The sequence below is a fragment of the Periplaneta americana genome, chromosome 10 (genome assembly GCF_040183065.1).
Source record: "Periplaneta americana isolate PAMFEO1 chromosome 10, P.americana_PAMFEO1_priV1, whole genome shotgun sequence".
NCBI classification, from domain to species: Eukaryota; Metazoa; Arthropoda; class Insecta; order Blattodea; family Blattidae; genus Periplaneta; species Periplaneta americana.
Genome location: NC_091126.1, coordinates 92,197,470 through 92,481,056, shown reverse-complemented (window position 1 = coordinate 92,481,056; position 283,587 = coordinate 92,197,470). Strand labels below are relative to the sequence as shown.

The 283,587-nt window shown below is 35.7% G+C and overlaps 2 protein-coding genes across 7 annotated transcripts; one reads left to right on the top strand and one right to left on the bottom strand.

Moving 5' to 3' along the window:
- Positions 1–59,077: 59,077 nt before the first annotated feature.
- Positions 59,078–190,421, top strand: LOC138707891 (ubiquitin-conjugating enzyme E2 H). Of its 3 annotated transcripts, none has more exons than XR_011334418.1 (6): positions 59,078–59,269; positions 79,237–79,313; positions 119,260–119,427; positions 139,979–140,107; positions 156,852–157,069; positions 170,370–170,508. XR_011334418.1 is itself a non-coding variant. In XM_069837933.1 (5 exons), the coding sequence occupies exons 1-5, from the start codon at positions 59,217–59,219 to the stop codon at positions 170,492–170,494; spliced, it is 552 nt and encodes a 183-aa protein (XP_069694034.1). In that variant the 5' UTR covers positions 59,082–59,216; the 3' UTR covers positions 170,495–187,827. The 3 variants fall into 3 exon arrangements, 1 of the variants encoding a protein (XP_069694034.1); XR_011334417.1 differs by lacking the exon at positions 156,852–157,069 and adding an exon at positions 189,323–190,421 and having other exon boundaries at positions 59,082–59,269; positions 170,370–170,682; XM_069837933.1 differs by lacking the exon at positions 156,852–157,069 and having other exon boundaries at positions 59,082–59,269; positions 170,370–187,827.
- An 18,555-nt stretch (positions 190,422–208,976) lies between these two features.
- On the bottom strand, positions 208,977–260,200 carry LOC138707890 (26S proteasome non-ATPase regulatory subunit 10-like). 4 transcript variants are annotated; one of them, XM_069837929.1, is made up of 6 exons: positions 259,892–260,109; positions 251,899–251,989; positions 249,017–249,154; positions 232,301–232,372; positions 226,521–226,637; positions 223,731–224,461 (listed from the first exon to the last, which is right to left on the bottom strand). In XM_069837929.1, the coding sequence occupies exons 2-6, from the start codon at positions 251,986–251,988 to the stop codon at positions 223,946–223,948; spliced, it is 933 nt and encodes a 310-aa protein (XP_069694030.1). In that variant the 5' UTR covers position 251,989; positions 259,892–260,109; the 3' UTR covers positions 223,731–223,945. The 4 variants fall into 4 exon arrangements, with proteins under 4 accessions (XP_069694029.1, XP_069694030.1, XP_069694031.1 ...); XM_069837930.1 differs by lacking the exon at positions 249,017–249,154 and having other exon boundaries at positions 259,892–260,107; XM_069837932.1 differs by lacking the exon at positions 251,899–251,989 and having other exon boundaries at positions 259,892–260,106.
- Positions 260,201–283,587: the final 23,387 nt, after the last annotated feature.

Sequence of the window (283,587 nt, the reverse complement as noted above, 5' to 3'; positions counted from 1 at the left end):
AACCTCTGCCCTTCTCTCAATGTGAGAGTCCAAGTTTCACAACCATAAAGAACAATCGGTAATATAACTGTTTTATAAATTCTAACTTTCAGATTTTTTGACAGTAGACTAGATGACAAAAGCTTCTCAACCGAATAATAAGGCGCATTTTCCATCTTTATTCTGAGTTTGATTTCCTCCCGATTGTCATTTATATTTGTTACTGTTGCTCCAAGATATTTGAATTTTTCCACCTCTTCGAAGGATAAATCTCGAATTTTTATATTTCCATTTCGTAGAATATTCTGGTCACAAGACTTAATCATATAAGCCTACTACGTCTTTTCGGGGTTATTTCCAAACCTATCGCTTTACTTGCTTCAAGTAAAATTTCCGTGTTTTCCCTAATCATTTGTGGATTTTCTCCTAACACATTCACGTTATCCGCATAGACAAGAAGCTGATGTAACCCGTTCAATTCCAAGCCCTGTCTGTTATCCTGAACTTTCCTAATGGCATATTCTAGAGCGAAGTTAAAAATTATAGGTGATAGTGCATCTCCTTCCTTTAGCCCGCAGTAAATTGGAAAATCATCAGATAGAAACTGGCCTAACGGACTCTGCTGTAAGTTTCACTGAGACACATTTTAATTAATCGAACTAGTTTCTTAGGAATACCAAATTCAATAAGAATGTTTTATAAAACTTCTCTCTGAACCGAGTCATATGCCTTTTTCAAATCTATGAATAACTGATGTACTGTACCTTTATACTCCCATTTTTTCTCCAATACCTGTCAATAGAAAAAATCGAATCAATAGTCGATCTATTACGCCTAAAACCACACTGATGATCCCCAATAATTTCATCTACATGCGGAGTTAATCTCATTTAATATTGCTATTAACATTGATGAAATTCACATCAGAAAATGTTAGTAAAATTCATTATTGCACATTCATGTATAGGCCATGTGATTGCAGCACGAAAAATAGAGGAAATTTTTGGAAAATTGTTAAAATATTAACAAGACTATGGCGGTTTAGGATAGAATACTATGATTAATATCACTCCGTAAATTGCCGTAATAATGGAAAAGCAAAAATCTATCTTTTAAGTGTTTTTTTTACCTGGTTAGGCCTATTTAACGACGCTGTATCAACAACTGGAGTATTTAGCGTCGATGGAATTGATAGCGAGATGGTATTTGGCGAGGCGAGACCGAGGATTCGAAATAGATTACCTGATATTCGTCTTACGGTTTGGGAAAACCTCGTAAAAAACGAACTACGGTACGTAGGTAATCAGCCCAACTCATGCCCGAGCGTAACTCCGGATCGGTAGGCAAACGAGCTGCCGCGCGAGCCACGTCAGTGGCTGATTCATTGTTAAATCTTACATCCATATAATATGGGGATGATTACAAAGTTTCACGCCACTAATGGAGCATTTTCCTAAGTGGTTTGTTACATATTCTCTAATAAAGTTTTTTCTATCTCACATAATTCAGGAATAATCATTGATTTTCTAAACGTGTTGGTGTAATAGAGCTCTCAAATTCAGCGAATGCGCTTACTTTTCAATGCATCAAGTCATTTATTTTGTCTGTCGCATGTTCAGGTGGCAGTCATAGTCTACATTGAGGAGTAAGCAACTTGTTAGTTGTCTCAAAATGCCTATAAATTTACAGCCTAGCAATATACCGATATGGCATTTATTTCTGGTGTGTGAGGGAAATGGGAACGTCCATGAGAAAATGTCCAAAAATGGAAATAATAAAAATATATTTTCGTCTACGTATAATATGTCAAATGAAAGCTTGAAATTATTATTTTTAGGCTACATATCAATTTTCTTCATTTTAAGAATGTATTGGACACTACATTATAAGAAATATGACATGGTCCAATACCTAGCATTATGACAATTCATAACATTATTTCACGATATGTTCAGAAGTCTAATAAGTGAGGCACACATAATTTTTAGGCATCAAGATATCCACTCTATCTTCTATTTAAAAAATATAATCCTTTTATGTAAGTACACTATAAGGAAAAATCAATATTTTTAATTTTGAAAATGGTTGTCTTCATGTCATACTACTGACAAAATATTTTAAAAGTTTCCGTAATAAGATTATTACTGGTGCAATTTACTGGAAATTTTACGAAATGCTAGTTTATTGAGTGGTCTATAGGTGGTGAAAAAAGTTGTTTCGCTAGCAACGTCGTTTTTTTTTAAATAATTTCCAAACATTGGTCACACTACTGACGCTGCTGGTGTTTGAAGTGTATTCAGTGCTGTATCATCTGAAAAATTGCTCTGTTGAGTCTACTAGCCTAATAACAAGTAGTAAATATTGTATTATATTATGTGTGCAATATTTAAGCTAAAGTACCTCAGTTTGAATCCATACTTAACCTAACTTTACAAGCAACTTAGGTTATTGTAGATTCATTTAAATATTTTTACTTCATCATTTTATTATTTTTAAAGTTCTAGAATGACTAAAACTGGAGCTGAGAGACAAAGGGCATATGCAGAAAAAAAATAAGAGTGATGAAGACTACAAACGCCATAGAGCTGCCATTGATAAGCGTTATAGAGAGAAGAGAAAATCGACAGAAACTATCCAGGAACGGAATATAAGAAAATCTAAGGCTGCGATTAGGAAGCAGAAGAGTCAAAGACAAATTGAATAGCCGGCCCAGATGGCTCAAGCGGTAGGGGCACGGCATGTCTCTATCGCTTGTTCCGAAGGGTTGTGGCTTCGAGTCCCGCCTCGGGCATGGGTGTTGTGTACGTACTAGTTTAAGAGAGTGGAAAACAGAAAAACAGAGAAAAACGGAAAAGTAAAAAAATAAAATAAAGAATTACTCGAGGATAGTAATGACGCTTCACCATCTTCACTGGGAAAGCCATTCAAGAAAGTTGATAGAAATATGCCTCGGTCTCCAAGGAATCAGAGGGCTACAGTTGTAAAATTAGCCACAAAATACGTTGTTCCATTAGAAAATAAAGTATTAGCTATTAAGAGGTAAAGACTTTCTGATGATGTAACTAATCTCATTACAGAATTTTATGTAAATGATGAGATCAGTCATGTTGATCCAAGTCTGAAGGGTGTCTCATCACAAAGATTCATCACCAACAGCACCACGACACCTTCTCTATCCAATTAGGGAAGTCCATAATCTTTTCTGCAGAAATATCCAAACAAGAAAGTTGGTTGTAGCAAGTTTGCCTCTTTGCGCCCTCCACATGTGAAACCATACAGGGATATGCCACATAATGTGTGTATGCCGCTATCATGAGAATTTCTCTAATCTTCATGAGAAGATTTCAGGTGTCCTGCCAGGATTTGGAGCATTCATTAAAGACTTCATACAAATACCTGTCTGTGACCATCAAAAGAAAATGAATCGATGAAGAATGTTAACATATTTCTGATGGGTGTGCTGGACAACTCAAGTGCAAATATAACTTTTAAAACATTACTCTTCTCAAAGAACAGTTCAATCTGTCCAATCTAACTTCGACATTCTTTGCCACGTCACACGGCAAAGGTGCCGTTGATGGTATTGGTCCTGTAGTGAAACGAAAGGTTTGGAACTTGGGTAGAGCCAGAAAGGTAACCGTGCGAGATGCTGAAACATTTGCTTGAGCCTGTAGCTCACTCAAAGTAAATGTTCTTCATGTTAAGAGTGAGGAAATAAATTCTGTGACGCAGAACTGGGTAAAGCTTGGAAAATACCCTACCTATTACGAGGACGCAAAAATTCAACATGTTATTGCTGTGTCAGCCTATAAGATCAAATATAAATATTTTCCGCAGAACTCCAGTGAACTGGAAGAGTATCTTCGGCCTGAAGTCCGTAAGAGCCGGAGAAAGCGTCCAGTTCATCACAAGTAAAGAAGAGTGTGTCCCTGGTTGTAAGAACACTTGTCTTGCACATCAAATAGAAAATGCAATTGGAAGTCACACTACTGACGTCACACAACTGACGCACATTATATTCTAAAATACTTTTTATAATTAAAATAGTTGTAGTTAATTAAACAAAACATGATGCAAGATACATTGAAAGACTCATATTTGTGTCGTCAATCACTGTTATTAGTCCATCATTTTCAATTTTGCAGTAACATATCAAATTGTTTTCTACTACTTCACACCAGTCTAAAAATTGTCACACTACTGACGTAAAAAAATTGAGGTAGGATTAATTAAGTTCGACTGTTGTTAAAATTTTGTACATGACTTTGCAAGTTCTCAAAGAGTATATACATACATTTGGTAAATGAGATTAATAAGAAATAACTTGCTAAATTTCATACAATAATAAAAATTGTGTCACACTACTGACGGTGGACGTTCCCAAACGCAACAGTTGCTGCGGCCTAATATCACCTCTGTTATGCTAATCGTAGGATTCCGGATCCAAAGATTATTAGTGGAACATTTAATACACTAAGGAAGACTGGTTCACTCTCCAGCATTTGTATCCAGTATGAATGATGTCAACAACGTGATGTAGCAGAAGAAAACATTCTCAACGCTGTAAAACGCAGTCCTCGAACTTCAACAAGACGTCTATCTTGGTGTTATTCAGTCAAAGGCAGCGGTGACCAAATTGAGTATCGTGATTACATCGTGTAATCAAAGACATTCATAGTAGTAAGGGAAGTTTGCTGTACATTGGTCTCTGTCTCGCTTACGTACTGATGGTAAGCGTTGTCGGTACCATGTCGCTCTACAAACCCTCTGTTTCTACGAGCAGGAACAGAAGATTTCGTACAGAATGGGAAGAGGAATTTATTCGCTGTTCTGTCGGAGAAAATGTAATATGTTGCTTTGCTCAACGGTTCAATTAGTAGTAGTATATAGAAGCGACATTATAGAGCATTACGCTGAATACACAGGCATAATAGGTATTATTATTATTATTATTATTATTATTATTATTATTATTATTATTATTATTATTATTATTTATCAGCAAGTGTTACCATAATTCTTATATACAAACCTCAATGTACAGATCTATATCTTCCCTTGAATGATAAAATAATTACTAAGCCCTATTTCCATTTTAATCTTTTGATGACTATTATCAGTTATGTACTAGTTATTGATTTAATAATAATAATAATAATAATAATAATAATAATAATAATAATAATAATAATATAGAGAAACTGATTGAATATTACGTGCTAGTGTAGTAATGGAACGAGCTATTAAACTCCAAGAACTGAAATCAGCTATAAATCATCGTCATGAAGAGAAAGATGACATAAATGTAAGGAAGTCGGCTATCTAGTGGCGAACGAAATAGCTCGTTCTCTTTCCAACGAAGGAGAATTTTTTAAAAGCGTAATGATCAAGGTGGCTGAAATAATTTGTCCAATGAATGTTGTTAATTAATTTTGAAAACTGCGCATTTCTCGACCAAATATCCAGAAGAGAATTCAGGAAATTTCTGATTATATTCATTGAGGAATATTAAAAAAAAAAAAAAAGAAAACTTGTCTATATTTTTTATTGGTTCTTGATGACAGTAGTGACAGTAATGATACAGCAAGGCTTGCTATTTTTATTCGCGGGGTTGATGAAGAAAATCGATGTTAGTGCACGAACCACCACTGGTTGTAGTTTTCATTCCATGTACAGTTTCCCTGGAAAAGGATGAGACGATTGAATATTCCTAAGTCTCAGATGTAAGACACTGCGCATGATCGGAGACCAGAGCACTGATACACAAGATAACGAATATTGAGTTACTTAAATTCAGGCTATTTGGTTTGTTACTTGCATCGTTCCGAAATTCACTTCAAAAACTGCAAAAAAATATTACAATATTTCGTAAATAAAACATAAATATATACATAAATCGTGTAGTTAAATAGACAATGGACCTTCATGACTAAATAACACTCCGCACAGAAAGGAAAGCTTTCATGTCGTTTCAATAGCTCAGACGGTAAGACTTCTGCGTGTTGTGTAGAAGAGTGCGAGTTCGATTCTTAGTCTACACAACGATTTTTTTTGTCTAAATAACGTTGAAATAGCTAAGTAACGTTGAAATAGAGTTTTACAAAGTCCTAAGATTAAGTGTTAATGATCGCAAAACAATACAAAATTACAAGTTATTATATTATAAACGTTAATCTAATGAATGCATTTATACACACATATACAATGTAAATGCATATATATTAAAAACTAACAATTAAAATGAAATTAAAAAATATATATATAATAATAAACAAACTTTTACAAAGGTTTAGAGTCCTTAGGCTATGACATTTGTTGAGCAATTATTACAATATTTTATTAATAGCTTTCCCATATGTGTACGAAATGCACTCGCACAAAATAATTTTTGTTAAATGTATGGCTTTGGATTATTTCATTCTCACCCCTTCAGTTAATTTTAACTATTTTATCTAAGTGTTTGCAATAGCGTTTAATTTAATGTGCATTCAATTTTATTCATGTTATGATTGAATGAAAAAGCACTGTTGCAGTTATTGAATAAATACATATATTAATACTAATTATTAAATGAATCTTTTAAGTTACCAATTGCAGCATCTTTTGCAATATCTTGAATGTTTAAGTTGTCAATAATATTTCTGTACTATATACTATAATACGTTAAATGAATTTGCAATATATTTGGGATCCTCTACTTTATAATCATTGGTTTTAACGAAAAAATATTTTCTTTCTTAGGATATCTACAAGTTTAAATTTAATAATATTCCGAATAGGTTTAATTGCATTATCTGAATTTTGTACTTTTCTATTCAAATATATTCTATTTCCCTCTTTCATAATTTTTGATAAATTACACTGTTATTCTTGCAGTATTTAAGAACGTGAGGATCATTACATTGCAACTCATTACATATAGATTCTTCTTTTTAATACATGAGATTTTGAAGTCCCTGCGTTATCTACATGTTTTTACTTTTGAATTTTTTCACAACATTGAGTGGAGAACATCCACTGAAGTGATTATGAAATTAAGTGAAAAAATCAATACATTTACTCTTAATATCAGCAGTACCAGTAACATATACGTTTTTCCAAGGTTCATTTTGTAGACATAAATGTAAATAATCACTAGATACAGAATTACGATCCTTTCTTAGTTTTTAAATTAATATTTTGAAATTGTTGAATGATATTGGAAACACTTTGGATTTGTTTATCATGTTCAGACAAGCCATTGCTTATAGGTTCTGTCGAATAGGAATTCAGTCTAATTCTGTGTACAAAACATTTATCAATGGCTGTGCTACTTCAGCTTGCATGCTGTGGAAAAATGCCTCTGCGATTAAGGTTTCGAGTTTCAAGGAGTGAATTTAATTTACTTTTACGGAAATGTTCCGAGAGATAATCTATGTTTATGTCACTACTGATCACAAATTCCATATGAGATTTCTAAAGTCTTTTCTTTACAAATTCAATGTTGGCTATAAATATTAATAAATAATGTAAGAAATATGAATGATTGTAGTTAGAAGTCTGATTTATATTATAAAAAGCAAGAAGTTACATTCTTCCGCAAGATTCGAACTTTCGATGATGGTTTTGTCGTCCAACGCACAACCACGGACTTATTCAATGCTTATGTTAATAACCTACAATTTGGCAGTAGCAATGTGGTGTCATAACTTGGGGTTTGTTTACTTACTGTAATTAGATTTAATTTAATTAGTTTCGCAACAATTGGACTTCCTGTCATATCCTGTTATTTAGATATTTAATTTAGGATTGATTTATTAACTCTTACTATGCAAGATGCCTCTTATTTTCAATAATTCTATATCACGTTAAATAGTCATTGTCTACAATAAAGTATTATCGTCATCCCTCATTTCTCATCGTAATGGCGAACCGACGTGACATGAGACAGCGAGTTATAGCTCTAGTCGAGGCTGGATATGGGGCTAGATCTGCTGGCCGTTTGGTCGGTGTTCCTGGAAGTACAGCCGCGAGGTGGGTTCATCGTTACCAAAATTTAGGGGAGGTCGAAAATCGCCCTATTCCTGGGCGTCCGCGGATTTCTTCATTGGAAGGGGATGCTCTCTTATTCGAGACAGTTCGACAGGACCCCTTTCTGACTGCTAACGAAATAAGAGCAGCATCTACTTTTCCGGCTCTTCACAGACTGTGATCAGCAGGTTGAGGAACCGCGGTATTAGGAGCCGGAGGGCTGCGCAAATGGAAATATTGGGGCAAGCACAAGCTGTCGACCGTCTTGCCTTCGCTACCAATCGAGTGGATTTCGATTGGATAAATGTAATTTTCTCCGACGAAACAACCATCTCGAGTGATTACGAAGGTCCTGTTCGTGTCTATCGTGAGGATGGTCTCCGACATGACCAGCGCTATGTGCACCGACGTGAAAGATCTGGGCGCTTTAGCATATCGTGTTGGGGGTGGATGTCTTACGATGGACCTGGCGTTATAGAACGCATCGATGGCCGGTTTAATGCGGGAACTTACGAGCACATTCTGGAAAATATATTCCTTCCCTCCGCCCGAGAACGTTTCACGAAGGAACATTGCTGTTCCAGCAGGGTAACCATCCCGTGCACTATGCTGCAAGCATTCAAGGACGGTTTCAAAGGAGACCCGAGATCGAAATCATTAATTGGCCTCCGAAGTCACCTGATTTGAATGTCATCGAAAATTTATGGGCGGAATTGAAACAGAGAAGGATAGCCACCTATGCCCACCGACGCCCTCGAAATCGAGACGAATTGTGGGATCAAGTTGTTGACACCTGGGAAGATTTCGCCCGGGATCAGAACTTATTCCACAATCTCGTGACATCCATGCCGGATCGACTTAGATCTGTAATAGAAGCTGATGACATGTGGACAAGATTTTAAGTTAACAGGTCTCTTTTTGTTTCTTACGATTTTTGTTTGAGGAAGATTACTTTTAACTTCCAAGTAAGATTTATTTTTTTACGAGGTTCAGCCCACTTGTAAAACCCAGAAATTGGGCATAAATTATTCCATATTTTTCGAGAAATTAGACAGTCGATGAACTCTGAACAAATTAATTACACCTCAATAAAAAGAAAGTGTTACCCGGGATCGAACATGAGACGTTTCGGTTATACAGTGGAACCGACACGCTACTATATGAGCTACCGAGACAAAACAGTGACAGCAGCAGTCCAGAATGTAGATCCCTTAGCAGGCATTTGCCATTCGGTACAGTGAAGCAATGATATTTTGTGACTCGAGCTATGTTGTGAAATCCTGGCCTTAAATGGCAGTCTTCTTCGTGATCCTTATTCTGGTCGTTGTCCTTGTTGTGGTCCTTGTAATAATTCTTTTACTATTTCTCATGTTATGTATCGTTACGTCGATATCGATTGAACCGCGCTGTAGAACTTTAACTTCCGACGACCAAGAATCGTCTCATTCTTTTTCAGGGTAACTGTACCTCACCCCCGTCTCCTTACTTCTTATGCTACGTTTACACGGCGACAGTTTAGAGAAGAGAGCTAGAGATTATAGCTGAGTATCACCGTGTAAACGGTTGTGAGAGCAGGTATCTCGTTGACTCTAATATCTAAATAGAGAGTCTAAATAGAGCGGCCTTGAAAACTGCTCTCGCCGTGTAAACACCCTGAACAGAGAACTCGCATATACTGTCAGCTCTCATTATAGCTACTCTAAATTAGTCAGCTAAGTTGAACTTTTTCATTAACTCTCGCGACTGTTGCGTACGAGATTATACAAGCCTGCGCATAACTCTTGAAATACAGGGCTAAAGTAATAATCATGCTACGTTTGATCGGCGACAGTTCAGAGCGAAGTTCTGAACAATCATGAGAGCTCTCTAACGGAGTGTTTACACGGTGACAGAATATAGCTTCTCTAAACCAATTAGCGAGCTCTCATGAGATTTATATAATTCTAAACTCTAAGTTACTCTCCGGACCGTTTACATGGTGCAGATAGTTTAGAGTGAGAGAAAGTGTTGAGAGAGAGCATTTAGAGAAAAATAGGCTGGTCAATGCGTTTTTATGACAACATCACCCATCTAACTTCTGAGCATTGTGTCAGCAGTTGTGTAACCTGACCGCGCATAGCACTTGCGTTACTAATATTGTTGGGTGAGTCATTATTTATTTTTATAGAATACTATAATTGCACGAAGGACGGAGTTGATAGTCTTGATCAAAAATGTGCAAATTATAGCTCAAGTCGGCACACATGTAATTTAAATTCTATGAATCAGAGATGCATGAAAATAGTACCAATGGTAAGAGAAACTCAAAAAGTTTTGTTGTGTTAACATTGTTTCCCTACTTGATAACACGCCTCATAATAGTACATATAAACAAATTTGTTCATTGTTGAGGCAAAATGGCTGCTATAGACGACAGAAGAGCTTAATTTTCATGTGAACCAGTCGGTTATTAATGTGCAGAAGCATTACCGAACAAAGTTTGGTGCAGATCCACCCAGTGGGCCTAAAATCCGTTAATGGTACACAGATTTAAAGGCACGATTCTTCGCAGGCGGTTGCGACTCCATCCATACCTACTACAGTTGCTGCAAGCTCTAATACCAGAGGACGAAGTGCTAAGAAGAAATTTTTGTGGACATTAATTGAAAACGATGATGAATTTATTCGTTCCGTGGTGTTTTCTGACGACGTCACTTTTCAACTTTCTGGTAAGGTGAACAGACATAACCTCAGAATCTGAAGATCGGAAAATCCGCGTACCTATGTGGAACTTGATTATAGGCTTGATGTGTGCCGTGTTACTAAGGGGGGACACATTGAACATCTTTAAGTCAAGAAACTAAACGTTTGGAGTTTCTCTTTCCATTGGTACTATTTTCATGCACCTCAGATTCATAGCACGTAAATTACATGTGTTCGAAACCGGAAAGGTCTTTTGTAGGAACCCTGCATAAAGACAATTTTCAGGCTTCCTGATGAAGGAAAGGCAACGGATGCAGCTGAAGAAATGGTTCTTGAGAAGAAGAAAAAGAAGAAGAAGAAGCTGTGCTTTGTGCCCCCAAAATTAAAGAGGGGGGGAATATTCTTGCTACAAGGGCCAAAGTCCAATTTACATCCAATGTTAAAAAAAAATGTGCAGAATTTGCGATGAAAATGACTGATTGCGTTTAAGCTCTTCAAAAGAGACTGAGTGTTCAAAGAAAAAAGAACAATAGGCCTAATTTTTCACATAACATTTTTCATCTTCTTTTATTATAATATTGTGTTTATAATGGTTCTACTAATACAATGTAATAGTTGTGCCTATTTCGTTTTGTTAAATTATATCTATATTCTTGTTAACAGATACCGGTACAGACCCCACTGTACCAGTTATGTGATTTGTTTGTAATATACTAGGTGAGCGTTATTATTATTAATATGATGCATTATCAATAGTATTAAAGGAATACAGAAAATATTCCACATCAAGTGGATGGTGATAATTGCACAGTAATAATAATAATAATAATAATAATAATAATAATAATAATAATAATAATAATAATAATAATAATAAAACAATAGTTATAATAATAACATGATAATCATAATAATAATAATAATAATAATAATAATAACATAGTGATAATAATAGAATAGTGATAATAATAATAATATGATTATTATTATTATTATTATTATTATTATTATTACAGTTCGCACTTACTGGAGGTTATGGAGCATTCGCTGTACCTCCTCCAGCAAATAAATAAGCAAGAATAAAACCCACTCAATAATTAACAACTAAAACAATGGACCTTGCTAAAATTATGGCCAAATTACAATAAATTAACAAAACTAAAAGCCAAAATCAGACTCCTCAACAGTCTCAGCTAATTTTGACAATGCCTGATTTCTCAAGGTTCTTATTCTTGTAATTCTTGTTAAACATATTCCACAAACAACTTTCCAATTCATATGCTTCAATCAATCTTCGTGTCTTCGACACTCCATTGTTTTTGGCCGTCATTTATACTGCTTCTGTCGCGAGAGTTTATGAAAAAGTTCAACTGAGTTGAATAATTTAGAGTAGCTATAATGAGAGTTGAGAGCATATGCGAGTTCTTTGTCCAGGGTGTTTACACGGCGAGAGCAGTTTTCAAGGCCGCTCTATTTAGTCTCTCTAAAATCTAATTAGAGTCAACGAGATACCTACTCTCAAAACCGTTTACACGGTGATATAGCTCGAACGGAACCTGGTGAAGCTTGACCTTGATGGAGAAACCAGTTCTACGGGCGCACAGTGGTCTAGAATGCAAATTTAGCGGGACATATTAATAACTTTTCAGCTACCGAACAGATTTTTATGAAATTTTACACAGTAGTTACAGGTAGCATATATGTTTTGTATGCAAGCTCTCGTTACGTTGGTATAAGGGAAACTACCCCTTATAGGGGGGCGCATTTAGACAAAATTAGAAACTTTTCTGACAGATTTTTATGAAATTTTTACAAAACAGTTACAAGTAGCATATATGTTCTGTATACAAGCTCTGATTACGTTGGTATAAGGGGAACTACCCCTTATAGGGGGCGCAATTAGACAAAATTAGTAACTTTTCTCCTATTTAACGGATTTTTATGAAATTTTACACAGCAGTTACAGGTAGCATATACGTTTTGTATACAAGCTCTCGTTACGTTGGTATAAGGGGAACTACCCCTTATAGGGGGGCGAAGGTAGACAAAATTAGTAACTTTTCTCCTATTTAACATATTTTTTTTGAAATTTTACAAAATAGTTACAAGTAGCATATATGTTTTGTATACAAGCTCCGATTACGTTCGTATAAGGGGAACTACCCCTTATGGGGGGCGCAATTAGACAAAATTAGTAACTTTTCCCCTATTTAACAGAGTTGTATGAAATTTTACAAAGTAGTTATAGGTAGCATGTATGTTTTGTATACAAGTTCTCGTTACGTTGGTATAAGGGGAACTACCCCTTATAGGGGGGCGCATTTAAACAAAATTAGTAACTTTTCTCCTATTTGATAGATTTGTATGAAATTTTACAAAACAGTTACAAGGAACATATATGTTTTGTACACAAACTCTGATTACGTTGGTATAAGGAGAACTACCCCTTATAGGGGGTACAATTAGACAAAATTAGTAACTTTTCTCCTATTTAACAGATTTGTATGAAATTTTACAAAGTAGTTACAGGTAGCATGTATGTTTTGTATGCAAACTCGCATTACGTTGGTCTAAGTGTAACTACCCCTTATAGGGGGGCGCAATTAGATAAAATTAGTAACTTTTGTCCTATCCAACAGATTTTTATGAAATTTTATACAGTAGTTACACTTAGTACATTTGTTTTGTATACAAACTCTGTTTACGTTGGTATAAGCAGAAATGCCCCTTACAGGGGGATGCATTTAGACAAAATCTTATGGGGGGAAATGTAACATTTTAGGCACCTTTTGGACACTCGGGAAGCTTATTTGGTACATAATTAACAAGCTGTCATCTTGAATTCCCTGAATTATACTGCGGAAGCAGATTCGGTTCACAGATATTGAAATAACTGCAACCGAGAAAAATGCCACTACTGCACCTCGAAAGAATAGTGCTCATAAATTATTACTTCCGCAAATCTGCGCACCTTAAGACTAGATTTAAAATAGAGGTAAATAGTGGAGGAAGTGAAAAAAAAAAACATTTTTGGCCGAACCAAAGGGGGTTTTTTTCTCTACCTTAGCAAAGTCTGCACTCAATGATTATATTTATATTTTGTCCCGTGTTCATTCATGCTAGTTTTACATACTATAATAACTTTTAAATGTAACAAAAACAAACAGTGTTACATACCTAAAGAACTACTTGACACGTTGGTACGAAATATGAATGGAATAGACCACTTACAACAGAGTTACAGCACAAAGAAGACGGCAGACTCGCGGCGCTTGCTGAGTAAGAATGCTGGGTGGCGAAATGTGGCATGTTACCGGCCTCTTATCTCGCTATGCAGTCACCTCCGCTGATTAAGCTAATCAATTGAGTGTTACTCAGTTATATAAGAAAAATAATTTAAGGGTTTAATTTCATTTTTTGCATGTCATTTTACTGCATTTGTCCTCCTAAATATGGATTTTAGACCACTGTGAGGCGGTTAAGAGTGGAGAGGGTAACGCTTGTTCAGTCTCCCTTGCATCTTGTCACATAACATCGGTCGGTAGTCGATCCCACACCACAATACTGTTCTCTCCCTCCAAGTTTCACCAGGTTCCGCACGAGCTATACTCAGCTATAATCTCTAGCCCTCTCTTCTCTAAACTCTCGCCGTGTAAATGTAGAGACGCAATTCCGCCGCTCAGAGCGCTGTTCGGTTCTAGATATTTGTAGCAGAACACTTATTGACATTGACATTTGGGGCATTTAAAGGACTCATCGTTGCGTATTAAATGCTTCGTACAATATTTTATGGTCAATAGACGTAAGTTCAAAACTTCTACGTATCAATTATACTAAAATAAATGGTTGTCATTTTTGATATGAAAAGATATTACATATTAAAAACTCAGGCACTACCTTCCTGTTGTTCAATTCATACACCATACCTTTTCGAACATAATGAAATAAACTTAATACATTTTACATGAGCAATGTAGTCTACCATTTTCATATGTTTATTTATTATTATTATTGTTATTATTATTATTATTATTACTATTCATAATTTATTCTGTTAAGAACAATAAAATAATGTGTTTAGGATATAAACCTGTTGCTAGGAAGCGTAATGTGACCAACAGCCTTTCCTTTATACTAATGACAATCCTCATAGTTGTGTCTTTTTTGCCAATTACAGGTCCGATGTGTAAGCTTCGGCGAGATATCCAGGGTTTTTCCCACGTAGATCTATTTCTCCTCTGCCTTCTTCAATTCAGAAGAATTGGACACTACAGCGGCCGAAAAAAGTTGTGTTTCTGCCATAGTTGTAAACGCACTGACCAGCCTGTTCTTTTCTATATGCTCGTAACACTTTCCCTCACTCTAAACTGTCTGCACCATGTAAACGGTCCGGAGAGTAACATTAGGGTTTAGAGTTATATAAATCCCATGAGAGCTCGCTAATGGGTTTAGAGAAGCTATATTCTGTCACCGTGTAAACACTCCTTTAGAGAGCTCTCCTGATACTTTAGATCTTCTCTCGCTCTAAACTGTCGCCGTGTAAATCTAGCATTAGACTATCTCTCGCGTGTAATCACTGCCGTTCGAGTTTTGGTCACTGCTGGTCAAAGGTATGAAGGATGCTCCATATAAATTAACTGTATCCGTATCAACCTCAAGCAGTGTAGCATTTAGGTCCACAATATCATGCCCATTGTGTCGAGTTCTGCACCTGGTTAAACGGAAATGGCATAGAGTTTTACAGCTGTATCATGTCTACTGATGAGTCGCAATTCACACGGGTTGGTATTAATAACTTGCACAACTTACATGAATGGGGAGATATTAACTCTAAAGCCACGGAGAAAACCAGTTTTCAACATCGATTTTGTATAAATGTATTATGTGGTGTTCTGTATTATCAGCTGATAGGACCCTTCATTTTACCCGGAAACTTAAATGGTGACGTTTACAGTACCTACACTTTCTACAAAAAGGAATTGCCACAATTACTAGACAATGCTCCTCTTCGTATGCACTTCCAACTTGATGGAGCGACTGCTCATTTCACCCTCGCCGTGAGAGATCATCTAAATCAGTATTTCCTATACCATTGGATTGGTCGCGGTGGTCCTCATCCAGGCCAGCCAGGTCCCCAAATTTGACACATCTTGATTATTGCTTATGGGGTTGGATGGAGGGTCTTGTACCTATACCATATTAAGACAAACACACGTTAAGAATTAATTGTGCGCATTATGAGCGTCACAGCAATAATCAGGAACAGCTCTGATGAGTTAAGAAATGCGACGCGCGCGATTTATAAGCGTGCGACCAATTGTGTGGAGGTAGGAGACATGTTTGAAAATCTCTTGTAAAATTAAGAGTTGATGAGCAGAATTAAGTTTACAAAAAGTGAGCAATTACAAGATTGGGAACTGTATCCATTTTTTGTCTTTCTGTAGTGTTGTGCGACCGTCACTTAGGTCGGATGACTTGCCAAACGGATGACTACTGCGTTCGACTCCTGCTCACACTTATCAGGATTTCTGACACCACCATTACACTCAATAATGGAAGAGAAACGATTTTACTTGAAGAGCTGGGGCCCTCAGGATATTATGGGAAAACTACGTGGTTGCTGGACTTAGGTTCTAGACTGAATTAGTCGTGAATAAAACTCTACTTGATTTATTAAATATTTACACAATGTATACACAAGTTACTTACAATGGTATATCTCTTGTTTCTGCTGACGCCATTACGACTTGGTCCTCGATCCCTGCCCGACCGTGTCACTATCCGACTGTATCACTCTCTGCCGCCAATCTTCTTACCATCACTTTTTATGTTCTCTTATCGGTCTCCCGACCGGGGTACCGCCCACGCTATCCAACAAGTGAGTTGGGCTTTAAACCCCTTTTGATTATACGTGCTTTAAGATATCGTCTTAAACATCTGTTACAATTAATTTGATTCAGTGCAATACAGTGATAAGTCGCTTTAATGAGACTAAGCGTAAGAAAAGAGTTCGAACAATGCGTAATTTAATTTAGCCAATTAAAATGCATGCTTTGTTCCACTAGACCGGCAATGATTCGTGGCGTAAGAATATTTTTATCGTAGGCAGTGATTTACCGCACGCACGACAAAACTCTTTAACGCTGGCTAAGCGTCTATTTACTTCACAAGCTGGAATTGTATTACATTTCTGCTAAAGATCATGTATTCCGCTGACACTGACCCTGGACTGTTTCATATTTGACACCCCACAGGAAATCATGCTACAGGGCGTTCTTAAGACCTGGGGCATAACAGTAGTGATACTAAATTTTGTTTCTAATTTCAAATTTTTAATAACCTGTAGTGACAACTATAAGTTGAACCCTAGTTTTTTATTTACATTTTTTGCTCCATTTCACTTCTGGAAGGTCCTCCCTAAGTGTCGGAATTTCGTGAATCAACCTGTATGTTGAAATCATGATCGTCGCTTTTGGAAGAATGTAGACCATGATGTCTGCTTAAATGTATGTTCATTTTGCATTCTTTACATTAAGGTATATGTACAGTTACCCTTAAAAAGAATGAGACGATGCTTGGTCGTCGGAAGTTAAAGTTCTACAGCGCGGTTCACTCGATATCGATTTATTTATTTTATTTTAGTTGGTTATTTTACGACGCTTTATCAACATCTTTGGTTATTTAGCGTCTGAATGAGATGAAGGTGATAATGCCGGTGAAATGAGTCCGGGGTCCAGCACGGAAAGTTACCCAGCATTTACTCATATTGGGCTGAGGGAAAACCCCGGAAAAAACCTCAACCAGGTAACTTGTCCCGACCGGGAATCGAACCCGGGCCACCTGGTTTCGCAGCCAGACTCACTGACCGTTACTCCACAGGTGTGGACCTCGATATCGACGTAACGATACATACCATGACAAATAGTACAGGAATTGTTACAAGGACCACAACAAGGACAAGGACCAGAATAAGAATCACGAAGAAGACTGCCATTTAAGGCCAGGATTTCACAACATAGCTCGAGTCACAAAATATCATTGCTTCACTGTACCGAATAGCAAATGCCTGCTAAGGGATCTACATTCTGGACTGCTGCTGCCACTGTCTTGTCTCGGTAGCTCATATAGTAGCGTGTCGGTTCCACTGTATAACCGAAACGTCTCGTGTTCGATCCCGCGTAATTTTTTTTATTGAGGTGTAATTAATTTGTTCAGAGATCCTCGACTGTCTAATTTGTCGAAAAATATGGAATAATTTATGCCCAATTTCTGGGTCTTACAAGTGGGCTGAATCTCGTCAAAAAAAATAAATCGTACATAGAAGTTAAAAGTATTCTTCCTCAAACAAAAATCATAAGAAACAAAAAGAGACCTGTTAACTTAAAATCTTGTCCACATGCCATCAGCTTCTATTACAGCTCTAAGTCGATCCGGCATGGATGTCACGAGATTGTGGAATAAGTTCTGATCCCCGGCGAGATCTTCCCAGGTGTCAACAACTTAATCCCACAATTCGTCTCGATTTCGAGGGCGTCGGTGGGCATAGGTGACTATCCTTCTCTGTTTCAATTCCGCCCATAAATTTTCGATGATATTCAAATCAGGAAACTTCGGAGGCCAATTAATGATTTCGATCTCGGGTCTCCTTTGAAACCATCTTTGAATGCCCAGCATAGTGCACGGGGTGGTTATCCTGCTGGAACTGCAATGTTCCTTCGGGAAAACGTTCTCGGGCGGAGGGAAGGAATATATTTTCCAGAATGTGCTCGTAAGTTCCCACATTAAACCGGCCATCGATGCGTTCTATAACGCCAGGTCCATCGTAAGACATCCACCCCCAACACGATATGCTAAAGCGCCCCGATCTTTCACGTCGGTGCACATAGCGCTGGTCATGTCGGAGACCATCCTCACGATAGACACGAACAGGACCTTCGTAATCACTCGAGATGGTTGTTTCGTCGGAGAAAATTACATTTCTCCAATCGAAATCCACTCGATTGATAGCGAAGGCAAGACGGTCGACAGCTTGTGCTTCCCCCAATATTTCCATTTGCGCAGCCCTCCCGGCTCCTAATACCGCGGTTCCTCAACCTGCTGATCACAGTCTGTGAAGAGCCGGGAAAGTTAGATGCTGCTCTTATTTCGTTAGCAGTCAGAAAGGGGTCCTGTCGAACTGTCTCGAATAAGAGAGCATCCTCTTCCAATGAAGAAATCCGCGGACGCCCAGGAATAGGGCGATTTTCGACCTCCCCTAAATTTTGGTAACGATGAACCCACCTCGCGGCTGTACTTTCAGGAACACCGATCAAACGGCCAGCAGATTTAGCCCCATATTCTGCCTCAACTAGAGCTATAACTCGCTGTCTCATGTCACGTCGGTTCGCCATTACGATGAGAAATGAGGGATGACGATAATACTTTAGTGTATACAATGACTATTTAACGAGATATAGAATTATTGAAAATAAGAGGCATCTTGCATAGTAAGAGTTAATAAATCAACCCTAAATTAAATATCTAAATAACAGGATATAAAAGGAAGTCCAATTGTTGCGAAACTAATCAAATTAAATCTAAGCTGAAGTAGCACAGCCATTGATAAATATTTTGTACTCAGAATTAGACTGAATTCCTATTCGACAGAACTTATAATCAATTGCTTGTCTGAACATGATAAACAAATCCAAAGTGTTTCCAATGTCACTGAACAATTTCTAAATATTAATTTAAAAACTAAGAAAGGGTCGTAAATCCTGTATCTAGTGATTATTTACATTTATGTCTACAAAATGAATCTTGGAAAAACATATATGATACTGGTACTACTGATATTAAGAGTAAATGAATTGAATTTTTCACTTAATTTCATAATCGCTTCAGTGGATGTTCTCCACTCAATGTTGTGAAAAAATTCAAAAGCAAAAACATGTAGATAACGCAGGGACTTCAAAATCCCATGTATTAAAAAGAAGAATCTATATGTAATGAGTTGCAATGTATTGATCCTCATGTTCTTAAATACTGCAAGAAGTACAGTGTAATTTATCAAAAATTATAAAAGAGGGAATTAGAATATATTTGAATAGAAAAGTACAAAATTAAGATAATCCAATTAAAGCTATTCGGAATATTATTAAATTTAAATTTGTAGATAACCTAAGAAAGAAAATATTTTTTAATTAAAACCAATGATTATAAAGTAGAGGATCCCAAATCTATTGCAAATTCTTTTAACGTATTATAGTATATAGTACAGAAATATTATTGACAACTTAAACATTCAAGATTTTGCAAAAGATACTGTAATTGGCTACTTAACAGGTGCATTTAATAATTAGTATTAATATATGTAATTAGTCAATAACTGCAACAGTGTTTTTTCATTCAATCATAACATAAATAAAATTGAATGCACATTAAATTAAACACTATTGCAAACACGTAGATAAAATAGTTAAAATTAACTGAAGGGGTGAGAATGAAATAATCCAAAGCCATACTTTTAACAAATATTGTTTTGTGCGAGTGCATTTCTTACACATATGGGAAAGCTATTAATAAAATATTGTAATAAATTACTCAACAAATGACATAGCCTAAAGACTCTAAACCTTTGTAAAAGTTTGTCTATTATTATATATTTTTTTAAATTTCATTTTAATTGTTAGTTTTATATATATATATATATATGCATTAACATTGTATATGTGTGTGTATAAATGCTTTCATTAGATTAACGTTTATAATATTATAACTTGTAATTTTGTTTGCGATCATTAACGCTTAATCTCAGGACTTTGTAAAACTCTATTTCAACGTTATTTAGACAAAAAAAAAAAATCGTTCTGTAGACTAAGAATCGAACTCGCACTCTTCTACACAACACGCAACGTCTTACCGTCACAGCTATTGAAACGACATGAAAGCTTTCATTTCTGTGCGGAGTGTCGATCTAGTCATGAAGGTCCATTGTCGATTTAACTATACGATTTATGTATATATTTATCTTTTATTTACGTAATATTATCATATTTTTTGCAGTTTTTGAAGTGAATTTCGGAACGATGCTAGTAACAAACCAAATAGCCTGAATTTAAGTAACTCAATATTCGTTATCTTGTGTATCAGTGCTCTGGTCTCCGATCATGCGCAGTGTCTTACATCTGAGACTTAGGAATATTCAATCCTCTCATCCTTTTCCAGGGAAACTGTACACCTTTACATACAAAAAATTTTGTTTTGCATAATTTTGCTATGTAAAATTTTTATACAATTGAGAATGGTACCAGAAAGAGAATGAAGTGAACAGATCCCTTGAAATTATGTCTAAATTGTTTATAAAAATTATTTTGTTTATAATTTTGACATACAACTTGAAACATGATAGCTCATGCAGTTTTAAGATAGAGCCACAGTTTTTTCACTGTTTTATAGCTAAAACTATTCTTCAGTGCCTGACATAGAGCTATTTTTGATTTTTATTTACATTAATTAAATATTACCATATATGTAACTTACAATAATATTTTATGTTGCATAAATCATGTAAAAAATCCGTAGATAATTATTAACTATACTAATGTTATTTTACTCATTGTCAGGCACTGGGGGACATTTCAAGCTTCAAAATGACACCAATATCTTCTTGGTATCACCATATTTGGCTGAAATATCATGTTTAAAAGAATTAAACATTCTAAAATTACTATTTACAGTAAATGAGCCACAAACTTTCAGAGCCTAGAAGACTCCATCGTCATATGTCACCCCTTAAGCAGCTTCATGTCGGTCCAGTTTAAACTTCTTTCTGCCTCTCAAATACCTCCTCCTTGATTTAACTTCAGGTGTTGAATGTATTTTTTTTTTTTTTGGTATTTTGTCCCTATTTTCCATTGATGCAACAAATCCTGCGATGGTGTTTGTCCAGGGTTTATGCCCATCCTCCTCAGAATTTTAATTTCTACTTTTGGACTCTTAATAAAATGCCGTACAACATCACTAACACACAAAATTACAGTTTTAAAACTAACAGTAAAATATTATAAATTACTTCATTATGTAAAAAAGTGTTTTCAATCTAATGATCATGCCCTGATATCTATGCATCTATTTTGGGACTGGAAAGAAGTTTATTTTACAATCAATGCTGGACGAGGGGATTGACTGCTACGAGGATCACTCCAAAAGTAATTCACAATATGGATTTAAAAATTACATTTTTATCCTACAGCTTTGCTATTTTCATAGAATGTAGATACATCCTTCAGGAACAATACGTCACTTTTCCACACAATCCCCGCACCTTTCAACTGTCTTACGCTACCTTGGAATGAGGGCCTGTATACCTGCACGATAAAAGTCTGGATCAACACGTCTGAGCCACTCTTTAGTAGCGTGCACGAGGGAATCATCATCTTCAAACCTCGTTCCTTCAGTTTACCAAAGAGAGGGTAATCACATGGTGCCAGATCAGGACTGTAAAGCGGATGTTTCAGTGTTGTCCATCTATTTTTTCTGATCTGGTCTGTGGTCTTGTGACTGACATGTTGCCATGCGTTGTCTTGCAATAGCAGAACATTCAGCTTCTCCCGATGTGGTCGAACACGACTCAGTCGAGCTTGAAGTTTCTTGAGAGTTGTCACATATGCAACAGAATTAATGGTGGTTCCGTGTGGCAAAATGTCCTCAAGCAAGAGTCCTTCTGAATCGAAAAGCATAGAAGCCATAACATTTCCTGTGAAAGGCGCAGTTTTGAATTTCTTTCTTCGTTGAATTTGCATGATGTCACTCTATTGTCTGCCTCTTTACCTTCGATCAAAATCGTGGAGCCATGTTTCATCTCCTGTCACAATTCTTGCAAGAAATTCATCTCCACCATTCTCATACTGGTCCAAAAGTTCGCTGCACACTGTTTTTCTGGTTTCTTTGTGGGCTTCTATTAACATCCTCGGAATCCACCTGGCACAAACATTTTTTAACGCCAACTGTTTCAATACTCTGCACACAATTGCTTCTTCTATTCCAACTTGGAGTGGCAATTCTTTCACGGTTACGCGTGGTGATGGTGGTAGTGGTGGTGGTGGTGGCGGTGGCGGTGGCGGTGGCGGTGGCGGTGGCGGTGGCGGTGGCGGTGGTGGTGGCGGTGGTGGTTGTGGTGTTGGTGGTGGTGGTGGTGGTGGTGGCGGCGGCGGTGGTGGTGGTTCAGCGAAAAATATTGTTAGCTTGCTCTTTCTTTTATGAGCTGTCGTATTTTCTGTCTAAAAACACAAGCAGTAGTCGCTTAACATTGCGGTAACCCACCTTGCTTTATAACGCTGTTTCATGCGTAATATATTTTGGTGAAATCGCTCTTCAGGTTTATCACTGACTGCTTCCAAATTAGTGTGAAAGAAATCCAAATGAATGTGCAAAAATTGAACTTTGAAAATTTATTATTTTACATCACAACCTTCTGTTCTCTAGCATTTCTCTATTTAAAGTATGTGGTTTCTTCCCTCTTTATTCTTCAAACACACTTTAACAACATCAAGTTGGTAGCTCGGCCTAGTTTAAGTTTGTGTTTGACTTCCTACAGCTTTCTGAACTGATATGTCACTCAAAATAGGAAGAGATCCACTCAAGTATTTCAGACCATCATAATGTTCTGTCCATATCCTCTATAGATGCCTATATTAGCTCTAATTTAATACTCGAATGTGGAAAAAGCATATTTCGAGGATCGACTAAGAGGGTCTCTTTTACATTTTCTGCCCAAGAATATACAGTATTTTTCCCTTCTTGGCTGTTCCTTAAGATATACTATTTGGTGTATCAGGGTAATTTCATGAACATAGCAAACATATTTTAGTGAAGCCACCCTGAAGACAAGCAGATCAATCACTTTAAGATCACCACATATAACCAGTTATGTCCCTTATATTTTACAGTTTCGATTATCTTGCTCATATTTTTTTATATCCATCATCACACCTGATAAGCCAGAAGGATGGAAGGAAACATTGTCATTGTAGGCTACAACCACGCCAATTTTAAGATCATCTTAGAGACACAAATAAATTGAACGCCACTCTGCAGCACAAGATGTCTTATATTAACATTAAAGATAGGCACTCACTTGCCGGAAAAAATATGTTCGGCGCGTTCGTGTTTTTTTTATTATAGTATCACTCACTTGTCCGCAATTCCGAATTGATCATCAAAATAGTGTTGTTATCCATCACTAGAGCGCATTATTTCATTGTAATGTTCTGTACTAGTATCGTGCAATGTCCGAACATGTGAGGGGATGTCAAGATACTACAAACTTCGCCGTACTCCATAGGCATCCCAACAGTACGTGGAAGTGAAGTATGTAAACTAAAATAACCGAGACCATTGAAAACCGGTAAGAGGCATTATGTTCGGTTCATGTTTGCCGAGTCTCTGTAGAAGCTAAGCTCCCTTTGCGTTTGTTAAATCTTCCTCTTTCTTTACATATGTTCTGTGCCTTTCTCGTTAGTTCCTCTTCTCTCTTCGCATTTATGCTTTAGTTGCGTAAGGATATCAGGCACATATCTTGCGAACTTACGCATACTAATGAATATAGGCAACTTTTCTTGTTATTAATATGAATATATATATTCACAAAAATATACGTATAAGTAAATGAAACAAAATATATTTAAAGTCACGCATACGTTCAAAGTACCGACTAATATTGTCCAATGTTCAAACATGAGAGAGGAAACCAAGACATTGCAAACTTCGTCTTATTCCATATGAAAAAACTAATCGCAAGATATGTGCTCAAATCCTAAAGCGGTTTAAAATAGTGTCCTGCAATGTTCGAACATGAGAAAGACAATCAAGACATTACAAACTTGGTCTTACATAGTATTTAGTATGAAAAACTAATAGCAAGATCTGTGCTAAAACATGAAGGGGTGGGAGTGGAGTACATCGAATATTTTTATAACAAGGTGTAAAAAACAGAACAGACCTTCTTTTGCAGAGCGAAAATCGACGAATGTCGAATTTCCTGATTTTTGCAGAGCGAAAGTCGACGAATGTCGAATTTCTTCATACTCCACTAACTTGAATCGAACATAGTGCTTATGATAGACGTCGCTAAAACTTTCATTATCCGTATAGTTACACAAATATTGTGTCCGAGCAACTTTGATTAATTTCAATATTGTGTTAAGAATGTAATTATAGCTATTTCCTGTCGGTAATTGGTATAGTAACAACTGTCTTGTATTTTTAAAACATAATGTGATGTACCTATATATGTATATTTGTGTCGATGTTTAATCATATTTTTGTAATAAATATTACCTGTCTTTACATCTAAATAAAATTTCACAAGAATTGTTCTAAAGTCTTACTCAGCTAAAAGCATGATGAGATGGGAGGGTAGGAGAAGCCAGCGAACTTCAAGGGCGCAGATCATACAAGGAGCAAGTCCGAGCGAGCTGTGCCAGACTCGCTTCTTCAAAGCAGACTTCGGTTCTTGTCACGCTCGACAAACTTGAACCGAACATAGAGCTTGAAATGCACGACACTATTATGGAATGAACCTGGAAATTTATTTTTAGTAGGTTATTTTACGACGCTTTGTCAACAGCTTAGGTTACTTAGCGTCTGAATGAGATGAAGGTGATAATGCCGGTGAAATGAGTCCGGGGTCCAGCACCGAAAGTTACCCAGCATTTGCTCATATTGGGTTGAGGGAAAACCCCGGAAAAAACCTCAACCAAGTAACTTGCCCCGACCGGGAATCGCAGCCAGACGCGCTGACCGTTACTTCACAGGTGTGGACATCCTGGAAATAACATGACTAGCTCTGTAACTTAAATAAACTATGGAGAACATAACTGGTTCATTCATTATTTTCGCAATCTCATCTCATATATTCTTTTTTGCATATTACATTGCTATAATAGTCTACTAATTTGATAAGTTAATAAGCACTTCATATTATTGTACTAAGAAAATAAGTTTCACGTCATCCATTTCATATTACCGCGATTGGAGGCCATGAAATGGATATAATTGTCATAAGATTCTCTGTTTTCATCATGGCCCGTACGGAAATGTGTTCAGAATTCTCTGGTCAGAATTCTGGGTGGAATCTAGTGATGCGGAAAGAGGCGATACGGCCAAGTGGGCTATGCTAAGGGTAAAAATCCAAACGTGTCAAACGAATCAGTTCCGGTACTTGAGCGCCTACCTTTAATTTAACCGAACATATCCACACACAAACATCAGTGTCCGTCATAATAATAAAAAAAACAAGATTTTGTTTCTGTTTTTGAATGCCGTCGCATTTATATTTTTTATCCAGCAGTCTTCATTACTGAAGATAAGCACCTACTACAGGCCTGCACAAACGGCGCTCATTGAGCGCGGCCGCTCCTTCGAAGCGGGAGAGCCGTCTAATAGCTCGCCGGAAAGGTACAGTAAGTCGGAATGACGTAGGCCTGCTATAGGTAGAGGATAGTCCACGCAGCTATCTGGTGTAGTGTGTATTATCAGTAGCTATTTCACTTTGCCTATCTACGACTACATAATGGAGGAATCTAAAAGACGGAAAAGTGATCACCAGGCAAATTCTTTCAATGTTGCAAGAGAAAATGCTTATTTTTTCACAGCAGCTGGAATCAATACCTATCTGCCACGAAAGTTTGAAAGAAAGAGGAAAACATAATATAATGCGTCATTAATAGTCCACACATACATATACGATGGTCTTGTTGGTGAAGATCGCAGTAAAATGGTTCAGGAGTTGAAAGTTTCATTATTACATGAGGTAGAGTACGTTAGAATTTATTAATGTTCAACAATTTTTTAATATCTCTGTTCAGAGAAAAAGCAAGCTCATTGTTGATATGTTGAATAAATTACGGGATTTCAGTCGTAAACTTACACTTTTCGTAAGTCAGTTTCGGGAAGGTCATAAGGCTCAATTTCCAACGATAGAAGCTGCTCGTGATGAAGTCATGTGCAAATATTAATTGAAATTCAAAATGAATTTAATTCTAGGTTCCAAGATCTTGTCTTAATTGGAAAGAAGTTTAAAGTTATCATAATAAATTCTTTCAACACCAGTTGAAACAGTGTCATACGATTTATATCTTGAACTCATTGATCTTCAATGTGGCCTAAGGGCTAAAGAACGTTTGAATAATACTACTAGTCTGGTTGAGTTTTACAAGACTAAACCTCAGCAATAATATCCACGACTACACAGGCTGGCTGTGAAAATGATTGCTATGTTTGACTCAACATTTATATTTGTGAGCAACTGTTTTCTATTATCAACTTTAATAAAGGCAGGCATTGAACATCTGTAACTGATGTTTCATTATGATCAGTACTGTTCCTTTCAGCTGCCAACAGCATAAAACCCCGTTTTGATGTACTGATAAAAATATAACAACATAATATTGTATATTTAAGTAGCTATAGAGTTTCTATTATTTTTGTAAATTAAATATTTCTTTATTAATTAATAATAGTCCAAGATAGTTTTGCAAACACTGAACGGGAATTCATTTTATGAACACTCGTACTAGTACTTTTGTGTATATTTTGTACGAGATCATCCCTTCATCCAGTCCACTCTTATACAGAGCGCAGCCAATATCTGCATTCCGCTCTCGAGCTGTGAGCGAGCCGACTCGGAGAGTGCAAATCTTGGGTAGGCCTGATCTACTAGCTCAGCCAGTTTTCTAGGTAAATACAAATCTCATTTTAGATCATTACCGTCATTCTGAAGTGAAACATATATCTTTATTTCAAGATACCTCCATGCGCTCGAAGGATTTATTATTAGATTCAGGAAGCTCTTGCCATGTTGGAGGTGAACTTGAAAAAGGGAGGTCTTCATTCCTAGATATTGGTTTTCCTGCTGCAGGAAGGAAGGGGTATACAATAACCTTCTTGTGTTTCGAAGAAAAGCCAGAAAAAATTGTTAAACAAAAGTGAAATCATCGAAATGTATTGTTACTTCACGCCATACGATTAGAACTGTGAAAGGGATATGATTTGTTTCTCTGGTAAGTCCTGCGTAGCGCCTTATATACGTAGGGACAGAAATTTTATCTTGGTCACCAAGAAGAACAATTGTAAGGACGGTGTGAATTCACCACATAGACTAAAAATATAGCTGAGGATCTTCTGCAGCTACCTTTCTGTTCCTTCATGACGCAACAAAATACAAAATTGAAATGAAATAGTTTTTAAAGGTTAAAATTATAACTTTAACACTATCATCAAACACAGCACGATCACACAATACCAACATTTCTGATCGCTATAAGTTAATATTATGAGTGGAGGTGATTGTGTCTTAGCGCTATCAAGAATTGTGGGTACAGTTCCTCGTAACTCAAAAACCTGATAGGCTCAGTGGCGTCCCGTGGCCTAGAATTTGTCCGAGACTATTTGATTATGGTTTGTCGTGCGTCTTACTAAAACTAAAAAGTCATTTCATTATTACTCATAAAATTACATTACCTTTACTTGTACTACACTATTTTACCGCGATACGAACGCTACCGCGACAGAACTGTACGAGCCCCAACAGTCGTCCCTCTCCCGGAGCCTTCACTCGCAACATCAGTGTTATAGGATCTAGCACCTCCGTGCACTGAGTACTACAACGTCTTTGGCTACGCCGAACCAGGAACTACGTCATACTCTCCTCGTAAGGTCTGTATTGCGGATATAGCATCTCCGGGCTGGAATTTATCTGTCACTTGTACAACAGAAGACTATAACATCTCCTCGGCGCAGATGAAGTCCAAACCTTGACTATAAAGAGAAAGAAACTTTCTCTATATTTGAGAGTTGTTCGTAAATATCTGAAATAATATATTACGCAAATTTTCATGCGGGGCTGAGCCCCGAAAGCCCCAAAGGCCGAGACGCCCCTGGATAGGCCTATAATAATTGTAAAAAGTATGCATGTCTTAATAAGTGTTATTTACATTAATGATGCTACATGAAATTAATTAATACACAGTCCTCGTACAGGACACCAAGGAACGTACAGTAAAGGAGGCAAGACGTGTCCTGTGATCGTATCATGTGCCGTGGCTATATTACCAATGGGTATGAAGGGGAAAGATTTTAATCTGAGATAAACTTCCGTGTTAAGGTGCGTACACATTTAGCGAACGAACAACGAACGAATGATGAAGTGAAACTTCGTTGTTCGTTTGCTATTTGAAGCAACGTACAAATCATCAGCAAATGGTCAGAAAACATTCACGTTCGCTGATTATCCGCAATAATGGCAGACGAAAATATAATTATAGCAAGTGCAGCCGTTGTTATTATAGGCAGTTTAACAAAAAGGAAGTTAAAAACCAAAAGGCGATGGTGGCAAACGCCACTCTACGAAAATCACAATCAATATAGAGGCACTGACTTGCTTCATTATTTACGTCGAATGGAACAGGGACAGTTTCACAACTTCTGTCGCATTTCAGAAACAGACTTCAAAATATAACTGTGCAAAATAGGGTCAAAAATTTCCAAGAAAGACACAGGCTGACGAAAAGCAAAACCTATTCAGGAAATGCTAGTATTAACACTTCGATATCTTGCTACAGGAGATTCGTATACAAGTTTAATGTATTTATTCAAAGTGTCGAAACAGCTGATTACCAGGATTGTTCCAGAAGTATGTGCAGCTATAATTGAGAAACTGGAAGATTTTTATTAAGGTACGACTGCAAGACAGGGGAAAGTTTCAATATGCGGATACCTCACTGACAATAATTATCTTAAAATTCTAAAAAGAGAGATTTGCCTGTGTTTGTCGAATGCGCATCATGCTTACGAAAAGGCACTTTTCAGTGCCAATAATTTATTTTGTGTGCACAAGGTTGGAGCTTTGTTTTTTTTTTTTTTCTGGGCGTCAATTTGTCCAAAAGGAACGACATATGTTTATACGCGAACCAAGTTCCACTTCATCACTCCCCATTCCAGATCTTTTTGTGGACTTCTGTCTTTCCCTCCGGAATGATGTCAGTAGGGACTCAGTTTTCTTTTTGATTTCTGCTCCCTACAATAAACAAATGAATGAGAGTCGTGTGACCACTTTACACTATTCTACGGTCAGAATAGCACTCTTTCACGTAATTTATGTAATATAGTACTGTATTTAAATATTGTTTTTGTAAAATATACACTTGTAAGAATGATAACTACAGTTTACACAACACTGCACTTTTAAAACTAATCACCTACAACCAATTCTATTCAATGTCCACCACTTTACTCCTACTTTGAAGTGAATAGTTCTTTATTATGGCCTGAGATTGTGTCAGTGGAACAAAAGAATGAAGTTGTAAGATACATCGTACCACTTTTGCTTCTTGGTACCTTGAGTAAAAATATGGCTATGTTATTTGTATTCACTAATGGTAAAAATTTAAAAGGAATATTATAAATAATATTATTAATTCCATCAAGCATTAATTTAACATTTTAATGATGAATATAGACACAAACTGAGTGCGTGCCACTTGTTCCAGGGAGTACACATTCCTTTGGTCTGAGTTTGAAAATTTTTGAAAATCCTATTTTGATATACGGATATTGCTCTTTGAAACACTGGTAAGTTTTCTTAAGATTACATAGTATTAATCTTTTCTGTTTGTGAACTCTCTTTCCATCTTCTTTAACTGAAACACAGTTCTTTTTACCAGCCATAACCTTCCTCAAATCATCAGAATTATAAAATTGAACAACCTTCTCTACTATAAATGTTCCCAAACTTTTTCCCGATTTAGGGTTAGGAGTAGCCAAAATCCCCTTTTCTGCTCCTACTTGTTTAGAAATTCATATCATGTGAGTGGTGATATTAAAATATTGTTGAATTTTACTGTAGGACCAACTTTCAAAAATTGTTAATATATGTATTTTGATATTTCTGTCGTCTGTTTCATGAAATAAGTTTATAATTTCTGTATTATATCGGAATTATTTGAATTTTCAACTGAAGTTGTGTCTTCTGTGATATGAAATATTTCATGTTTAAGTGTATCTGTAACTTTCTGCATTTTTTGTTTTGGATATTTTGTTAGATAATTTTGTCTTCTTTATTGGCGATTCTCAATCATCACTAAGCTCTGACACATCTTCAATATATTATTTTTAAAGTTATTTCTTACTCGAAAGCAACCTGAAATCAGCGTAGTTCTATGTAAAATATAATAGATTAATACCTTCTTTTTGCATTTTTAAAGTAACGATAAGCTGTTATAAAAATAATTGTTTAAAAATTGACCCTCTAAACAACCACATCAATAAATCAATTAATATAATATTCCATTTGTTCCCATTTCAAATGACACCAACACTCAACGTCTATGATGCATAGAATCTTAACAATGAGCATTTTCATACTGCGTCGTGCATGAATTTGTCATATAATTAAAAGAGTATAAATAGTAAAATATTAAAGTATGATCCCAGAAAAAATTACACCGCACCACTGATAATATATTACTCATTCCCGCTGCGGTCATCGCAGCTGCATGCTCCGGCGCGCGGTCTCACTCAATCCGACCCTTCCGACCCGAACACACCATCAGTAAATTATTTGCACAGCGACTTCTTATTCGAATAGCGTTCTAAAACCAACGCAGTTCTACGTAAAACATTTCAAAGAATATAATGATATTTTTTTCCCTTTTTAGAAGTATGTCCCTGATATATAAAAACGTATTTTAAAAATATAATCCCCTAAAAGGGGCCCATTTTACATTTTAATTGAACACTAAAAATTAGTATATAATACTGCAATTATTGCACTTTAAAATGATATAAATACGAAATTTTTACGGTTTATAGAATCTTCAGTATAACCATTTTCATAATACGTTGCATCCTAATTTACGGAAAATGTAACATTTAATAAATGACTAAATAATTGTGTCAGCCCGAAAAAATTACACATGGGTTATTTAATTTAATCAATAGAATATATAAAAAATTGAAGCAAATACTAAGTTGTCATGTTTCGTAGGTATTCGATTTGACATGGAATGACTCATATGTTGACGTATATGTCTAGTGTCTGTAAGTATAAGCACGTAGATCGGTGGTGACCAAAACTCGAACTGCAGTGATTACATGTGACAGACAGCCTATGAAGTAAGGAGACGAAGGAAAGGTACTTGGCATGAAAACTACAACCAGTGGTAGTTCCTGTACTAACATCTTGATCAATCCCTCGGATAAAAACCTCAAGCTTTGCTGTATCAGTAATGTCAGTGCTGTCATCGAGAGCCATTGAATAATATACGATTTTTCTTCCTTTTTTTCTTAACTTTCCTCTTGGATATAATCAGGAATTATTTTAATTCTTCTCTCGATACTTGGTCGAGAAATTCGTAGTTTTTCAAAATTAGAAACTTCTTATGGACAAGTTATTTAAGCTATTTTAATCATTATTCTTTTGAGAAATTCTGTTCTATTAAAAGGCTTTAGAGCACGAGCCATTTCAAACCCCATTAGGTAGCTAACTTCCTTATATTTATTTATGTCAGATTTCTCTTTCTGGCGTCAGCCTTGTTGGCATAGTTTGTATAGCGCTGACGTTCTATACCCGAGTTTGCGGGTTCGATCCTGGGCCAGGTCGATGGCATTTAAGTGTGCTTAAATGCGACAGGCTTATGTCAGTAGATTTCCTGGTATGTAAAAGAACTCCTGCAGGACAAAATTCCGGCACACCGGCGACGCTGATATAACCTCAGCAATTGCGAGTGTCGTTATATAAAACATAGGCTAACATTTTCTCTTCCTGGCTATGATTTAAGACATGTCAATTACTGGCGTTTAACAGTTCGTTGGCACATAATATTGAATCATTTTCTACAATATTATTATTAAATGAATAATTAATAAATAGTTACCCTCATCTAAAGATTAAGAAAATTAAAATTGAGTTAAAACCTAATAATTTTATCCTTCTAGGGAAAAGATCTAAAAATATCAATATTCATGCACGTACAGAAGAATTATAGAAACACATACTTAGTGGTCAGTAGTAGTAGTAGTAGTAGTAGTAGTAGTAGTAGTAGTAGTAGTAGTAGTAGTAGTAGTAGCAGTAGTAGTAGTAGTAGTAGTAGTAGTAGTAGTAATTAATAATAATACATTATTCAGCGTGGCAATTAATGTTTCTATAATATACTCCTAATTGAAACGTTGAGCAATGTAAACATATTACATTTAGTGCGACAGAACAACAAAAAAGTTCTCCTTCTCATTCTTTACGAAACAACCTCTACTGCTTGTAGAGACAGAGTTTGTAGAGCAACATGACACCGCCACTGCTTGCCTTTAGTACGTGAATGAAACACAAGCAATGTACAGAAAACTCCTCCCGTTTGAATGTCTGTGATTACACGATGTAATCACGACACTTGCTTTGGTCACCGCTAACGTAGATGAATGATCGAATATGAGGGTGGGGTGTTGTACGTATGTAGGCTTAAGTGCGCATTCTAATACTGTATTATTATTATTATTATTATTATTATTATTATTATTATTATTATTATTATTAGCCTACATGTATTATTACCTATTATTAGTAATTCCACTGATATTATAGGTACTATTAACCCATACTTATAACAAACAAATTTGAGTAAGACGCAAGTAAGACAATCATTATTTTAAAAAATAAAAATAAGGAAGCAGGGCCCCTCCCCCCCCCCCAAGTTGTAGAAAAAAAAGTATCGGGACGGCGCTCTGGCGAACTCTGTCACGATTACACCCCTGCTTATGTCTACAAATTAGTTGAACACATAACCATGGATGAATAGGCCTACATTATATTCCATGACATAATTTTACAACACTATTATCAGTCGTAAATGATTTTAAAATATTTTGGGGATGTAACAACGTGAGTTTAAACAGTAATTATAAATACTTCTATTAAATTAAAAAGCAATATAAAGAATCATCTGGTGTCTATTTGGCATTGCGATGATGGTCTGTAGTTATATCTTGAGATAGGATACCATAATAAATTTATGTTGATTGACATGGATTTATTTGACACAGGAATTGTAACGAGAATGTTCAAGTGCTGCGCTCTTCAGGGGATATTCGCAATACAATGTGCTAGTGCCGCTTCCATGGAAAGAGTCCAAAAGTTTCTTGGAAGAGCGCAGCACCGTATGAAGCTCGCTTCCTTTGCAATTTTGGCGCTACAATTAAAATTATTACGTTAGTTTTTTCTTTTCTAAAATATCCTTCGATTTACTCTAAATTTTAATGAATAAGGCAAATATATTAGCAAGTATCTGCGAATCCAGAAATGCATATTGGGAGGCCGGAGGAAAATAGACCTTTGGGGAGGCCGAGACGTAGATGCGAGGATAATATTAAAATGGATTTGAGGGAGGTGGGATATGATGATAGAGACTGGATTAATATTGCACAGGATAAGGACCGATTGCGGGCTTATGTGAGGACGGCAATGAACCTATGGGTTCTTTAAAAGCCATTTGTAAGTAAGTAAGACAAATATATTTGGGTTTAGTACATTGCATTCTACAATATGGTATTATAGGATGGGTGGAGCAATGAAGTCTTCACTCATGCCATTAATATTATTACAGGGAAGAATAATAAAAATATATAGGCCTATTAAGAAAAAAATGGATTATCATACATGTACTGAATATTAAACAAATATACATATATACCATATTAAAGTATTACCATAAAAATAATAACTATTATGACCATAGTTACAGTACAAGAAGACACATTATATCATGCCGTTTGTTTGAACCCAAATTCAATTCTGAAGCAGGAATAAGGCATGGCTCAAATTTCGGCCCGAGATTGTATAATAACTTCATTAAAACATTCAAAATTAGCATCTTCCAATAATATATTTAAAAAGCAAGCGCTTCAACTGATTTTAAATCCTGATTAGTATACACTATATTACTGCATAATATTTTGTATATATTTTACAATTGTATTATTTAATTTTTTTTTTTCATTTTACTTTATTATTGTTTAAAGAGGCCATCGCCCCTTTGGTTTTCTAGTTAACCTACTCTTCTGTGTATTACCTAATATAATTTTATTGTATTTCTTGTATTATTATTTTGGTATTTTTCACTTAACTTTTTTCTTACTTACACTTGATTAATTAAACTGAACAATTATATAATTGTTTTAGTGTAAGCTTAAGCGTGTAACATTACCTTCTCCTTATTTAATGTAAACTCCATTCCCAACCACAAGTTTTGCTTCATCGGGAGTGTCGACCAAAAGTGTACAGTAGTGGGAAAAAAACCTGACCGACCCTTGTGGCTGATTTCAGAGCCTTGTTCACTCCAGAGCACGATAGACTGGTAACTAAGACTTTCGTGATTTGAATCCTGCCTGGGAAGGAACCTTTTTTTTTTTTTTGTTCCTTATTCAAATTTATTCCCAATACGTTTCGATTGCAGCGACATTTTACTACTTAATAACTTATTATTCCCAAAACATGAATTTTATCAGGAATCGAAAAGTATTGGGAATAAATTTGAATAAGGAACAAAAATAAATAAATTTGAATAAGGAACAAAAAAAAGTTTCCTTTTCAGACAGGATTCGAACCACGAAAGTCTTAGTTACCAGTCTATCGTGCTCTGGAGTGAACAAGGCTCTGAATTCAGCTACAAGGATCGGTGCGGTTTTTTTTCCACTACTGTACATTACAATTGTTATTATTTATATAAAGGAATACAATTATTATTTATATTTATGTTTATTACTTGTAAATATTTTGTTGATGATGTTCTATTTTTTGTATCTCCATTTTACTGAGGTTCGACCATCCCATGTATACACGAACTTCATGGTCGTGAACGTGGTGATAGTGGAAGTAGAAGCAATAGTAGGATATTAACTGTTAAACGTGAAATCACATATAAGTAACAAAACCTCCATGTAAAAGAATAAAAGATTCCAGAAAGCTCAGTATAGAAAGCAATGTAATTAATTAATTAATTAATTAATGGAAAAGTGCATATAAACTCTCTATATTTTGTTTAGGAAAGCTAAAATATTGTAGAAAAATAATTCAAATATTATTTTAATCTGAACTTAAACATTGCATCTTAAATGAGTAGGCCTACTGTTGTTTTGTTTAACAGGAAAGAAGAAAATCATTCCATGAACAGCACATTTGTGTGTGATTCTCCTATTTAACGTGTCGAGCTGTGTGCCTAATGTTACAATTACGAGAAACATCAATATGTACCTACGCTTTAGCTCCCAGACGTAGGCCTACAATTTTTGCCAGGACATTGGAGCATTTTCCTTCTTCGTGTTGCGTACGGTATAGGGTAAGTGAAGATATTATCGCCATGCAGGCTATAATGTCATCTAATATTTTATAATTAGCTACGTGAAAATACGTGTTGGTAGACCTAGTCAAAAAAGTGCGGTGTTTAGGGGAACTTTTCTTAAACATCTGGAACCAACAATGAAACGAATTTCTATCTTTACTCTAAGTTTATCAACCTTTATATGAAGAAGTGCGCTCTTGAGCTGATTCGCGACTGACGTGAATATTGTATTCTGCATAAAGTACAGATAATTGAATTTTAAATACAGAGTCTTTCATAAGTAACGAGTCTATCGAAAAATAAACTATTTTGGTTAAAATTTTGAAATGATGTTCATCCTTACGAGAAAGAACCTTTCCCTGTGCCGTACATTCGATTTAGTAACAAATACCCCTCTCCCGCCGCCAGAGGAAGCTACTTATCCATGTTTAATACGCATTTTATCCAAACTTAAAATGACCTGGAGCATGGTGTACTATACGCCAAGGACTTAAAATAACCTGGAGTATGGCCTTCTATACCAGGGGCGTATTTTGCGGACTACCGGGGCTACCGGCGGTAGCCCAAGGAAATTACAAAAGAAAAAGTTTATAATATAACATAATGTAATAATTTTGTATTACCGTATTAGTTTTACCACAGTAATTAAAATTAAAGTAATTGTTAGATTTATATGCGCTCTCTGCTCTCGAAAAGAAACAAGTTGTCAAGGCGGCATCGCTGGAGAAACCGCTTGCTACGTGAGGTAGCCTGTGACCGTACAGCGCACGCTGTCCTTCGCACAACTGCCCATCCCCCCCCCTCTTCTGTTTCCAACGTGCAATGTAGGCTGGGTGAGTTGCCGCTCTCGTGATCGGTTTCTTCGCAGGCGCGAAGCAGCAATACGCTTAGCACGCTAGCTCATGAATGTAATTGTGTTCTTGCAGTGCAGTATTTTAAATTTGTGATTTGTTCGAGTGTCTAAGAGTTATATTAATTGTGAATTATTAAGTTTTCAATTTCCCAATTAAGTGATATTGTGAAAAATATAGCAGAACAAGTTTCTGGAGAGGTTTGTGTTGAATATGACTGTGTAATAGAAGGTTTATTAAAAGTGGTTTTTAACCGTCGTACATACAACGAGGAAGTTGAAATTGTGAAAATGGAAAGAACAACTCCTGAGTTAAATTTGTCCATGGACGTAAAAGAAAAACAGCGTGAGTACACACGCCATTTCACTTCAAAATCATATGGTAAGTGGAATTGGTTGTGTGGTAGTTCTAAACTGTCTAAACTATTTTGCTGGCCATGTTTGTTATTTAGCCGCGGAATTAATGTGTGGTCAAAAGAGGGTTTTCTAATATGAACTCCCTTCGAACGGCAGTCCTAAAACACGACAAATCAAAAGCTCATATTTGTAGTAGCATGAACTTTGCAAACTTTGGGAAGACAAGAATTGATTTACAGCTAGATAAGCAAAAAGCTCTACATATCAACCAACACAATGCTCCTGTGGAAAAAAAAATCGGGAGATTTTACTGTGTCTTATTAACGCAGTCTGCTTTCTAGGAAAACAAGAATTGGCTTTTCGGGATCATAATGAGAGTGTGGAATCAGACAATAGAGGAAATTATATTGAATATTTAAGTTCCTTAAGTGAATTTGACCATTTACTAGCCAATCATCTTGAGAGTTCAACAGTATTTCGTGGTACTTCTCCCGCAATTCATAATGACTTAATATTTGCTATAAGTGGGGTTATGATAAAGAACATAAAATCTGAAATAGAAGAAACACCTTTTGTGGCCATTCTTGTTGATGAAACAAGTGACTGCTCTAATCAGAGTCAATTGTCCACTGTTTTAAGATACGTCGATAGTACTGCCAATGTTCAAGAACGGTTTATAGGATTCACAAATGTCAGTTCGGGCAAAACTGCTGCTGCTTGGTTTCAGCATGTGGAAAGTGTTATAGCAGAATACAATGTCGGCAATAAATTAATTGCACAGACATACGATGGTGCTTCAGTTAAGGCGGGAAATATTAATGGCTTAAAAACAAAAGTTCAAGGAAAGTATCCTCAAGCACTATTTGTCCATTGTTACAGCCATGTTCTCAATTTAGTTTTGCAACAAACTACTTCATCCATTCCAGAATGCCGCATTTTTTTCAAAACACTGTCGGGTTTAGCTGCATTTTTCTCATCATCTCCTAAAAGATCAGAAAAACTCAAGAATTTATGAAAAACAAACTCCCAAAAGTAGCACCAACTAGATGCAATTTTACATCTCGGCTTGTAAATACAGTAAAGGAATACAGAGAACAACTGACTGCTTTCTTTGAAAATATCATTTGTAATGACTCTGAAGAAAACTGGGTTGATGATGTAATTGTGCAGGCTCAAGGATATTTGTATTTTTTTTACACAGTTTCAGAATATATTTCTTCTTGAAGTTTATGCTAGAGTGTTCGCACATACAGATGTGCTCTACAATATTCTTCAGACAAAAAGTCTAGACATAGCATACTGCTTGCAAGAGGTATCAAAGTTAAAAAATACTATATTCGAGTTCAGACGTAGTGGGTTTCCGTCCATATGGAGTAATATGGAAAATGAAAATTCTTCAGCCAATACAATGGAACCACCATTAAAGCGAAGAAAAGGAGATGATGAATTGAAATACAGGCAGCTGTACTACAGCATATTAGATCGTATGCACATGGAAATTACTGACAGATTTTCTGATTATGGAAAGCTTCAGATCACATATCTTCTAGATTCTCAAAAATTTTTTGCTTATAGAGAAAATTTCCAGAATGAGGCACTAAACAAATTATTTCAGTCCTATAACAGTCACTTTGATGAAGTACGTTTGAAAAATGAATTAAGTGTAATATATTCAGCAGAAGTATTTGATTTTTCGAACAAACCTATCCATGAAATATTATCTGCCATATATGAAAACCAGCTGAGCCAAGTTATTCCTGAAGTCCTTAAATTGGCAACATTAATTGTGACAATACCAGCTACGACAGCATCAGTAGAAAGAACATTTTCTGCGTTGAAGAGAATAAAATCCTACTGTAGATCAACTCATACACAAGAACGTTTATCCGGCTTGGCACTGATGTCCATTGAAAAGTCATTTATACAGAAACTTCGCAAGCGGCCCAACTGTAATTTCAATGACGAAGTCATCAAAGTATTTTCGTCCCAATCAAGACGTCTGGAATTCAAATATAAATAGGTAAGGAATTTTATTATAGGGAATTTAAAATATATTTTGTGTAATAATAGGGTCAGTGGTAGCCCAGACCCTTAAACCAGTATACGCCACTATTCTATACGCCAAGGATAATGGCACAGGGCCATGCTTATACACATTGTTCTGATAGACTGGAATGATAAAAGGTCACGTAGCCTCTTAACGTTATTGAAGAAGAGAAAAATTGCTGCTTGGTTTGAACTTGAAAACAGTGTAGCTCAAATTAAGCGTTTATTCCGTAGACGAAGTGTTTCCAGGCAGGTGGCTCGGTCGCACATGCCCAATCCGTTGGCCTTCGTGATTTGACTCCCCTGGACTTCTTTTTTCCGGGGATTCATCAAGGATCGTGTCTATGCGACTAAGCCACGCACCATTCCTGAATTACTGGAACGAATTGAACACACGATACAAATGGTTACGCCTGACATGCTCACCAGACTCCATGAATAGTTTATACGTCGCTTACATTTGTGCATTCAGCAGAACGGAAGACATTTTGAAAATTTTACACCATAATTTGTCAACAATTGAAACTGTTTTTTACATTTAGGCCTTTATGTTTTAATGAAGGTTTAAAACACTAACCATTCTCACGTTTAATAACTCTGGTGGCGAGGGGAGGGGATGTTTGTTTCCAAATCGACTGTACGGCACCGGGAAGGGTTCTTTCTCGTGAGGATGAACATCATTTCAAAAAATTATCCAAAATAGTTATTTTTTCGATAAACACGTTACTTATGAAAGACCCTGTATACTGAATGATGAAATATTATGATAAATCCGTTTATATGTGTTTTTAAGTTTAGTGGAGTGGTATTGTTTTAAAATATATAATATATTATGGCAATTACCCATTTTAAATAGAATTTGCGACTGTAGGTAATAACGCCATCTCGCTGCGAGAATAAACTTTGATTTAGTATGTAATAATTATTGTCTCTAACTTAAGGATAATCGACCGGACTTCGGTACCACAAACCTGCGACATGAGCAGCACAAGGAAAACTGTACTCTGTTCACTACGTGAAGACGGTTGTGCACCACGCAATGAAAGTTACCCATCATTTGCTCTCCCTTAATCCAATAGCCACCGGCGTAGCTCTGTCGGCTAATGCGCTTGCTTGCCGATCCGGAGTTGCGTACGGGCGCGGGTTCGATTCCAGCTTGGGCTGATTACCTGGTTGGGTTTTTTCCGAGGTTTTCCCCAGCCCTAAGGCAAATGTCAGGTAATCTATGGCGAATCCTCGGCCTCATATCGCTAAAATACCATCTCGCTATCACCAATCCCATCTACGCTAAATAACCTCGTAGTTCATATAGCATCGTTAAATAACCAAGCAAAATAAAAAATAAAATCAATCCAATAAGAGCAAATGCAGGGTAACTTTCGGCGTTGGACCCTGGACTCATTTCGCCGGCATTATCACCTTCATCTCATTTCAGACACTATATAACCATAGCAGTTGATAAAGCGTCGTAAAATATCCAATTAAAAAGTAACAGTGACCTTGATTTAATTTTTTTAAGTTATATGATAATGAGTATTGAGACTTTGGACCGATTTCACCAACATGTTACAAATCCACAATTAATTAATTGTAATTTAACTTAAATACGGAATTTAAATCATATTTAGTTCATTTGTATTTCACCAAACTAATACAAATTTAAAATAAAGTCAATTAATTTAAATCTCAATTAAGTCATGACGACCTTCGGAATCATACTAAAATCGTAATTTCGAAGAGCATGTGTCTTGTTAATGTAAGATGTGACCTCTATAGTGAATTCATTTGTTATATTATAACGGTAAAATGTCATCATAAACAGAGGTAACCTCAAAATATATCAAAATAGTCGCAAACAAAAAGACTGATGCGCAGACTTGAGAAGAAAAGAAGAAAGGTTGGAAATAATTAGAAAGAGATTAAACGTTTCTTCAATAAAAGTTTCATTGATTAAATAATATTATGAAGTACTTAGCTATCACTTGGAAATTCTATATCACCTTCTGTACTAATCAGAATATAGAATGCTTATGTTTTGCTTAGCCTAAACCGCATTTGCAAATCTTTTTCGTCCACTGTATTAAAATAATCTTCTCTTTTGGAAATTATCCTCGCCAATCTTAGTAATAAATCATCATTTTCAAGTATCAAGTCCATCATTCTCCTCGCCATGATGAAAATTGTCGTTGTTAATGCATGATTAATTATTTAAATGACCAAATATTGACCAATTAACTTAAATGTAGCGTAACGAGAGCTTAAAGCCCAATTTGTGTTGGTGAAATGCATTCTCCGATTAAGTGTCAATTAAAAAGACTTTAAGTAACAATTAAAGTTTGGTTAAATCGGCCCTTAATAATTTATAGCTGTGCAATTCTATAACATAATCTTTTGCTTATAAACATGTTTCTTTGTTTTAAAAATTAAATGGCGTTATTATCGTCATTGCAGGTAATAGCGCCAGTATGCGTCATACTTTTATTTACTTGTATTGCTGTAAAACCTTGTCACAATTACAACTTCTGAAACGTAGATTCCACAAGAGAGGCTACTAATGATCAATATCTAAAAAAAATAACTTACTGTTCGTATTTCTGATCAGTTATAAGCCACTTTATTAATTGATGACGTTAATATCTTCACTTACCCTAGAATACGAACCTCCTCTATTTTATTATTTATATTAACTATAATAGTTATTTATTTATCTTCAATTCAAAAGTATTCTAATCTTTACATTTTAACATGACGAACCAAAATAGGCAATTATTTTGCTTATTTTGTTAGGTTATTTGCCTGGTTAATTTGCTTGGTAATCTTTGGTACTATGATTTGATTTTCTTACAACGTATTTATTGTAAATTAAAGTAATTGTTGTGAATTTGATTCGCTACCTGCAACAATACGTAAGTGAACAGTCAACGGACACACGTATTTGTATTTCTGTACGGTTTTATTTGTGCATTGTGCAATTCCGGAGAGAAGTTTTGGGCATGACTTTGACGTGACTATATATTTGATAATTATGTCCATTGATGACGAATCGTATGAAGATAGTCACATTCTATATGTTGAAATAGCACAAAAAAGACTTCAGCAATCGAAGCGTGTGGAAAAAGTAATTGCTTGAACTGCTTCCGTATTTACAGGACAATATCGTTACCTCAGAACAACAGTGGGCCATCTTGCAAAAATCATATTTTAAATAATGAGGATAAAAATTGCTTTTGAACATCGAGTGCAATGTGTAAACAAACTTTTGATTTAATATGAAGCTAAAACAACAAGAAATTTTGTTTACATATTGCACTCTATGTTCAATAGCAATTTTTATCCTCATTATTTAAAATATGATTTTTGCAATATATCCCACTGTTGTTCTGAGGTAACGATATGCAAACTTTATATCAGTAAAGCTGTGTCAGAAGTGTTTTTAATTACTCATGGGTTCATTACGGATGTACGACAATACTTTAATGGTTTACAACATAAGCAGATATAAGAAAATCTGTCATTTAGGGTACACTACTTAGTCGTTTGTTTATTGAGCCATGGAATGCATCTTAATTCTTCTGGAAAGGGTTTTGAACACTTTTACTATCAGTCAATGTTATTTATTTATGAATACTTAGATAATAGCCTAGAAGTAGGATACAATCTATTGTTGAATTCATCAACGATTTTAATGAATTCGACCTATTCGAAAACTCATTAGGAAAAATATGAAGTTTTTGCAAGATGGAAGAAAAAAAATATGTGTGTGTGTGTCTGTGTGTGTGTTATATATACTATATATTATGTAACTTATTCATTACTCTAAAGATAAAAAAATGTGTTCTATGGATCCACCAATGCTATAAGTAAATTCGACTTATTCGAAAGTTCCTTCGGACAAACGTTGAAGGACTCAATAAGAGAAAACAATTTAGGCTCTGCATTCAATATCGATATCGTAAAGGAGCAATGCACTCTATAGGCTTGTCTGCTGTTCAGCGCTAGCACCCTGGTCTTTCCCCCAGACGGCTAGGTTTCGAACTCCAGCCTGGACGAGATGAAATTTGTAATGAACAAAGCAGACGTTGAAAAAGTTTTCTTTTTTCGGGGCAGGTAATCTCTCTTTCATAACACAAAGTTCTCCACAATTCTCTCGTTTTATATATAATCCGCAATAGTTGAGTATAGAGTGAGGTGAAGTCTTGGGAGTGGATGCTGCCATAATAAACGCTTGGACCCTGGTTTTATTATCAGGTACTCGACTGCGGATAGGAGGACATGACGCTGTCAGGGCTGAGGCAGGATGGTCTATCTGTCAGAATCGAATTCACGAATGCCATCCAGGCTACTTCTTGAACTGGAGTAACCATTGCATTATGACGCACACCGGGCCATTGTGTCTACAGTAAGTACATGAATCCATACCACATCCAGTCAGGCAGTTACGATGCATTCCATGGATCCATTAATGATTTCAATGAATTCGACAGTCTTCGGAAAAAAAACGTTGATGGCCTTACAAGATTAGAAAGATGTAGTACGCATGTTTAAGTGTGCTTAAATGCGACAGGCTCATGTCAGTAGATTTACTGGCATGTAAAGAACTCCTACGGGACAAAATTCCGGCACATCCGGCGACGCTGATATAACCTCTGCAGTTTCGAGCGTCGTTAAATAAAACATAACAATTTTTTTTAATATTAACCTAGCTATACCTTTGGATTAACGGTTGACAACCAGAAACACCGTTTGCTACCCCCTTTCACGACTGGAGTTCGATGATACTGGCGTAAAATACAAACAAATCACTTTCCTAGGTGTAGGAGGGAAGAAAAGTAGTTCATCCATTTACTTAAACTAGGACATATCGCAATTTTGAGTTTGATAATTTTCATTAGGTTTTGTTTAATCAAAATACAGTACAGTATTAACAATAAGTGTTTTTTACTCACGAACTGAGTTATCCATGCGAACGTAGGCCTATTCATTATGCAGTGTGTATTATACTGTCTACAGCACATTAGCGTACAATATAGAGAATGAAGTTAAATTGGGGAATAATCATAATGTGGATTTTAAACACATTTTTGAAAATGGTTGCCGTTCATTTCAATACAGGCTTCAGTTCTTTTGTGCATATTATCGCACTATAGCTATTGCATCTAATTTCAATTACCAGTGTCGTCCTTCGTACCAGTAACTCATGTTGAAATAATTCTGTACCTACTCTATAAAAGAGTATTTTACGTACTGTAAATTCAATCTTCACTTCTGTCCGACCAGCACAGATAAAATTACTCAGACATGCTATCTACTGTCCGTCCAAATGGTTATGTCGCAGGATTGTAGAAAGGGGGAAAATCACGTGACAGTTAATTACTTAACGAGGCCCTTTTATTTAAGTTATTTTAAACAGTTGTGTAATATTACGTAGACGTCCAATTCCTAACAGAAATTAATGTTTTCAGAAAAGAGCTAAGACAGGCCAGCCACTAGCCTTTATAGACGGGCGAGCAGAAGCGAGTGGAGGAAATCGGGATGCGACGTAGGCAAACGGACGACAGTACCTGTGCGGAAATATGATTCAATATTGAAATCTCTTTCGTCACTGGAAAACGCGAACATATTTCTGGAACGTATTATAAGTCTTACTCACTAACGCAGTACTGTTTACTATAAGCGGCCTTGGTTTTGTGTGGGGGGGGGCAGTTGGAACTTCATTAGTAAAAGGGGTGGGAGTGAAGTACATTAAAGTACTCAGGTACAATAAAAATTGAAGTAAAAATAAAATGATGTCCCTGTATTATCTTGAAGTACGGTATATTCAATCGTTCCGGCAGTGATTGAAATAAATTCCATATATAATTTTAAATTCAGATATAACTTATGTTAAAGGACTCACAAGAACGGAAACCAGATGCGTCATTTCAATTTTTCCTTTGGGCAATATCCTTTACGGAAAGCGTTATAACGGCATATCGCGTGGCGGACTTACTCCCTATTTCCTCTGAAGTCAACTATTTTCCACACCGTAAACTGAGGTACACTCAGAGGCTTACGCAAGGGAGGGTTACCGGGTTTGAAATCCCCCCCTTGAAATTAAAAAAATACATATTTAGATTTTTTTTATTTATAATTGTTTTCCCTTCTCTAATTTTTCACTGTCAGAGTAACAAAATCTACATCGACATAAGGACAGTCCTCCAACCCCTCCTTCAATATATTCATCATGCCAGTTTCATTCTTCATCCTTTGTGAGTTCCATGTTCCGTTATTGTGTTTAATTACATATATTTCAATGTATTTTATTATTTCCATGGACTTTCCTGTTATGTAAAGTATAGTGTCTTATCTATCATATAGGCCTATCTACAAATAAGTGATGACTAAATTTAACACACATATATATGATTATTGTGTAAGTGTAATAATGATACAAGCATTTTAGTATAAAAAATTAAAGAAGTTAAAATTTTAAAAAAATTGTGGAAAAATTACGTTGTAAAAAATTGCATAAGTATATTCATGAATATGTTCTGTTATAACATAGTACAGGAACATCATTTTATTTTACTAACATTTTTAATATTAACCTGTCTATACCATTAGAGAACCGGAAACACCGCTTGCTCCTCCCTCCAAGACTGGAGTTCGATGATACTGGCGTAAAACACAAATCACTCTACTAGGTATAGGAAGGAAGAAAAGTAGTTCATCCATTTACGTAAACTATGAAATATCGCGATTTTGAGTTTGATAATTTTCATTAGGTTTTTCTTTAATCAAAGTACAGTACTGTATTAAGAATAAGTGTTTTTACTCACGAAGTGAGTTATCCATGCGAACGTATTCATTATGCAGTGTATATTATACTGTCTACAGCACATTAGCGTACAATATAGAGAAAGAAGTTAAATTGAAAAATAATCATAATATGAATATTTAAACACAATTTTGAAAATGGTGGCCGTTCATTTCGATACAGGCTTCAGTTCTTTTGTGCATATTATCGCACTATAGACTATTGCATCTATTTCCAATTGCCAGTTTCGTCCTTCGTACTAGTAACTCATGTTGAAATAATCCTGTACCTACTCTACGTACTGTAAATTCAATCTTCACTTCTGCCCGACCCGAAAATATAAAATTACTCAGACATGCTATCTACTGTCCGTCCAAATGGTTATGCCGCAGGATTGTAGAAAGGGAGGAAATCACGTGACAGTTAATTACTTAACGAGGCCCTTTTATTTAAGTTAAATTAAACAGCTGTATAATATTACGTAAACTTCCAATTCAGAAAAGAGCTAAGACAGCCCAGCTATTACAGAGGGGCGAGCAGAAGCAGGTGGGGGAAATCGGGATGCGACGTAGGCAAACGGACAGTACCTGTGCGAAAATATGATTCAATATTGAAAGCTCTTTCGTCACTGGAAAACGCGAACATATTTCTGGAACGTACTATACTCAGTAACTCAGTACTGCTTACTATCTGCGGTCTTGGTTCTGTGTGGAGTTGGAACTTCCTTAGTAGAAGGGGTGGGAGTGAAGTACATTCAAAAACTCAGGTACAATAAAAATTGAAGTAAAAATAAAATGATGTCCCTGTACAATATAATATTAATAAATATACCGTAACATAATAATATTAATAATAATAACAATAATAATAATAATAATAATAATAATAATACACAACATTTAAAATACCGATAATGTAAATTGTAGGCCTAAACAATTTTAATAATAACCTCTTGACAAAGACCTTTGTGTAAGTCAGGGCCGAGCATGAGAGCGGCTCAGTCTAGCCGGCCAGAGCTGCTCTGGCTCCGCAAGGTACTTCAATTCCAAGCCAGAGCAGAACGCTCACGCAGTGGCGGACTCGCATTACAGCTACCTTCCCTGCATTAATGTAACAAGAGACACGGTTGTTCTAGTCATTCAGTCTGTCAGTACATAATAGTTTATAAGGATATTACATAAATTCATTGTACAGTACAGACTTTATAACACTCTTATTAATTTAATGAAATAAACTTCGCTCTATGCACACACACAAATCATTAGGCTTATATACATAACCCATACGCACATACTGCAATATCCTCACCACGGTTCTACGAGACAGGCGTATGGCTTCCACTTCCCCTACTTGCTGTGGACAGAGTTCATCTGCCAATATAATTAAACATCGCTTGATGAATTCACCTTCGTTGAATGTTTTCAATTCCTTTGCAATTTCGTGGCAAATTTTCTAGCTAATTCTCATAGCCGATTCACTAAGTACATTATTATCATCCTGTTAATATATAATATAATATAATATAATATAATATAATATAATATAATATAATATAATATAATATAATATAATATAATATAATATAATGTAATATATAATATAATATATGATGATATGATATGATATGATATGATATGATATGATATGATATGATATGATATGATATGATATGATATGATATGATATGATATGATATGATATGATATGATATGATATGGTATGATATGATATGATATGATATGATATGATATGATATGATATGATATGATATGATATGATATGATATGATATGATATATAACCATAAATTAATACAACTTAAAGAAAATATTTCTCAGGTACAATATATTAGAGTATCTATTCGATATTTATATTGCATTATAAGTTATTATAGTACATTTGTTAATATATAATTTTAATTTATTTTTTTTATTTTAGTAGGTTATTTTACGACGCTTTATCAACAGCTTAGGTTATTTAGCGTCTGAATGAGATGACGGTGATAATGACGGTGAAATGAGTCCGGGGTCCAACACCGAAAGTTACCCAGCATTTGCTCATATTGAGTTGAGGGAAAACCCCGGAAAAAACCTCAACCAGGTAACTTGCCCCGACCGGGAATCGAACCCGGGCCACCTGGTTTCGCGGCCAGACTCGTTAACTGTTACTCCACAGGTGTGGACCTATATAATTTTAAATTATACAAATATTATGATATATCATAGTACCTATAGTATATTACAGTTCATGATATATAATATGATATATGATATATCATAATACTTGTATAATTTAAAATTATATATTACTAAATGTATAATAACTTATAATGCAATGTAAATATCAAATAGATACTCTAATATAATGTACCTGAGAAACATTTTCTTTAAGTTGTATTAATTTGTGGCGTTCATTACCAACATATTTGTCATATTCAGTAGCATGTTGAAAGAATAATGTCGTTGGATATTGAAATTATTAATCAGTTGGAGTGTTTTGTGACAAATTAAACACCTTGCTAATCCACTAGTCTCTACGAAAAAGAACTCCTCCTCCCATGATACATTAAAAGCATTGGGAGTAGTGGGCCGCTTTAGTGTATGAGAGGAAGCCATACTGCAGAGTCACCACTGCACCGACACTGAATGGCATACAGTATGCATACGTCAGAGCGCTCGCAAGACCCGCACTTTAAAGCACACAGCGCTCATTTCTCAGAATCACGTAATGTGCCCAGCCCTGGTGTAAGTTATACGAAAATGATACACGTAACTTGTGTTTCACATGCTCTGCACAAGGTCTGCCAGTTGCGAGTGTTCCGAGAATGGTAGGTTGCTCTGAAACTGTTGCTGTTGACGATTCAGACATTCAGAGTGTGATGCAAGTCTAAACAAGTGATTAGAAGTAATGTCCATAAATGTTCGAACATGAGAGACAACCGAGCTATTACAAAATTCGTCTTATTCCATATGAAAATCTAATCGCAAGGCATGTTCTAAAATCCTGACGAGGTTAAAACATGAATGGCTGGGAGTGGAGGACCGCCATATATTTAATAACAAGGCCGAACAAACATAACAGGCCTCCTTTTGCAGAGCGAACATCGGCGAATATCGAACTTCGCCATATTCGACAAATCTGAATCGAAAATAAAGCTTGTAATACACGACGCTGATTAGAAGTGGAAATCATTATAGCCTATATTAAAGCAGGGACTACACTCTCGGGCGTAAGTACAAACCCTCAAGCCCTGACGTACGGCTGCTGGCAAGGGTAGCTGCTTCCACAGTGGCGGAGCTAAGAACTTGTACTGTATGTGAACCAAATTTGTGATAAGAATATAAATTAATTTCAGCTTTTAATTGAAGTACACTTTTACTGTTACTCAAAACACTACTCTACATAATTTGGTATAGTTAACTATATACGAAATAAATTTTTGCATGTTTGCACAATAATGAAACAAAACAAAATGTACACTTTTATACAGATTAACATGCTACGAAATAAAACTATTCACTGTTTGTCTTCTTCTCATTGTTATACAGTTCAATTAACAAAATAAAACAACAGTACAAACGTTATTATTCAAATATAATTTTGTAATAATAGTATTTTTTCTTATATATCAGAGATCCGCGGCGATTTTTGTAGTTTTTTGTTAGTAAGCAGCTTTTCAATTCGCGGAGCTTTTGTTTTAGTACCAGCCAATCGCAAACATGCTTTCAGTGTTCATCACTTAGTTGGCTTCTCTGACGTGACTTTGTAAACTTCATTAAAGAAAACAGTGTTTCGCATATGTAGGTTGTCCCGAACATGCACAACGTTCTTGCAGGAAGATTTTGCTGTTTAGGAAACCTTTCTCGTGGAAAACAAGTATAGAAATGTATCAAATATGAATGAGGTCTCGCCCACCTCATTATATTTTGCTCGACTAGTATGACTAGTCAGTTTTTTTTTTATACCATTAAGTACGAGAAAAATTCGTACCGGCACCGGGAATCGAACCCAGGACCTCTCAGCTATGCGCGCTGAGTGCTCTCTAACCAACTGAGCTATGCCGGGACCCGATTCACGACGCCGGCCGAACTCCTCTCGTAGTATCGTGTTACGGCCTTACTGCCTGCACTTGAGACGATACACGTCATATATGTACAGGAGCGCATATTACATGACTTTATGGCCATATTCAACAACAGTTTCTTTAAACTGTTAACATCATATATGTATCAAATATGAATGAGGTCTCGCCCACCTCATTATATTTTGCTCGACTAGTATGACTAGTCAGTTTTTTTTCATATATACCATTAAGTACGAGAAAAATTCCTACCGGCACCGGGAATCGAATATGGCCATAAAGTCATGTAATATGCGCTCCTGTACATATATGACGTGTATCGTCTCAAGTGCAGGCAGTAAGGCCGTAACACGATACTACGAGAGGAGTTCGGCCGGCGTCGTGAATCGGGTCCCGGCATAGCTCAGTTGGTTAGAGAGCACTCAGCGCGCACAGCTGAGAGGTCCTGGGTTCGATTCCCGGTGCCGGTACGAATTTTTTTTCGTACTTAATGGAATAAAAAAAAGTATAGAAATGGTTAATACTTTTTCTGTTTTGATACTTATCCTTTAGCTCAATATCGCTTTGTAAATCAAGTATTTCTAATTGTGGTTCCGCAGGAATATCCAGGACACTGACTGAAAAAGGTGTTGTAAATATCTGAAATTGTTGTTCAAGTTCTCTCATATCCTAAAATCTACGTTCGAAGTCTTCGCACAATTGTTGCATTATTCTTATATATTCTTTCAAGGCTTCTAACAAGTTTCCCATGTACATCCATAAATAAGGCAATTTCATTCCTAAGTGGGAGAAAACGTTCCAGAACTTTTCCTCGACTTAACCACCTTACCTCGGTGTGGAAGAGTACATCCCCATACTCACTGTTAATATCAAGTAGTGCCCTGAACTCCATGTGATTAAGTTCTTTAGACTTTATGAAATTAATTGTTCGCACAACAACATCCATTACACTGCTAAGGATCATGTTTTTAGCACATAAATATTCCTGGTGCAAAATGCGACCTCGATAGGTTCCACCTCTGATAGACTGCAGTGTACAACTGTACTGCCCGCAGTGGAAGCCGTAAGCAGGCTTGTACGCCCTCTCGCGATCTTGACTCGACCTGGCGGAGCCTGTATTAAAGTGATTATGAAGGCGAGAGAAAATACGATTTTCATATTTTTTTTTCATAATTAAAATTCGAAAATAGAGAAAGAAAATAAACAAAAGAAGATGAAAACAGTGAAGAACCTTCAACAAAGAAAATATATTACTGTCGGAATAGGTTCATGACTCGCCATTCCTCCAGCAGCAAATATCAAAACGCAAAAGCATAACAGTTCATATTTTTGCCCAGATTGAAAGGCATGACAAAACTGCATTGAAAATTTTTCTAGCTGCTTCAATTATGGAATCTATTATGCATCGAAGAAATGGCTGCTGAAGAGATTTTACACATAAACAAAGCACTTTCAGAAATTAGACAGTTTTAATTTTCAAAAAGGTGACTCTGAATCTTCTCCCGCACAATAGAATCGTGGTCTATGGCATCATGCCTGTGTTGCGTTCCATAATATCTGACAGGCGAAGAAAACAATGTCGGCAGAGGAAGCGAGAAGGAAAATTACTAATTAAGCAATGGCAGTGGTCACATTGCAGATTTATCTTGAAGTTGGGCGATCTGAAGCGCTCTACCTCAGCACAACTTCAAGATAAGCCTGGAATGTGACCTCTGCCATTGGCTGATCTCCAATTATTCCTTTTCCTTCCTCTGCCGGTACCTGTCAGACATTATGGAATGCAGTATAGCAGCGGTTCTAAACCTATGCTACGCGTAGGCTACTACTGGTTGTACTTAAAGTATGAAATAAAAATAATGAGAATTATCATAAATTTAAAAACATATAGGTCTAACTGTTTTCAAAAGTGTCAAAAATAAAAAAAAGAAGTAAAGTAATTTCAATAATATTTGAATATAAAATTATTTCATTAATGTGTGTTTTAACATTTCTAATTGTTGACCTATTTCACTAACCCCGTTTAATTAAAAAATATGCAGTAAAACACACAGCTTAGTACTAAATGAATTCAGAATAACGGGGGATTACATTTTAACTATAGCTTATCTCTCATATCCGTGATTTGAAAACCCTGCACAGACCGCTAAATTTGTACATTGAAGCATTTATCGCGAGGGTTTAGCCATAAGAAATACGTCTATTAATATCGAATACAGTTTTCAATGCAGTGGTGAGAATTGTCAATTTCGTTAAACCAGAGCTACGAACTCACTATTTTCGATTCTGTGCAGTAAAATGAGTGCTGAGTACGATTCACTTCTATCATCTTGATGCAGCATACTTGTTAAGCTCTGCCAACTTCAGTGACTTTTCCGAGAATCTCTCAGAAGTGAAATTTGAAGCTGCTGTTAGACATTATTCCACTCTGGATAAGAATAGGCTGAAGGCAGAGCTCCATGTATGAGAGGCAGGATTTCACAAACACTGAAAGTGCTGTTTCACTGCTGCAGCGTATATTATCAAGCAATCTACTGGATACGTTTTGCGAAATAACAAAGCTACAGAAGATAATAAACCTTCTTAAGGAACACTATGTCCAAGGAACGCGTCACTGCACCTGCTATGCTATCGAATGAGAAGATTGTGTCTGCCATAGAATAATTCAACACCAGAATAATACAGGCCTATAAATTCAGCAGGGCTGAGAAGAAACTGCCTACTGAAGGATGCACTGGAAGAAATGGTGAACGGGAGAAGAGTTCGGGATAGAAGAATATATCAGATGATAAACGACATTAAGATATAAGGATCATATGAGGAAACAAAGAGGAAGGAGGAAAATAGGAGACTGGAGAAAGCTGGGTTTGCTGTGAAAGACCTGTCCTTGGGCAGAACAATAAATGAATTAATGAAATTCTGCAGTAGGAAGGAGCGTGGTATGAACTTCATTTTCGAATTGGATTACTTGCATGTTATATTTTATGTACTGTATGTGTATGATCAAGATGTCATGTATGGGCGAATCCAGAAATGCATATAGAATGTTAGCTGGGAGACCGGAGGAAAAAAGACCTTTGGGGATGCCGAGACGTAGATGGGGGGATAATATTAAAATGGATTTGAAGGAGGTGGGATACGGTGATAGAGACTGGATTAATGTTGCATAGGATAGGGACCGATGGCGGGCATATGTGAGGGAGCCAATGAACCTGCGAGCTCCTTAAAAGCCATTTGTAAGTAAGTATGATCAAGATGTAGTACACTCGACATATTTGTCACCGGCCGCCACTGGGAACAATGCGTCAATGTAAGCCATTATTCTTCAAAATGGTGTGTCGTGAAATCTGGAATTCAACAAGGATCAGTTCTCGGACCTTCACTCTTCATGATTTATATTAATGACGTGACTAAAATGATAAAACACTGCAGATACCATATGTATGCTGACGACTTACAAATTTATTTGCATTTCCACCCTGGCGAGACTAGTAACGCAGTAAATAAAATAAGCGAAGACTTGAATTCGATTTCACTGTGGGCACACAAATTTGGATTAAGGTTAAATCCAAAGAAATCGCAAGCAATCGTAATGGGACATAATCGTCTACGAAGCACTCTTGATAGTGGTACTATACCACATATAATATTGAATGGGATTATTGTTTACAGTGAAACAGTTAGAAATTTTGGCATTTTTATGGATGGCGATCTAAATTGGAACACTCAAGTAACAAACACTTACAAAAAAATATTTTCTCAACTTCACTCCTTGTTTAATATGAAAGAATTTCTACCACTTAGTCTAAAAAAGAATCTTATTCAGACGCTTGTAATGCTCCATTTTGATTATTGCGATTCCTTACTAACTAATGTAAGTTCACTCTTAGCTGAGAGACTGCAACGTGTTCATAATGTGTGCATACGATTCATCTGCAATACTCGTAAATTTGACCATATAACACCTTCCCTCCAGTTACTTTCATGGGTGCGTCTGAAGTAACGAAGAACAATACATTCACTGTCTCTTCTATTTAGAATCATGCATACTTCTACTCCGAATTATCTCTTATCGCGCTTTCAATTTCTTACAACTCTTCGAAACCGGCATCAAGCACTTCTTTCTATCCCTCATCATAGAACGTCTTTATACTCATCCTCCTACACTGTAGAAATACCTCGCATTTGGAATTCGTTACCTAATGACGTCAGGGACTGCCGGACTTTATCACAATTCAAAATTAAATTGGAAAATTTTATCTTATTTAATGTTTTTTAGGTATTGCTAGAAGTGTTGATTTGTGTTTTTTTTTACTCTAGATTAAAATTGCAAGTTTCTTGTTTATGTTAGTTAATTAGTTAGGATATAATTAATTATGATACTTAATCACTCATTTAAAGTTTGTGTGACTGCAACCTGTGTATATTTTTGTGTGGCTTTACTTTGTTTATAGTTTTTTTTTCCTTTTTATTTCTATTACTGTATTTGTATTTCTGGTGGTGTGGAAGAGAAGGCCTGATGTCCTTAACTACACCAGAATAAATAAATAAATAAATAAATAAATGAATAAATAAATAAATAAATAAATAAATAAATCTTTCTCCAATCTCTGCGCCGAAACCCTTGCGATCGAAAATAAGTCAATATCGTCTCAATAACCTAGCTGTTACCTCTGATTGAGGTTCTGGCTGATATATACAGTACAGTACATAATATTGAACAACCGGTAGAAAAAGACAGCTCTAAAATATGCCCAGAATGAACTGGCCCGTATGTATTGTTGAAGTTGGTTTACGAATTATGCTCATTGCGGGACTATCCATGCAGGAACAGTTGATAGACAGAAAGTCATGGAGGGAGATTTGGATGGATATTTTGAAGTTCGAAAAGAAGTATCAGATAAATGTAACGAAGCGATGGCAGAATGATTCAAGGGGACAGAAATTTTGTAGAAGTTTTACAAAGAAAACGGACGCAGGCATATACGACTTCCACAATCGATAGAAGTAATATTCCATCGATTTGTGTAATGGATAACATGAACTGCACAATAAATATGAACATGGTGTGTATTGTATTGTATTATATTGTATTTATTAACATTCCATGGTCTTCATGCATTGCTTTACAGCTAGAATATGGAACTTAATACTATTATAAAGTCTTAATTTATAGTCACAGTCTAGATCAAATATATACAGACGAGATTTACAATATAGTCTACTAGTACAACACATAGTTTTAGTATCAATTTCATGAAGTGTTATTGAATGTCATGAATTCACCTACAGAATAGAAGACGTGAGAAATTAGGTACTTCGTTAATTTGGCCCTAAATAATCTTATGTTTTGTGTTTCATTTTATATCGATAGGGAGGCTATTAAAAATTTTTACTGCCATATAACGCACTCTTTTTTGATAGCACGATAGACTTGCCGATGGAGTATGAAAGTCATTTTTGACGTGTATTTATACTATGAACTGTTGAATTAGTTACAAAGTTTTCACGATTACATACGAGGAAGATTATTAATGAAAAGATATACTGACAAGCCATGGGCATTATTAAGCTTATTGTGGATGTAAGCTTAAATACTATTTACTAATTTCTGTATTATTCTATAGTGTTTTAGGCCAATTCTAAACTATTGTAGTATGAAATGTTAGAAGTTCAATATTAACCTTATTTTTGTTTCAATTCATTATGTCGCGTTTGTTTGTTAATAACAATGTTTCAGTTATTGGCATGGTGCCCATTGCCAGACTGATCGTTGAACAATTTGATAGAAAAGACACACCTAAAATCTGCTGAGAATAGATTGCACCAAACTGTACCAACTTTTGAAATGCGATGAAATAATTTGTAAATAAATAAGTAGGCCTACATGTCTATAATTTCTATTGAGTAGCCTATCTTCACTTGTTTAGTTTTGAAGTTACTAATTAATTTTGCCATGGTTTATTCATATGTTGGTCATAGTGGCGCCCCTTTGTTTGTCTGCCATTTTGTAAGACCATAAAGTAGTGAAATGAGACATAATATGAAATAAAATAAAACACTTAATATTTGAGGAGAAAAATTCACTCCGGCGCCGGTAATCGAACCCTGGTTCTTGGTACTACGTATCGAGCGCTCTGACCACTGAGCTACGCCGAATCCAATCCACAGCACCGCATCGAATTCTCCTCCTTCAATGTTCCATCCCAGGTGCCGGAACGAATTTTTCTCCCCAAATACTAATTGTCAATATTACAGATATTCCTATCACTTGGTGCAGTAGAAGTGATTTCTACTGCAATAGTTTTCTGGAAAATTTGCATCGGTGTCATGTGTTATAGGCCTAATAAATTGTAAAAGAATAATTGTTGTAACCGGACGTGACCCACTACACTAAAACTCACATTAGGCTATATTTAGAGAACTTTAAGAAAACGATATTTTTAAATTGTAATATTTAAACCGTACTGTAAGAAGAAAAATACTTTGCAAAATTGAAATTGAATTTACATTAGTAAGAACGTATTTATCTGAACAGACTACATGTCTCACAACACAATAAATCACTAACAATTGACACTTATTCACCCACTTAATATAGACTAAAGCCTCTGAACCTGAGCGAGATGTGTTTAGAAAGAACTCGTTGTTCATACCCTTCTAAATATAGCTTGCTCTGATAAAACAGTAAATCTGTTCTCCAAATGTTAAAGAACATGAATTCCTCTTCACCTATGCTTAACTTAACAAGTCGAAATTTGAGTTTTGTCCACCTAGATTGGAAAAATTGCACACTGTGCCACAGTCTACTATATACAGTCGCGAAGCTTGAGGTGTTTTTTGCAAATCTCGTGATAAAGCGCTTCAAGCGGTTAGCAACTAGAAACAATAGACTGTCCATGGTCGACTTTGGACTGTGTCGTATTTCTATCGAGTGCTAGCTCGTTGCGTATTTCACATTGATGCTTGTGAAATGTTCGTTATTGGTTATAATGAAAATGTTAATGACTAAAATATAATAATTGGAATAATAATATGGGACAAGGAGAAAACGATTGTAGTGCTATAAACTGTAGCAACAGTAAGAGAAAGAGGCCAGAGTTATCCTTTTTCCGATTTCCGAAAGATTCAGAAAGGTTCCTGGGTTTCCATAAGAATGCTGTGCAGAAACAAAACTGTTAATTTGAAGTTCTTTGTGACTGTTAGAATACATTATATCCTTAAATTTCACAATGAAATGTTTCGGTCTAACCGAAAGGACATTAGAAACCGGTTAAAGTTCTGTCACTTAGGCTGCTAAATTTCCAGAGAAATAAAGGTTAGGTCTATTTTTTTTTCAGAGGATATATTTTTAATTGTAGCTATTAATTTTGTTATTATTTTTATGTGTTATTTTACTAAAGACGTAGAAAAATTAAGTTTGTTTTAATGAAATTTATTGATCACGTTTCATTTCCAATTCTGGTGGGATTATTATTGCTTAGGCCTACCTTTTTCTTCAAAGGATATGTTTTTAATTATAGCTGTTAATTTTGTTGTTATTTTTATTTGTTGCTTTACTAGACACGTAGAAAAAGTCTGTTACAATAAAATTTATTGATCACGTTTTATTTCCAATTCTGGTGTGATTATTATTGCTTAACCTCATCCCACTTTGTTAACTACGTAAGTCTACACTACAAGTACCGGTACACGTAAGTTACTCCAATTAATTCATATTTCCATTATTATTGTTGTAAAGAGAAATGCAAATTAATATTTATTGGTTTCATTGTTAATTATCGCTATAATCTTGAATGAGTGAAGCTATTATAGTAAATTTCAGTTCGCTTTGCACAAACAAAAATTATATTAACTTATTTCTTGCAGGTATCTTCGAGTTTATGGTGGAATTTAATATACTTCATTAAAATAATAAATTAACTTTATGCATTTAATATTTCAATAATGGAAGGAAGGTGTTAATTTTTCCAAAAGAACAAGACAACGAAAGTGTAACATATTTTGTCGGCTGCTAGGAGAGAGATCTGCGATGATGAGGCGATAGTAGCGATCCTAGTGGTGGGCAACTACCTATGTTTGCATTTTTACTACATATTGAGCTTCGAGACTGTATATAGTAGACTATGACTGTGCTGTGTGGACACACTCATTTATACTGCAATGTGCACCGAAGCGGTGGCAACTTAGCGAAGCGAAACATTTGCCACCGCTGCGAATATTTCGCGTCGGTGTGAGGGGGGGTCTTTGTGTATATAGTTCATTCTTATTTACTGATTTCGAAATCAATTATTTGCAAACATTTATATAAACAAAAACAATAATTTCGACATTAATTTATGAAGTAAACAACAGTTAGAGAAATTAATGATTTTTACACTGTGAAATAAAGTTTGATTAAAATACGGGACTTTTGCGCGACCCGAAAAAAATCACGGGAGCGCAGGACACCTAGGCCGTAAAAAGCGGACTCTCCCCCCCTTTTTTTACGGGACGTAAGCTTATCAAAATACAGTAGTTATAATTTTATTTAATACCGGTAACGTGTGAACTTTTATTAAATTAAATAGATGACGGCTTATGTTGTTAAAGTATTATGGCTTTAACGATGGCAATCAAAGTATCGATGTGCACTATGACAAAATACGGTATGCGCAGCTTCGACAAAGACAGTCTGTCATCACATTGTTCATGTTTAAGCAATAACACAGTCAGTGCATGATAACGATATTTCATCTGTGCTTTTCCCTTAACACCATTATTTCATTGTTTTTACATTTCGAACATGCATTACATAAGATATTAGTACTTCCTGTTGCAATATATTGTATTTTCTTTCATTATTTTCTATTGTAAATAGCTACACTACAGGTATATTGTCCTTTTTGATATTTGTGAACGCAAACGTAACCAGTGACCTCTGGTGGATGTTACGGAGATCACGCATATGGCAACTCGGAACAAAACATCTGAAGAAAGAGTAGATTGAATAGTGCTGGAGTTAAGGTAGCAAATTTAGTGAGGGTTCTAAACCCTTTATTGCAGCTGTAAAATGTCGTCCCCGAGTGCAGGTAAAAGGCGAATGGACACAGACGTTATAAAACTGTATCCTTTGTGCAAAATCGTGATTTTTAAGGTCATGAACCAACCTTGACGTGGACTATCAGCTGATCTGGTCTCATGGCTGTTGGTTGAAGGATCGAGCTCAATTTCATACATTATTTTCACTTTCATAAGTTTAAAATTCATACCTATTCACACGTACCACAAATTAAGATTGTTACATTATTATGTATATGTATGTTTTTTATTGCTCAATCTGTCATGATTCAGCTTGTCACGGGAAGGGTTTCTGTATGTACACATTACTGACAGTGGATTGTCAATTTACCATTGAGGCAGTTTTGACAGTTTATAACCATTTTGCATTGTAATATGGTTATCTGGACTTTTTTAACTTAATTTATTAATTATGTTGTAATTACTCGCCCAGTAGTCCTCATTCTGTGACTATTTTCTTTCACGTTACATCTCTCTTTCTCTTTCACGAATGATTTAAAATTTCAGTAATATCATACGACGTTCTCACTTATTTTTTTTTTAAGAAATATTCTGTTGTACATATTCGTAAGTATAAACATTGGCAATTGTGATGAATCGCATTCATGAAAATATTATTGTTTTTGTAGCTGGACACTTCCTTATGGTATTGTGGACAGTTTGCTTTGTTGTTGTAATTAATGTAATTTCTGTAAGTGATTATGAAAGTCATATTGAGGGGGGGGGGGAAGTTTATGGGTCTAGAAAGAAATGCGAGTCCAGGTTATCGTTCTAGCATTACTAATTTTGAAGATATGACAATTTGTGTAAAGGTATAAAAATATCTCGTCATTCATGCTTGACCTAGTCACTGGACTGTTTCGAAACCTAACCTCCATTGTTTACTACATGTTATGAGGTAAGACTATGAAAAGTTAGGTGTAATTTTATAATTCTAATCAACTCATGAAGACGAAACGGGCAAAATATCCAAAACTGTGAAGATACTTGGGGAAAATCTGAATAAACTTATTTGTTATGAAGTTGATTAGTTCATCTCATTACTTAATGTAATTGGACCATATTTACATTTTGAAGTCTGTTGTCAGAATTGAATTTTAATTTGTCACGTACATAGGCCTAGGTCTAATATTGTGGAATTATAGGTCTGTGATGAAATGTAAATAAAATGGTCGTTGACCTTGTACTGTGTGTAATGCGTAGTAATTATTAACGATTGCAGAACAGGTCATATATTCCCCATTAAATTAGGAAATTTTTACGAGGAATAAAATGTAAAAATTCTGGATTGATTAATTAATTTGACCTATTGTTGATCGTACATAGTGAGGTCTTAAAGTGAATACTGCTACAGGTAAGTTATAATAGTGCTGTCTTTGTTCTGCATTAATATGTTGGCTATAACGCCATTATTAACAAGTTGAAAACAATGTTTATTAACTACGGTTTGATAGCCATACACTAAGAAATCAATAGTTAAATTATTTATATAATCTGATTTGACCTCGTCATAACATGCTATAATCTTTTCAGTTCTCCATTTGTTTAACAAGGTAAACTGTAAATTGAGTTACGACTATTAATGTTGGCGTAAAAAGAAATTAAATGTAACAATTCAGTTACAAGCATTCCATTCATTTCTGCTACACAAATAGTAGACAGAAATTCCACAGTAGAGGTCAGCCATTTCAAAGTAACAGATGTGACACTCAGACTCTGTGTACAGTTAAAAATTCGGGCGCGTTTCCGAACAGAGGCAGCGACATTTCCCCTAAGGTTAGAGCCCAGTTTAGGTGTGTGTGTATTAATCGAAAAAAAAAAAAGAAATGTCATATAAACATGCGTCCTATTCTCAATATTTTCTAGCCCCTAATTTTTTATTAATACACACACACACACACGTCTAAACTGGGCTCTAACCTTAGAGGAGATACCGCTGCCCCTGTTCGGAAGCGCATCCAAAAATTCCGTAGACACTACATATTAAATATTACAATATATGAATCAGGTTTTTTTATGATCTAACACCATGTCAAATTTAAAAAAATAAGTAGCAAAAGGTAAGACACAATATTAAATTACAGATGGTAGGTAATGGACGTGACTTGCACAGATGAAACTTTTCACATTAGGCAGCTTAAAGTTAAATTTCTGTGATTCTGTTAGACTTAGACAAGTAGATTTATTTTTAACAATGTCTGAAGTTGTAAGCAAGTGGCTGGTACAATGAAAACCTGTAACAATTTTCTTAGAACTTTATTAACAAATTTTCTTTTGGTTAACGGATGTGACGAGACATAGTAACGGATGTGACATTTACATTCTATTTCTTTGTTTCTTCATTTCAAAGCAGTATTAAACACAACATTGTCGATTATATGAAGTAAAATTAAGACTTCAAAGAATGACAGATGATTTTCATTCTCAAAACACAAATTAATCTATAAATAATTTTACCATAGTCTCACATTGTTCGACATTACTGAAACTTTGACTATTAATGAAGGTCTCATAGTTAAAAAATATTATTACAAATAAAAATAAATGAACATTTTTCTTAATAAATATTACTTAAATGAGCGTAGTTCTGCAATGTTCGAACATGGTGAGGCACTCAAGACATTACAAACTTCGTCTTATTTCATATGAAAAACTAATCGCAATATCTGTGGTGAAATCCATAACAGTTGAAACATTAAGGGGTAGTGGAGGACAGCGAATATATTTTTATAATAAGGTGGAACAAACACGACAGGCCGCCTCCCACAGAGTGAACATTGGCGAGTATCGAACTTTGCCATACTCAACAAACTTGAACCGAACGTAGCACCTGTAATGCACAACACTAATTATACTGTACTCAAGAAATCCTATTTAGTCTTGAAAACATAGGCCTACAATAGATTATTTTTAAACTACATACATTCACAATTGTCACATTCATTAAACATGCAGTCTTCATTTGTTTGATCACAGCATACAACATTGAAATCTTTTTTGTGAGTTTCTGGAAAATTTTCTTCAAAGTGTTTACATAGAGCCTCGACCAAAAAGGAAAAATTGAAATACCGCTTGCACACACAAATGTTATGAGGAGTCTTACTAGCTGTAAGAACAAACTCCAGCCTGAAGAAGGAAAATTAGGTTTTTGAGTTCTTTATATCAGGGTACTTTTCTTTGAACTCCACGTAGGCCTTACCTACGCCTACATCCATTAACATGTGACGGACTGCCATTAGTTCTCTTTTTCCTGTAACCATATTTTAATAGATTTAACATTTCACTCCCCAGGTGCTTGTTGGCTTATTTCATCAAGACACTAAAATTCTTTCACTCTAGCCTCAAGAACTCTCTTATTTGATAGTCTTTCCTGTAGGACCTTTCTGAAAAGTTTTTTTACAATTTTTAGGTTTAAAGGTTTGTGTAACTTTGTTAAATTGTTTACATTTACCAAGATTGAAAGATTGAAATGCCTTTTTGTCTGCTTTTCAGTGATCTAAGAGCATAGGCAGAGAGAGAACCGTTTCCTTGGGGGGGGGGGCAAAGGAAAACAATAGAATCTCGATATTTAATGAAGGTATTGTAAAATAAAGTAAAATTGTAACAAAATACGAGTGTACAGATAATTTTCCTTTTTTTTTTTGTTCCTCTTGTACAGAACTGAGGGACCCGAACACTTGCACTGCAGCCTGAGGCTTATTGTGCTTACCACTCCTCTTTTGTGAATGATTGAGTAGTCGAATGGCCACGCTCTTGTAGAAGTACAGCATGCTGCACCATGAGCTTAACTCGTCCTATTGTATGGATGATGATATGTGAATTAATGATGGCGAAATGAATTCGAGGTCCAACACCGAAAATTAGCCAGCAATTATGCTTCAATTGGTTGAGAAAAAACTCCAACCAAGTAACTTGTTCCAACCAGGATTTGAACCTGGGCCCACTCGTTTCATGGCCAGACGTGCTAACCATTACGCCACAGCAGTGGACCAATTTTACATTTACTTTATCTGTTTATTTAAAAAAGCAAGATATCTTATGTAATGTAAATTCTAATTATTTTATTTAATCCCGTCTTTAAGTTTACTGGGATCACTTTTCTTTTTACTGCATTGCTGTGGAGTATGTTATTCATATTTCTCCAAGTAGCTGCTTGAACACCTGCAGAGTTCTAGCACATCAGTTACAAAAAAACATTACAGTGCTTCCATTCCTAATGAGGTATAGAAATTTAAAATAAATATTGTAGTCCGCAGGGCATGTAGCATGTATGGGGGAATCCAGAAATGCATATAGTGTGTTAGTTGGTGGCCGGAGGGGAAAAAGACCTTTTGGGAGGCCGAGACGTAGATGGGAGGATAATATAAAAATGGATTTGAGGAAGGTGGGATATGATGGTAGGGACTGGATTAATCTTGCTCATGATAGGGACCGATGATGGGCTTATGTGAGGGCGGCAATGAACCTCCGGGTTCCTTATAAGCCATAAGTAAGTCCAGACACATGGTCTGAAGACATTAATTGGTCAATTTAAGCATAGAAACTTGTTCATAAACAAAAGCAAGAAAAATCTTTTGATCTTAGAATGTAGGCTTTCACAGCCGGCATTGATAGGATGCGTATTTTCCAGGCTAGAGGGCCGTGGTCTGTTGGTGTTACAACCAAACGTTTTGTCCACTACTCCGGTGGACATCTTCAGTGGCGTGGTACACGTGTGCGGAAAGATCTGCTGTGCGTATCAGGAACTGGCATTGAGACTGGTAGCACATCGATATTTAAGGTGTGGGACTGTTGTTGCTTGTTGTCACTGTGGTCCACACCAGTGGCTTCGGTGTTCTGATTGTTTGTCATAGTGTCTAATTGTCGGAGAAAGGGTTTGATGAGTGTGCTTCTGAGGGCCGGATACCAAGCTTTGTTGACCTTGAGTCCTTCCTCCTTACGGTTAAAGTTGTTTGTGTGTTTGTGAATTTCAATAGCTTTCCAATGTAACCTGGCATAGAAGTGTGGTGTACTGCTTAGGATGTCGGTGTCCTGGAACCTGATGTGATCCCCATCATTAAAAAAAGCATGCTCGGCTACGGCTGACTTGTCCATGTGACCTAGACGGCAGTCCCTTCTATGCTCGGTGATTCAGGTCTTGAAGCTATGCTGTGTTGTACCTATGTACACTGGCCTACAAGAACACGGGATTCTGTATACTCCAGCTGATGAAAGTTGGTCATGTTTGTCCTTGACAGACTGTAAGCAGTTATGAGTCTGCCTAGTAGGAGTGAAAATTGTCTCCACGTTTTGTTGTATCTTGCTGATCCAGTCTGTAACTTGTCTGTAGTATGGGAGAAAAACCGTGCCTTTCTTGATTTGGCCTTGTCTCGGATCAGGTGGTGTTTGCCGTCTTGGTTTTAAGGCTCTTTTAATTTTTGCTGTGGAGTAGCCATTGGCCTCCAGTGTAGACATGAGGTGGCCAATTTCCTGTTTTAGATGTTGTGGATCAGAGACCCGTTTGGCCCGGTCGAAGAGAGTTTTCATCATCGCCTGCTTCTGCCTGGGGTGGTGGTTTGAGTCGTTATGTAGATAACTGTCAGTGTGGTGGGTTTCCTGTAGACTTTGTGACCGAGGACTTCCTAATCCATCTGAACAGCCACCACACACAGATTCAGTTCACCATGGAGACAGAGAAGGATGGTCAGCTACCCTTCCTTGCTGTAATGGTCTACAGCAGCGATGTCAACTGATGCCCATAGGAGCAAGCACGCGCTTTAGAGCCCAGGAGAGCCTGAGCACTTTACAGTAAAAGGAAAGAGGCAGTATATGCCGCTTGTTCGAGCTATATACAGGGATGGCCAGCACTGATTCAATGGATAAAGGGAAGAGAACTTATTAAAACTGTATCCATGTTAATTTTTAGATTTGTCTGAGAAGTATAAGTGCATTATAAGAATGTAAGTTTTAATTTTAATGTTCATTTTTCACAAGTTTGCTTTTTTATTCAAAAGGAATATTTTCTTAACTTTTTTACAGAAAAGTGAAATTTTCAGATATGTTTGTTTAGTAGCCTTACAGGTACTAAAACAATGTTTTATTAAATCTAATATATCGTAAATACATATTACTGAAGATAGTGTATTAAAATGTTTAAAAATATTCGCATGGAAAATGTTTGTAAGGAAATGAATTAACAAAGCAAATACTGTTTCATCACAAACAAAAGATATTTGCCTATGTGTTGGTAAAACGTCAGCTCTATAGCTTCATCAGATTTCGAGATAATTTAATATTCTGATAACAGAAAGTTGCGCACCAATATTACCTGAAAGCATAATGCGATAAGAGTTTTATTATGTAATATTAGTTACAGTTAACACATATACCTAGACAACTTTGCATTGTACTATAATATTGTTTTGATTACTTTTATAAGGCTAAAGATACCATCAATATCAATTTCAACTTATCATGTAATATTCAGTGTCTTTCTTTGGGATAACACTTTCTTTATGAATAATGTGTTTAATTCATTTATTACAGTATAGTTGTAGCTCTTACGGAATTTGTGTGAATATTCCTTCTTTACTCTTTATTATGTTATTAACGTTTAAAACACTAAAACACAACTGCAATATTAGGCTAAGAAATAGGTGTTAGTACTTTTGTTTTACAGACAATATAGAAAATAACAAACAGAAAGAAACCATATAAAAATAACGACATAAAATTTCACGTTCGGTTTGAAGTTTGTGCACCACTGTTTTCTTAATCCAACAGGCTGCTTATTCATCCTAGCATACCTAGCACTTAATGCCCACGAACGACATCAAGGTCAGAAAAATGCGCTTGCTTTCACATCACTGGTCTACAGGAAGGAGAATGGTTCCCTCGGATAAATTCTCTCATATGCTTTGACCATTTTTGTAATATTCTATGCAAATTTCATAGAAATTGGTTACATTTTCGTGAAAACGTTTACATTCTGTGTGGAATCCATTTTCAGAAATTGAATTTAATGACTGGTTTATTTTTAGTGGCAAGAACTGATTTTTCTGCCTATGATCCAAACATACGAGAACTGACTTGAGCAAGTCCTAGATTTCCGCAATATACGTAATTATTTTCCCTCTCTACAGTTGAGATTGTAGTGTGGAAAATGTACATTGCTGAATGAAGAAACAAAAGATATTGTTCTGAAAACTCGTTTAAAAAACCTTAGCATCATTGGCACAGATTTAGATGGCTGGGACAGAAAATATGATTTCACAGCTGGAAACATTCTAATTAGCCTTTCTAAAACTGGAAATAGCTTAACCAGTTTTCAGTTGCGTAGAAAGATCACAAAGGCAGTATGTGAGCACGTCTCAGATATGACTTCCCAGAACAATAGTACATATTTTAAAAATTACCCATAATCGTTCAGTTGCAGAAGTCTGTGTTGACAAATTTATAAGATAATCACCATGATTGAGTAACAACAGACACAACTGTTTTAATCCATAAAACGAGTAATGTAAATTTATGTTTAAGTTAGCGTCTATAAATGAAAAATGCCATATGTATATATTTTAAAATGCCTGCCACATGGGATAAAATGAATAGAAAAAGAGGATATATCTTCCTCTTGCCAGACGGATGGTAACTCTAGTCATGACTGTCTGTTTTTCTTTCTTTCTTTCTCTTTTTTTTTTTTTTTTTTCAAAATTGGCCATATTTAACGATTTTTCAGAAGCAGCGGAAAGCACAGTTTTATATTTGTAAAACATGAAATATTACAACTTAAAATTTAAAAATGGATTATTTCTATGAAAAAAAAAAAAAAACAAAAAATAACTTATGTTTCATAAACAGAGACAATTATACTTCCGTTTGTGTACCTGTCTACCAAATAGTGCAATATGCAAGACTTACCAAAAGCCTGAACAACCTGCCACTAATCCTCTACCTTATGAAAGCTCCTTTCAATCAACTGTATATACCTATCTACCATAAACGTAAATGTGAGGCACAACAAAAGCCTGATCAAACCAAACCTACCCTGTCACTGATCCTCGAACTTACCTGAACTCGCTATCTACTGTAGGGCTATCTACTGTAGAGCTATCTACCTATCTGCCAAGAAACATACAAGCAAGGTACACCAAAAGCCTGAACAAGCCAAAACTATACTGCAGCATATTTGCACACACACACACACACACACACACACACACACACACACATACACACACACACACACACTCGCACGTATCCCACAGTTCACAATATGCATAAACACATTTATCAGATAATAAATCATGTCTTAACGAAAAAAGATCGCAATTCTTCAATATTCAACTATGGACCTTTTGAAAATTCCAAAACCGTCCATTGACAACTATTCACAAGCCACACATTTTGGATCCTGTCTCCTCGAAGATTGATTGCTGGAACAATCAATGATATAATCTAACTTCACGAATATAATCACATCAACATAGGTCATAGTTGACATTCGTATAGACGAATCTCAACTATGACATATGTCGAAAAAAAAAAAACATTGCCACAGTAACTTCACAATCTCATAAGCATATGGACCTCTGGCCACCGTTGAGCCATATTCCACCAAAAAAATTAGTAAAATCACAAAAATCAAATAAACACAAATGCAAATTTTTATTGCTTGAACACTACTGCTCAATCATAAATAAATGCGTTCAAACTGAGATTAATTTCGAAAATGTGATTTTTATATTTTATCAGTATTGTCATGATGGGTAACATAATAACCGTGAAATCTATAGATATGCAACCCTGAGCAGCTTTCCCCCCACGTTCCTCAAGGGTAAGTTTCGAAGTATAGTAGTTTTGAGTAATACAGCAGTAAAAATAATGAACTTATCATCCTGAGTTTAGTCAGGCCAGGTTTCACTGTCGAGAGACACTGAAAAACTAGTGTTCGAGAAATAAAACTCTAACATTGCTGGTAATTTAATTCAGTTTCAGTTTTTACAAAAAGAAAAGCAAGTCACAGAAAAAGCCATGGCAGGGTGGATATGGCCTATGGGTCGTAGTTTGGATGGTCCTGATTTATATAAAAACTTTAAAGGTGTGACAGAATTGAAGTTATTGACAGAAATGTATGAAATAAACATCGCTGAACTAGTCTACTATTGTGACATAATTCAGAAGAATTCATGAAACAACAGGAAGCAACAATTTCGATGACTTAATGCACATACATTGTATGTTCACAATTAATGTTCCTGTTCTTAGAAAACTGAAATTGAATGTTTGTGAACCTGCAGTTCGCTATCCATACCATGGCTACTGCCAGTGTTATTGATCTGTAGATTCTTTGTTTCTAGTTGTATTTCCACAAATATAAGTCTTTAAATGTGTCAGATCAGGAATAATTACCCTCTTTTTACGAAAGGTTGGGACTTACAATACTAACAGTCTGTAGGCCTGAACTATTTAAAAACACCGTTATCACATGTCAATAAGAATAGATTTCAGCATTCTTGCATCATACATGCATGGTTTTTATTTCCTTAATTACTTCATAGGATATGAGTCAGTAACTAAATGAAGTTCACAATACTGTAATCTAAAATTGTGGCAGAACACACATGTAGTATCTCCTTTGTGCACTATCAAAGTAGTGAGAGCTTGAAATATTCAGTAGAAATATAGTATGTCCGGACATAATATATCTGTGCCTTCGAGTGAAACAGAAGTAAAGTGGACATAGCTAAGCCAAATGCATTACAAGTGACATACAATATCAGCTGTACACTAAAGTATGCTGTCTGATCAGGACCTGCAATATTTGCTTTCTGAAAATAAGCATGTTCCACATTATTTAAACATACAATACTTGTACATTACATATAGGCCTACATGTTTAAGAAACTTATAAAATAGATAGTAATTCAAAATTGACCATGAGTGGCCATACAGTGTTTCTGCACTAAGCAATCAATATATTGTAAGTCTAAATTGGAATAATGAAATATTCAATCAAATGCAGAGCCACTTGACTTTGTCATTGACCTGTATGAAATAGCAATAGCAAAAGTGTTGAGAATGACAAAGAAAAAATACAGAAATAAATAAACCACAGTTAAACTTATACAGTCCACACCTGTGGAGTAACGTCAAATACTCTCCAATGATAATACTGGAAAGTTCACGGTAAAAGTGGCGAATGACTCACCAGTGCTATCTAGCAGCAGGGATTGTAGGCAGCAAGGATGGCGTGACAATTAGTGTGATGAACTGTGATATGAGTTTTGCTCTTCAACAAACACGTGATGTCATAAGGATTATTCTCATTATAGTTGCACACAATGTCAGTTAAATGTGGAATTGTTTTAGAAACTATGCTTAGCGGCTAATCTTTCATCAGATTTTCAAAAGATAGAGATAGGGTGTAGTCATGTAAACACCAGTAGAATGTTACTTTTCTGTTACAAGATTATTATTATTATTATTATTATTATTATTATTACTATTATTATTATTATTATTATTATTATTATTATTATTATTATTATTATTATTATTATTATTGCTTCTGCTACTACAGTTAGGCCTATTTGCATTTGTCTTTTAGGTGTGCCATGCCTATATAGGTAAATAAATGCAAAGGACAAGGACTGAAGTCCTAGATGTTAGTGAGGTTTAATAGGGCGCATCAGCTACTGTCGCTATTTGCGGCCTTATCTAAAATTCTTTAAAAAACAAAACACAAGCAATATCATAAGCAATGTGCTAACACTAATTAAAAACATTGTCAACAGTTCTAGACGAAACGTTTAGATTAGAGAGACAGAATATTTGTACAAAAATCACAGAATATATTCAGATCACTTTAGATTATCGGACTTCAATAACTAATACTTTGGAACATCAGGGATAAGTAAAAATATACTGAAGTTTCAATTCAGTCGTAGGACAGTTAATTTTTAATATTTTGTTTTTAATAACAGACTAATGGTAACAATTAGTCATTCACTAAATTTAACAGCTCCTTCTTCCGAAAGTATAGTTCAAAATCAAAACACAATGAAAGAACTGCGAAGGCCCCAGAGAAACGTATTAGATCTTGCATCAAGGAGGCTGTGGGTTCTCTCATATCAGACAGAAACGACGGACGATACTTCTCTACCATGTAATTATATAGTACATTAGCAATTACATAATATTCTCTATGCTCACTGAATCAGTTACTAAACTGCATAAATCTACTTTACTTTGTTCATACAAAACAAAATTTCTTTATAGTTTCTCCGTACACAAAAATTGAAAGTCGTGACTTCTTTTTTAACCAAACAGTGTGCATTGGGATGCGTAACGTAAAAATGTGAATTGTTGATTTTGTGAAGAAAGTGGACTCATGTTTTTTCACAATAAGTGATTCAGGTAGTTATTCGGACAAAATAATTTGCCTAGCCCTATACTTTAAAGGCATTATTAATAATTCACTAAATAAAGTTCATTTTTTTACAATGCAAGAATTCCTAAAAGATGAAAAATTTCTCAAGTGTAAATGACAGCTCCGAATACAGCAAATTCAAATGCTGATTTAATTAAAATTGTTTAAGATGGCGAATTCATTAGCCTCAAGTGCGCTTAAAAAGAAGGAAATGTGGAGACTGTATTCCAGTTACGACAAATGTTTTGCCGCAACATTCCATTATTGCTCACCTCAAGGCTAAAGATTTTTAAGAAGAAAATTATGTTTATCAACAGTTAGATCTCTCCAAAATTGACTTCATGAATCTGGTATAGGCCTCGGTATAAATCCCACCATTTTACAATTCATTATTAAAAATAAAATCGGATATTCTAGCATTGAATGAAAAGGTTCTAACTGTTATTGTTTTAGATAAATGTCTTTGAAGGAAAATATAACTTATAACCCTAAAGCACACACTTCGAGGGATTCATTGAATTAGGTAAAATAGACCTAATCAACAAACTTCAACTGGTGTAAAAATTTCCGAAGTACCACTTGCAATGGTTTTCATTATTCGAGGAATGTGCAAAAATTTAAAGGAAACCATAGGTTATTTTCTATCAAAAGGTACCATGCCTGCAGAGATTTTAAAATCACATCTGCTTGATGTAATAGATAACATGCAAGATACATGCTTTATCCCTAAAGCAGCAACTGTGCCAGTATGTTCACTGACAATTAATATTTTAATGTACTAATAAATTGTTGCATCAAAAATAAAATGGTTAACCATTAGCTAAGAAATGAAACAGGCGAAGTGTGAAAGCTTCTAAAGACATGCACAACTAAATCGTAATTACATTTTAAAATTCGAGAATTGTGTCATTTCATTTCTATTCCAATAACTTTGTAACTTATTAATTAAAAATGTTAACACTGTGACTCTAAATAATGCTATTGCTTTATATTTTCTTATTGACATCACATGCACACCTCTCCGCTTTTCCTCACATAACCCAGCACGCCGCACGGAGTGCATCAACAATCCAAGCCGCTAGATAGCAGCACAGTCACTTTTCGCCGCCGCTTGCAATGCTAAACAGGGAAGCTTTCCAGTATTATTGTTAGAGAGTATTTGGTAACGTTTAGTGCGTCTGGCTGCGAAACCACTTGGCCCAGGTTCGAATCCCAGACGTGGCAAGTTACCTGGTTGAGGTTTTTTCCAGTGTTTTCCCTCAACCCAATATGAGCAAATGCTGGGTAACTATCGGTGCTGGACCCCGGACTCATTTTCACCGGCATTATCACCTTCATTCCAGATGCTAAATAACCTGAGATGTTGATACAGCATCATAAAATGAACCACAGAAAAAAAAAAAACTTCTACATGCACAAGGCACAGGATTGCCAGGTTCTCTCGTCAGGAATCCAGGACAGATGATGATACTGCATACTTTAATGTGGCTACATATTTGAATTAATTCAATTTGTAATACAACTGATTTTATTCGTTTTAAGTATTTCAACCAATTGTTAGGGCCTAACTTTTAATTGTGTTACATTTTGCTAGATTATGAAATTTTCTTTGAATTATTTATAAAGTCTGGAAAAATAATGTCTTGTTATAGCCTGATCTATACAGAAAAAATGCATGATACAATGTTTCAATTCTATCAATAATAAATCAACTTCCAAAGATACTGTATAATACCTAATTCATACTATAGTATTACTGCTTTTATTTCAATATAACCCAATAGGAGATGCCAGGTGGCATTGAAGACGACAGAGTTAGAAGGTGAATGACTTGGTATGTTCTATGAATTCAGATTATATGTTGTATGATAGGAGACTGCTTATGCTGGGTTTTGCAGAATTTTATAATGATTTTTGCAAGACTGTTTGTATTTAAGTTCCCTTGTAATTCACAGTGGGATGAAACCCATTGAAGTCGAGTATTCTGTGAATATTTTTTTTTATTTGGAACAATTTTTTTCTGAAATTGCCTATTTTTTGTTGCAACCATTTTCATGAGGTCTGTTATGACCTGAATAGCAGATTTAGACTGGACAGGATTATTGCATTTAAGAATGTTTTAACTAGGTATCAGACTTAGATAAAACCTATTTTGTTTCAGAAGAGAGACACTCATACTAAGTTCCCTTGAAATTATTCAAGTCTGCTTCACAGGGAGCTGTACCTGAAAGCCAGATTTGCATAATACAGTATATATGTCACTGTAGGTATGTTAACAGAAAGCTACAATTCAAGTCACACAGAGTTTGTGTGCACTCGAAGTTGGGTTTCTGACACCTTGTCAGTCTACTTGAGTTGTGTGGATGTAGAGGGAAAAATTGAGACAGTGTCGGGTGTAGTTCCTGGGTAGCTCTGTTGGTAGAGCACCCATGCGCTAAGCAAAAAGGTCCTTGGATTGATATCCAGCCCTGGAACAATTTTCCCCTTGAAATTATTCAAGTACTATTAACACGTTTCATGGATTGTTATAATAGACTCTATTTTTATAGAGTTTGAAAATGCCTAGCTTGATGTTAGAACTTATTTTATTTTTAAAATCAATAATGCAATTTTTCTGCTTTCTTTCTTTGTAGTGATGAAAATTAATTTGTTTCATTTTGATGAAGTGGCAGGCATTTCCTCCTTCGAAAATGAGGCAACTTGCATCTCCTGTGCTAAAGATTTTTTTTAGTTTATTTAACAACACTGTATTCAACTACTAGGTTATTTAGCATCCATGGGATTAGTGATATGAGATTACCCGACATTCACTTTACAGTTGGGGAAAACCTTGGAAAAAACCCAACCAGGTAATCAGCCCAAACAGAAATCGAACCTATGCTCAAGCACAACTCTGGATCGACATGCAAGCACCTCAGCCGGCTAAGCTATACTGGTGTCTCTAAAGATAATCTTAAGGATGACCATTCACGTCTAAATGGCTTATATCAGGTCACATTTTACATTCTTGGTTGTTTGTTTACTTAGTTATTTAACGACTCTGTATCAACTACTAGGTTATTTGGCATCTATGGGATTGATGATAGCAACATGGTATTTGGTGAGATGAGACCGAGGATTTGCCATAGATTACCTGACATTCGCCTTACGATTGGGGAACCTCTGAAACAACCCAACCAGGTAATTAGCCCAAACAGGAATCGAACCCATGTTCAAGTGCAACTCTGATTGGCAGGCAAGCACCTTAGCTGACTGAGCTATGCCGGTAGTGTCTTGGGTCTTGGTTGTTGTGATTGTTATTTGGAAACTGTGGGGAAACCATTTTATCAGCAACTTCATTTTCTAGCTTTTGATAGGGAGAAACTTAGTTCAGCACCCGAAACTGTTGGAGACAATACGCAAAAAACTAGAAAATGTTCTCCAGAAGAATCCTGAATTTACTGATGTCAGTACAGCAGCAAATGTTTTGTTGGGATGTCTAATAAAATTAGGAAAATGTGACTTTCCAGTACAAACATTTCCAAAATTGAAGTATGCTTCCATAACATCAGTAGACATGAAGCATTTTTGTCTTTTAACACAAGCTTTTAGGCAAAAATATAGTGTAAATTCTCTCCTGAACATTTGGCAGAGTAACTGGTTGAGTATTGCAGGTAAAGTTATGAAAAGTATATGTGGTTAAAATGAATGAATCTTAATGTAAATGTAGAAAAGAAAATAATTCTTCTCTTTTTAATCATTCCATTGTAGTATACCGTTACATACACAGCTAGAAGCAATTCCTAAAGGTGTAAGTTTTTATAAGAAACTGAATATTCAAGTAATAATAGTAAATATAAGAGATATTTATTAATTTAAGTAAGATTTGATGAAAAGTAATTTTTTTCGATTTTTAGAGCCTATTTCATATATTTATTGAAACTATTTCAGGCATCGTAAATCTAATTTTCAGTGCCTAAAAATCCGAAGTCTAATTATGACTCAGCACAGCAACTGTTGTAGGGCAGTGAGAATGGCTTTTATTATTTCGCCATCAAAGTCTGTGCTATTTCGTTCTAGTGTTGTGTAGGAAAAGAAGAGATAGCATTAGGTGCCAGCCTCAACTCATTCATTAGTATTAATTTTGGATCCATCGGTGTAGACATTGAATATCTCGTGTTGATAGTCTCCAATGCATAGACTAGGAGCAGTTCTGATAGCATTTCATTTTTGTAAGATGTCTCACAAATTGTATTTTGAAGTGGGTTTTATGGGGATATAGGTCATACGTTATCTCTTGAAACCAAATGCTTTCGTGTACTGTATACATAGTAAGAACCTTATGGTGGATATAAGTGAGCTCGCTAGCTATAAGTAGAAGTGTAGTGACGGAGGGAAGCTTTTCAGCCCACTTTCTTCTTCCCCTGATGCGCAGGTAGGTTTCACGAGATAAGGAATGGCCTATGAAACTTATTCACATGGCATATTTATTTCCTTGCTTAGTACTTTTTGTAGGAATCCTTCCTTTGTCTTTAATCTCTTCCTCCACTGTTATATTTAGGCAGAAAATGGTTATTTGGTAATCAATTCATGCTTTATTGAAGTTTCATAACATTTATGATTATTTCGGAGTGAACTTTCTGGTTGTCAGTCAGCAAAACATGACCAGTGATTTAAGTTACAGTGCTTGATTTTGAACTTTTTGTAATTTCATAGTTCGCCGATTTGGTCCTGTGATAAGAACTTCGTAGAAATATTTTATTAAACGTTTTGAAAATAATTTATGTGTGAAATTTAAAGTACTACATGCACAACCTCACTTATTGCCTGCCAATATTTTGGTAATATTTAGATGTTTTCTGGGTCTTCTCTGCAACATCCTCAATATGGAGTCTTTGTCGACTGTCTGGACCTAGAGCAACTCCAAGGTATTTAATGTGGCTTGTGTGCTCCACTACATCATTATAAACAGTTCTAGGTTTTTGTAGTATGTGACGTAAAGAAAAGTCTGGCAGACTGTCTTTGTAAGAATGATTATCATTGTATTTTCAGTACCACTCCATTGATGAATCCACTCTAATGCTTCATTTGGTATTTTTTCAGTTTTGACGTTTTTATTCTTAGGTATGAATTGATGCCCATATTACCAAATCATCAGCATAGAGAAGACAACTTATGTTAGATAATTGAGATAGTTTGTGTATTAGATCATTTGTGTGCAGCCTTAGACAGAAAAACTGTTTGCTCTCCTGTAGTGTAAATTTGTCTAAGTCCACTTTGGGCAGCGCCTGGTTCACACAACTGGAGAAAGAATATTTATTTCGAACCAAATTTACTCCTTGAATAAATCTTTGTTATAGATTATTCGTAACACTTGACCTGTAAACAGATAGAAGGAGCAACAAACAAACAAACAAACAAACAAACGAAGAAAACAAAAGGAAAACAGAGTGGAGTCATACATGAGCAATTCCTTCACGTGTAAACCTAAGCTCTCACAGAAACAACCGAAGTCTTCTAAAGGGGACTTCATATGGCAGCCAGTCATTTTTTTGTCTAAGACTGTACACTTAGCGGCAAAAAGAATGGGCCGGCCGACATTCTAAGTTCCAGAGACATAACATTGCGCATGCTCGTCTCGTCAAAGCCATAGTTCACCAGATAACACATAATTAAACCATTTAAATTTGCTGTATTTTGTTTAAGAGTCTAAAATGTGTAATAAAATCGAATGGCGGGTTGATTCTAGATACATCAGGGCCCTTGAAGAGTGAAATAATAATAAAATTGATAAATACAAAATCAACCGGAGCGAATATGAACAGGAAAACCACGTATTATGCAGAACTAATATTAACAGTCACAGTAGTGTAAGTCGTTACGGCATTGGTCTATTGAACAAGTTGATAGTAGTAGCTCAAGGTTCGAATCTCCCCCAACCTTCTTTTTTTAATTACAAATTTGCCATCATATGTGTCTCGCAAAGCTATAATTATGTGGCGATATCTCTTAGAATATGCCCAAACTCTAATAAATAATAAGCCTCCCTCTCTCTTTCAAGCAATACTGCTATCTGTAAATACGTTCTGTCTCGTCATTACGCTTGAAGATGGCACAGAAACAATAACAAATTGCCCTGCTTCACATAGGTTATTCTGCGTATGCTACTCTCCAACAGGACTTAGATTGGAGAAATGTCAATTTCTCCGACGAGGTAATCGTCGATAGTACTGTCCTAGTTTATTGTATGAATGGCCACCGATACGATGAACACTTCGTGAGACGAATTATTAACAAGTCAGGTTGCGTGAGGGTCGCGTGTTGGGGATGGATGTCATACGATGGGGCAGGACTTCTGGAACGCATCCACGGGCGGTCTATGGCAGAGTCTACGAACACATTTTAGCAAATGTAATGGTCCCTTCCGCCCGAAAACGATATCCAGAAGGAACACTTTTCTTCCAGCAGATAATCATTGGATACACACTGCCAACCAGATTCAAAGATGGTTTACAAGGAGGCATGATGTCGACCCAGTCGACAGGCCTCCAAATTCACCAGATATGAATCTGATTCAAAATTTTTGGGCTGCAGTCAAAAGGATCCTACGCTCTAATTGGGCAGAACAACCACCCGTTCGGACACCTAAGGAATTGTGGGATAAAGTTATAGATGCGTGGGAGGAGATGGCCAAGAATTTAGACCTATTCCATAATCTTGTGGACTCCATGCCGCCCAGAATGAGGGCAGTTGTTGACGCAGGTGGTTTGTGGACGAGATACTAGTCCCCACCACAGGCCTTGTTTTGTCAATATATTAAAAAATTGTTTGTTTTTGTTAATTTAATTATTTATTTGTGTTTGATATGCGTCCGGTTTTTTAGGATGTGAAACAAGTATATTTGTTTATACAGGCCAGGTCTCACCTATTAATAGCCCACAGGCGATGGGCAATAATATTTTTATAAGGCAGGCATAACGAAGTTTGTTAACAAATTCCATTTCACATTTAAACTCATAAATTAAGTAAAAGTTAAAATAAAAAATAATAATTTTACCTTACCGGGAGGTGAACTCCCAACCTCGGTACGGATGTCAGACTTCTTACCACTGGGCCACACACTACTCGTAAGGTTTACTACATTATAGACGGACGACTTTCAATGAAGAGGCATCACAGCAATGCCTTGCAGTGGGTTACGTTTACACGAGTGAACCGCGCGATAGAACTTTTGCATTTCTATTGACCAAGAGTCGGCCCATTCTTTTTGCCACTAAGTGTACATGTTAAATAGACAATTGGTTAATAGTCCCTTAAAGTCCAACTTCAAGTTGTTTGTTTTTTAATGTTGTATTTCCATATTTGACTGTACAGTAGTATTGGAAAATTTAATCCATTTCAGTAGTTTCCTGTGAATACCAGATCGGTTTAGTTTTTCCAAGAGTTTTAATTTCCACATTGAATCATATGTTGCTTTGAAATGTACAAAAACTGCTGTCATAACATTCTCTTTATCTAGAATGCCCTTAATGTTCTGATTGAATATGACGTCTTATTGTTCAGTTTTGTGGTGTAGCCTGAATCCTACTTGTGACGAGTGGATTGTATTATTTGTTTCCAGGTACCAATTTAGTCTGTCTATTTACAATCGTTTTCACAGTTTTCACTGTTATATTTTTTCGTGAGTGATATAAGGGAATGATGGTCACTTTCTTCCATTGAGAGGGAGTATTAGAATTTCAGATTTTTTTAATAATTGTATCATATTTAAGAACAATTGATATCTGAATATTATAAATTGTGTAAGATTCTGTAGAGGATTTGAGTTGGTGCTAACTAATCTTGGTGTCTTTAGAGGTCTAGTAAATTTCAGTGCAGAATTAGACTGATTCTTAATAAGGGATTCCCTAGAATCCTGTGAACTAGTATTTAGTGATTTCAACAATAAAATTGGAAGCAGCAGTATCTACTACTCATCTTCCTCCTGCTCTGCTCTTGGCTTTCTACTGGTTCCATCTTCTGGACTCCCGTAACTTTTGCATTTTCTCAACTTATAAAATTTAATCCTACATTCACTAACAAATTTTAGAATTCGTATTAATATAACTAACCAAATTCATCGTCCATTTTAGAATGGGTCCTAATTTTTTCATTTGAGTATGTTTTCCTCGGATATTGTTGCAAAGAAAACAAAAATAGCAGCTAACACACTAGTTACAGCAAAAATGTAGCAGTTCCACTACATTAAATTATATGAAATCTTGAAGAGTAAGTTAATTATGTATGTTATATAACCATAATTTGAAAAACTGGAAGTCATGCTCTGAATTATGCTGCCATCTGTAAAAAAAAAAAAAAAAATATTAAATTATTCTGTTTTTATTTTCATACACAGATAAATGCAAAGAAAATATTACCCTACTTACTAGCCTTACAAATTAAACTGTGTTCACTGTAAGAAAAATCTTTCTTAGAACAGCTACAACCAAAATTGTGAGAACACATCACACTTAGAGACTGGGTTTATTTGAGAATGGTTGTTATAGCGAACATATCACTGGAAAAAATGTGTATTAACTTTAAAGATTTGTATAACATTGTTATACTATTCCTTAACGAGTTCCAGGATCGAAAGCAAACACGAAGTTACCATACTAGGTGGACTCAATGAATTCTGTGTGAAGTTTTACGGACCACGGGGAAGTAAGTATGATTTATTTCTTATCACAGGTTACTAGTAAGAAGTTGGTATTGCGATCAAGTATTTAAGTAAATGCTGTGTTCATAATGCCTATGCCTGTGCCTGTGTATGTGTATATATAATTTTATAGGTCTACTATGTATAAGAAAACCTCGAGAAAATCCCTTACCTTAACTGATGACCACCATTCCTCCCGCAAGCAGTACTGGTAAACGATGATGGTGGTTCCATACAAGAGGTGTGTTGGTCATCTGAGATGCCCATTGCATCACTCATCTCTTTTATGGTGTTCCTATTCTGTGTACTAAATGTGTCATTCATACATTTAAGATATGGACCATACAGTAAATGACTTCATGCATCTGGTATCTGACAGGCTTACCTGATATTCTGGCAAAATTTGTAGTTGCAATAGTGCATAGAATAAAGGAAGCAAAATCCTATGCTGAACATGCATATATGTTGAAAACCGTCTTAAACCAAGACACAAACCAGTAAAGAAAAATCACTTAGAACACACACTGTCACAGTACAAAATCACACAAAGGCTAACTGAAGTCAGAGTAACAACAGAAAACATTAAGCTTGTAGTGGTTTTGGAAGTTTGGTGACAACAGATCAGAAGAATATACAGTACATTGCTTGGCCCGTATGAGAGTGCTAGAGAAAATTTCTCACACCAGTAGATAGGCTCAATAGTATATGCTTAATTTTTTTCAAAATCACCTCACTGAACTGCAGTAAAGTAATTGTGATGTGGCTTAATTATTTGTCTTGATAAAATGAATTGCAAAGGCATGATTGCCATGTATTGAATTATAAGTTAATATCTGTACAATCAGCCTGGGTGGCACAGTCGGTATAGTGCTGGGCTTCTGTGCCAGAGGTTGCAGGTTCGATCCTGGTCCAGTCGATAGCATTTAAGTGTGTTTAAATGCGACAAGCTCTTGTCAGTACATTTACTGTCATGTAAAAGAACTACTGCGGGACAAAATTCCGGCAGTCTGGTGACGCTGATATAACCTTGGCATTGCGAGTTTTGTTAAATAAATTATTATTTAATTTAATATCTGTACCAGTTTTTCAATTGGGAAATTAATTATGGTGGAGTAATTATTCATGCTAAGTTAAATTGAGGACTGTTTTTACAAAACTCAACAAATGCCACTTAAAAAATTTTACAGGAAACGTTCTTTTTTAGTTTATTCTCACATCTTTGATATTGTAATTCTGAAAAAAATAGAAATTTTTCTTTTTCAGAGATGCATTAATTGACATAAAGTGCAACTATGATTGATACCTTACTTATTTGAAAAAAAATATATATATGACAAAAGTTAAGAATTTTACAAAACTCAACATATCCACTTTTTTAAATGCACATACCTTAAAATGTTTAATTATTTTTCATTCGTAGCTGGTAAAATCCTCATCAAGATCATTAATACGTATTTTTAAATAATGCTTAAGTACTACTGAATAAAAAACCAGTTAATTGTACACACTGAAACCTAATTTCAAGCCTTTTTTTCTTTTCCTTCAAAATTTGATATTGACTTTCAGGATCTCTATATTTTCATGAATTAAATATTTTTATTTGTGCAATACATTACCCAAATCACTGAAAATCAAAATCGTGCAGAATAATCTCAGTGCAATGGTTCATTATTAAGCCAATCTCTTGTCAGAATCTCTGGCACATCCCTTTAAAACTTTGTCATAAAATAACTAGCCCTCTTCCGAAATAGCATTATGGAAGTAACTCGTTAACTTTCTCACATTCTTAGCTTTGCTTTTGCTGATATGGTTCATCTGTGGAAGGTCAGGTGCTTTAGACATTACAGAAGCACTTGCCTTTCTTGGTTTAAACAGTGCTAAAAAATATGTTTTGTACATAACACTTTACACGATTCTTACAAGTTTTTTGGTACGTAAGTACTCTCATCTCTGACATTTTAAATTGTAATTTGGCTTTTACAATATTTTTTGCCATCGATTTTAAATCATAAGTAGCCTATGCCAGTCTTTGCCCAAAACTTTTACATCCCCAAACATTGCCATAATTTCATAATACTCTTATAGCAATGTAATGTATTCATGTCTTCTCAGCTCTTTCTCTATCAATCGAAACATACGGCCTGGAGACATAATTTTATAGCTTTCCAAGGACATGAAATAAATGTTTAATTTCTTTAAAAGCTTGAAGCTTTCCAGATAACTAACAAGCATAGCAATCATTATGCAATTTTTATTCTGAGACCCACAAGAATCTGAAAACAATCTAAGAGTTAAATTTGTGGATTTTTCTGGGAGTAAGCATTTTTCCTAAATTACCTATGTAATCCTTCAATGTCGTAATAACATACTTGTCACTTTTCTAAACGTAGCAGCACATAAGCCTACTGGGAAATCATCTCTGTTTTCACGTCTTACGAAGCATGAAATAGACACAAATCTTTCTAGCTTTTTGAAGTCCTTCTACGCCATTTAGGTAGATCAACTTTCATATAGCTTAGCAAAAAACTGTCCTGTTCAACTTTTGTACTATTTCTGCATAAATTGTTTCGAAAATTAATTAGATCATTTAAGCAGAAAGAACCTGCAGCACGTTTTCTTTTTTCCCTGTTCTCAATGATTACAGTCTAGTTTAGATGAATGTCATTTTTTTAGGCGCAACTGTATATTTCTTACCCTTAGATTAACATAGGCCTACTCTGCTCCTATTCTTCTTACCCCTTTCAGTAGTTTGAACGGATTTTGAATACTTAGGGTTCTTATCCATTTTTCATCATTACTAGCAGAATATGTGCACTTACAACAGTGGCCAGATTTATACTGAATTAACGCAGGAAACAACAAAATATTATATAATATTTGAGAATCGAAATGTATCACTGTTGTCAAAATGCAAATGTATTATATTTTTGTAAAATATTTTAGTTTGTGAAACATGATATAAGGGTGAAATGTTGAGTTAGAGGATATGTTGAGTTTTGTGAAAATTTAAGAACTGGAAATGTTGAGTTTTGTGAAAACTCTCTACATTGAGGCACTCTTTTCGACGGAAAATGTCGAGTTTTGTGATATTATGAGCACTCCATCATTTTCCTCTCATTACAATTGACCAGAATCCGTCAAAACCCGCATTTCGAAAAAAATGGCGTTTGTTGAGTTTTGTTAAAACGGTCCTCAATTACTGTATGTTTTAACATATATTTTTTTTCGAACTTATGAGGAAGGGAAAAAACGTGGAGTTTTAACTGTTACGATTTTGCTAATACTTTTGGTTTGTTTTTTAATGAAGAGCTTTGATAATTTGTATAAGGATGCAGTGATGAAGTATTTCAGTCCTTGCTCAAGATTGACTTTAGTGTCAGTTCTGTAGTGATACAGCACTTATTTATTGATCACTTTATGCTTTGTGTCCTCTGCTGAGCTAAACTAGTGTAGTAGTGTTTAAGTTTTCTAATTGAATGTGATAAATAATGTTGATACTATTTCATTTTTAATTTTTAAATTGTGTTATTTAATGATGCTGTATCACCTGCTCACTTATCTACCATTGTTGGAATTGGTGATAGTGAGATAGTATTTTGGCCACAAGAATCCATATTTGCCAGGAGATTACCTGACATTTGCCTGTTGGGAAAAGCTAGGGTTACCAGACATCCAGATTTCGCTGGACATTCCTGCTTTTCTCTCTCTCTCGTCAATCCTCGAAGAAAAACCTTCTATGCCTGGAGTAAATTAGAGGAGTTATATTTGTAATATTTAATTTGAAACATCTGTTTTATGTGGATTTCCACAAGTATTTACTGGATGACAAACAATATTCCTTGCTCTAACAGATTGGGTCATCAGAGAAGTACCAAAAATCAGGATATTAAACAAGTTATAATCTTTTTTTTTTTTAATCTGTACATTTAAATAGTTACTCTAAGTAGTGATCATTACAGTTTTATATCAGTTTCATTCTCTATTAAAACTAACGATTTACCGTGTTTAAAAATACTGAAAATAAGCGTTACATCACATGTCGTGTTATAATGTCATGCCTTTTTGCGGAAAATCCTGCTTCTTCAAATAAAAGTCTTGCTTTTTTTTCATCTGGTAACCCTAGAAAAAAACAAACCAAATAATCAGCCCAAGCAAGATTCGAACTCACGCTCGAGCACAACTCCATAGCACAAGTCTTGCACACTACATCTCCCCCACGTCAGTGACTTCCCATTTTTATTATGTGTGTTCACGTATTAGTAGGTAATAAATCTGAGTGCTTGAGAGTGATTTTATGATTATTTCTCCTTGTAATTTTTAGCTATTTTATTGTTAGTCAATGATGTTATTTCATTAATTTACAAGAGTTCACAGCATTACTTGTAGTTTTTTATTTCACTTATTTTTTTGTTTACCTTCAACCAGAAATTACGTGCACCACCATATATGGGCAAAATTACTTCATAACATTTCACATTTTATTGTACAGAAATATTGTTTTTCCAGTGTTCTCTCTCTCTCTCTCTCTCTCTAATCACCTTGACTTTTCTTTTCAATATGCCGAAATGTAGAGATGTATTATTGTTAAAAGTTATGAAAAAGTTCAGCTAGTTCTATGTGTGTCCAAAGATAACAAACTGGCATACTTTCTGACATGCATTTGTTCTTCATAATACTTGCTGGAAAGAAAAAGTATACGCACACATTAAACATATACATTACAAGCATAAATACACACACATAGATACATAAATTATAATGCTGAAGTTGTTAATTTATTACTATAACCACATTTGAGTAATAGTATGTGACTCTGTTGGTATAATTTAGCTTTCGTAATTTCGAGAAAAAAAATGATTTCAATAGAAGTTTGGAACAAAAATGCGTTTCTCATCTTCATTTGATAAAATGTACTGTTTAATTATGAAAGACTGGAGAAATTAGATTGTGAGTTGAATATATATTGGAAATGCATGTTTGGATAGGCACACAAAGATGGTAAACCTATTTCTTTTCTCCATTTGAAAGGAAAGTCTGTCAAGAGAATTGAACGAGCGAAATACAAACTGAGCAAGTTGGCCTTTTTTTTTTTTTAATGGGGATATGGCCACCAAAAATTCCCTGATAACATGAGCGTAGGCTACATCGCAATGTAGAAGTGACCAAGTCAGTTCAGTGTTCTTCCCAGCAGAAACATATACGAGTACAAGTTTTGACCAAAGACAAGAAATATCCAAGTCATAAACATGCACATGAACTTGGGAAGTTCTTCACTTGTACTTTCATTGTGCTCAATTGGCAGCATTACTAATCAGTTGTAAGCTTGGAAGGAGAATGCGGAAAATACATTGTCGTACCATTTCGTTTCATTGTGAAATAATTAAACAAGTTATTTTTTCATTATCATGCCTGGTACTAGTAATATTGAAGAGATTGTGCCAAAAGCAAAGCGAAGGAAATGTGATCATGAAAGTTTGTGGCGAAGAAATAAAATTCTACAACTTACAGCAGCTGGAATGAAGCATATAAGTTGCACAAGAAGAACTATTCTTGCAAAAAGTTAGGCAGAACCTTGTAGGTAAGAAATATGATATCATTAAAATTAACTAATTGCTATAGTCATTTTTCTTTCAGTTCAGCAGCTTATGTGCCTCTATTTAGGTATGTAGATTGTTTTCGAAAACATGATCGCATATTAGGATTTATTATAAATACTGTATTTTCTCGAATATCTTGCACTTTCAAATAAGCTGCACATCCCACTTTTGAAAGACCAAAAAAAAAAAAAAAAAAAAAAAAAAAAAAAAAAAAAAAAAATAGAAAAATTACAGTTTCAACAAATGTATTCCCTACAAATTAAAAGCTATTAAATACAAATGAAGGGTACACAGGAAAAATGAACAATGTCACATTTCCATTAAGGGCGAGGTAATTATCTATTCCAGTATATTACTGCAAAATTTATTGGTGTTTCTACTTGAAATGGAGGAAATGATGAGTGTATCTGTGGTTTTAATTCTCCTTTCCCAATTTTGGTAAAAATAACACTAAAGCTTGAAGTAATACAGTGAATTAGATAATGACATCACCCTTAACAGCATTGTGACCTTGTTCATTTTTCCCGTGCACCCTTCAAATACTATTCAGCTAACAATAAATTTTATCTGGAACAAGACACATTTCAAACCCATCCTTTGTGCACACGCTACACAGATGTCAGTGTTGTCCTGCTTAATCAGTCATTTACACGATATCCTGCAACATTAATAACATCCATGAGTAAATTAACTACCTTTGTTTTGTATGATACTGCATGGTTTGTTACAATAAATATCGTTAACACTATTAACTTCATTCTGCACTGTTTTCGTCATCATCATCATCATCGTCACCCAAGCATTGTCTCCACTCTCACCTCTCCATACGGTGCACAAATGTCCTGTGTTCCGTCCAGCTGATTGGAGATGTTGCACTTTTGAAGCTCTTTTCAACAAGACGGAGTGATATGTGTGCCTATGCATCATGGATTCATTGAAAATATAACACACAAACCATAAACCTTTCACACTTGAGCTTGATTCTGACACATGTACTGCTAATCCAAACGTCATTTAACATTGTTAACAATTGAAATCCCTGCACGCGAAGATAATGGAATGTGCTATCACCTTAGGAGTCGCACAGGAGGAAAATGGGGTTATGTTGCCAACTTCATTTCGAATAAGCGGTGCACTTATATTTTTACTTGTACATTTCGGAGAAAAAAGTGTGCAGGGTATTCAAGAAGGTACAGCAATGTGTGGTCATTATAAAATACTCCTCACTAAATTCAGTAAACTAAAATTCCTTGTCAATAACTTTCAGATGCAGGAGAGGTTGCTTCCATAAGCTCGCAATAGAAGACTGAACCAGATTTTCAATACATTTAATTAAATGATAGTAAGAAACCATCTCACGATATTTATATGCAGTGTAACATCAAACATACTCCAATGAAAAAGAAGAGGCCAAGAACAGATGATTCTTCATTGGCAAATCCTAAATGCGTTACATACTCTTCAGGAAAGTTTAGAGAAAACAGTTTGTAGGATGGCATTCTGCCTTGTGCATGGCATTGAGGAAGATTGGGTTAAGAGAATAGTTGGGCTTGCTGCTGCTGATACTGTCTTTTAAAGAACAGAATAACAACAAAATTTTTACCTTGCCCATTGTACAAGGTGTAATATATAGCATACTTTCAAGCCTTCTAATATAGGAGAGTAAATGGAGCACTTAAAAATTTGTTCAGATAAATCTGATGAGAACAAAGCTGTTACACCATGCTTATTAGTTATTACAGATGATTCAGAACCTGTAAATGATTTTGGGTCAGGCTTTGGTGAAGGGGAAAGGAAATAAACACAAATACAATGACACATACTGATTTTGAATTTCTTTATTATAGTGGAGTTTGTATAATATATTATTATACTTTTAAATTTTGTATTTACGCACTTAACATACTGTAATATCGATGGTGTTTGGGTAAAGAGAGATAAGTCATAAAAATCAGTTTTCAGATAAGTGAAAATTAAACTGTGAACCTTTATTGCAAATAATTTTTTACACACATACATCACATCAAATGCTAGTATTGTTTTGTTTTTTTGCATATCCATTTGCAGAATTTAACTTCTGTGTTCGCCTGGGGAACAAAACTCCATTTGCACAAAAAATGACAACCCCCATTACCAGAACCACCATCAGTATGTTATCATTCAGTAAATAAGAATGTGTTCATTTGTTTTGAACTCAGATCAAGAACTGACTGTCTTCACTTTTTGATTTAAAATTGCCGAAAAGCTTTTAGCAATATGTATTTTCAATACAGTTAATACTCGGCTAAATGGCATAATGGAATATGTTTAATGAAATAGGTTCGGCTCTACTTCTTGTTTGTTTCATTGCATCAGGGCACAGTGAAGGACAATCCTCAATTTTATCTATCTTTTTTGGTGGTAGTAGAGAAGTACAGTATGAATTTCTGTATAAGTACAGTCTGAACAAAAATTCAAACAAAAATGTCAGAATATGACGGTACTTTATTAAATTAATATTTGACATATTTCAATCAGAAACAAAAGTACAAAACTGCCATGACATTAGGGTAAATTATTTCTTCTCTGCAGGAATTAGCTTGTAAAATAATGGAAAAATGTATACTTGCAGGGGGGGGGGGGGGATGATACATTGAAAAATAATTGCTACTTGTTCTATACTAAATACATAAAGAATTACACTGATTTGGCGAATGACCTAGTACTCCAAGTAAAACCAATCAATACTGTCTTCAAGAAGAGAGAGGGGATGGAAAAATCACGTCAGCAGAAACCAGTGGCGGCTCGCAACCTCAAAAGTTGGTGAAGCTATTTTATTAAGGGACATGATGTACAACTTACCTATTTTTGTAGATTAAGTTGATTCGTATGTCTCTACGGATGGAGAATTTGTCACTGATGTCATGAAATGGCTGTTTCTCAATCAGATCATGTAGCAAGTCCTTGTGAATGGAGATGCACGCCAATGATGTTAATATCCCTTGTGCCAATGAATTGCGAAGATTTGTCTTTATGCGGTTGAGTGCACAAAAAACTCAAAAACTTTGCTCCACTGCAACGCTTGTTGTCTATAATGTCACAGTAAGGGAAAAGAGCCTATAGGTTTCTTCAATACGTCTTTGTTTTCTGGTACAAGTTTCAGTGCTTGTATCAGGGGAAATGTTCTGGTATTCATGATCTGCATAGAGAAGCTCTAGTTCTGTTTTCAAATGACTTACTTTGAACAAATTTGGGAAAGTCTTTTGTAAAGCGGCAAGAGCATTAGAAGGAAAAATATTAGAATACTGAAGAAATTTTAAAATATTGGCAAAAGAGCAAAACTTAAGCTGTTCAATATGTTGGTATCTAGTGTTAACTTGCATAAATATGACGTCAAATATTTCAAAAATAATTGTTTGTACTTCTGAAAAAGTTCACCTTCTGACAGCTTAACATATTTCCGCCCTGAAATTTCACCCCTTTCTTTAGCCTTTTCAAAAAAACTGACAAAAACTTAATCTGTTTTCACAAAATCCATCCTAGTTCCATGCCAATTTTTTTATTCCAAATAACAAACAGGGCCAACAAAACAATTTTTCCAAATAAGAACTACTGTACAGCCACTGATCTTCACTGTACCACGCACTTTTAAAATGTTTGGTGTAAGATCTTGCACCTTTCCTTTTCAACTTTTTTGCCGATATATTATTAATAACAAGTGTTGGTTTCCCCGCTAACAATTTTTTTTATTTTAGTCGGTTATTTAATGACTCTGCATCAACTACGAGGTTATTTAGCGTCGATGAGATTGCTGATAGTGATTCCCCACAGATTACCTGACTTTCACCTTGCAGTTGGAGAAAACCTCGAAAAAACCTAACCAGGTAATCAGCCCAAGCGGGATTCGAACCCGCGCCCGAGCGCAACTTCAGACCGGCAGGCAAGCGCCTTAATTGACTGAGCCACGCTGGTGGTTTCCCTGCTAACAATACATCTTTCATCACCTTCAGTCCATCGCGAAAATGGTGTCTGTAACATGCTACACACTATATCTTTTATAGGATACATTCCTCGTTGTTAATAAAAATATTTGAGTGACCACTTTCAAAAATAATTATAAAATTATCACTAAAAATAACTGCTTAGTTAACTTAATCTTCTAATATATCGTTTTAGCAACAAGACATAACACAGTCACTCTATTCACACGTCACACAAACTGAAATTAACAGGTACAAAGAAGTGTGAACACTGTGAAAGACAAGGAATTTTTTTCTCATTGTATTCGCTTGCCATTATTTTCCTTTTAAAAGAGCCAAGCCAGGAAGCTATAAGGTGTTTGCAGCTACATGAAAAATGTTTTATCAGTGATTCAAGTACCCTCGTAGACAGGCTCTATAGAAATCTTACAAGGGTTCGTTGCCATGGTTACCTGTAAACAAATCCGAAAATTGAGAAGCTCTACCTCTAAAAGAGGGATATAGCTGCAATTGTCACCCTTCCCCACTCTGCGGCAAGACTATGGGACTGGTGTTATATAATGCAGAATACCTAAGTGCAGAACATATCACAACACAGAAAGTAAGAGACAAAATTGAAGTGAAATGAAATAAAATATTAAAATACTTGTAAATAAGTGAAGTTGCGCTAAGTAAAAACAGGTGAAGTGCCGCTTCACCCAAAACACCGCCCCTGGCAGAAACTATAATGGATGATTTAGTCCATTGTTTAGTGTGGTGTTGGAGATAGGGAGAGAAGGATGGGTATATAAAAACAGACAAGTGACAGAATTTATAAAAGAAAAAAATAAAATGAACAATAATTGGCAAGTAAAGAATTAGAGTTTCGGTAAAATATATTTTTTAGAAAATTATTCTTAAAAGTAGATCTTTTAATGCTAGGACAGTGTCTTAAAAATTGAATATTACATGGTAGCATGCGGAAAGTACTTTTAACACTAATGTGAAAAATATTTCTTACATGGACTTTAATGCTTTGTGCTGATAGTCAATTGTTTCCCATCAGATATCACACAAGAGCAATTGCAACTGATTAATAAAGGGTTCAAACAATGTCAGGTTTACTTTTAGCACGAAGAAATGACTGTTTAAAAATAGTGTATAACATACACATTAAAAATTATATTTTATTTGCAGGATTGCTGTATTTGGCCTGCAGTCTCATTCTGCAAACATCCGTACTCACAAAATAAAATGTCATTTTTAACACTTTCATGCAGTAGGGGCTCATGCAAAAAATCATCATATGTGGGCTGCACTATTTTTAAATAACCAGCCAAAGGGGTAAAGAGTAAGCAAACAAATATACAGACGATATTATAAATATAATACTCATTACTGGAAAATGAAAAGCCATACATTGCTATTTCTGCTGCAGACTTTGTCAATCACTCTAGAGTTGAATCCCTCTAATTTAGCAACCACACTCTTCTTAATCGACAGCATTACAAGTACACTAACCTGTTGCTCTAACATTGTATTACGAAGAAAGATCTTTATTTTCTTAAGTGATGAAAAACCTATACTTTCCTCCATTTACATATTTTTGTGTTAAGTTTTGATCTGCAGTAGCTTACCCATCTGTTTTATTTCCACGTTTTTCTCAAAAGTTCTAACACAGCTATGGGGACTATCAGCAAAGTGGGAGGGAATGTGTCCTCACCCCACATTCGTTTGATTGACAGGCAAGGGGTAATGCAGTTGTTTTGTTAAGTCAAGTGTAGTGGTGGATTCGACACACCTTGCGCATCAGTAATTTCTCCGCTGTTATTTCTTGTTTCCATATCTTTACAGTGTTTTGTTTATATGAAGTACATGACGTGTCATACAATAATTATTACAGAAACCTACTGTGATTAGGCAAATTATATATTCTTCAATTCTATAACCGTTTGTTTATCATGTGCACGAAAAATTCTTGAACTGCCGTGTGCTGGACATAATAAATTGTTTATTTTTTTAAACAATTTTGCTAGGAAAAAACTGCTCACCTACAGTAATGTTTGCAGCTGGTACATAGGTTAATTGGCCATTGTCAATGAATCTGTTTCAAATACTTGAAATTAGTGCAAATTTATCTAACTTAAAGTGTTCTGATCTCGTGGTTTTTATATCAAAATGCAAACATTTCAGAATTTCTCGAAATCTATTACTACTCATTATTTCACTCAAGAGTCTTGCACTGTAGTGTCTGTCATTGTGCCTAGGATTGGCATTGTGGAATGAGCAAATGAGCTCTGACTCGAGTCCTCATGGGAAAAGAATTTCTCTTGAAATTTTGCCCAGTGTATGAGACCAGTGCCCATAGAGCGTTGCGATGAATCTGGGGAGTTAAAATATCGAAATCTGGGTTTGTAACCCAATTATAATGGTTAGGAGGGATAATTGTCTTCACTACACTATCCCCATCCTGGTTGGATAATCGTTCACCTCTGCTGAGCCATGTGGATATGAGGTCAGCAGTCAGATGGTCAGCCTTTGCCTTCATTGGCTGTCTTGCCACAGATTATTTCACTGAAGAATGGTGGGCCCCACTTTTTAGGTCATAGTTCATCAAGATAATATTTCTCGCTTCAAGGCAACCAGCATGTATATAATAAAACAATGAAGGCATCTAATTCTTCTAAACTTAAACTCCTTAAATTGTCTCCAAAAGTCCTTCACCCATGTGCTTGTTACATTACCATAAGAAACACACTGCTTTGAATCCAATGTAGGTTCCAGATTTTCTTTCAAAATGTTATGTGGAGCATATCTACATTATCTGGGGCAGTAACAGCGAAATCTATTACAGTCCACTCTATGATGCCATCCTTAGTAATTTAATACCTGTCTTGGAAGTGTCTTAGCTTCTCAGTGCACTGTTTAATGAAGTGCTGATACAGATTCTGTAGATGCTCTTGTCCCCAGTGCTTGGGTAGTGAATTATCTCTGACTCCAGACATTGCTGGGTTCAGAATGTGCAATTGTTTCGAAAATTTAGATCCTAATCAGACCTCAGTCTCAGATATATCAGAATAACAATAATAATAATAATAATAATAATACCTTCAACTTGTTGAATTACAGTTATGTTTCCACAGATGTTGGAATCGCTACTTTCTGATCGGTAGTATGGTAATCTTTGTCTTCAGTATCACCAGTTATATCTGCAATATCTAGAGCATCTTCCACATCTGGCTGATTCTCTCGAATACTATTCAACAATATTTATTTGTAATAAGCTGTTGATGTTCCCATAGTGGTTATTCAGGCATTCCCTTTAGTGACCATTAACGTTCTCATAGTGTTCGATTAGACATGTTTATTTTTCAGAGCATTGTACTCGAAAAATAAAAAAAAAAGTAAGAATAATGCTTGTCCAGTTTGTTAGAATATATATTCAATTGTATTGAAATGTTATATTAGAATATTCTATACATGATCATGAACCCAACTAAATTTTGAAACTGAAGTACAAGCATGTATTGTAATATTAAACATTATAGGGGTCTAAATGACCATTGGTATGATTATACTGTATTTGTACTCGTTAACTACAGTAAAATCTCGATAAGACACGCCCACTTATTACGATATCCCATGTAATACGCGTTTTTTTTTGTCCTGTCCCTGCACATTTCATATATAATGCCTTTATAAAATACCCTATTTGTTGCGCTCAAGTCCCGCATAATACGCTGTTTTTGTGGAATATTTTCCATTTAATTTTCAGCAATGTACTATAACAGTAATGAAACATCTTGGCCATTGAACTCACTGGTGCCATTAACCTGAAAAGTATTGGTATTTGACCCTTTACCTGTGCATTTAAACCTTCATACTTCATACCTTAGTATACCCCACCCTCTTGTTACGCTCTCTTATTCGACTCCTTACCTGCACGGTTAAAGCCTACATACAGTTACAATACCTCACCCTCTTGCTAACCCTCTCTCTCAAACAACATTCCTCACTCGGCCATAATAAAATTCTGGAAATTTTTGCTGGGCAGTTTGTTGTCCTTTTGTGTATTGAAGTGTCTGTGAATGTGATTACAATGAGTGTTAAACGAAAAGCCCTTTCTGTGTCGGAAAAATTGGAAATCTTACGAAAGTATGATGAGAACAGTACTCTTACTCAGTAACAACTCTCTGATGCATTAGGAATCCAATCATCGACATTAAGAAAGATAATAAAAAATCACGACTCAATCACTACAGCTGCGACATCGGGAGGATGTAAGAGCAGAAACTGAAATGTGGTAAACATGAGGACTTGGAGAACACGCACACGGAAAACAACTATAAATGGCTTCTTTTTTTTTTTTTTCGAAAGTATTAAGTACAGTACATATTGTAAATGTCTTTGACGTAAAGTACAGTAATTACATAATCGAGTAATACTGTATTACCTTTCATGAATCATGTATTTCAATAAAGAAAAATGCTAATAGATACTGTATATAAGTCAAAATTAGTATACCCCCCTAATACCAGGTCCCGGTTAATACACATTTTACACCCGGTCCCTTGAACAGCGTCTTATTGGGGTTTTACTGTACTTTCAAACTCATAACACCAAAGTAATATTATACATGTTAGATGAACTAAGAACATTTTAAGAAATTTCATGAAACCAGACCTGTATTTATGCATGGACCACATCAGACCCAGTCCAGAGTGGCAAATTTGTCAGGGCAGCAATATTTTGGGAAAAAAAATCGTGCTGAAAATAAATTTTGGATATTTTCTTACATTGCAGATGCCTGCTTTAGAGAGTAGCATAATTGTTGTTACATGCCATTTTTTTTTTTTTCAGTTTGACTGCTAAATATCTAAGATTAGCAAAAGTAATTTGGTGGGGTGGGCGCAAAATTTTTTTGAGCCCCTATATGGCTGCACAAAACCACAGCAATATATGATAACATTGTCGTTACAGTTACATTAATGCTTTCAAATTTCGAAATGGTCAAAATGACTGCTATGGCAGTTAGTGTTAAGGGAGCTTCACTGTAGTGAGCTTCTTATAGTGATTTCATTGTAGTAAGTTTTAATAGAAATTTAATAATAATATTAGAGTTTGTATTGTAACCACTGAGGATGATAATATTACAATGGTGTTAATTTTTATTATATATCTCATTTTACACATCTAGATATATTTATCTCGATCGATTTTAACCTCAGTTCTGCACAAAAGATAATAGTTTATTATTATTATTATTATTATTATTATTATTATTATTATTATCCAAATATTGAAACCCTATTTTACCTTTGGTATATTAGGGTTGTAGTTTGTTACATGTGAAATACATTATGTAGTGATAATACACAATTTTAAAGAATTAATAGTAGGTGTGAATCATAGTTACAATATAAATACACTAATTAAGAGACAGTAAACAATACTAAATACGTTATGCAATAATTACTTTCAGTTAAAACAAAATGAAATAAAATTAGAAATTATAATCGAAGGTGTAGAGAAATTGCAAGATTATTACATTAATTTGCGATCTTATACATAATTTTAAGCAATATTAATGAGATAATGCACAGAATTGGCGTAGTTACAAATAAAACACCTATTATATAGTTGGTTTGCGATAGTAAAAAAAAAAATAAAAACAAAATTACTTATGGTTACAAACTATATACCTGTCATCAAATACTCAACAATAGTAAAATCTATAATACAAACATAGTTATTGTTGTTATTACTATTATTATGTCCCAAAGATAGACACCTTGTTTTACATAGTGCATTTGGATTTTATAACATCATTAATTTATATACAATTAACAGCTACAGTCTTGCGTGGATGTGGTGTATAAACTCTGTGAATTGTTTGTAACAACATTTTTTTCTAAGAAAATGGTAAAGGGGTGTGGAGTAATTTAAATTGCAGTCCGAGATATGATATCTTAAAAAGTGTCTTTTCCTTTCGAACACTGGACAGTGAAAAATAAGATAATAGTTTAATTATTGAAATTATTATGGAGTATAGTATTGGGTAAATTTGTAATTCTTTACTTAAATAAAAAGCACCTATCTTTGCTGAATCACGTTGCTAATCTCTACTTTTACAGTCAGCACCTTTACATTTAATGAATTCAGTTCCCAATATCCACACATGTGATTTCTTTCCTTTTGACAGGGTATCTATTAAGATAATGGCCTTGTTATACAGCCATGCAAGTAGATGAGTTTTTTAACATTAAAGATTTCGGGATTTCTGTGTAATGTCCAGGTTAGCAAATCATAATTTTCTTATGCCCACGTGCATCAACGTCGGTTAGTGTAACCATCAGTTAAAATTGTGACCTAATCCCCGATTAAGCATTTTTACAGTGGATCGACCTCGGTTACGACTTAAATAGGAAGTTAACCACAGTAATCTCTAACCGGCCAAATATGAGCGGTTAAAGGAGATAACCAGCGATTAGTAGAGCAAGTAAAGCAAAATGGCGGCCAGAACCACAGGTGATTATTTCGAAGACGATTATTATTGTGCAGTACTTGAATTACTTGGATAGAGCGTGAGCGTGAAGGTTCTTTAGTGGAAAGAGAGAATTCTTGCGAGGAATTAGGTGACAGAAAATTTCAGGAGGGATTTCGTTTATCAAAATCGACAAATGGATCAATTGAAATAATACAAGAACAATCATATTTCTCCTACGGATCGGCTGCTTAAATTACGATTCTATGTAACTATTATTTTCTGTATTTTAAGAGGGAATACTCGAATACCAGTATCTCTTTCTCTATGTCACTGGCTGAACAAAGAGAGGTTATGGATGGATCTTAGGATAATGCACAATTCCCTGGTGTAGTCCAAGATCGTACACACATTCCTACCAATTTTCTGCATCCTTTTCCTTTATGGATATTCCATCTTTTTTATATAATAGGCCTACATTTAAATCTAGTAATTAAGTCTATCGATACTTCAACCTAACATTGGGATATAATCATTTTTGGATTCAATTTTCCATTTTGTACGATTTTAACCTAAAAGTACTGAAAAACAAAGAAATGGAACTCACAAATATAACAGCGCCCAAAGGCAAACAATTGCAACGTGAAAATGTAGGATACGTTCATTTCGATGTAGAACATAGTGAGCGCAGTCGTTTTTAGACGTTGACTATTATCTTTGCAGTGGTATGGATGCTTTCCTTTAGTCATTTTGTAGAAACAATGTACCATCATAGACTTTACTCTGGTTAAATGAGGTGTCAGCTAGCCATGTTTTAGTAATCGGTGATTATGAATGGTGCACATAAATTACATTTTAACCACGGCTACTATTTAACCATCGTTTCGTAATCTATGATTACTGCGTTTTTAATCAATGTTGATGCACTTCTCCATTATTGAATCAAATCTACGAGTTCCTGGTACATAATTCATAACATTTGTTTTTATTAATTTTCAACTGAATATTTGACAAAATTCTTTATATTTATGTGTCTACGTCGTGTTTTATAAACAATACACTTTTAATATTTACTTCGTTCTAAATGTAGTTACATTATCTCTTCTGTAGTGCAACACTTGCTAATTTTGGATTGTCGAAATTAATTTGTGTAGAAGGACTTCAGTAGACATTGTTGTGAGTAAATTGAAAACTTATTTGTTCATTGAACAATTATACAATACATATAATGATGCAGACTTTTAAATAAGTTTTCATTTTTGAAATAACATTACCAAATAAATGTCAGTTGATATGAATATTCTTAATGTAGTTCATACGTTTTGGATCCTAAATTACTGGTCCAAATGTGACACTTCATTTCTACTCTTTCTTGCAGGGTGTTACTCTTGTCCTTTTCTTCATTACTTCAACTATCACCACCACGACCACAGTGTAATTATTTCCTTGATGTATTGCTGCCAGCAACTCTCTAGTGGCTGAAAGGTTGAGCCACACTCCTGGAAGTGCTGACTGCTTAGGCCCAACAAATGGAGGGAACATAAGATGCAACATATCGACACTGATCTATAGATATTGCTGGAAATGCTGCCCAATAGGACATACAAATTCTCGACATCTTCGTAAAAACTTGTCATTCACTTAGAGAAGTTCATAGTTTGTAATTGATTGTATCTTTCTCCGAATATTTGTCTTTAGTTCTTTCAACATTAGGGCATTGCTTTCGTAAACCACATTTCTTAGGTTTCATCATAAATAAAAATTGCAGAGAATGAAATCGGGGGAGCATGGTGGCCATAATACAACACTAATATCCCTATTTCCAAACAGTTTACTATTTTACTTACTGAAGCCACAGCTGTATGGGCAGTGGCAGTATCCTGTTAGGTCCTCGTAATCTGTGAAATACTCGGAAAATGGATTCAGTATTTGTTACCTTCGTATACCAGGGTTAATTCTGTTTTCTCTTTTTATACACACTCGTGATACATAAACACTTTGCTCCAATGTGCACTTTGGTTTTTATTTTTATTATGTATATTGAGTATCGTACAGTCAATGAGCACATATTTGTGCAATTGATAAAGTCAAATAATGCATATAAAATAAGTTCTCATCTGTGGGCAATGTACCAAATTTGTAGTTCTTTTGTCACTGTAGGCATTGCCCTTAATGTACCATGGGAGGCGAACTACACTTATATATTTCTCTAGCACTTTTAGGCCTACAATCCTACTGTTACAATGTGTAAAAGCTACAGTACTTACCAAGCTCACATTCATTGCTCAAAATGTCCTCCATTTACTGCAACACACATTGACATCTTTTTATGAAATTTGCAGTCACTCTCGCAAGTTCTTCAATTTTTCACCAATCTCGTCTAATTTCTCTCCCAATGGAACACAGCATTCTCTTTTCATTTTTTTATTGTTTACTGAAGCTGTCTGCATGAACTTCTTATAAAGTCTTCTTATTGTACTGGCAGCTGGAACAGGTCTCTCTGGAAACTTTTCCCAAAATTTGCGTCTTGCCGCTGCACAAGATTTTCGTTTCTGTATGTATGTATTGTATAGATAAGTATATTCACATAATGAATAAGTCATAACAGCAGTAGCTTACATGGAGCACTTTAAACTTAACTTAAACTTTTAAAATTACAACTTTCACCGCCAACTTACTTCTCACAACACAACTAAAGCGAAACTACAGTGTCAATCATTGCTAGCGCATGCCAAGAATGCAGATGCACTATTCCCGGTGATCATGCCATCACTTGGCAGAGCACGGCTCCTGCAAAACTCGAGCGTCCCCAACTAACCTCACTGTATATTGCATAGTGGTACTTTCGTTCCATAATGAGATACAGATTACCTTTTGTTAGTCTGCTGATACAAAAAAGAAGTTCACTCTTCATTTATTAGTGTCTTTAATGCACTGCCTAATTATCTTAATGCATATGTACAGGCATAGATTTTTGTAACCCTATTATGGGTATGCCACCAGAGAGACTCCATTATAAAATAATTAAATTTTACACAATAATATAAACTAACAATTTTACAAAATACAATTTCAGTTATAAAATGTATTTTTCTACTAAATGCAAATTAAGTATAATGTAAATACAACATTTACATTGTCAAATAGTTAACAAACAACTGCACTTTCATTTGCCTATGTATGTACCTTCTTATTAATCTGTCAATATAAACTAAGACATTGTTTTCAAATAGATTTCTTATTTCGTAACAAAATTGAATGCAGTGTATAATAAACACAAAAATGTATTTGAGGAAAGAAAATAATGTTCCTTCATGAAAAATGCAGGCATCTAACAAAGATCTGTTTGGAACCTTTACAATGAATGTAAATTGGAAAAGAATATTTTAAACAAATTGGTTTACTACAAAGGTGGCACTGATATACCGTTTTTGTCCTTTTTTTGCTCGTGAGCATGATTTACAGATCCAGTTTGGTGAGAAAATCCCTTGGCTCAGCAGATTTTGTTAATATAAAAATAACTAAAATGAATAAGGCATTTACGCAAATCTGTAACATTAACCCTTCTAATAGAGACAATTCTTACTTCTTCCTGGAATGTTTAACATCCATCTGACCATCTGCTTTGTGTCAGTGTGTACCTGGTGCATGCTGAGACGTCTTTCTTACTGCAGCACAACCAACGCCCAAGCAACCATCTTCATGAAGTCAAGTCTGTTAATATCAGCAAAATATTTGTACAATCCATACAACATGTTTGAGTTAACAATTCCTATGTATAGTATTGTGCCATTGGCCGGCCATTTTCACATTCTCCTTCCAGCTCCATAATTCTTACATTTCTCGTCTAAAGCATCTACTCCACCTTTTGTGAGATTATAGTACTTTACTATTTTGGTTTCCTTGTTGTTTCTTTGGTATATTCACCATGGAGCATGGAAGAAATAAAAATTGTGCCCCGACTTGATCTCAGGACAATAGAAAAAAGTGCTGGGAAAATAGATGAGCCAGGTAACCTGGATTTGTTTGACAAGAATTCTTTCAGTATTTCTCTTTTATTTTTGTAATTGTCCGTACATAAGTAAGAAAATCAGTGTCAATCTTTTTTTTTTTTTCAACTTAAGAAAATGATTCAAATCAGTTGTTTGCAGTTGTGTCCTTATTGGTGTTTCACACTGGCCTCAGATGTCGGAAAACTACTTGAGTAGGCTTCAATAGACTTTGTTCTTCTCTTGAAAGTTAGAGTTCATCGGTATCTTTACCTGCATAAATGTATGCATCATTCATACACATTATTTTCAACTCATACTTATCAGAAATGTGCATCCTAAAATGACAAGGGCCACAGAAGGCGACTAACATCTCATCTATGCATAAATTATCCCCTGGGTTGTATAAGACTTGGCACATTTGGATGTTTCTGAAAAAATGCTTCCTACAGCTGCTGCATGATTACTTAGTTTACGTTCATTTTGATCCTCTGGATTATCGAATATAAGTGCTACCAGCAGTACTGAAAGTCTATTTACATTTGTCATTTCACGGAAAGTATCTCTCCTAGTTCCATTTGTAGCACAAATGGATTTTGCATCTTCGTTGTTACACAGGGTGGGGCAGTGAACTGGGAAGAAAGTAAGGAAGGGTTGTAGCTGACTATAGAGGGGTGGGAATACAGGGACTTATCCTAGCATAACCTGTACACTCTACCGTTTAGTCAGAATGCAACAGTGGACGGGTGAAGAGTGTGCCTTCGCTGTTAAAATATATTACTAAAATGGTGAAAATTTGGTGCAAGCTCAGCATGCATTTCGCATTAATTTCAATGTTCCACATAATCGAAAAGTACCATCTAATCATGCGATAAGAATGTAGATAAACAACTTTAAAGCGAGTGCATCAACAACATTTGTTTTCCTGTCAATGAACACACATTATTCCAAAAGGATGAGGCTACATTGCCATACTTAACGAATCTCTATGCAAACCACATCATTTCTAGGTATGGGGATATCCCATGGCCCGCTCGGTCCCCCGACCTAACTAGTTGCGATTTTTTTCTATGCGGTATCTAGAAACAAAAATCTTCCAGAATAATCCACCTAGGACAATCCTGGCTTTATAACAGTGAATTCGAGATGAAGTGACTGCAATCCCATTGGAGATGCTTGGAAATGTAATGAACAGTTTGAGGTCTCAACTTGAATAATGTGTGCGTCTGAATGGAGACCACCTCACAGATGTTATTTTCAAGAAATAAATTGTTCATTTATTATTTTCAAGAAATAATTTTTTCAGTTATTTTCAAGAAATAATTTTTCAGTTGTTTTCAAGAAATTAATTTTGATGTGTTATTTTCAAGAAATAATTTCTTTGTTATGAAACAAAATTGTAAATTCTTTGTTTCCATTTCTTACTAATACATTTATTGTTACCAAACGTTTTCGATGTTCTACATTACTTAGTTATCTTCCAGTTTCATTGCCCCACTTTGTATTTGATTGCACCTATGTAAATTAGTAAGCCCAGAACTTCTCTTAATTTAGTGAATCTACATCATTTAAATCTCGAGGCCTACTTTTGTACCTAGATCACATGGACTTTAACTTCACATTTGTTCAGTTTACAATTTCGAGTATGTCAGGACTAAATAATAAATTCCATACCGGAACTGGATCAGGGCTAGAAATTATTTCAAGCACCATTGCTTTCAGAGATGGGAGTTTCATAATGATATTATGTTTCAGAGTCCTTGTATATTTGCTGTAAAACTCTCTAGCCATCCACTTGTAGCATCTTTGCTTCCCATATAATGTCTTCTCATCACCATTAATTTCATACATTTCATCTTCAAAGGCACTTTATTAAGATCACTAACCATTATCAGTTCGCATTCATTATCACTCCCAACATCACTGTCAACCGTTTCAAACCATGACACAATTATTTCCGAAAAGTTTTGGTCACTTGTGCACACAGAAGACAATCAGTAATACAGACATGCAGTCTTAACACACCACATCGAAACTTCAGATAGCTACGGACCACATTAACTGAATGCAAACATTCAAATTATTACTCTAAACGATGAAATTGTGAGAAAGGAAAATTACTGAGATCAAAAATAATGCTGATTAAATGTTTCTTCTTACCCCATATTCATATTTTCTTTTCAACTAATGAACTTCTTATACCTATAAATTGAATTAATCTGCTTATTGTGTGTTATATTTTTGTGTATTTTTTTTTTTAATTGTTCCACTTTCCAAAGCTGCAATGATGATGTGAGATATATTAAATTTAATAATAATAATAATAATAATAATAATAATAATAGTAGTAGTAGTAGTAGAAGTAATATAGTAGAAAAAGTAGTTCATTACAGTCATTAAATTGTAGTAAATGATCACATTTTTTCAAAATATGCCATCACTAGGGGGCGGATGTTGATGACCTAAAAATCTACGTAAAATGATCAATAAAATGCCCTTAAACTAATGGAAAAATGACATAAAATTAAAAGAAAATGACATTTAAATATTATTCACCGTACTCACACCACAACTTCTTAAATTAGTCACCTTGTTTCAATGACTGCCCTGCAAATCACGGAGAGAGGAGGCAACTTCCTGGAATTTGACTAAGATAAAGGAAAAGAGCATGCAACAAAATGAAAGTTTTAAGGGAAAACTGTAGATTTTAATGAGGGTTTACGATGTGTTTCAGTCAGGGGTGCTCCATGTTAGTGCCTTCATTTTCCGTCTCCTCCTTTTGCTCTTCACTTTTGTTACCAGACCTTCCAGATGGGGAGTGTAAATGACAAAAGAAATTGTGGGTGCAACGTGCAATTTTACAATCTTTGTGTTAAAAATACTTTCTACTGTAGTACATCCCTTGCGAACCATATTGGGGTCACAACATCCTATTGTCCAGGAAACTGTGAAAGTTTCCCCCCTTCTGAACATAAATTCTACTAAAGACACTCTCGCACAAACAAAAGAACAGTAACGGTCAAAGCACTCACTTAAACTAAGCTGTTGTCAAGCATTTTATATTATTTTTGTTGTGTGAGGTGAAGCCTTCAGTGAAATGAAGGATGGACTTTAGAGTTTGTTCCACACTATAAAACTCATACTTCACTGTTATTCACTTATTCAATAGGTAATTACTAGTAGGATCTACTAATCTGTTTGCTTAGAAAGAGATTTAACAGGCCTATATTTAAAGATGGAAGTAAAATACATTCAAAATGACCTAAAAGTTCTTCAAAATATTAAAAGTGACCAAAAAATGCCGAAAAAAATGTAAAAATGACTTATCAGTTCAAAAACTTAAAAAAATGCAATACCGGTATAAGAAATTAATTTTTTAAGTTTATATTAACATAGAAAGGATTTCTATATTAATAGGCATCATCCTAATGTGAAAAATAAGAAGACGACTTTTCATCAACATCTGCCCCATAGTCATCACTTTATCATCGAAAATATACAGTGTCTGCCTAGAATAATAACACTAGTCAACAAATTTTAACTTTTTGTCTGTCACAGAAATGAAATCAGCTGATTTTTACTAAATCGACCCAGCTGATTACGAAAATGGCAGCGAAAAATCTGTAACATGTAACATTTTTGTGTGACAGAAGGGGAAATATTTTGATTAAAAATAACGTTTTCGCGCATTTCAAAATACGTAATTACAACAGTGAAAATAAATAAATTCCTAAGATGCAAAATTTATACACAAAATACACTGACGTTTCACAGAAAAATAATAACGCTGCATAAATAATAATTACAATAAGAAAAAATGGCATTATGTTCCTTTTTTTCCCTTCAAAATAGGCTTTTACTTTATTAATTTAAAACTGGATCAAAGTAACTATAATTTTTTAAGGTTCATAAATTAAATTTATTAAAATCTCAAATCAAATAATTTAGGAGCCCTACATTGAAGTAAACAACCATATACAGACTTCAAGCTAGATTTAAAAAAAAAGTATTTAGTTACTTAGAGTTATTTTTTCCTCTTGTAGTTTGAGTCACCTTCTCTGAACAAAAACCAACAGCAGTCCCCCATCATACTAGATAGAATCCCACCTTCCTTGATATCGTTGTTCCATCCTGTGTATATCTTGATGGAATCTTTCCCCTTTTTCATCGCTTACAGCTCCTAAGTTCTCTAGGAAAAAGTCCAGATTGGAATGGAGGAAATGTATTTTCAATGATATTCGACAACCAAGCTTCTGGTAACTATGCAGGAGTTCTTGTACAAGCTGTTGGTAATTGTCAGCTTTATTGTTACCTAAAAACCCACTAACAACACTTACAAAGACATTCCAAGCTTCTTGTTCCTCAACACTTAATTTTTTTCAAAGCTCTCATCTTTCAAAAGTTTCCAAATTTGAGGGCCAACAAAAATTCCCTCTCACTGAGTTTCGGAAACATATTCCTTACATATGCAAAACCTTCTCCATTTTTATCCATAGCTTTAACAAAACTCTTCATTAAACTAAGCTCGATATGTAAAGGAGGAAGCAGTGATTTTTCCGGTTTTACTAAAGGGACATACTTGATATTATGTTCTCCTAGGACAAAGCTTTCTCTGGGAAGCCGGTCTTCACTATGTAGTGTTTTTCAGTCGCTCTACTACCCCACAAACAGAGAAAGCAACAGTATTTTGTGAATCCATCCTGATGTCCGAGCAATAAGGCGACAATTTTCAAATCTCCGCAGAGTTGCCAGCAGTATATTTTATATTGGACTGCATCTAGTAACACTGACAAATTTATATAAATTTCCTTCATATCTACTGAATACTCCACTGGAATTGATGGTTTAGTGTTTCCATTGTGCAATAACACTGCTTTTAAACTTATTTTGGAAGAATCTATGAATAATCTCCATTCCTCTGGGATGTGTTGAAATCCTAATTCTTCCATTAAGCCGTCTATATTTACACACATTCACATAGAATTCTTCATTATAAAATACTTTGAAAACCGTTCATGTCTCTTCCTGTACGATGAAATTTTAGTATCTGGTGCTAGCAGGTTCCATTGTTGCAGTCTAGACCCTAAAATCTCAGCTTGTTGTTTAGTGAGATTAAGATCTCTTATTAAGTTGTTCAGTTCACATTGTTGAATTAAATGGGGCTCTTTATGACGTTCTGAGCTATAGGACGGATCAGAGAATGTTGATGGTTGAGCTAAATCATGTTTGTTCTATTGGAAGAACCAATTCCTCCAATTGCGAAGGAGGATTAGGAACAGGGAGTTTTGGTCCAGGTGGTACAGGTCTTATTGCAGATGGAACATTAGGATATTCAATTTTACATCTTGTTTTCTTTGAAAATCCCGTAATCTTTGTTAAACAGAAATAACAGTCTTCTGCATGGCTTGTCGGTTCACGCCAGATCATTGGAACTGCAAACGACATACTTCGAGTCTTCTCTCCGTTCATCCTGTTTATCAGTTTTGAGTAACATGTTGTGCAGCACATATGGGGAGCCCATGATTTGTCCTCATCACACACATTACATTCAAAATAGCAATAATATGCTTGTTTTAACTTATCTGATAATGGCCATTGCTGCGATTTTGCCGTAAATTCTCCACATACGTAACAAAAGCTGTCCGGCGAATTTACAAACGCACGACGAGATTTTTTCATTCTGAGAAAGAGTAAATGAACGCGAAGATAAGCACTTAAAACCAGCGATACAACTTGTCACAAGCTCAAACAATATTCAACTAATCCTAAAATGCAATCTATTTCACTCTAAAAGCCCACACTCTCAGTGCTTTCTGTCGGTCTAGCGTCATAAAGCAATAAAATAATACAGATATACATCACCCACTACGCACCTTATTAATGCAGACTCATGTATTTGAAAGAACCTATTCCTTAAAATACACTTTTAGTATATCCTGAGCAACAATAAGTTATAAAACGTATGAATATACTGTGTAACCATTTAAATAAAGTCCATAGTTCGATACCCGAGTTCTTTGGTAAATTCATTCTTATTTTTTCACAATTTCCAATTTTCCTCTTAAATGGTGCGTGATGGAAAATTTTCAAGTTCAGATCTAGTATCAGCACACAAAAATTGATCTAAAATGACCATTTTCATCCTTGTGACAAAAACCTTGTTGACTAGTGTAATTAGATCAGTTTGTGTAGTCAGTGTTGTGGCTGCACTAATCCTATCCTTGCCTCAGACCAGTTGAAATGGTTATTTTAATAATTGCATAAAGCTTCACATTTTCTACATTGAAATTTCTCATTTCTCTGCAGAATAGGTACGAAATAAAATACAAAATTTCCCAGCATTCAAACAGACAAAAGTGCGTTATATATATAGTTAAAAATTGTCTGCTCTGCTGTCTGAGCTACTAAGAGATGAGTGAGATCAACTCATTTATCTCTATTGTCTCTGTTTCAGAATGCTCATTTCGGAAGATATTGGACACATTATTTACGGTACTTCTGGCTATATCTGCAGCAAGAATAATGCATCAGGAGGAGGCATAATAGTTGGTACAAGCCACTTACCTGAATTTTGTGTTTGAGGAAAATCAAACTTACGAGATATGTTTGCTTAAAATCATAAACATTTTTGTGATGATTATACTGTTTGGCAGACAGTTTTATAACTGTATACATTAGTAATTTTTATTTCTGGGGCTGCACATATTCTTCAACAATGAAATGATTGTCTCAGACATTTAGAATTCTTTGGAAAAATAAAAGGAGACAAAACTATAAAAAAACAGCCAATATTGAACTAGCCAGTGCGAGTTTAGGTATAAAAAGTGTTCTAAAAGAAAATGCGAGTAGATCTCTGGATTAAAGAATTTTAAGAAATTCATTGGAAAATATTTAAGAAACCAGTTCAGTTTAAAACATTGAAAGGTGTAACAAATATAGCCAGCAAGCTGTCAGAGCAAAACATTTAGTTAGGAAAACTATGAGATAGAACTCGATCAGCTTTGTAAAATAATTAGAAAGTATTGCAGAGGTTAGGTTTCAAAGTTGGTTTTATACAAACTTGAAGAGGACGTAAGAGATTGGTTATATAGAAATTCCATTACAACTGCAGATTGCAAAAAGCATTATTGTGACTTTTGAAACATGAACGAAAGTGAAATATGGAATATAGATTTAAGTAGAGAACTTCTGATTGCCAGTAGATCATTCAAAATGGCTTTACTGAGTGAATGAAGCAGTAGATATAAATAAAATACAGTAGTCATAGTGCTGGTATTGACGGTATAAATTCATTCATTCATAGTGTTCTGCTCAAGGACAGGCCTTTTACTGCAAACCGAGCATTCTCCAGTATTTTCTATTTTCTGCCTTCATCTTTGTCTCCTCTTACGATTCATATATCTTAATGTCGTCTATCAACTGATATCTTCTGCCCCAAACTTTTGTCCCATTCACCATTCCTTCCAGTGCATCCTTCAGAAGGCAGTTTCACTCAGCCAATTCCTTTTCCTCTTTCTGATCAGTTTCAGCATCATTTTTTCTTCATCCTCTCTTTCCAACACAGCTTCGTTTCTTATTCTGCCTGTTCATTTCACACGTGCCATTCTTCTCCATATCCACATTTCAAATGCTTCTAGTTGCTTCTCTTCACTTTGTCATAAAGTCCATGTTTCTGCTCCATACAATTATCCATGTGCTAAAAAGGATAAATGTTCATCTTCCCTCTTGCATAAAAAAGTCCCTTGTGCAGACCCTTGTATTTCCCTATTTTGACTATGCTGACATTTTACTGACTGACCTTTCCAGCGACAACAAAACGAAACTTCAATGTGCTCATAATTTGTGTGTACTTTTTGTAAGCAATGTTCGCAAATATGATCACATTACCCCATCCCTGGAAGCAATAGGTTGGCTTAAACTAGATAAGAAAAGAAATTTACATTCACTTCTCCTTCTCTTCGAAATCTTGAACTCTTCTATTCCTTCGTACCTGTCGTCTCGCTTCACTTACCTTTCTTCCCACCACAATCTGAACACACGCTCTCGCCATGAAACAATACTAACAATACCATCCCATCGCACCTCCTCATACTCATCCTCTTTCACAATAGCCCTGCCAAGACTCTGGAATTCGTTACCTGCTAGCATCAGGGACTGTCGAAATAAAATTCAATTCAAACGCAAACTTACTAGGCACTTGGTCAGTAATTGAGACTCGTTCAGACATGGTTTCTTGTAAATAGTTCTCTTAATCTATCACAAAATATTTCAATATCCGGTAATTTCATCACTATAGAATTTTGTTATTGTAGGTTTAATTTGTAATTTAGTAAATACAAAAATATTCTTTGTTCTTAACTTCTATGATAAAATATCTAGCTTTCATTAATCAGGTATTCTTGTTGAACTTTAATTTTTATTGTAATTGTAATTTAATATTAATTGTAATCTTATTGTTCATGTTATAGTTGTAATCCCCTGGTAGAGGGGCAGAGAAGGCCTGACGGCCTTATCTCTACCAGGTTAAATAAATAAATACTAAATACAATGCCACACTCCACAGAAAGCTCTTCACTAGTCTCTTCCTTAGTTCTTTCTCCAGAGGTCTGCAGAAGATGCTTCTTTTCTATTAAAAGCTTCCTTTGCCATTGCTATTTTCCTTTTGACTTCTTGGCAGCAACTCAAATTACTGTTTGTAGTACACCCCTAGTATTTGAAGCTGTCCACTTGCTCTACTGCCTCATTAGAATTCGCAAGTTTACCTTCTTTACTTTTCTTCCTATGATCATGGTCTTCGTCTTGTTGGCATGACGGTATAATAATGCATTTTTAAAATTGAAGAGATTGATTCTAAAAAAAAAAAAAAAAAAAAAAAAATTCTTAATATTACTTGCAATGCTGAAGTAAAAGTTGAATGAAGTAACCTACATTCATTGTTTTTGGTATACTTAATTACTTCGAATGGGGATGCAAAAATTTTCGTGAGTCAACACTCTTATGCATTTGGGCCAAAGTTTATGCAAATATTTTAAGGATTAGCCTCACTAAGTATGCAGGAAGCATTTTAATTGCATGAATTCTGTGTCATTCTTTTTTCTCTCCAAAATATTATCAGTAGAATGAAATACTTTTGAGGGTCAGCCAGAAAGTTAAATGTTTGCACATAGCACTCTGTTCAGGTAAACTCGCACCATCAATTCAAAATCAAATATATATATATTTTTGTCATATGTTAACTCGTTTGCCAAAATTTGGGATGGTGACTTCATTGTTATTTGATGTGCTGGATGTTTGATAAGCTTGACAAAATTGAAAATCCCACCACATTAGAAGTTCAAAATATAATTTAGTTTTAAACTCTGAAGACGTTCACCCTGCAGAAGTTGAAAGGCAATTCACGAAAGTATGTGGTAATGACATTATGAATCATGCATGTTTGAGAAAACAGGAATGTTGAATGTTAATTATGATGATTGCTTAAGTATCCTTTTCTTTCTTAGAATAGGTGCTTCACTCTTGATGTCCTGAAAGATTCGTATTCTGAAATGTCAGAATCTATCACATATTGTCCACACCTGTGGAGTAACGGTCAGTGCGTCTGGCTGCGAAACCAGGTGGCCCGGGTTCGAATCCCGGTTGGGGCAAGTTACCTGGTTGAGGTTTTTTCCGGGGTTTTCCCTCAACCCAACACGAGCAAATGCTGGGTAACTTTCGGTGCTGGACCCCGGACTCGTTTCACTGGCATTATCACCTTCATATCATTCAGACGCTAAATAACCTAGATGTTGATACAGCGCCGTAAAATAACCCAATAAAATAAAAATAAATCTATCACATATTTGTTTCTAAGCATCTTGGGGATGTAAACAGTTTGTTCCAAGTGAATTTCTCGAGAACTGCCAGAATAATACAAAGTAATGAAATGGAAGCAGTATTGACATTTCTCTATAATTACACTGAGAGGGGTACGAATTTTTAATTACATTGCCACGAGGCGTGAGAACTGTCTCTCTGACGAAACCCCTGAAATTAAGTAACAATCAATGGAGTGACATCATCCAGGATCGTCAAGCAAACTTTTAGTGCACAGAAAGTGATGGTGACGAAGTTTTGGGACCTGAAAAGCCTCCTATTCATAAACTTCATGCTGAGGGGACAACAAATGCTCTAGTGTTCTATTATAACACATTGAAACAGTTCCCACGCATTATCAAAAGAAAAAAAATGGCCTCTTGTCACGTAGTGACCTCTTCCATGATAATAAATGCATTCTGGTGCAGCAACTGAAGCCCTACTTCATGTGAATCATGAAACTACGTAATTTATTAAATAATAAAACAATAGTGTATTCTATTTTGCAAGACTTTCTCAGAAAATGTTAAATTTTCCATAATGATTGTGTATATCTTATTGGGAGGTCTCTGCATATTGTGACTTCTTATTGCATAAATTCCTTGTGATTGTGTGAGTAGTGTGCATATGTAAATTGTTCGCTTATCTGTTTGTTCTCATAATATTTCATTGGTTGCTTTTAAGAAAACTTAGTAATGTCATCTGTATTCGTTGTAAAATATGGGATTTTGTAAGTGACCTTAATTTCATAGTTACTGGTAATTTACATAAAAATTAAGTTTGTACATTTTCCCTTACTGGTACATTAAATGCACAATAAAAAGTGACTGGGATTTAAGGAGATCCCAATTATTCTGTGGAACACCTGTACTTGAAATGAAATAATAAAATACAATACTTGTTCTCCTTGACACTGTGCTGTAGTGTATTTTATTTTATATTCATTCATGTATATACCCAATATTTCCAAGACTATTATGTGGGAAACATAACAACAACAATAAAATAGGGTTGAAACCAGAGTGAATTATAATGGCAAAAAGCAATTATTTCATGCCTCCGTGTTAATTATAGTATAGTGCACTCATTAGAACCAGGTATACAGCTACTAAAATAATTAGACCTGTGAACTATCAGTTTATTTCCCCTGTGTTTAAATTAATGTTTTATTATATGAGAGACAAGTAACTGTGTGACTATGTTATGTTGAACATGTGTAAAGCGGTCCGCATTCAGAATATATAACAGTAGGTATTAGTAAGTGTTTATAATTTTCAGTACATTTAGATTTTACATTGTGAGAACATGCAGGAGCCTGGAGTTTAGACTGCTTGGCGGGCATCAGGAGCAGTTGCAAAGCCAATGCCCGAGGAAGAGTGATTCCAAAGATGTATGTGAGCTTCAGTAATTTAGAGAAATAAGCTAAGAAAAGTGAGAGAAAGAAAATTTGGAGGAAAAGGATTAAGTCTGTAGCCCATTTCTGTTGTGTCTTATCCTGACAGTAGCCTTAGCATCTAAGGGAAACTATGAAAAAACCAAGGACAGGTGAGTTATGCTGACGAAAAGCCAATTGGCTTAATGTGCGACTAATGAATTCTGCAGGAAGACAAACAAATAAGTTTTTATGAGGGACTTCTCATTTTATTAACATAAAATACAAGTTTATAATGATTTCCTGTGATGATGAAAGTTATGTGAGATTATTGGAATACTTGGTCTGCAGCTCAGTGTTAGTATTTACATTGTAATATTTATTGACCTGCCGTTTCATCTATTTGAGAGTATTCATGGACGTTGTTGTGTCGTTCGATGCTAGTATTGACCTTTCTTTTACCATGTCAACCAGATAGATGATGATCATGCCCAGTGGCTGTTTTATGTAGCTATTAATCATAGCTTTGTGCTCTGCACCAGATACTCCAAGCACCTCAGTTTTTCAGTTCCTGTAGCAGGATTGTTCCTAAAATGGAGGCTTTTGAGTCATGCCTTAATTACCATCCCTTATCAAGGCACATGAAATAGACAATATAGAGAAATTTACTGTATGGAAACCACTTAGACACTGCTGTTTCCATGATGCCGTGAAAGACGTCATTATGTTGCAGGAAAATGAAACGATTTTATCCATATAGGACTCTGCTTAAATGTTTCGCGTTAAAATTAGTCACATTTGTGGAAAGATTAACTAAAACATTGAGGTATCCTGTAAGTTAATATTATGCAAGTATCCAATTTTGAATAAGCCAAAATGATTGAGATTTGTAGAAGATAACTTCCTTTCTACTTAATTATGTCTCATAGATAGGAAACAGAAAGTCGAAATCAATACAACTATGAAACCTTCCTCGACATGGGGAACTATTAATAATGGAATACCTCAAGGATCAATATTAGGTCCCCTACTTTTTCTAGTGTTCATAAATGATCTTGCCCCCTAATATAAGATGTAGGTCATCCCATATTATTTGCAGATGACACAAGTATAGTAATTACAGCCAATAACTCCAACACATTCCAATATTCAACAGAGGAAATTTTCCTCAAAATATGTGACTGGTTCTCGGTCAATAAATTAGTATTAAATTGTAACAAAACTAACATAATTCAATTTAAATCCTGTCCAAATTCAACCTTGCAAATTTCAAGCGTAATAATTAACAATAAGTCCCTAATAGAAACAACCACCACCAAATTTCTTGGCTTAAAAATCGATAATGTGTTAAATTGGAAAAATCATATTAAAGAAATTACCCCCAAACTAAATTCAGCATGTTTTGCTATTAGATGTGTGCAAAAGGTAGTAAATATCAATACCTTAAAAACAATATACTTTGCATACTTCTACTTGGTAATGAGTTTTGGACTAATATTCTGGGGAAATTCCACATATAGTAACAGTATATTCCTACTACAAAAAAGAGTAATTAGAATAATAGTAGGTGCCAAATCTAGGGATTCATGTAGGATTATTTTCAAAAAACTACAAATAATGTCCCTGGTTTGTCAATATATTATTTCATTAATAATCTTCCTCGTATGTAATTGTGAAAACTTTGTAACTAATTCAACAGTTCATAGCATAAATACGCATCAAAAAATGACTTTCATAACCCATCAGCAAGTTTATAGTGCTATCAAAAAGGAGTGCGTTATATAGCAGTAAACATTTTAATAGCCTCCCTATGGATATAAAAAATGAAACTCAAAACATAAGATTATTTAGGTCCAAATGAAAGAAGTACGTAATTTCTCACGTCTTGTATTCTGTAGGTGAATTCATCACATTCAACAATGCTTCATGAAATTGATACTAAAACTTTGTGTTGTACTAGTAGACTATATTGTAAACCTCTTCTGTATATATTTCAACTAGACTGTGACTATAAATCAAGACTTTATGTAGTATTAAGTTTTTTGAATTGTCCCATATTCTAGCTGTGAAGCAATGTATGAATACCATGGAATGTTAATAAATACATTACAATACAATAATATTATGGGTACAAATATTGTAACTCGTATTAGTAATGACAATTAGGTTATAAATTTAAAGAAATATATTAACTGAAATAGTGTGAAAAACGAATATTTAGGATATCAATGTATTTAATTATGTCCAAGCGTGTTTTTATGTTATTAATTTTTGCACGATCATATTCCATAGGACATTCCGAAGTTATATCACCCAACTTAATATTGCACAGAAATTAGTGCTTGCAAAAAATTAATGAAGAAAGGCAATTCTAATATCGATTTGAAAAATATTAGTCTTCCAAGCAATTATGAGAAGAAACCCATGCCTTAGTTTTTAGGTTTGGGTGGGAATATCTATATAATTTTTCATCTTTGAACTAAAGTACTTTAAGTTAAATCAACATGAAATGAACAGATGATAACATTCCCGAAATACTAGACCTAAACCCCAGAACACTGCATTAATAATACATTGTTCAGAGATTGAGGTAATAATATTTATTTTGCATAAAAATGGCAGGTATATAAATACATGTATTTACAGTCGTGTTATACTTAAACTTTCCAAAAGATTCTAATTTAAATTGATTAATGATTAAAATATATGTAATTAAAATTAACATGTCAAATTTTTGTTTGTTATTAGCTTCAGAAGTGTTTATTAGTTGATAAATACTTTAATAGTATTTCTAAGTCTTAAAAATTTATTGTTCTACCCTATCATATCACTCATTCCGAAAAATATTGACACAACTAAAAAGAAAAATGAAGTTTGTAAGAGAAGCGTTTGAAAATTTTTTTTGTCAATAAATTTAATTTTTGACCACATAACTTTTCAAAATTGAATATGGGTTAGTATCTAACGATATTGAAGGTCACATAATGCACACCAAGGAACAGGATCTTCTAACTATCCATATTAATCTTCTGTGGTTTAATCAACTGTCTGAAGACATTTGAACCTCATAACTGTTACCACTAAGGAATCACTCATGAGGCAACTAGGTCAGGAGATAATGGGGTAGGGTGGCCAGTTCTTTCCCCCTCCATTCCATACATCGCCGATTATCTACATATTACACAAATCAGACTTCAAATGTATACAAACAATTGTTTTTCCTCCGACACATATTGTCAAGTGGAATGTATTACCTGATAATAGATGTACATATCAGCCAGAATCTCAATTAGAGGAATGTACTGTAGTCTCATTATCAACTCTTATTTCGAGTTACGACGTTTTTCCTGAAATTGTAAACATCATTGCGTAGTTCTGACTAGGATTTTGGATGAAACAAAAAGTAAATCTATGTAATCTTAATTCACATTCTATTTAATAGTTATAAAAAAAGTTACAAAATTCAGGGGCGTATTTTGCGGGCTACCGCCGGTAGCCCAAGGAAATTACAAAGGAAAAAGTTTATAATATAACATAATGTAATAATTTTGTATTATTAGTTTTACCATAGTAATTAAAATTAAAGTAATTGTTAGATATATTTTGTGTAATAATAGGGTCAGCGGTAGCCCAAACCCTTTAACCAGTGCAGATAGGACCTCTGACAAAATTATGTATTAAAGACAAAAAATTAATAAATTTAATTTGAGTCTCCAAAAGGAAGCATTATAGAAAATTATTAAATGAAAAATACATTAATGTAGACTCTTGTTTCCAACATATTAAAAAAAATTTAATACTTAGGAATATGATTGTGTTCAACAAGGTGAAGCAAATCAGCCTTCTTCCAAATGCCAGTCTGAGATTTCTTTTTGTAAGCAGGTTGGAGATCTAATGCTGCATTGCTGTTAGTAGCTCTCAATCTGGGTTTCCTAAGTGAGACTTCAACAAAATCTTCTTGTGCATATCAGTCTTATAAAGGAAAGAAAATGGGTGCTTCTTATCGACATTCATTATTTTAATATGAAATATTCTTATAATTCCGTATTATCTGAAAAGGACTCTTACCCATATACACAGCAAGTTGTTTAACATAGAAATTGTAGTGAGCCATTTCTACTGTTCTGTAGGGTCTTGCGAAATTTTTGTATGTGTGGTAATCACAATAAATTGGTCAGGAGTGCAGATAGGACCTCCTTTCAATGAGCACTTTATTACTCTTTTGATAAGCGAGTGCACAGACACACCTTCATTCTTGTGTTAGTCCTGTAATCAGAAACTTACGAGTCATTGATGTAACATTTGGTAATGTGGAAATTGCATAGGAGTAAAGGTCCATGAATCTATTCTTCTGCTGTCCACTGGAATTGTCCGTGTAGAAGATTATATCAGTGTATTCATCTGTAGATGTAGCTTGGCTTTCTGTTCAGTAAACTAAAGTATGCATGTACCAGTCTCATTGACACCACGATTGCCCTCACTTTCATATCAGATAAAGTACAGTCTTAGTTTTGTCACATAGATATTTTATACTACCAGAGTCATTAAGTTCGTGGACTGAGCAGATATTGTCGCTGTGGTGCACTGAAGTAGATATATGGCACAGCGGTATGGTGCCGTGTCAGTTATTCTCTCGTCCCAGCACTAGGCAATTGTGTGGCAACAGTGTAAGCAGAACTACGGTCTCTGTTGTGAAAGTGATTTGAATGCGCTCGTCGGAACTCGAAAATGTCGCAGTTTGAGCAATGGGCAAACATCAAGTTCTGTCAAGAATCAGGGAAATCCATTAGCGAAACGTTACAGATGATGAAGCAATGACGACGCCTTGGGCAGCAGTGCTGTGTTTAAGTGGCACCAACGTTTTTCACAGGGGAGAGAGAGAGCTTTGAGCATGACGAGCATACTAGTCGACCACAAACGACTCGAACTGAACGCAAGATTGAAGAAGTTGCAATGTTGATCTGTGCCAACTGCTCCCAATCGGTAGACGATCTTGTAGCAGCAACAGTGGGGATCAGCCAGGGTACATGCCACAAAATTCTGTCCGATAACCTGAACATGTTGCGTGTTACCCAGCACAGTGTGCCACGCGTCCTGACGCAAGACCAATTTGATGATCTCATGACGATTTGTGGTGACCTGATTAGTATTGCTGACGATGGTTCGACTTTCACAACCGGATCATAACAGGAAACGAAACATGATGTTTTCTTTACGATCCGCAACTGAAGTGACAATTGACCACCTGGAAATCGCGATTATCGCCACAACGGAAGAAACTGCACCAAGACAGGTCAAAAGGCAATGTGATGCTTGAACTGTTTTTTGATTCACTGGGAATTGTTCACATGGAATTCATACCAGACGGAGTAGCCAAACAAGACCTGCCACAAGGAGATACTTCGCCAGCTATACCAATGTTGGCAGATGAGCATAGCATCCAACAGCGACTATTTTGACAGACGATATGGATCTGTGTAAGTGAATGCCGTGTTGCGCTGCATCTGACATGACACCTGGATTCTGCTTTTCGCCTACTCTCAAGGTGCCAGTCCACGAACTTAATGACTCTACTATGTAAGTCCCAGAAAGGAGGCAGTGTGCATGATCAGACATACAACGAAACAAAACTAATTTTATTACCTCAACTAGTTCTTCTCTTGTGAACCAGGTCGCATGTCTTCTGATCATCTGCACTGCCCCCTTTCTGGGACTTATATATCTGTGTGACAAAACTTTTTTCTAAGATTGTACATAACATCATTCAATTTTAAAATGTCAAATTCAGAATATATTTTTTTTTTATTTGTAGCCACCGGCGTAACTCAGTTGACTGAGGCACTTGTCTGCCAATCCAGAGTTATGCTCGGGCATGGGTTTGATTCCCGCTTGGGTTTTTCCAAGGTTTTCCCCAACCATAAGGCGAATGTCAGGTAATCTATGGCCTCATCTCGCCAAATACTCGACAAATACTCTCTTGCTATCACCAATCCCATTGACGCCAAATTACGTAGTAGTTGACACAGAGTTGTTAAATAAACAAGGAAAATAATTTTGTTTAATTTGTAGTAAACCCCAAAATATCTTCATTTGGCCATTGAAATACCACCTGAAGATAGTAAGAGACCACTATGGTATTGCTGCCAAAAGGTTTCTCGTCTTTAGCCTTCTCCTTACGACCCAACTTTTTTCTGTACTATAATATGTTGTTCATAATCATGTTACAACCTTTCGTTTTTCTTCTTCACATGCATTTTATTTGAAGTGCACCTTTCACAGAGGTAAATTTTGGAGGTGAAAAAGAACAGATTACATTTTTCTGTAAACATGCGGTAAAATACGTAGTTGGTAAATGGGTAATAGTGTTTCTTACATTCTTCGACAAGTCTCTGTGTACTTATGCTACTGTTTGACTTCCGTCTATGTATTCATGAGTCGAATGTTGCCACGTGTAGTGGCTAGGTATCCTGAGAATCGAATTAATGTGCTCCCAAATACCTTCACATGCATTTTATTTGAAATGCACCTTTCACAGAGGTAAATTTTGGAGGTGAAAAAGAACAGATTACATTTTTCTGTAAACATGCGGTAAAATACGTAGTTGGTAAATGGGCAATAGTGTTTCTTACATTCTTTGACAAGTCTCTGTGTACTTGTGCTACTGTTTGACTTCCGTCTATGTATTCATGAGTCGAATGTTGCCACGTGTAGTGGCTAGGTATCCTGAGAATCGAATTAATGTGCTCCCAAATACCTTCTTTGATGTGTTTATCAACACATGCATGATTGTTATGCATCCCACGTCCCTCTGATTCAATATAGTGGCAGGAAATTTACTTTTCTCTATCACAGTTCACTTCATCTCGCCAAAAAGTTGTAATCTTGTACAATTTTGATTCTTCCACGTCTTAAATCTTCAATGCTAATGTAAGAGCTATGGAATACAATAAATGAAATTGGTCATTTGTTGATGTGCAGATTGCCTGTAAAAACAGTTTAAAAACGCTTAATATATTTTTCTGTCTTTTCAAAACAGAAAGAATTATTTGGTTTTCGATTGTTACCTTCCTGCACATAGTGAGATATAGGATGTACTCTTATGTATCCTACAATGAAATCTGTCTCTGAAGATCGTCAAACTTCCAGTAATTAAAAAAAATACCTTTCAATTATCGAATGTGAACTTTGAATAGCATTCTAGTTTATATATATTTTTTTCATAACGAGGGGGTTTGAGTTGTGTGACCCTGACCAACTTCTTACTTTAGTTTTATAAGCTTGACCAGTATTTCGCAACATCTTTCTCTTAACTAAACTTGCCAGTTAGTCGGTTTTAGTAACTGTTTCTTAGTCTTGAGTTCTTCTGAATCATCATTACCAAAAACAGAATCACTGCCTCACACTTCATTGGACTCACTCTCTTTTTCATAACAATGATCTCCTTCTTAGTCATTCAGATCAGTCTTATAATCTGGATTACAATACGATCTTTCCTCTGCATTCTCTCTCTTGGCAGCATTACTCATTTTAGGAACAGCATTCACTTCACACACCACATTAGTTGTTTCAGGTACAGCATTAGATTCAGCCATGATATTTCATGCAGAACACCACATTCCACTGTCATATATCAGTAACTTGTTTCAGGTAGAAAATTCTCTTTACATACCACAAATTGTTTCTGGTACAGCATTCAATTCAGTCATGACATCCGATTCTGCTGCCATACTTATTTCAGGTAGAGTATTTCTTTCAGGCATGATGTTAATGTTTGTGAGCTGTGCATAAATCATCTCACCACTGGTATCACAACTCTCATTGGTATCAAGTTCATCTTCGCTACTTTTATTGATGCCATTATTTTCTGGAACATAATTTACAATTACTCTATTTGGATAATTCATTTTCTTTATTTCGATTTTGGAGCATTGGAGTTTGCAGAGGAACCCCCTATGATATAATGACACATAAGGGGAAGAGAAAAAAAGTTACATGTATGACTGAAGTTGCCTATGTGCTGTTCACCTGTTCTGAGAAATGATATGCAGTACTTTTCCTCTTGCTAGTCATAATATCAACTGTGTACATGGATTAAGACTCTTTTCTCTCCATTAAACTACAGAACACAGATAATAATTATTAATTACTCATGGCACAACAAGGTAAACAAAACATATTTCAAAAAAGAAAGTCATAATCCAAAATAACACCACTCCAAAGATCATATCACAACTCTGAATAGAACATTTTTAATTACGACCAAGCAATAAAGTATTGTTTTCCTTGCCTGCGGCAATGACACTATCCAAAATGTTGCAGCAGCCACGTAAGAAATATTTTCAATAAAGTAACACAAAACAAAATAGTACGTAATGTTGACAGAATTATATCAACAGTAATAATACATCACGGAATAATACACCATTCACTCAGAACTGGTGAGATTACACTGTGACCTCTCAGCAGCAACTAAAGAAGTGAGTGTTGCAATAGAAATAAAGTGGGAAATAGGAAAAATTATGGCACTTTTATTGAAAATAATACATTGTATTTACAGTGTATTTTAATAATAATAATAATAATAATAATAATAATAATAATAATAATATCAAGTTCGAAATTTTTTGAGTTACTATTATTCCAAATGAGTGATATATTATAAGGATATATGAAGAACAGTTAAATATTCTTAATAATATTTCTATTTTATTCCTTTCAGCTCCCTATGAAGGTGGCATATGGAAAGTGAGGGTACATTTGCCAGAGCATTATCCTTTCAAATCTCCATCCATTGGATTTATGAATAAAGTATATCACCCAAACATTGATGAAGTATCCGGCACAGTGTGCTTAGATGTTATCAACCAAGCTTGGACAGCTTTGTATGGTAAGTCATTTCTTTCTGTTGTTAAAATTTTTTGATCAAACTCTATGAAAGCTTGTAATTTAATAAAGAATTTGTAAATTCATATCACAATTTGCATGAATATAGTGCACACTTTTTCATATGCATTTCACAGGTACATCCTAATAGTAATTTTTGACAACAGACGTACTTGACAAATGGGATAAAAGAATTAGAATTATCTCTGGAAGATAAATGGCATGTCGTGGAGACTTTTTTTAAGACATGAAGATATTTCATGCATTCTTATGTCATCACTAGTGTTGGCGAATGCTCAACTTCACATTCCAGCCACAGATAAAAGGTAGACTTGTAACTTTGACAGTATCCTAAACTCATAATAATTGAAACTGTGAGGAATTGTGTCTGCGTATTTACATGTCTAGTTTTCAAGAAATAATTCAGCTTAATATTAAATTTTGATTGCATTGTATCTTCATGCATAGGTGCCGACTTCTATAAAATATTGAGGGTGGTAGGCTACCTCTGCCTAAACTTAGAAAATACGACCATTGAAGGGACCACTGAGGCCATAAAGCTAAATATTTTATTGAATTTATATAATTTTAGACTAAATATTGTAACGAATACAATATTTTCAATAATGCCACCCTAGTGTTCACTCCTGATTTCTGTCATACAGTTACTGCTAAAACAATCTTTTATAACAATCAGATTTTCCATGAACCCATGATTTGTCTAGAGCTTTCTTCCAGGTTTTAGTCGTATCTGCTAAAAAAATATTAATTTCTTAGAGTAAACTTTCCGGAAATATTTACAGTGAACATCTGCATTTTTATTATACAGTTATCATGGAAAAGTTGATTTACAGTTCTTTTCAAAATTTCGTTTTTATATTTTCTTAACACACTTGCTCTCATTTGTAAGTGTACTATTAGACCTTATTGGATGCTACAGCTAGTTTGCTGGCACTACTGTTGGCATTGTTATTTTCACACTTCCACTATTGCCACTCCTAGAAGTTACTCATAATATTGTCGATGTGGATGCCACTATGTCACTCAAATGACACTGTCTTGTTATTATAATAATATGCTGATCGATGTTATATATTGATCACAGGACTACTGTGAATGATATTGCCACAACTCAGCATACAGACTGACTGAAAGTACAAGGTTGTACTGAAAAGTAATGCCCCGTATTCTTTTTTGTCGCTGTGAATATACACTACTGTGGAACATTTCTGCATTTTTAATATGTCTTTCTCCATGCATACTTTATAGTTTTTCCTTCAAAGTTTTTTTACTGTGGAAATACCAGTACGATTCCAAGGTTCTTCACTTGCTCCAAACCACGTAGCCACTGATATTTAGAGTACCAAGTACTTTGATATTTTCTAGTCACATTTCCACTTTCTGGGATAAATTTAATTGAGGATTGTATATTTATTTTAGACTTAAGTTCAGCTTCTGCTCAATGTTAAAGCCAACAAGGAGTACCCGCTCTGGCTGAACTTTAAAAACGTGCATGCACAGGACCTCTTTCTTTCCTCACACACAGAACATACTGCACCCTCCTTGTAAGTGGCTAGACGTGTCTATCCTGGTTTATATAGTGCAGCAATATGACAGTTTTCCCTTCCTGCAAGTGTTGTTTCTTGTACTGCAGTCATTATATCAGGAATGAAATCAAAGATCTCTACCTGCGATCAACTCAGCAATGCAGCATGGATCTGAACTGTGTGGTTTTCAACATGTGGTCATTGCGTACATTTTGTGTCTAGTTTCACTGTCATTGTGGAATGTTTGCACACAGCATGCCACTGTTCATTAAGACAACATTACATTGCCACATGGTTCAAACAGTCTCTGAAAACAATTCTATGCATTGCGACATCTTGCAATCTCAGTGTTAATCCATGCGCATTGCTCCACTTCTGTAAACATGTCATTAGGGCACTGGTACTCTTTTTTTGGCAATGCCGAGTGCTAAATAAACACGCAAGACTGTAACCATTACATTTTTTCTGACATGTCACATTCTATTACTAAACACTCAACACCACCTGATCATGATGTCTTATTACCCTGCTAGATGACTGATTCAATTTTAATAGAAACATTTAAAAACAAAAATGATAACTCAATATTATTGGCATCACGTCTGTTCTCTCCAATGATATCATTGATACACTGCGACATCATCATCAGTCGTATGGTATTGTTTCATGATGACATACTTTTTGCCATGCAAAATGGCAGCATTCATGTCTTCACTGAGAACCATTACAAAATGGATGTCATCCATCTAGCGGAGTAATAAGACATCATTGCACCTGACACATACAGGTTATGTAACTGCACTGTTGACACTATTCTGTATAACACTCGTGTATAAGCTGCAGTTCTCATGTGTGAGAAATGCAATTCTCATGTCATGTTAACTGATAAACAACAGAGATTTTCTCTTAGCATGTGGGCTGGGATAATTCAGGACCATTTGAAGGGTTCAGAACCATAGTGGGCCAAGCACCATTTACTAAAACCGTAGAAAACAAGAGTTAAAATAAAGTTATCACCATAATTCAATGTAAACATATAGCAAGTAATATAAAGTATACACATTCAAACTAAATGATATGTCAATCTTCATTAAAGTATGGTATTCACTTAAGTTTAACCCTTGCTTTCTCCGTTTTTAATAAATGGCGCTAGACCCACTATGGCTCTGAACCCTGCATTTGATAAATTTTGTAATCGGATATTGCCTAAGTCAGGGCTGGGCACGAAGAGCAAATTCTACTCTCTCATGGGGAGCTATATGACTTCAACTCCTTTCTTCCCCACCAAACACCGTACAGCATTGACGCTGTGACGAATGAATATTAAACATCCCCATTTATAGTTTGGATTTGCTCCCGGTGCCCAGCCCTTGCCTAAGTGCTTGAAGGATGTACCACTTGAGTCCACACCTGTGGAGTAATGGTCAGCGCATCTGGCCGCGAAACCAGGTGGCCCGGGTTCGAATCCCGATCGGGGCAAGTTACCTGGTTGAGGTTTTTTCCGGAGTTTTCCCTCAACCCAAACCGAGCAAATGCTGGGTAACTTTCGGTGCTGGACCCAGGACTCATTTCACCGGCATTATCACCTTCATATCATTCAGACGCTAAATAACCTAGATGTTGATACAGCGTCGTAAAATAACCCAATAAAATAAAAAAAATAAAAAATAAAAAAAATGTACCACTTGATTTACATGAATTGATGTGACTACAACATGATGATAAACACTTGCTCATTTCATGCTTGAAATGTGCGATTGTGTAAATCATTATTCTGATGGAACATTGCTTGGCAGTCATATTCCCCAGCCCTCACACACTCGGACAATTTGCTTGTGTAGATCCTCGTTTACGAAAACAAGTATATGTCAAGCAAGAGTCCTAGTTGCATGTGATAAAATCCAAAAGAAACCAGCTGTGGTTTTTTTTTAAGAGTTCGACAGATGGAAGTACGATGAAGCAATATCTGCAATGAGATTGTGTACACTATTTTGAGCAACTTCTCACTTATTTGTTAAGCAAGTGTAACTTATGACTACCATTATAAACAATAAGAAATGAAGAGAATGCCCTTAATAATTACCACTTACCTCTTTGTATTCCACATTACATTTGGGAATATGAGGTGACCAGGGACGAAAAAGCAACACATTCAAAGACATATATTGTACTGAATTGTTGCTAGGTATGCATTCATAAACAAAAATTGTTCTTTTGCAGTGGAGAAGCTACTTAGAAGCAACTGAGGCACTACCTATCCCAAAAAAAAATTTCTCACTATTAAAAATTGTAAATACTGCAATAAATTTCTCTTCCGTTATTGTTGTGATTGAGAAAATCGGCTGTTTGTACTGGGTTCTTCATCTATTGACTGTTAGATGGTGGCACATGACGACAGAGTCTTCAAACAGGGTGATGAGGATCTATAGGTGGGACAAACTTGTGCTTGCCCCTTCAACAGTTATCACTTTACAGGGGGAAGGATTGGGGGAATGGAAAATAGTGTAAGATTCTTTGATAGCAAAAGGAATTTCTAGTAACCCCCTCCAAGTGCTTGTTGGCATGTCTCACGGCCAACCATAGCAACCATCAAGGAATATTCGGACTTTCTATGGAAGTCATTGTTGCAAATTGAACATAGCTAGATCTAACTACTTTTAACAATTTTTAGCGACAAAATTAATTAAACTCTTGTATTGTAAATTGTTTAAGTGTAATTTAGCAACTTTTTAAAGTCTTCGCAATTGGAATAAAATTGTAGTACACTCGTAATAGTCTCTGATGAACTAAGTAGTCTATGGTTCTCGGCATTAGCGACATCTATGAGCCACGTTTGTGGAGTCGGATTGAATACCTGTAAGCTAAGGGTCCTGCCATTACACAAAAATATTATACTGTATATGTCAAGTTTAGACTTTAACTTCTTTAAAATATGTGGTGGTTGGGGGTCGTCGGGGCGCCAAAATATGAAGAGGTCGGATCTCGTTGGTGGTCGTCGCCCTCGGCTGCCAGCTCCGTCGTATATGGAAAGTATCTCAAGGATGGCACGTTGATGTCAATAATTAAAGATGTATACTAATTAATTTGGGCGCCAGCCTCCTCGAGATTACTCCGGTAGAGGTATGAGATTCCCAGGTCAGCTGCAAAAACGGTCGGGACATGGGGTTTGGGAGACGTGCTCGTAGGTTGAAATGATGTAGGCGCACACCAGAAGTTGTTGGTAAGAACTATGAAAACGTTTATTATTATTATTAAGTGTTCGTTTCAGATTAGCAGAAATGCGCGTCCAAGTGTATAATATCTCGCTCTCACTTCCCGCAAGTTGGTAGACTGATTTCTGAGCTCACGTAATTATATATTTTGTACTATAAAACACCAGTAATATAACGGAGAGTTGATAACTTGATGACAATTTATTCCGAATGTAATAATAATGATGAGAAAAGAATTCAGGCTTATAATAATGATACAACACACGACTTCTTACTAAACCCACTGAAAAATTCTAAGTCCGTAAATTGTTATCCTTCAGAGTTAGGTACGCCGAGAATATGTGGAGTGCAACCTCTCCGTACGCGTACTATATGCCTTCTGTCCATCTGCCAAATCTATCCTCTACTTTCAACCACCAAACATACAATTTCGCCCTCCTATCTATATATCACGTGTCTCTATTAAGAATCCTGATTGGCCATGATTACACTTACGTCACTTAAGACGCGTTCTTCAAAAATTGTTCGTTAACTAGAACATCCCCTTACTTCCGGCGTCCTGACAATTCTCTGACATGTACCAGATCATCTCTTTTGGAACCTGGCTTGGCGTCATCTTACTGACCACCCGCAGGCAAAGTCCATACATTCCCTCATCAGTCAACTCCATGCCTGGACACATGTTTCCTGTCAGCGTAGCATCGCTTCGGCCTTCCTGTCCACCTGTTACTTCCGCCTCGCATTCTGAAACTTATTTACACGTCCGCGCAGCCTATCCATATAAGAATATTAACACGAAATACTAATATAATGAAAATTTCCTTATCCTATACGAGGAACCGTCTCAAATGCCCTCTCATAACAAAGAATATTCCCAAGGGAATATTTGTTGTTATGAGCCGCCCCATAAACTACCTTCGCTACTAGTCTCCGGTGTCCCCTAATTAGTCACACTTGGATACACCTTTTGCTAAGCTTGTAAACAATGTACAAATTTACACTTACAATTATTACATATTTACAACTATTTACATGTATGAATCTATATGCACACCTCACGCCTGCTTACATCTCACACGCCAGTTTAACTGACATCTACCTGACCTATATACAGCATCCAATCGTAACATTCAGGGCACATCCGAATACAATGGCGCTCTCTCACTCACATTCATGATCGGTTCCTTGATACATACTTATACTTATAACATAGAAATAAGAATTATGAACCACAATAAAAAAAATACTCTAAACAATACACAATACATTTTAAAATACCAATTAACCCTTTATATCATACTTCATACATTATCTGCAACCCTTGAAAACACATCTACCTTCATAAAACCGAAATAATTATTAACCAGAATCAAAATTATACTAAACGATACACAATACTTCTGAAATACTAACTGACTCTATTTATCATATCTCATACATTAGTTGCAGCCTTGAAAATACATTTACATTCATAAAACCGAAATAATTATTAACCAGAATCAAAATTATACCAAACGATACATAATACTTCTGAAATACTGACTCTATTTATCATATCTCATACATTAGTTGTAACCTTGAATACACATCTCGAACTAAAATGATGGTCTGGTACTTAATATTGATTCTAAAAATATGGATACATATTCAAATCGAATCATTCAACCTCTGCAGATAAATGAACATATGTGAAGTTAATTAAAAAATATATTCTATCATTATTATTAATCATTATTAACATTATCTTTAAATTATTGCCACAGGGAATACTACTTATCGCGTGATCTTATAAGAAAAAACACACAAAAACAACTAATTCTGAAGATGGCAAAAAGAAAACAAAAGTAACAAAATTTTCACAAAGTAACATTTGCAGTACTGAAATTAGTTCTTGGTTCTAGTTGCTTATACCGCTCAAATACTACATGCACAAAACAAACACATTCTTATTTTTCTTATTATTAGAAATCATATTATTTTCAACTTTACACAAATTCTCGTCTATTAACCTGGTACGTCGCCTGGATGTCTATCATGAATCGGATCGTCATTCTCCGAATGGGATCATCTGCGGCCTTCCTCATATGTCATTGTGCCATTCTTAAATTGACAGTTTACACGTGGAGACACACTTCTCCTCACATTAAATCTACCAGCATGCTTCCATTTAACTTTTTCTCCTCCTGCAGAAAAATGAGGCCTCCAATAGCCCTTCCTATATTCACTTCTTTGATCGTCGCAGTACCGCTTCCTAGCATAGTTAGGAAATCGGTTCACAAAATACCGCCTGTCATTATTGTAGGGTTGTAAACCATGACCGCCAGCACCGTGTGGCCGATCCCTGCTCCAACTGTCATTATGGTCATTGCTATTGTACCCTCTGTGGGGTGGGAAGGCTTCTTCTGCCCTCCGCCCCATGTTTGTGATGGTTTTCGCATTCTCTTTCTCAAGTCCACTATCGCTCCCAAACTCATCAAACTTTTCGATTACTCTATTTACTTGCTCCTTGAATGCTCTATAACCTTCTAACACCTGGCTCTCTAGACTGATACTGTCCTCGGCTAGTCTATACTCCAATTCATTACTATTCTCATCGAGATTATCGTCCAATCCATTAATATCCATAGTTATTTTACTTTCCAGCTCATTACTATTTCCAGCTACCTTACTATTCAATTCCCCAATATTCTCATTAATATCCTCAGCTAATTTACTCTCCACTTCATTACTATTCCCTGCTATCTTACTATTCAATCCATTAATATTCTCGGCTAACTTATCTTTCAGTTCAGTACTATTTTCATCTAGTTTCTCATTCAACTCATTAATATTCACAGCTAATTTAATTTCCACTTCATTACAATTCGCAGCTAGTTCATTACTCAATTCATTAATATTCTCAGCTAACTTATCTTTCAGTTCAGTACTATTTTCATCTAGTTTCTCGTTCAACTCATTAATATTCACAGATAATTTAATTTCCACTTCATTACAATTCTCAGCTAGTTCATTACTCACTTCATTGACATTCTCAGCTAACTTATCTTTCAGTTCAGTACTATTTTCATCTAGTTTCTCATTCAACTCATTAATATTCACAGATAATTTAATTTCCACTTCATTACAATTCTCTGCTACCATATTATTCAATTCATCAATACTCTCTTCTAATTTATTATCCAATTCATTACAATTCTCATCTAGATTATCTCCCAATTCATCAATATCCACAGCTAATTTACTGCCCACTTCATTACTATTCTCAGTTATCTTACTACCCAATTCATTAATATTCTCCACTAATTTGTTCATCACTTCATTACTATTCTCGGCTATCTTATTATTCAATTCACTAATATCCACAATTAATTTACTTTCCATTTCATTATTATTCCCTGCTATCTTACTATTCAATTCACTAATATCCACAATTAATTTACGTTCCACTCCATTACTATTCTCGGCTATCTTATTATCCAATTCACTAGTATCCACAATTAATTTACTTTCAACTTCATTACTATTCTCGGCTATCTTATTATTCAATTCACTAATATCCTCAATTAATTTACTTTCCACTTCATTATTATTCTGAGCTATCTTATTATCCAATCCATTAATATTCTCAGTTAATTTACTTTCCACTTCATTACTATTGTCGGCTATCTTATTATTCAATTCACCAATATCTACAATTAATTTACTTTCCACTTCATTACTACTCTCGGCCATCTTATTATTCGATTCACTAATATCCACAATTAATTTACTTTCCACTTCATTACTATTCTCGGCTATCTTATTATCCAATTCACTAATATTCTCAATTAATTTACTCTCCACTTCATTACTATTCTCGGCTATCTTATTATTCAATTCACCAATATCTACAATTAATTTACTTTCCACTTCATTACTACTCTCGGCCATCTTATTATTCGATTCACTAATATCCACAATTAATTTACTTTCCACTTCATTATTATTCTCGGCTATCTTATTATTCAATTCACTAATATCCTCAATCAATTTACTTTCCACTTCATTACTATTCTCGGCTACCTTATTATTCAATTCACTAATATTCTCAATTAATTTACTTTCCACTTCATTACTATTCTCAGCTACCTTATTATTCATTTCACTAATATCCTCAATCAATTTACTTTCCACTTCATTACTATTCTCGGCTACCTTATTATTCATTTCACTAGTATCCTCAATTAATTTACTATCCACTTCATTACTATTCTCGGCTATCTTATTATTCAATTCACTACAATTCCAGACCAGCATAGATTCCAATTTCCTATAATTCCCGGCTACTTCATTTCTCAAATTAACGAACTGGCTCTCTAGCCTACTACTATTCTCAGCCATTCTGGATTCCAATTTACCCATCTCACTCTTCAAATTACCGAACTGGCTCTCTAGCCTGCTACTAGTTTCTATCATTTCGTTCCTCATCTGATTCATCTGTTCTGTATTTGTTTTCATCCATCCCAATAACTGATCTAACTTACTACTCATTGTTCCACTATCCGAGCCCTGTGAACTTCCTTTCTCTTGCCTACAACTCGTCCCTACTGAACTCTCCATTTCTCCACTTTTAGTTTGGCTCCTCAGTAACATGTAATATATAACATATCTTCAACAATTCCCCTTAAACTCAAAAACAAAATAAACCCAACCAAAATGAATTACACACATGTACATATATATGGACACAACAATTGAAATGAAACCCTTTATGCTTACGTATCGACGTCTTCTATGTTACGCCTGGTTGATCGTCTCCCCCACCGTCCATCATTGTTCTCAGCTGTTTTGGGGTCTGCACGGTGTTGTGGCCGTCGGTCGTTGACACTGCATGATACTGCAAGCTGCTCTACTAACACTGCGTCGGCTGTCGGCCCTCGCGTCGATCCCCGCGGCGGTCACTGTTGCCATCAGCTGCATTAACCCTGCGTCGGCTGTCGGCCCTCGCGTCGATCCTCGCTGCGGTCATTGTTGCCATCTCGTGCCCGACGTTGTTCATCACGAGCCCGACGTTGTTCATCTCGAGCCCGACGTTGTTCATCTCGAGCCCGACGTTGGGACGCCAAAATATGACGCGGTTGGGGGTCGTCGGGGCGCCAAAATATGAAGAGGTCGGATCTCGTTGGTGGTCGTCGCCCTCGGCTGCCAGCTCCGTCGTATATGGAAAGTATCTCAAGGATGGCACGTTGATGTCAATAATTAAAGATGTATACTAATTAATTTGGGCGCCAGCCTCCTCGAGATTACTCCGGTAGAGGTATGAGATTCCCAGGTCAGCTGCAAAAACGGTCGGGACATGGGGTTTGGGAGACGTGCTCGTAGGTTGAAATGATGTAGGCGCACACCAGAAGTTGTTGGTAAGAACTATGAAAACGTTTATTATTATTATTAAGTGTTCGTTTCAGATTAGCAGAAATGCGCGTCCAAGTGTATAATATCTCGCTCTCACTTCCCGCAAGTTGGTAGACTAATTTCTGAGCTCACGTAATTATATATTTTGTACTATAAAACACCAGTAATATAACGGAGAGTTGATAACTTGATGACAATTTATTCCGAATGTAATAATAATGATGAGAAAAGAATTCAGGCTTATAATAATGATACAACACACGACTTCTTACTAAACCCACTGAAAAATTCTAAGTCCGTAAATTGTTATCCTTCAGAGTTAGGTACGCCGAGAATATGTGGAGTGAAACCTCTCCGTACGCGTACTATATGCCTTCTGTCCATCTGCCAAATCTATCCTCTACTTTCAACCACCAAACATACAATTTCGCCCTCCTATCTATATATCACGTGTCTCTATTAAGAATCCTGATTGGCCATGATTACACTTACGTCACTTAAGACGCGTTCTTCAAAAATTGTTCGTTAACTAGAACATCCCCTTACTTCCGGCGTCCTGACAATTCTCTGACATATACCAGATCATCTCTTTTGGAACCTGGCTTGGCATCACCTTACTGACCACCCGCAGGCAAAGTCCATACATTCCCTCATCAGTCAACTCCATGCCTGGACACATGTTTCCTGTCAGCGTAGCATCGCTTCGGCCTTCCTGTCCACCTGTTACTTCCGCCTCACATTCTGAAACTTACTTACACGTCTGCGCATCCTATCCATATAAGAATATTAACACGAAATACTAATATAATGAAAATTTCCTTATCCTATACGAGGAACCGTCTCAAATATCCCTTCATTTTGTAGAAAAAAGATGTAAATTAATTTAGACTAGCCTTTTTACAATACACCTGGTGCACTATAGCCTAATTTTAGAACATACAGTACGAGAAAAAATAATGGTCCAACTTTTGGAAGTCATTCCATAGCATGATTCGCGCAATAATGTTCGTGAGGAGATCAACATGCTGCTCAGAAGCAAAGCCTTTTGTCTCGTTTAAGTAGCTCAGACAGCTAGGCTATATGTCTGCCATGCAGAAGGGAGTGGGTTCGATCCCCATGGTTGCGATTTTTTTTTTCTGAATAACTTTAAAATGTAGTTTTACAGAATGTTGGAACCATGTTAAGTTTAAAGAAAGTGTAATAATTACTGCCAAATTTCTAAGTGTTATTATTAGGCTTGACCTGGCCTACAAAGCAATATTTTCTCATAACTTACAGTGTGCGTTTTGTGTGTTGCACAACACACAAAATGCACACTGCAAGTTATGAGAGAATGTCGTCAGTTCCATCTACCGTGGAAACTATGCATTTCTGGACACAAGGTGACATGAACTTTTGTGCTCCATTTTCAGTCAGGAATCACCCTCTGAAGTTTGTCGGTGGACTTAAAACTCACCCTGTATATATAATATTAATTGGAATATAGTTTCTCTTCCTCTAACAAAATAAAGATAAAAGTAATTATGAAAAAAAAACTTAAATATGTGCGTAATATAGACTGAGGATAGACTCTAACAGATCTGTTGTATTCAGCCAAGATAGATGTTCTGTCAGAGAAAATTACCATTTGAAAAAAGCTAATTTTCAAATCCACAGGACTGCCAAAAAAGAAAACAATGAAAGGAACAAGCTGCAACCCGCTTAGCCTTTGTGACCAGTGTATAGGATTTTGATTTGGGGGAAGTAATGTAAACCCAGGACTCTGTAAAACTCCATTTTAACATTATTCAGGAAATAAAATGCATAGGGCTCAAAACTGCTTCTTTCTGCATGACATGCAGTTGTCCCAGCTGTCAGAGCTACTGAAACGAGAGAAGGCTGCACTTCTGTGTGGCATATCAGTATCTTCACGAAGATGCAAAGTTAGATTTTAATATATATGTTACGGACAGTGAAGTAGATTGGGAAATAACGTTATTGCCCAGACATTAAGATCATTTCCCATTACTGCTGTTTACTTACAGCCAATAACGTAATTTATGTAACTGATCAAAGAACTTAGGGCTTGTATACTTCAGATGAAATTAAAACATTATCACATATTACCCAGACAATGATGTTAACTGCAAGTTTAATTGGGTAATGCTGATAAGTAAAGAAAATAAGCACATCATCATCTCAAAATATACTATTTATTTCCTTTTATGTTAAACAAGATTTTTTAACATTTGTTTTCACAACACAAACTTCCATGGCACTTCGAATTGCATAAAATGTTGAAAGCACAACACTGACACTCATTGCATCTACTTTAGTTTTACATTGACACTTCTGATAACCCGATAACCCTGTGCTCTTGATATACTGTTAGTTGAAACCATTTCTCTGAGACTTATTTCTCTACCTTTTTCCAACTCCAAGACTGCTTCCAGCTCCACGAAATGTTCAATACAGAGATTTATTTCTGATCTGGTATATTTTTGCTTTAATATGTCTCAAGGAGTGCCTAAAACGACAAAAACACAGTAAGTAAGTTTCTCATAGAAGGAGCCTGTAATTATAAAATAGTCAGTATAGCCTACATAGGCCCGGGCATAGTTGTTATAGCCTAAATTAAATGTGGACTAATAAAAGTTATTTTTACATTTTCTTCATACATAAGTTATGTTATAACGAAAAGTGTACTTACAAAGGTTGTACATGTCATTCCCAACTTCTATCACCACTGTCAGTATATTTTTGGGAGAACCTCGAGCACGGTCCACATATGGTCTGGAAACACTCTCAGTTGGTGGAAATTTGCTTGATGATATACTCAACATTTTTCTGCCAACATTTTGTAAATCTCTTGAATTCCTGGTTGATTTACTCTACTCTGTCATCAATGAGAAAACTGTGAAAATCAACTTAGGTACTTGCACTGTGCAACGAGCCTGAAACAATAGAGAATTGAAATCAGTACCGCGAAACTTGAATGCAATACAACATATTTTTGCATATTTTGTAATGGAATTAAAATGGCAAACATTAAAAAATTTTCTCACATTCTGTGGTTCATTTAGGTCTGATTCATCTTCGTTTTCTGATGTTGCTGACTCTCCTCTCCAGGATTATTAAACAAAATCTCAGTATTCTCTTCTCTATGTACATTAGGAATTTCGTCATCAGGAGTTCCAGCTGATAATAATCCAACACTAGCCGAACATCCAAACATGGCTTCATATGGCAATAGACTAATTCCTATAAATATGACAAAAATATGGCTTTGTACAAAAAACATACTTTATAAAACATATTTAGACACACACTAATTTTTATTGGAATTTTACCTGAAAGTATAATATGAAAAACTCTTACCTGAACGGAGAGCATGATTTTTCTGAAACCGAATGAACTGCAGTATCTCATAGTGCAATCTGAGGTCTGATTTTGCTCCATCCATGCACATAACATTTCTTCAAAGTCCTGGTTTGCTCTCTTCATTGAACCCTGACTCTGGCTGTATCTTGGGTTTGCTGTGGATGGTTCCAATTTCATTCCACATAGTGTGTACTTCAGTTAGTACGGAGTTCACAAATTCTCGTCCGTTATCAAAGTGTAAGATTACAGGAGCTCCAAAAGTTGTGTAAACAATCAGATTTGATAGCTACATCTTCTGTGCATTTACTTTTTAGGGGTTTCAAATCAAATTTAGTCAAATGATCTATCTTGATAAACCATTATAAATCGAAAGCCATTGTAGCTTTGTGATTGCATATCAGTCAGATCGACCTGCGCACGGGAGTTAAAAGTTGAATGCAGAATAGGTTTAGTTACTGTCCTTTTTTTTTTTTAAATTACTTGACTTCTTTTGGCAGTGCACACATAAACGTAAGTAAATTGTGATACTTTCCTTGTTATGTAGCAATACTTTTTCTTCAGTTCTGATGCCATTCTGTTTCTTCCTCCATGGCCTATTGACGAATGTGTTATGTGAAGAATATCAAACAATTCGTCATTTGTTATATAATAAAGTACATTGTCAGTGGTGATTTCCACAGGCCTTATAAGTCTTTCTCTTGCAGTGATTGTTATAACTTCATATTTCCGTACCCTTCTATAAATGAATCATTTGTTTCAGAAACAGCACTTCTCCCTCCAGTAACATTTTTCAGGAAATTGAAAAAACGTTCTGTAAGGCATATTTTATTGTTCACACTTGTGGTATTTTTTTCATTTGATCATTTACTAAATACAAACATCCTGACATCTTGCTTATTTGAATGAGTTCAATACCCACAACTACAGAATTTGTTTAATTTGGAGGAGATGTGCTGTTTCTGAAACAAACAGTAGGAATAACAAGAACAACAAGTAGATTCTCAATGTTAATAAACTTAAATTAATATAGAAATGCTAATATAAGTTAGAGAACATGTTTTAAACCCATTCATTCAAACTTCACAGCATAACCTGCCTAATAATCACAACTTAAAATGCAGAAAATGTTACTTGCAAAGAAAAAGAAGTTCACTAAGTTTCTGTCAAACAGGACATTTTTAATTATGTCAATAATAAATTCATGATGGCATCAAAGCATACACACAACATTACTCTTCCTTAGTATGTTTTCTTGCATCACCATGATTAGTCATCAGTTGATGTCGTTGGCCAAGTATATAGTTCATTATAAAAATCATGATATTCTGTTGGAATGTATGGTTCCAATTTCTTAATGTCTGATAATAGCCATGTGGATAAGCAGGAACACTGGGCAGCATAGGAAGCACACTTCTAGAAAGGAACAACTTGAAAGTATGAACAGTCAGTCCATCAATAAAGTTCCTTCCTGAGATATGATCCACTTCATATTGGAACTCCATAAAGTCATTCACATGAAACGTTACTTTCTGATCTCTTTTCACTCCTCTTCCCATGGACTCAATGGACAGAACAGACTTCTTGAAATAGGTCTTCCACCAATGGTTAAAGTCCAAAATGCCTGCAGTTTGTATCATTTGAACAGAGAATCTGTTCTTATTTGATGCAACTATTAACTCTATGTATTCTTTTATTGAATAGATTTTGTCTGATATGCGAATCTTCCTCTTTATAACACCAAAATCTCGATCACAGGGCATGAAGGAATGCCCACGAATCTGAAAATAATGGTATATTTTTTTTAATCTGCCAGTAGTAACAAGAGTTTGGAGAAATCGAACAACTGTGTTATTCCTATTCTGACCTGGGCAGCTATCAGAGAAGATGTGTAGGTACTTTGTTGTGTTTGGTAACTCGTTGCTTATGTAACCTAAGATAAATGAACAGACTTCATCTGGACCTTTTTTAACCAGTCCCTCGTGATGTATGTACAATTTTGCTGTGTTATCCCTCAAGTTATGTATATTAAATACATTAACATTAAGTTGCCTGAGATAGAATGCTTCCTGCACAGGTATCTCTGGCAGATGCAAATTCTGCTTATAATCTATACATATTGAAGAAGTTTCATTGTCTTCTTTGCAGAGATTAGAACAGTATTCCATTTTTTTGGTGAACTTGTTGGCTCTTCTTTTATGGACAATAAACTCTGCTCCTGCTACACGTTTGGCGTTATCATTCAGCGATGGACTTTTCATCCTTACCGATAGTTGTTCGCATATACAGTAGGTATCCATTTGTGGCTTCCCAAATGATAGACTGAATCGCTCCTTAAAAATTTTGCAGTATAACCAGTAGGATACCTGTTGGTCAGGATACTTTTCCATAAAGGAGGCATGCATTAATGTGATATTAATTTAACCTCTCGCTCATATATTCTATTTCTCTTGATGAGTAGTGAGATTTTTTGGTTGGATATGAGCGTATGTGATCTTCCACTAATATACACACTTCCCCAGAAGTTTCATTTCCAGAAGTGTTTTTACTCCTCAAATCCTTTGGAGATCTTCTAAGCAGTAACAAAGATGTTAGACGACACGAATGCGACCCTTTGTCACACCATGCAAGTTTAGAAATGCTTTGGCACACACTTGTTGTCGTCCAGAACTATATGTCACATAATACTTGAAATTACGCGAACGTGGCTTCTTTGGTTCATCTCCCTGTGGACGTCTCCTTTTAACTTGCACTACTTCCACTAATGCTTGTAAATACGAATCCTGTTCGTCTTTAGTTTCTTTGGCATAAAAGTTTGTAAATATTTCTTCTCGATCCCCCTCCAATAATCTTCCAAAGCACTTCAATTTACACCTGAAGGAAAGAGAGATTATGTTATGTGACGAAAAGTATAACAGGAGTAAATATGGATTCAACATATTATGAATCATGTTACATTGCAACGTATGATTTTCATACCAACAGCAACGCTATTGAACAGGTAAACATTAATACTGTGGCATACTCACTTGCAATCATTTCCAATTTTCTTCTTTGCGACCACCTTAGAAGCATAGTTGATATGTTCTAACCCCTTTACTCTTCCTCTTTTCACATGTCCTCGTTTGTATTCAACACTTCTAAATCCTCTCTTTCGTTTTTTCACTACGGACAAAACAGCTCCCTCATCACTACTAGACGCCATGTTGGAATAGTACTATTGGAGGAAACTAGCAGTTCTCCTTGTGGAGAACAGAAACAGCACCTCTCCAGGATAAGTGTTGTTACTGCACAAAACGGAAACTTTCGATTAAGTTTGCAAGCAGCAGTTATGTGATGGAAGTGTTGTTTCTGCACAAAACTGTAGCATTTCAGTCGGTAATTGCGATTGTGCTAACAACTCATATACCGTCAAACAGTGGAGAAGTGTTGTTTCTGAAACAAACGATTCAAATAATCCTTTATTGTTCTCTTTGCTCCAGATGTTTTCAAAGTTTCCTTAGATTGTTTTATGGAGTTCATTTCTTCATTGTACTCATCCTGAGTAAGATAGGCTTTGTTATCTGTCCGTTTACTTTGTAATATGGTGAACAGAGCTTCGTCAAATTTGCTGCGCATATCACTTTCTATATTACTCATTATTGCTATTACTAACAACCACAATGTAGACATAGTAAACTGTCTCTTGAACTTATTGCTGAGTTTGATCATTTCTTGCAGAACATACTGTATCTAATGATATGGAAATCCAAGAAAAGAGCATACAAGCTATGTATATCTTGAAAAATCTGTGCTGAAGTAATTAAATTGCTTATTAAATGAGTAAAAAAAAAAACATCATAGAAGAGACAAAATATTACTCCATCAAAGTATGTATGTATCCAATGCCTACCCACTTCACTTCACGTGATTCTGGTTCCTCATTACGGATAGATGGCAGGACTGACCCATTTTCTAGTTGCACACCACTTCAGCAGACCATGCTGTACATGATATGCAGGGCCGGGTATTTATGGAGATTGCGAAAATTACGACATAATAGAAATATAATAGATTTTTACTAATCTTTACGAATTAAGTGATTTGGATTAATAAAATATGCGTATAAAAAAATCTCGACAAATTGCGAAATATGAACACATTCGCCAATTATTACTATTGTGTCATTTTATAGCGAATTTCATATTTTGAGTTTTTTTTTTTCGAATATTTTTTTCACTTGAATTTGTTATATATCCAAGTAGGCTACATTACATGGTATTCCAGGTGTTCTGATTACATTGGTGAACACAAAAGATGGAGAATTCAACATTTCACTAATATTGAAAATGTTAATTTGAGGGCTGCAAGTTTTTTTCGCTTTTAATGAATGTGTGTTAAATACAGTCTCAAACCAACAAATATTATCTATTGGCCATACCGCACCTTTATCAGAATCCAACGAACCTTTAATGTTAATTATTTGGAAAGTAATATTCATACTGAGTTAATACTCCAATTCCAAAATAATTGCATTTTCCAAAATTTCCATTAATGTCCACCAAGAGTACAAATCAATCTCCAACAATCTCCATCGACACCAATATTAAAAAACACAAATGATGAAATTAATCTCCATAAATACCTGCCCCTAATGATGTGTATCTGTGGAGAGTTATATGTGTACTAGAGTGAGTTCGCGTAAGTGTAGTGCATGAAATGAGTGATGATGATGATGATGATGATGATGATGATGATGATGATGATGATGATGATGATGATGAAAGAAGGAGAAACCTGGTGCCAGCACATAGAGTCTACTCCTGTCGAGTAGCACCAAGGGAGCTGCCAGGATTAACATCCCCGTCCGACAGACGAATTTAATCTAGGTATAATGGTGCACAGTCTACTGATTAGAAGTTGTGCACTGCCACATTTTCTAGTGCCAAGGTAGAAATTTTACATGAATATTTCTGACCCCACCGGGGATCGAACCTGATCTAGCTAGTCTGGAGTCAGACATGCTACCACAGAGCTAACATAATGGACTACTTCATCAAAGTTTGTTCTCTCATTTTCACCAAACCCTGAATGTTTCTGTACACATCAATGTAATGAAAACACAAGTAACAAGAGGTTTACAAGTCAACATTGAAGTAAAATATATGAAGTACATTATGTGGAGGAAGGGGGGGGGGGAGGGGGGGAGAGGGCGGGAGATCAGATCTGTAAACATTAATAAAACAACACAGTAATTAATATTATTAATTACAGGATGGTGTACCTCCTTACAGATCTAAACATTTGTAAATAATTTCCAAACAACACTTTAGACAACCATGTCATTATTGGGCAATTTTTTAACATGGTCACAGATACCACCAAATATTAACCCTGTGTATTTTTAATAATGGAATTACTTAAGATAGAAATTATTTTAAGCATATTTACGTGAATTCATTATTCAAAGGCATCCATCATGGAAAACGTATCAATTACTTCAGTACATGTATGCAAAGCTGGTGTTCACAGCATTGAAGAGAGCCTGCTATTTATATTAGAGAAATACTGTGGACTTGAACAGTATTTACAATGAAGGCAATATTTAAGACAAATCACATTTGTTTCTTTGCAAGCAGGTTCTTTTTAATACATGAAAATGAATAAAAATAGTAGTACAGTATTTCAAAATATATTTTACTTTTGAAAACAATGCACTTATGATATTTTTTTTTTCTTTTTAAGATACATTAATTCCAGTATAGTATTTAAACCTTAAAAGTCGAGGTAGAGCAGTCAGTGTTTATAGTCCCTGTAATATTACAAGAAATATTAATAACACAGAGAATCTTATAATACAGTACAGTCTCGATTACACATGCGCAGTTTACCCAGTTTGCATATTACCTGTGCATGGCTTATGTTCGAAAATAATTTGTTACTTATTAATATAAAGTGACAAGAAATGATGAAAAATTATATTAGATTTCAGATTAAAATAGTAGGTTGTGAACTGCTAAATTGTAAGTGAAATTTAATCTTATGTGTAAAATGATATACACCTACTGCGTATTACAGTAAATATGAAGTTAAATATAGATTTAAAAGTATTTCTTCACCAAATAAGCCTGTAAATTACATTGTACAAGCAAAATAATAAACTTTCGTATTATCCGTTTTTTTCGCATTATCTGGGTACCTCTTCCGGATCATTAGCCTGGATAAAGGAGAATATATTGTATCATTTCAGGGAATAATTACAAGAGAGATAAACTATTAAGTTTCACTCGATTTAGTAACATTTTGTAATTGAACTCCTGCTTCGATTATAGTCTTTCAAATTTCCTTTATTTACTTCTAATCTACTTATTTCATTCTCTGATTGAGGTTCTGACTGATATGTACATCTATTATCAGGCAGTACAACTCACTTGATGATATGTGTCAGAAGAAGAACAATTGTTTGTATGCATCTGATGTCTGACTAGTGTAATATGTAGCTAGCAACAATAACAACGACAACTACTTATATCACAACACTGAAATAAAATAGAACCCTGTGATATTTGATTTTTGAAAACGAAGTATTCAATGTAAAGATAGGAATTTACTAAAAAATAAAAATTGAATGTGAGTTTTCAACTTGAGATATAGATTTGTAGGCTGAAGGAAATGAGTGCAAACATGCTAGAACTCTTAACCTTCTAATGTTATATAATTTCATTAAAATAGCAATGGAATTAGGTCATTATGTAGTGGCATACATTGTGATATTAATACATGAGAGCAAGTGTGGGTTCTTCAGATTATATTTTCTGCTTTGTTCGAATAACACATAAATGTGATACATTGCGATATTTTTTTTTTTTACTTTGTTGTGATTGTTGTGATAACTAGGGTGCCCTTACTGGGGAATGCTGAAATATCTGTTGATAATCCTTAGAGCTAGCATAATTCAACTGTAGTTTAAGACCAGTCAGAAAAACATCCAGCAAATAGTAATAATGATATGGCCTTCTGTATATTCTAAAAGTTGTATTAAGGTATTAATTGTGGTTTTCTTCCATAGATCTCTCAAACATCTTTGAGTCCTTCCTGCCTCAGTTGTTAACATACCCAAATCCCATCGATCCACTCAATGGAGATGCTGCAGCCATGTATTTACATAAGCCAGAAGAATACAAGAAAAAGGTGCAAGGTCAGTGATACCCAAAACAATCGTTATATTTGCTGTACACATTTACATTTTTCTCCAAGCTTAGACTAATTAAGTTGTACCATTGGGAACAGCATGGTTGTGGTTAGTGATGGAGGTATTTTAATTGTTGTCTGCTTCATTTGAATTGCATGTTTTGCATACACACAAACACACACAATAATTACAGAATGTCCGGGGAGTCCGTATATCCCTTAAACCCTTGAATTTAATTTAATAATGAACTCAGGACCCTTGAATTTAATCTAATAATGAACTTGGAGGACTTGCTGCCTACAATTATATGCTCTCTCAATTCCTTAGTCATTTTATCCAACATTGTAAGTGTGATCGAACTAAAGATATTTTGTCACACTCTGCTCTTCATGACCTGTTAAAAGAGAAATTCCCTGGGTGCTGGATTGAATGTGATTCCCCAACATCTCTGGAAATACTCTCGTTGTGAGGTATTATCAAAAGAAAAAGAAAGATTTTTGCGTGTTGGTAAAGAACTAACAATGAGCTGGAACGAGGAGTGCTGGATGCCTTTGGCTCGATCTTACATGCATTGTTGGAAAAAAATGTAATGAAGAATTTCCAAGTGCTTAGACTTGTGTGTCTGACATGATGGAGCACACAAGAGCCCTTAGGACAACTTGCCTGGTGAATTCATTAGTAAATTAAATTAAAAGGTTTAAAGGGACATACGGACTTCTTAAGCTTGTTCCCAATGTGCGCTGTGGCATGTGGCTTGGCAAACCTTGAGCCTCTCGAGGTCGCTTGTGGTCTGTCGAATTCCGACCACGTACCGTTTCCACAGCACATCACGGTGCGTTAAGGCACGTGGCTTGGCATATCTCGAGTGGACCACTTCTCCATTGCCAAACGTTCTTTAGTTTCATTTGTTTCGTTGTTCTTTAATTTTAATTTTTTTTTTTTTTTGTTAATGGAAATAATTTTCAATAAAAATGAATAAAGTCTATGGATCAGACAGTGACGAGGAAGTAGACATTAATTTATGCAAATGTTGTTACAGTATCTATGAATAACTGCTTTAAAAATAAAAATGTAAATAAATAAAAATGAATGAAAAGTGAAATAAAATATCGACGGGTGATTAGCAGAACATCTTAAGCGCCACTTTTTCAAAAATGCGCTTTTTTTACGTAATGAAGAGGAAAAACCATGATGTACAGCCTGACAGAATGGCGTAAGCGAATCTTTAATATCGAATGAGAAAACAAGAAGTACATTTTATCGTAACTGTTTAAGAATTATTTTAGTGACCAACAAATCATCTTAAGACATGCCCAGTTCCCAAATAATCATCGTATCTTTTGTTACCAAGCGGCTCATAAGATAGAAATTTCGGCTCTTAAGATGAAATTTATGGTTGTTAAGATATTTATTTCGGGTCCTATTCCTAGCAATAGATGATAAGATAATCAACTTTTTCTCTGTTTACGGTTCACAGTAATTCATTACAGAAATTAACAATCATTGTGAATTTAGTTTAATTTTACGTACAAGCACAATGGTATTAAAAACAGCGATAGAAACTATACAATAATGAGTATTTAATCTCTTTTGCTTTTCCTCTAGGTAAACTAATTCAGTGTAGGTGTTCTTGTCGTAGTCACTGAACGTCAATTGTTGTAACATACCACATGAATAAAATCAGCACAGTAGTTTGCTTACTATACTATTGGAATCAAAGCAGTTTGTGACTAAAATGAGTAAAGAATTGACTTTCTTAGTAGAGGAAAATTCCTCATCACTTTGTCTTGACAGAACAAGAAAACAAAACAGCAGACGATCAAAGTCATTTGAATATGTGATGATAATCTTGAAAGATGTGGAAATTAAAGTTTGTCAGAAAATTTTGCTGGCTACACTAAACGTTTCCCAGATGACCCTTCACTACACCAGAGATCAGTCAAATTATTTGAATTTGGCGGATAAGATGTTTTAACAAATAGCTGTCGATAGACTATATAAAAACCTATGTTTCGTCTTTCCACATCATACAATAAGAACTATTACGAGTATTTAAGAAATTCAAGTGATTTAATAAGAAATGATCATAAGTGCTTCTTACCTCAGTAGTTTTAGTTCCCTTTGGTGTGAAAACATTGTGCAAAAATAACGTCGTTTTGTCGTACGCGAACCATTCTGGCTTGTATAATTCGATAGTTCCAGCTCCAGTTCTTGTTTTTGACTTTCATCGCCAACTTCCTGTAAGTAGCCATCAGATGTTCCTTCTTCTGTTTTAGCTCTTTCAAAGAACACTCAATGCTTGCTTAAATTACTTTGAATTCGTTTTCAAACATCATAAACCTGGTTCCTATCATTATGGTGTTGATTTTATGGATTCCATATTTGCTACACAATCTACAACAGGCCGTGGGAATGGGTGCACCAGCAACACTCAAGACTTGTCATCCGTCGATCCCCAAGCCTTTGATGTCCGAGCATTTACCGACATTTCATGGGAAAGGTCGAGCCACCTGGCGCAATAACGCGTCTTTACATTCCCACAGCAGGCTCGAGGATTGACGAACTTCAGACCAGGTTCGACAAACCACGCGCCGTGGGAACGGGGCTTTAGATGTACTGTGTGTGCATGTGTTGATGGTAAAATTAAATATTTTACCTCCATATAACACTTAAAAGCTCCATTGTTTACTAATTACCAATCTGTTCCTATTCTTCCACTCCTTGATTGGTTGGTTTTTCTTTGTTAATACTTTTTGTTATGGGGTCGGTGGAGACCTTCCTGAACCCTACTACACTGGCATTGTGGGGAATTCCATCCAAGATGTAGACACTAGTGTCGTGCATTTCATGCTCTATATTTGTCGAGCGTGACAAGAACCGAAGTCTGCTTTGAAGAAGCGGATCTGTCTCGCTTGCTCGGTCTTGCCCCTTGTATGATCTGTGCCCTTGAAGTTCGCTGGCCTCTCTTACAATCATCTCCCAACCTTTCATGCTTTTAGTTGAGTAAGGATTTTAGAACAAATCTTTTGAAGTATTATTTAGTTGTAAGGAGGGGTAATTTTTATTACAAAAATATGATTAAACTTCGACAGAAAAATACGTACAGTAGTGGCAAAAAAGCTGGACTGACCCTTGTAGCTGATTTCAGAGCCTTGTTCACTCCAGAGCACGATATGCTGGTAACTAAGACTTTCGTGGCTCTAATCCTGCCTGGGAAGGAAACTTCTTTTTGTTCCTTATCCAAATTTATTCCCAATACTTTTCGAGTGCTGGTGAAATTCATGTTCTGGGAATAATAAGTTAATTAAGTAGTAAACTATTGCTGCAATCGAAAATTATTGGGAATAGATTTGAATAAGGAACAAAATAAAGTTTCCTTCCCAGGAAGGATTCGAACCACGAAAGTCTTAGTTACCAGTCTATTGTGCTCTGGAGTGAACAAGGCTCCGAAATCAGCTACAAGGGTCGGTCCGGTTTTTTTTTGTCACTACTGTACATATAGGTACATCACATTATGTTTTTAAAATACGTGACAGTTGTTACTATACTAATTACAAAAAGAAAATAGCTATAATTACATTCTTCACATATTATTCAAATAAATCACAGTTTCTCGGTAACAATATTTGTGTGACTATACAGATGATGAAAGTATTACAGGCACTATGTTCCATTCAAGTTAGTCGAGTTTGACAAAATTCGACTTTCGTCGATGTTCACTCTGCAGAAGAAGGCATGTCATGTTTGTACCACTTTGTTATAAAAATATTGGCTGTCCTCCACTCCCACCCCTTCATGTTTTAGCACAGACCTTGCGATTAGTTTTTCATATAAAATAAGACGAAGTTTGTAATGTCTTGGTTGCCTCTCTCATGTTTGAACATTGCAGGACACTATTTTAAACCACTTAAGGATTTGAGCACATATCTTGTGATTAGTTTTTTCGTATGGAATAAGACGAAGTTTGCAATGTCTTGGTTTCCTCTCTCATGTTTGAACATTGCACGTACTAGTCGGTACTTTGAACATATACTTTTTAAAACATATTTTGCTTGATTTATTTATACATATATTTGTGTGAATGTTTAGTCATATTAATAACAAGAAAAATTACCTATACTCATTACTATTCGTAACATTGCAAGATATGTGCCTGATTTCCTTATGCAGGTAAAGCATAAGGCGCAGGGAGAGTAGGAACTAAAGAGAATGGCACCAAACATGTGTAAGGAAAGGAAAATATTGAACAAACGCAAAGAGAGCTTCAGTTCTAGAGAGACTCGGAAAACATGAACCGAATGGTTTCAATGGACTCGGTTATTTTAGTTTACATACTTCGCTTCCACGTACTGTTGGGATGTCCATGGAGTAGGGCGAAGTTTACAGTACTTTGATATCCCCTCTCATGTTCGAACATTGCACGACACTAGTAGACACCTCTATTGGATGTTAAATTTTATCTTGAGCCCTCTCATTTAGGGACAGAATTCCTTGATATGCAGTGAAACTAAAACATTAGTCTATTAGATTTACTTTCCTCCCAAAGAAAGCAACACCTAAGGATTGTTACTGCCCTTAAAATTTATTTGAACCCTCGAAACTTGGATCTAATACCAAGCCTTGTAACCACTCGACCATTGAGAATGTGTCTCTCTATTAGGAGTAATACCAATTTATTACATAACTTAAACTAAAAGAACAATATCAAATTGCTTATGTTTTCGTATATAATATTTTACATGATAACTGATAAAACTATTCTTTTACATAAAATTCATTACTATTCTGCAATTATACAGGGTGTTTCAGAATTCAACCGAAAAAATTTAAGGAGTTTTATAGGGATCCTAGATAAGTATTTTGAGATAGAGAACTAGAGGTCTGTGGGTTCTAACTTGCACGTAATGGTGTGAAATATTTTTTGGGCCAGTATGCCTTTGATTCAACCTGCCTGTAGCATAGCGATAACATTTGGAAATGTGTCTGAAACAATATTGCAATTCTCTTTAATAGAAAATATCTTGAAAAAATGGATAAATGAGAAAAGGAAGAAATTTCCCATTTTTGTCTTCCTTAGAGAATGGGGTAAGCAATATTCAGGAATTACTGTACGGTACAGTACTGGTATGTACATATATCGTAATACAGTAAAACAAAGAACTTTTTCACTACTCACTGTAATTTTAAAAACAAGTTACAAGAATTGTTTAAAGTAACGACCTCTTCCTTAAGTACGGTGTTTTTCTGCAACAAATAAAGTACTTTTTCTGAAGTTTACTTATTCTGGCTTAATCATTAGAAACTACGTACAACAAATTTCATACAACTGAAACACAGTATTAAAATGGGGCAAAAATGCATTAAAATAATAATACAGAACACAAAAAGGTCATGCACTCATCACATTTGCAACCAAATAAATACCTGAACCCCACAGGAGTCCAATACAACTGAATTGATGTCAAGTGAACTGTAATAAGCCAATGGCTAATATTATACAGTATACTCTTGCTGAAAGCATAATAAATAAATACTACAATACGTATTTTCGTGGCTCAGAAAAGAAAGAAATTCAGATATCTCATCAGTCAAATAAGAGGTATTGGGATTAAAAAAACTACCACGGTCAGACTCGAACATACTACCCTTTGGCCAGAGGTCTAACGCATTGTTAGTTACACCAGAGCCTCATGTCAATAATTTTATTCTAAGATAGGTACAATAACGAAAACGAATGAGGGTGAAACAAACAGTGCAGTGACGTAGTATCTCATTATTTGCTGGAAATTTTATAGATTTTGTGAAGGCTAAATTTTGAAAACACAGTTTATCAGTTCATAAAAGTTGGGCTTCATGCAATATCTAATAAGGTCCAAAATCATCGCACACCATTTCACACCTCTATTTCATTTTAATATTGGAATATGAGTTTCAAATGAAAAAAAATTCAACAATTGAGAACTCGGATATTTTTCGTCAGAGACCCTGGGTTCCTTATATCAATTTGCTTGTCTACAACCCCTCTATAACCAGATAAATTTCTTCGGTTGAATTCTGAAACACTCTATATATTGAAACTAATAATCACATCAGTTAAAAAAACTAATTGAATTTCCCACCATTTCTGTTGCATACAGGCAACAATCTTTCCTCACTCGTATGAGTCATGAAATTGCATTAGAAAATCGGGCAGTGTTGGATTTGCATTAATGCAGTTGGTGGAGTTTAGGCATAACTTTATACCTCCATAAAAATGTTAAACAACACAAATGTGTACTTGGAGGATTGTGGGAGAAATCATTGCCATTATTCTGCTTCAGTTCTTGTAAGATGAAGGGGATTGTAGTTAATACATTCTGTTCTTAAATTTCCCCACAGATATAGATCTCACGATGTGAGATGGGTAGAAGGATTTCCTTTTTGCATTATAACTCTCTTCCCTTATTTCCTTTTCTGGCCTGAAATAGACCCAGTGCTTTTTGTTTTGTAAAGTGCCTGTCATTGCATTCCTCTGGCATTGGAGTGGAGAGAGTAGAAACAAAGATCACTAAAAAGGGGCCCAGAGCTCTAGGGTGACGATGACAGTGATAAGGAAAAGGAAGAATCTTGTTGGATTAATGTTGATTTATTAGCTACAGCAGATGCTTAATGGGGAGTTCCACGTGAACTACTTAGTTTATATGTGAGTGGAAAAGGAGAAAGCCAGTGACTATTGCAATGATGACTTGATGACGAAATTTGGCAAACAACAAGGGGACTTGCAATTCTTCTATTTACAGTTCTGTGTATTATGTTTCAAGTATCTGGAAATTTCCTTTTATTTCTCTTGTTCCTAGAGACTGTTTCCACATACACAAGTATCATAAATTTATATTAGTTTAATGTATAATCATATACTCTTGGAATGTTCACACCCAACAGCTGTCAGTAACTAACCTAAGTTATTTTCCGCATCATAAATACGCCAGACATTGTTTATTAAAACTTGAAATGTATACAATTTCATAGTATGCTGATTTGACCCAGAAGTATGATATAGACGTTTTATTAACAAAAGTATGCTGAATATTTAAGGATTCTCACGACTAAACAACTTGTTTGTGGGCAGTTGCGTAATTTAAAAATGTAAACTGTGTATGATTTTCAAAATAATCGGGAGCTAGGAACAAAGCATTGATGAATGTTAATTTTAAACCATTTTTATATGGTATTGTAAATTAAATCTTATTTTTCATATCATTCCACAAATGTTCTGTTGTATGTAAATCTGGTGACTGTGACAGTCAATCACTGTAGGGTAACCAGAGATACACTCAGAGCATTAATGAAGACATTCTACTCTGTGACAGTGGACATACAGGATGATTCAATAGTCTTGCAACATAGACAAACTCCGTTATTAATGCAGATAGCGAAAAATGGAAAGATGGGAAAGTTGTTGAAAATACGTAGTTTTCAATGTAATGTGCTTGAATTTTCATTGAGAATACACTGTTGAGGCTGTTCACTAGTATGACACACCCGGCAATCCCAATACTGCCAAATTAGTGGCTTTTCTGCTAGTTCTACCAGATTTTAGATACATGGTGTATCGGGTAAATTACGAAATAATGATGATTAGCAGTGTTGCGAATATAAGTTCAGGGAAAACTGACAGGCAAGAATGAAATTCCCATGAATTCTTATGCTGTCAATGTAAAGAAATGTTACTTTGTACTGTGAGAAGTTAAATTACCGCTAAACTCGGCATATCAACTATTTTTCTCTGTTAAATATGTTATCTAAAATCCAATAGAATTAGCAGAAAAGCCACTAATTTGGCAGCATTGAGACTGACAGGTATGTCGTACTAGTGTAAAGCTTCAACGGTGTATTCTACATTGAAAATTCAAGCACATTAGATTGAAAACTACATATTTCCAACAACTTTCCCCTCTTTCCATTTTTCGCTATCTACACCAATAACGGAGTTTGTCTATGTCGCCGGACTTTTGAATCATCCTGTATTGTGTTTAGATTTGCACTTGACTCTTTATCTGTTATGTCATTCTTTATTGCACGAGTTTTATTTTGATATTTCTGTATGACTGAATTTATTGTTAATTCTCTTACATAAATATTACTTTCAATTTGCTATTTTTTTCATAGGCATAAAATATTCTTTCTTTATATGAATGATGGACAAATGTATGAAAATAGCGTAATTATTTTTTCTAATAACAAGCTGACATAAAATGTTTAATTTAAGTCTTTGTATGTCCCTTGTAACCCTGAAACAGAATTCCGTAGCAACATGATCTCTTCTCTGCATTTTGCATAAAGTGAAAGTAAAGAAAAGCATAGGCGTATATCACAGATTGATCAGTTTGTTGTTTCGTTGTCTTTAAGAAATGGCTTTTGGGCCTCATACTAATTGGTGATGATTCTCTTAGACTCGTGATTAATTGATATTATGTATTTCGACTTCATAAGTTTATTGAACGCTGTTTTTTTATTAAGGTAATGTTTTAGTATCAGTTTATAACAAGTATCTCTCTCTACGACTATATGAATTCTATAGATTCAAAATCCCCTATATCCACTTTCAAAAATTGAAGGATTTTAACAGTAACTAGTGGCAAATAGAGGGAATTTTCAACCTAACAGTGACTTTTAACAAACCTTTTGCTTCAAATTTACTGGTTTTTTTAATTCAAACTGTATAAACCATTCGAATTTATTCTTAGCAAGTAATATGTGACGTAACTCAATTACGAACAAAATGGTCTTTAGAGGGCTTTGAATCTAGAGGGTTCATATCAGGAAGTATATGAGAAGTGTTTGGAGATTACTCTTTACAACAGTAACGTGATATAAGAGGAGATTCGTTTAAAGTACGACAGTTAGGACTGCAACATAAGTATAATATCCTAATATATGAAGAGGTGAAAAAGATACAGTATATCACAATTTATAAAAAGGAAAGGACATCAGGTGCTTAGTTTTCAGGTGCCAAGTACAAGGATAAATCAAAATGATGTGAATTCTAAATTTTTTTACGTAGAAATGCGTAGCAATAGGGAAATGCAGCATGAGACAGGAACTTAATTAACTTCAGGGTACACGTGTATGAACTGAAATATTACTACTAAAGAGAACATGTAGTACTGCATTCCCATTGTTTAAAGGAAGACAATATAGCAACCAGAATTAAACATACTTCTTACATTTTGGACTAGCACAAAGTCTATTTCCATTTAGTAAGCATTTAGAAGGGAGTCAGATCCTCTTGACATGCATCCAATTTGTAAGCGGTACAACAAATTTCAAGAAATTGGCTGCATCTGTAAAAGGAGAAGACCTGGTAGACTGCATGTGACAAAACAGTTCATCATATTCAACCATCATTTCTTGAAAGCATGATGAAGTCTCCATAACAACATGGTCGTGAACAGAATATGTTACAGAGAACAATGTGGCGAATTTTAATGAAATTACTTCCACTCCATCCTGGTTGAGTGTTAGAGAAGGCCGTATGGCCTTAACTCTGCCAGGTTAAATAAATTATTATTATTATTATTATTATTATTATTATTATTATTATTATTATTATTATTATTATTATATTGTTTACACTTGAAGACCTATCTTTCCAAAGAAGCTAAGTGCCAAAAACAACTTTCTGAGATGTTGATTAAAAGTACATTACCACATGTATGCTGAGATACCTGCGACACCATCTTTTGGTGCATGAATGAGTCACTTACAGTTGAGTTATGACAGAGCCCATTTAGTATGATCTCATATGGATGAGAATAGATTGAATAAAATGAAATATGGAAAATTGGCACTTAGTTCCTTTGGAAAGATAGCTCTTCAATTACTAAAAGCTATTATGTCAATGAACAGGAACTGCTTCACATTTGTTCATACATGATGACCCTCATCAAGGGGATGAAATGTTTCTGTCAGCTGTGTGTTCTGGTGGCTAAGCTAAATATCACTTTGTCAGAAGAAGTGAAATCAGTTAAACATCCATTAATCATGTATGGGATTTTGAAAACTCTGTATCAGTCTTGAACATTCAAGGCAAAGTCCAAATGTAACTGTGTTCTATACTCTGGCAGAAGATGACGTTTATGGACCATAATCAGAATTGTACACTACAGTATTTTGAAGCTAGAGCTATTGCCACAGCTTCTGGAAGACATACCCAGTTGTGTCTTTGAGCAAAATGGATTCCCACCTCTAATATCTGTCACATTGTCATATCCTGGCAGATGATAAGGCTGAATGGACCTTATGGCCTGATTTTTTCCTCTGAAGTTAAGTAAAGGACGCTGTTTATGTGCCGCCTTTGCCACAAAACGTGGATGTTTTTAATTGTCTGACTAAATATTTAAACTCTGGTTTGAAACCTTATGAATACTTTTTTGACTGTTGATATTAATTTGTTAACTTTTGGAAATTTTAGCCTGATTTGCTCAGCAACATGGTTGGTATCATGTGTGAGGCAAATCACATGATTTTTCAACAATCAAATTTGCAATAAAGTATATCTGAGACTATCAGTTACCACGTCCACAAAAATCTACCATCCTTCACTTCAGTCCTGAATCCTACACGTGGTGTCTTCATAACCAGGTTCAACTTAATTGTTTTGGAGGGTACTTTTGAGGGGGAACTGGTTGCTGTCAGTACTTTTCCGATAAAGTCTTAAAGTTTTGATTTTCCATGGCTTTAACTGGAATGTTTTTCGACATTTTGCGTGATATAAATCTACAATCAGGTCACTTCGGAAAGTTGAGGGCTACGACAAGAGAGTCTACCTCATTTTTGGACTTCTGCTTCACATTGGCCCTGTGAAGTGCTCTCTTTACCTGTTGCACTAGGTGAGATTTCTTTTCATAGGACAATTGAAAGAAACAAAATATTAATATTATATACCTACATATATTTCTAAATACAAAGGTTAAACTAGTAGTGTTATAAAACCTTTCATGTTGAAATTATAAAATTAAGGCTTATGAAGAATAGTTAAAATAATTGTCCTGTTATGTGTATTTGGATTCTAGTTTTTATCCGCAAAAACATTTATAAATGTGATAATTTGTCATTCGAAATAAGTGCATAATGAGCAATTACAATCCTGGAATTAGTTACAGAATATGAAATAAAAGTTTAACTTACCTCTTTATTACATGGCTGACCAAATATCTGCCCATCTGAAGTGAGGTCAGGAAAACCCTTGAAGCGACGTTCTAATTAATGAAGATTTCATACTTTTTAGTACAATTTATTTTCACAAACATCTTTTTGTTCTTCTGTTCTAATAACTAATGAATGTTATATGGAGTCGGACATTCAAAATATCGAAAAATGTTAGCGTGCGCGCCCACACACACGCACGCACGCACGCACACACACACACACACACACACACACACACACACACACACACACACCCGCGCGCGCACGCATTACATAGGAATGTGCTGAAGTCTGATGGAAGATGGCTTATTACTCCCAGAAATGCACTCATGGACAAACACTTAGGCATTTCAAATATTTATAAATAGTATAAACTTTGGCAAACTATAATAATTACCTAATACAACCTAAATGGTAGAGAAATATTACAAAGTAATTTTGTATAAATGAGGAGCATCGATTATAAATGCATTTTCTCCACCCTCAGAGAAATTTCTGTTTGAAGTGCATTTTTGTACTTTAAAATGTGGGATATCAAATACATAAACGTGTTTTACAATCGTAATTTCTGCCAGCATAATATATTATGGAAAATAGCAAAGTGGTTCAGAAAGAGTTTTCTCTGCCAATGTATTCAGATAAAAGTGCAAATTCTTTATTATATGTAGTGCAGAGAGCTTGTTTCCTGTTTGTGCATGCATGATGGAAGTCCGCCATTGCATATTACTACTAACAATGAGTCATTCACTGTGCACGTGTTAAGTATTTACTATTTATTGCCACATACAATAGAAAATAAATACATATTATGAACGTAGCAACATGGACATTACGACGAAGTGAAGAGAAGCAAATAGATGCATTTGAAATGCGGATATTGAGAAGAATGGAATGTATGAAGTGGACAGACAGAATAAGAAAAGAAGCGGTGTTGGAAAGAATGGGTGAAGAAAGAATTATGCTGAAACTGATCAGGAAGAGGAAAAGGAATTGATTGGATCACTGGCTGAGAAGAAACTGCCTACTGAAGGATGCACTGGAAGGAATGATGAATGGGAGAAGAGTTCGGGGCAGAAGAAGATGTCAGATGATAGATGACATTAAGCTATATAGATCATATGAAGAGACAAAGAGGAAGGCAGCAAATAGGAAAGATTGGAGAAAGCTGTGTTTGCAGTAAAAAGACCTGCCCTTGTGCAGAACACTAGATGAATGAATCCCAGTTGGGGAAAGTTACCTGTTGATGTTTCTTTCCTGGGTTTTTTCTCAACCCAATATGAGCAAATGCTGGGTAACTATCGGTGCTGAACCCCAGATTCATTCTACCAGCATTATCACCTTCATTTCATTCAGACGCTAAATAACCTGAGATGTTGATACAGTGTCGTAAAATAACCCACAAAAAAGAATTGATGTAACAGTATACGAATATATGTTAGTGCACAAACTTCAATACTACTGATTCCAATTGTGCACAAAATTGAACTCTTCTGACAATGTGTTAAAATCACTGTAATTAAAGGGCTTTGTTGATACAGGCATATGTAACTATCGAAGGAATAAGATTAAATTATTTAAATGTTAGATTGTTTACCATTTCAAGACAGTTTTCTTGCATTGTGAATATAATTCAAATTCAAATTTATTTACAATTTACATTTGAAATGAATACATATGTATGGATACCCGAAATGAGCATATAATTATTATTTATTAATTACACTGGTCAACAGTGATTTTGTTAAATGTACATTTTCTGCTGTTTCTTATGTAATGTCATCTACTGATTCCAAAAATGAAGTCAGAATTTTTCTACCATCCACCATTTTTTTTTTTTTTTTTGTAATTTTAGAAAAATGTATTTATTTTTATTGCTATGTACAGACGTGTGCAAATTATTAGACTCAAAAGATAATATATATGATTCAAGTAACATCTATTCTACAAAACTCATATATTACACACTGTTTGCAACAATTAATATTTAGTATGAAACCCTTTGTTCTTTATCATCAATTTTATGCGGTTTTGCATGCTGTTCATGAGATTTTCACATTGTTTCTTGATGTCTTCATCTCTTTGCCATAATTGGATAAGTGCTTCTATGAGGTCCACCTTGGTGGTAATCGTCGTAGTTTTTAGTTTTCTCTAGTTACGATAGACCAAAGATTTTCAATTGGATTTGCTTCTGGGCTGTTACCTGGCCAAGGAAGAACCTCTACATTATTTTCAGCCAGAAAATTAGTTACTGATCTGACTTAGTGACAGGGTGCTCCATCCTGCATGAAGACACATTCACCATCAGGGAACCAGTCCCTCATTTGTGGAAAAATTCGTGTTTCTAGGACTTTTTTTGTACTGTCACATAGAGTCCTTCAGAATTATTTTGTGGCCAGAAATAATTATGGAAGTGTAAAAAATGTGGTGCTGAGTCTAATAATTTGCACACGTCTATACAGTCCTTAACATGCTAATAAAAGAAAATATTAAATATTTTATTTTATTGCTTTAATAATTGACCTGTAACTTTAGATTGCTGTTGCCTTTGAAGTCAGAATTCATAAAAATGAATTTTATTTCTCATAAGACTGCGAGTGTTAGTAGTATTAATTCTCAGTTGAGTTGAAACTTACAATCATGAAACAAGTTTCATAACTCATGTTTTTTTTGTCCTAATTTTAAGTGTAGTAAAAATCAGTGGCGTATGCTGAACCTGGAGTTTGGGTGTTCTGTTAAAAATATATAGTTGGTCTATCTCGCACAATTATTATAGGTCTAAGTGAAATATCAGGTCAACATTAACTGTCATTTTTAATATATAATTTAGTATTATTTATAAGTAATAACTATGTTGATCACCTAAAAATCTACTTAAAATGATCATTAAAATTCCCTTAAACTAAGGGAAAAATGACATAAAATTAAAAGAAAATGACATTTAAATATTATTCAAAGTACTCGCACCACAACTTCTTAAAAATTAATCACCTTGTTTCAATGACTGCCCTGCAAATGCTGGAGAAAGGAGGCAAATACAAATAACGTTATTCAAAATTGCATTATTTATGATCAAACAATAACCATAGCCAGCAAAATAACCTGTTTGAAGTTCCACAACCCGCTAACTATTCTACAATTTCATATTGTGAAATAGAAAAATGTCTAATATATTGTTCGCTTTTTGTTTTATATTGTCGCACTAAATTCGGAAGTGGCAGGGTAGGTCTACCCTTATTTACTATATGTAATTTCTCTCCTAGTGGGCGAGAAGAAAATGGCTTTTGCAAAAGATCTTTTACAGTGTACATTTGCAAGTGCTATTATCATTAAATAAGTAATTTAAATTGTTCACCTGCGCTGGCACACAACTATGAACCCTAGTAAAACCTAAACACAGTAAATTCACGTAAACACACACGTCAAACACAATATTTTGTAACATTATTGACAAGTTGAGCTGCCTGTATACAGGACGACCTGCGAGCTTGAGAGAAACGAGTATCCCCACCATGCCACTTTACGCGCGCAGAGAATTATAGCAGTAACTCTCAGCAGGGGATGTTCTTTTGTACGGACAGGACAGCCAGACCAGAACTCATCCCACTTCGTCAGGCAGAGCGTACGTTATAAAACGAAAGCCGTTCTGGGGATGGTGTGCACATTCAACCAGCAGGCATTTAAAATATTTAAATGGTAATGAATTAAAATTAGTCTTGAACTATATACATTAACTTCCAATGAGATTACCACGCATTTAAATTCTGATAAATTAAAATTATTGTTGCATTATATAAAACAACTTAAAATAAAAAATGAGATTACCGAATTTACAGGGTGTCCAGCTCACACCTTGAACATCCGCAATATACGCCCCTGGTAAAAATACCTTATAAAGTGAAACATACTTCGAAATACTGTGTAAATCACAAACAATTTTTGCTATGTTTGTTGTTAATTAACTTTGAAAGCACACAGGTGAATTTTACTACACTAGTTAAAAGAGCTTACGAGTGTTTTTTGATTGGAAAATAAATGAGGACAGGAACAGGGCCCCTGAAATCTGTTGTTCTCCACATAATTCTATTAGCCTGACTGGTTGTCTAAAAGGATACCGTCATACGCCTTTTCCAGTTCCAATGATATGCCAGGAACTTAAGGATCATTGAACAGACTGTTACATTCTAGGAACCACAGATCAGAAGATTACAGAGAACTTGTCAGCGAGCTGATTCAGAACTATAACGTGGTAGAGAGCAACGAACATGGGGAGCATTTTCATCAAGATTTTTCTGAAATGGAAAGGTGCTACCAGGAAAAATGGAGCCCAAATATTCTGTCAGACTACTGCTGGAAACTCAAAAGAGATGTTTCTCAAGCGAAGTATAGCTTAAAATCGATTTCACACACATTTTAAGTAAATAAATATGATTATTTTAGTAAAATGTTACAAGGTATCAATACTAGAAAAGTCTGAAGTATATTTCATATAATTACTCAAAAGCCCTGGATGATAGAAAATTTTTTGAAATCAGCACGAAAAATTCTATAAGAATCACCCATTCTTTATCTTTTAACAAAAAATATGTTTTATTTTGTTGACCAGTGTTACCTACCTTTTTTAGTTAGGTATTTTTGTCCTATTTAGCCTTTTCTAGGATTATAAGACTCGTATACTTTACTGCTGGATACATGAAATGAACAATTGTGTTAAAATATTGGACATATGTGGAAAGGTACAAAATAGGTTACAGTCTAAAATCCGAACTCTAATAATAACTTCACGGAAATTAGCTTAAGATGTTTTAAGAAACATGTATTACTATATGTAATTGAGCATGCTGAAATAAATAAATTAAAAAGACACATACATTATTTTTACCAGTATCATTTGAATCTAGTAGACTCTTTCAGTAGAGTGAAACACTACAGACTGGAGAATGTGGCGACATGATTTTTACCTTGCTATAACTTCCATAAGAGCTGTAGGTTCTGCTGAGTCATTTATAAACTGAGTAACTGGCCTTTCTCGGGAACAGATATGGCCAGAGCGTAATTCCGAATTTCAATCAAATACAGAAGCTCTACCTCTCTTTCTCCTCTACATCTCATTATTTTTGCAAATCTACATTCCAAACAAGGCACTGAACTTCAAATACTGACATCCTTCTTAGTTACAGATTAGACTGCTTACTTTGGAAGAGTTCACAAAACATAGTATTAGATTGATTGAATAGCAAAAAAGAAAGAAAAAGATAAAAGAATAGAATGGAAAGCATTTCAATTTCCTCATAGCATAAAATTGAATCTTCCACTTACACTAGTGTTGTGTTTAATAAACTCTTTGCTTTCTTTTGCACAAATAAAATTTGAAATTTTACAGGTAATGAAATATAAAGAAGTTTGGATCTTCAAATACCAATATGGATAGCTTATAGATATTTGTAAAATTTCAGATTTATATTATGTAAATAGAGATTAAAACGAAATCAAATTTTGTGTTGTTGCTTACAAATCTAAAATTATAAATTGTTTAACCCATCTGCTTGCTTAATTTTCACAGTACTTTGGATAGTGATTACAAAGAATGACATGTTTTCAACGTGTTTCCCCCTGTCTTTGGCAACACATTGAATGCCATCTCTTGGCTATCAGCCAAAGCATTTGGGAAGTACAGAGCACTTCAGTACTGTCTCAGAGACGAGATGATTAACCTGGGTGTTCATTATGGATTTCTGTCACAGAGAGGGATGGGTAAGCTGGTGTAATAAGGGTGAGAAGGTAATTCATTTTGACTACAATTAATTTACTTAGTAAAATATGTAGATTTGTACGTTGAATTTGATTTATAATTTTAAAAGTTGTGACATAATACTACTTACAACATATTAGGTATTTTCTACATGGTAACTCATGCATGTGTAAATGAACAGTGACATGAAAATTACTTTCTCATTATACATTTTATTCAATAAATAAAATGATGAATATTTTATGTATAGACATAACATAAATTTTTAGTAGTCACATTATCTTCACGAACCATACTGTTAAAAAAATTCACAAACATTTTACAAATTGAAAACACACAACAGAAGAATTTCTGAGTCCAACTTCTTCAGCACTTTGTTTAGATAAAAGTTCATTTTTTCTACCTAATATAACTTCTCTTTGCCTGAATGTACTGGGTGTTGGTTGTGGTACACACTTGTTTCTGTACGTCCTGAAGTTCGATATATATTGCAGATTGACGTTTATTATGGACTTTATATAAAATGAAAATATTGTTAATAAAATCCACATAATGTTAGTACTTAGTGTGAATAGGGATTAAAGGATTTGTACAAAGTCATATTAAGAATAAACACATAGATAAATTAAAGGAATATCTGTCTGCGCTTGTGTGCGTCCATGACAGCACATCCCACATTCCCACATGCTAATACTGGATGATGAGTTTGAGACCAAGTTCGCAGAATGGCGTTTTTGCTCTTAGTATGTTCACTGTTGTCTTGTCTTATGAGCACTGAGAGACAATTGGTAAGGCATATTGAGACTCTGAGAAATAGGAGTGTGTGGCAGATAATAGATAACATTTGTTTGACCTGCACCAGTTACTTTCTAATAATGATCTTTTATGCTTTGCATGCATGAGCAAGTAGAATAATATACTTTTCAATGCGTAGTGCTTGCTTGTCTCTATTCTATACAAGTTAAGAAAAGTGAATGTTGAAAAAAAAAATTAGTCCCTATATGATTTCTACCTACTGACTGAATCTGCTCGAGAAGGACAAAGGCTATTTGAGTAGTAACAATTACCTCGTGTTGATGTTCCAAATCAACTCTTCATCATTCGATAGACAAATTTCGGAAAACTGAAGTGTTATATATACTAGAAAATACTCCTAAATAATATCTTTGGTGACTCTCTCAACAAACACAAATTTCCTGGTTCAGTTCAGAAAGCAACAACATTATTAAAATTAACCCTTAAGGCTAGTTTACATGATGATACTAGGTTTCGCAACTTATTTCATGAAAGTGATTATGTAGGAAGTTGTTTATGTAGAGACACTTGTGTATACTGTAGTTTCATGACAACTTTTGCACTTTTCTTCGGTGTTATTCATTTAAATGCTAGAGTAGCAGCAGAGATGTTACTACTGACTTTAAAATATGAGAAAAGAAGAAAGAAAGGAGTCTGTACTAGAGCATGAATAAAAAGAAGAACATATTTAGGATGTTCTATAACCTTATTGAAAGAGATACTTGTAGAAGATCCTAAAAGTTGTCATAATAATTTAAGAATGATTTTGGAATAGTTCAATTTTTTGCTTATTTTTAAAGTTTGGGTCATTGAAATCCCACAAACACGTTTGCACTGCATATAAATCAAGACACTTAATAATTTTTTCACTTCCCCATTTCATTTTGTAAATCAATCCATAGATCAGAATGTGTTTAACCTCGAAACATCTCGAAACTATAAGTTTTATTTCACGAAAAGTTGGAAGCAGCCAAAACTTTGTAGTGTCGTAACTCAGTGTCACCACTACATTTCACGCATGCACATTCAAATAAAAACCAGTTGCGAAATCTAGTGTCGTCTTGTAAACTAGCCTATAGTTGCAGTGATACATGAATTAAAACCTGATGATCACATTTCCAGATGCAGATTTTATGAAAAAATGTTGATATGTGATCGTAATGGAGAGATAGACCCATTTCTTAATTTCCTTTCAGACGAGGCCTAAATTCTCAAAACCAATATTGCAGTACAAAAAACCAGACCTCACTTATAAAATGTCCCATCACATCTAGAAGATCAGCATTTGGTGCACCATTAGTGGTAAACAAATTATAGGACCAAGTTTTTAGGAGACAGTAAACACCAATAGATACAATACCCTGATTTTGCAGCCTTTTTTTAATCAACTGCCTGAAAGGAAGTGTACAGTAGCGTGCAAATTAATCCGAACAACGTAATTACTTATGCAAAAACACTCAAACGGGATAAAAGAAGGATCTAAGACATACCTCAGTAATCTATGTGGCCTCCCTTGTTCCTAATAACAGCTCTGAGACGATTTGGCATGGATTCCACTAATTTCCCACAAATATTCTTCATTTCTTCATCGCGAAACCATACACCAATGAGGGCAGAAATCATCTTCTCCTTTGTAGAACAATCCATTTTTTGCATTCTTCTTTTGCAAATTGACCACAAGTTCTCAATGGGATTGATGTCGGGTGAGTTGCCTGGCCAGGGGAGTACCTGAATATTCTTCTTGTTGAAGAATTCTGTAGTTTTTCGAGATGTATGGCATGGTGCCAGGTCTTGTTGGAACACACCTCTGCCATCCAGAAATGATTTTTGCAGCTGGGGTACGATTCTGGTTTCCAATAAGTGAATATATTTGTCAGAATTAATCATTTCCTTGATAGGTATTAATGCTCCAGGCCCTTCATGTGTAAAACAACCCCAAAACATTACTTTAGGGGGGTATTTGGGTGCTTGTTGGAGATGAGCTGCTGTTACTTTTTCGGATCCTTTCCGTACATAAGAAACACGGTGGCCGTAGACCTCGAAATGAGACTCATCAGAAAAAAAGTACATTCTTCCAGTCATTCACTGTCCAGTGTTGATGTAATTTTGCCCACATTAAGCGTTTTTTGCACATGACAGGGGTTAACAGTTGCTTCTTAATAGGCTTACGAGCCCTTTGTCCAGCTTCCAAAAGCCTACGCCGCACTGTTGTGACGTGAATATTCACCCATTAACTCGCGGGTTAAGTCGACAGCAGTTAGTCTAGGATTTAATTTACTTTTCCTGACAATTAAACTATCATCTGCAGGTGAAGTCTTCCTTTTCCGGCCACAGTTTCCTTTTTTGTGGGGTGTGATGGATCCAGTCTCCCTGTATCGTTTTATGATCGAATTAACAGTAGCCAAACAGATGTGACATTCTGCAGCAATTTGCCTCTGTGTCATAGAAGAATGCTCTGCTAATGTTATAATTTTAGACCGTTTTCGTGGAGTTGTATCCATTTGTGAAGACGACAGAATGTACACAGGATTGCAGTATTAAGTCTTCAACACAACTGAAATGCTTATAAGTACAAAACGACAGGCAAAAGTCACATATTATAAAAAAATAATGACAGACCTTCAACAATGGAATTACACGTACTACAGATGTCAATTAAAGCGGTATGAGGAGCTGTGAGGCCAACAATGACAGAAAATGTAAAAATATGTCGTGTTCGGACTAATTTGCACGCTACTGTAATTTCAGCTTCTTTCAACAGGATTTTGCAGAACCATTTCACCAGTATTTCGTTATAGATAACCATGAAGTTTTGAAGACAGAGTGACTACCAATAATGTATGAACTCCATGATCCCTTGACTTTACACCCTGTGGCTGTTATATATGGGGGACATGGAAGGAAATAATATATTTGAAGACAGGGTGACTACCAATAATGTGTTACCTCTATGAATACTGACCTTACACCCTGTGACTATTGTCTGTGGGCATTCAGAAGGAAGGAATGTACAAAACAAACGCACACAACTTAGACAAACTAACAAACCGTGTCTGACAGAAAATAGTCTTCATATCATGACATGAAGTCAGCCTCGGTATCGTACTTGGTATAGCACTGGCCTTCTATGCTCGAGATTGTGGGTTCGATCCCAGCCCAGGTCGATGGCATTTAAGTGTGTTTAAATGCGACAGGCTCATGTCAGTAGATTTACTGGCATATAAAAGAACTCCTGCAGGACAAAATTTTGGCACACTGGCAACACTGATATAACCTCTGCAGTTGCGAGCATCATTAAATAAACCATAATTTAAAAATTTCATGACATGAACTGCATCAAGTATTGAAGAATTTTTTAAGCTCTTGTCAAAATATATAGAAAAGGAAGGAGGGCAATTTCATCACCACCTTGATAAATTACGTGAGTAAAACATCTTGTCGCCATGAATAACAGTGACTGACAGCTAACAGCATGCGGAAGAAGTGAGCCTGCATGCCAAGAGCAAAAGCAACATGCAACGGACCAGGCCTTGGCTGATTAGTCAGTATAATGTTTGTACACACAAATGTATGAATTCATATGAACATAGATATGCACACATGTAATTAGTTTCATGTATAAAACACTTCCATTTTAATGTGGGTTTATCTTAGTATATTCATAGATTTCAAAAAAGCATATGACTCGGTTAAGAAATAATTTTTATAGATCAGTTTCTGTCTGAAGCTTTTCCAATTCACTGCGGGCTAAAGCAAAGAGATGCACTAGGAGATGCACTATCACCTTTATATTTTAACTTTGCTCTAGAATATGTCATTAGGAAAGCCCAGAAAAACAGAGAAGGTTTGAAATTGAATGGGTTACAACAGCTGCTTATTTATGCGGATGATGTTCAGAGAAAATCCACAAATGAGTAGAGACCACACGGGAACTTTACTTGAAGCAAGTAAGGAGATATTTTTGAAAGTAAATCCCGAAAAGACAAAGTATATGATTATGTCTCGTGACCAAATCATAGTACGAAATGGAAATATAAAAACTGGAAATTTATGCTTTGAAGAGATAGAAAAATTAAAATATTTTGGAGCAACAGTAACAAATATAAATGAGACTCGAAAGGAACTTAAACAGAGAATAAATATGGGAAATGTTTGCTATTATTCGATTGAGAAGCTTTTGTCATCTAGTTGCTTTCAAAAAATGTGAAACTTAGAATTTATAAAACAGTTATATTACCAGTTCTGTATGCTTGTAAATCTTGGACTCTCACTTTGAGAGAGGAACAGAGGTTAAGGGTGTTCGAGAATAAGATGCTTAGGAAGATACTTGGGGCTAAGAGGGATGAAGTTACAGGAGAATGGAGAAAGTTACACAACACAGAGCTGCACACATTTTATTCTTCACATAACATAATTCGCGGGTGCTCGTGTAAAGGGGGCTAAGTCAAATTGTTAGGTATGTAAACTTCTCTCCTTTGGTACTAAACAAGACACCTTTGTCACAAAATATGGAGCACTGTAACTGCATCATAGATGGAAGAATTACTTAACCCCTTTAACACGAGAGAAATGTAATTGTGAATAGTTCAAATCTAAACTTATTCCACTTAGCAAATTCATACTTAACTCCCTTTACACGAGCACCCGCGAATTAGGAACATTAAAGCCAGACTTTTGAGATGAGCAGGGCATGACGCACATATAGATGAATCCAGAAATGCCTATAGAGTGTTAATTGGGAGACATGAGAGAAAAGGTCCTTTGGGGAGGCCGAAACACAGATGGGAGGTTAATGTTAAAATAGACTTGAGGACTGTGGGATATGCTAGGGACTGGATTAATTTGGCTCAGGATAGGGACCAATGGCAGGCTTTTGTGAGGGCAGCAATGAACCTCTGGGTTCTCTAAAAGCCATTTGTAAATAAGTAAGCATGTAGCTAGATTCACTTCAATTACCATCAAAGGACGCACAAAATTGTTGTAGATATGCAGTCTTTGTTGAATAAATTGCGTGGGAATTAGTGAGAATGATGCTTGAGGAACCTCATTTGGACATTCCTCTGATAGTCGCCAAAAATGTTCAGATGTACATAACTACAGTGTTAGGGAGTAATTAATACAAAGAAGAAACTGTATTACAGAAAGAAGTATTGTTTACCTCATGTAATTTTTAGAATATATGGGAGCCATTTTCACTGATAATTTTATGATACTAAATACACATATACCAAAAAAGAGAAAATTGCTGGAAATTAAGCAGCAACTTTGGTAGTGGTCCATTTTTCTGTGATTACATCTGCCCTATATAGCAAATTCTGCTAGCATATATTGACGAAACTAAACCTGCACTACATGTGATATTTCTTGCACTCCTACCTTGTCCTTATTAATTTCTTGCAAGTAATTTATTTGGATTTTTCTAGGCCTAATAATGTTTTAAGAGGTTGTGCTGCTCATCCATTGCTTTGTACAGAATACATTTCAACAAAGAAGAGTTGCAAGTAGATGTTGACTAGAAACTTCACTTTTAATCCTTACGCACTTCTTGCTGTATCTTTCATATGGCGAAATTTATTTCAAGCATTTTATTCAGATTCTCCTCAACTGTAACACTTTTGTATGGAGAAATATTCGTTTTGAAGTTAAATTCTGTAGACAAAAAACTATTTTTGAGAATATAATCTCTGTAATACTGGACTGACCAACCAACCAATGCGATGGCATGCTCAGAACTAATGATGGGTAGAATCGAATAATTTTAAGAATCGAAAAATCTGCTTTCGAATAATATTAAGGATCAAAACATTTATTTTTATAAAAGTTCTCAAATAATTTTATCATTTGAATAACTATTTGATTACTCATATTGGTTGTTCTCGAGTACTCGGCAGGTTCTCTCTTCTCTGTTCTCTTACCCAACATGACAGCTATAATGATAGTAGTGACAGCAGTGTATTGTACAAGCACAGGAGTTTATATATATATATATATATATATATATAAAATTATTATTATTATTATTATTATTATTATTATTATTATTATTATTATTATTATTATTCTAGTTACATGCTAGCTATCTGCAACTTCCGATAAAGGTATATTCCTGTGTTCCTTGATTATATGAGAGGAGAAAAGAGGAGAGAGGTGAGACAGCGAGAGACGATCTGAAGCAAGTCTTTATTGCACACAAGTATGTCATGTTTGTAGGCGAGGTTAGCCAAATGTATACAATTGACAAGCAATCGGGTGTTCTCGAGAACATCATTCTTTATACTGTTTCTTTTTCTTCTCGTTCTTTACTTCTCGCAGCATCTACCATCTGAGCAAAGTATTCGAATATTTTTTCACGATTCGAGATATATCTCGAGAACTTACAAGAATCGAATAATTCGTACTTTTTTAATCGAATACTCTCATCACTACTCAAAACGACATTTTCTCTGTTAATGATGCTGCAAAAGTATGTTTTGCTGAGTATCTCGAAATAGATATTTTGTATCATGTTATGTACCAGTACTCAATAATTTGTGTAATAAGAAAGTGAAAAAGTAATATCACAAATACTGTTAGTCTGTACATTGTAATTCTATACTTTCACTGATGACTAAGATGGAGAGAGACCATAAACTTTATACATACACTGTGTGATTTACGTAATTAAAGATATAATTCTAAGCCATAAATTTACCTTCCAGTATAAAGAATGTGATCACAATGAGTATTATACCTATTCAGAATATATAATAATGGTAATAATGTTCGAATTCTCTAGGCTTTGCTTGACTCCCATGAATTATTTTTCTTTTCCAGAAAAATTGTCTTAATAATTGTTCCTCATTTGATTATCCAGCTCCAGATTGTTCTGGATTTTAGCATTGAATACCGGTAGTCATATTGTTACATCACTTTGTAAAGTGAACATCCATAGTATATGAGAGCTGTTCAATAAAGAGTGATCACAAATTTTCTACAGTCATAATTTATCACTCAAAAATTTAACCTTACGATATTTTGTAGCTTAATGCACTACAGTAAACGGGCTACATCAGCTTCTTGTCTATGCGGATGACGTGAATATGTTAGGAGAAAATACACAAACGGTTAGGGAAAACACGGAAATTTTACTTGAAGCAAGTAAAACGATCGGTTTGGAAGTAAATCCCGAAAAGACAAAGTATATGATTATGTCTCGTGACGGGAATATTGTACGAAATGGAAATATAAAAATTGGAGATTTATCCTTCGAAGAGGTGGAAAAATTCAAATATCTTGGAGCAACAGTAACAAATATAAATGACACTCGGGAGGAAATTAAACGCAGAATAAATATGGGAAATGCGTGTTATTATTCGGTTGAGAAGCTCTTATCATCCAGTCTGCTCTCCAAAAATCTGAAAGTTAGAATTTATAAAACAGTTATATTACCGGTTCTTCTATATGGCTGTGAAACTTGGACTCTCACTCTGAGAGAGGAACATAGGTTAAGGGTGGTTGAGAATAAGGTGCTTAGGAAAATATTTGGGGCTAAGCGGGATGAAGTTACAGGAGAATGGAGAAAGTTACACAACACAGAACTGCACGCATTGTATTCTTCACCTGACATAATTAGGAACTTGAAATCCAGACGTTTGAGATGGGCAGGGCATGTAGCACGTATGGGCGAATCCAGAAATGCATATAGAGTGTTAGTTGGGAGGCCGGAGGGAAAAAGACCTTTGGGGAGGCCGAGACGTAGATGGGAGGATAATATTAAAATGGATTTGAGGGAGGTGGGATATGATGATAGAGACTGGCTTAATCTTGCACAGGATAGGGACCGATGGCGGGCTTATGTGAGGGCGGCAATGAACCTTCGGGTTCCTTAAAAGCCATTTGTAAGTAAGTAAGTAAATGCACAATGAACACGTGGTACTGTACTAGTCTGACGGTCATCGCTCGCAGTTGCCGTCTCTGAGAGGTGTACAAGTTGAGACATGTTCAGTATTGCCTATGGCAATATGGAGGTGACACACAACGAACAATATGCTGCTTTGAAATTCTGCTTTCGTCTTAACAAATCTTTAGTGGAGGCCTATGCAATGTTACAGGAGGCCTATGGAGAATTTGTTTTTCCCTACACGATAATGCAAGGCTGCACATTTTAAATGTTGTTGCTGAATATCTTGCAAAAATCAATGTCAAGTGCATCCCTATAGTCCGGATTTAGCCTTGAGTGACTTTTTTCTGTTCTCTAACTTGAAGAAACACCTTCGTGGGAGGCATTTTCCATCTTCAGAAGCAGTAGTGAAGGCTGCTGGGGTGATTCTGAAGGACCTGTCAAAAATAGTTTCCAGCAGTTATTCGCATGTGACTGACTCCTCACCCGCTTACCCAATGGGGGCCTCCTAACCTCTAGCTCTTAGTTCACACTGCCAAGGTGACCAAGCAGCACAGGATCCATTCCAACGGTCCTTCCAAGGTGTCAGAGCGCCCTTGGAAGTGTTCTTATGGAATGGATTTCTTAAGGTTATTCGTCGATCCTCTCTCACAATGACAGCAGTGGTGTTGATGTTTTCTTCTGTAACTGGAGCGCTGGGTCCACCTTCCTTTGAAATTGATTGTCTCCCTTCTTTAAACAATTACTTAAACCATCTTCGATCTGTGCTGTAGGGAAAAACAAATTCTCCATAGGCCTCCTGTAACATGAACATTGCATAGGCCTACACTAAAGATGTGTTGAGACGAAAGCAGAATTTCAAAGCAGTATATTGTTCGTTGCATGTCACCTCCATATTGCCGTAGGCAATACTGAACATGTCTCAACTTGCACACCTCTCAGAGTTGGCAACTATGAGGGACGACCTTGAGACTAGTACGGTACCACATGTTCATTACACATTAAGCTACAAAATATCGTAAGGCTAAATTTTAGAGTGATAAATTATGATCGTAAAAACTTTATGATTACTCTTTATTGAACAGCCTTCGTATAATTATAAATACTGAATTTCAAAGTTTGTATAGAGGTATGGTTGTGGTATTTCTACAAAGTTTAATAAAAGTCATGCCATTGTTTCAAAAGTTATTAGTAGCACTCTACACAACACATCATTCATATATTAGGGAATCTGTTGACCTATGGAAAAATCGTTAATTTTTTTATCAGTGTGAAACTATTCAAGTTTTATGTTCAATGGCGCTGTATCAACTGTGAGGTCATGTGACATTGCTGATAGGTGATACTGAGGAATCACCATGGAATTACCTGACACTCCTCTTACATTGGAGAAAACCTAGGAAAACTCCAACCAGACAATTCACTCAAGGGAGATCAGAATGCCTGAACGTAAATTTGGATCATGAGTGCCTTAAACTATGCTGGTCGCTTTATATTGTAATTTTGCTTTACATATATTATCAGTTGTTTTTAAACGAAGTTTGAAAAGTGTGTGTTTCTCAATTAAATGTTTATATCCAGAAGTTGTGTTTTGGATTTTCTTGGTGAGTGTTAGTAATTGTATTCATAATTATTTACAATATTTCAAATTAATTTAATAAATATTACGAATTTACAAATTAAATATTATATCAGCTTTGTTCATATTCTGTTTTGTTCAATTTTAATATTTTATGGGGTTGTTTCATGCAACAGTCATTGTACTTAGAAACATACCCATATAGCCAGCACTGCCTTCAGAAAAGTATTTACATTGTTTCAGATTTTTATTACAGTCAACAGTATTTATGAGAAAAAATAACCTCTTGCAGATAAAGAAAGAGTTGAAAGTTGTTAGAAAGACGTTGCTGATGATAGAACATAAATTAAGGAAACAGCAGTGTGATAAAAGTTGTCAAAATTATATAATTGCTGTATGTCAAATATTTTAGTGAAGACAAGAAAAGAAAGTCAATTGAGTACCATAATAATGTAAAAAAATATTTGTCGCCATATTGTTGATAAATTTACTTCTAGGGAATTTAATGTCAAATGTAAAAAAAAAAGTAGTAAAAAGAAAACATATTTTGAATACTTTATTATGAAAATAGTGGTACTGCAATATTTTGTTTATCTTCAGAAATAGTTAAGTTTAACATATGTGTACCTAAATGAATTAAATATTCGACTTCTGGAGAAACCAAGAAAATACTGATTCCTATTTCTTCTGTAAAATACAGTTTTTTTTTTTTTTTTTCCACTTTCTTTAATTATTTCCACTTATTTATTGACATTTTTGACACCTGGTAAGATATTTTATTTCAATATAAGACCGTTTCTCTCGTAATTTGTGATTAATTTACTTTATAACATAGACTGTCCCTAAAGTACAAACTCTTTCTGTCCTTATGTGCCCTCTGTACCTCGAGATACTTTACATACATAAAAAAAGTGTACTGAAAGTGCGGACACAGAAAGGTGATATTTTTTTCACATACCAGTCAAGAATTTATATAATTGTTGAGAGACCATGAAAAGTGTTGTGACTTTAGCCAAAATAATTGCAAAAATATGTTCCTACATATAACACATTTTCCTTCCTACTTACAATTTGTTTTGTGAGAAAATGAAATTAAGTGTGTTAATGTCTTGACTGATCATAGATGTCAGCATCAAATGCAACATCCCTGTTTGTTTCTTTTCCTGTGAGACATTTCAACCTAGAATCCCTGTATTGCTGAACTTCATTTGTATATCAGTAATATAGAAAAAAATATAAAAAAAATTGGTGAAATGATGAGGAAAATGGTAGTACTTCGAGTAAACATGTCCTAATAATTGTCTTCTCCACATTAGATTCCATCCAGATTCCCACAATAGGAATTCGATATTATAGCCATTTCGTTAATAGTTCGCCATTAAATATTTAGCAGTTAAAATTACTGAAATTATATGAAGGGTACACGGGAAAATTCAATCTCACAGTTACAGTATGTTAAGGGTGATGTCATTATCTAATTGAGTATAACAAACTTTAGTGTTGTTCTTGTGAAAACTGGTAAAGGAGGATTATCACCACAGATACAGTCATCTTTTCCTTCATTTCCAGAAGGAACAGCAATAAATTTTGCAGTAATATACTGAATTAGATCATTATCTCACCCTTAACAGAAATGTGACATTGATCATTTTTCCCTTGTATCCTTCATATGTGTATCATCACAATTCTCTTTCATAGCAGAAAGTACTGGTGCCGTTTATATGTTTCTAGTCATTCCTGTTTACATATATGTAGTAGTAAATTAAAAGAAAATTAATACAGTCAACTCTGGATATAGTGAACTCGATTATAGTGAACATTTGGCTATAGTGATTCTAAATCATTGGTCCCGACCCACATACATTAAAAAGTACATTAATATTTCCATTTATAGTAAACTCTCGCTTCAGTTATAGTGAACCTTGTATCCTGACAAATTCTATTTGAAGTCAGTCCTTCTTGTATAATTTTTTTTATTAGGTTATTTTACGACACTTTATCAACATCTTCGGTTATTTAGCGTCTGAATGAGATTAAGTTGATAGTGCCGGTGAAATGAATCCGGGGTCCAGCACCGAAAGTTACCCAGCATTTGCTCATATTGGGTTGAGGGAAAACCCCAGAAAAAACCTCAACCAGGTAACTTGCCCCGACCGGGAATCGAACCCGGGCCACCTGGTTTCGAGGCCAGATGCGCTGACTGTTACTCCCTTCTTGTATAAAATTGAAAGAATGTGTTGAGAACAACATTCTTACTCCTTTAGTCAAAGGACAAAGGTAGGATTGGTGATTCCTAGACAGTGAGCTGTACTGTAAATCCAGGCAACGTGTGACGACCTTGCCTCACTCCACTGTCAAAGGGCTGACATTCTGTTCTCAGGCACACTACTCTACTGTTATTTCTAATCTTTCACCGTCAAAGGGTTGCCTTTTGTTCTCAGAAACATTTCCATTATGACAGATAGCAGCGAAACAATGGAAAATGAAATTGCCTTCTTTTATTAGAAAGGGACGGACATTAAGTCCAGAGCATAATTGAAGGTAAGATTTCGATGGCTTTCAAACTCCATCAACCCTCTCCCAGTATCCATTAAGTAACCCGGGAAATTCCAAGGCAGAGTACGGCATTCACACTATAACAGCATTTTGTCATTTCTACCTGGTCAGTCTGTTTCTAATGTTCCAACAATGAATGTACTGTATAAAAAGTCGAAGCGTAAAGATCAGGTGAAAATTATAAGTGACATTTAACATGGTCTTTTGCAAGCGGACGTCGGTCAATAGCATAGTTAAAATAAATCAACTTTGAGTAACAATATACAGTGTAATCCATTCCACAAAAATTAAATATTTTATTTTCTTGTTCACAGTTTCATTCATTTCTGTCATGTAAGGTTAGGGAAAAGACACTTCGGATGTAGTGAACTTCGGATATAGTGACTGAAATATGCAAGCCCGCAGAGGTTCGCTATATCCAGAGTTGACTGTAATTCTCATTATGAGGTAAACCTAAATATTTGTTAGAAACTTTACTTAGTGTGAAAAACTAAAATGAAATATTTTTGTTTTCTTTCAGAGTATGTACGGAAGTACGCAACTGAAGAAGCCCTACGGGAACAAGAGAATCAGGGTGTCTCATCTGACAGTGAATCTTCGATGTCTGATTTCAGTGAGGATGAGGCACAAGATATGGAATTATAACGGTGGCTTTCACCGGAACTATCCATAGACACTTGCTACCTGTAGATACTCTAGCAGTTTGGTGTGAAGTGTGCTGGTTTCAGTGAAACTAGGTCCTCGTCATGTCTTGATGAAATGCTTCTCAAGTGCACTTGTAATTGGCAAGCAGACATATTCTTTGGTGAAGCACTAAATCAAGTGTGTACTTGGTAAGTCTTTTGAAAGAAATTTTATTATCCAGGCCTTAGTTGATCAAATATGGCAAAATTTTTATATGTAAAAAAATTTACATTACACATTGTTGAAAATGTTTCAATCTGATACCGGAGAAGAAAGAGAAATGGAGAGGTAGCTGAAACTACACGATGTTGTGAGATCTCTGCAGCGTTTGAACTCACAACATGGTTGCCTTATTTTTAACTGTACAGCAGAGATTTACGTCGGACTCTGATGACATGCACCATCATTACTCTTGTCTTCTACCAGTTCGTTGGGTGCATGGCTTCAATCCAGAAAGAATTTTAATATAGTATATTAATATCTGATTACTGCACTTCCTAACCTGTAGAATAAAGATTGATTATTGCGTTGGCTGTAACGAAATGAATATTATACTGTATTTCGGAACTAATAAAATATTGTAATTAAGTATCTCATAAAACCAGGTATTCCAGAATCAGCTTCCAAAAGGTTAAACCTTGTCAGTGATGTTTCGTGAAGTGGTGCGTGCCGATATAGTATTGCTCTCACCAAGACTATTACAGGTTGGGAATTGCTTTGAATTACAAACATGTCATGTCCATAATTTTGTGATCCAGTGAACTCCTAGGCAGTTACATATGAAATTGTATTTTTTTTCTCTCTCTCTCTTCGAAGTTTAGTTTATTTGAATTAACATTTTAGTAATAGAGTTATGTATTTTGAAATGATGTAATATGTGAGATCAAATGTCTTAGAGGTGGAAACCCTACTTTAGAAAGAGCTATTCAGAATAATTACTTTGACAGATAATCTATTTTTACAAATTAAGTAGTCTGTACATCTCTTTCTTCAGTACGGATAATGAAGCAAGTATATCAGCTTTAATTGATATAGCTCACATTTTATATGTGCAAGCTCTTTTGCTGTTTGAAGTTGTTAATTTAAAAAATATTACAGTTTATAATGTACATATAAATATATATATACATATATGTATATATATATATATTAATTTTCAAAATAAGTGCTAGATTAAAATTGTATTTTTTTATTTGAATTGACGCTTTAGTTTCTGACAGGTATTTGCAGAACTGGACTGTTGTGTCTGCCTCTAACAGGTACATAAGAAAGTTAGATGTGTGGAGCAACTATTGGAGTTTTTTTTATTATAACAGAATTATAGTAGTTGAGTTCTTCCTTCAACATCATCCTTAAACCCTACTCTTTTATTTACTTTTTCTCTCTCTTTTCCCACTTTTATAATTGTTCAGACCACCTGTACATGGGTATTTCCCTTGCATGGACATGCAGCTGTAAACTGTCTAAATGTTCCTAATATTTCCATTTTTAAAATGTATCTCAAAAATACTTCCCTTACTTTTGTAATGATGCCAATATGTACAGTAGATGTTTGCTTGTACCGTGGTGCATTTTGAATATTGCACTAAGTTATTTTGGCGTGGTTTTTTAGTAGTTAATTCATGTACAACAAATTAACTTAAGTATGTGGATTTTATTACTTAATACATTGGTACCTTTAAATGTAAATTTGTCCGCCCTGTGAAATAGAAATAAAATAAACATGGTAGGATTCTATACGGTATTTGCACTGTGCTGTGAGGTTATTTTGGTCATTTCACCAGTCCCAATTTGAAGATGCTTAATTGGAACATTTAAGAATGAACATTAATGTACATAAAAGAGTGAACTTGATTTTATTATGGAATGCCGTTTGTGGGGTCACTGGTACCCTTCTAATCGAGCTCCTTTAAACAGAGATGTCGCTGTTCACACATAGAAGTGAATAGTTATGTTGCTAATAAACCATCTTCTTTGTGGCTCATTCTAACATTTGTGTCTGCAATTTCAGAAATTGCAACATTCACACTTAACATCAATTACCTCATCAACATTTGTCACTTGTTTTATGTAACACCATCCAGGATTGGACGAATTTTTATAAAGTGGTTCTGTTTGATTCATTGCGCTTTATATTGTGCCTATTTTCAGGTTTCTCCCTTTTTAAGTATTTAAATGCTGTTTTGTTTATTATTTTAAGAGCACAGTGGAACTTTCTTCCATTAAAAAATTTTCATCATTCGTTAATATATGAAGTGTAAAGACGAAAAATGTGAATGTTACAGAATCACAAAAAATGAGATTTGGATTGATTATAATTCTTCTAGGAACTTTCACACAAGGAATATTCGCCCAAAGATAAAGTTAACCTCAGTATAAATACATCCAAACGAGGAATATTTACCCAATATAATTTATTCGAGAATGGTAGATCATGGCGTATTATAGTTTTGGCAGTTTCAAAGACATACAATATAGTGCAAGCAGCTATATTACACTGTCATAATGACGTGTCCACAAGCTTGCAAATAATTTTCAAGTCATTCGTCATCTTTGTACTCATCATATCGGGTAGCTATGTTTTTATTCGTAAATTAAAATTCTTATACTTCCTTTTCTGTGTTCTTTTTATACTTCGCCAACATTCAGGTCTTGGATCATTGTTTCAACATCAGATTCTTTCTTCTGCAGGCTCTGCATCAGATTATATAAGGAACGGTGATTTTTAGATACAGCTCTCTGGAATCGCTTATGCCAAGCCTCTGTGGTGTTATTGGTGCGAGGTTCATTACTTCTCGTGGTATGAAACTGGTTCCACAAATTAGGAGGTTATCGAGCGTCAGCAGCAAGGCATCTTCCTCTTGCACAAACCATAATGCATGTAATTACAAGGAAATTGGAATGGTAACAGCAATGCAAAATAACTTTACTATATCTGAAAATATCACACTTAAATTCTCCGAGAAGAGGAACTGCTGAAGTTCCATGGTACCATCATATGTTCTGAACTCCACCTGATGATATAAACAGTTATATTTAGAACTGAAATATCTTTCTCAGACATCAGGAAAGCTTAACACATGCATCAAATTCCTTCTCAGGAAAGACAATTTTACATTTATCAAAGTTTTCTTTTGTAGTAGGTGGTGTATTGAAATGTGGTTATTCGATTCCTGGAATTGAGTAACAGCCTGATTTGTGGTGACATCACTGACTTCTTTAAAGGCCGCAACTCTTGTTGGCATTCCTACAGATTTGCAAATTTGGTAATTTTCTCAACTCTCGGTTTCAAATTCTATGCTTTCTCTCTGTTTATGAATTGGACGGAAAAAATTAGAAGTGTTTGTCAACCCCCTGTGAAGTAATGGTTGGCATACCTGACTGTGAAACGAGCGGGTCTGAGTTCAAATCTTGGTGGGAACATGTTACCTGGCTGAGGTTTTTTCTGGGTTTTCCCTCAGCCCATGAAGAGCAAATGCTGGGTAACTTTCGGTGTTGGACCCTAGACTCATTTTGCTGGCATTATCACCTTCATCTCATCACACGCTAGATAACCATAGCAGTTGGTAAAGCATAGTAAAATAACAAATTTTAAAAAATCTTTATTACAACTATGTCATTGATTGTACACTATATCAACGTGAAGCATCACCATATGAAAGAAATTGAACCAGAAACAGAACTCGGAGTCTTGTATAGTGCTTACCATTTCTGATTATGAAATAATTTTAAAACAATCCAGAAGTGCTGCTTTCTCCTCGTATGTAATGTTCACTGCTCTGGATATGAAATTCCAGCGAATACTGCTTACACTTGGAATTTTCGCAGCAGCTAGTGCTGACAGCATTGTGGAAAACTGGAGAAGAATGCAGGAATATTGAACAAATTGGCAAAAAATATTTGATCCTTTCTGTTAATGGAAATCTCAAGGAACTTGGTATATATCTCGAATTCTTGCTTGAACTCCATTTAGCACACCATTCATGACAGGTGGCTCAATCATAACACTCACCAATTAACTTTTCCTTTTTTTTTTTTTTTTTCTTTAATTAAATGAAGCTGATATAGTATACAATTCAATATGGCACTTACATCTCGGCCAGTTGGTTTGAAGTAGGGTGACCAGATGTCCTGTTTTTAATGGGATTGTTCCTTTTTCAGCCTCTTGTCCCCTGTCCCGAGAAAAATATGCTCAGGACACCAAATGTCCCTTTTTTTTAATGGCGTCCTGTTTCCCTAAATTATTGTTAAAATATATATATTTTTTTCTTTTATTTTATTTAATAATCACGCAAAACATTGATTAATGCTATCAGATGTTACCGTAATGAATTCAATTCAATGAGAGATAGGCAAGTGAATCATGTGAAGAACATATATGGAGCAAAAATTGAACAGTGGAAGGAGTGTGATGTTAAAATTACAGAGAGGTGGACTGAAACATTACAAATTATGAAAAACAAATACATTAGTTTTAAAACCATAATTCAGATTGTAAGTTTTGTGTTAGGAATACCTGGCAGCAATGCATCATCAGAAAGAGTGCTTTCATTGATGAATTCAATTTGGTCTGACGAAAGGAATCTGTTTTCAGTTAAAACCATAAATGCCATGTTAATCACAAAATATCATTTCAAAAATGTGTCTTGTATGGACTTCTGTAGTTTCCTGAAGGAAAGACTTCTAGAGAAAATTCACCCATCAAAGAAATATGGTGCAGTTTGTACGGTTGTTCTTCATTGAGAATGTTAAAAAAGTTAAGGGTATGGCCACACGAGCTACATTTGTAGCAAGTTTTCTGCGACAAATGTAGCTGGAATTATAGGCAGCATTGAGTTAAATGGAAGTGGCCACACGGAGCAGTAAATGTAGCAAGTTTGGCGCATCCCAAGGTCGTGTTGCAACTCGAATGGGTCCGGGTCCATTTTTTCTGCCACATTTACTGCTGTTGGGTGGCCACACGTAGCGACATGGGTGGCTACATGTGCAGCTACATTTGTAGCAAGTTTTCTGCGACAAATGTAGCTGGAATTATAGACTGCATTGAGTTAAATGGAAGCGGCCACACGGAGCAGTAAATGTAGCAAGTTTGGCGCCGTCTGACATGTTAGGTCTATTCGTGACCAATAATTTTCCACCTTAAACGAATTAACATTGTTGTTAGTTACTCGGAATTTCTTATTATGAAATCTATATTTTTAAACTTTAAATTTATATTAATATTTATTTCCGCTTTACTAATTCCCAGAGGAGACTCGGCGAATCAAAGAATATACATGTCAAAAGACTTTTATCTACTAACTGACAATAAATAAAGAATAAATATCATGCAAAAGAAAACAAAAAAAAAAAAAAGAAAAAAATTGTAATAAAAGTACAAACAACTGTGTAAAATGAATGGTTATGCTTTAATTTTTTAGGAATGAGATAGAAAGCGAAAATAAAATGTCATGTAAAGGACACACAGATTAAGACTTTAAAAAGAGTGAAATAACAAATGAAAGTTATTCATTTTACAGTAGAGAATTACAATAATTTAGCGCAATGTAAATTTACAAATACATATGGATGCATGCGTAAGCTAATTTTAAATACTATTTTCTTAATCTTATTTCTGTTTTTTTGTTACTTCACCAGAAGGGAAAGTAAATATCGGCACTAAGTTCTTTTCTGGTAATTGAATTTGCAGCCAGGCATACAACACCTTGGTGTTTTATTCAGGTCTAATGTATTTAAAAATAAAACAAGTGACATTGATGGGTGCAGTGAAATTTGTCTCTCGAATTAGCTATAAGATATCGTAATTTGTACCACCCTGCTTATCTTTTAGCGTTAAAATTTTCTTTTGTTGGTAAAAAAACTTTATGAAACTGTAACATACCCTAAGATTCACCTTTCAGTTTCCCCCTCCCCCGAAATTTAATAATCTGAGAAACGTAATCTATCATGTTTAAGAGAACGTAAACTCTATTTTATATTGGATAAGATGTAAGCCTACAATGGGAGAAAGGCATTCTCAAATTTAAAGGAAACCCCGTTTTTCTAATGGTTGAAATTCTCAGTATGTGTATGTAATCATAACAACAGAATTAACTTGTGTTTATGGGGGAGTGAAGTAGAGAGGGAGATTGACTTTTAGATGGGGAATTATTATCATGACATTTATAACAATACGATGCCAATATATATATATATATATATATATATATAACATATTTTGTTACTAACAATACGGTGCCAATAAATATTGCTTCGCTTATGTATAGTCCAACTGAGTTGCCCTATTTTTTAACTCTCTTCAAAATATCTTTCTTTAAAAAGTACATACATTTTTCTTCTTTCAATTTCGACCTAAAGAATTCTTCAATAATAAAATGTATACAAAAGCATTCTAGCAAACCCTTCACAGCAATTTTGTTTGGTAAAAAACGTACAATTCTTTTGCAGGACAGACCTCACAAATCAGTATTGTTTATAAAGACATTTCCACTTTGAGCTGTATTTTGGGATATAAGGGTCAAGTTTAAAAAGCCGCGATGTCCAATAAGCATTCTGCAAAACCAAGAAAAAGAGAACTTTTATGATAGATGTGTTTACTTATACTCTTTTCAAAATACCGTTCTTTGAGAGTACACATTTTTTTTCTTTCATTTTCGACCAAAGGTTTCCTTCAATAATAAAATCTATACAATAGCGTTCCAGTAAACCCTTCACAGCGACTTCATTTGGTAAAATAGAAAAAACACAATTATTTTACAAGATAGATCTCTCAAATATGTTACAAACATATTGCCTCTTTGAGTTGTGTTTTGGGTCATGTTTAAAACTCCTTTTTACTTGGAGATGCTTCAGAAATTCATGTATTGAAAAGGGAAGAGCATGTCTAACCTGTCGTACGATCCCAATGACCCTTCTACAGAACCACGAGAAATTAGGTCTTCATACAGTCTTTCAGCAAACCCTTCACCCACACCGTACTTCAGATTGTTACTGACGAACAATATTGTCTGTTGTAAAATCGACGCAGGAATAAAAGTTAACTCTATGGCACTGCTATAAATTTTCTTCTCATGTGCATTACAATTGTGTGTGACCGTAATAATGTACAAACACACACAAAGTGACTTTGGCTTCATACTCCATCTCGGAAGAAAGCTTCCACTACACTACGCAAAAGTGCTGCAAAACGCAAAAGAACTAGCTACAAATGTCGCTACGTGTGGCATGTCATGTGGCCACACGTAGCGACATTTAACGCAGAAACTAGCAGTAATTGTAGCGCCCGTGTGGCCACCCATTTTGCGACAATTACAGCAGCTACATTTGTAGCAGAAAACCTGCGACAAATGTAGCTCCTGTGGCCGTACCCTAAAACGTAATACAAGGCAAAAATTTTTGTTATGAAATAAGTTCAGAATACAGTGACATGTATATGATGTAAGATCCAACTAACCTGAAGTATTTTTAAACAGATTAGTTAACGTAATTAATCCAGACTAGTTGCAATATAAAAAATTATCAACAATGACTTAAGCTAAGTATCCATGATACTTCATTATGATATGATATGATATGATATGAGATTTGTATATGATATGATATATGATACGATATGATATGATATGATATGATATGATATGATTCTTTATTTTATTTGTATCACTACTTACTTATTATCACTCTCTGGCTATTACTTGTATCTTATCCTTTTTCACTATTATTCCCTTGCCTTACCATCTTTTCTGTCACTATCACTCTTTTCACTTCATCACTTTCCTAAATTTTGTCACTCATGCATACTATTTTTACTTTATCACTTTCCTATGTTTTGTCACTCATGCACCTATCTCTTAAATTATAACTTTTCTGTCCCATATTTCTTCCCACTGACATACCTCTATTCGGTATCACTAATGTTACATTATCTCTTCCAGTTCTTGCAGAATCTTGACTTCTTATCTTAGTATCTTCTTCATCTCTCGACCCCTTTTGTAATTGCTGACCCATATTTGTTCTTCCAGCTGGATCCACTGAACTCTTTTTGCTGTTCTCAGCTCCTGTATGCCGTCCTTCTGTTCTCCCCTGTCTACCTGATGCCGTCATCATTATTTTAGTGCAAGCCTCTTGTTTCTTCTTTAATCACTTGTTGACATCCTCGTCTGCTGCTGTTGCTGCACTGTGCATTACTCTGGTCGCTGGCCTCTCTTCCTGGTTCATGTGACTAGCTGACTGATTCATTCCATCGCTTGCTATTCTTTCCTGTGTGATGACCTCTCCACCTTCTAATTTTTCAAATAGTTCTTCCTTCGTATGTTTTACTATAATGTTCCTTATCTCCTTCTTCATTGTCCTTATCTCTGTATGGTTCAAATTTTCCAAACAGAATTCCACATCAAACATCTCCCCATTTATCTTTAATTTGTTCTCTGTATAATCTAGCGAAATTACCATTTTTCCTTGCAGCCTTCATAAAAGGAATCAATATTCTTCTCCTGCATCTTACTTCATATTCAAAATCATGTTCCAGTGTAATATTTGAGTTTTTTAAGTACTTTCGTTTGCTCAAAATTTTTTCTTTTGCCATTATACTTGAGAATGTAACTAGAATAGGTCTATTTCCATTTTTCTCGATTCTGTATGCTTCTTTTATTTGTCCATCGCTCGCATCAATCCTGAACCAATCCGAGGACACTTTCATTACAATCTCGTATGTTTCTAATGCCTGTTCCTTCTTCTTTTCCTCGATTCCAAAAAATATTAAGTTCTTTCTTCTCTGATCTTCTTCTAGATATTTCACCTTACTTTTCATTAGGTCGTTTTCCTTCTGTAGAGTTTCCAACTTCTTGTAGATCTCTTCAATGTTTGCTTCAAGGTTTACAACTGCTTGGCTATTATCTTCAATATTCACCATTATTACACTGTTATGCGATGTCAGTGTCAATCTCTCTACTACAATATTTCCTCACTGCCGAACTCCCTCCACACACGTGTATACTGATCCGCTGTTCGCTGTGGACTGCTACTTTATTATGTACTTGCATAATTATTATAGCCTTGTTACTGTAAACAATGTAGCATCCATTACTTTGAAACTGGACCTTACTGCTCACTAACATTACACAAGTAATAATAAATGTTTAGATAAAATGTTGATTCATGTCAACTTCAATAAGTGTCCTTTTTTTTTTTTATTTTGGAAATCTGGTCACCCTACTTTAAAGAAGCCCCAGAATTGTGCTACTGGTTTTCCTTCTTTATTACAAAAAACGTAACACAATTATTAACTGGAAATTTTCAGAAATATCAGCCTGAATGAATACGAATTCTTATTGTTCAATTTCATGTAGTATATTTTCTGCACATACTTTCAGCATGCAGTCTCACAATTCATTTTGAATTGTTTTGGGTGTACTTTAAGTAATGATGAACTTTTTAAATGTGACTTAAACATTGAATATAACTCACTCTTATATTTCACTAAATAAATATGCCTTGATTCTCAGAATCTGCTATGTCATTGTGTCCTCTTAAAGCTAATTCAATGTTTCCACAAAACTTGATCCAATTTATTATTTTCGAAAATGCATCTCTGTTTTTCCTCACCTGTCCGTTGTGTTTTTCTATAGCTTCTTGGTGAGCCAAACTTGATATTCACTATCCCCAAAATAGCGAGATTTAGTGCATTATTGAAATGTTTTGTTGATTTCGCAAGTTTGTGTGTCTGGTCCATTACGTCTTTCCCAGTCCATCAAGATTCACTGACAAAATAAAACACATAAACATCGGCATTAAAACTTCTAATGTACTCTTTTTGTTGGCTAGTAGCAACTGTTTAGTATCCGACATTGATGTTGGTCTACTGAAGTGTTTGATTCCACATTTCTCATTAATTGTTAGATTACTGAAATGAACAAACTGCAAATACTGAGCAGAGTTAATCATTTCTGCAAAATCACATCACTTGTAAACTCATAGACTTAAACAACACTACTAGTGGACACAAACCAAGTTAAATTTTTGGCACGTACAAGAGCTCATTAAAAGGAATTAATTTATGGGGGAGGTGGGAGAAAGTTTGCAACAGTCTCAAAACGCTTTAGTTATTTTTATGATCTTACCTGTCTGACAGAAGTGTTATGACAACGTGACAAATTTGCTTATATAGTGGAACCTTAAGGGTGTGAGTTGTGGTGTCAAGCTCCATGGGAGTAAGGAAGGATCTGTGTGTGAAAAGTTGTACACTTGACAGAAGTAAACAGGAGCTGCAGATTTTGCAGTTTTTCTACTGCTTTAAAACTGTGTTCTGTTGTGACCAGTGTGGAAGGAAAAGTGGATTTACTTGGTATATTGATCATGTTAAACGCAGAGTTCAGAGAACAGCGCAAAATTAAACACAGCTCAAAAAGCATTTTATGATAATTAATAAATATATTAAATGAACAAAAACTGATTTTTTTTGCAAACAAATAATCAGTTTTATCAGAACTGATTACTTTAGGGTGGGGGGGGGGCTGGGGGCTGCAGCTCCACCTTTAAAACCATCACTCGTAGTACTCATTAAACTGGACTTAATTGCCACTGTTCTCCTTCCAATTGTTTTTAAATGATAACTCCAACAGAAAGAAATAACATAATTTTGAAATTTATTAAAATATACAACTACAATGCAAAAAAGTCTACTTAGGAGGACTAGAAACGTTAGATTTGTTTCACAAAGGAGACCAAGTAAGGAGCTGAGTGGTGTCAGTTTACATTCACATTCTTAAGTTATAAAGTTCGTGTTCTTATATGTAATGAAAATATTGAAATACCTGTTTGCCATAAGGCCTTCTTGGAAATCCATGCTATATTATTATTGGTTTATTTTATAGTGCTTTATCAACTGCAATGGTTATCTGGCATCTGATAGAAATGAAAGTGATAATTCCAGCAAAATGAACCCAAGGTCCAGTGCCGAAAATTATTCAGCATTTTTTCCTAATGGGTTGAGGGAAAACCTCGGGAAAAACATTAGAAAGGTAAATTTTCCAAACCAGGAATTGAACCCAGGCCAACATTTTTGTAGTCTGACATGCAGACCAGTACTGCGTGCAGTGGAATCCATATTATAACAAATTTTATTCAGACAATTGAGTCTAACTTAGCTCTAACAGGTTTTGTTGGTGAAGATGGACGTAGCATGTACAATAATAGGCCAAGCAAATTAAAGCAGGAAGCTCTGGATGCCATTTATCGCACATTAAATCACTTAGAGGCAGGACAACTCATTATAGTCTTCATAACAGTGGACATATTTATCTACCACAAAAACTAAATATAAAGAAACTTAATGCCATGTTCCTGGAAATGAACTCTGCAAATCCTGTGTCATAAGAAATTTATCATACCTTAACCACAAAAGTCAACATCTCTTTCGGTTATCCACATAGTGATACATGCAGTACATATGACGAGTTCAAAGTTAATCAGCATGTTAGATTGCTCAGGTCATCAGATCCTGTAGAGAATCTTAAACTAAATTCAGTTAAAACAGCTCAACATAGAACATGAGTTTACATGCGAAGGGCAGATTCTTTCTTTAGAAGAAAATGCCAAGCAAGTCTTAAGTCAGAAGATCACAACGCAAAAGGTTGTTTGTTTTGACTTGCAAAAGAACTTGAAATTACCCATGTCAGCACAAATGATGTATATTATAAACGGCAGTTTTCATTTTATCTATTTAAAGTTCATGTTCTATCAAATATTAATTATCCTTTTACATTTGTGATGAGTCTGTAGGGAAGAAAGATGCAGCTGGTGATATGTGAATGTTATATTTTATTTGTCACGTTCTTGAGGACATGATTGTTTTCTGATTCATTGCTGTGGAAAAAATCTATAGAGCCATAAGATTTTTCTACTTTGTTGCCCAAATTCAGAAGCTTTTGAAAATTGTCACTATAGCCTCTCCAATTAGAGGCAATTCTTACATTGAGTGCAATTGAAATATTGCTCTCATTAACGAAAGGATTCGCGCTGAAGTTTCTGCACATTGGAGAGATTACATTAGAACTGCATGATAAAAACCAAGCCCTTTTACTGTGGAAGAATGTAACCAAAGTTTATTGAGAAGCTGGGGAAATAACTTCGGTACCAGCTTTAAACTCATATTCATTCCCACAAAACCAATTTGTGAGCTTCAGACTTTACACTTAAAACCAGTTAGTATTACATCGAAATACATGCAATGATGCTTGGTATTCAAGCGCTATAACATTTCCAGAGCACAAGAGAAGGTTCAGCCTAATTTACAAGAAAGAGAATTTCTGCATTCATCAAGAAGCTATGATGGACCACTGCCCATTCTTGATGAAAAATTCAAAGACCTGTACGATTAAAAGAAAAAAATTAAAAGAAAAGAAGAAGAAAAAATTTGTGGATAATCTACACGTAAGTTCTGTGATAACTTTCCATACAAAACAGCATCAAATAAGTATTGTATGTATTACTAATAGTGTTGTTAGTAAATAATGGTGATTCATCTTTTTTATATATAAACATAAATAATAGTGTTGTGCAATTTGTGAAAAAATGGACGTTCATCCTTCACCTCCACCTTTTTTTTATTTTTTTTATTTTATTTTTTTTATTATTTTTTTTTTTTGTGAAAAAATGGACATTCATCTTTTTTCCTCTATAAATTGTGCTTTAGATTCAATTTCCTGAAGAATAAGAAGAGGAAGAAGAAAAAGTGTTCTTGAGCTTAGCATTGTTAGATTTGTTATTATCAACTAACCGTTATAATGCTTTACATACTGTATAAGTTTCAGACTGTTGTGGAAAATATTGTAAGAGTTATAGAGTTCCAAAAATTAAAATTCATTTAACTAAGTTCGAGTTCCTTTAGATACTAATTTTTCTTCTCTATTCTCATATTTAAGATAATCCTCATGCTCCCTCTGCACTCATTCACATAAAATTAATGGGAAAAATTTCAATTCATCATATTAACACTTTAATGTCTTTGTGGAATATTGAAATATAAAACTTACTAAAATGTGTGTAGCTCTCGGTACAAGAATGCCTTCGTGATGAATACAATTTTGTGAGATTGATTTGGGATGGTGTGGAAGAAAGAGGAATTTAAAAGAATTGCTTGAGAAAGTAAAAAAATAATAATAATAATAATAATAATAATAAAAATAAAAATAAACACAATATCTCGTCAGGATTACAAATGGTGAATTTGATTATTCGATTTGTAATGACTTGTTGCTTTATCTTAACATGTAAGTTATCATTGAAGGTTTTTTTTTTTTATCTTCCCTGTTGTCATGCTTTTTGTAGTGTTTGTGTGCTCTGCTCAGTGAATTTTAAAATATGATGAGGTAACTTGAATTTGAGCAGTATCTCAATATCATGGTAAATAAAAAATGTTCGAAATAATGGATATGTTTAGGTCTGAAGATAACAAATGAAAAGAGAGAGAAAATTAGAGTTCAATGATAGTAGGCTTTATCAAATTTACACTTTTGAATTTATATTATAAAAGAAATGAAGAGTATCTGAAACTAGGCCACAACAGTCATCTTTGAATTCCTGTCTAGTCATTAATTACCTTACCTAAACACTAAAGAGATCATGTAGTTGAAAATATTTTTAAACAAGAAGATACAGAATTAATAGAGGATTCGTGAACATGATAGAAGGAAGAATCTGTAAAAACATCCGCATAGTTTTGTAATGTCTTTGGAGAAACTGAAGAAATTATTTAGAACCTCAATGAGAAACCACATCTACCTAAGTTAGTACTGTGCAGTTGGTTTGTTTGACATTTATATTACACTGAATAGTGATCTAAGTGGGGAAAAAGTTAGTGAGTGGTAATTTGTTTATTCTAAATTTTATATTGATATACCTAATCATTAAATGGCTCGAAATTATGTTCTGTGAATGATGCTGGTAAGTTCAACCAAAACATAAAATAATCTATTACCATTATTGTTGCATACTGGTACATACTAGATCTCTGCATTTCATTAAGAACGACCAACTGAGAGTCATGATATAAGTGCGTTGGTTGCTCCTCCATACTATATATATATATATATATATATATATATGCAGCAGCTGGTTGCCGCATGTCTTGACTACACAGAGGGTAAAACACTCCATGAAACATCACAGCTGACAGTCGTCTCGATCACTTGAATGATATCATGGACTGAAAACTGTCTTTGATCAATGTGTTTACAATATGTGCTATGGAAATGTTAAACTGCCTGATGCCCTATCACCTGATTAGTGAACTTATCAGATTGAATGAAAATTACAATAAAATATTTAAAGAATATAAATATAAAGTATAAGCAGCACTAAAAATTAGATAAAAAAAAGTTAGTCTTTATCCTCTAGTTGAATAGAACAGTTAACTCATAATATTTTGTAACAGTGCTGTATTCATAATGGTACAGGACAAAAGTAAATACATTAAAGAAATCAAAGGCGAAATTCTAGATAAGACTGAACAAAAATTATTATTTTTAAAACCAATTGGCGATTTTTCCATTGATTCTTTTAATTTTGGAATAATTTCAGCACGAATTTTGTTTGCTCCATCCTTGATAGTTCGTGATATGGTTGTTGAATGTGGAATAAAAGAATCTGCCGATACCTTACCATAAGTTGGTCTATCGTCAGATATTATCTGCAATTAAGCATCTCTTAATATACATTATTGTATAAATGTTAAGCAAAGTGAACATGTAGATTTGGTTTGTTTTTATTAAAAATAGATTATGTCTGTTTTTTGAAGAAATTTGAGACAATCTCTGTTCTCTTTATGCAATCACATATTTACTAAGCTACATTAAACATTTTCATTATGATATAATGAGTTCGACAAGATGGATGCTGAATAACATTATTGATAATATTAAACTTAAAGAATTGTGTTATTTAATATTTATGTTTCCTTGTTTAAACGTTCAAATACTTCCTAATTTTCGTGCTGTCAGAAATAAAAACAAAATGGTAACCTTCTGAGGTAAGCTGTTTTGGGTATCAGGCATTAAAAGGTGATGTAATTGTAGTGCAACAACATTGAGCACTCGGGACCGACCAAGTAAACATTTCAATCTGTTGGTTATATATTCTTGATTGCAAGCGCTCAAGCGATTCATTTCCCAGCTGCCTTCTCCACAACTAAGGACTGATCAGCAAGCTCGGTTAGCCATTTTCAAGAGAATGCAGAGGTCTAGTGCATACTACCAGAATTTGGACACGGACTGTGATGTATTGCACTTGGTATGCAGAAGTTTAAAGAATATACTGCTCTAAATTTATAAATATGCATAAAATAGTTGTGTTATAGATTTTGGATGTTGGAACATTGTGGTGGAATGAAAAGTCTATAAAGTTTTTAAACTCTGAACCTATTGATGTAATAAATATATATTGCCGGTAACTTGAGTATTTTTAAGATACAATAATTTTTCGTTTGTTTCGACACTTAATCCTTCTCCTTGGAGAGATCCCGAATAATATAGATGAAAGCTTGTAATTGAGTACTGGTATGATATATGACGTGACGTGATGTGACATTTTTATTGTCAGCCAACCTTACAATTTTTGTCATGATGAACCTTCACATTTCTGCTTTTCGATCCACCATCACCATCACTTTAACATTTTTCACAGTTTTCACATCAGTTCATTTCCTCTTCTTCAGTTTTATTTAATCATCGTATCATATGTTTTACTCCCCATTGTCTTGTATTTCTAAATTTATTTGCTAATTATTTTCTGATTTATTCCTATTAACCTGTTCTGTTGTAAGTACTGGTGTAATAGAACTTAAAAATGTGTTTGCTATGATTACACAGGAAATACTATTCTCTACAATTTGGAATATTATGCAGTATTATATCAACTAGTCACTTCACTGCATTCAATGGCATGAAATACTTTTATCCACTTGTCAGGCATATATCTATCATAACACAACAGACCAAAGAGAATAGTCTACCTTCTACTACGTAATTCACGATGACTGTAGATATGACCATAGGCGTCGACTTCGGGGAAAGCACAATCTGCTCCCTCAACTTATAGATCCAGGTGCGTTGCCCTCCCAATAAAATTAATAAGGGGCTTTGCGCTTCCAAATAATTCGAAAACAGTTTCCTCATGTCAAAAAAATGATTAATTTGTTTGAAACGTGAACTAGAACAATGCCAAAAATGGTTATTTCAAATCCATAGAGAAGGCCAGATGCCACAATGAACATGTTAGTGACGCAACTCACAATGTCCCCTCCTCTGCTTTCCTCCTGTATTTGAAATATGTGAAACACATGATGCCACTTAATTCTTTGTCTATGGTTCACATTTTTCCAGTTCAGTTCAAATTTTTCAACTATTGTGTTCGAACAGTAATGATCATAAGCTCAAATATTACCAAGTAGAAATAATAATACAGAATTAATAGTGTATTTGTATTTTTGCCTAATATCACTAACAAATCATTACACTGGTCTATAAAAAAATAGTACATTATGCAACGAGCCTATAATGGTAGTAATTAAGACGCGAGTATGTTTATGAAACGAGCACAAGCGAGTTTCATAATTTTCATACGAGCATCTTAATTACCATTATAGGCAAGTTTCATACGACTTTTTATGCTCGACCATATTTCTAACTTGAAATTATTCATAAGTATTCATGTTATTGCTATCTAAGTGAGGAGCAGAACTGACCTTGTGAAATAGCCTACCTCGTAAATTGTGAGATGTGCGCAGACGCGAAAGTATTGATTTTTTTCGAGAAACAGATGTCGACGACCTTGATATAATCTAGAGAGTAAAACAAACATTAATCTTGATATAACCTTGAAATTGAATTATACATTGAAAAACGAGATGACAAATTGAATTTATTTGAATATTATTTACAATTAACGCTAATTATTATAGTAACAGAACATAACCTTCTGCGATAGTATTGGATTTCCAGCCTCCGTGATGTTTCACTAGTTGTCTTTCGATTGCATATCCGAGAATAATCGATACTTGCGCTTTCATATTACTTTCTGATTGGTGGAAAACCTGAACTTTAATGAGGTCCATTAAAGGGCTGCTACCAGGTGTATAATTACTACAGTTCAGCATGGTCGAGCATAAAAATTTTTCTGCCACAAGAACAAAACACACTGAATCCAGATCTAATTTCAGAATTTCTGTATTGGCCTCAGTTTTCATATGATAATCATTTTTATAAATTCAAATGTAAACAGCAAAAAAAAAAAAAACATAAGAGTAAAGAAAAGTGAAGAAACATACCTAAAAATATTCTTCCTTCCCAATTTTCTGTGATACTTTGCCTCAGGAACATCACTTCGTAAATCCAGCAGTAGTCGGACATTGCAGCACTCCAATCTCCAATTGCCTTGATAACACTTTCCCATTTGAGAAATGTCCAGGTGGAACCATTCACTGTATTCGTCACTAATGGTGCCAAGGTTATCCAGGAAGAAGTCGAAATGATCATTCAAGAAATGTAGTTTAGTGACATGTTACATCCCATATGGTGGTATGATCTCAGTGGTTCATGTACAATATCGTGATAGTTCTCTGCCTTATGTTTGCCTAAAAAGTTCTTGCAGACACTCTTGTGAAAGACAGCCATGCCATTTTTTCAACATCACTTAACAAATCAAGGAAATGTTCATCAGCCATTAATTCTCTAATTTGTGGTCCTGCAAATATTCTTTCCTTTATTTTTGCTTCATTGATCCTTGGGAACTTCTGTCGCAAGTACATGAATCCATGTGAAGTTTTGTCAATGGCTTTCACAAAGGTTTTGACGAGACCCAATTTAATATGCAGCAGAGGCAGACGCACATTTTTGAGGTCAACAAGAGGAGCGTTCACCACATTCTTCTCTCCATGCAGTAGTTCATTCCGAGCAGGCCATTTTTTCCCACAATAGTGATTTTTTTCTGTCTCTCGACAATGTTGCCAAACCTCCTTCATTTCCTGGAGGTAGATTCCTGAACTGAGGGATGTCCTTGTACATATTTTGATTGTTTTTCAACAGTTAGATCTGCAGAATAATTAAATTAAGTCACAGCAGAATAACCAATATGCAGCATTTTCAAGGATTTCAATAGATGGTAGTGCGTCAAAAGAAAACTGAGCCCGATAAGCAAAAACTGATTTCATTTTCGAATTCAGCACCCACGACTTAGCTATCAACACCATTCACTTTTTTTTTTTTTTTTTTTTTTTTTTTTTTTTTTTTTTTTTTTGACAAAAATGCTGTTGACCAGTGTTATTAAAGTTCAATATTTTTTCATTAACAATTAAATTTGCTTCGAAATTTAAACGTAACTGTTCTCAGCATTCAGTTTCAGTGATCATTTTTGTATTGATGACCATTGCAGATGTGTGTTTGTTAAGCTATCAATGATTGTGATGTAACTATTGATAATGGGTAATTTCTTAATCAATAAACTGTCCAAAATAAAACTGCAGTGAAAAGAAGCAAAATGATAGATTGAGTTGTAGTGACAGTGAAATTAATAACTCATGTTCATAATTGCTGTGAAGATCAACAAATGGTGAACAAAGCATTGAAAAATGAAAAGTAGTGCATAAGGGCCGTAGTGTTCAATCATCTTGGGTTAAATAATTTCCATGGTATTATATTAAAAATTAGACGATGTCATTTCCTGAAAAATATGTATAAAAATAAGTAAGGAAGTTTTTCAGAAATGGGAATTAAAGTTTTCTCCAACTTTTTTTTGCAGAGTCCTACCCCCACCCAATGTTTCAAAGACGTCGGTGCCTATGGATATGATGCATTTCTGTTACCCATATAACTGATCATGGAACTAGTGAAAAAGTTCAAAAGCTTTTCAGGAATTTGCATCCACGACATGGGTTAAATTTCAGAGATCACAACAAGACAACCAATATAGAAAGCTTTAATCCAAGTGCATAAAAAAAGATTTTGAACAGTTAAAATAGTTATTGTGAACACATTCCCACCTAGTTAAGGAGTACAAGATAAAAATTTATCTTGACAAGTTTTACTGGGAAAATGTTTTCTCAACACTAGTGCTTATGAATTTGTTTTATATATATATATAATTGACAAAATCCTTTCTCATGGATGTTTAACAAGAGAACAGCAATTAAAATTCCAAGGTAGAGTAGTTCGCAGAAATGTTAAATTACTGAGGTAGATGGGTAGATTAAATTTTGTGTAGGTACATTTTCTCAGAGGAAAATTGTAATCATTTGTCACAATATATTAAATTTCTCTATGGATAAAATTTCTTTTGTAAAATTGAGAAGTAAACTGTAATGAACAAAATGAATATTATTGAAAATGGAAGTTGAGTGCTTTTTGATATGATTTTATTGTACCCTAATGGAACATTGATTTTTGACATGTAAGTATGTTAATTGTCTTGCTTGTGTTGTTCCTGTTCTTCGTGACCACGGATAATGAAGAGTCTACTGTCATTTCTATATAGAAGTGAAAGACACAAAACATACTATCTGTTAAACATACCTTCAGTACAGGTGGCGGAACAAGTGGGTAACTGTTACCTTCTGTAGTTCGAAGAATTCCCTCCAATTGCAGTTACTGCTATCACATTTCCTACTTGTATTTTAAAAATTACTTCTTTTGTTTGCAACACTCCCAGTTTTACTGTTATAAAATGTACCTGTTGAGTTCGTGCTTATGTCCCATGATTTCTAAGTAATAAAACCAAATTTACATAATAGATTGTGTCCTTTATTTAGAAGCTTAAAATTGTGAAATGAGTACTGGATTCATGTAACTCGCATGTTTTATAATAAATTTGGAGACTTCATTGGATGTCTTGTTAAAATGTTGTTTATTGTGATACACTTCTTTTCTAGATAAGCAGTTGGACAATTTACAAATATATCTTTTGACTTAATGTCATTACTAAAGTCCGGATTTTTAGTCCCACAATATTGAAATGAAGATAAAGAGTTAATGGATTATACATACTATGTTACATGTCTTTGAGTACAGACAGTGCTCACAACCATGATACGTAAGACATGTACTATAAGGTTGCTCTGATTGAAGCAACAATTTCCTCGCACCTGGCCATACTTAACTTCAGTTTGCAATTCCAGTTCAGAAGTGAAGATGTTGATAACTGGTATTAAATTATGGTAAATTAACTGAGAAATTCAGAGGCGTTGTTGTTGTTGTTGTTGTTGTTGTTGTTGTTTAATCAACTGTCCGAAGACAGGTCTGAATCTCTCAAGTGATATCAAGAAGGCACTACTTCATGAGGCAACTAGGCCAGAAGATAATGGAGTAGGGTGGCCAGTTCCTTTTCCCCTCCATTGCGTACATGGCTGATTAGCTACATATTACACTAATCAGACTTTGGATGCATACAAACAATTGGAGGCATTATTTCCCTCTAAATAAAGAAATATATTTTTGTAATTTGTCTTGATGGATTATGCCTTAGGGCTCGTTCCAGTCTCAAGAGCGTATTTGTAAAATTGTTGAATCCATCTTTTAATGGTTCCCAACATTTATCTTTCCAGATACTTGATAATTCATCATTATTTTTGGTTTGTGGTCATAAGTCATTCTGTTTACATGATCTATCCAGTTTCTATACTGACTTATTTTATCTGTGACTTTGAATATGTTGAGTGTTTGTGTTCTATCCTCATTCCTTTTCTTCCAACAAAGCATAATCAGTTACAATTCTCAAAAATCTAATGTCAATTGCTTCCAAACTTTGTTCTTGCCTTTAGTAAAAATCCATAACTCAGAGCCATAGAGTAGCATAGGAACAGTCATTGTCTTTTAGAAAACTATTTTAGTTTTATTTTTAAAATTCCTTTTAATTGTGTCATAGAAATCGTTGAATTTATCAAGTTTTTTCTAAAACAATTTTTTATGAGAAATTTTAAAACATGAATAATTTAAACGTGTGTATGTGTATGTGTGTGCGCGTATGCATGCATGCGTGCGTGCAATCAATGCCTACCCAATTCACTTATGTAATTCGTGTTCCTCATATTGCGGATAGATGGCAGGACTGTGACCCATTGCAAGTTGCACACTACTTTGGTGGGCCATGCTGTGCACGAGGTGTATCTGTGGAGAGATATGTCATGTACTAGGGTGAGTGTATGTATAAGTGTAGTGTAGGGAATGGGTGAGAATGATGAAGATGAGGAAGGGGGAAGGGTGCTGGTATGTAGCTTACTCCTGTCGAATAGCACCAAGGGGGCCGCCAGTCTTAATGTCCCCATCTGACGGACTATCACTATTAAGAGTGACAAATGCCTTCTCTTCATATGCGCTACATAACCCAGGCATATTGGTGCACAATCTAGTGATTATCACTGTCACCTCTCCTTGTTTCAATGTAGAAATTTTACAAGGAAATCTCTGGCCCTGATGGGAATCGAACCAGGCTGGCTAGTCTGGAGTTAGACGCACTACCACAGAGCTAACTCGGTGGTCTGAATAATTTAAAGAATCCAATATGATTTTAGCACTTATATTCAATTATCCATTCCTTGAAAGGCCAGTATTATTTTTCTTGCTCGAAATTTTCAGTTTGTAATATTTATTTATTTGATTTAATTTCAAAATGTCTCTCCCCAAGTAAACTTCTAAATTCGTGATTAAAATTGATAGCAAAATATTTTGTGTCTAAAATTTATTATTTATTTTAAAATGTCTTTCCACTTCTATCTGTCAGTTCTGCATGATACAGTATCTTCATTGTGTTATTTAAGTTAGAGGCTGTAAAGACAGCATGTACAGCAGTGTTGTACGAGATTAAAAACATATTGATAATTTGAAATTGACAAAACTTAGTGAGATTAAAGATCTGCCTTCGATTTATAAAACGTTCTGGTCAAGAATTTTTAGTACTTGAAAACTTGTGCTGTTAGAGACATGCTAACTGGTAGCAAAACAAAAGATATTAATTCTCTAATAAAATTATGTTATATTCCGTATTTTCATTTTGTCGCCATAACAGCATATGACGTTTAAATTTCTCGCAGTAGAAATTTGAGTAACTGAAAGAGAAACTTTACATTTGAATCCTTACGAATGTATCTTTTGACCCATTGTAATTAATTTTGAATTCAGCATGACAATTTGGGCATTTAATTTACTACGGTGTGTGTAAGTAAGTAATATGTTCTTAATGATTTGCTTAGTAAAACATTTACAAGATCTGATAAAATGTCATTCATAATTTTCTCTTCAGGGGTAGGACTTTCATTACAAATTCAGCATTCTCCAATCTTCCCTATTTTCTGCATTCCTCTTAGTCTCTGTATAAGATCCATATATCTTAATGTTGTATATCTGATATCTTTTTCTCTACACTTTTCTCCCATTCATCATTCCTTCCAGTGCATCCTTCAGTAGGCAGTTTTTTTCTTAGCCAATGACCCAGCCTTTTCTTTTTCTCTTCCTCATTAGCTTCAGCATTATTCTTTCTTCACCCACTCTTTTCAACACAGCATCATTTCTTATTCTGTCTGTCCATTTTTCTCTGTATACTCATTTCAAATGTTTTCAGTCATTTCTCTTCACATCATCGTAATGTCCATATTTCTACCCCATACATTGCCACACTCCATATAAAGCACTTCACTAGTCTCTTCCTTAGTTCTTTTTCTAGAGTTTCGCAAATGATGCTTCTTTTTCTATTGAAAGCTTCCTTTGCCATTGCTATCCTTCTCTTGACTTCCTGGCAGCAACTCATGTTACTACTTATAGTACATCCCAAGTATTGAAGCTGTCCACTTTTTCCAATCCTTCATTCCGAATTTGCACGTTTACCTTCTTAATTTTGTTTCCAATAACCATGGTCTTCGTTTTGTTTGCGTTTATCTTCATGCCATTCTGCTCACCGTTGTCATTTAGCTCCAATAATGTATATCTTAGTATCATCTCCTCTTCTGTTAACAATGTTATATCATCAGCAGACATCGGATTCTAGGGCAAATGCCTATTTTGTTTCTTTAGGAGAAAAGTAAAAATAATTATTAATATTTGTGTTTCATGGAAATTGAAAGGTATTCAAAGAGTTTTATAGTGCCCTAAAATGCCCTAAAACGGTTATTAGAGCCTAATTAGTTAATATTCGCCTAAAAATGCCTAACTCACTGTAAAGTTTCGCATTTTACTCTTACTTTTTATAATTTATACATGCATTCACTGCGAAATTTAAGGCATTTAAAAAGTGGAAAGTTTGCTTCACACCGGCCATGAAACCATTGATAAAGGAAACAAAATGTTTTGAATCTCATGACACTCGCAATAGATTTAACCGAATTTAACATGTTTGGAGGCATAAATGCCGACAAAGAACCAACCTTAGTTTTGAAGCAGGCAACAATCACGCTTAGATCGAATAAATGACGCTATAGATAAATTGAACAAAGACATTGACTCGATTGTGACATGGACAAAAAAATTCCATCTTAATATCAATCCTGGAAAGACACAAGCAATCATATTAGGACACAAACGGCAAACCGACGCTGTAAAGCACCTCGACATTTCCCCCGTTAAAGTAAGTACAGTGCATATCCCTTTCAGTTCTTCGGTAAAAAATCTTGGCATTCACATGGATAATAATCTCAACTGGGACATGCAAATCACAGAAACCTGCAGAAAAGTATATTCTATTATTCATGTGCTAAAAAGGATAAATGTTCATCTTCCCTCTTGCTTAAAAAAGTCCCTTGTGCAGACCCTTGTATTTCCCTATTTTGACTATGCTGATATTTTACTGACTGACCTTTCCAGCGACAACAAAATGAAACTTCAACGTGCTCATAATTTGTGTGTACGTTTTGTAAGCAATGTTCGTAAATATGATCATATTACCCCATCCCTGGAAGCAATAGGTTGGCTTAAACTAGATAAGAAAAGAAATTTACATTCACTTCTCTTTCTCTTCGAAATCTTGAACTCTTCTATTCCTTCGTACCTGTCGTCTCGCTTCACTTACCTTTCTTCCCACCACAATCTGAACACACGCTCTCGCCATGAAACAATACTAACAATACCATCCCATCGCACCTCCTCATACTCATCCTCTTTCACAATAGCCCTGCCAAGACTCTGGAATTCGTTACCCGCTAGCATCAGGGACTGTCGAAATAAAATTCAATTCAAACGCAAACTTACTAGGCACTTGGTCAGTAATTGAGACTCGTTCAGACATGGTTTCTTGTAAATAGTTCTTTTAATCTACCACAAAATATCTCAATATCCGGTAATTTCATCACTATAGAATTTTGTTATTGTAGGTTTAATTTGTAATTTAGTAAATACAAAAATATTCTTTGTTCTTAACTTCTATGATAAAATGTCTAGCTTTCATTAATCAGGTATTCTTGTCGTACTTTAATTTTTATTGTAATTGTAATTGTAAATTTAATATTAATTGTAATCTTATTGTTCATATTATAGTTGTAATCCCCTGGTAGAGGGGCAGAGAAGGCCTGACGGCCTTATCTCTACCAGGTTAAATAAATAAATCTAATCTAATCTAATCTAATCACAACATGTGCTGCTACCGATTCAGAGATATACTATACTATAAAAATGACTGTTTTCGGTCTGAAACCAATTAGCTGTACTGCCCTTCAGAGTGTCATAAAATCACAATTTTTGGAGAAAGAGTGTTTTTGAAATATTTATGAAAAGTCGTAAAACTGCGAATTAGTAGGGTAAACCGTTACAAAATATTTAAAAGAATGGCCCTCCTAGTGTTAACACTACCAGGAAATGCAACAATAAGTGGAACTTTGTATTTTTGTCCAATTGAATCTCAATAACAACGGTTCATTTGAATGCTCGTTAACAGTTGCTCTTTCCCTCACCTTATTTGTGTTGAGAAGTTTTGAGCGGTAGGACGTTTTCCTGTGAAGTTTAACGCGATAATGCCGAAAAATATAAGTGCAAAATCTACATTGATCTGGCAATGGCTAACAGAATATTCAGAATTCACTTATGATGGAAAAATAATATTCTGCAAGATTTGTAGCAAACAGGTAGTTGAAATATATAAATTCTATTAATTTTAATGAGTAGGCCTATAATATTTATACATTGACTGAGCTATCCTGAGGTATAATTCTTTTTAAGACCACTACACTTTAACCTTTTAAATTCCGATAGTTAAAGTATTTGCAGGTCATTAAAATTTTGACTGTTCGAACCCACTAACTTTGTGATAGAAATACGGCAATACAACAATTAGGATTTTATTTTAATTCAGTTTACTTTACATTTTTAGATTTCGCAAGAAAAGAAGTGACACCTAAAGCAGCATGTGCAAGGAGCGGCTCATAAGGCTAAAGCTCAGCAGAAAAATCAACTGCAACAAACTTTACTAACACAGCCTACTTCATCCAATCTCAGCAGCAATTTCTATGCTGATTTAACCAGAGCGTTTGTTGCTGCTAACATTCCCTGGAATGCAATTGAAAATCCGGTTTTAAGACAGTTTTTACAAAAATACTGCAAACAAAATATCCCATCTGAGTCGACCCTAAGAAAAAATTACTTAGAATATACAATGAAACTTTAGCTTCCATTCGGGAGGATATAGGTGATTCTTACATATGGGTCTCTGTGGATGAAACCTCAGATCCTATGAATAGGTATATAGCAAATATGGTAGTAGGAAAACTTAGTCCTGATGGACCTTCGATTCCACATCTCGTATGTGTTAAGGAACTTTCGAAAGTGAATAGCCAAGCCATTGCTTATTTTGTAAATAAAGGCCTACAGTCTTTATACTCAGGTAATATAGACGATTCTAAAGTTCTGTTGTTTTGTACTGATGCTGCCTCATACATGGTTGCTGCAGCTCCACTCCTTAAAACATTTTATCCTAATCTCACGCATGTAACCTGTCTAGCACATGGCCTTCACAGGGTTTCTGAAACAATCCGGAATGAATTTCCTCTTGTCAATTCGTTTATTTCTAACACAAAAAAATGTTTTTGTAAAGCCCCATCCAGGATTTCAATATTCAGAGAGAACTTTCCAGATATGCCACTCCCACCTCAGCCGGTTGTTACACAATGGGGAACCTGGATTCAGTCAGTGGTGTATTATTCTAAGTATTTTAAAGAAGTGGTCACAGTTATTGATAAATTACCTGAAACTGATAGTGCAGCGTGTGTGAAAGCAGTGAAAGATTGTCTGAATGACTCACGAGTGAAAAACGATATTGCCTACGTAACATCAAACTTTTCTTTCAAGCATTGAACAATTAGAACGTGAAAAACAATCTCTTTGTAGCCAAATAGCAATAGTAAAGGAAGCTCAAGTGAACATACATTCTGCTTTGGGCGAAACTGGGAAAAAAGTTAAAATAAGTGGGACAACATATTAAATAAGAATGTAGGATTTTCATTGTTGGAAAAAGTATCAAGAGTGATATCGGGGGAAAGTGTAAATGTTCCAGTAAGTATTGATGTTTCTATTGTACCTAATTTAAAATTTGCGCCTCTCACATCAGTTTCGGTTGAAAGAAGTTTTTCTGCTTTCAAAATGATTCTCAGTGACAAAAGGCAAAGGTTAACTGTGGAGAATTTAGAAAAAATTCTGGTGGTGTACTGTGCAGATAATTATAATAAAGTCTGAGCATGGAACTGAATTTCAATAACTTAAAATGAGTAATCTTGATATCAATAATCATTATTTCATTAGTTTCAATATATTAAATTTGTGCAGCTCTGTTTATAAATATAATATAGTATTCTTTTTTAATGTTTAAACATACTTTTTTGTGCGTATTTTAGTGTATAACTAAAAATTTCAGTAAAAGAAATAAGTATGATACCTTGATGTGCCTAAAATGCCTATTTTCATTAAAATAGAGCCTAATTTTACAAATTTTGAGCTTATTTTAGGCGCCTAAAACTGCAATTTTTAGTGCCTAAAAATCCGATGTCTAATCATCAGCTAATCCTATGCACTTTATTCTTCTTCCCAAATTCTGAAAACAGTTCTTCAGTAAATTATTCAAGTAGATCTTGAATAGAGTAAGTGATAAGGGCTTCCTAGTCATACTCCTCCCCCTATTCTACTTTCCTCTGGCATTTCTTCTCCTATCCTAACTTCGACTCTTTTCATATAAAGATAGTGAATAGCCTCCTCTTTCCATTCCACGCTAATTTTCTTCAGAAACCCCTTAAGTTTATTTCAATCCGTTCTATCAAAAGTCACTTCCAGGACCACAAATAGTACATACACTTCTTTATTTTTCTCTAGGCATATTTCACCGATTGTTCACAGCAGTCCAGTTGCATCTCTCGTATCTTTTCCCTTCCTGAAGCCAAATTGCTCGTCTTCCAACTTTTCTTCCATGTTAGAATATAAATGTTGATTTAGAATTTACAGGAAAATCTTTGCCGAGTACGATATCAGGTTGATAGTCTGAATTCATTACATTTCTTGACGGAATGTGTACTTTGCTAATAATTTTTGTAATACGTAATGTACTCATAAAGTCATTGTTTTGATATGTAAGCCTATTTATTTTCCTTGAGGTTAAACAACAGTTATTTTAATAGGACTGTAAAAGTTGTACATATTCCACATAACACTGCACAGATCCTCTATCACACAACTTTGCCAATTTGCTGCATGAGCAATGCTCCATAATCACTAGACATGAATATGTAGAGACTAAAAATACGAAGTCTAGTCATTATAGTGATCTAGAGGAAAAGGATTTCTAGGTGCTAGAAAAGAGAGATTTAGGACTTTTAGGAGTTTATATAAAATTAACAAGTATTAATTTTAATTTTAGGAGATATTTCATTTTGGGTGAAATTTATGTAAGCCTACAAACCCAGAAACAAAATTTACGTGGCCCAAATTTTGTTTCTGTGTCTGTACAAAGAACTGGCGCTGACAGTGAGTGCTCCTGAACTGAAGACTCAAATTCTATCAGTGAAAGAGACTGAATGTTGATTGGTCAGTTTCATTTCGCATAACGAGAGTGCATTGACACAAAAGCTGATTTGTAAGCTCTTGCCTAACCTAAACAACCTACCACCCCTTTTATGCTAGGATGGACTTTTCCAAACGAACTTCGGTTCCAGGAAATAAGGTAAAATTTTCTTCCCTCCCCTTCAGAAACTAATAAGGTACAAATTGTCACACCAGCGTTTGTCTGTAAGAGTTTTTTTTTTAATAGAATCTTTGTAGTTTTTCGGGAATTATCCCATTTTAGTACTTTATTTTTACTTTAAATATAAGAAAAATATTAAAACGTTTTTTAGGCACAAATATAGTTTTTTTGGCATTTATAGGACTTTATAGTTCATTTAGGCATTTTTGGTCTTAAAGAATTTTAATAGGGGAATCCTGTGTACATGAAATGTAGAGATATGTTAATAACATACGTCTAGGACATAGCAAACAAATAGGTAAGGAACTAGAAATTCGTTCCCTAGCGATCAGATTCTACAATAAAGAACCATGACATTCGAAATTTCTCAGGATATAATAAAATTTAGTACTGTGAAAATTTTGTCACGCCATATCCTCTAATGAAAACTTTTAATTGGCTGTGTAAGTTATTTATGATATTATTTCCATGTTGTATAGTTATTATATTCGAAGTTTTCTTTGTGTTAAAACATCAAAACACAACTAATTGATGTTTTTTCTTATTTATTTAATGCAGCATGGCTCTTCATACAAACCATTAGTATAAAAATATAGGAATAAATAAATGAGAGAAAATAAAATGTATGGTACAATAATATTCTGGTCAATGTATAAAAATACCAATGCAGTATAGTTGATGAATGTTACTGGCCTTTGGCTGCCTGGTATCTCCCAAGATCTCAGGATGTTGACTCTGTAAGAGAGTGGAGCAGATGCTCAGGTGTTGTGCATTCATGATCCAGTTCTGGTTGCAGAGGCTGCATAGAAGACTGTTAAAGGTGCCTATATAATAGAAGTGTTTGGTCAGGCAGCCATTGTATTATATTTACATTCCATCATTTCACAGCTAGAATATGGAATGTGTCAAAGAAATCTTAATAGTACTACAGTAGAATTCCTTGTATCCAGCATCCACACCTGTGGAGTAACGGTTAGCGCATCTGGCTGCGGAACTAGGTGGCCCGGGTCCGATTTCTGGTCGGGACAAGTTACCTGGTTGAGGTTTTTTCCGGGGTTTTCCCTCGACCCAATATGAGCAAATGCTGGATAACAATCGGTGCTGGACCCCGGACTCATTTTCACCTGCATTATCACCTTCATCTCATTCAGATGCTGAATAACCTAAGATGATAAAGCATCGTAAAATAACCTACTAAAAAAAATTGTATCCGGCAATTGTGGGACAAAGCCAGTGCTGGATAACTGATTTTGCCGGATAATGGGAAAATACATTTATAGGTTATGTAAAGACATACTGTAGTGCACAAACATTTTTTTCCATGTTGAAATTTAGTAATTTTCGTATAGGCCTAGATATTTAAAAATAAAGTTTTGAAATATGTACAATGGTTATTTTTAGTACTGAATATGGTAATGTAAATTCATCAGTTCATAATTACAGTAATACATACAGTAATAGTGTAAAAAAATACCAAAAGTTTTTGTAACCCTATGACAATTTTAAATGGCGGCCATGTGACATGAAGAGCAGTGTGTAGCCAACGTCGCAACTATGAAGACGATGATGTAGCGCTTGATGATTTGAACCTCTTTAACATACCTCTAATGTCTGCTTGTTTATATATACTATTACTTGAATGAAACTTTTACTCGCTACAATGTAACAGAGAATTTCACACTTTCCTATTTAGACTCATCCAAGACCCCTTCGAAACGAGCGAGTTCAAGTGGTAAATTTAAAGATACTGTCTCTGTGCATTGTTTGCAAGGCCCAAGTGACAGCTTACAGATACTACCCAATCTACTCCAGGGACATAACGGGGTTTTCTGTCTATGTTTTCATGCGTGAACAATGTAAAGAGTAAACACAACATGTGGTATGTGTGATCCACGAAAACCACTCACATCTTTGTCTGATTCTTTCCTTTCACATGAATGACTTTTTTTTTCTCTTTTTATTTTTGTCAGATATTTGGGTGCCGGATACAAGGGATTTTACTGTATAAGTCTTAATTATAATCACAGTCTAGTTTAAATATATACAGGAGTGTTTCACAATATAATATACTAATACAACAGAAAGATTTAGTATCAATACTTAATACTGTACAAGACAGAAATATTCATGAAGCCATGTTCTGTGATTATTCTAAATTCGGAAACTGTCTTGATACACGCAGTCACAGATATTCACATTCACATTTAAATGTATTATTAAGAAATAATAATGCAACATTATATTGTTTTTCATATCACATCATGAGAGGAATGTTCAGGATATTGACTTCTATAGCAAAAGGATTTAGTGCAGGAGATTCGTATTTGATGGTAATTTAATTCATTTTTCACTTCATTTGTTTATTGCATAGATCTTACATCAGTAATGTAGCTTTGAGATGTGGAACACATCAAAAGTTACACAAAAATATACAATACCGGTATATAGCAGGCAGATCAATTCGATTTACAAGCATATGCAATTCATCAGTTGAGCTACACAAAAATACACAATACATAGCCATTCATGACATGAGTAGAAGTTATGAGGATATAGAATTTAGGTTAATTCTCTTCTGTACCTTTTCTCTTGGCCCTTCAAAGTTTAAGATAATTAGGCAGTGCATTGAAGACTGTAATACATGAATAGTGAACTTCTTTTTTATAACAGTTTATACTAACAAAGAATATATAGAGATCTGATTTATGTCTTGTATTAAAATTATAAATGTTCTGAGTAGTACTAAATGTATTTTGGTTTGTAAAATAACCATCGCCAGGGAAAGAATGTACTCACAAGGTAAGGTCAGTATTTCTCAATTTTGAAAAATCTTTTTACACACATCTTTATCCATAAGAATTTCTTTTGTAAAGCAAATATGTTTAGCTTCAATATGAGTTCATTATAGAATGAAAGTATGCCATTTTAAGTATTTTATAACACCAGTAGAAGATAAGGATAGATTTGCATAACAGGAAGAGGTCAATTTAGAAGTAATATATTCAATATGTTTTTTTTTTTTCAGTTCAAGTGATTACTCAATTCCAAACAAAAGACCCTTATGCTAAAGATTATGAGATCAGTTTCATTTTAATAAAATTTCGTAGGAAAAGTGAACACTATTTTGTGTACTGAATTTTATTACACTGGTTTTATCAACGTTAAGTGCTAATTTATTTGCGCTAAACCATTCATTCATTAGATTTAAGATTCTATTTAAAGTGTTTATAAAGTGATTACAGTATATTGTTTACTTCAGATAATCACACTTGCATTATTGGCAAATAAGATTACCTGGTTAAATTATTTATGGTTAAGGCTAAATAATTAAAATAAACTAACAATAATGGACCTAAAATCAGTCCGTGGGGAACTCCAAGTTAAATATTTTTAAATTCTGAGTGACTTTGTGACTATTCAGTATACTTATTTTCACTTTTTGCTTCCTATTTGATAAAACTTAAACTACTGTAATGTGTTATCTTTAATAGCATAAAATTTAATTTCTTATAAATATATTGTGATATACTGGTACACAGTCAAATGTTTTAACAGAGTCACAAAATATTCCCTCCAACATGTAGATTAATTTCAAATTTAAAAGATTTAGTCACTCTTCCACAAAATCAAAGCATTCTCTGTCGTGCTCTACAAAGTACATATATAGTTTGATTCAAGATAATGATATTGTCTAGTAGACATAATTTTCTCAAACACTTTCGAAAACGTTAATAATGATATGGGCAAGGGCAAGGCATCAATGGAAGAGGTGGAAGTGGCGCTTCCCTTTAGTTTTCAGTTTAGTTTTCCACTAGGCCTATATTTTATTATTTGTTTGCTAAGAAGTAAACTGGGGTTCTTCATGCACGTTATGTCAAGTCTTGGATGTGCTATTCTCGCCCACTTTTCAGACAACGAGACAGTGTGGTCTGTGTGACCTTCACTGACCGCCTCACACTCTCGCATAGCAGCATTACAACACAGTGTTGCTTGTGCGCACTACGGGTCAAGTCTTGAAAGTGCTCTTGGTGGCAGCACAGTGCAATATTAAATAAAGTTCGTTAACCTTAGTGCAAGTTAGTAATGTTTAAAATACCGTAAAGTGGGGTGACTTTGAACGCCGAGGTGAATTTGAACAGCAATTTAGCGCCTTTCTAAATTAAATGCTGTACCCAATTGCGAAAAAACTGAACTAATTTATTGACAATTTAAACAGTTTTTTCTCAATTGGGTACAGCATTTAATTTGTCGCTAACTTACTGTTCAAAGTCACCTCAGCGTTCAAAGTCACCCCACTTTACGGTATTGTAGTTAATGGAATTACATGCTCTTATGGTGTAATATTATGGGAAGGACTTCCTAAATATTACTTTGTGTGAGTTTGTCAATGAAAGGACAGAACAGCCACGTTGCCTGTGTTTGTTATACACGAAGAATCTTTGGTTTTATGTGATGACGGAGCATCTTGGAAGCAAGGAGGCCGGAAATGGCTGCCTGGGTGTTGGCATAGAACAGAGCTGTGCCGACCTGGTTATTTGTGAATGTGCCATTGAGAAACTTGTATTATGCTCATTTAGCTCTCTTTCATTTCAAGAAAAATCATAAATAATATAAAATGGTAGGTCTACACAACCTCTTAATGATTTACTCATTCTAAAACTCGTAAGATTTTCACAAGACTTTTAACACAAATACGTATCAGACAGTTTGCTGGTTATGTGGATGCATTAAAAAAAAAAACTATTCTGCTTGCCCTATCTTTTATTCAACCCCGAGAAGAACATTTGGGACAAAATTGGCCTGGATGATTTAAGCAAAAAAGCTAAAAAAATTTCTTACCATCATTTAACATGCCTTAAACAGTTAAAACAATTTGGTGAGATAAGAATAGAATGTGTCTTAAGCCAGCAATTTCGATCATCTATTGATACATACAACGAAAAAGTAAAAAAGAACAGGAGAATACTTGGCCATGTGCTAGAACTGTATGCTTTCTAGGAAAGCAGGAGCTAGACTTTAGAGGGCACGATGAATTGCAGACAAAGACAACTATGTAGAATTTTATAATCAATTGGCTGAGGATGACATGGAAATGAAGCATCACTTATCAAATGCAACCGTGTTTTGTGGTTTGTCCAGCGATGTGCAGAATGATGTAATTTAATCTACATATTTCTGAACTTATGATAGCAGAAATAAAAAAAAAAACAAATCGAGGAATCCCCCTTTGTATCTATTATCATAGATGAGACTGCAGACATTACAGTTGCCGAGTACTGTTAAGTACATGAAAAAAATGGCTCTATTGAAGAAAAGTTTCTGGAATTTAAGAATGTTAGTAACGGTCACACAGCTATTGCCCTGGTGGAGCATGTATTTCAAGATTTACGAAAGTTTCATAGTGACAAGAAACTTGTAGTCCAAACCTATGATGGTGCAGGGTAATATCAGGGGGAACAAAATGGTCTTCAAGCTAAGGTGAAAGAAAAGTGTCCTCAAATCAGTGGCGTATACTGGTTAAAGGGTTTGGGCTACCGCTGAACCTATTATTACACAATTACTTTAATTTTAATTACTATGGTAAAACTAATAATACAAAATTATTACATTGTTATATTATAAACTTTTTCTTTTGTAATTTCCTTGGGCTACCGCCGGTAGCCCGCAAAATATGCCCCTGCCTCAAACAATTTGTTCACATAAATTGAACTTAGTCCTTTCTCTCTTGGTTTCATAAAGCATTGCTCAATCTTTCAAGTTTCTGGGCATTTTTCTCAAAATCAACGAAAAGAACAGCTTTACTTGATGCTGAGATGAATAAGAGATTTCCAACTGTAGCTCAAACATGATGGTTTCATAACAGCAGGCTAGTGAAACTACACATAAACACCATGATGTTATTGTGAAAGTAATGAGTTCAATTATTGATAATGCTGACAAATAGGATAATGAAAGTCTGTAGTGCTCGAGGTCTTTGCTCAATTTTGGAAAATTATTTTAATTTTTTTCTCACTTTTACTTCAGCGATATTTCCAGAAACTGATATTCTATTCCAGATTTTGCCGAAGAAGATTTGTGGTATTGCCTTTTGCCAAATCAAACTACTGAATTTTCAGTATTATCTCTCAGAACTCCGTGAGAATTTTGATTCACTCAGGAATAAATACACTCAGGGACAAAAAAAACCGGACACTTTAATATTTGCTGGTATTTTGCAAAATATTATCTTCTCATACAATATTATGGTAGCCATCTGTTGTTATGGAGACGTGTATACATTGTTTATTGTTTTTTGTTTTATAAACAAGCCATTACAACCAAATATTCCAATTTTGCTTTCGGAGTCTCAGCTATAACAATTTTGTCTCAACCATTTTGTGCTTCATTATCGTTATCATTCGTTATTTCTTTATTTTTACATTTTCTGAGTTTAAGTGGGGTTGTAACATTTGTCTTAAAACAAGATGCGACCTGAAGATGTGGCCCTTTACGATGATGGACGCAGTGTACGTTACATTGCAAATGTTATGAATATGGCTAGAAGCACAACCCATGATACCATAAAACGGTATAGGGAGACCCTAGAATAAACCAGAAGACCAGGTTCGGGTCGTCCAAGAGCTACAAGTCCAAATGAAGACAGGTATATGGTGTTGAGAGTTCATAGGGAGCGCAACCTGCCAGCTACTAGTGTAGCCCAGCAATTTGTTAACATGCATGGACGCCCAATTTCGGCCAAAACAGTTAGAAGGAGGTTGAAAGCAAGTGGACTGATAGCAAGTAGACCTGTAACTGGTCCCAGACTTCTCAGGATGCATCGAGTTGAATGACTGCATTTTGCAAATGATCACAGGGATTGGAGAAATGGACAGTGGAGCTGTGTTCTGCTCACCGTTGAGTCCCATTTCAATCTGTGCTCACATGATGGACGTGAAAGACTTTGGAGAAGGAGGGGAGAACGATTTTCACAGTGTTGCATTTCCGAAAATGTGCCGTATGGAGGTGGTGGAGTGATGGTTTGGGCAGGAGTGTGTACGGATGCTCGTACAGAGTTGGTTTTTGCTGAAAATGGAAGACTAACAGCTGATAGGTATATAAATGAATGTTTGGCTGATCAAGTTGTGCCATTTGCCCAATTTGTAGGCGATAAATTTGTTTTAATGCATGATAATGCACGGCCGCATATTGCCCATGCGGTCGGAAATTATCTCCAAGAAGTGGGAATCCATGTTCTTCCATGGCCAGCAAGGAGTCCAGACATGAACCCAATTGAACACGTGACGTGTGGGACATGCTGGGACGGCGTGTTAAGAATAGACGACCGAGACCAGAATCGTTACAAGAGTTGAGACGAGCACTTGGCGAAGAATGGGAACTTATTCCTCAAGAAGACATTGCTAACCAAATTGAGAGCATGCCAAGACATATGGATGCAGTTATTCAAGCCAGAGGGAGTAATACCCGTTACTAAAAAGAATTTTTAATGTTTAAGGCACCATAAAATGGAAAAACAGTTAGACCAAACGATGCCATATTTATACGCCCTTTGTAATTTTTTGTAAATTTTCTCATCAGAGATTTTTTTTTTTTTTTTCAAATCTTGTCATATAAGGTGCAAAATGAAACATTATTTTGTTTAAATGGGTTTTGTTTCATTTTGAAATAATTGGCAACAAAATACAAGCAAATATAGAAGTGTCCGGTTTTTTTGTCCCTGAGTGTATATTGATGAGGAAAAGAATTAAGATCCGCCAAGGAAAAAGATTCGAATTGATATTATCTCAGGGAAGAAAGGAAGTCTTTCTACAGAAGATTATTCTTCCAGGTTGTAGATATGATTGAATCAAATATCGACAATTATGACGATTAATCTTCCCACAAACGTGACAGGTTGCTTCATCACTGAATAGCAACAAATCGGCATACCTGGGATTTTCATCAATATGCTGAATCATCTCATCACAGAAATTAGCTCTCTTGCGACAATCATCTGGTTTGAGTTGATGAAGGAGCCGAAGTTTGTATAAGCACACGTACGGAGACGTTCGAGCAAGTCGGCGGTAGGGGCATGGCATGTCTCTATCGCTTGGTCCGAAGGGTTGTGGGTTCGAGTCCCGCCTCGGGCATGGGTGTTGTTTTTGTATTAGTGTCAGTAAAAACAAAAAGGAAACAAATGAAAAAGAAAACAGAAAACAAAAATAACTTCGGTAAACAGCCTCTGGCCGGTCTAAATTTATAAAGAAAAAAAAAAGGTAGAATCTTGCAAACTGTTGAATGAGGAATCTGCAGTTCCCTACTAGCCTGCCTAATTGATTTACAGGGGCTTCTAGCAAATGATTCACGCACCTGATCCACAGTCATTTCGGCCACATGCTTTTTAGAATGTTTCCCTGTCTTTGAAATCAAGCTTCCATTATCTCGTAGAGTTCTATCTCACTTGTAAATGGATTTGCGTGTAGGAGGATCCATATTCCATTCCCTCCGTATGCCCTGCGGAGCATGTGTAACTGAATTCAATTTTGCAAACCAGAGCATGCATTGAACTCTTTGCTGTACCGCCCACATCTCTATTAACAAGGAACTAGACTGATAAATGCAAATTTTCATTCATGCAACAATAAGCTTGAAAGGAAACATTGCACACAACAATGGCCATGGAAAAGGTATGAAATGAAATCTTGGATAGTTTTCCTATTGGTTGAGCTTTATCTTAAGGAATTATAAGCTATTATTTCTGTACACTCTTAGTGTGGACACACACACACACACACACACACACACACACACACACACACACACACACACACACACACACACACACACACACACACACACACACACACACACACACACACACACACACACACACACACACACACACACACACACACACACACACACACACACACACACACACACACACACACACACACACACACACACACACACACACACACACACACACACACACACACACACACACACACACACACACACACACACACACACACACACACACACACACACACACACACACACACACACACACACACACACACACACACACACACACACACACACACACACACACACACACACACACACACACACACACACACACACACACACACACACACACACACACACACACACACACACACACACACACACACACACACACACACACACACACACACACACACACACACACACACACACACACACACACACACACACACACACACACACACACACACACACACACACACACACACACACACACACACACACACACACACACACACACACACACACACACACACACACACACACACACACACACACACACACACACACACACACACACACACACACACACACACACACACACACACACACACACACACACACACACACACACACACACACACACACACACACACACACACACACACACACACACACACACACACACACACACACACACACACACACACACACACACACACACACACACACACACACACACACACACACACACACACACACACACACACACACACACACACACACACACACACACACACACACACACACACACACACACACACACACACACACACACACACACACACACACACACACACACACACACACACACACACACACACACACACACACACACACACACACACACACACACACACACACACACACACACACACACACACACACACACACACACACACACACACACACACACACACACACACACACACACACACACACACACACACACACACACACACACACACACACACACACACACACACACACACACACACACACACACACACACACACACACACACACACACACACACACACACACACACACACACACACACACACACACACACACACACACACACACACACACACACACACACACACACACACACACACACACACACACACACACACACACACACACACACACACACACACACACACACACACACACACACACACACACACACACACACACACACACACACACACACACACACACACACACACACACACACACACACACACACACACACACACACACACACACACACACACACACACACACACACACACACACACACACACACACACACACACACACACACACACACACACACACACACACACACACACACACACACACACACACACACACACACACACACACACACACACACACACACACACACACACACACACACACACACACACACACACACACACACACACACACACACACACACACACACACACACACACACACACACACACACACACAAAAAAAATAAGATAACGGATATGTTTATTTTTCTTTTTTTTATTTTCTCTTTATTTATTTATTTGTTTTTTGACAAAAACAATAGTTATTATCTATGAATATGAACTATAAAACTGGCCAAACATCCCGAACATTAACTATTATTACTGCATAGTATATAAATAAGAAAAATATTTATAAAAACTTAATAAGAAAACCAAGGCATGTAGTATTACGCTGTGTAATGGAACATGTTGTATGATGAAATAAAAAAAAAAAAAAAAAAAAAACACACACACACACACACAATAATTTCATACTTGTCCACTGTTGAGTAAGAATGCAATGGTTATTTTTCGCACTAAAGTAAACAAGGTCTTATTTACAGCTTGTTTCATGGACATTCTTTCAGGCTTGTTAGTTGTTCCGGATGTTACCTTAAAATTAAGTCATAAGTGAAATGGAGGTATCAGAAATAACAGAGAATATAGCTATGCAGAATGCGAGTACAAAGAAAGTAAAACTTTTTTTGATGTACTTCTAACTCGTTAAAAAGAATACAGACCATGAGTCAAGTTACAGCAGATGCTTGTTTAAGTGTTCAGGATTGAGATGTTCTCAGAATACTTTACTTATAGGAAGGAGTAGATTAATGAGGGAATGAAATCTAATGGCTTCCAATGCTACATAGAATGCTCACCTGACAAGGCTTATCATTATAAATACTATGAGGTCATACAAGAATTATCCATTGATTTTTGTGAATTAGTACAATATAAGTTTTGGGTATTACAGACGCATGTATTTGCGATAAATTTAGACCCAATATATCTCAACTTGAATTAGAAATAAACGATAAAAATGCAACTCAGATACACAATTTGAATAAACAAAAACCATATCTCACAATGACTTTGTATGAGATACTTTGATACTTTGTATGAGGTAAAGCATTCTGAATGTTTGGATATGTTTGAAATCCAGAAAGTCTATGATTAAGGAAGCAATTTGTATTGATTTTACCAGAAGAATCTTCCGATTCCTAAAATTTCAACAAGTGAAGCATAATACCACAGGAAGCTATAGTTTTTTCGTTTTAAGTCTATACACTTTCTACTGGGAAATCTGTATTTTGTACATATGATGAAACGGTTTCGAACAAAGTGCCTGATGAAGTATGCTTAATGTTGTGGTATTTCTGTTTTGAAATTCTGCCTGACTGTGCGTGAATTCATTATCATTATGGTCTCTGAATCCTGTTGAGGACAGAATAAAAATTTTTATCGTGATCCGATTTTTCCATTTCTTAGTACATACGAGGCCTGTCTAAAATGTATTCGACCTTAAATTTTCCCGCGCAAAGTAGTGATTCTAAGGCGGCGCCACTGTGCACAGTGGAAGGAGGAACCGTAATGCGCATGCTTGAATTTTTTCACCGCATTCGCTTGTGCCAGTCACTGGCTGGTGGTCGCCAAGTAAGGTGCTGTTCTAAGTGTTTGTCGGATTTAGTTTTCTCGCAAGATGACTGAACGAATTGAGCAAAGATACTGCATCAAATTTTGTCAAAAGCTTGGTGATTCTCAAAGTCAAACAATTCGTAAGATTCAGCAGGTGTTTGGGGAAGATGTGATGGGTGTAACACAAATTAAGGAGTGGTTCAACCGATTCAAAGATGGCCGCACATCAGCAGAGAGTGAGCAGCGTTGTGGCAGGCCCCAAACTGCTCGGAGTGCAGCTGTTGTATAGAGGGTGCGAAATTTGGTGATGGCAGATCATCGTTTGACCGTGCGGGAGATTGCCGCAGAGGTTGGAGTGAGTAAAGATTCTGCACATGCAATTTTGCGTGATGATTTGAACATGAACCGAGTGGCTGCGAAATTCGTGCCCAAGTTGTTGTCCCCAGAACAAAAAGACCTCCGTTGTGACATTGCACAGGAACTTCTGGACACCGCCAACACTGATCCTGGGTTTCTGAACACCGTGATAACTGGAGATGAGTCATGGGTGTACGGGTACGACCCAGAAACAAAAAGACAGTCGTCGCAATGGAAGCATCCCGAGTCTCCCCAAGGCCGAAGAAAGCGTGGCAGGTGCGAAGCAAAATCAAGGTGATGCTGACCGTTTTCTTTGATGTCCGTGGAATTGTGCATCACGAATATGCACCGGAAGGACAAACGGTGACAAAAGAGTACTATCACGATGTTCTCCGGCGACTCCATGATGCAGTTCGGCACAAAAGACCAGACATGTGGACGGCGAACAACTGGCACTTGCATCACGACAACGCCCCCGCACATTCATCCCAATTGATCCACACTTTCTTGGCCAAACATGGAATTACAACCGTTCGCCAACCTCCCTACTCTCCAGACCTGGCTCCTTGCGACTTCTGGTTGTTTCCAAAATTGAAGACACCACTGAAAGGATCCCGTTTTGAGAGTAGAGAAGAGATAATGCGGAACGCGACGACGGAGCTGAACACCATTCCAAAAGAAGACTTCCAGAGGTGTTTCCGGCAGTGGAAGGATCGGTGGGCTAAGTGTGTGCAAGCACAAGGGGCCTACTTTGAAGGGGATTAGGGTCCCAACCTCGTCAGGTATTTGAAATATTTTTTGTGGCTAAAGGTCGGATACTTTTTAGACAGGCCTCGTATAATGAAGAAATTTTATTGTCTGTCGGCAACATTTTCAAGAAGAGGCCATTCGTACCTCGAGTGCAATAATAATAATAATAATAATAATAATAATAATAGTAATAATAATACGGAATTTATACACCAGAAGATAAGATGTGAGTTTCCTGATGACAAGTGACATGAGATTGCTAATCCTAGGAAGAAACTTAACCAGTCTTCATAGTTGATTGCAAGATAGAAGTACTATTTTATGGATGGGGAGAATTTCTGTACAGCTACTGCAAAAAGAAAGCCCTTTCGCCTAGAGGTCCATTGCAATCCAGAATGTAAAATAAGATACTAAAAAGGTGTTCCTGATAATCATCAAGTGGACGATAAGAAAGCTACCGTATATATTGAGTTTCTATTTTATTTGTCAAAATTATTTTATCTTTGACTTTATTTATCACATTTTAATCATATTTCAAACCACTGAAAAGAAATCAGAAGAAGAACAATGTGAAAGAGTTGAAAATTTTCAATTGCTTTATATGATGACACATTTCAAAACGGCAACATTCAATGACTTCCAAATAAAGAAGCAGTTCTGCAGTCCTGCAGTATAAGACCAATGAAAGGCAAACGAGAATTACAGTATATTCTGAAATTATACATAAAACGGCAAAAAACAAATTAAATGTTTGAGTTAGAAGTGGTGTTTCACTATAATGCACGCTGTAACCCATGTATCTCGAAGTTTCCTATTTGGACCTTGATTGTTCTTATTTTGGAAGTTTACACATTGTTTGTATATATTGCATTTTCCATTGTTGCCATCCAAATTTTGAACAAAATGTCGTTGTATAATTAATAAGAAATCATCGTTCTTTACATTCCACTATGTCAATTTCTATTAAATATACACCTAACTAAGTACTAAGTCCTTAAACTTTAAATTTCGTTTTTCTCGAAACTTTCTAAAATAGACCTTGATCGTTATTCCCGTGTAACTTTCATATATGAACATGATATTTCAGGAGTAGATGTACAGTGGAAAACAAAAGATATGATCATGAAGATAGATCACGGAAAGACAAGCAACTTCCACACATTGGAAGCCAAAAAACTTCTCACTGTTAGAAGCTGAAGGTGGAATTAGTAAACAAAATTTAGTAGAGTCTATGACCCACGATTTTTATGACAATTTCATAGAATATTATGCAAAGGAATGGAATTTGATGATTTAACTTGTTTGTCATAGACTTCTCTAAAGAAGCCTTATACATGAGAAGATTTACAGAACTCCCTCAAATTTATGATTAACAAGAAATTTGATTGTTCCATTAATGAAAATATATAATATGATATGCATTACGTGGACATTAGAAAGGTGTTCTAGGAAACAAATTATCTCCTATCAAGCGCTGGCAGGAAGTGTTTCAGTATTTTAAACAAGAGGGTGTATCACTTGAAAACATTAGCAAACTGTTGGAATTCTCATTTTGTATTCTGGGAACCAAAGTTGCTGTAGAGCCAGTGGCGGCTCGTGAACTTGTGATTGGGAGAGCTGCAGTAGATTTCGGTACATACAAATTTCACTTCTTGATACCATTACTAATAAGTATAGGACAAAAATAAATGCACTACATATCGAATAACCAAAACTTCCTGACTTAGTTGGGAGATGTCTGTGGGAACATTTGCTAATCCCTAAGAAAAACTAATACCATCGATTTCGGTCTGAATTTCAGATCAGCAGACACTCAACTTACAATCTACCAGTTCATTCTGAATTGTCTTAGAATAACCTTAAACAGTGGCATGTTCCAAATGATTTTTGAGAGGCTCATTTAAATTACTCGCGAACTGTAGCAACCCACGAAACACATCAGGGTTTTTTGAATTGTTTTTTCATCATGTCCCCTAAGGGGAAGTTCACATTGGCCACAAAATTTGATACAATCAATATTTTTTTAAAAATAATTTCACGATTTTTTCTCACTTCTTGATTATGTTTGAGAATGTTTGTTTCACTTAATTGCACAGCAGTATGAGTTGTGCAACATAGCCAATGAAACAACATTTTTCAGGTGAGACTGCGAAGATTCGTGCATTTTGCTTTTTAGGGGCAAATGTCCTAAATCTGTCACACCACTCCTAGTCCATGCAGCATCACCACCGAAGAGGAGGCAAGGAAAACAAAATACAGATTTTTTTTTGTTCACATCCATGTAACCACAAATGCTTAGCGTAAATTTCATTGTTATACTTCCTTACATATATGCACTATTTCGGCTGGATGAAGCTTGAGAAGATTTAAGTCGGGTAACGGACGACCCTTTAATTTCACTTCATTACATCAATATTCTCCGCAAGGGAAAGTTGAGAAAAATAAAATTAATATTCTGTAATTCACACACACTCATGCTTGCAAATTTGCACTGGTTAAGTTACGGTATTAAGACGTCACACCAAAGCAACACTCAGATATACTGGTCAACAATTTTCTAAAACTGGAAAAGAAGTTTCTTTCGTATTTTACGTGCTATATCAAAAGGATTCTACTCGTGCAATCATTCTGAGTTAAGGCAAATATTAGGTTCTGCTGGAGGCTGGATATATACGTAATAATAAGGCAAAAGAGAATATTAATTTCGTTATATTAACTCGATAAGATTCTACAACAATAAGTAGCCTCTGTGAAGAGAAAATAAAAAATTTTGTCATTAGGTTTCAAGGGAATAGAGAATCCATTTGACGCAGCATTACAATAGTGGTGTGGGAGGAGAGGAAAGATCCCTTGTGGCCTGGCTCTGCAAGCCACTGCAGCGAGATATGGGTTTTAAACAGCGGCAGTTTCCCTCTGCTTCCCTTCACCTCTCTAACCCCTGACCGTCAAGACACACTCTCTATGAGCTGACCACCCTGCAGATCCTAGAAAGCAGGGAGTGCTGCAGCTCCGCAGCTCTTATGGACGAGCCGCCCCTGTGTAGAGCACATATTCTCCCTTGTAAGTGCAGTTTGAACAAAGAACGAAACTGCATGAACATTGACATGCTGAAAGCTGTAATTACAGTAAAACATAATTTCAGTGACTATAAAAGTGGGGATATTTTTACTTCCATTCGAAAATATTTTGACTCAGATACATAGATCTGCAAAATATAGGACCCAGGAGAGGCAGTGGTACAGCTGGCAATTTAATTTAAAGAATGAGTTACCCTAATTATCTTAGTTTAAAAAAAAAATGTTTATGTGTCCCGTCTTTTGGAATTTATAATCTGGGATCCATACCTTAGCAGTATACACAATGTTTTTTGTTCATTTGTTTTTATGCTGTATATCTGGTGGCGTGGAAGAGAAGGAAGAAGCAGTTTTACATATGTACTCATGACAGCAATTTTACATCTGTTCTCATGATGTGGTTAGAAGACCGATGTGATAGCTTGAAACTAAGTCGTAATGTGTTCGAGTCTCAGTAACTCCTTTTTTTTTCGCTTCTTTATTAACCCTAGCAGGTCCATGCCTTGATCCATTCCATGTTGGACCAAGGGTGGGCACTTTGTGCCTACGTATTTAAACAATATTTTACCTTCTATTTTGGACTGACAATAATGAATATATTATTTTTTATAGGGCATCAGTGTCTTTTGATGTTTATTAAACCAACAATACAATGAAATGCTATTATAATTACTGTACAAATAATACAATGGATCTTAACACTGAAGAACACAAATAATACATTTTCATCTGCATTTGAATAATTTTTCATGACATTTAAACCAACAATACAATGAAATGTTATCGAATAAATACAATAAATAATACAATAATAGAAATGAGTGTTATTAAAAAACACAAAAAAATAAATTTTCACCTGAAATTAAAGTTTTTTATATACACCTGGGAATAAAATTTCAGTCTGAGTCTTCACACCAAGTACCCTAACATCTTCGACAGATATCTACTCTCTTGTTGTGACGGCCGCATACACTTTTGTGGCACTTGCTGCATGTAATTGTAGTCCTGGATAGTTTATTTTTTCTCTCTTCTTTGCTTGATACCTGCCAGCAGATATAGCATCTCTTTTTACCAATGGCACTTGAAGTTCCTTGAGCAATATTGTCTCCAGTGTCTGCAACTGGTGGCTTGATTTTTATGCTTAGGATGTTTTCCATAGCAATCACTACATTGTTTTTCAAGCCACTAACATTTTTTGCCCGGTCTTGTACTTTACGCTCTATCAGTTTGAGTCCAAGTTCTTGCAAATAGATGCGATGTCTGTTTGTCCTTGTCTTTTCCCAGTTTGGATCATTCATCAAGTACAAACAATAACCATTGATTGCTGCTATATCTATAAGAATGAAAAACACCGACAGAGGCCATCTTCTAGTACCCCTTTTTGTTGAATATTTTCTGGCCATCTGGTCAATTGCGTCGACTCCGCCTTTGGTTTCATTGTAGAATAAATTTATATGCGATTTGTTCTTCTTTCCATCATTTTCTACAGTTGCGTCTTTATGCTGTGTAGACAGTAATACAAGGATTTTTTGGGCTTTTCACGGGTGACGTAAGAAACCAAAGTAACAGGTGGGTTTCCTGTATCGAGATCTGTGAAAGCGAATTTGCTAGAGTAAACCTCCCGATTTTTTGTCGTTTTCAATTCCTCTGGAATATGTTTGCGTTTAGTCTGCATTGTACCAACAAGTGTAAGCCCATAGTCAGGGTACAGTTCTTCAGCCAGTTCAACTGATGTATAATATCTGTCTGTTGTGATATTACGACCTGACCCTTTTAGAGGCATCGCAAGCCTCTTCACAATTGATTTAGGATGCCTGGATTCTGGAGTACTGTCTTCTGTTTTGCCCGCATACACCTCCATACGCAAGACATACCTTTCTTTGCAGTCAGCTAATATTCTGATGAGAACACCATATTTGCCAGGTTTTTCCTTCATAAACACCTTGAACGGACACCGTCCTCTAAATAACGACAACATCTCATCAATCACTACGCTCTCTCCTGGACAATAATACTGCAGAAATGTTTCATTCATTAGTTCAAACACTTCACGAAGTGGAGCAAACTTATCTCCCTTCCTGTGATCCTCTCTGGTATCCTTATCGTCAAATCTTATAACTTTCACAAGTTCTCGAAACCTATTTCGACTCATTGTTGCAAGATATACTGGTCGACCAAATCTTTCTGACCACAAATCATGATAGTCGAGCTTTGTGTCATCATTGGCAGCCATAAGAATGAAAATTCCAATCAATGACATAATTTCTGTTTCATTAGTTACATTTATTCCTTTGCGTTGAGCCTCTTTATCAGTGTACTGCACAATAATACGTATGATGTCGGAGGTGAAAAATTTTGAAAAAGAGTCCAGAATGCTGGTCACATTTCCTTCCGGTCGTAAACCCAGACGTTCTCTGATAATATTTTGTGTGGAGCGTCGTCTTCCTCGGGGTGGTTGAGATAAGTAACGTCTACCTGATTTGGCGACATACTCTCTTACGGACGTGTTATTTATATTATCATTATCCGCCACAGAATCATTCATATCATCTTCACTTTCACTCACTGGAGCCGTGTCATTATATTCAACGATGTTATCCTCCACTTCACTCACATCCTCGTCTGAAACTATAAAATTTTGGTCCCATGAATTATGTAAATCTTCTTGAATTTCCTTATCTGACAAATACTTGTTGCACTGTACGCTCATTGTGATGTTCGCTCTTTATAAACCTTCATACTATACAAAACGTCTACCCACAGCAATAGCAACATAAACGGGAACTAAATATTACATTACAACAATGAACAATTTGAAATAAAAGAGCGGGACATGTACTAACTTATCAAGAGTACCAATTCCTGCCTATAAAATCTTGTTTAGTATAGTACCATGGTGGACCAAGGGAGGGCACTTCATGCACCCCTTGAACATTATGCCTGATACAAATTAAGAGGATGCAGATAAGTAAAGAATTCATGTAGATTATTATTTGATATGTTTGACTTGACAATATCTATTTTTTTTCAGATTTCGTTTATACATTTGCAGGTATTAGAGAAAAAATCAAAGCTAGGGTTAAAAATATGATTCTGTTTTAATTTACTTACAAATGGCTTTTAAGGAACCCAGAGGTTCATTGCCACCCTCGCATAAGCCCGCCATCGGTCCCTATCCTGTGCAAGATTAATCCAGTCTCTATCATCATATCCCACTTCCCTCAAATCCATTTTAATATTATCCTCCCATCTACGTCTCGGCCTCCCCAAAGGTCTTCTTCCCTCCGGCCTCTCAACTAACTCTATATGGATTTCTGGATTCGCCCATATTATGTGCTACATGCCCTGCCCATCTCAAATGTCTGGATTTAATGTTCCTAATTATGTCAGGTGAAGAATACAATGCATGCAGTTCTGTGTTATGTAACTTTCTCCATTCTCCTGTAACTTCATCCCTTTTAGCCTCAAATATTTTCCTAAGCACCTTATTCTCAAATACCCTTAATCTCTGTTCCTCTCTCAAAGTGAGAGTCTAAGTTTCATAACCATACAGAACAACCGGTAATATAACTGTTTTATAAATTCTAACTTTCAGATTTTTTGACAGTAGACTAGCTGACAAAAGTTTCTCAACCGAATAATAACACGTATTTTCCATATTTATTCTGCGTTTAATTTCCTTCCAAGTGTCATTTATATTTGTTACTGTTGCTCCAAGATATTTTAATTTTTCCACCTCTTCGAAAGATAAATCCCTAATTTTTATATTTCCATTTTGTAGTATATTCTGGTCGCGAGACATAATCATATACTTAGTCTTATTTCCAAACCTATTGCTTTACTTGCTTCAAGTAAAATTTCCATGTTTTCCCTAATTATTTGTGGATTTTCTCCTAACATTCACATCATCCGCATAGACAAGAAGCTGATGTAACCCGTTCAATTCTAAGCCCTCTCTGTTATCTTGAACTTGCCTAATAGCATATTCTAGAGCAAAGTTAAAAAGTAAAGGTGATAGTGCATCTCCTTGCTTTAGCCTGCAGTGAATTGGAAAAGCATAGTTTTTAATATATCGTGAAAATGCTTTGTGACTTTCATGGGGATTGGATTATGTCTCTAATAAAAAACGGAAAATATAACCCTGTTTAAAATTAATTTGGGCATTTCAATTCATAACATTGTTAAATGGCGCTAGGATTAGCAATATATGTGTCAAGTTCAAATGTGATAAGTGTATAATTTGTGCGTCTTATATTTTCAATGGATCCATGATGCATGGGCACGCATATTGCTTCCTTTTGTTGAAAAGAGCTTCAATCAAAAAGTGTAGCATCTCCAGTCAGCTGGATGGAACAGAGCATAATTATCATGTACAGTATGGAGAAATGAGAGTGAAGACGAAGGCCCAAGCAATGACAATGATCATAATGGCTAAAACAGCGCAGAATGAAGAAGTTAAGTAATTACATAATTATTATAACAAATCACACAGTATCATACAAAATAAATGTTAAGTTACTGATGTGTGCTATTAATGTTGCAGGATATTGTGTAAACGGCCGATTAAGCAAGGCAACTGACACGTAATTTGTCTTGAATACATTTGTTGAAAGTTTAATTTTTCTACTCCCCCCCCCCCTTTCAAAAGTGGGATGTGCGGCTTATTCGAGAAAATACGTTTTTTTTTTTTTTTCTCTTTTGTATGGAGGAGGGACCCAAAGGCTTACACTGCAGCCTGAAGCTTATTGTACTTACCACTCCTATTCTTGTGAATGATTGGGTAGTCGAACAGCCGCACTCTTGTACAAGTACAGCACTCTGCACCATGAACTGAACCAAGGCTATTGTATGGATGATGAGGATGATGATATGTGAATTAATGATAGCGAAATGAGTCCGAGGTCCAACATCGAAAGTTACCCAGCAATTCTGCTTCAAATGGTTGAAGGAAAACCCCGGGGAAAAAACCCCAACCAGGTAACTTGTCCCAACCAGGATTTGAAATAAATGACTGAATACATAATTAACATATCATAAAAGATGAATAAACCTTAAATATGAAATTATGAGTGGGTAGTCATTAGAATTCAAAAACTATCTTGAAAGCTTTAACTTCCAAGTCTAGGATCTTCGTTATGACCTACTGCAACATCTGTGGCAACTGCCTCATTGAGTAATATAATACCTTAAGAAAGATGAGAGCAACACATTACTCTAAGAGGTTAGACCCATTTCCCCACAGAAATGTTCACATGTAAATTCCGCTGGAAACAAAGTGAGCCGAAGTTGGAGGTAGACAATTTTTTCAGATGAAAGACAGTGGCAAGTATTTCTGTCCTAAGCTGTAACATTCGAAATTATCTGTTCTGAAAGATATTCTTTTGTTCTCCAATACACAGTACTTTTGTAGCAAGAAATGGTCAGTTCCACACAGCATGAAGTCTTTGGCGCGTACATTATGGATGCCATTCCTTTTGGTCCCCATGGTAATTCCCCAAGTTATTTCTTCTCAATGGAGAGCTACAGATACGTGTTCCATATTCGCATATCCAGGATTTCGTTGAAAGACATTACAGAAGGCTTTGAAGAGAGTATACCACACACTAACTCTGGTACTTCCTCCTTTGAAACTGCTTCAGTGATGTGCATTGCCTTGTATAGTGGAAGAGATGCAACCTCCAGTTGTTCAATAGTGGCAGGAAAAGCAATAAAGTTGGCTTTGATGAATGCAAGAAAAGAGATGTTTTTCCTGTTCTGAATATGATTCTTTGCTGTCATCGAATTTGTCTATAACTCTACGCAGGAAGAGAAACTTTTCACCTCGATTTTGCCTAGGCCACAAGATACGTCGGACTAATATAACAACACAGGCTATAGTGCTGTGTTTTTTTTCTCTATTTTCAAAAGACTAAATGGAATTGTTTAGGTTGTTCAGGACCCAGCTTCCTGATAATAATATTGGGAGTATAATGGTCACAGCATCCATGGTCTCATCAACACACAGTCACATGTAATGGTCATCTATGTCGAATCTTATAGTATCCAGTGTCTTTCATAGAAGAGTCTGAAATAGTTCTTATGCAAAGTAAAATCATCTGGAACTTCGCGACCGCTAATATCTTCAAAGAAACTTTGGTAAACTGTGTTCTTGAGCACATTCCAAGATGCATTTGCTGATACAAATGCCTCGCACATTCACATATTGAAAATATCCATCTTAGAAGTTGACACAAATGAAATGAATGTTTGAATTTATCTTTCTTTGTTTTTGTGGGCGGCTTACTTTGTTGTTCAAAATGCAACTTTTTTTGTCACAATTTACCATCTGTTGAAGAGTGGTTATCATTCATAATCCATATGACAACTATACATTTCAATACTGTTACTATATGAAAAATGTTTTCACGCAGACATAAAGAAATGAAGTGACTGCCATCAATGTCTTCATTTGTACAATTTTGAGAGGTATCAGAATCGTTATCTCAAGTCTCCACTAAAGCCTCAATCTGTATTACTTTCATCTTGGGGTACTTCACTGTCATCATTATTATTTTTGTCCAACAGTATATTCATTACATCTTGCACATCCCTGCAATCGTTAAGATCATACACTTTATCTTTTTTTTTTTCTGCAAAATCCTGTACACAATAATAGAACATTCAGCACTGCAAGCTGCTAAACCAGTGACTTACACGAGCACGCAAATGTATCTCTCAGATACTTCTGATTAAAAATTATTTAAAGATTAACAACAGACAGTCAATAATGAATCAAGTGATGCAACAATGGATTCTAAGAAGCTACTATGAAGTACAGCTTTCTCACTGTTACATTTTAAAAACCTGGGAAGTGGATCTCTCACATACGTTGCGCCCGACAGAAGGTTAAAGTTAGCAATTATAAAATGGCTTATTTTCATAGTCGAAAGTTAGAGGAGACTGTTGTACCTTTAAACACTTTTCATATTTGATTTTTTTAAATTTTGGAAAATGAAATTTTTTAAATGAAAAAATGCTTGAAATAGTTACTGAAGATTCCTTTACAACTTCCTCTATGTATTTTCCTGTTTTACAGATCTATTAAGGATGGAAAAAATAAAACGAAGGGATATGTAATGTATTCAAAGGTACAACAGGTTGATGTACCTTGGAACATACCCTCTTGTACCTTGGAACACATGGCATATAGGTGGGAATATAGCTGTAAAATCTGACAATCATACTTAAAATGTATTTGCCATCATAAACCAGAGCATGCTTCTCTGATTGAGATTTTATTTCCTGGAGGAGCAATAACTGCTTCAACACTTTTCTTCAAGGCATCCGGATTCTGATGTATTCTGTAGGACCAAAAAAATAAATAAATAATCTTTACGTAGATTCTTCTAGGAACAGTACATATTTCTGTATAGATTACTGTGCATATTACTGTGGAATCCCAGCCACCAAGACACTCAACTGAGTGCACTGCTTGTATAATGGCAGTTGACTTAATATAAAATGTCAACATACATGCCCAACTTGGAGTCAGGCCACAAAGGGAAAGACACTGGAGGAGGAGGGTTCGATCCAGTGCTGTGGATTGAACTTCGGCATAGCTCAATGGTGAGAGCTCTTGATATGTAGAACCAAGGACCTGGGTTCGATCCCCGGTGCTGGAGCGAATTTTTCTCCTCTAATATTAATTATTACCGTAATAGATGTATTCTGTGGGATCCAAAATTAAAAATAATAATAATAATAATAATAATAATAATAATAATAATAATAATAAAACTGCTATTTTATTGGGTTAAGAAGTGCTTATAATACAGACTTAAGATTATGTGCAGCACACGTTTACCATTATCAAATGTTGAAGAAGCACTTAATACAAATTTAAGATTATTTGCAGCACACATTTTCCGTTATTAAATGTTACAGAGCACTTATAATACAAAATTAAGATTATGTGCAGCACACTTTTTCCGTTATTAAAAAAGTTAAGAAGAGCTTATAATACAAATTTAAGATTATTTGCAGCACACATTTTCCATTATTAAACGTTACGGGGTGCTTAAAATACGAAAATTATGTGCAGCACACGTTTTCAGTTATTAAAAATGTTAAGAAGTGCTTATAATACAAATTTAGGATTATGTACAGCACACTTTTTCCATTATTGACTTCACACTATAATCAAACAAGAACCTAAGATACATACCTAATGTCCACACCTGTGGAATAATGGTTAGCGCGTCTAGCTGTGAAACCAGGTGGCCCGGGTTCAATTCCCAGTCGGGGCAAGTTACCTGGTTGAGGTATTTTCCGGGGTTTTCCATCAACCCAATATGAGCAAATGCTGGGTAACTTTCGGTGTTGGACCCCGGACTCATTTCACTGGCATTATCACTTTCATCTCATTCAGACGCTAAATAACCTAAGATGTTGATAAAGTGTCATAAAATAAGCTACTAAAAAAAAGTACATACCTAATGCCTTTGTTGTTTTGATGACAGTTAAATTTTGTGTACTTTTTCAAATAAGCGTGTTTTATCAGTGTGAAATCTTAGCCTTAACTGTACCACCCCTACTTGTCCTTTATGTTTTTAGCAGAGATATTTGGCAAGAGAGCGGAAGACTATTTCATCAATTTAGCTGTTACCCTGTTATTCGTAAATTAAATATATGGTAATTTTAGAGGTGCAACACAATTTTAGCATATGAAATCGATCTAGTTCTCAATGAAATTATGTTCTATGAATTAAATTAAACTAATTAATTCCCAGTTCTCAAGAAAAATACTTATAAACAGTTGCTGGAACAGCCTCCATATGTTCAATACTATTTTCTTCAAGTGGAATCCTCTATAGTTAAGTGTAATTTTACATAAAATTTAAGAATACCAACGTACTTTAAAAATAAAACATAATATTACTAACTTCCTGGCTGAGCCATACAGTCTGTGGTTAATATATTAACAACCAGACGATAAAGGATTAAAGCGGAGGGGGGGGGGGTAATGAGTGAGTAAATAAGAAAATTATTAGCAAAATAAAATTCCACTATTGCTGCTAGTTGTTGTATTCAATCTTTCCATGTTACAACAATGAATTCTGCAGTGGTTGATCTTTATATTGAGCTGACAACAAACTAAATAAAACAAATTAGTACATAAGAAACTTTGAATTTAAAGATGGTGATTAATTAAATGTAGCCCTCTACAACTGGATTTATCCCCACAGAATGGTCACCAGTTTGGCTTCTGATAGCAATTATGACTATGTAGACAACATTGCCACTACTTTTGTCTCCTTGTTAAGACGAGCAACATCCAGGGCTGTTCGTCCAGTCCAGTCCTTTAATCTGACATCTGCGCCATGCTGCAATAACAACTGGACCACTGTAGTGCTGCCCCACTTAGCTGCATAGTGCAATGCAGTGTGCCGGTCTGCAAAATCAGGTTCATTGATCTGCGCTCCAGCTGCAAGCAGCAATTCACACACATCACGGTGCCCCCCTCCTGAGGCAGCATGAAGTGCAGTGTGACCAGCTGGTCCTCCCTTCAAGTCCACTCGTGCCCCAGCACCCAGCAAAACCCTGCAAACAACCAGATGGCCTCCATTTGATGCCAGGTGCAAAGGCGTCCACCCACTATGATCTGCAACATTCACTTGGCTGCCTGCATTCAGAAGGACCTGCACTATATCTTTGTCCCCTCGTCCTGCTGCCCTGTGTAGCAGAGTTCTCCCGATGCAGTTTGTTGCCTGGAGGTCTGCCCCGGAGTTCAGCAGCACCTGCAAAGAAGCAGTATTGCCCCTCTTAGCTGCAGCACTTGCTCTCTCTACGTCCGTCATTCTTTCCGGGATTTTAATTCACACAAATTTGTGTTTTATTTTAAACTACATGCGTTAGGTTGAGTCTTGTCTCTTAACTTGTCGTAACTAGGAAACCAGTAAAGATCTTGAGCAGTGATAACTTTTAGAAGTAATTTCCATTCCTTCTCAAATTTCTCTCACTTTGACCACCACCTAACATGAAAGAAAAAAGTTTGCCGTTTACCAATTTTTTAAGGTTTGGGAGTCAGTATTTTTTTCTCACTTAAAAAAAAAATATTTGAATCTAGAATCATTTATGCTTTCCTTAGATATTGGCCTATCAGTAAAAAATTACAGTGTGATTAATTTACAGTCGGAGGCAGCGATTTTGGCAGGTGACCTCAATGACATTTCCAGTAGGTGAGCCAATATTGTTTATGTGAGCTGCATGAATGACTGACAATAACGTTGTGAGTCATTGTTTATATTTTCATACCCGCAGCTTATATCATCATTATGAAACACACCACGGTACAGTCAGATTCAAAGAATACCTTAAATACATAAACTGGTCCCTTTTCATATACGTACATGCACACATTATAGACTACTGTAGTTCTATAGTTTAGCTACATGTGCATAGTTTTTAGAAGTGACTGTCCATCTAAGTCCACTCGGATCTCGAGCCTGCATGTTTACGCTTATGTCCTACCCATTCCAGGTTCAGTTTGCTTGCTGCAGAGATATCAGCTGACCTTGCCACGGTGAGTAACTTGCTCTAGAGTTCAGATTTAAAAAATCCATCTGCCAAAATCGCTGGCTCCTACTATACTAGCTCAGTTGGCTATCATAGGAGCTACGACATGATAAATGTTTAACAGAGTGGGAAATACCATTCTGGGCTGCTAGCTGCAATGAAAATACCATAGCTGTAAACAAACTCAACCCTGTGCATATCAAGCTTCCTTGTGTTTCACAACACTGATAGCAGAGAAGACTAGTCTTAAAGCTAGGCGCCAACGTGTTTGTACCCTAAGCAATGCTTTTGCCCACTTCGACCTCACAGTCCTGTTCTCACCTTCCTGAACCTCATATTTACTAAAAAGGCTCATTTCTCTTATAATGATTGCAACTGTCAGAGGAAGATCAACAGCAATATCCGGAGTCAGGTGCTTTTGTTATTAGCGATAAATGCAAAATGTGACAGGGAGTTGCATCAACACATATACAGTATGCTGGTTTTATTATAAATGTGACCATAATTTATAACACTAAATTTGTCGCGAATTTTCGCCAAAATTGGCAGTTTCTGCGAAAAATCTTCACTTCTGCTATAAAAACGAAAATGGACATTTAAAAAAATTATTGCGAAGAAATACAGTGTATTTATTAGTTTGAAGATGTTAGCTGCAAAAGAATAGGGAGACAAATTATTTGTAAATTTTACTAATCTCTCTAATGACCTACAGGACTGATGATGACTGGTTTCTATATAAAACTCAGTTAAGTAACAATAAAGCTCATTTACAAAACATATTATTATTATTATTATTATTATTATTATTATTATTATTATTATTATTATTATTAACAGCTACCAGAAATGTCGAATGACAACCTGGTGGCATTTGAAAAACAAAATTATTAACAGCTTTATTTCACTATGAATATTGCAAATGTCTTGCATAAGGTTGTTGCCAATTAAGACTGTCTATGGCTGTATCACATTTTATGATAAAAAAATCACGAAATTTTCGCGAAATTACTGTCACATTTTTAACCATAAGTACGATATTTTATGCCTGCTGAGTTAGCTCTACAGTAGCATGTCTGCCCCCAGACTAGCTGACATGGGTTCGATCCCTGGTGGGGTCAGAAGTTTTTGTGTAAAACTTCTACCTCGGGACTATGAAAGATGGCAATGCACAACTTCTAATCACTAGATTGTGTACCAATATGCCTGAGTTAAATCCCAAATCTCTCCACAATGCTAAAACTCCTCTCATATCTGTAACCATAACAACAAGTCATCACTTACTGCTATCTCCCGGATCATCCACAGGCGCTCTGCAAGAAATTCTTCTCTCATCTTCTGCATTTCCTCTTTCATTTCTTGTAGTTCTTCTCTGATTTGTATTAGTTTTTCCATTCTAATCTATAATAAAAACAAAAACTGGTTCTGAGGGTGATCAATTAGGTCATATGATGACTAAAAGCAAAAGGTCTTTTAAAGTAAAGAAGAAAATTTTTACTATTATTATTATTATTATTATTATTATTACTATTATTATTAATAATTTTATACTATACATTGGTTAGATCCAAGCTTGAATACGCATCTGTTGTATGGAACTCCATTACTTCCACTGACTTCGCTAAATGGGAGAATATTCAAAGAAAATTTATTTCCTTGTTTTCTTATAGATTTTTACCTAATTCCAATCATAAACATGAGATTAACTGCAGATATTTAAATTGCTGCAGTTTATTTACCAGACGTCAAGCTCTTGATTATTTTTTGTAAAGTCATTAAGGGTGATATTGATTGTGAATCATTCATAAGCAATATCAGTCTTCGTATTCCTGCTAAGCGTTTAAGATTTCATAAAAATTTTTATAATAGAAATTCTAAATATCTCTCTCTCTGGTCTACAGATGTATAAAATATGCTAATTTGCATGGATTGAATTTGGATCCATTTAATGTGTAGTGTATACTTTTGGAGTTTTATGTCAGTTATTATTTTTTATGCCTTTTGTTTAGTTATGTACTGTAATATTATTCTCGTCATCTTGTAGGCCTATATCTTTGTAATACTATATATATATATATATATATATATGATTCCATTCTTCATATATATGATTCTATTCTTTCATTTGCAATTATCATTTTATTTAATTACCATTATTTTAATAATTGTTCCATTGTACTTCTATTGTAATTTATATCATTACTATGTTTCTGTTATATTGTCTTTGTGCTGAACTGTAAACCACTGCCACCACCACCACCGTTTGTTCTTTGCTGTGTTTTGATGTAGTCTAATATTGTAAGTCAAAATGGTTATGCCATGTTCAGCGGATGAAGGAAGAATGAATGCCAAAATGTATATAGGATTGGAAACCTGCAGGAGACGACCTAAAGCTTCCTGGAGCCAAGGCATTTATGATGCCATGAAGGAAAGACAGCTGCAGATTGGAGACTGGATGGATAGAAGGCTATGGCTACTAGGAATCGGTTAGGCCAGTGTTCCGCAACCTTTTTCTACTCACGGCACACCGTTGACGAGCCTAGACTCAACACGGCACACCAAAATATTAATCCCCTTAAAAACATATGATGTGACTCTCTTAATATAATTACGCAATGTAATCAAATTTATTATTATTATTATTATTATTATTATTATTATTGTTGTTGTTGTCATCAATATTACAAAACAGAAATCGACTCTTGCATTTATTAACAATTTATGAACTTCAATTCACTGTAGAAAATACACATTATCATTATTAATATTAAGTAAATAACTCTACTCATACCTTCAACGCGAAACTGGGCCTGCTTAGCTGCACACAGATGGCTGATCTGAGGCGGAATCGTTAATAGTGCAAGCCTCATTTCTTCATCGATGGATTTGAGTCTCTCCCTCATTGATGTTTTAATTTCAGTTAACGCCGAGAAACCTATTTCACACATATATGTAGTTTAAAATGACAATAACATATTAACTGCTATCTCGGAGATAGCCAGGTATTCACTCCTTAGTGACAACCAAAATATTTCCAAAGGTACTTCAAGAAGTTTTCATTTCAATGTCTGTCTGCTTTTAAATCTGCCAGTTCCTCTTGTACGAATATATTATTCAGAAGATGTTTTGAATCCACAGTGAATGGAACACGAACCTAGTCAAAATCTTGAATACTCTCCAAAATAATTCTTCAACTTCTGCTCCAAGATTACTAAATGTTCTTTTCATCAATACTTTATTACGATCAGTAAGGGGCCACACAGTTGGAAACATCTCAAACGACCAATTTTCAATCATCTATATCCACAAATTCAACTTATTCACAAATCCTTGAATCTTATCCATACTAGTCAGAATATTTTCGTTCCTGCCTTTCAAATGTACGAAAATATCGGAAAGGTATGCCAATTTAGATACCCGTTCATCATCTGTAAATAAATCCGCGTACTCAGGCCCCACAACAGTCAAAAATGCAAATACCTCCTCCTTAAGTTCAAACATTTGCGCCAACACTTTAACTCGTTGTAACACACTTCTGTATGTAGCAGGAATGTGGTGTGCTCTGATCCCATTTCCTGACACAAATTGGAAAGAAAAAAAAAAAAAACGCGCATTTAGGGGTCGCGATTTGATGAGGATCACGACTTTTACTACTTCGTCCATCACAATTTTCAGAGGATATGGCAAAGACTCAGCAACAATGGCTCCGCGGTGGATGAGACAGTGGTCACTCCATATGTTACGATTTACTTCACGTACTTTAACCACGAATCCTTTCACTCAGCCTGTCATAAAAGTGGCTCCATCTGTACAAACACCAACGCAATCCTTCCATGTTAATTCATTATGGACCACATAATCATAAGTTATACGAAATATTTCTCATGGTTGCTCGGTCGGGCAGTTCTTTGCAAGAAAAAAAGAAATTACTTGCAATTACATCCCCATGAATGTACCGAATGTAGGAAAGAAGTTGTGCATGACCTCTAATATCGGTGGACTCGTCTATCTGAAGTGAGAAATTGCGACTGCTCTTTATTTTCTTCTTCATAATGTCTTTGATGTCACTGGACATGTCACGAACTCGGTGGCTGATTGTGTCAGCAGAGAGAGGAATTTTTTTTAATTTCACTATAAGCTTCTGAACCCAGGATTATTTTCACCATTTCTTTACAGGCAGGCATTAACAGTGTTTCAGATATTGTGCATGTTTTTTTTTTTACGATAATTTTGGCTACCTTATAGCTAGTTTCCTGTACTTTTTGCGAGACACATACCGACGTCGTCATGAGCGTCACTTGCTTTTTTTTATTTTGTTCCAACAATTGACGAAAATAATTCACATCTTTGCTCGACAGAAAGGAATATTTTGTTAAGACAACTGTTTCAATTTACTGGGAGCTATAGCATCATTACTGAGTTTTTCACAACACACTCGGGGACTGGGCATGTTTTTTCACCACACCATTTTAATTTAAATTTAATTTTAATTAATTTTCGCGTCACACCTTTCACCTTGTGAAGGCACTACTGGTTGCGGAACACTGGGCTAGGCTATAGATAATGGATACATATACAGAATGTAACAAAAAGATACAGCCAAACTTTCAGGAAACATTCCTCACACATAGAAGAAGAAAATATGTTATGTGAACATGATTCTGCAAATGCTTTATTTTCATATTAGAACTATTTTCTACAACTCTTCATAATATATTAATCATGGGAAATACACAAGAACAGAACGTACCAGCATACCACATGAAACTCTTTCTTACATGATAAGTTCAAAGTGCCCTCTATAAGCATGGATACATGCATCAACTCGCCATCGCATTGAATCCCAGATGCACTGATGTATCCCTGGAGAATTGTCTATTGTTGCGCAGCCTTCCACAATATGGACACGAAGACTCTCTGCACCTTGTACCGAGATTCCATACACAATAGTTTTCAAATGCCCCCACAAATAAAAAGTCTAGTGGGTTTAGGTCTGGAGAGCGTGAAGGTCAAGGAATCGGTCCACCTCTACCTATCCATCTGTCACAGAATCTGTTATTTAGAAGCTGACGAACATTAACACTGAAATGAGGAGGAGCTCCATTGTGCATGAAGTACATGTTTCGTCGTACTGGTAAAGGCACATCTTCTATCAGAACAAGCATTCTCTAAGAAAGCATGGTAAGTTTGTCCATTGAGCCTGGGTGGAAGAAAATGAGGCCCTGACAAACGTCACCAACAATGTCATACCAAACATAGACAGAAAATCTTTGTTGATTACGTGATTCAACAATTGCCCTCGGATTCAAGTGCTGATTGTGAAAATTTACAATCTGATCACGTTGAAATGAAGCCTCATCCATCAACAGCACAGTTGACACATTGTTGAATAAACCATTCGCAAACGTGTACCCGTACAGGAAAATCAGCTGCTGATATTGCCTACACATGCTGTAAATGGTATGGATAAAGCAGGTTCTCATGTAACACTCTCCAGACAGTCATGTGGTCAACATTACCTGTTGCAGTTAATTGTCTTACATTGACACTAGGGTTGTCGTCAATTGCATGAAGAATAATTGCCTCCTCCAGTTGAGATGTCCTCATCCTTCTATGTCTTCCCCAGTCGCGAGTAACAGGCTTAAATATCCCATGCTCCCTAAGACGACAATCAATTGCTTCAAACGTCTTCCTGTCAGGTTACCTTCGCTCTGGAAATCTCTCGCAATACAAACTTTGAGTGCCACAGCCATTACTGTATGCTAGTCCGTGATAAACACTAAACAGTTTATGCTACGTGCTCCGTGCTAGTAACGCAATGAAGTGAGTCGCATGTCAATATTACCTTCGTTTAAATGGAACACAAAACACTGGTGGTGAATCTAAGAATTACAACTACATTCTAATCAGATGTAACTGAGAAGGAATTTCAAACATTTCAAGCATGACAAGAGTTCCATGTGATATGCTGGTGCGTTCTGTTCCTGTGTGTTTCCCATGATTAATGTTTTATGAAGGGTTGTAGAAAATGCGTTCTAACATGGAAATAAAGTATTTGCGGAACCATGTCCATATAACATATTTCTACTTCTATGTGTGAGGAATGTTTCCTGAAAGTTTGGCTGTACCTTTTTGTTACATGTTATAAATTATTATTTTATTATTATTATTATTATTATTATTATTATTATTATTATTATTATTATTATTATTACAGTAGAATTCCTCTTAACCAGCACCAAAGGGACCATGCTAGTTCCAGTTATGAGATCTTGCCGGATAATTAAGTAAATACTGGTATATACCAAAAAAAGTTCGTATTTCATGGTGCCAAATGTTGAAACTGCAGCCATATGAAGCTTATTTCTCCATCACTTGCTCGTAACTGAATAAACATAAAAACTGTGTGGATTTTCTTTATTAAAACACATTACACAACACAAATAACACACTAATTTTAGGTTAGAATATTCACTGAAAATGAAAGTTTGTGCAAACATCCTAATGTGCCAACACTGACGCCCTAAACATAACTAAATAAATATAAAAACTGTGAATTTTCTATATTAAAACACATCACACAACACAAATACACAAATTTTAGGTTCGAATATTCACTGAAAATGAAAGTTTGTGCAAACTTCCTAATGGGCAAAACTGATGGCACAGACTGTGGTAATGTGGTTTATTTATTTTTTTTTTTTTTGCCCAGCCAAAAGTGTTCTTGTTTTGGTATTTCCGGTTATTTGGGTGCCAGTTACAAGAGATTTTACTGTATTATGATGTGGATTTCAAATATACTCAGAAATGCAATGACTGAATGGAGTTAAAGTCTTTTCTTCTAACCATGACCATGGTAACAGCACAGTCTAGTATATACAGTCACGAAGTCAATATGTAGGGAATATGCATCCATAGATAGTCGCTAACCACTAGGATCGCTACTATTGCCTCATCACATACAATGTGAAACAGTACCGACACAGTCTATTGTTCCTAGTACACTCAACAGCTCAAGCTTCGTGACTGTATATACTAGACTGTAGTAACAGCTCATCATTCACCTCTTTCTGCAGGAGCCGCAGCTTATGTTCTGCTTCATACATCAGCCTCATTTCCACCAGTTCTTCTTTCTTCTGTATAAAAAAAACATGTTCAAACATAACTCAGCCAGTTAAATGACAGTTTGACCAAAAGCATAAGATAATAAAAGGAAAGTCTGTGAGAACCAGGAAAGAATAGCTTACACAACAAACTACTGCAAGTATTATCAGAAATATGCTATTCAAACTCCGATCTTGCTGATTTATGTTGCGTTATTTTATGATGAAATGAAACAGAGATGGCATAACTTTACAAATACATATTATCTGGATTCTGGAAAAAAGAAAAAAAAAAGCGAGTTTTTGTAATTTCGGGAATCAGTGACAGATTAAGTTTGGTTTTCTGAGGCTTCTCATATATACTACATTTTAGTAGACAGCGACCCAACTAGATTTACCCTGGACCAAAGAAGGAGTATTTTCCTGTGTAGTGCAACATCATGGTGATGCCACTGGGCTACATGATGATTTCATATGAATACGTCGAAGAAAATCATCAGTCAAGTATATTAGAAACAAAGCTATTTGGGGCAGGTTAGATGGGTTTATAGATTCCACAGTGATCACATCATGTCTTTAGAGTGGTGTGCTACAATTTTGAGGTTATTTTGAATGACTTCAGTAACAGACGGTTTTTTTCCCTGTGTGTGGTGAGTAGGCAGGAACGAAGTTTCACTAAATGATTAGTCTAGTGTAGAAAATACAAACCCTCATTGAAAACAGCAGAATACCGAGAGTGGATGCTCAATGCTTATCAGTATGGACCACATCGCAAGACAAAAATGCAGATAACATCTACATAAGCAACTGGGGTTCTAACATGATTTCGTACAATGGACAAGCACATATTTTCAATGTCTGAAAAATGGGTAACACAGCAAGTTAGGACCGTCTCTGTTCCGACTTATTGAAATCATCACCCATTTTCGTTTTGTTTGGCAGTCATATGTTTTTTTTTTTATTTGTAATGTAGGTTGATCTTTTGGTGATTCTACAGAAAAACTACAGTAGAACCATAGGACGCACCATTTTTAACATACTACAAATAGTATAGAGTACTATAGTGAACGCAGGCAGAATAACTATGAACATGGGATAAGCCAACTGAATGCTGCTTGGGGCATACTGTTGCCAGAGAGACACAGCAAGAGTGACGGAGATGAAGATAGCTGCTACCTCTGTCTTATACTGCACCTTTGAGTGATATACAATAGTAACCTGTGAACTGGACTACTTCACTGGCATAATATGAGGTATCCAACGAATAGAAAAATTCAGTAACACAAAAATATTTGTCAGATACGCCTATAATAAATAGAAAACTAGGCAAGCGACGTGACTCAGTACCTAGTAAAGCACTAGAGTCGAATTTGGGAGGCCCCAGGTTCAAATTCCATGGCTGACCAATCTGATGGTTTCCCTCAGTCACAAATGCAAATGCTGGATTGGAAGTTTACATACCATGATTCATCACCGCCTTAATCACCATTATCATAATCTATATCTATTCGATCTATGCTAATATGGAGAGAGAGTGTTTCTTTGTTTGTTTGTTGGTATGTATGTATGTATGTATTTATGAGGTAAGCTAACCAATATTTTGGCCATTGTAAATTCCTCTATCATACTATTCAAATATGGTTCAGCATAAAACACATTTCTGAAAATAATTTAAATTGGTTACATGCTTCTGCACTGTGCAATGTTTTCCCAGAGACCTAAAAGTGCTCACATCTATTTTAGCTCACTCTTTGCCCTGTCTAAGAATATTCATTACAGAATGTACACTCACACGACAAGCTTGAGCTGTTAGTTTCCAACTTTGGACAAAATCTGTAATATCACGCACTTCTGAAATTGACAGTTTATTGAAAAATTGTACACATCAATGTCTTCCCCAATACTTTCTCTCACACATGTGAATTATGACTGAGAAATGCAGTCTCATCTGTTATATTGTAATAATTTCAAGGAAAAATTGTTCCAGGGCCGAGTATCAATCCCGGGACCCTTCGCTTAGTGCACGGATGCTCTCCCAACTGAGCTACCGCAAGAACTATACATGACACCGTCACAATTCTTCCTTTATATCCACACAACTCAAATGGGCTAACAAGATGCCAGAACCCAGTTTTGAGTGCACACAAATTCTGTGTGACAAACTGTGGCTTCCTGTTAACGTACCTCCAGTAGCAAATATATTATGCAAATCTGGGCTTCAGGTAGTAACTTAAATTGTGGCTTCCTGTTAACGTATCTCCAGTAACAAATATATTATGCAAATCTGGGTTTCAGGTAGTAACTTAAATTGTGGCTCCCTGTTAACGTACCTCCAGTAACAAATATATTATGCAAATCTGGGCTTCAGGTAGTAACTTAAATTGTGGCTTCCTGTTAATGTACCTCCAGTAACAAATATATTATGCAAATCTTGGTTTCAGGTAGTAACTTAAATTGTGGCTCCCTGTTAATGTACCTCTAGTAACAAATATATTATGCAAATCTGGGTTTCAGGTAGTAACTTAAATTGTGGCTTCCTGTTAACGTACCTCCAGTAACAAATATATTATGCAAATCTGGCTTTCAGGTAGTAAGTCACACAGAATTTGTGTGCACTCAAATTTGGGTCCTGGCATCTTGTCAGCCCATTTGAGTTGTGTGGATATAAAGGAAGAATTGTGACGGTGTCGTGTATAGTTCCTAGGGTAGCTCAGTCAGGAGAGCATCCATGTGCTAAGCGAAGGGTCCCGGGATCAATACCCGGCCCCAGAACAATTTTTCCTTCAAATTATTCAAACCTGCTTTACAGGGAGCTACTACCTGAATGCCAGATTTGCATGTTATATTTTAGTTAGATAAAACAAGGGTGGCTGTGTTTATATATGCAGTAGCTTCAAAGCTAGCACTTATCTTGCCAACCACTAATCGTACAGACATGGGGTTTGGACAGTCATCTGCAATAAAAGTAGCTCTTTCTCATGACATTATCAAAAAAGTCTTATATTTAATACATTTTGTGTGCATAAAGAAATAGATAAAAGGGTTCACCACAGCGAGCTAGCCCGGTAGTTAACTAAGTAATACTGCAGTGAACTAAGTGGCTGACTGCAGAATGATTTTGTAGATCTGCATATAAGAAAGAGCAAGAGGATCAGAGGTTTGAAATTTTCTTAAAAAAATGGCTCACATTCTTGAGAAATTGCCATAAAAAGCCAATTTACATTTTAAAAACTCATCTTTTGTTTGAGTTGAAATGTTTTTCAAAGGCTTAGTATGAAGTGACTTCTGGTTATCAATATATTTCTTAATATCATTAAAAATGATTACAACTCAATCAATAGAGCGAATATTCTCAATCCACCTGGTCGTAGAATGTTTTAGAGGAAACAAGGTCTATTCAGTAAAAGAAGTGAATTGCGCACAACAGGCTGGAGAATCATGAAATATATAGTAAACAACACGTAGGTAACTATCCACATCTGATACTACATACATCCTAGTATTCCAATCCAGCTGATGTCACAAGCCAATTAAAAACAATCAACACTTCCAATGACTCCGCATCTGTGTCTTTCGCCTTTCTTGAAAAACCCACAATAAGAGAACCACTGTGGAAATTTCAGACATTTTTCAGAAAACTAGCTATTTCCCCGACTTTCAACATATTTAAAATAGTTTTCCTAACTTTTCCTGATAATTATTTATTATCCTGACATTCTCTGACTTTCCAGTTCACTGTGAACCATGTATTAGTTCAAAAGCTTTTCATCCTATGACTCTCACAATTTACAACTTTTATTTTATCTTTGTGATGTATGATTCCTGAAAATATTGGACTTTTATAATCTTTCTGAAGGATGTTACAAGCAATTACTAATAGAGACACCATCGCCTGTCATTTTGACAGGTACCAATTTTCAGACTGGCAGTGCCTACACACCAGAAGTGGTTCAAATTTCTATTGTTGCAGCAAAGTTTAGATTTCATTTCGACTTCTACAAGTGGTTTAAACTTTTCGGCAGGACCTTTGTCGGTATCTAAAAATAAAATATTTCTCTCCGAGTGTGTATTGTTTTGACATGTGCACACTGTTTTTGTCGCCAAAATTCAGTTTCACAATGGCAGCCTTTGGAGACAAATGTTACTTAACAGTACAAGAAATTGAATATTTGATGAACATGTCTGGTAACGAATCAGAAGGTAAAGATCCCCGTAATATGTATGAAATTGACAAAATCGACGAATTATATGAAAATCAAGGTACAGACCACGCTGATAAGGATGCAGATTACGTTCCTATCAGAGGTGAAACTAGTGACTCTTCAGATGATTCGTTGCATAATGTGAGACAAGATAATGAGCAACCAGAATAGCCAGCTGATACTTCACCTACAAGAGTTAGGCTATGTAATTTATTATTAGGTATTTATTATTATTATTATTATTATTATTATTATAATATTGTGTTATTATTATTATTATTACTATTATTATATTGTGTTATATTATAATTTATTATTATTATCATTGGGTTGGTGCAAAAGTTCGTAGCATTTTCTTTCGTGAGTTGGTACTCCGGTTCCTATGGGTTTATTTATCGATTGTCATTTTACATTTGAAGTTTAATTGTTGTACTTGAGTTTACATATTGAAGTTTTCATTTTTCCAGATAGTAAGTGGAACCGTAGATGCTAGAAAATGGAGTATCAAGTGGAGAAAGTGGAATATTACCAATATATTCTTCTTTTTGAGTTCAATAGAGGCGGCGAAAGCAGCCAAAAACATTTGCGCCATGTATGGGGACAATGCTATCAGAGAAAGCACTGTAACAAAATAGTTTTCTCATTTTAAGGAGAGTCATTTTGACATTAGTGACACTCCACATTCAGGATGACTTTCGGGGTTTGTTGAAGACCATTTAAACACATTAATCCACAATGATCCACGTCAGTGTACCCAAGAACTGGCAAATGTGATGAAATGTGACCATTCCACCATCGTGCGACATTTATTGCCACCAACTGAGACGTCTTGCACATGCAATCCAAGAAAAACGATCAGATCAACAAGACTGCATAAAGTGATGCTACTCCACGATAAAGCCAGCCCACACCCTGCTAACCTGACACAAAACACTATCCAGGAGTTGGGTTGGGAAGTCATTCCACACCCACCTTATTCACCTGATCTTGCGCTCTCAAATTTTCACCTTTTCCGCTCTCTATTGAACAACCTAACAACCTTCAAGGAACTTCCTTTCTGGTTGAAAATGCACTCCGAACATGGTTTGACGACTTTTTAAACTCAAAACCACGCGATTTCTACAGGCGTGGAATCGAAAACTACTCCAGCATTGGCAAACTGTTGTAAATAGTGAAAGAGACTATATTGTTCATGACTAACTCCTCTCTTATTTGTATCTGATGTGTTTAATAAACTTATGAAAAATCGCTACAGAATTATGCACAAACCTATTATTATATTATTATTTATATTATTATTATTATTATTCCATCACGATATTTTTTTATAAATAGTATGTTACTTCAGTTCGAATTTATCACAGCAGCAATATGAAAACTCTATAACACTATTTCCTGGATTGAATTGTGTCTCTAATTGTGCTGGCCCTAACCACAATTACGCATGAATTCTGTACAAGGAGGTAACAGGTGACAAAGTTTCTCGGCGCCAGTTCATATTCAAGTTGGGGGAAAAACTAGCAACTAAATATACAACCACTAGACCATCAGCCCCTTTTCCAGAAAGAATTCCTCAGCAGAGCAACGTTTGCAAGAATTCAGATTGGAGGATGCGGAGGGAAGAATAGAAGAAAATAAGTGTGCAAACTGCTTCAAGTACATATGTAGATCATGCTTCGCAAGTTTCGAGTATGCCTGTGTAAGGTGTTATGATGCAGCCCATGGCTTTGTATAAACAATCATGAAAGAATTCCTATTGTTGTGTTTTTTGTTGATACATTTATTCTTATTTACAGTAATGCATAATGTTGAAATGTGAAAATTATACCTTTCACTTATACTTAGATTTCTTAAGATGAACTCAATAGTTATTAAAGTTTAAAGAATGTCATATCCTAGAGAAAAATGATACATATTCCGTAAAACTATTTAAAAATTATCTAAACAAACATACATATTCAGAAGTGTTAAATATTTGGAAAGAAAACCAAATAAACCTGCACCCTTGTAGGTAGACAGTAACTCTGGTCCTCCTAGTGTTAACAACGCTGTGTCAACTACAGAGTTATTTAGCGTCAATGAGACTGGTGATAGTGAGATGGTATTTGACAAGATGAGGTGAAGGATTCTTCATAGATTGCTTGACATTCGCCTCACATTTGTGAAAAACCTCAGAAAAACCCAACCAGGTAATCAGCCCAAGTGGGAATTGAACCCAATTCTGGATCGGCAGGCAAGTGCCTCAGCTAACTGAGCTACACTGGTAGCTGTGTAAATAGTATTGAATAGATATATCACTGCCATATTGTCCACATCATACATCACGAGCAAATGGATTACCATTTAAATGTAAAATATGATTGTTACTTATGTCAAAATATGATCTCTTTCGACAATAATCTTGATCTTTGCTGACATAAAAAATCTCTTTTGGTTTGCGGTCCAGGCCTCCAAACACCCACTGTCCAGAAATTTGCACCTGAACCTCTCGAACAAACTTAAGTATTTAAATTACACGTCTCATCAGCACGTGTCATTTTGGTGATGGTACAACCATTCATTACTAGCTATACATACAACAGGTAAATAATTCTGGGTTATTATGTGGAAAATATTGCGGACCAGAAAGTAAAACCACGTGCTTAGGACTCTATCACAGTTTAGTATATACAGTTGCGAAGCTCAATACTTACTAAATATGCAAACATAGACAGATGAAATATGTATCCATAGATAGTTGCTAGCCACCAGGATCGCTACTATCGCCTCATCACAGACTCTTTCCCTAGCAGACGATAAAATGTATTGTACTTTTGATATCGTGTTCTTCTGAAAAATTAACACCTTCCTTCCACTATTGAAATACGAAATACATAAGGTTTATATATTATTTTCATACAGTATATATTATATTTTATAAACTCACCTTCCTGGATCTTTGGGAAGGATAACTCTGACCTCTTTTTCTTAGAATTTATAGTGTAACAAACGTTTCCTTGTCCCATATTATTACTCAAATTATTGTATTTTAGCCATTTACAGTTATTACAACCAATAACGAACATTTCACAGTTTACACAACTTTTCACAACAATGTGAAATACGGTACAGTCAATGCCTTTTCGATCTAGACCAGGCCGTAATATATGTTCGGGTTTTCTATTTCAGTGTATGGAGCTCAGTGAATTATTATATTATAACTTTATTGCGTATCATAGCGAAGTTTTATTTAGCGTAATGTGTCTATAAGTTCCCTTTACTTCTTGTTGCATAATATGTTGCAGAAATAATTACAAAACTGTGTTATTTTAATGTGAAGAGAATTTCACATGTAAACATAATCTTTTTGCATCAACATTTTAAGTTTAGAATGGAAGCTATTTTGAGGTTTAATAAAAAAGAATTTATATTGTGATTTTAATATAGCACATCTACCTTCCTTGATAAAGACAGAAAATTTATCATACTACTCTTATGAAATTAGTGTGTGTACGATTGTTACTTCGTCTCTTAGGTAGTAGATAAATACAATAATTCAATATTGAAATACAGACAAATTAAATGTGCGGAGTATTATACATGACATTATGCTTAATTATAATGTATAATTACGAATTTAGGAATATAAGATATAGTAAACATAACCTATAATATTTCCATATGAATGGCAGGGCATTGGAGACCACTAAAATTAGACAGAAAGGGGTAACAGGGACAGTAACCATAACCTATAATTTCTACATATCTAAATATTCATGCGGTGCAACTGAAAATTATTGAATCATGCATAAATGAATGTACAATAATTTCGCAATATTTAATCGAAATAAAGGCAGGTAGGCATATTACACATACGAACAACGTAATTTTCACACCAAAAATAATATTACATCTTAACTCGCAAGGAATTATGTCTGAAGTGTCTCCTAATCATTGTTTTAAATTTTATCAATGCAATTACACTACATTTTAGAGAAATATATGTTACTTTTTATGCATTCCAATTAATTTATATGGTTGAAACGCCGCCCTTCGTGATCAGGTTAAGCGCTGCCTTACGGGCTGTATTAGATCACGATGGCAGTGACACAGTCTATTGTTCCTAGTACACACAGCGCTCCAAGCGGCTAGCAACTACCGCGAGAAATGCAAAAAATCACCCCAAGCTTCGCGACTGCATATGCTAGACTGTGACTCTATCTTATTCATAGCTTGCAACTGTTAAAGAAAAACTGGTGACTTTTTTGGTCTAGAGTCTAGTTCTTCTATAGAATTACCAATCATATTTTTTTTCCACCAAGTACAATGTTAACCTGGATTAGAACTTAAAGCCACTTTTTTTTAGTGCTCCACTAACTCTTTATCATATCTTTATTATTTTATGCCGAAATGTAGTAATTATACACCTGGTAGCAGTCCTTTAATGCATGTCATTAAAGTACACCTATTCATTAAAGTTCAGGTGTTCAGCCAATGACAAGTCAGCTTTGTACCGTTATAAAACCGCAAGTATCGATTATTCTCGGATATGCAATCGAAAGACAATTAGCGAAAAGTCACGGAGGCTGGAAATCCAATACTGTCGCAGAAGGTTATGTTCTGTTACTATAATAATTAGCGTTAATTGTAAATAATATTCAAATAAATTCAATTTGTCATCTCGTTTTTCAATTCTAAATCAATTTCCAGGTTATATCAGACTAATGTTCATCTTATTCTCTGTCAAGGTCAATGACATTCGGCCTCAGAAAAAATCAATACTTTCACGTCTGCGCACATCTCACAATTCAGGTCAGTTCGCACATAACCATAAGAAGACCTAATTTTGAATAATTTCAAGTTAGAAATATGGTCGAGCATAAAAAGTCGTATGAAACTTGCCTATAATGGTAATTAAGATGCTCGTATGAAAATTATGAAACTCACTTGCGCTCGTTTCATAAACAAACATAGTTGAGTCTTAATTACTACCATTATAGGCTCGTTGCATAATGTACTATTGTATCCTTATACATACAAAATTTAATGGGGGCGCATGGTAGTGTCGCAGAAGGCATAATGCTGCAAGCCAGAAGGTCGTGTTTTCGATTCCTGATGGGGGAATGGGTTTTTCATTTGATCTAATCCTTCGAGCTGCACTATGGCCCTGGCGTCTACTCAGCCTCTAACAGAAATGAGTACCAGGGGCATTTCCTTGGGGGTAAAGGCAGCAGGTATGTAAGACTGACATCCCTACTGACATTAATGCCGATTGTCTGTAAAGGTGGAGCCTTTACCTCTCAGCACCCTCTGGGCCGATATGGTCTGTCATGGGGTTGACTTTACCTTACAAAATTGAATGGCATATGGAGTTATCATATGGGAATCAACAAACGAATTAAATGATGTTTTTATAATGCAGAAAAAAATACTAAGAATTATGTTAACGAAACACACTGTAAAACATATTTTCGAGAGCTTAATATATGAAATCACCATTTATTTATATTTTGAAAATTGTTTGTTATATAGGTTCATAAAAATTTTGAACAATTCACACAAAATATTAGTATACATGGACATGTTACTGGGAACTGTAAATAATGTAGGCCTCGAACATCCAAGAAACGGAACTCAATTTACATAAAGGTGTAGGATTACACAATTCGTTTCTAAGAAGATTTTATGGTAATTCTTTACAAGATAGATATCTATCCATATGAAAACTCGTTATCTTTGTACATATCTACCAACAAGCTTACATGCAACCTCTGATCACATATAACAGATTGATCAGCCTAATGGACTTTCAAGACAACCACTTTTATCAATTTCACTATGCTGCCATCTAGTGACTGCAAAAGAAATCACGTTATAACCCTTAGGGAACTGCATGGAGCAACTCTACTTCCATCTAGCGGTCATTACTAATACATGCCTTTTCGACAGTGGAGAGTCTAGTGGTTGTTCTCATTTTATGTTGCTATTTCATAATATGGGAATGGCCAATCTAATATACATGTGATCAGTAGGGCCAGGAAGTTCAAGTTCTAAAAACCTACTAAATATGCACGCAAGTGTGCCTTTAAAAACATTAAAATATGTCAATAAATATGCACTAATAGATTCTATATTTCTTGAGATCACTAATAAATAAGTAATACACAATACTAACAATAGTGGTGGTAATAATAATAATAATAATAATAATAATAATAATAATAATAATAATAATCAATGTAATAATATTATAGGTCAAACTAGATGAGATTAAAACTTACATTAATTGTTGAAACAGTACACTACTGTGCCATGAGATTTGCTAGGTGTGCCGCGAAATTTTCAATACTTTTCTGATAAAGATAATGTGACAGCCCCATCGAGACTCGATCACGCATCCCACAGGGGGCAGGGCGCGCGTGGAAGGATCGGGCGACGCGGAAAATGAAGTTGCGCACGCATCTACTTCCTAGGGCATGTGCTGTGCGAGGAAAAGGGGGGGGGGAAGCTAAAAGCCAGGTGAACTGATTGTCGCAACGAGAATGATCGTGAAATCATAGTTTCTGGAAAGTATGGCTTAACTTATAAAAAACGAGCAGCCTTCGAAGTTAGTTAGTTGTAGTCGTTGCTAGTTTTTGGACAGCAAGCCAGCCAGTCTTGTGTAGCAGTGAAGCAGCTTCGAGACCGGAGTTCGGCTTGAGTGTGTCCGCAGCTGTGTGAGTATCCTGGCCAGTGGACTGTTGCCAGAAGTCCTGAGTTCGAGTGCAGTGGACTGTCTGAAGGTCTTGGGTTCGAGATAATGTGAACTTGAGTGACTGAGCTAGAAGAACTAGCCAAGGCAAACGAACTGTGAACTGAGAACTGACAGTTTTGTGTTGTAAATAGTGCTTTGTGAACATTAGTTAAGATTAGCAGTACATTGTTGTTCTCAATAATCCAAGTGAATTGTCATTGTCGTCTGTGGAGTGCAATAATGAATGCTGAGTTGCTGTGTGGAGTGGAAATCCCATTGTTGATGGGAGCGTTTAAAGTAAATTATAGAAAGTGATTATTGTTATTTTGAATAAAAGTTACATTCTTGTTTTGTATTAAAGTTACAACTGGTGTCAGAAGCGCGATACTATCGATATAATGGAAAACCTACAGCAGATCCTGCAAGCCATCGCAGAAATGAAAAACGACCTAAGTGAAGTAAAAGCAGAAATGAAGAACATCAGTGAGATGAAAAGTGACATAAGTGAAGTGAAAACGGAGATTAAAAGTGACGTTGCTATGCAAATCGGTAGCGTTTCGGCCCAAGTAGCTGGAATAGTTACCATCGTGAGAGACAAACTTAAAGCCGATTTTGACAAACTAAACGAGAATTTTGCAACTATAACGAGACAGTGGCCGAACTACGACAGGACGTAGACCATTTCGACGGCAAAATTCGCGCTCTCGAAAGTCGTCAAGAGGAAAAGAGTGTGTTGATGGACCAACATGCTGAAGAAAACAAGCACATACTCGCGTTAGTGGATCGCCAGGCTAGAGAAGATAAACAGATAGTTGCCGAGGAGGTTCGACGGGCCATGCAAGAAGCGGCAACAGATTTGAGGACTCCATATAGTGGTCCTGCAGAGCCATCACCTTCAGCCAGACATTCGAACGTCAAGACGCCGAAGTTCGACGGAACGACGTCTTGGGCGATTTTCCGTCGCCAGTTCGAGGCTACCATGGCACATAATGGGTGGACGCCAGCGGAGAAGACTACTCAGCTGCTGACCACGCTTCAAGGACAGGCGTTGGAGATTCTTCACAGTGTTCCAGAAGATGGGACAGCCGCTGAGATAATGGCGGCCTTGGAGGGACGTTATAGTGACCAACTTGCGGCAGCATTTAGGACCCAATTGAAAACGAGGGTCCAACAGTCAGGCGAGTCCCTACAAGAATTTGCGATGGCGGTGGAACTGGCCCATAAGGCCCTCAGGGGCCTACCACCTAACTTCGTCGCTGGAGAGGCGGTCTACACCTTCGGCAGCGGAGTTCGAGACCTCGAGATCAGGCAACAGCTGCTCTTGGCTGAGCATCGCACCATCAACCAAGCTCTGTCGGCGGCCCTCAGGATGGAGGCAGCAAAGTTGACGGCGAACGTCTCGGCATCGCACCGGATTAGGAGCGTCGCGGCGGCCGACGTCTAGGAACGTCAACCGAAGTCACCCGAGCGACAAAGACGAGGAGTGCCCACCTGCTGGTCCTGCGGCGAACCTGGACACCTAAGGAGGGACTGTGACTGATCTGGTCACAAACAGGAAAACTAGAAGGGGTAGATGCGATGAGGGGCACGTCGGCGCCGTCATCACCATCCCCTCGGCTGATCTTGAAGACAGTTAACAGAAGATGCGACGATGGGCTGATTGCTGACATATGGATAAGAGGCGTCGCTCACTATCGCCAGACCGGAAGTCGTACGTGGCCTACCTGGGAGGACGCCGCTGCGTCGATATGAGCTACATACTGCCTCAGGCGAAAGCCTGCCCATCCAAAAAGAGGTTTTCCTGGATCTGACCTTGGGAAAGAGGAGATTGGAGATGTGGGTGTTCGTCGCCAACATCACTGAAGACGTCATCCTGGGACTCGACACCATGCGGATCTTCGATGCAACGGTGGACGTCTGGCGCCGTATCCTCCATTTTGTTCAGGTTGAAGTGTTCCTGAGGGACATCAAAGACCAACCCATGGTCAGCAGACTCACCTTGGAGAATCATGTGACAATCCCAGCAGGCTGCGAGATGGTGGTGACAGCAAGACTGGACGGATAGCCTAAGAGAAACCTGCTCCTCAATTCGCAAACTCCAATAGATGGGGTTTATGTGGCCAGATCCCTACTCTCGAACCAGAAGGTGGCACCAGTGAGGGTCCTGAATGTCACCAGTCGGGACAAGGAGGTGCCTAGTGGAACTGTACTAGGTAATGTCGAGCCGGTGGTGTCTGTGACGTCTCTGGCAGATAATGAGGAGTATCACCGACCACGTCCAGATCTAGACCCATCACTGAAAGAGCTGGCTCGAGAATTGGCGGAGAATTTAAGCAAAGGAGAAAGGAAAGTCCACGAACTACTGACAATTTCAGGACGTGTTCAGTCTGTCTGAAAATGACTACGGGAGAACGGAGAAAGTTCAGCACCACATCGACACCGGAAATGCTCGTCCAATCAGACAACCTCCTCGACGCATCCCTCTAGCTAAACAGAGGGAGATTGACAGCCAACTGGAGGGCATGAAAGCAAGAGGGGTCATCGAGGAATCCGACAGCCCTTGGTCACCACCTGTGGTCCTGGTGAAGAAGAAGAATGGGGACCTGCAGTTCTGCGTGGACTACAGAAGACTGAATGAAGTCACCAAGAAGGACTGCTTTCCCCTTCCACGAATTGATGACACCTTGGACACCCTGGCAGGAACAGAGTGGTTCTCAACGTTGGATCTCAAGTCAGGATACTGGCAGGTGGCGCTACATCCAGAGGACAAGGAGAAAACAGCATTCTCTACAGGCCAGGGACTATGGCAGTTCACCGTTATGCCGTTCGGCCTCTGCAATGCCCCGGCTACATTCCAGAGACTAATGGAATCCGTAATGAGAGGCCTGACATACGACACCTGTCTGCTGTACCTTGATGACGTCATCGTGGTCGGCAAGACTTTCGGCGAACAGCTGTCGAACCTGAGGAAAGTGTCTGAGAGACTGCGACAAGCCAGGCTGAAGTTGAACCCGAAGAAATGTAATCTGTTCCAGAAGAAGGTCAGCTACCTGGGGCATGTAGTAGGGACCAACAGAGTGGCCACGGACCTGGAGAAGCTACAAGCCGTCAGAGGATGGCCGAGACCAAGGGACAAGCAGGAGCTGCGCCGCTTTCTCAGCCTCTGCACTTATTACAGAAGGTTCGTAGCTGGGTACGCCAACATCACTAAGCCTCTAACCCAGCTGACCGAGGAGAAACGACAATTCCAGTGGACGGACGAGGCGGAGTCATCCTTCCAGTTGCTGAAAGAGGCACTCTGCACTGCTCCTGTACTGGGATACCCCATCCCTGGAAGGAAGTTCACGCTCGACACGGACACTAGCAACGTAGGCATCGGCAGAGTACTCTCTCAGGAACAGGACGGGCAAGAGAAGGTGATTGCCTACTTCAGCCGAACACTATCCAAGGCTGAGAGAAACTACTGTGTGACACGTAGAGAACTTCTTGCTATTGTGGAAGCCCTGAAGCATTTCCACAAGTATTTGTATGGCCAGGAATTCCATCTGAGGACAGACCATTCTGCACTCACCTGGCTATTGGGCTTCAAGAATCTGGAGGGGCAGATCGACTGTTGGGTTAAACGACTGCAGGAGTACAACTTCACCTCCAAACACCGCCAAGGGAAGAAACATTCCAATGTTGATGCCTTATCACGACACCCGTGCCCGGATGGCTGCAAACATTGCCTGAAAATAGAAGAGAGAGATGGCGCCCATGCAGTCCGAGCAATTGCCACCCAGCTGAGCCCAGGATGAGATAACGCCGCCATAAGGAGGGAGCAGCTGGAAGACCCAAACATTGGACAGCTGCTGTGTGATATGGAGTCCGGCCAGAGACCAGTGTGGGCTGATATCGCCAACCGTAGCACCACTTACAAGAGCTACTGGGCCCAGTGGGAATCCTTCACTGTCAAGGACGGTATCCTGAAGAGGATTTGGGAGTCGGCCGATGGAAGATGTAACAGCCCCGTCGAGACTCGATCACACATCCCACAGAGGGCAGGGTGTGCGTGGTCTCGACGGGGCTTTCACAATAATTATAATTTCACTCAATGTAACTTTTCAAGAATAGAATATGATGCTTTCATTTTAAAAATCCAAACTATGCATTTTTATGAAAAACAAAATCAGCTTTAATGAGCTTAAACACGAAAATATGCCACAAAAATATAAATATTAAATATTATATATTTATGAAAAAAGTTTTAATATGCAAATAATATGCAACATAAAATTTGGTTTGATAAGCTTAAATGCTGATGATTCGTGAAGATAATTTATCATCAATTAATACAGCCAATGAAAAAATGTAAGTATGCAAATGCATGAACTTCTTGGCCCTAGAGATCAGAAATGCAAGGCATATGATCCCATTTCTCCACCAACCACCACATTCATAACTCCCCCCCCCCCCTTATTTCAGTGCATTGGCACTAAATTTTTATTTCTTTACGTTACAGATAACTCGACTAGAAGCCAAGTACGTAAATACATTTATACCTTAATGTGGTAACACAATAGTACAAAAATAATTAACGAGTTTATAGAATACGTAATACTTTGAATTATCTTGACGGAGCCTGTATGGCAATTTATGGACAAAACACACAAATACAAACTAGATTCTTATTTTGTATATGGCATTAGATATTTTACTGTCTCGCCTTATTTTCAAATTCCTACATCACTCGTTTTGTAAATATCTTGTATGTAAAGGATGGGTCGGGGTAACCTGGCTATAAGTTACAATTTACTGCATAAAACTTTACCTAGTCTTCAAACACATGACAATTTAATATATATTGTCTATTTCAAAACTGTCTATCATGGAGTGTTAAAACTTTGTGTTATCACACTGATACTGTCTGGTAAAAAAAAAACTGATTTTTGTTTACCAGTCTATGAAATGACACATCACATTCAAAGCAATATTGTTGGGAAACCAGCTGTGATACAGAAACCAAATTCATGTATGTGTACATTACACGTTTAGAGCATGTGTTTAACAAATTTTGTAATATATCATTAATAGTTCATTAGTAAATTACAATTTATAAACGTGCAGTAATTTGGGTATAATTGTAGGTTAATTGGGAATTAATCTAGTTTCTCGTTCCAGATCATGCCACATACACAAATTGTGGATTGGTGAAAGACAAATCAATAGGCCTATCAAAAGTGTTTTCTGGCCCTGATTTTAATGGGAGATGTTTTAAACTTACAAAATAAATCTTATCCAGAACTTAAGTACTGGTTGACAATTTTATCTTGTTAGGCCTAGTTAAAATTTTTAAATGCCTACTTAATTTGTACATTCTGTTGTAGGATACACATACTATCCTATGGTCGGGATAATTTGATTTTATAAGAACTTTATACCAGAGTTTACTTCAATAACACACATTATAGCCATATTTCCCCATCCATCAGGTAAATTGGGTACAGTTAAATTTAGGGTTATTATTATAAGAAAAGTGCAACATATGTACTGTAGGCTACTTGAAAATGAAGTAGAATAATTCTAGAAGGTCACAGTGCTAACATAAAAAACTAGATGGAAAATTTTATCATGGTACTATGGGTCTCTAATCTTAGGCTGTTTTTATACCAAAATTACCCCAACTGATCCTAAATAGTTCTGCGGAAGGAAGCCATAACTGGTAACTGAACCTAATGTGTTCAGTAAAAATTCTAATAACTACAGTAACAAAAGATCGCTTACCCTTTGCAATTCTTCTTGCAACATCCTGTTTTTTTCTAGTTTCTCATGTAATTTTTCCTTTTCTGTTCTCAGATTCTCTTTCAAAACTTCGTCTTTCTTCCTTGGTTCCAGGCTACATGGGGACCATGCATCCAACCTCTGCTTGAATCATCAAATTGTAATGCAAACAACATTCCGTGTATTTCATCAGAATATAAAAAGTATAGGAAATAAGACTGATAAATCCGAATGTGCTATGTATTACTGAACGCCATATAAAACAACAGGAAATATTGTTCCTCTCACTGGAGGAATATAAATTAGGTTCTAGTTACTGCAAACTCTTGAGGATGAAGGCGTGATTGTATTTCTCAGATCTGACCTTAATTTATATTAATCATTCACAATCTTGCAAAGACAGGGCTTTGGAAATATTTGCTGTTGAATTAGAAACTGATATATACAATTTCATTATAATATTCTGTATAGAGCGCATCTGGAGACAAAGAAAATTTTATTCATATATTGGAGAAGACACTGGAATACTCACATAAACTGAAACGTGAATGCATTATTTGTGGAGGCATCAATGTCAATTATTTAACAGAAAGCAATAGGAAAGATCAACTAAATTTTTTCAATTTAATTTATACAGTAAATTTTCCGACCTGAATACAAGGGGACTCAGCTATTGCAATAGACAACATATTTATTGGAAAGAAAAAATAGGCGTAGGTATATCTCAAACAACCCCAATAATTAATGGTCTTTCGTATCATGATGCTCAAGTTCTAGGGCTGGGGATGGAGCGGTTTGATTCAGAGCAAGTACTGTAACGTCATTACTTGGTTGACCACAAATTTGTGGTGGCAGATTTAAAATTTGGATTGAGTCGATTTTAGAGTTCATACTTTGAAAGTGAAACCAAGCGTGTTTTAAAAGCATTGTAGTAAAGCACTTTCACTTTGACAATTGACGAGAAGAAAAGTGCTTCACTTTGCTTCATTGCAAAATGGAGACTGCAAATTTCATTCGAGCAATTACAGCTATTTTCGGAGTTATTTTATATGAACGGCCTATTTAACCTTCAGTGTTGTTATATATGACAGACGAAATAAAATTGATAAAATGATTTATATTACTAATGGATAATAAATTAACATGTGAGGTAAACATCAAATGCTGCAGATAAGTAAAAAGGAAGATAGAAAGACACGCGCTCCATTTAAAGCATTTAAAAAATAATACACAGAATTATTTACTATTACAGAAAGTGTGTAAAATAATCAATAAAATGTGGAACCTTGAACTGAAGAACATAATGCTTATTTATTTTATAACATGACTAGCTTTCCATACAACCATGAGTAATGCCATGAAGGCACTTGGGGGGCATGGAGGTAGAGCCCCATGCTTTCCATGACATCGGCACTAGAATGAGGTGGTGTGGTCGGCACCATGCTCTGACCGCCTTTTACCCCCGGGAAAGACCCGGTACTCAATTTTATAGGAGGCTGAGTGAACCCTGGGGCCATTCTGGAAGTTTGGCAATGAGAAAAAATCCTGTCACCACCTGGGATCGAACCCCGGACCTTCCAGCCCGGAGCTAACATAAATCATAGAAATAAATACAAATAAAATGATGACTGATGAGATAACATAAATGCAATAAACACAAATAGAAAAATATAATGCACTTCCATTTTTTAACATATTTCAGTATTAATCAAACACTCTAATGTAATAATAATAATAATAATAATAATAATAATAATTATTATTATTATTATTATTATTATTATTATTATTATTATTATATACAGTAATATGTAGGCCTACAGACTGTCAGTGTTCATTAGGCCCACTTGACAGGTCATATATAGGATGAATTCCTCTCCAAAAATATTAGAGTTTCAGCCTGCTTTGGAGATATCTCCTGTCAGAAATAATTTGTCCTGCAGCAGAAATATTTAAAACAATAATACATATGTCGTTGCCTGCTCGAATTAAGTGAAATATGTGAACTGTGTTCGAATGTTTGAACTGATCGGTAATGGCTACGGTTAACCGAGTAATTCTGGTACTCCATGCCAAGAACATTAAACCACTAGAACCGAGTTACTCAACAGTTCTACTCGCTCTGTCCCCAGCTCTATCAAGTCCTAAATATAAATATTAACATACCATAAAAAAAAACAACTAAATTGAGATTCAACATCTTAGGTTATTTAGCGTCTGAATGAGATGAAGGTGAAATGAGTTCGGGGTCCAGCACTGAAATTACACAGCATTTGCTCATACTGAGTTGAGGGAAAACCCTGGAAAAGAACAATCAGGTAACTTGTCCCGACCGGGAATCGAACCTGGGCCACGTGCTAACCGTTACTCCACAGGTGTGGACATAATGCTTTATGATACATATTTCACTATATAACATTTTATTTCATAATCACATGTTAGTGTCCCATTTAATATTCTGGGTAATTATGAAGTTAATATTGCGCTCGTGTGTGCGTGCATGGGTGTTTTTTTTTTTTTCAGAATTTTTTGAGATGACATTGTGAGCTATTTAAGGTCAAATTACATAACCTTCAAAACTAAATAATTACAAACATAGTTGTGTTATATATCATTTGAAAGGTTTTTTTCATTAGCTTTCGATTGAGATCTCTCTCAAGCCTGTAAGTTAATTGCTATGTGAGTTATACCAATAAATAGGAAGTCATATGCTATAAAATCCTTTACTTTTTAATTATTTAAAGTCCTGTATTTCTTAAAGTATGTAACATATGGAACTAAAATTTTGTATGAATATTTACTTTAACAAGATCTGCAAATATGCCAAATTTCATGAAGATCAGAGGATGTAAGGTTGAAATAAATACAATACAGTACAACCTTACCTCATTCAGGAGTGGAAGCAATAATAGCACCTGCTCCTCCAGCATCTTGATTCGTTGCTGGAGCTCTAAAATTGGATTAGGTTCCGCCATCCTGCACAACCAAGAGAAGTAACCCAGTTCAAGAATTAGACCACCTTTTGGTATTTTAAAGATACGATGGAAAGGTATGTAATAGATGACGTCACTACTACCGAAATACGAGTATTTAACTAAAATTATTCTCTTATTTCGTCCCTCTCTCCTCTATTCATCTTCTCTCCTAGTTTCTTTTTCCCCTAGCTCTTCTCTCGTTTACTCTTTTGTCTTCTTTGTTTTTACATATCTACAATTACATTCTACTTATATAGATCAACTATATTACATTTTATTTACTCACAACTGCCAATGCTGGAATTCGAACGTCCACACCTGTGGAGTAACGGTCAGCGCATCTGGCCGCGAAACCAGGTGGCCCGGGTTCGAATCCCAGTCGGGGCAAGTTACCTGGTTGAGGTTTTTTCCGGGGTTTTCCCTCAACCCAATACGAGCAAATGCTGGGTAACTTTCGGTGCTGGATCCCGGACTCATTTCACCGGCATTATCACCTTCATTTCATTCAGACGCTAAATAACCTAGATGTTGAGACAGCGTCGTAAAATAACCCAATAAAATAAAATAAAATGGAATTCGAACCAAGAACCCTTACATCTCACCAGTTGTTCGACGTCTTAACCATTAAGCCAAGGAGACAAACTGTCAAAATCATCTATCTGTAGAATTACATTGATTATTTCTATGGTAATTGTCTATAAACGAAACAATAGTTGGCAGTATACAGACTAGTAAATAGGTCAATAGCTTTTAAATTCCTTTCGAATTGCACTGTAATGAGTGTAAGAAAAAGGCTGCTATTACAAAGAATAGTTGGTTTGAAGATTGTAAATTTTCAATTCTACAAAAACATTGTGCTTATATATTGTTGACTTCATGAAATGACTTTAAAAATAGCTAATAATCTCCATCTTACGATGTTTGGTGACGTATACACGTCCGTTGATGTGACATATTAATGAATCTTATCTACTTACTTATTGCTTTAAGGAACCCTGAGGTTCATTGCCGCCCTCACATAAGCCTGCCATCGGTCCCTATCCTGAGCAAGATTAATCCAGTCTCTACAATCATATCCCACCTCCCTCAAATCCATTTTAATATTATCATCCCATCTATGTCTCAGCCTCCCCAAAGGTATTTTTCCCTCTGGCCTCCCAACTAACACTATATGCATTTCTGGATTCGCTCATACGTGGTATAATCACCGCGCCAGCCGGAGTAATGACCGACGAGGCTTTGTTATTTATAAGTCATTGTTTGTCGCGTGTGATTGTGGTTCTTTTAGTCCCACCACTCCAATCATAATCTACAAAAATCTGTTGCCGCCAATGGCAATCCAGGATTGAATTTTGACGTGTACATATCAAGTCCAAGTGGAGTAAGAACCAAGGTTGCCATTTTTAATAACAAATGTTCATTAAGTTTAGTAAAGCATTGCAAGTGGAAGTTCTTAAGTTGGTGTTAATATTTAATATGTGAGGCCGTGGGAAGGCGATGATGAAGTTGAACGTAATGTAAATGCGTGTGTTCCTTCAACTAGTAGAAGTAAGACAATTACAGGCAGCAAATGTATGGGGACATTGAATAAACAGTCTCAGAAAATAATTTGTAATGTATATGCCTACATCAAAATTAATAAATTGGGCAAGGGACCGATTACAGAGACCGCAAAAGCTGTTGCATTAAGTAGGCAAGCCGTAAGCAGAATTGTAGAAACCGGTCCTAAAACACCCAAAAGATGTAAAAATAGAAAACAGAAATTTGGAATTTGAAAAAGCTGATAACTTCACCTGCGATCTGATTCGTTGAACGGTGTATGATTTAAAAAAAAAATGGACAGTTGCCAACAGTTAGTGAAATATTAATAGAACTTCAAAACATGTGTGAATTCCCCTACAAAGAAACAACCCTGAGAGAATTATTGAAAAAGTTAGGATTCAGGTTCCGAATTCTTAACAAAAGACGCATGATAATGGAGTCATCGAGAATAGTAACGTGGAGGTACAAATATTTTAACACACTTCGTTCTAAAAGATCAGCAGGCCAAAAAATGATATTTTTTAACGAGACATGGTATGACACCCACGATGTCCCCAAAAAAGGTCTGGATGATGGGAGTTGTTCATGTGTCTTCAATGCCCCTGTATCTCACCGGAAACGAATTATGGTTTTGCACGCAGATAGTAGTGACGGCCGGGTTCCAAATTGTATGTTCCTTTCAGCTAGAAATGTAGGCGACTCCAAAGCAGATTCACATGATGAAATGAATTCTGCAATTTTCAGGACTGGTTTACAAACAAATTAATGAAAAATCTTCCAACAAGCCCTTCATGTATAATTGTAATGGATAACGCTGCTTATCATTACAGGTTACAGTTTAGGCTACCAAATAGATCCACAAGAAAGGATGATGATATTAGCTTCATGGTGCAACACAATCTAGAAGTAGGTCCTCAATCCACTCCCCACTATATCTGTATTGCTTGAACTTACAAAAGAAGCTAATATCAGTAGAGAGTTTGTTATTGACAAAATTGCAAGAGATTTCAACCATGAGGTTTTGCGGTTGCCCCCATATCACTGTAATTTAAGTGCTATTGAACTTATTTGGGCGCGCTTAAAACATGAAGTTCGAAAACGAAATGTGACTCCATCACGTAGTGACAGTGTATGCAGAACTATACGAGAATGTGTTGAACTTATAAATTCAGAATTGTGGACAAAGTGTGTTAGAAGGACAAGAGAAATAGAACGCCAATATATTGATCGTGATTCTGAAAACGACAGAGACTCGTTCATTATAAGCATAGGTGACAGTGACAGTGAAGGAAGCAGTTCAGATGAGAGCTAGGATGTCAGGTAATTAATAACTGTAATTTACGTATTTATTTAATTAATGTAGTTAGATAGCATAAAAGTATTATTATTATTATTATTATTATTATATAGCTAATACTAGTTATAAAGTAGTCGTGTTTCTCGTTTGTATGCCCTGCAGTTTGAAAAAGACGTGACAACATCGCTTTAGAACACTGTGCAATCGACAGGTTTGTTAATGTTGTTAAGCTTTTCTTTGATCTGCCGGTCGTTACTCCGGCTGGCGCGGCAATTTTATATACCCTACCCATCTCAAACATCTGCATTTAATGTTACTAATGTGTGCAGTATAATAGCTAATAGTGAAACTAATGTAAGCATATTTCATTTCATATCATTTATTGTATTCCATAGACCTTATATTAGCATTGAAGCTTAAAGATGTGGAAAAAGTCAACATTTTACAAGATCACAATTTCTTGGCGAGATGAAGTGAGGATAGTTATGGTTTGTGGTTATTATGGCTTTTGTATAAAAGTTTGTGATCAGGCCAAAAAGATGAAATGTACATATTTTAGTATCAGTAATTATCTGTAAGTACTGCTTTTGGATTTTTATGAAATTAATATTTTAAAACCTTCTGATTATTATTCCTAATGTGGAGACACTTAGAAAAAGTGAGCGGAAAACAATCTTAGTTTAGATTTATTATATTTACGTACTTACGGATTTGTTGGATTGGAAGTGGTTCTCAGCCATGGTGTAAAATAAGAGGAGGGGCTCGCGACAGAAACAATTTGGCTGTGGCGCATGCGCGGACTTCTCATGCAGTGCCAGCGTGATCCTTACTTTAATTTATTTTCGCGTGTACATTCCAGATCAAATCAATAAGTTCCCTTCATGCTCCAATTACACATCTTCCATATACGAAAGTTAGGTTTGGTTAGTTTTGATTTTTATTGATCAAGTTCGCGCATGCGCACAGTCAAGACAATTCTGTCGTCAGCCGCACGTGTATAAGTCGATGTTTGATGATGTCACATTAATTCGATTGTTTTCATTTTGTCTTTGTCACTTTGACATTAGTTCTGGTGATGGAAGGAGCATGTAGTTCTATGTCTCGTGATGATGTGTATAAGTCGTACTTACGTATTTACAGATATCGAATATTTAGCAGAGTTCATGTTCAAAAGGGCATACTCAGATCATCATGAACGCATGCATTATTTTTTTCATGGAAGTGGGAGAAATGTATTACTATAATTACTATAAGGTAAGTGATTGTAGTTATTTACTGAACTGTTTCGTCGTTGACATAGGTTAGGTTATGGGACTATATTAGCTTAGGAATGTTAAGTTGATCGTTATTATAAATTGAAATGTAACTTTGAAATTGTCTATATTTAAAGTTTTTCCTTTTTTGTTTTTGCGAATTTTTTAGTGTTTTGAATTTACTTGCGAAAATTGGAGTTCTGAGATTTCTAAACTTCAAATTTTAACGTTTCTCACTCATTTTTCTTAGTGTTTTCACTTTTGGGACAAAAATTGGGGGTTTTTGGAATGTATTTTTCAAGAAAGGTCAGAAGCAGTTGTTCTGGATATTTACCTTTGTATCTTTACCTCCAGAGCTTACGATCATACTGTTTGAATATTGCTGCCAAAATAGTACCTCATTTCGTGAAAGACATCGGTAAAGTCTACCCAAGATATGGAAAGCAGAAGTTAACTCCAAAAGCTTATACTAGTGAAGGAATAGGCGAAGTGGATGATGAATAAAACAGAATAGCGAGTACTAAATATTATATACGCTTAATTTAATGGCATTAACTCTATAAACTCTATAAATATACAGAGTGTTTCAAAAATACAGGGCATAATTTCAGGTATGTATTTCCCACATGTAGGACAATCAAAATAGTTCATTACAGCATGTGTCCGGAAATGCTTTATTTCCGAGTTATGGCCTTCACAACATTGCAATTCACCGGAACGTTTTTCTTTCCGCAGGTCGTTGCCATCAAAGGAGACATTAAGTGGGCACTCTGACAGTTCATTCCAAGGCAAAGGTTACATTCAGTGTTGTGTAGGCGTTAGACTGTGCGACATGTATTCAAATTAAGAGCTGGCAGAGATACACTTCATGTACGGTAAGGCGGACGGCAATGCTGCGCTGGCTCGTCATTTGTACCAGGAGAGGTACCCACAGCAACAATGTCCAGATCAGAAGACATTTGTACGTCTCCATTACCGTCTGTGCGAGTATGGAAAATTTAACTCTCCTCGTTTGGGAAGGGGACGACCAAGATCTACAACTCTAGAAGTACAGGAGGAGATTCTGGAGGCTGTGAACATGACTCCTTCTATCAGCACACGAAAGGTAGCGTTGCAAGTCAGTGTTCCTCATACGACTGTCTGGAGACTGTTGAAAGAGTATCAATTGTATCCTTATCATTTGCAATATGTACAGGCCCTGTCACCAGCAGATTATCCTGCACGAGTTAGGTTCTGTCAGTGGTTCTTGCAGCAGTGTGGTGTAAATCCGAACTTTTCCTGCCTTAGTATTATTTACAGATGAAGCACAGTTCACACGAGATGGCATAACAAATTTCCACAATCAGCATGTATGGGCGTATGAAAACCCACGTGCAACTCTTCCATCTCATCACCAGGTGCGGTTCTCCCTCAACATGTGGGCCGGTATCATTGGTGATCGATTAGTTGGACCCCATGTACTTGTAAACAGACTTACGGGGCAGGCATACACAAACTTCCTGGAAAACACCATACCTCATGTTTTAGAAGACACTTCACTGATCAATCGTCAACACATTCACTTCTTGCATGATGGCGCTCCTGCACACTTCAGTCATACGGCTCGCCAGTACTTGGATCGAAGGTTTCCTGATCGATGGATAGGTAGAGGTGGCCCAATTGCTTGGCCTCTACGCTCACCTGATCTGAACCCTCTCGATTTCTACTTGTGGGGCCATTTAAAATCATTGGCTTATTTGTCTCCGGTGCCTGATTTGGAATCCCTTTGGAATCGAATTGTGGCATGTTCTGAGGACATACGCAATACTCCTGGAGTTTGGGATCGTGTTCGCAGGTCAATGAGACATCGATGTGAGGTCTGTATTCAAGCAGGAGGTGGACATTTTGAACATCTTCTGTAATGACAACGACCTGCAGAAAGAAAAACGTTCCGGTGAATTTCAATGTTGTGAAGGCCAAAACTCGGAAATGAAGCATTTCCGGACACATGTTGTAATGAACTATTTTGATTGTCTATATGTGGGAAATATATACCTGAAATTATGCCCCGTATTTTTAAACACCCTGTATAATGAAACCGTCAATTTGAAAAAAAAAAAAAGAAAAGAAAACAACATGGCGGTATACACACACACACACTTTGGACGTCATTTATGTCATCAAACCTTTTCATGATATCTTTAAATTTACCCAACTTTCTAATAAGCTTAGTCTTTACAAGTAATTGGTGGTCATTTTCAACCTTCCGTTATATCGTAGCCTATTTCACTTATCATAAAGAAAATAGGCCTATAAAAGAAGGGTAAGATCCAATTAAGAGTCGCTGTTTTCCCAAGCAATAAGTTGGATGACGTAATAAGTCTATATGATATCACATATGTCCGCATGCTACATTGCAATTACGAAACACTCTTTTAATAAAAATGTGGCAATATAACTTATCTAGATCAATTGGAGATCGATGACACAATATGTGACGTCACGCACGATGACAGTACTTGAAAATATGAATGAAATCGGGAGCTCATGCCCCCGACCCCTCCTACCCCCGTTTTTCTTTCTCCCACCTTACACCTCTATTTCACCTTCTACCTACTTTATTCTACGAACTACTTCATCTTAAATTAGAATATATGACTTATCTTTCGATACGCCGGGATTCGATCCTAGGACCTTTCGTTCAGCGAACCACCACCATCATAGCCATTACGCTACGAATTCGTTGAAGAACAAACCCTTAAAAATTATGGTAATTACGGAGCTTGACTACTGCGCGGATTTTTAAATAAAGACTCTTGATTATAGGCTAGTTTTACACAAGTAAACCAATATGATAAATTTCCAAAAGATGGCGTTACTCTACTTATCTACTATTGTCTTATTTACGTATATTAAATCGATTCACTACACTACTCTCTTTAGAGTAAAGGCTTTAGTATTATAGTAATCTTACGATGACTAATGGATCTACTTGACGCATCACGAAAGAACTTTAACTTCCGCGAAAGTAGTGTAAATTGATCCATCAACAAGGATTATTAGGTTACCAGATAAAACACCAAAAAAAAAAAAAAAAACCGACTATCTATACTTATTTGAGTTCCTATACCGCCATTCCGAGAGTGCAAACGGAAGAACAATTTCATCAAATATTTCTCGACTTTAACTATAAACAAAATTAAAAAAGCATACCCGGGCTATGGAAAAAATTAAATTATGGTTTATTTAACGACGCTCGCAACTGCAGAGGTTATATCAGAGTCGCCGATGTGCCGGAATTTTGTCCCGCAGTTCTTTTACATGACAGTGAAACTAATGACGTGAGCCTTTCGCATTTAAACACACTTAAATGTTATCGACCTCGGCCCGGATCGAACCCGCAACCAACGAGCATAGAAGGCCAGCGCTATACCAACTACGCTACCGAGGGCGACCCGGGCTATGGATAAACAACATTAACGCCCAGAATCTACACCAACACGGAACAACATTAAGGTAAGTTTAATTACTGGATAAATTTCAGAACAAGGATAATTCTTATCCCTCTTACTCCAAAATTCCAACCTTGTGCACGCAAAATAAATTATTGGCAATGAAAAAGCCTTTCGCAAAAGTGCCTTTTTGTAAGCATGATAGTGCACATTCGAAAAACACAGAAAAATCTGCTCTTTTTAGTATGTTAAGATAATTGTTATCAGTGAGATATCCTTATACTGAAATTTTGGTGGTGACAGCGGGGATGTCGGGAGACGAAAGCCCTAATTCAATTCATAATTTGAAGTATTGCAGTACATGAACTGTACCTACTTACAGTTTTACTACACAGAATAAAGGCGAAGAAGACAACGGCTTCAGAATGTCACGTCTGCTCCAACAAATTACGAATAATGAACTCTTGATCTTATGCTCCAGCCTTATTATACTCCGAAAATTTATAGCTGGAAATTAAACATTTACTTCGTTCATACCAAGAATGACGTTGATCTTCGACAAAGCGGCAAATTAATTATGGCCGCATTGGCGTCACCAATATTGCCAGTTACAACTCGAAAATTTCCCCAACATTTTCTCAACGCGAGGAAATTCCAGGTTATAGAAAAAATCACCGCCGTCTGGATTATAGTATTACTGCCTGCTCTTCGGTACAATTTAACATGGGAAACGCCGTATAGCAATGTTTCTAGAATTTTCCGCTAGAGCGCGACTGTGACTGCACCATACCGCATCATTTCTAATCTGCAGATGTTAAAGTGTTGAGGCGATTGTTAGTGATTGTATGATTAATTATTACATCTGACTAAGCTAAATACTCGTTTAAGTCAGTAGTTATAAAATTAATTTTCGATATAAAATAGCTGCTGTGTTCATGTTTAATATTGGTGAATTGTTGTGTTCTCCTTTGTAAATCTAAACAAGGAAGTTCACATTCAAAAGAAATAAAATATCATGAAATTTCCTCAGCAAAAGAACTTAGACAAAAGTGGCTGGCGTCTATATCCAGACAAGATGTCTATAATGGTAGCAGGTGGGTTCCAACCGATTACTCACTTGTGTGTAGTATCCATTTTACTTCAGAAGACTATAGAGAGAACTGCAAGAAAAAAAAATTAAAGCCTGGTGTTATACCAAGCATTTAACCTATTAACTTCGAAAAAAATGAATGTATTAACGGCTGTACAAGAGTTCCCTCCTGCAGTAACTGCCATAGTTGACTTCATGAATAACAATGCCCGTATCAATACCAATGCAGATTAGATTAGATCTAATCTAATCTAATCTAATGCAGACTTCTCACAAGTTGGCCCATCTGTGCATTTCATGAAGTGTATATATAAATTTCTCACTGTGCATGACGTGACAAAACATAGCATATGCAACCCGAGTTCCATGCAGTTTTATTCTGTAGCTGATGAAAGACTGCAGTGGCTACAAGAATACTTCGTCGGATATATAAGAAGGATTTAGGCTGAATCGAAACGGGCTAAATTGAAAGAGCTAACCAAAGAGACGACAGAGGCACTTCTGTTCACTGTGAACTCTTCAGTTCATTGTATCATACATCTGTGAAAAATGGATTTTTCTACGTTCTCACAAGAAGATTTTCTGGAGATCCAGTAGAGGTTCTTTTAGCACAGTTAGAATGGGAGGTGGTAGTAATGATATAACAAATATACGTACACATCAGCATAAGCTGTCAAAAGAATATTGAAGTCAGGACTTATGATAGCTTCCAAAGCAGCCATTGTCACTGGAGATAGTGTATATTGCGGAAAGACCTTTCCAACTGGTGGGAATAGTATCACAGATATCGCTACCGAATATGACCTTCTTCTTCCTGATCATGTTTTGACTCTTTTGGATAAGCTTAGAGTACCAAATTACAGAATAGACATTAATTTAGAAACTATCTCCCAAGCTTTGATTTGCAGATATTTAATACGCGTAATTGATGAGAAAGTAAGTTGTGATTGGTCTATTAGGGATATATCTATGCCTAAAACTTCGACTCATTAAATGACCAAGACAGAGGAGAGCTTAGATATCCAAAATCGACTTTTGTTGCCTTAATAAAACATTTGTAGGTGTTCGTTGAAACCGCAGTACCATATTGTACGAAGTTTTCTCAACTAACAAGAACAATTCGCACATTTGCGCATTCTCCTCTTTCAGACTGAGCATTATTAAATTTCAGTATGCCAAATCATTAACAGATGGTTATCCAGATTATAATAACAAAGTTTGTACGACCACTACTAGCTAATATTGGAAGGAATGAAACACAGTGTGCATTTCGATCGGTGTGCTATTCAAAGTCTCAGTCCAAGAAAATTCTGAAGTTATGACTTCAAGTGATGGACATCATTTTTTTCAGGTAAGATTTTATCTCTGGTATACATTTACACATAATATCTAGTTTAATTAAAGGAAAACTTGAGAATGATCGTGTTTATTAAACAGAATGCGTTTACGTTCCCATTATAACTGAAGGGTACACGGGAATAACGAACAAGGTCCATTCAGAATAATTTTGAGATAAATGAAATTTAAAGTTTGAGGGCTTGAAACGATTAGTTTATTGTTAACTTATTGTTATTTTTTATCACACAGTAATGTAGCGTTATAAAGCAAATATGTGACAAAATATTGTTTTGATTTTATGAATTACAACAATGAAAAACTACAAAAAGTCTAGTTTGCTACGTTTTATAAATGGGAAGAATGAACAATGTCACAATTTAATTGAATTTTGTTGTAAATAGAATCAGGCATGTTATTTTCAAACAATGTAGCACATTTTTACTTTCGTGTAGCGTATTCTTGTTAAAAGCTATAAATATTGTTGATCCATTATAAATATTGTTATCTTTGAGTGTTCATTTTTCCAAACAATTATTGAAATCAAATCTACACACTAATCTAATTGCACTGAAATTGCCACTATGAATGATTAGATTGAACTATAAATTCGTCTCATTCACAGTCATTGACTTCTTGTGACTCGTCATTGACAGGAAGAAGACTGAAGTATTCTCTAATACTTGGAGAACAAGGTTTTTTCAAAATTTGTAAGTCCTTGTACTTTGCCTTGTAGCTGTTTACAGTTTACAATGATGAATGTTTCTGGTTTTCTCCGAGAATTCGCAGTCTCTTGCCTCCAGTCATTGGGTACTTCACACCTTGCTCTCTGATTGACAAGTCCCATGTTCTTGTCACATTCCAAGTACGAGTGGCCTCGAGTAGGAAATATGATCCACAGAGCATCAAACCTCTTCTTAGTATGTACTAAATAATGACAAAATCTAAATACAGTATAGTTCCTATTTTGTCCGGAACAAGAATCGCAGAAGATATCGAGTTCACCAATGCAGCTTGGTGCAATATTTATACAGTGGTACCATAACAAAGAACAAAATTCATCAGAGCCTTTACTTTTAAATACTTTGATCATACACCTAGAAAATAGATCTTCCTGTTGACAGCGTATGTATGTTAAAAGAGTAAAAGGCAAATGTCGACGATAATAGACCTCACCAGTTGAAATGTTTGGAACTTGCAATTTTCTTTGGAAACCCATGCAGATAGCCTCTTTATACTCTGACTTCCTGGATTTTAGACGTGCAGCCCGTTTTACTTCATAAAACTTCTGTCCTTTTCTCTTGTGCAATTCATTCTTCAAAATCAAATTTTGTTTCTCCTTCTCAAAATTATCTAATTTACTTGCGTTTTTTTCATTGGAAAGTTCTGATTTAATATGTGGAATGTCAGCTGATGTATTTAGTGACAAACATTAGTCTGAATTGCTCGTAAGACATAGGGTTCATAGGAAATTTTTCTAAGTGTAACTTATGCAGCTTAGAAATATTCAAATACTCTGGAAGATACAACCTTCGGCTATAGTGAAAATATTAGTGGACTTTCCGACCTCTAAGTGATTGAATGTGCTGATGAATTTTAGATAAAAGCTCTCCTTTCATTTGGTGAGACCTGTATCCATGTTTAACTCTTGTTTCTATATGGGATTTTCCAGTAGTAGCCAATGACCTTTTTAAAGTGAATAAACGTCTGCCTGTTATTCCATATAGAGCAATAAATGTTTTTATAGTAAACGGGAACATCAATATTTTGCCCATGTCTCTACATTCGCATTTTATATCGGTAAGAAAAATTATGAAAATCAGTTTCATCTTGTGTTTTTCTGGATCTTCTTCTTTGCACATTAAGTACTGAAATCAGTCCTGAAAGGTGAGCATTTTGAGTGTCATATGATGATAATTCATTGAAATGTTTAATAGGATCGCTTCTTTCACTTAGGCTTATTTTCTGAAAACACTCAAAACGAGAACATTTACAATCTTCTCCCATAATATGACTCATAGCACGAATTTTTTATGCTTCTGTAACACGTCCTGTAACTTTTCTCTTCTTTGAATTGACAGAACATGGTATGGGTGCGGATAATTGATCTTCTCTAACATCAGACATTTTAAAAACAAATTGCACTAACTACAAACACTACAATATTTACTGTACTATAACAGTATAATAATGAAAATAATCAACACCCTATCACAGACATCTGAACACTGAAATAGTACAGTTGTTTGTATTATGATCACAATTTCTAATGAAAATTAATATAAATCATTATGACATGGAATAACAGCTAAATATCATACAGCCATTTAATAATATTATTATTGTATAATATGAAACTTTTATTGACATATTATCTAAAAATAAACTAACCAGCAATATGCTATGACTCTAAGATCAATTTTGTAACAGCTGTCTGCATTAGTTTCTGTGTTTAAAATGGACATTCTTCGTTCTTTCTTGGGATGGATGTGACATTGTTCATTCTTCCAAACTATACAGAAACTTTAACGCAGAAAACTGAGGACAATTTTCGTTCTTACATAATACCAACCGTGCGTTTTTTTAAGCAAGACGTAAAGCGCTGCAGCAAGACCGTTCTTTTATTACATTTGCTTCACCGTCGCTGCAGCAGCGCTTTACGAGTTTGCTGCACGATCCATCATGGCGGAATGTGTGTTTTGATCTTTTGCAACGTTCATTATTGTCAAAATCGTCTAGTAATAATAATTCCATGCCATTATCATGGAAGTCGAAATTATTTAACATATTTGGTTCTTTTAGGGTTAAATTTATTACTGCAGAAATAGAAGCCAATATTAATTGTCCACCATTTTGCAGTCATTTGACCTACTTGCGTTTTTTTTCGACCCTCTTTTTGCTGCAGCAAAGGCATGAAGCGCTTTACTGAAGCGCTTTAGAAAAAAACGCACGGCAATGCAGCCACATGAAAGTCCTCCCCTTCTACTATCAGATGGCACTATTAACTCAATTTCGACTTTTGATGGACCTTGTTCGTTATTCCCGTGTACCCTTCAACTAATGTTGCGTATGGTCACAGTCTAATATATACAGTCGCGCAACTTGAACACTTTTTTTGCCAACATTTACGACACTAGCGCTCAACCGGCAGGCAAGGCACTGGTCATAGGGTTGATACAGCCAGCACGTGCTTTAAAGGTATGCGAGATGTTATAATAACGTTTTAATCATGCGTCGGAATGAAGGCAATGTGTGCAAAGACGAAAATTGCAGTAACAACAAGTTTAAATCTCCGAATATGTCGTTCTTCAGATTCCCTAAAGACCAAGAGAAAATCATAACTCAGTCATAACCTATAATCCATGCTGTAGGTAGCCTATGTATTGTGTTTTATAAAACATTTATTAGTTATCAGTTACCTATTTGTATGTCAGGAAGGATAGTTTAAATAAAAACAAAGTAAATACCTGTTACAATATATTATTTTTTTGCAGAGATCGTGTGTAAATGTGTACCGATTTTGGATAATGTAGGCCTATCTACAGTTTTTAATGCAAGTAATTCCATAATTTTTGTATTCGTGTTTTTTTCTTTATATTTTTCAGAAGTTGAATGTTATATTGCATTCAAGTAGGGATTATGATGTTATTTTTTTCAAGAATTCATGGCGTATTATAATCCTTTTGCACAATATTCATTTCTTGAATAAATCCAGACTGTGTCGATAAATTTCTGATGTGTTGGTGTAGATTCATGTGGCAGACATATTAAGTTCTCAAGAAATAAAAGAGCCTTTTTAAATTTAATATAAAAATCAATCTTTTCTGTAATAATTTGCATGACTGTTATTGGTGTTGATTTTACATTACCAGTGCTTATTTGAGCCGTTCAGAGCAGAAGTGGTATAAGTCAAAATTAGGTAATGAGGTTTAAAGTAAAAATTCTGTAAAATACAGCGCAAAGTAGCAATTAATATATCCTTCGTGCTATTCACTAACTACTAATAATTTAAATGAATTCAATATCAACTGCTACTTTGCGCTGTATTTTACAGAATGTTTTCTTTAACCCTCATTACCCATTTTTGACATACACCACTTCTGCTCTGAAAATAAAATTAGGCCTACATTTTCTGAGTTAATTGAAGTTAATTGTGCATTCATTTGTTCTCACCTACGTCATAATAACAGTAAGTGCATGCAAATTACGTATTATATAGGTAGGGTAAGTTAAAATTAAGCTTATGTGTGAAAACTGGAAATGTAATGTAAAATGCGGTAAACTTTCCATAAAAATTTAAACCATAATATCAGCACTATTAGGGACTCAAAATATTAATTAAAAAATTGAAAAATAATGAACTTCATAAATCAATGTCTGTCAAATTAAGGTTTAAATCTTTCCCTTTTTCATTTTTAAGTTTACCTCAGCGGCCGAGTTTACCCCAATTTGTGTATGGAAAATAGTCAATTTCTCAGGAAATAGGGAGAGGAGTTCACCACGCGATGTACCCTACGAGATATGCCCTACAATTTTGACTCTTCTCACAGGAAATATAGAGTTCCAATGGTTTATAAATATATTTAGGAATGAATTGAATTAACCGTCCACGTACAAACAATTATATTATTTCAAACCATGATACGTGATCAGGGCCATGATTCAGTTGTAAGAAGTAGAAAGAATTACGTTTATTCCCAGCTTTTGAAACTTGTAGATTAACTGCGTGTGAAATTCTTCCAGGATTCTAAAGTAGAATTAGTAAGAACCATATACACTTATTGTATAGCATAAAAATATAAAATAAATTACGCAAAACCCGTTTTCTGATGTGTTATCATATGTCGTGTGCACACTTTTAACTTGCCTGCCGCTAGAGGGCTACTGTCGCGACAGCTGTCAAATGTTGGCATATTTTATACGTATGAGTTGCGTGACTGTATCTATTAGACTGTGGTATGGTGTTGTATGATCTGCCATCTAGCGGAGATTTCTCAGCAGACTATATACGCAGAATGCACCTCATTGAGCAGGCAGTATATTGCAATCCAGACGGCGGTGGAAAAAATTGACGATTAGCGCAGAAGCAAAACCGTTCTTATATAGTCGAATGGAGTGCGCGTGTATGAAATAGTGTGTCGGTTAATAGTAGTTGTGAAGTTGCAGTGAATATTATTGTAATAAAGGAGGAAATGTCCATTGAATGTGCACGAGTGTTAGAGAATTGTTACTTATTATATATATATATATATATATATATATATATATATATATATATAAAGAAATAGAAAATATATGAATATATCAAGAGGGGTAGGTTGGTGATTGCTTTTTTTTTAAATCGTCAACAACGCCAGAGATAATACAATGCTCGTAAAGGCAATACCAACTGCAGTATGGATTCGCACGCGAACCGTCGAGGTGATCGGGTGTATGTGCCATGTGTTTTGATACAGTATTGCTTTTTCGAGTGATTTAACTGAGATTATTTCAAACTGAGGAGTCAATATTAGTGTTAATTGTTGTTTATTTTGTTATAGTGTTGATTAATTACTTAAAATAATGGTTTAATTAGTTTTCAAATTAACATTATTATTCATTGGTGCGAGTGCGTGAAAAACTTTCTTCAAGCATGGACACAGTTCAAATTAGTAGTTCTTCTGGAAATGAATCCGGTTCTACTGGTTTAGATCCTAGCACATTTGAACATGATTTTCGTACTATGGTTGATCAAATGGAAACTGTGAGTAGCGATATAAATATTCTTAATTGTGGAAATGACACAGGTTCTGTAAACATTTCCTTGGTGCCTAGTTACAAACAAAAGAAGATCAAACAAACAATATTTATGCAGCTACCTAAAAAATCACTGAAACCTCTTTCAGCTAAGCATGTTAAGTTGACTCATCTTGGAAGTAAAAATGTTAATATCTTAAATACTGCGAACAAGAATGCCTCTTCAGTACCTAATCTGAATGCAACCCCTTCTAATATGCAAATTAATAAGCGGCCGTGCACAAGTTCAAATACAGAAATAGCACAGAATATGACATGTTACACCAACATTCCAACTCAAAACAGATTTCAGCCTTTAGCTACGGAAGACAGCATGGAGGAACCTTCTGCTGCTTCTACACTTCAAAAGGAAAAAATTCCACCTATCTGCTTAAAGAATATTGAGAACTATCAGCTCTTATTACAAAGCATACAGAATTATGTACAATCAGAATTTCATACAGAGTTGAAAGGTTCAATCATAAAAGTATACGCATCAACATCCCATGATTTTCGATTACTTACTACTTACTTTGACTCAATTCGTCAGCAATACTATACTTATAAAAATCCCTCTGAAAAGAAATTTTCTGCTGTTATTCGAAATGTACCTTACTCTCTCAGTGATCAAGAGATAAAAGTCGCCCTTGAACAACTTAACTATCCAGTTCATTAAGTAACGAGACTCCTAGGAAAGAACAAACAGCCCACTCCACTTTGTGCAATAGAACTAGACAACAATGACCAAGGTAAATCAATACTAAATCTCAGTCGCCTATTTTACAGTGTAGTTAAAGTCGAAATCAGACGCCAATCCAAAGAGATTCCTCAGTGTACAAGGTGCCAAAATTTTGGTCATACTAAGAACTACTGCCAACTCGAACCACGCTGCGTACGATCTCTAGAGGCTCATCATTTCTCTCAATGCCCAAATCCCAAAACAATACCGCCTAAGTGCGTCAACTGTCAACAACTACATCCAGCTAACTACAGAGGCTGTGAACACTATTTACAATTGAAGGAAAAACTCTCACGTGGTGTTCAGTTAAGACAAGAAAAACGGACTCATGTTCCAGAATCTTCGCAACCATTACTTCAACACACAGAAGATTCTCAACATCAAGTATATCCTTCAATGTTTCAACCATCTACGTCAAATTTTCAAGCAAATTCTCGATCTAAGACGTATGCAAATGCAGTGAAAGGATCCTTTGATCAGAGTCGCCGTCGCCCTATCAGGGGCGTATTTTGCGGACTACCGGGGCTACCAGCGGTAGCCCAAGGAAATTACAAAAGAAAAAGTTTATAATATAACATAATGTAATAATTTTGTATTACCGTATTAGTTTTACCACAGTAATTAAAATTAAAATAATTGTTAGATTTATATGCGCTCTCTGCTCTCGAAAAGAAACAAGTTGTCAAGGCGGCATTACTGGAGAAACCGCTGCTACGAAGGGTAGCCTGTGACCGTTCCGCTCACGTCGCACAACTGCCCGTCCCCCCGCTCTCTTCTGTTTCCATCGTGCAGTGTAGGCGGGTGAGTTGCCGCTCTCGTGATCGGTTTCTTGGAAGGCACGAAGCAACAATATGCTTAGTACGCTAGCTCATTAATGTGATTGTGTTCTTGCAGTGCAGTATTTTAAACTTGTGATTTGTTCGAGTGTCTAGGAGTTATATTAATTGTGAATTATTAAGTTTTTAATTTCCCAATTAAGTGATATTGTGAAAAATATGGCAGAACAAGTTTCTGGAGAGGTTTGTGTTGAAAATGACTGTGTAATAGAAGGTTTCTTAAAAGTGCCTTTTAACCGTCGTACATACAACGAGAAAGTTGAAATTGTGAAAATGGAAAGACCAACTCCTGAGTTAAATTTGTCCATGGACGTGAAAGAAAAACAGCGTGAGTACACACGCCATTTCACTTCAACATCATATGGTAAGTGGAATTGGTTGTGTGGTAGTTCTAAACTGTCTAAACTATTTTGCTGGCCATGTTTGTTATTTAGCCGCGAAACTAATGTGTGGTCAAAAGAGGGGTTTTCTAATATGAACTCCCTTCGAACGGCAGTCCTAAAACACGACAAATCAAAAGCACATATTTATAGTAGCATGAACTTTGCTAACTTTGGGAAGACAAGAATTGATTTACAGCTAGATAAGCAAAAAGTTCTACACATCAACCAACACAATGCTCTTGTGAAAAAAATCGGGAGATTTTACTGCGTCTTATTAACGCAGTCTGCTTTCTAGGAAAACAAGAATTGGCTTTTCGGGGTCATAATGAGAGTGTGGAATCAGACAATAGAGGAAATTATATTGAATATTTAAGTTCCTTAAGTGAATTTGACCATTTACTGGCCAATCATCTTGAGAGTTCAACAGTATTCCGTGGTACTTCTCCCGCAATTCAGAATGACTTAATATTTGCTATAAGTGGGGTTATGATAAAGAACATAAAATCTGAAATAGAAGAAGCACCTTTTGTGGCCATTGTTGTTGATGAAACAAGTGACTGCTCTAATCAGAGTCAATTGTCCACTGTTTTAAGATACGTCGACAGTACTGCCAATGTTCAAGAACGGTTTATAGGATTCACAAATGTCAGTTCGGGCAAAACTGCTGCTGCTTTGTTTCAGCATGTGGAAGGTGTTATAGCAGAATACAATGTCGGCAATAAGTTAATTGCACAGACATACGATTGTGCTTCAGTTATGGCGGGAAATATTAATGGCTTAAAAACAAATGTTCAAGAAAAGTATCCTCAAGCACTATCTGTCCATTGTTACAGCCATGTTCTCAATTTAGTTTTGCAACAAACTACTTTATCCATTCCAGAATGCCGCATTTTTTTCAAAACACTGTCGGGTTTAGCTGCATTTTTCTCATCATCTCCTAAAAGATCAGAAAAACTCAAGGAATTTATGAAAAAGAAACTCCCAATAGTAGCACCAACTAGATGGAATTTTACATCTCGGCTTGTAAATACGCTAAAGGAATACAGAGAACAACTGACTGCTTTCTTTGAAAATATCATTTGTAATGACTCTGAAGAAAACTGGGATGATGATGTAATTGTGCAGGCTCAAGGATATTTGTATTTTTTCACACAGTTTCAGAATATATTTCTTCTTGAAGTCTATGCTAGAGTGTTCGCACATACAGATGTGCTCTACAATATTCTTCAGACAAAAAGTCTAGACATAGCATATTGCTTGCAAGAGGTATCAAAGTTAAAACATACTATATCCGAGTTCAGACGTAGTGGGTTTCCGTCCATATGGAGTAATATGGAAAATGAAAATTATTCAGCCAATACAATGGAACCACCATTAAAGCGAAGAAAAGGAGATGATGAATTGAAATACAGGCAGCTGTACTACAGCATACTATACTAAAAGCCAGGTTATGAACCGACTAAACCGGAAGCAACGTTCTGTTGGTCTCTTTCTGAGCTCTGTTGCCACATGGTGGGGCGAGATTCAAAGCGTGTTCAGCGTTTGTCACCGATGTGTTTAAAATAACTACTGTATATAGTTCTCGATAACACTATCCACAATATTAGTAATTAAAATTACTGTTTTTAAGAAAGCACGAGCTAATGACGCTCGTACGAAATGCGACTCGTAATGCACGTGGTACTGCAAATAAACTGGCTACACTGTCTCCGTGATTCCGTTGCCAGATTTTCGTTAGCAGACGACATTTTCACGCGAGGTCCAATGAAAAGCTCCGTTCTTGTTCTCCCCTCCATCTCCCACACTCAACGTGTCATCACTGCACAGGCTACCCCTCTAACCCGCACTTTCCTCTCGCCCATCCATCTAGTTCCTGTTTCGTCGGTTCATAACCTGGCTTTTAGTATAGATCGTATGCACATGGAAATTACTGACAGATTTTCTGATTATGGAAAGCTTCAGTTCACACATCTTCTAGATTCTCAAAAATTTTCTGCTTATAGAGAAAACTTCCCGAATGAGGCACTAAACAAATTATTTCAGTCCTATAACAGTCACTTTGATCAAGTACGTTTGAAAAATGAATTAAGTGTAATATATTCAGCAGAAGTCTTTGATTTTTCGAACAAACCTATCCATGAAATATTATCTGCCATATATGAAAACCAGCTGAACCAAGTTATTCCTGAAGTCCTTAAATTGGCAACATTAATTGTGACAATACCAGCTACGTCAGCATCGGTAGAAAGAACATTTTCTGCGTTGAAGAGAATAAAATCCTACTGTAGATCAACTCATACACAAGAACGTTTATCCGGCTTGGCACTGATGTCCATTGAAAAGTCATTTCTACAGAAACTTCGCAAGCGGCCAACTGTAATTTCAATGACGAAGTCATCAAAGTATTTTCGTCCCAATCAAGACGTCTGGAATTCACATATAAATAGGTAAGGAATTTTATTATAGGGTTTTTAAAATATATTTTGTGTAATAATAGGTTCAGTGGTAGCCCAGACCCTTAAACCAGTATACGCCACTGCGCCCTATAAGTCAACCTGCTCCAGAATCTTCCACTTCATCTCTCTTAACCGATCTACTCTCTAAGGTTATTCCGCACATTATCACTTTATTGACTCCATTCTTGTCAGAAATTAAAGATTACTTTATCTCTTCTCTGTCATCTTACTTCCAGAATGGCAGCAAATAATAAAATTTCTATTCATCTACTCACTATAATCAATTGGAATGCTGATGGTATTCGAATGAAACGATCTTCTCCGATTGCCTTTCTGTCAACACATAATATTATGATTGCCTGTATCACAGAAACTCACCTTCTTCCAAACGAAGTTTTCACTGTTCCAGGATATAAAATATACAGATATGATAGGAATGCTTCAACTGGTGGTGTTGCCATTTTAATTAAGCGAAATATTACACATCATCAAGTCCTTCTTCCTTATACGTCTGATATAGAAACAGTAGGAATCAAAATTAAGTGTCAAAATAACCATGATTTTGCTTTATTTTGTGCTTATAAGCCCCCAAAATATCTGCTAAATACTGCATACCTTGCTCTTTTATTTCCCTCAGTCGGTTCAACACTTCTTGTGGGCGATCAAAACTGTAAACACACATCGTGGGGATGCAGAGTAACTAACCCAAATGGACATCGTCTTTACAACTGCATTAACAACCTTGGTCTCCATATTCTCGCACCAACTGAACCAACACACTATCCATATATTCCCGCCAATCTTCCCGATATTCTTGACATAGGAATTCAAAAGAATGTGCATTTACCAGCTTATATTGCATCATTAACAACACTTGATTCTGATCATTGTCCAGTGCTGATTACTTTCCACTTGTCTCCTAATGTAACACCTAAAGTGCAAAGCCTTATTAATGGTTTTGTTGATTGGGATAAATTTCAGTTGACTCTAGACTCAATGTTAGTCACAGAATATCATCCACTAACAGCAACAGATATTGACAGTGATGTTCAACATTTTACGGAGACAATATGCTCATGTGTAAATTATTCTACAATGTGCTCCAAGCGGCCATTAACGCGCTACTACTTACCATCTCCCAACTCCAATTAATTAAGGAAAAACATCGTATTCGTAGACAATGGTAACGAGAGAGGCAACCATGGCAGCGGAAGAAGCTGAATTATGTCATACGATTAGTCAAGACAAATCTTGAACAACATCGCCTGCAGTCATATCAGTCTTACTTATCATCTCTATCTGAAGCTGATAATACTCTTTGGTACGCTACAAAGCGTATTCTACGCGAGCCAACAGTCATCCCGACACTTCAGTTAGACTCTCAAATAGCCACAGACACAGAGTCGAAATGTAACTTGCTTGCATCTCATTATCAACATGTATTCACCCCAAACGAGAATAAAAATGAACAGACTACCTCTGAATTAGAAAAAGAACTTATAGAAAATATTAATAAACCGACTGTGCCAGAGAAAATTTCTTATACTACTCCACAAGAATTGTCTCACTTCATTCAAAGGCTTCCAAATAAAAAATCTCCAGGTCATGATCTTATACCCAACATTGTACTAAAGAAGCTCACCAACAAAGCTCTCACTTACTTGACGATAATTTTCAATGCTGCCCTTTAAATTGGGTACTTTCCTCGACCCTGGAAGCTTGCTGAAATCATTGTTTTTCATAAGCCTAACAAACCTAAGCATTTGCCATCAAGTTATCGACCTATTAGCTTACTGCCCACGCTATCGAAATTGTTTGAGAAGGTTATTCATCATCGCATTTGTAAATTTACGTTCCAAAACAAGATAATACCAGATTTTCAGTTTGGCTTTCGTCCAAAACATTCTACAACACACCAACTGCAAAGAGTCACTGAATCCATTATAAAAGGCTTTGAAGAAAAACAGTATACTGCCACTGTGTTTCTGGATATTGCCCAAGCATTTGATACTGTTTGGCATGATGGTCTAATGCTAAAATTATATAGAATTGGTTTTCCTGACTATCTCACACGCATCGTGAAAAGTTTTTTTATCTGAGCGTCAGTTCTCAGTACGTATAGATGGCATTAAATCAACGCTTCGTCCAGTTTTAGCCGGAGTACCACAAGGGTCTATACTGTCACCACTTCTCTTCAATATCTTCACATATGACATTCCATGTTTACAACCGTCACACATAGCAATGTATGCTGACGATACAGTTCTCTTTTATTCTCATAGTGACCTAAATACTGCAATCAGCACTCTTCAGACATTCTTACAGGAGCTGTCTAAATGGTTCTATGACTGGAGATTACTACTCAACATTACCAAGACAGAAGTTAAAATCTTCTCTTTAAGGCCTATTCATAATCCACCTCCTTTGGTTCTTCTAAATGAAGAAGTTACGTGGCTCTCCAGTCAAGAAGCTGTCAAATATTTGGGAATATTATTAGACACGAAACTTACATGGAATGCCCATATAACTCGCATCGTCACAATAACCTCTTCTAGAATTCGAAAATTATACCCTTTGGTTAATAGACGTTCACAATTTGGATTGTACTGTTCAATGCTACTCTACACCTCACTTGTACGACCTCTTTTAACTTATGCAGCGCCAGTGTGGGGGACAGCAAATAAAACACACATGCATCGCCTACAAGTTCTCCAGAACAAGTTCCTGCGTACTGCAACAAATGCCCCCTGGTTTGTGAGAAATCAACAACTACATCAAGAGTTGGGTATTCTTCCACTAGAACAGTACATCCATTCAATGTCAAAATCTTTCTTCAACAAACTTCCTGGTGTTCCTGGAGCTGTGACATATAACATTGGAGCAAGATCTTGTCAGCCATCTCGACTTAAAAGGAAACTCCCTCAAGACATCCTTCTTAGTGATACTGACGACTCTTCATAAATTTGACACAGAAAATCATCATATTTTTGTTCACATAATTGACAAAAATGTTTAATTAATTAATTTAAATTAATTAGAGGAGCCTTTAGAGCCAACCTCAACATGATATTCTACATGCGATATTCCATCATTTAACAGTGGTCTGTATAGCAAGTTTGCTGGTCGACCAATATTAAACATAAAAAACTGCAGTATGAGCATCACAGGAACTCAGAACGCAGACAGCGATAACGGCGAAACATGCGAAGAACTAATCTCCAAGGATGACCCGTCCGTGGGATGTGAGAGCCAGTTAGGCCGGTTACACACTATACCGAGAGATGTGTAATGTGAAATGTGCGCCGAGAATTGCGTCAGATCGAAAGCATTGTTTTAAATGGAATATCACATACTACAACGAGTTTCTCGCTCACCTCGCGCGAGGTAAACACATTTCTCGTTCTGATCGCTAGCCCAGCGAATTTTTCAAGACACATTTGACCTCTGTCAACGATTATGGTTACACACAGATATCGGTGAAACATTTTTCAGCTGTTTTAAATTCAGAAAAGAGCAATGTTTTTCTAATATGTCAGATCGGCCATTGAAATTTTTCGGTGTCATACAAATAAGTATGATGCACGAGACGATAACTATAATAATACTAAATTGAAGACGTCGTCGGAAAAAGGAATGTAACATCACATTATTAAAATATGTGATGTAGGTAGGAAAAGAAATTTTAAAGCATTTATTTATAACAAATTATTGAACTCTATGGCTGAATAAATGTTTATCCCTTTTTAGTGAAATGATTGTGATAGCAAATAAAGCACTAATAAAATATGCTCCTGAAATAATTTTCCTCTCTATTGAAACATGAATTTACAGTTTTGTTCGTTATGTCCAAATTCGGGGGAGGTTTTCAAATAAAAGAAGAAAATAAATATGGAAGAAGATAACCAATTTAATCAGACATTAATTAGGTTAGGTTTATAATTTGCAATGCCAATGAACATAATTTTGGCTACGAATGAAATTATGACTTCATGATCACATAATACTTAACCCTTTCTAACCCAAGTTAAATTTACAAGCAATCCATGTTGAAACAAATAGCTGTATTAGGACCAATTCAGTGACCAAGTTACGGGAGTGGCAACATTTGAAACAAAACTATATTGATGAAAATGTATTGAAATAGAAGTTATCCAGCAAAATTTACCTTCATATGAAACACACAAGTATATAAATGCTATAAGGTTAATTATTGCCATATGGTATCTATAGGCAAGAAAGGGTTAACAATGAATAGATATGATTTTATATTACATAGTATTTTATGTATTACTTGCTAGTCAACACGGTATTTTATTAATAGGATTCTGTTTTCTTCATTGTACTCGATATGAAGGGGTTGCATTATTGGACTGAAGAGAATGCTGTTCCTGGTCATGAAAAAGTGACCAGTACCATTCCGTTTCGTGATAAACTGAAATACAATTTCCTACATGCCGTTTAATATAGTGAGGGAATAATGGTATTTCTCCAGAAAAATTACACCAAAGAAAGGCCCTGTTTTCTTTCGTTTCACTGGCTTCTGCGAGTTGTATAATATGGTAAAAACATGGTTTTGGTTTGCAGCCGCAAATATTGTACTTTCAGGATAAAAAAATCTTTTGATACTTGTGTATTCTAATGCGATTTTGTAGACAACACTTATTAAAATGATACAAATTTGATTCGTCTGTATTTTAATGGATTGTTGCAGCCCCCCCCCTCACTTGTTACAAATAGGCTATAACACTCGTTACGTCCAAGATGCAATACTATGAAAACTGGTCATTTCCCTAGTAATCCGTGCTAGAACTATTGCGTCTGATGTTGATAATTTTTCCAAATGTTTTATATAATTGGGTGCAATGAAAGAAGCTCCAACACTTCCTCTATTGTGACCACATTATCATAGTTACTGAAGGCCGTGAAAAAAAATTGAAAACGCATAGTTCCAGAGCCACTTTCGCATCAAAGGGTCTGTCAAATACACTTATTGCAGTTTTATGCAATATAAATGTCTTTCTTTTCATGGTACTGGAGTAACAACCAAAATTTAAATCCTCAAAGAAAATAAACAAAGGTTATATTTCATTAATTTATATTTTGCACCACGAAATTATGTAAACTACTTACCATTTTAGTATTATTAACCTGTTGGTTCTTGGTTTGATCCACTGCTATATTTTTATTAAGGAATTGGATGATTTATAAGGTTCAAACTATAGGCTACAACATAATAAACATAGAAAAAACACAATTATTTGTTTATTAACATTTTATTCATATTATGCTAAGAATATGAATATATCATTTAACCTTTCATATGTCTCTTGAGAAGAGATACAAAAGTCTTTGAAATGGAACGTGACATATCACAAAACTCGTATTGAAACAATGTTTTCTCTTTCACAGTTTCCAACACATCTTTCAAGTCACCCACTGATTTCACCACTCGCCATTTATACTGTTGCAATGTCTTATTCTCTTTTTGTACACAAAACTATCCTTTCCTTAACTTCTTTATTCTTCTTCGATAGAACCCGAATTTCATTTTCAGTATCAGCTTCCAATGACATAATGGAGGTCCCAACTTCGTCTAAAACTGTCACAGTAGAGAGAGGGAGAGAAAGATTTCAGCAAACTTCCGTTTTACTCTCCTTCTTTCCTGAAAACAATAATTCATATAACATAACGAGCCTACTTTATACACAGTAGTGAATAGATATATCAATATTATTATGGTTAACTATCAGTGCGATGTTCATCTAACTAACTTTTGGTTCTTCAGGTTGCAAATATATACTGCACAGCCCCCTTTCTGAAACATATATGATAAGGTCGTGCGATCCATATCCTCCTCCCTGAAGTGACTGGAACAAATTGTGCTGCAACGACAACAAGAGTTGTCCGAATATCTTTAACCTCAGGATCCTTTGAAAAACTGTAACACAAGTTAAATTTAAATATTAATAAACTACAGACGATAACAACTCCGGATATTTACGTATATAATGTCTTTAGTCTCTCATACATACCCATGATAGGTTATTCCAGGTAAGTTCATGGACTCTTTATTTCCCTCTGCCATATACCACACCGGATCGACGTATTTAAATTTATCAAAATATTACTCAAAAAATTTAAAACAACACAACTAGGCCATGAAAATACAATGATAGGTTAAATTAAAATGGCTACCGCGTGGCACTGGCAACTATTTTCTATTCTGCACTCTTGGTTCGATTACACATTTCTTGGCGCTGTGTGTGGACAATGCTGTCTCGCCTCGCTCGCGCATTTCTCGGCACACATTTCACATTACACATCTCTCGGTATAGTGTGTAACCGGCCTTAGGCCCGCAACACACTTGCAGAGTTTTCGCCAGCGAGAAATGTGTTGCGAGAAAAAAAAATTGATAACATGGATTCAAATGGACGTCCACACACTGGAAGAGATTCTCGTTCGAGGCAAAAACCTCGCGCGAGTTTCTCGCTGGAATCGGTAGCTCAGCGAATTTTCTTGACACATTTGTCAAAGATGTTTGACATTTATACTCTTTATGACGATTGAATGTAGAAAAAGATATCACAGGTGGCGATGAATGATATTGTTTTTATTTGAAAATGAGGAAATATGGCTGATAATTACAGTCAGAAACTTATCGAACTTGTACGATGTCACCCGTAGGCCTATTTATATGATGCACGGGATGATAACTATAAAAACACGAAACTTAAAGAAGAAATCTGGAGACAAATATCAGATTATCTGAAAATAAATAGAGCTATATTTTATGTTGATAGTATTGATTAAACTTTTGAAATAATGTACCTATATGTCTTAACAGTTTACGTAATTTTAATCAGAATATAGCAAAGAATTCTCTATCATATCATGAATGGCAAAAAAGAACTGTGATCCATTGAACTTGAAATAACGCCTAAACGTATCATTCAAATCAAAACCAGTGTCCAAAATTCGCCCTTATTTTCGTAAGATACAATGTGATTTTCAGATAATTCTGGCTTTAATTTTAGGCCTACTTTTTCTTTTCATTAACAAAATATGTTCATGTAACTCCATTTCCTCATCATTTGAATACTCAGATTCAACACAGCGTTCGTACGTAATTTGTAAAATACGACAATATACGTAAATACTTAACCTATAATATTTCCCCCAACGAGTGATTACTATAATCAGAAAAATGCTTTCTGCATGAAGGCAGTGCATAGATGATCATAGCGAGGTGTGATCTGTGATAGCGAGAACTCGCCAAGTGTGTGGAGGAAGGCTCTTCGCCTCTTTCTCGCAACACATTTCTCGCTAGCGAAAACTCTGCAAGTGTGTTACGGGCCTAGGCCTAAGGGCTGGTTCCGCAAAGATAGTAGGAGACTGAGTGCAGGACACTACGGTACACTCAAGAAACCAATGTGTTCTCTCATATGGTTATGCAACGCATGCAGAGATGACCTAGGGTACGTACACGTTGGAGCAACGATAAACGATAAAAGAAACGATCTAGCGACGCTTTGGTATTATCAAAGAATCAAGTGTTCATATCGGAGCAACGAGGACGCGGGAAGCGAACATTTTGATTTATCAGTAGAAGATATTCTATGCATTCACTTAATGAAAGAAGATATATAGGAAATATCAGCTACTAAGTTCAAGGTTAATATAAGTTAAATATGTACAAAATTAAACCAGTTTCTCATCCCAAAGATAGTACAAATTCGTTGTGTTGTGATTGGTTCTTGTGCTCACATAACATATGACCAATAAATACACAACTGATCAATTTGCCAATATCTACAATAATTAATTTAATATACCGAAATAATAATAAATCGATTAATATTCGGATATATTGACAACCACCGGTAATTATACAGATTAATATTATCTTAATCAGAGATCATATAAACGACAAGAGTGAAGAAAATGGTACTTTTCTTTTTCGTCGCTTTTATCGTGTATCTTCGCTTTTATCGTTACTCCAATATGCACACCTCAATGACAATGCATGCTTCAATTCTCCCTGATATAGCATCGCTGCTTCTTTTATCGTTTATCGTCGCTCCAACGTGTACGTACCCTTAGCCATGATGAAGAACGGGAGAGAGAGGAATTGAAGGCACTACGTGAAGAAATAAGCCTAATACGTTCAAGCATCCAGGAAACTATGGCTACGGAAATAAGGAAGGCCTTAAAAGAGCTTATAAATACGCGGCCAACAGTTATTGCAAATATAGGGATAAAGCAAAGAGAGAATAAGAAGCAAGCCCCACCAGAGAGAAAAGAAGTGACCACAGAAGAGAGAGGCAATGAAACTAATCACCAAGCATTGGATCTATTGGGAGAACAGGAACCGGTAGGAAATACGTGCAACGAGTTACAACAAACACCTCCGCTAGAAACCGAGTATAGTAGGACTGCAGAAGAAGGGACTTTATCAATAGATGACACAGAAGAAAATCCAGAGCAGGAAGACCCAAACCGAACAGGATGGAACGTTGTAGCAAGAAGGAAACCAAAGGAAACACCACTGAGCACAAACACAAATCTGCCTCGGGATGTAGGCAGTAGCCGCAATAGTAATGAATACATCATGAGAGGAGTCAAGCAAGGGGCTAGCAGAATACAAGCTACACAGCAAGAAAATGAAAACAACCACGCTACTAATGGACACATCATAAGAGGATCTAAACAAGGTGCACACAGACTACAAGCACCAGAGAGAATGGGATGGTTGTACATAGGAAAATTAAGTAAAGAAACGACTGGGCAGGACATTCTAGAATACATGGCTGAAAACGGGATCACCAGCAGGAACATCTGCGACATGGTAAGCGACGGAGAAGTAAGCAGAGCCTTCAAGATAGGTATTCCCCTACAAGATATAGAGCGCGTGCATATCGAATCATTCTGCCCGACTAACATAATGTGTCGGCCCTTTCGTCAGCCATGGAACTACCGAGGTCGGAGGATGCAATATTAAACTCATGAACTGGAATGTAGAAGGACTAAGAGGAGTACTAAATACGATCCCAGAAAATATATTCAGCGAATACGACGTGTGTATACTAATAGAGACATTTGTAACAGAAACAATCATAGTAAACGTAGAAGGTCACTACAATGTGCATACATTTGCGACTCAGAAACTCATAGGGTGACCAGCGGGAGGAGTAACATGCCTGCTAAAGGCAACCATGTCACCGTTCAAAGTGATAATCAATAGCGATAATTTAATAATGGTCAAGGCAGCATTAGGAACAATAATAGGTGTACATTTCCGACCAGAGTGCAGTGCGGTAGACATCATAGAAAAGTTAAGTCAAGCACTGAACAACGCACCCCGAACAGACCGCATAATATTGGCGGGAGATCTTAACTGCAATATAGAGAAAAAAACAGGAAATCAGAGGGAGTGCTGGAATACCAGGAAAGTGAAGGGCTACATTTAGTGAGCAATAGGGAGTGGACATATATATGTCATAACGGAGGGAGCTCCATAGACCTAATATTCACACGCGGTTTTAATCTTTTTAAATACAAGCACACTGGTTAATACACAGATCAGGAAACACCTGCCTGCAAGAGCAACACTGGGAAACTCAGTAAAATTACGAGCATCAGAAACACGGAGAAATCCGAGAAGAAACTGGATCTGGAAAAACTACACGCAACAACACTTGTGCTGAATGGGATACAGGAAGACATATTCAAAGGAAGCATAGATAAAGCACTAAAAGAGATTGAAGATTGGATTAAAGCAGCCGTGCCTGAAAAGAATGAACGGAAATAAAAAATATGGTTTGATAAAGCATGCTACAAAAGCAGGTCAGAGACCATATCATCCCTACATCGAGTTCGGAAAGAAAGGACCGGTGACGCACTGCAAGCATACCACTCATCAAAGAAAAATATATAAGGAGCTATTGAGACAGAAAAGAACGGAGTATAAGGAAAAACAACACCAAAAAATGATAGAGGACATAGAGATTGATCCATACAAAGCTATACGTACGCGGCAACCTAGATTCCCAGCAGATATTCCGATACATACGTGGGAGAATCATTTAAAAGATATAATATGCCAGAGAGAAACAACACCCTTGAAATGCAATGATGAGGTGATAAACAAGGAACCCCCATTCGAGGTAGACGAAATAGATAGAGTTATTGCTACAGGAAGGAACAAGAGAGCCCCAGGTCCAGATGGAATATATAATGAACACCTGAAAATGGCAGCACCTATTCTGACGGAAACATGGACAGCCCTGCTGAACAAATGCCTGGAAGAAGGAGAAATCCAGGAAGAATGGAGAAAATCCAAGCTGAAACTTTTATATAAGGTGAAAGGGGATACCAACAATACTGATTCATACAAAGGGATTGCACTTGAGTCCGCAGGACTTACAGTTCTTACCAGAGCCATTGCCAACAGAGTAATCAGACGATAGAACCACTTCTCCCAGAAGAACAATTCGGCGTTAGACCGAAGAGATCGACCCTAATGGCTGTGAGGAATCTTCTGCAGGAACTACAGAATGCAATTACAAAAAAACAGATGAAGTTATATGTTCTGTTTATCAATTATCAGAAGGCGTTTGACTCAGTGAGTCGACAACTACTTGTGACAAAACTAGAGGATATGCTGGGACGATCAACCCTAACAAGACTCATTGGAAATACAGTATAATGGCAAAAAATTACATTCGTATAAACGATAGTATGGACGAATCAAACTGGATCAGTAAAAAAAAAGCGTATTACAGGGCGATCTTTGAGTCCAATACTGTTAATATACTAACGCACGACGTAGGAATGGCAATAAAAGCAAACATCAAATCGAGAATATACATATACGCTGATGACATGGCACTAGCGTCAGAGAATGTTGAGGACCTCCAGAAAGCCACGGACATACTAGGGAAGTGGGCGGCAGAAAAAGAAATGAAAATAAATGAAGATAAGACCGACCTTGTAGTATTTAGAAGGGGACAAAGAGTTACGGAGAGAGAGAGAGAGAGAGAGAGAGAGAGAATAATGTGTAATGGGAAAATAGTCAACTGAAAGAGTGCCTTCAAATATATGGGAGTAACCATACAAACAACAGGGATGATATTCGCTTTGTACTTAAAAAGAGAAACAAATAGCCGCAATAAGGAGCATCAACAGTATTGGAAATCTCTCAGATATGTCCATGAGCTCAGCGATGAAACTTTTTGAAGCTAAAATCTGCCCTACCTGCACATATGGTCTGGAAATAATATGGGAATGTCTAAGTGAAAAACAAATGAGAGATCTGGAAAGTATAAAATCAAGATACTTGAAGAGGGCACTCGGACTCTCCAAGTACTCATTGTCAAGGTACGCATACGAGTTAACACGAGAAACTTTCTTTCTGGACCACTTCAGACTGAGGATGCTGCTACCAGCCACGGAGAGCTACAAG

Excerpts from the sequence above, each read along its gene's own strand:
- LOC138707891 (XM_069837933.1), top strand. The coding sequence starts at position 59,217 with ATGTCGTCCCCGAGTGCAGGTAAAAGGCGAATGGACACAGACGTTATA. Across the intron at positions 59,270-79,236 it reads GACACAGACGTTATAAAACT|GATCGAAAGCAAACACGAAG; the intron begins GTATCCTTTGTG and ends AACGAGTTCCAG. Across the intron at positions 79,314-119,259 it reads GTTTTACGGACCACGGGGAA|CTCCCTATGAAGGTGGCATA; the intron begins GTAAGTATGATT and ends TATTCCTTTCAG.
- LOC138707890 (XM_069837928.1), bottom strand. The coding sequence starts at position 217,395 with ATGAGCGTACAGTGCAACAAGTATTTGTCAGATAAGGAAATTCAAGAA.